Source organism: Aspergillus heteromorphus (genome assembly GCF_003184545.1).
Source record: "Aspergillus heteromorphus CBS 117.55 chromosome Unknown BO70scaffold_2, whole genome shotgun sequence".
Classification (NCBI taxonomy): Eukaryota; Fungi; Ascomycota; class Eurotiomycetes; order Eurotiales; family Aspergillaceae; genus Aspergillus; species Aspergillus heteromorphus.
In genome coordinates, this window is record NW_020290407.1 from 1 (window position 1) to 250963 (window position 250963).

The 250963-nt window shown below is 54.0% G+C and overlaps 87 protein-coding genes and 2 non-coding genes across 89 annotated transcripts; 48 read left to right on the forward strand and 41 right to left on the reverse strand.

Moving 5' to 3' along the window:
* BO70DRAFT_283688 (uncharacterized protein) lies at positions 1–677 on the reverse strand (the record flags this gene model as incomplete). Its single annotated transcript, XM_025539101.1, has 1 exon — positions 1–677. A coding segment is annotated over one exon (677 nt), but the record flags the coding sequence as incomplete, so codon positions are not given.
* A 1358-nt stretch (positions 678–2035) lies between these two features.
* Positions 2036–3374, reverse strand: pre8 (proteasome core particle subunit alpha 2). The gene is made up of 5 exons (XM_025542208.1): positions 3217–3374; positions 3146–3165; positions 3049–3099; positions 2396–2998; positions 2036–2342 (listed from the first exon to the last, which is right to left on the reverse strand). Exons 1-5 carry the CDS (start codon positions 3258–3260, stop codon positions 2224–2226), a joined length of 837 nt encoding a protein of 278 aa, XP_025403081.1. The 5' UTR covers positions 3261–3374; the 3' UTR covers positions 2036–2223.
* A 208-nt stretch (positions 3375–3582) lies between these two features.
* Positions 3583–5016, forward strand: BO70DRAFT_358095 (uncharacterized protein). Its single transcript, XM_025542209.1, has 2 exons — positions 3583–4496; positions 4541–5016. Exons 1-2 carry the CDS (start codon positions 3696–3698, stop codon positions 4661–4663), a joined length of 924 nt encoding a protein of 307 aa, XP_025403082.1. The 5' UTR covers positions 3583–3695; the 3' UTR covers positions 4664–5016.
* A 1413-nt stretch (positions 5017–6429) lies between these two features.
* Positions 6430–7541, forward strand: BO70DRAFT_277543 (uncharacterized protein; the record flags this gene model as incomplete). The annotated part of the gene is made up of 2 exons (XM_025538999.1): positions 6430–7124; positions 7202–7541. Coding segments are annotated over 2 exons (1035 nt in total), but the record flags the coding sequence as incomplete, so codon positions are not given.
* A 935-nt stretch (positions 7542–8476) lies between these two features.
* BO70DRAFT_328440 (amidohydrolase family protein) lies at positions 8477–10169 on the reverse strand. The gene is made up of 3 exons (XM_025540739.1): positions 9575–10169; positions 8845–9469; positions 8477–8818 (listed from the first exon to the last, which is right to left on the reverse strand). Exons 1-3 carry the CDS (start codon positions 9874–9876, stop codon positions 8729–8731), a joined length of 1017 nt encoding a protein of 338 aa, XP_025403084.1. The 5' UTR covers positions 9877–10169; the 3' UTR covers positions 8477–8728.
* Positions 10170–11224: 1055 nt separating this feature from the next.
* BO70DRAFT_284037 (MFS sugar transporter) lies at positions 11225–13334 on the forward strand (the record flags this gene model as incomplete). The annotated part of the gene is made up of 4 exons (XM_025539111.1): positions 11225–11660; positions 11708–12468; positions 12516–12522; positions 12589–13334. 4 exons carry the CDS (start codon positions 11225–11227, stop codon positions 13332–13334), a joined length of 1950 nt encoding a protein of 649 aa, XP_025403085.1.
* A 1066-nt stretch (positions 13335–14400) lies between these two features.
* BO70DRAFT_425605 (ribonucleoprotein) lies at positions 14401–16134 on the forward strand. The gene is made up of 5 exons (XM_025547706.1): positions 14401–14505; positions 14628–14712; positions 14836–15125; positions 15228–15653; positions 15740–16134. The coding sequence occupies exons 2-5, from the start codon at positions 14674–14676 to the stop codon at positions 15999–16001; spliced, it is 1017 nt and encodes a 338-aa protein (XP_025403086.1). The 5' UTR covers positions 14401–14505; positions 14628–14673; the 3' UTR covers positions 16002–16134.
* A 1595-nt stretch (positions 16135–17729) lies between these two features.
* Positions 17730–19321, forward strand: BO70DRAFT_358100 (bifunctional nucleoside/nucleotide kinase/histidine phosphatase family protein; the record flags this gene model as incomplete). Its single annotated transcript, XM_025542210.1, has 2 exons — positions 17730–18317; positions 18367–19321. The coding sequence occupies 2 exons, from the start codon at positions 17733–17735 to the stop codon at positions 19009–19011; spliced, it is 1230 nt and encodes a 409-aa protein (XP_025403087.1). The 3' UTR covers positions 19012–19321.
* A 927-nt stretch (positions 19322–20248) lies between these two features.
* Positions 20249–24179, forward strand: BO70DRAFT_376527 (putative vacuolar morphogenesis protein AvaB; the record flags this gene model as incomplete). Its single annotated transcript, XM_025545135.1, has 3 exons — positions 20249–22868; positions 23004–23112; positions 23364–24179. 3 exons carry the CDS (start codon positions 20249–20251, stop codon positions 23818–23820), a joined length of 3186 nt encoding a protein of 1061 aa, XP_025403088.1. The 3' UTR covers positions 23821–24179.
* Positions 24180–24324: 145 nt separating this feature from the next.
* On the reverse strand, positions 24325–24993 carry BO70DRAFT_392335 (uncharacterized protein; the record flags this gene model as incomplete). The annotated part of the gene is made up of 2 exons (XM_025546277.1): positions 24325–24546; positions 24988–24993. The coding sequence occupies 2 exons, from the start codon at positions 24991–24993 to the stop codon at positions 24325–24327; spliced, it is 228 nt and encodes a 75-aa protein (XP_025403089.1).
* A 90-nt stretch (positions 24994–25083) lies between these two features.
* Positions 25084–27731, forward strand: BO70DRAFT_358101 (uncharacterized protein; the record flags this gene model as incomplete). Its single annotated transcript, XM_025542211.1, has 5 exons — positions 25084–25152; positions 25239–27290; positions 27321–27391; positions 27428–27449; positions 27492–27731. Coding segments are annotated over 5 exons (2229 nt in total), but the record flags the coding sequence as incomplete, so codon positions are not given.
* On the reverse strand, positions 27723–28934 carry BO70DRAFT_74960 (uncharacterized protein). Its single transcript, XM_025548685.1, has one exon. It carries the CDS (start codon positions 28811–28813, stop codon positions 27926–27928), a length of 888 nt encoding a protein of 295 aa, XP_025403091.1. The 5' UTR covers positions 28814–28934; the 3' UTR covers positions 27723–27925.
* Positions 28935–29927: 993 nt separating this feature from the next.
* Positions 29928–33058, forward strand: BO70DRAFT_376530 (ATP-binding protein; the record flags this gene model as incomplete). Its single annotated transcript, XM_025545136.1, has 4 exons — positions 29928–30569; positions 30608–30668; positions 30728–32763; positions 32900–33058. 4 exons carry the CDS (start codon positions 29928–29930, stop codon positions 33056–33058), a joined length of 2898 nt encoding a protein of 965 aa, XP_025403092.1.
* Positions 33059–33093: 35 nt separating this feature from the next.
* On the forward strand, positions 33094–33881 carry BO70DRAFT_74964 (uncharacterized protein). Its single transcript, XM_025548686.1, has one exon. The coding sequence runs from the start codon at positions 33316–33318 to the stop codon at positions 33778–33780; it is 465 nt and encodes a 154-aa protein (XP_025403093.1). The 5' UTR covers positions 33094–33315; the 3' UTR covers positions 33781–33881.
* Positions 33882–34586: 705 nt separating this feature from the next.
* Positions 34587–35984, reverse strand: BO70DRAFT_306736 (malate dehydrogenase; the record flags this gene model as incomplete). Its single annotated transcript, XM_025540050.1, has 6 exons — positions 34587–34719; positions 34787–35351; positions 35396–35490; positions 35537–35686; positions 35740–35857; positions 35919–35984. The coding sequence occupies 6 exons, from the start codon at positions 35982–35984 to the stop codon at positions 34691–34693; spliced, it is 1023 nt and encodes a 340-aa protein (XP_025403094.1). The 3' UTR covers positions 34587–34690.
* Positions 35985–36578: 594 nt separating this feature from the next.
* Positions 36579–41390, reverse strand: BO70DRAFT_384313 (putative pyruvate dehydrogenase complex, dihydrolipoamide acetyltransferase component). The gene is made up of 8 exons (XM_025545649.1): positions 41145–41390; positions 41021–41070; positions 40733–40956; positions 39605–40668; positions 38176–38589; positions 38101–38105; positions 37152–37333; positions 36579–37047 (listed from the first exon to the last, which is right to left on the reverse strand). Exons 1-8 carry the CDS (start codon positions 41252–41254, stop codon positions 36598–36600), a joined length of 2499 nt encoding a protein of 832 aa, XP_025403095.1. The 5' UTR covers positions 41255–41390; the 3' UTR covers positions 36579–36597.
* Positions 41391–41638: 248 nt separating this feature from the next.
* On the forward strand, positions 41639–47552 carry BO70DRAFT_358106 (Arf family guanine nucleotide exchange factor SEC7). The gene is made up of 3 exons (XM_025542212.1): positions 41639–43434; positions 43484–43668; positions 43712–47552. Exons 1-3 carry the CDS (start codon positions 41701–41703, stop codon positions 47424–47426), a joined length of 5634 nt encoding a protein of 1877 aa, XP_025403096.1. The 5' UTR covers positions 41639–41700; the 3' UTR covers positions 47427–47552.
* A 428-nt stretch (positions 47553–47980) lies between these two features.
* Positions 47981–49046, reverse strand: BO70DRAFT_306748 (bifunctional precorrin-2 dehydrogenase/sirohydrochlorin ferrochelatase MET8). The gene is made up of 3 exons (XM_025540051.1): positions 48917–49046; positions 48357–48838; positions 47981–48304 (listed from the first exon to the last, which is right to left on the reverse strand). Exons 1-3 carry the CDS (start codon positions 49010–49012, stop codon positions 48172–48174), a joined length of 711 nt encoding a protein of 236 aa, XP_025403097.1. The 5' UTR covers positions 49013–49046; the 3' UTR covers positions 47981–48171.
* Positions 49047–49240: 194 nt separating this feature from the next.
* On the forward strand, positions 49241–51207 carry BO70DRAFT_75338 (ribose phosphate diphosphokinase subunit PRS1). Its single transcript, XM_025548687.1, has 5 exons — positions 49241–49625; positions 49689–49698; positions 49750–49870; positions 49932–51007; positions 51062–51207. The coding sequence occupies exons 1-5, from the start codon at positions 49367–49369 to the stop codon at positions 51090–51092; spliced, it is 1497 nt and encodes a 498-aa protein (XP_025403098.1). The 5' UTR covers positions 49241–49366; the 3' UTR covers positions 51093–51207.
* Positions 51204–51953, forward strand: BO70DRAFT_75344 (uncharacterized protein). The gene has a single exon (XM_025548688.1). The coding sequence runs from the start codon at positions 51364–51366 to the stop codon at positions 51814–51816; it is 453 nt and encodes a 150-aa protein (XP_025403099.1). The 5' UTR covers positions 51204–51363; the 3' UTR covers positions 51817–51953.
* A 1365-nt stretch (positions 51954–53318) lies between these two features.
* Positions 53319–56723, forward strand: BO70DRAFT_425618 (uncharacterized protein; the record flags this gene model as incomplete). The annotated part of the gene is made up of 3 exons (XM_025547707.1): positions 53319–53411; positions 56396–56463; positions 56517–56723. The coding sequence occupies 3 exons, from the start codon at positions 53319–53321 to the stop codon at positions 56689–56691; spliced, it is 336 nt and encodes a 111-aa protein (XP_025403100.1). The 3' UTR covers positions 56692–56723.
* A 478-nt stretch (positions 56724–57201) lies between these two features.
* BO70DRAFT_75373 (uncharacterized protein) lies at positions 57202–57720 on the forward strand. Its single transcript, XM_025548689.1, has one exon. It carries the CDS (start codon positions 57296–57298, stop codon positions 57632–57634), a length of 339 nt encoding a protein of 112 aa, XP_025403101.1. The 5' UTR covers positions 57202–57295; the 3' UTR covers positions 57635–57720.
* BO70DRAFT_75374 (uncharacterized protein) lies at positions 57721–58128 on the forward strand. Its single transcript, XM_025548690.1, has one exon. The coding sequence runs from the start codon at positions 57807–57809 to the stop codon at positions 58095–58097; it is 291 nt and encodes a 96-aa protein (XP_025403102.1). The 5' UTR covers positions 57721–57806; the 3' UTR covers positions 58098–58128.
* A 702-nt stretch (positions 58129–58830) lies between these two features.
* BO70DRAFT_358111 (uncharacterized protein) lies at positions 58831–59374 on the forward strand. The gene has a single exon (XM_025542213.1). The coding sequence runs from the start codon at positions 58856–58858 to the stop codon at positions 59036–59038; it is 183 nt and encodes a 60-aa protein (XP_025403104.1). The 5' UTR covers positions 58831–58855; the 3' UTR covers positions 59039–59374.
* pldA (putative phospholipase PldA) lies at positions 58831–62309 on the reverse strand. Its single transcript, XM_025540052.1, has 7 exons — positions 62014–62309; positions 61564–61955; positions 61360–61512; positions 60689–61310; positions 60382–60642; positions 59874–60334; positions 58831–59823 (listed from the first exon to the last, which is right to left on the reverse strand). The coding sequence occupies exons 1-7, from the start codon at positions 62060–62062 to the stop codon at positions 59266–59268; spliced, it is 2496 nt and encodes an 831-aa protein (XP_025403103.1). The 5' UTR covers positions 62063–62309; the 3' UTR covers positions 58831–59265.
* A 141-nt stretch (positions 62310–62450) lies between these two features.
* BO70DRAFT_384319 (DUF890 domain protein) lies at positions 62451–64884 on the forward strand. Its single transcript, XM_025545650.1, has 10 exons — positions 62451–62821; positions 62879–62926; positions 62982–63057; positions 63182–63285; positions 63332–63405; positions 63455–63584; positions 63641–63731; positions 63783–64046; positions 64155–64474; positions 64622–64884. The coding sequence occupies exons 1-10, from the start codon at positions 62736–62738 to the stop codon at positions 64722–64724; spliced, it is 1296 nt and encodes a 431-aa protein (XP_025403105.1). The 5' UTR covers positions 62451–62735; the 3' UTR covers positions 64725–64884.
* A 186-nt stretch (positions 64885–65070) lies between these two features.
* On the reverse strand, positions 65071–68397 carry BO70DRAFT_358115 (TPR domain protein). The gene is made up of 3 exons (XM_025542214.1): positions 68343–68397; positions 66189–68260; positions 65071–66009 (listed from the first exon to the last, which is right to left on the reverse strand). Exons 2-3 carry the CDS (start codon positions 68181–68183, stop codon positions 65257–65259), a joined length of 2748 nt encoding a protein of 915 aa, XP_025403106.1. The 5' UTR covers positions 68184–68260; positions 68343–68397; the 3' UTR covers positions 65071–65256.
* A 382-nt stretch (positions 68398–68779) lies between these two features.
* BO70DRAFT_358116 (putative APSES transcription factor (MbpA)) lies at positions 68780–71627 on the reverse strand. Its single transcript, XM_025542215.1, has 3 exons — positions 71541–71627; positions 69772–71464; positions 68780–69722 (listed from the first exon to the last, which is right to left on the reverse strand). Exons 1-3 carry the CDS (start codon positions 71595–71597, stop codon positions 69037–69039), a joined length of 2436 nt encoding a protein of 811 aa, XP_025403107.1. The 5' UTR covers positions 71598–71627; the 3' UTR covers positions 68780–69036.
* An 829-nt stretch (positions 71628–72456) lies between these two features.
* On the forward strand, positions 72457–73712 carry BO70DRAFT_75508 (uncharacterized protein). The gene has a single exon (XM_025548691.1). It carries the CDS (start codon positions 72464–72466, stop codon positions 73655–73657), a length of 1194 nt encoding a protein of 397 aa, XP_025403108.1. The 5' UTR covers positions 72457–72463; the 3' UTR covers positions 73658–73712.
* A 78-nt stretch (positions 73713–73790) lies between these two features.
* Positions 73791–74672, reverse strand: BO70DRAFT_275510 (uncharacterized protein; the record flags this gene model as incomplete). The annotated part of the gene is made up of 2 exons (XM_025538984.1): positions 73791–74342; positions 74475–74672. Coding segments are annotated over 2 exons (750 nt in total), but the record flags the coding sequence as incomplete, so codon positions are not given.
* Positions 74673–76228: 1556 nt separating this feature from the next.
* On the reverse strand, positions 76229–78447 carry rscE (putative RSC complex subunit (RSC8); the record flags this gene model as incomplete). The annotated part of the gene is made up of 3 exons (XM_025544595.1): positions 76229–77680; positions 77733–78319; positions 78354–78447. 3 exons carry the CDS (start codon positions 78445–78447, stop codon positions 76229–76231), a joined length of 2133 nt encoding a protein of 710 aa, XP_025403110.1.
* A 478-nt stretch (positions 78448–78925) lies between these two features.
* BO70DRAFT_358118 (glutathione S-transferase family protein) lies at positions 78926–79845 on the reverse strand. Its single transcript, XM_025542216.1, has one exon. The coding sequence runs from the start codon at positions 79720–79722 to the stop codon at positions 79060–79062; it is 663 nt and encodes a 220-aa protein (XP_025403111.1). The 5' UTR covers positions 79723–79845; the 3' UTR covers positions 78926–79059.
* Positions 79846–81115: 1270 nt separating this feature from the next.
* On the forward strand, positions 81116–81188 carry BO70DRAFT_t32. Its single transcript has one exon. It is a non-coding gene; the product is annotated as a tRNA-Cys (tRNA).
* A 394-nt stretch (positions 81189–81582) lies between these two features.
* Positions 81583–81654, forward strand: BO70DRAFT_t33. The gene has a single exon. It is a non-coding gene; the product is annotated as a tRNA-Cys (tRNA).
* Positions 81655–81859: 205 nt separating this feature from the next.
* BO70DRAFT_358120 (uncharacterized protein) lies at positions 81860–84698 on the reverse strand. The gene has a single exon (XM_025542217.1). The coding sequence runs from the start codon at positions 84580–84582 to the stop codon at positions 82084–82086; it is 2499 nt and encodes an 832-aa protein (XP_025403112.1). The 5' UTR covers positions 84583–84698; the 3' UTR covers positions 81860–82083.
* A 191-nt stretch (positions 84699–84889) lies between these two features.
* Positions 84890–87113, forward strand: BO70DRAFT_358121 (DEAD/DEAH box helicase). Its single transcript, XM_025542218.1, has 2 exons — positions 84890–85167; positions 85230–87113. Exons 1-2 carry the CDS (start codon positions 84895–84897, stop codon positions 87015–87017), a joined length of 2061 nt encoding a protein of 686 aa, XP_025403113.1. The 5' UTR covers positions 84890–84894; the 3' UTR covers positions 87018–87113.
* Positions 87114–87350: 237 nt separating this feature from the next.
* BO70DRAFT_328493 (FAD-binding oxidoreductase) lies at positions 87351–89407 on the reverse strand (the record flags this gene model as incomplete). The annotated part of the gene is made up of 5 exons (XM_025540740.1): positions 87351–87723; positions 87969–88189; positions 88304–88793; positions 88841–89270; positions 89327–89407. 5 exons carry the CDS (start codon positions 89405–89407, stop codon positions 87458–87460), a joined length of 1488 nt encoding a protein of 495 aa, XP_025403114.1. The 3' UTR covers positions 87351–87457.
* A 925-nt stretch (positions 89408–90332) lies between these two features.
* BO70DRAFT_358122 (carboxylesterase) lies at positions 90333–93019 on the reverse strand. Its single transcript, XM_025542219.1, has one exon. The coding sequence runs from the start codon at positions 92541–92543 to the stop codon at positions 90558–90560; it is 1986 nt and encodes a 661-aa protein (XP_025403115.1). The 5' UTR covers positions 92544–93019; the 3' UTR covers positions 90333–90557.
* Positions 93020–93226: 207 nt separating this feature from the next.
* Positions 93227–93926, reverse strand: BO70DRAFT_358123 (uncharacterized protein; the record flags this gene model as incomplete). The annotated part of the gene is made up of 1 exon (XM_025542220.1): positions 93227–93926. The coding sequence occupies one exon, from the start codon at positions 93921–93923 to the stop codon at positions 93564–93566; it is 360 nt and encodes a 119-aa protein (XP_025403116.1). The 3' UTR covers positions 93227–93563.
* A 516-nt stretch (positions 93927–94442) lies between these two features.
* On the reverse strand, positions 94443–96925 carry BO70DRAFT_306788 (uncharacterized protein). The gene has a single exon (XM_025540053.1). The coding sequence runs from the start codon at positions 96911–96913 to the stop codon at positions 94607–94609; it is 2307 nt and encodes a 768-aa protein (XP_025403117.1). The 5' UTR covers positions 96914–96925; the 3' UTR covers positions 94443–94606.
* A 911-nt stretch (positions 96926–97836) lies between these two features.
* Positions 97837–99201, reverse strand: BO70DRAFT_358124 (SDR family NAD(P)-dependent oxidoreductase). The gene is made up of 2 exons (XM_025542221.1): positions 98651–99201; positions 97837–98599 (listed from the first exon to the last, which is right to left on the reverse strand). Exons 1-2 carry the CDS (start codon positions 98768–98770, stop codon positions 97922–97924), a joined length of 798 nt encoding a protein of 265 aa, XP_025403118.1. The 5' UTR covers positions 98771–99201; the 3' UTR covers positions 97837–97921.
* A 1374-nt stretch (positions 99202–100575) lies between these two features.
* On the reverse strand, positions 100576–103670 carry BO70DRAFT_392361 (pepsin-like aspartic protease; the record flags this gene model as incomplete). The annotated part of the gene is made up of 8 exons (XM_025546278.1): positions 100576–100598; positions 100649–100720; positions 100788–100884; positions 102209–102408; positions 102457–102770; positions 102819–103216; positions 103264–103449; positions 103497–103670. 8 exons carry the CDS (start codon positions 103668–103670, stop codon positions 100576–100578), a joined length of 1464 nt encoding a protein of 487 aa, XP_025403119.1.
* A 527-nt stretch (positions 103671–104197) lies between these two features.
* On the forward strand, positions 104198–105840 carry BO70DRAFT_284324 (Zn(II)2Cys6 transcription factor; the record flags this gene model as incomplete). Its single annotated transcript, XM_025539123.1, has 2 exons — positions 104198–104247; positions 104298–105840. 2 exons carry the CDS (start codon positions 104198–104200, stop codon positions 105838–105840), a joined length of 1593 nt encoding a protein of 530 aa, XP_025403120.1.
* A 3229-nt stretch (positions 105841–109069) lies between these two features.
* On the forward strand, positions 109070–109387 carry BO70DRAFT_262261 (uncharacterized protein; the record flags this gene model as incomplete). Its single annotated transcript, XM_025538931.1, has 1 exon — positions 109070–109387. A coding segment is annotated over one exon (318 nt), but the record flags the coding sequence as incomplete, so codon positions are not given.
* Positions 109388–111170: 1783 nt separating this feature from the next.
* BO70DRAFT_283656 (uncharacterized protein) lies at positions 111171–112174 on the forward strand (the record flags this gene model as incomplete). The annotated part of the gene is made up of 2 exons (XM_025539099.1): positions 111171–111547; positions 111604–112174. Coding segments are annotated over 2 exons (948 nt in total), but the record flags the coding sequence as incomplete, so codon positions are not given.
* A 1492-nt stretch (positions 112175–113666) lies between these two features.
* On the forward strand, positions 113667–115937 carry BO70DRAFT_384331 (putative C6 transcription factor). The gene is made up of 2 exons (XM_025545651.1): positions 113667–114128; positions 114179–115937. The coding sequence occupies exons 1-2, from the start codon at positions 113774–113776 to the stop codon at positions 115912–115914; spliced, it is 2091 nt and encodes a 696-aa protein (XP_025403123.1). The 5' UTR covers positions 113667–113773; the 3' UTR covers positions 115915–115937.
* A 1200-nt stretch (positions 115938–117137) lies between these two features.
* On the forward strand, positions 117138–118098 carry BO70DRAFT_358131 (uncharacterized protein). The gene is made up of 2 exons (XM_025542222.1): positions 117138–117220; positions 117286–118098. The coding sequence occupies exons 1-2, from the start codon at positions 117167–117169 to the stop codon at positions 117958–117960; spliced, it is 729 nt and encodes a 242-aa protein (XP_025403124.1). The 5' UTR covers positions 117138–117166; the 3' UTR covers positions 117961–118098.
* Positions 118099–119156: 1058 nt separating this feature from the next.
* On the forward strand, positions 119157–120275 carry BO70DRAFT_283812 (SDR family oxidoreductase; the record flags this gene model as incomplete). The annotated part of the gene is made up of 6 exons (XM_025539103.1): positions 119157–119186; positions 119249–119335; positions 119392–119547; positions 119594–119973; positions 120071–120165; positions 120223–120275. The coding sequence occupies 6 exons, from the start codon at positions 119157–119159 to the stop codon at positions 120273–120275; spliced, it is 801 nt and encodes a 266-aa protein (XP_025403125.1).
* Positions 120156–122260, reverse strand: BO70DRAFT_75795 (cytochrome P450). Its single transcript, XM_025548693.1, has 3 exons — positions 122044–122260; positions 121389–121991; positions 120156–121342 (listed from the first exon to the last, which is right to left on the reverse strand). Exons 1-3 carry the CDS (start codon positions 122101–122103, stop codon positions 120395–120397), a joined length of 1611 nt encoding a protein of 536 aa, XP_025403126.1. The 5' UTR covers positions 122104–122260; the 3' UTR covers positions 120156–120394.
* BO70DRAFT_75780 (putative acyl-CoA oxidase) lies at positions 122062–124580 on the forward strand. Its single transcript, XM_025548692.1, has 6 exons — positions 122062–122726; positions 122779–122977; positions 123035–123154; positions 123206–123872; positions 123926–123980; positions 124040–124580. The coding sequence occupies exons 1-6, from the start codon at positions 122555–122557 to the stop codon at positions 124534–124536; spliced, it is 1710 nt and encodes a 569-aa protein (XP_025403127.1). The 5' UTR covers positions 122062–122554; the 3' UTR covers positions 124537–124580.
* A 240-nt stretch (positions 124581–124820) lies between these two features.
* BO70DRAFT_283929 (Zn(II)2Cys6 transcription factor domain-containing protein) lies at positions 124821–126505 on the forward strand (the record flags this gene model as incomplete). Its single annotated transcript, XM_025539104.1, has 2 exons — positions 124821–124894; positions 124960–126505. 2 exons carry the CDS (start codon positions 124821–124823, stop codon positions 126503–126505), a joined length of 1620 nt encoding a protein of 539 aa, XP_025403128.1.
* Positions 126506–128449: 1944 nt separating this feature from the next.
* Positions 128450–130240, reverse strand: BO70DRAFT_328527 (fungal specific transcription factor domain-containing protein; the record flags this gene model as incomplete). The annotated part of the gene is made up of 3 exons (XM_025540741.1): positions 130169–130240; positions 129525–130114; positions 128450–129418 (listed from the first exon to the last, which is right to left on the reverse strand). Exons 1-3 carry the CDS (start codon positions 130224–130226, stop codon positions 128450–128452), a joined length of 1617 nt encoding a protein of 538 aa, XP_025403129.1. The 5' UTR covers positions 130227–130240.
* Positions 130241–130860: 620 nt separating this feature from the next.
* Positions 130861–132848, reverse strand: BO70DRAFT_384337 (alpha/beta-hydrolase). The gene is made up of 4 exons (XM_025545652.1): positions 132197–132848; positions 132005–132143; positions 131848–131956; positions 130861–131710 (listed from the first exon to the last, which is right to left on the reverse strand). Exons 1-4 carry the CDS (start codon positions 132383–132385, stop codon positions 130873–130875), a joined length of 1275 nt encoding a protein of 424 aa, XP_025403130.1. The 5' UTR covers positions 132386–132848; the 3' UTR covers positions 130861–130872.
* Positions 132849–134837: 1989 nt separating this feature from the next.
* Positions 134838–136630, reverse strand: BO70DRAFT_75875 (uncharacterized protein). Its single transcript, XM_025548694.1, has 5 exons — positions 136353–136630; positions 135771–136256; positions 135694–135722; positions 135392–135648; positions 134838–135341 (listed from the first exon to the last, which is right to left on the reverse strand). The coding sequence occupies exons 2-5, from the start codon at positions 136204–136206 to the stop codon at positions 134921–134923; spliced, it is 1143 nt and encodes a 380-aa protein (XP_025403131.1). The 5' UTR covers positions 136207–136256; positions 136353–136630; the 3' UTR covers positions 134838–134920.
* Positions 136631–138344: 1714 nt separating this feature from the next.
* On the forward strand, positions 138345–139262 carry BO70DRAFT_376559 (uncharacterized protein). Its single transcript, XM_025545137.1, has 2 exons — positions 138345–138967; positions 139014–139262. Exons 1-2 carry the CDS (start codon positions 138559–138561, stop codon positions 139238–139240), a joined length of 636 nt encoding a protein of 211 aa, XP_025403132.1. The 5' UTR covers positions 138345–138558; the 3' UTR covers positions 139241–139262.
* Positions 139263–139791: 529 nt separating this feature from the next.
* BO70DRAFT_376560 (uncharacterized protein) lies at positions 139792–140722 on the forward strand (the record flags this gene model as incomplete). Its single annotated transcript, XM_025545138.1, has 2 exons — positions 139792–139831; positions 139931–140722. 2 exons carry the CDS (start codon positions 139792–139794, stop codon positions 140563–140565), a joined length of 675 nt encoding a protein of 224 aa, XP_025403133.1. The 3' UTR covers positions 140566–140722.
* A 420-nt stretch (positions 140723–141142) lies between these two features.
* On the reverse strand, positions 141143–142460 carry BO70DRAFT_358141 (putative cytokinesis EF-hand protein Cdc4). The gene is made up of 4 exons (XM_025542223.1): positions 141915–142460; positions 141699–141839; positions 141510–141602; positions 141143–141442 (listed from the first exon to the last, which is right to left on the reverse strand). Exons 1-4 carry the CDS (start codon positions 142105–142107, stop codon positions 141414–141416), a joined length of 456 nt encoding a protein of 151 aa, XP_025403134.1. The 5' UTR covers positions 142108–142460; the 3' UTR covers positions 141143–141413.
* A 597-nt stretch (positions 142461–143057) lies between these two features.
* Positions 143058–146559, reverse strand: BO70DRAFT_75925 (putative C2H2 finger domain protein). Its single transcript, XM_025548695.1, has 2 exons — positions 145957–146559; positions 143058–145902 (listed from the first exon to the last, which is right to left on the reverse strand). The coding sequence occupies exons 1-2, from the start codon at positions 146180–146182 to the stop codon at positions 143078–143080; spliced, it is 3051 nt and encodes a 1016-aa protein (XP_025403135.1). The 5' UTR covers positions 146183–146559; the 3' UTR covers positions 143058–143077.
* Positions 146560–151140: 4581 nt separating this feature from the next.
* On the reverse strand, positions 151141–154539 carry BO70DRAFT_367946 (nuclear import receptor MTR10; the record flags this gene model as incomplete). The annotated part of the gene is made up of 8 exons (XM_025544596.1): positions 151141–151229; positions 151285–151815; positions 151868–152293; positions 152342–153622; positions 153690–153780; positions 153891–154163; positions 154220–154312; positions 154408–154539. The coding sequence occupies 8 exons, from the start codon at positions 154537–154539 to the stop codon at positions 151141–151143; spliced, it is 2916 nt and encodes a 971-aa protein (XP_025403136.1).
* Positions 154540–155062: 523 nt separating this feature from the next.
* On the forward strand, positions 155063–155477 carry BO70DRAFT_284117 (small nuclear ribonucleoprotein E; the record flags this gene model as incomplete). Its single annotated transcript, XM_025539116.1, has 3 exons — positions 155063–155203; positions 155260–155350; positions 155425–155477. The coding sequence occupies 3 exons, from the start codon at positions 155063–155065 to the stop codon at positions 155475–155477; spliced, it is 285 nt and encodes a 94-aa protein (XP_025403137.1).
* A 107-nt stretch (positions 155478–155584) lies between these two features.
* BO70DRAFT_358148 (5-formyltetrahydrofolate cyclo-ligase) lies at positions 155585–156724 on the reverse strand. Its single transcript, XM_025542224.1, has 3 exons — positions 156493–156724; positions 155924–156427; positions 155585–155848 (listed from the first exon to the last, which is right to left on the reverse strand). The coding sequence occupies exons 1-3, from the start codon at positions 156584–156586 to the stop codon at positions 155727–155729; spliced, it is 720 nt and encodes a 239-aa protein (XP_025403138.1). The 5' UTR covers positions 156587–156724; the 3' UTR covers positions 155585–155726.
* A 134-nt stretch (positions 156725–156858) lies between these two features.
* BO70DRAFT_358149 (uncharacterized protein) lies at positions 156859–158195 on the forward strand. Its single transcript, XM_025542225.1, has 4 exons — positions 156859–157081; positions 157149–157263; positions 157358–157536; positions 157603–158195. Exons 1-4 carry the CDS (start codon positions 156962–156964, stop codon positions 157897–157899), a joined length of 711 nt encoding a protein of 236 aa, XP_025403139.1. The 5' UTR covers positions 156859–156961; the 3' UTR covers positions 157900–158195.
* A 3-nt stretch (positions 158196–158198) lies between these two features.
* On the reverse strand, positions 158199–159052 carry BO70DRAFT_376566 (uncharacterized protein). Its single transcript, XM_025545139.1, has 2 exons — positions 158782–159052; positions 158199–158717 (listed from the first exon to the last, which is right to left on the reverse strand). The coding sequence occupies exons 1-2, from the start codon at positions 158931–158933 to the stop codon at positions 158312–158314; spliced, it is 558 nt and encodes a 185-aa protein (XP_025403140.1). The 5' UTR covers positions 158934–159052; the 3' UTR covers positions 158199–158311.
* Positions 159053–159469: 417 nt separating this feature from the next.
* Positions 159470–164123, forward strand: BO70DRAFT_376567 (putative non-repetitive nucleoporin; the record flags this gene model as incomplete). Its single annotated transcript, XM_025545140.1, has 5 exons — positions 159470–159755; positions 159820–162288; positions 162345–162433; positions 162490–163119; positions 163191–164123. The coding sequence occupies 5 exons, from the start codon at positions 159470–159472 to the stop codon at positions 163797–163799; spliced, it is 4083 nt and encodes a 1360-aa protein (XP_025403141.1). The 3' UTR covers positions 163800–164123.
* A 1609-nt stretch (positions 164124–165732) lies between these two features.
* Positions 165733–167545, reverse strand: BO70DRAFT_376568 (TauD/TfdA dioxygenase family protein). The gene is made up of 3 exons (XM_025545141.1): positions 166777–167545; positions 166389–166723; positions 165733–166308 (listed from the first exon to the last, which is right to left on the reverse strand). The coding sequence occupies exons 1-3, from the start codon at positions 167457–167459 to the stop codon at positions 166196–166198; spliced, it is 1131 nt and encodes a 376-aa protein (XP_025403142.1). The 5' UTR covers positions 167460–167545; the 3' UTR covers positions 165733–166195.
* A 3554-nt stretch (positions 167546–171099) lies between these two features.
* BO70DRAFT_358153 (EXPERA domain-containing protein) lies at positions 171100–172301 on the forward strand. The gene is made up of 5 exons (XM_025542226.1): positions 171100–171155; positions 171221–171443; positions 171514–171708; positions 171881–172033; positions 172119–172301. The coding sequence occupies exons 2-5, from the start codon at positions 171347–171349 to the stop codon at positions 172187–172189; spliced, it is 516 nt and encodes a 171-aa protein (XP_025403143.1). The 5' UTR covers positions 171100–171155; positions 171221–171346; the 3' UTR covers positions 172190–172301.
* A 5542-nt stretch (positions 172302–177843) lies between these two features.
* Positions 177844–180463, reverse strand: BO70DRAFT_328563 (putative salicylate hydroxylase; the record flags this gene model as incomplete). The annotated part of the gene is made up of 5 exons (XM_025540742.1): positions 177844–179122; positions 179169–180003; positions 180050–180127; positions 180169–180294; positions 180350–180463. The coding sequence occupies 5 exons, from the start codon at positions 180461–180463 to the stop codon at positions 178188–178190; spliced, it is 2088 nt and encodes a 695-aa protein (XP_025403144.1). The 3' UTR covers positions 177844–178187.
* Positions 180464–180691: 228 nt separating this feature from the next.
* BO70DRAFT_328566 (CocE/NonD family hydrolase) lies at positions 180692–182869 on the forward strand. Its single transcript, XM_025540743.1, has 3 exons — positions 180692–181581; positions 181627–182519; positions 182572–182869. The coding sequence occupies exons 1-3, from the start codon at positions 180787–180789 to the stop codon at positions 182687–182689; spliced, it is 1806 nt and encodes a 601-aa protein (XP_025403145.1). The 5' UTR covers positions 180692–180786; the 3' UTR covers positions 182690–182869.
* A 433-nt stretch (positions 182870–183302) lies between these two features.
* Positions 183303–183622, forward strand: BO70DRAFT_367957 (cupin domain-containing protein; the record flags this gene model as incomplete). Its single annotated transcript, XM_025544597.1, has 2 exons — positions 183303–183440; positions 183506–183622. 2 exons carry the CDS (start codon positions 183303–183305, stop codon positions 183620–183622), a joined length of 255 nt encoding a protein of 84 aa, XP_025403146.1.
* Positions 183623–183911: 289 nt separating this feature from the next.
* On the reverse strand, positions 183912–184378 carry BO70DRAFT_306857 (uncharacterized protein). Its single transcript, XM_025540054.1, has 2 exons — positions 184101–184378; positions 183912–184018 (listed from the first exon to the last, which is right to left on the reverse strand). The coding sequence occupies exons 1-2, from the start codon at positions 184365–184367 to the stop codon at positions 183938–183940; spliced, it is 348 nt and encodes a 115-aa protein (XP_025403147.1). The 5' UTR covers positions 184368–184378; the 3' UTR covers positions 183912–183937.
* A 445-nt stretch (positions 184379–184823) lies between these two features.
* On the forward strand, positions 184824–186616 carry BO70DRAFT_425661 (aldehyde dehydrogenase PutA; the record flags this gene model as incomplete). The annotated part of the gene is made up of 5 exons (XM_025547708.1): positions 184824–185225; positions 185334–185848; positions 185927–186019; positions 186099–186214; positions 186282–186616. The coding sequence occupies 5 exons, from the start codon at positions 184824–184826 to the stop codon at positions 186614–186616; spliced, it is 1461 nt and encodes a 486-aa protein (XP_025403148.1).
* Positions 186617–186771: 155 nt separating this feature from the next.
* Positions 186772–188052, reverse strand: BO70DRAFT_76135 (DODA-type extradiol aromatic ring-opening family dioxygenase). The gene is made up of 3 exons (XM_025548696.1): positions 188006–188052; positions 187795–187925; positions 186772–187710 (listed from the first exon to the last, which is right to left on the reverse strand). The coding sequence occupies exons 1-3, from the start codon at positions 188007–188009 to the stop codon at positions 186838–186840; spliced, it is 1008 nt and encodes a 335-aa protein (XP_025403149.1). The 5' UTR covers positions 188010–188052; the 3' UTR covers positions 186772–186837.
* A 533-nt stretch (positions 188053–188585) lies between these two features.
* Positions 188586–191490, forward strand: BO70DRAFT_358159 (putative C6 and C2H2 transcription factor RegA-like). The gene is made up of 7 exons (XM_025542227.1): positions 188586–188621; positions 188671–189009; positions 189059–189253; positions 189298–190046; positions 190090–190224; positions 190269–190393; positions 190437–191490. Exons 2-7 carry the CDS (start codon positions 188781–188783, stop codon positions 191443–191445), a joined length of 2442 nt encoding a protein of 813 aa, XP_025403150.1. The 5' UTR covers positions 188586–188621; positions 188671–188780; the 3' UTR covers positions 191446–191490.
* Positions 191491–195563: 4073 nt separating this feature from the next.
* On the forward strand, positions 195564–196181 carry BO70DRAFT_410047 (uncharacterized protein; the record flags this gene model as incomplete). Its single annotated transcript, XM_025547244.1, has 3 exons — positions 195564–195761; positions 195819–196022; positions 196081–196181. 3 exons carry the CDS (start codon positions 195564–195566, stop codon positions 196159–196161), a joined length of 483 nt encoding a protein of 160 aa, XP_025403151.1. The 3' UTR covers positions 196162–196181.
* A 7061-nt stretch (positions 196182–203242) lies between these two features.
* On the reverse strand, positions 203243–205327 carry BO70DRAFT_425664 (class I SAM-dependent methyltransferase). The gene is made up of 6 exons (XM_025547709.1): positions 204697–205327; positions 204530–204634; positions 204389–204429; positions 203898–204338; positions 203820–203850; positions 203243–203763 (listed from the first exon to the last, which is right to left on the reverse strand). The coding sequence occupies exons 1-6, from the start codon at positions 204952–204954 to the stop codon at positions 203524–203526; spliced, it is 1116 nt and encodes a 371-aa protein (XP_025403152.1). The 5' UTR covers positions 204955–205327; the 3' UTR covers positions 203243–203523.
* A 991-nt stretch (positions 205328–206318) lies between these two features.
* BO70DRAFT_392394 (FAD-dependent oxidoreductase) lies at positions 206319–207691 on the forward strand (the record flags this gene model as incomplete). Its single annotated transcript, XM_025546279.1, has 3 exons — positions 206319–206418; positions 206471–206508; positions 206579–207691. 3 exons carry the CDS (start codon positions 206319–206321, stop codon positions 207689–207691), a joined length of 1251 nt encoding a protein of 416 aa, XP_025403153.1.
* Positions 207692–212801: 5110 nt separating this feature from the next.
* BO70DRAFT_328580 (uncharacterized protein) lies at positions 212802–217406 on the forward strand (the record flags this gene model as incomplete). Its single annotated transcript, XM_025540745.1, has 6 exons — positions 212802–213634; positions 213685–215374; positions 215427–215442; positions 215504–216135; positions 216185–216579; positions 216636–217406. The coding sequence occupies 6 exons, from the start codon at positions 212802–212804 to the stop codon at positions 217393–217395; spliced, it is 4326 nt and encodes a 1441-aa protein (XP_025403154.1). The 3' UTR covers positions 217396–217406.
* Positions 217407–219773: 2367 nt separating this feature from the next.
* Positions 219774–220164, reverse strand: BO70DRAFT_392397 (uncharacterized protein; the record flags this gene model as incomplete). The annotated part of the gene is made up of 2 exons (XM_025546280.1): positions 219774–220025; positions 220090–220164. The coding sequence occupies 2 exons, from the start codon at positions 220162–220164 to the stop codon at positions 219774–219776; spliced, it is 327 nt and encodes a 108-aa protein (XP_025403155.1).
* Positions 220165–221634: 1470 nt separating this feature from the next.
* Positions 221635–223360, forward strand: BO70DRAFT_349299 (alpha/beta-hydrolase; the record flags this gene model as incomplete). Its single annotated transcript, XM_025541648.1, has 2 exons — positions 221635–222040; positions 222093–223360. 2 exons carry the CDS (start codon positions 221635–221637, stop codon positions 223358–223360), a joined length of 1674 nt encoding a protein of 557 aa, XP_025403156.1.
* A 165-nt stretch (positions 223361–223525) lies between these two features.
* On the reverse strand, positions 223526–225155 carry BO70DRAFT_358166 (putative short chain dehydrogenase/reductase). Its single transcript, XM_025542228.1, has one exon. It carries the CDS (start codon positions 224827–224829, stop codon positions 223759–223761), a length of 1071 nt encoding a protein of 356 aa, XP_025403157.1. The 5' UTR covers positions 224830–225155; the 3' UTR covers positions 223526–223758.
* A 1452-nt stretch (positions 225156–226607) lies between these two features.
* On the forward strand, positions 226608–227836 carry BO70DRAFT_384359 (uncharacterized protein; the record flags this gene model as incomplete). The annotated part of the gene is made up of 2 exons (XM_025545653.1): positions 226608–227789; positions 227819–227836. 2 exons carry the CDS (start codon positions 226608–226610, stop codon positions 227834–227836), a joined length of 1200 nt encoding a protein of 399 aa, XP_025403158.1.
* A 2094-nt stretch (positions 227837–229930) lies between these two features.
* BO70DRAFT_410089 (uncharacterized protein) lies at positions 229931–230570 on the forward strand (the record flags this gene model as incomplete). The annotated part of the gene is made up of 2 exons (XM_025547245.1): positions 229931–230363; positions 230449–230570. Exons 1-2 carry the CDS (start codon positions 230006–230008, stop codon positions 230568–230570), a joined length of 480 nt encoding a protein of 159 aa, XP_025403159.1. The 5' UTR covers positions 229931–230005.
* Positions 230571–230775: 205 nt separating this feature from the next.
* BO70DRAFT_76317 (uncharacterized protein) lies at positions 230776–231503 on the reverse strand. Its single transcript, XM_025548700.1, has 2 exons — positions 230943–231503; positions 230776–230881 (listed from the first exon to the last, which is right to left on the reverse strand). Exons 1-2 carry the CDS (start codon positions 231403–231405, stop codon positions 230844–230846), a joined length of 501 nt encoding a protein of 166 aa, XP_025403160.1. The 5' UTR covers positions 231406–231503; the 3' UTR covers positions 230776–230843.
* A 477-nt stretch (positions 231504–231980) lies between these two features.
* On the forward strand, positions 231981–233035 carry BO70DRAFT_358168 (uncharacterized protein). Its single transcript, XM_025542229.1, has 2 exons — positions 231981–232772; positions 232840–233035. Exons 1-2 carry the CDS (start codon positions 232032–232034, stop codon positions 232906–232908), a joined length of 810 nt encoding a protein of 269 aa, XP_025403161.1. The 5' UTR covers positions 231981–232031; the 3' UTR covers positions 232909–233035.
* Positions 233036–234370: 1335 nt separating this feature from the next.
* BO70DRAFT_384361 (uncharacterized protein) lies at positions 234371–235781 on the forward strand (the record flags this gene model as incomplete). The annotated part of the gene is made up of 4 exons (XM_025545654.1): positions 234371–234413; positions 234461–234508; positions 234553–234850; positions 234898–235781. The coding sequence occupies exons 2-4, from the start codon at positions 234503–234505 to the stop codon at positions 235779–235781; spliced, it is 1188 nt and encodes a 395-aa protein (XP_025403162.1). The 5' UTR covers positions 234371–234413; positions 234461–234502.
* Positions 235782–236258: 477 nt separating this feature from the next.
* Positions 236259–237950, reverse strand: BO70DRAFT_358169 (S-formylglutathione hydrolase). The gene is made up of 4 exons (XM_025542230.1): positions 237617–237950; positions 237247–237467; positions 236883–237074; positions 236259–236746 (listed from the first exon to the last, which is right to left on the reverse strand). Exons 1-4 carry the CDS (start codon positions 237885–237887, stop codon positions 236561–236563), a joined length of 870 nt encoding a protein of 289 aa, XP_025403163.1. The 5' UTR covers positions 237888–237950; the 3' UTR covers positions 236259–236560.
* Positions 237951–238306: 356 nt separating this feature from the next.
* BO70DRAFT_410097 (C50 family peptidase) lies at positions 238307–244579 on the reverse strand (the record flags this gene model as incomplete). The annotated part of the gene is made up of 4 exons (XM_025547246.1): positions 242614–244579; positions 242104–242577; positions 241672–242067; positions 238307–241638 (listed from the first exon to the last, which is right to left on the reverse strand). The coding sequence occupies exons 1-4, from the start codon at positions 244550–244552 to the stop codon at positions 238307–238309; spliced, it is 6141 nt and encodes a 2046-aa protein (XP_025403164.1). The 5' UTR covers positions 244553–244579.
* Positions 244580–244813: 234 nt separating this feature from the next.
* BO70DRAFT_358170 (DUF5321 domain-containing protein) lies at positions 244814–245988 on the forward strand. The gene is made up of 3 exons (XM_025542231.1): positions 244814–245365; positions 245471–245827; positions 245883–245988. The coding sequence occupies exons 1-2, from the start codon at positions 244885–244887 to the stop codon at positions 245698–245700; spliced, it is 711 nt and encodes a 236-aa protein (XP_025403165.1). The 5' UTR covers positions 244814–244884; the 3' UTR covers positions 245701–245827; positions 245883–245988.
* A 1313-nt stretch (positions 245989–247301) lies between these two features.
* Positions 247302–249321, reverse strand: BO70DRAFT_358171 (citrin). Its single transcript, XM_025542232.1, has 2 exons — positions 248804–249321; positions 247302–248693 (listed from the first exon to the last, which is right to left on the reverse strand). Exons 1-2 carry the CDS (start codon positions 248990–248992, stop codon positions 247389–247391), a joined length of 1494 nt encoding a protein of 497 aa, XP_025403166.1. The 5' UTR covers positions 248993–249321; the 3' UTR covers positions 247302–247388.
* Positions 249322–250963: the final 1642 nt, after the last annotated feature.

Here is a 250963-nt window from a genome sequence, read left to right on the forward strand (position 1 = left end):
AACAACACCAGATCCATGCCCAACATGGCAACATTAATCCCCACCAACTGGCGCATAATGCGCTGATTCTGGGGCAAGTAGCACAGACGGAGTAACTTGACGGTCTCATAGACATATAGCCCGGACAGGATGATTTCCTGGACGGTGAAGCCGGTCATTTGGAGTTTTTCCATGATGTTGTAGCCGAGGACGAATTTTGCGCGGATGTGTTCGGAGGTGGGGTAGGCGTTTGATCCGTACGTGAGGATGGTGGTTGGGATGTGCAGGAGGAAGATGTTGAGGGTGATCATCCATGCGACCCATCGCAGGACACGTTCGTCGTCGCAGATGACGAGGTGGAGGCGGGAGTACAGGACGATGGCTTGACCGGTGACCATTACCCACCAGCCGATGGTGAGGACGGTGACGGAGAGGGTCGAGTTGGCGGAGGTGAAGAATTTGAGAAGGAAGCCCAGTGTGTATGGAATTACTCCGAGGCAGCCGGAGAGGAGCAGGCTCCAGAAGTAGAGCCCCCGCCAGCGTCGGAAGGTGGTGAGGATGAGGATGACGAGTTCGAGGACGTTGTAGATGGAGATCGACATGAAGAAGAGGATGGTCCCTGTGAAGAGGGAGCCGTGGGTGGCGATTTCGCCGGTTATGCCGTCTAGTGGGGTTGTTGTTGTTGATACTATTGCCATGTTGCTTGGATTTTGGTGGTTTGGGAGAGAAGGAGGAGGAGGAGGAGGTGGGTGTAGTATAGTTATGTGTGGGGATAGTCGGATGTGCGGATGGTTGAATATGCGCATGTGTATGTGTGTCATATGCATAAGGAGAGTAAACGCACGAAATGTGTATCAGAAATGCTCCGCTGCGTAGCAGAAACAGTGGCAGTGGCAGTGGCAGTGTTTGGAAACCTGTCTGAGATTGATCAAGACAGTGAGCGATGGTGGCTACCTCAATCAATATAGGTGCCGGCAGATCGAGGCCACAGCCAGCCACAACGCGGCGAACTGGGATGGCGGTGGGTGATGTGTAATCGACAAAAAGTAATCTGATCTAGGGAGTCAGTTCATCGATCCACCATATATCAGATCTTCTTTTTCAAATCATGACAATAGACAATGCCAGCCCAAGCAGAAGATTCCCGCACCAGAAACAAAAGAAAGATCTGACTCACAAGCAAGCAGCAAGCAGCAAGCAGCAAAGCAATTGAATCTCAGCCCTGCACTGCACGACACAACACAGCACAACACACCGCACCGCACCGCGTCAGATTTCATCAACTCAGGTGATACACTCCATCTAAAGGAGCCATAAAACCCAGACCCAGACCCAGACCCAGACCTCCTCAGTCCAGACACAGACACATCTCGAGGAGTACAGTGGGACAGGTGCACGTCCGAGCGTCGGATCCCGGGGGGGGGGGGGGGGGGGACTGGGACTGGGACTGGGACTGGGTCGGGGACGGGGTCACGCACGAAAATAGCATCTCGCATGTATCGACTTAGTGTGATCAGGGATGTCGGGGTCGGACAGGCAGCCATCAGCCAGCGAGCTAGAGCTAGAGCTAGCTAGCTAGCTACTTAGCTAGACCAGGGGCCCAGTGCAACCTCAGCCTGAATGACATGACAGGTAAAGTGTGCGGTGTGCGGTGCGGGATGCGGTGCGGATGAGTCCCCGTCCCTGCTGAGCTTGGACGTTGCTGGCTTTGCTTTTGCGGGCGCGAGCGGAGAATGGAGGAATGAGTGAGTGGATGGATGGATGATGGATGGGGGATGGATCGAGGGGCGATGAGTGGGCGATCGATCAGGCTGGAGACTGAGAGGTCGGCAGGCGGGCAAATCGGCGGCAACCCGCATCGGAGACGTCCAATCCGTCCTTGTGGCGGAGTGTCGAGCTGGCATGGCAGTGGTAGGTAGGTAACTAATAGGGCAGATCCTACGGAGTACTTTGTAAGGGACATATTTCTGTTGTGCTCGCTACGTGCTGCCACGACCTCTGCAGATGCGGTGCTGCTGTCTTCACCGATAAACCCCGAATGCCCGACTACTGCTCTGGCTGTTGCAGACATAATTCCATTGGCAAGATTCATTCCGGATAAGGTTTTAGAGTATTACTGACGGGTCTCCACCGCCAAACATTCATCAAATGTGCAGTCCCAGACCGACTGCCTCGTGAGAACCTCGAAAGACTGAGACACGTCTATTATACTACAAGGCTCATGATCTGTATTCACTGGATATCTCATAGGTTGGTCAGGTAGTCCTCGATCTCCTCTTTGGTCAGCTTCCGGAACCGGGGTCCTTGGGAGTTCTCGACGCCTTCGAAGCCAAGCAGGTGGTCGGCGGGAGGGCCAACGATGCCTACAATCAGGGTCAGCAGTCTCTTCCACCAATGTCAATCCCAGGTATCTCACCAATCTCTATCGTGTCCCCGTTCATCTCGCCCTCGATGGTCTCCTTCAGCGTCAGCAGAGCGATGTGGATGGCGTCCTCCAGCTCGAGACCCTCGGTGTAGCGCTTCTCCAGGAAGGTCTTCGCACTCGTGGCGTGCTTGCCGATGGCCGTGGCCTTCCACGGGTAGTAACTGCCGCTGGGGTCGACCTGGTACAGACTGGGGCCGCCCTTCATGATCCCGCCCGTCTTTCCGCTGACCTTCTTGGTCTCGCCGTCCTTGTCTCCGACCTGGACCTCCGTCTCGGGCTCAACGCCCTCATCCCAACCCGCGATCAACAAGCTGACACCGTACGGTCGGACACCACCGGACTGCGTAGCCTCCTGCACCACGCGGGCCACGTCCTGCACTAATATCCGGGTGGGGGGGTATTCGTTGTAGATGCGCTTGTAGCCGGTGTGGGACACCTTGCGGGCCTTGTCCACGAGCACCCGGTAGTCGGGGCCCATGCCGGCGTAGACCATACCGATGTCGGGCGTAATCAGGGAGATCTTGGAGAGGGAGGGGGGGTCAATAAGCGGCGAGGAGGACTTCTTTTCCGTGGCCAGGACGATTCCGTTGGTGGCTGGCTAGGTCAGTGGTGGTCGGCGCTATCGGGCAGACATCCTATCCTACCTTTGATGCCAAGGGCGGTGACACCCTGGTTGACGGCGTTCAAGGCATATTCTGTAGCGGTCAGCATCACCCATGGGAGAGAGTCCGTGTTCATTACCGATCTGAACCAGCTTTCCGCTGCCAACTGTTAGCAAGATGCCGATCCTAGCTATCGGGGTGCGCTCTTACCTGGGGGAGAAGGTCGTCAGAGAGAAGGAGTAGCGATCAGCCATGGGTGCGGTTTGCCGGGGTCACAAGCTCCAGCAGGAATGAAAATGGGTGGGGATGGCGGAAGGGGAATGGAGATGGGGGATGAGGTCGAAGTGGTGGAGGGGAATGAATGAGAAGCTACGTCGGAGCTCAAGGCGACAGGATGTTGACGCAGCAGCAGCTCACTCGCTGGTCGCCCGCCAAGCCGCGCCTGGGGCGGTGACGGTAGGCGAGCGGCTAGTGCGGTTCCCACTGACCGCCTTGTCTTTCTTCTCCACATCTCGAACCTGGCCTCTTTTCTTCTCCTCTTCTCTTTTTCGCTTTTCTCCCTCCCCTCCAATCCATCCCCCTCCTCCCTCCTCCTCCCTCCTCCCACTTAATCCTGGGGGTCATCAGGTCGCTGGCGGATCTGACTCATATTAATATTATGCCACAGGCGTCTCTTCTTCTGGGGTAGAATGGACCAGCGCCGAGAGCCACTCTGGCAGTGGCCTTCCAGCTCCTCTGCTTCCGCCTTTGCCGGAGGGGACGAGACGGAAGAGACTGAACCTGAAGATACCCCTGTTGATCCGGGCGACTCTCCGCACACCATCCCCAGCGAGCACTACCCCTCGCGTACGTGTCGCATCTGCCTGGAGACGGTGCACCCCACCTTTCCTCCGCCCTCTGAGCATCTGCCGGGCTTCCTCCAGCCTCGACAGCGCGTGGTCTACGAGTCCTCCGACCCGGAGTCGGGTCGACTACTGCGCCCCTGCAAGTGCAAAGGCTCCTCCCGTTATGTGCACGAGGGATGCCTGCGGCTGTGGCGCCATGCGGACCCCGGCTATGGCAATCGGAACTTCTGGCACTGTCCGACCTGCGGCTTCCAATATCGCCTAGAGCGCCTCCGGTGGGCGCGCTGGATCAGTAGCCCGCTGACGCAGCTCGGCTTGACCCTAGTCGTCTTAATGTTTACTGTATTTTTGCTTGGTTTCATTGCTGACCCCATCATTAACCTCTACCTGGACCCTCTGGATCCCACCCTCCCGCTGGACCTGTGGGACCATCCGCCGGAAGATCCGCGCGCCTCCTGGACTGAGCACTTCGTTAAGGGTCTGGCCTCACTGGGGTTCCTGTCCTTCATCAAGGCCGTGTTCGCCTTGTCCTCGTGGCAGGGCTTGACGCTGCGCGGCACGGGGTTCCTCGGCGGTGGCCGCAATACCGGACGGAACCGCGTCGCGTGGCTGGTCATTATTATCGGGGTTGGTAGCTTTCTTTGGGTAAGTCTGCGCCGACTTTCCCACGACTCGACTAACCTGTGCAGGCGGTGTACAAGGGCGTAAGGACCTGGAGCTGCCGGGCATTAGAAAAAGCGGGCGAGAAGGTCATGGATGTGACGTTGCCGGACGACGACGAGGAGAAGTCCGAAAGTAAGAAGGAAGATTGATCAGCATACCTCGCGACTCGTTTCGTTAGTTTATCGCACTACTTTAAGTTGTCACGCTCCTGTCAGTGGGGTGCCAATTAGTCAATGTGCGAAGAGCGACCTGACCCTCGGGAGTCCGACCACGCCTGCTAAGCGGCTCAACAGGGGAACGTTTTGTTCTTTCTGGCGGCTGCTTTTTCCACCAGGCCGGTCTGGACGGAGGGCGACCTGCAGCTTCGATCCGTATAGGCGCTCCGTCAGCTTGCTGTCGGTCTGCTCGGGGCGTTTTGCCCGGGGCGTTTTCCGTGAGCGTTTTCGATCCATTGCAGTACACTAGCGTATACCCTGTTAATATTATTGTTATCATTATCCAATCAGACTTGTGTAGGTGTGTGTAGATGTGTGTCTCGCATTCCCTTAGTCATACGCTGCTAGTATAAATATAAAACGTGCCAACCTTCAGTACCATGAGCCGCCCAAAACAGAGTATCCGCACTTGACCTGCAAAGTATAAATTCCCGCTGTTTTTGCTGAGATAGGAATGAAACCGGAACACTATATTTAATAGGTAACTGTCAATATTCACCATGTTCTTCTTATGCTGGCTGACCTCCTATTCTTGACAATAAACCGCCCAGGTTGGAATTTTAGTGTTGTGGCTTAAAGGATGCACGGGAAGGGCCGTTCCGTGAGGCTGATCGGTGATGAACTATAAGGAGCATGTCTTTCTCTCCAGGATCTCTCTCCTTGTATGTTTACTGCGGTTGTCTTGGGAAATGATTGATAGATAATAATAGAGGATCATCCTCAGTAACTGAGGTTAAAGATTTTCTTGATTTGCTGACAGCAAGACCATGATCTGAGTTATGTATATTACTTAGAAGGAGCTCCGCCGCTGTCCTCAAATCCCTGAAAAGGAGATTAAACAGATACTACGTCATGATAGGCACGTGTCTGGATACTTTTTATGACTCAAGACCGGTAGCTGTCCTGTCCAGATAACTTCTGTGATAGTTGATGATAGTTGAAACTATCCTTTTTTCCCCTTCAATCTATTCACTCAATATCCAAAGTGCAAGATGAATGTTAACCAGGCTGTCTACTACTATCCTACCAGGATACTGCACAGCACGACTATTCACCGTTACTGCCACTGCCCACTCCCGAGTGATGAAAGTGAATAGCGCGCCCCAAGTGTTGTCTGCGGTGTGAGTCCTTCTCCTCTCGGCGTGTTTGTTGATCCTCACTCTTGCCTCCTCCTTCCTTCTCTTTCTGTCTGCACAGTAATCTGACATCCTTTCCAGCTCCTTGCCTGCTTAAATCTGATCCCGCTTCCCGCCCTGCAGGCCGTGAGCGCGCTCATTATGGCGTTCTCCTACAGTTCCAGCCCCAATGACCCAATCTCAACGCGCCTCACCTTCATCCCCAGTGACGCGAGACCCGCCAGCACCAGACCATGTCCGGACGCCTCTCTCCTCGACCGACCCGTCACGCCAGACGCCAGCCTCTACGAGATGTTTACGAGAAACCTTGCATTTCTGCAGCAACGCTTCGAGGATGCCGAGGACGACGCTACCAGCAACAACGCGGAGGAGATCTTTCGGATGGAGATGGAGGGGTCGGACTCTTCTTCGAAGCCCCTCCGCAAGAGCACCCGACAGACTCGCGTAGACTCGGGTGTTGAGATGGAGGTGAATGATGGACCTGGACCTTCGGTGCGCGGTCCTGCAGCAAGTGAGTCTCGCGACGAGCCTCTCTCCACTGCCCCTGAAGCCGACTCCCGCACTGAGCCCTTCCCCGAGTACTGGCAATCGTGCGAGACCCAGGACGCCCACGTGGACGAGCAGCTCGAGCAGGCCTACCGATACGCCATCTCCAAGGTCTGCGAGGAAGTGATCCGCTTTCGCGACCTCGACGCGAGTGTGACCTCCCCTCTGCCGTTCGCCATGGATAGCCTCAACCCCAGTCCCAGCACCCCCGCAACGACCGACGGCAATGTCGACAGCAACAACAGAGACACCGACACCCCCGTTCCTCCCACGACCCAGCCAGAGGCCCCGATGCCCCAGCCCCAGCTCTTCGACGTCCCGGCCGCCTATCCCACTCACGAGCGCGAATGCTCGGAGGAATGGAAGCAGGAGACCCTCGCGGACGTCAAGCGTCTGATCCTGTCGGACAAATTGAAAACCGATACCAAGCGTCGCTTCATCGCCATGTGCAATCTGATCCTGCGCATCGAATACCTCCTCTTCCGTCGTCATCCGGTCCCCGTCGATCCGGTCACCTCGTTGAGCACCGAGGAAGTCGAGGAGGTGTTCTACCACGCCACCGAATTGATCAAGTACGTCACCATCATCGACAACATCCTGACCCAGGAGTACGCCTGGGCCCAACGCGTGCAGTATTCGGTCGCGTTTATTGCCAGCGACACGAGGTTCAATGTCGTGATGCGCTTCAAGAATATGTCTGAGGTTATTATCAGGTCTGTCCTTCCCTTTCCTCGCGTCCCAACCTCTCCATCATAACCATACCATCTGACTCTATGTATCCACATAACAGACATCTCAAAAAGCCCCGACCAACCGAACAACAGCTCCTCACCCTCGTCCTCGACTTCTACGACACCTTCATGTACCGAGACTACCTCAAAACGCACCCCAAGCCCGTCGAAATAGAGGCCTACTGGGACCCGACCCGCGAGCAGCTCACTGCTTACCTCGCCCAGATCTGGAACACCATCAACCACTCCATCGAGATGTATGACGCCATCGTGCAGGTCAACTCCGATCTGAAGGAGACGTATGTCGGCCCAGCGTTCCGCGATATGGAAGAAGCCCCGCGCATCTGGCGCGATGTGCTGGTGGGGCATTATTTGGAGCAGGAGCGCGCAAGACTGAGGGCTGTGATGAGGCAGGGGGGGAGTCAGCAGGGTCAGGGAGAGGCAGCTGCTCAGGCGCAGGGTCAGGCTCAGGTCCAGACTGCATCCCAGCCTCTAGCTCAGACACAGACACAGACCCAAGCTCAAGCTCAAGCTCAAACCCCCGCCCAAGCCTACGCCCAAGCGCAAATCCAAGCGCACGCCAAAGCCCTCGCCCAGGCCCAGGCCCACACGCAGGCACAGTTCCAGCCAACGACCCCTTCCCAGCGAGACGGACAGGGCCTGAGAAGACGCCGCGGAGTGCAATTCGTCCCTAAACCTCGACGGAACGATTGGTGAGCTCATCTCATTATCTGATATGCTTGCAGCTTGCAGCTTGCAGCTTGGGATTGGGATTGGGATTGGGAATGTTTGGAAGGACGAGACTGGGAATGATGGCATGGTGGAATGGGATGGGGGTATTTGTTATTGGATGCAGGAATGGGGACGGTGGAAGACTTACTCACTTACATACCTATCTATCTATCTATGATGGGAACAAAGAACCGGTTACCAAGCACGGAGGGACGGGGCAGGAGAGAACAAGATTAATATGGATATGGATATGGATATGCAGGTGGACATGCACATGGATATGCACATGGCTATGAATCGAACCCGAAACCCGAAACCCAAAACCCGGGGAAGAAAAGGTGCAATGGAGACGAAGATGAAGTGGAATAACCCGAATTCGAAAGAAAAGAAACGCGTTGACATTGACATTGACATTGACATTGGAAAATAACAGAAAAGGAAGAAAAGAAAATCGAAATTAAGAAACATCATGCTTGGTCGGGGAAGTGAGGATGGGATGGAGGATGGACCGAGTGGTATCTATTTACTTGTTTGTATCTATCATCGCGGTTGTTTAGCTGGGGTACTAGACAAATGATGATATGATATGGTATGATACCTATGATCCTATGACATTGTAGTACATTAAACTTAGTAGATAGACAAGGAGGGGTTTGGGACCTGGTATACTGAACACTCGTCCCATAGGGATACTAAATATCAAATACCGAATACCCGTGCAAGAAAACCACTTGGCTAGAAGGAAGGCGTGCAGACACCTACGTAGACATGTGATATACATACAATCCAACAATTCAAACATCTCCTCATCCTATAGTACCACCAACCCAAACACCCACCCACCAAACCAAGCATCAAGCATCACAATCCCTAAACCCCTCCAACCGAAACAGCCTCTTCGCATTATCCCTCCCAATCGCCCTCACCACATCCGCCCCCAACTCCTCCCCCAACCCCCCTCCCCCTCCACCTCCCCATCCCACCACCCACACGCATCCCCAAACGTCTCAAACGGATAATCCACACTAAACAGAATCCTCTCCCACCCGACCTCCCTCACACAAAACCTGAGCGTCTCGCTCGAAAAGTGCCCGCTGGTGGTAATCCACAAATTGTCCCGAAAATAGTCCCTAATGGTGCGCTTACACGTCTCCTGGAGCCCGAGATGTTTCTTGCGGTCCTCGAACCAGTGGTTGATCCGCCACATGTCGAAGGGGATGTGTTCGCCCAGATGCCCTAGGATGACCTGGAGCGTGGGGTGGCGGTCGAAAACCCCGTTCGTGACCATGCCCAGGACGTGCAGGCTGACGCCCTGCGCGAAGGAGAGCGGCGGCCCGACGAGCCATGGTCGGTCCGCCCAGAGTTTGGCGTAGATTGTGCCGGTGGGGTTGCGCGGGTGTAGGTAGATGGGCACATTCAGGGAGGTGACGGTCTCCCAGAAGGGGTCCCATTGGGGTTGGTCGTAGAAGATCATGTCGTCGCCGTCGGGGCCACTGCGTTGCGTGTCGTTGATGAGCGCGCCCTTGAAGCCGTGTTTGGTGATGCAGCGGCGGAGTTCGGCGGAGGCTTCGGCGGGGGAGTGCATGGAGAGGGTTCTGTTCGGTGTCAGTATTATCAGTCATTGGTTGTGTGTTGTTGCCGGATATAGTACATGAGATGTATATAGGAAGGAAGGGAAGAAAGGGAGGGAGGGGTCATACGCAAACGCCCCCAGCCGATCGGGCACATCCTTAATCTGCTCCGCAATATAATCGTTGATCTCGACGGCCAGGGCCTGCGCCTCCACGGGGTTCCAGATATCCTGCACGCCCGGGGCCGTATACGACAGGATCTGGTAGCCGACGCCGTGCTTGTCGGCGTACTCGAGGCGCAGCTTGGTGATGTCGGTGATCTCCTTGACGTGGGTGTCCGGGTCGGTGGAGAAGAGGCTCGCCCACCAGCGCGTCTTTTCTTCGAAGCGCGGCAGGGCGAAGGCTTCTTCGAGGATGATTTTGCCGAGCATGTTGATTATATGTGCTGATTCTGTGGGTTCGGGGGTGGTTTGGAAGGACGGAGATGGGATGGTGGTGGTGGTGGTGGTGTGACTTATATAGGTGAGGGGTTGGGACTTTGGGAGGGGTGGATAAAGTTCCGTTACCGGTACTCTGATACTTCCCCTCTTTCTGGCCGTGAGGAGTACGTGTTAGTGTCGCTGTTGGTCAGGTTAGTTTATTGCTCCTGATCGGATGGATATAGATGGCTTCCGATGGTGGAATACGGTGACATAGAGGTACTCTGTCGTACATCAGCAGCGATCTGGATAGCAGGCTGTAAGATTGGCGAAGAACATCATCCTTGACATCTTCTACTCTGCACAAGTCCATGTGGTGGACTGCTGTCCATGCGGGGTAAACAACATCCGAACCATTCGGATCCGACCTGGTTCTTGACAACGTTGCCATCCGACGTGCCTGACTGCCTGGCTGCCTGGGCGATCCGACGGGGAAGTGGAGCCCCGCACGGACCGCAGCTGTCAACACTCTCTCCCAGTACTTGTCTGTCAACTGTCAATCTGTCAACCTCACCCCGAATCCGGGTTCTTCGTTTCCGTCAGCATTGCATCCGTCAGCTTCAACTGCAGGCTTGCAGCGGGCCAGCAGGTTCAAGTCTGTCTGAAGATGCCTCCACCGTGACCATGCTTATAAAGGGAGCTGTTCCATCAGCGTATTTCAACGGTGTCCATCATACAAGCAATGGCCCGTCAGACAGCCTGTCCCACGCAGGACTCCTCGATCCTCAACATCCAGCCGGGGCCACCCTGGCTGCAGGCCATCTGCGGCGTCTTTGTCTGCCTCTGACTCTCCCATCCCCCATTCCACTATCTCCCCCCCTCCCTCCAGTTCTCCCACCAGAGGCTGACGGACGTCCTCCTCTCTCCAGCCCCCCACCCCCCGCTGGTGGCCACAAAGGCCGTCCTCGTGATGACTGGAAGGTCAGTATGGACCGCATGGACCGCATGGACCGGCCAGAAGGTGTCGTGCGGTCGGCTTCATTCTCCACGCTCCACACGGCCGCATCCCTGGATCCCATCCTGCAGGTGGCCCGTTCCTTTGTATGCAGAAACTATAACGGCCGCATCCACTCTTCACCCACTCTTCCTCTGCAGGCCTCTTTGTCCCTCTTTGTCGATCCTGCCTGGTGGCGCCATGTTCCAGGCCAGCCATCATGAATCCGGCATTCACATTCATAACCCTGCAGTCACTCACGCATCTCACCCCCTGCCGTCTGCTGCCTGTTGTTTTTCTTCTCATCTGCTGATGTCCTGCAGCGTCTTCCATGCCCGATAGTCACTATAACCGACTTGCAACACCATGTTTGGAAAGGAGGAGCCCAAAGCCTTCAAGGCTCCCATCCAGACCCCGTCCGAGACCATCGACTATAATCTCGAGCCCAAGGAGCCCGAGCCCCCCCGTGTGCATCGCGCCTTTGGCAACGCCGCCGAGCGCGCCCGCCGCAACCTCAACGCCAAACTCGCCAACCCGCTCGCTGGTTACACCCAGGACGAGCTGCGCCAGCAGGGCATCAACTTCGCCATCACCCACCAGATTGGCGACGAGGAGGATATCCGCGCCTTTGCCATGGGCGCCATGCTGGCCCAGGTCCCCGAGAAGTTCGCCGAGGTGCCGGGTCTGACCCCGGAGGAGATGGAGGTGCTGCGGAACGAGTATGAGCACCGGTGGTCGCAGCCCTGGACCATGTACCTGGTCATCGTGCTGTGCTCGCTGTCTGCGGCCGTACAGGGAATGGGTAAGTTTTCAGTATCTGGTCGCATTGCAGGCTAACTTAGCATTCAGATGAAACCGTGGTCAACGGTGCTCAGGTGTACTACAAGTCCCAATTCGGCATCGACGCGGGCAGCACCTCGCGGGCCAACTGGCTGTTAGGTCTGGTGAACTCGGCTCCGTACATGTGTTGCGCCGTGATGGGGTGCTGGCTGACCGTGCCGTTCAACTCGTGGTTCGGCCGCCGCGGCACCATCTTCATCACCTGCTGCTTCTCGGCCATCACCTGCCTCTGGCAGGGCTTCGTCAACACCTGGTGGCACATGTTCATCGCGCGCTTTGCGCTGGGCTACGGCATCGGGCCCAAGTCGGCCACCGTGCCCATCTACGCCGCCGAGACCGCGCCGCCGCCCATCCGCGGTGCCCTGGTCATGCAGTGGCAGATGTGGACGGCCTTCGGCATCATGTTTGGCTATGTCGCCGACCTCGCCTTCTTCCAGGTCGAGGACCCGCCCGGCGTGGTCGGGCTGAACTGGCGTCTGATGATGGCGTCCGCCATGGTGCCCGCCCTCTTCGTCTGCTGCTTTGTGTTCACCTGTCCCGAGTCGCCCCGTTGGTACATGACCCGCAACTGCTACGACAAGGCGTACCAGTCCATGTGCAGTCTGCGGTTTATCAAGGTCCAGGCTGCCCGCGACATGTACTACATGCACACGCTGCTGATGGCCGAGACCGACATGAAGCTGGGCCAGAACAAGCTGATCGAGCTGATTGCCGTGCCGCGAAACCGGCGCGCCATGATTGCGTCCGAGCTGGTGATGTTCATGCAACAGGTGCTTCCCCTTCCACTTTCCATGACTGATCCTTGCTGACCTGACAGTTCTGCGGTATGATCCTCAACCTCAACCCTTATCCCTCATCCCACCCCCAATACCATAACTAACCCCACCCAGGCGTCAACGTAATCGCGTACTACTCCTCCGAAATCTTCCTCGACACGGTTTCACCAGACGCGCAACTAACGATCTCCAACCAACGCAAAGCCCTCGCGGCCTCCTTCGGCTGGGGTATGATAAACTGGCTCCTGGCCATCCCGGCAGTCTACACGATCGACACCTTCGGGCGACGCAACCTCCTGCTAACCACCTTCCCCCTAATGGCCCTCTCCATGTTCTTCACGGGCTTCAGCTTCTGGATCCCAGAAGACACGCACCAATCGGCGCGAATGGGCTGCATCGCACTCGGAACCTACCTCTTCGGAGTCGTCTACTCGGTTGGCGAAGGCCCCGTGCCCTTCACCTACTCCGCCGAAGCCTACCCGCTATACGTGCGCTCGCACGGCATGGCCCTCGCCACCGCCACGACCTGGTGCTTCAACTTCCTGCTCGCCATCACCTGGCCCTCCCTCCGCGCGGCATTCACCCCCCAAGGCGCGTTTAGTTGGTACGCCGCCTGGTGTATTGTGGGCTGGTGGCTGATTCTGATGTTTATGCCGGAGACGAAGGGGAAGACCCTTGAGGAGTTGGATCAGGTGTTTTCCGTCCCGACGAGGTTTCATGCCGCGTATGGCTTGAGGCAGATTCCGTATTTTATTCGCAGGTATATCCTGCGGCAGGATGTTAAGCCTGAGATTTTGTATGAGAGGGAGGATGAGGTGAATACTGAGGCGGGGTTTAATTTGGCGGGGGACGGGGCGTGAGCTCGTGGGTGGGTGTCTTGGTGGGTTATAGTTGATAGTTGATGGTTGATGGATGGGGCTGGAGGGGGGAAAGGGAGAGGGAGAGGAATGAGGCGTTGATATACATGGATTGGACTGACTGACGGACGTGTTGATCGATTTGGACGGCATTTCGTAGATAAGCCTGGCTTCGCTACGCTGCGCTATCTACTTGGTGAGTCGGGACGGAATGGGTTGGACGACAAATCGTGGTATTGCCTATCCCCGATACCGTGCATGATTATGACTACGCTTTCTCGATTTCTTTCTTTCTCTTTACGAAGAACTTTCTTTCTTTCTGTTCAATTTCTGTTTCATTGACGATGATAACTGGTGATATCGGGGTATAATGCAATGACACAGTAATGGCAGTGGTAATGAAATGAAATCATCTCCATTTCCAGGATGTAAAAGTGCAAAAACAAAGTGTAGGGTAGGGGTCATCTTCTCAGACAGCAGTTGGTACGATTGTGGATCCGCACGATAAAACTCGGAACAGGTCTGTGTGAAATCTGTCTTCATCATAGAAGGGGGGATGTGGATATGGAGGGGAGGTGATATATAGGGAAATCGGGAAATCGGGAGGTTGAGGTGGGAAGCTGAGAAGGGATATCCTATTATCCTATCCAGATCAGCTGCGAGGCGAGATATCAAACAATCCATCCAAGCAAGGCGTCACATAAAACAGCCAAAGATAGACGGAGATGACATCTCTATCTCGCAGGATAGCATAACAAAGCATGACGAATCAAATCCGAAATGAAATCCAGAATCAGACTGACATTCTCATCGTCTGCTCTTCAGACACAGACAAGAAAACTCGCCGATGAAGATGAAGTCAAGAATGAAAAATCCAACCCCGACGGCCAATTTATACCCGCCGAAAACCACGCCTTCGCTAACCCACCAATCACGCGCCCTCCCCTGGCGCGTCGCGTCCCCGGTTTGCCGTCCCTGTTTGCCCCGTTTGGCCTGTTTGTTTCGGTCGGACCCAAAAAAAAAAGTAGAGCGCATTTTCCATCAGGCGACAGCCTGCCTGTGAGACTTTGCTTTTGGTACTCGTCTGGTGTGTGTGTGTTTTTTTCTTTCTTTCTTTTTGAGGAGTTTTGTGCTGTGTATGTTGTCTGGTCTGGTTGCTTTGTGTGTGATCTAGGTATGTATGGTCTATCCTGTCTGGTTTTGCTTCATCTGGTTTGGTTTGATCTGTCCGATCTGTTGGTTCGGATATCAGTTCATTTTATATACGCACGCATGATACTAACAGGTCCGTCTTAGATTCTTCTTCTTCGTCTCCTTCTTATCCTTCGTTTCTACCCTCACCATGGTCGACGCCCCCGAGAGCCCCGGCCGCAGGAGCAGAGTGCGCATTCCCATCCTCCCAACACCTCCACATTTCCCATCTCCAGCCACAACCATACAGACAGACAGACAGACAGACAGACAGACAGACACAGACAGCAACTAACACCCTCCAGCTCCCCAGAAGCCCATCTACCAAAATGGCGTCCGCACCACCGGTCGCGCCTTCCACTCGCCCAACTGGCGCGTAAAGCGCGCCTCCTCGCCCTCCGCCCCGTCTCCCTCCGCCGACGCCTCCTCCCCCGGCCCCCGATCCACCCCCAACACCAACACCTCGCGCCTCGCCTTCAGCAAACCCAGCCCGCATGTCCCGCAGGCCATCTCCGAGGGCCGTCGTCTCTACGTCGGCAACATGCCCTACACCGCTAAGTCCGAGGACGTGCAGGCGCTGTTCACGGCCGCGGAGTTTGCAATGTATGAAATTTACCCGACTTGCATGACATGAACACGACCATAACCATGGAAATGAGCATGAGAAGAAACAAGTGGTATAAGAGTTTGGCTGAGTCATCATAGCGAGCGCATCGATATCGCCATCGACCCCTTCACCGGCCGGAACCCGTCGTACTGTTTCGTCGACCTCGAGACCAAGGACCTGGCGGAGCGCGCGATGAACGCCCTGGACGGGAACGACATGCTCGGACGCCCCGTCAAGATCAAGCCCGGTGTCGTCAAGTCGGCCAGCGAGAGGGCCCAGATGCAGCAGTCCCAGTCCCCGCAGACCAGCCCGCGCGAGCGCTCGTCGCTGTTCGGCATGGATCGCTGGAGACGCGGCGAGTCCTCCGCCACCTCCACCCCCGTGAAGTCGGTTTCCAACAACACCGGCAGCGGCAGCAGCACCGGCGACGCCAGCAAGAGGCTGTATGTCGGCGGGTTGCCCAAGTTGACGGATCAGGAGGCCATCACCAGTAACATGATCGACTTCTTCAAGGATTACACGGTGTAAGTGATCCCATCCCTACCTAACCCCCGGTGTCGGTGTGGATGCACAGCTGGTATATGGTCATGCTAACACCAGCCCAACCCAGTGAAAACGTCAGCCGCCAATTCGCCCCCCACCCCGCCAAGCGCTTCGAGCCCGGCGACCACTACTACCTGTTCGTCGACTTCAGCAGCGCCGAGGAGGCCGAGAACGCCATGAACGCCCTCAACCGCGCCGACGGCCCGTGGGGCGCCCCGATCCGCGTGCAGCGCGCCCGCGGCGAGTCCAGCTCCCAGGAGAGACGCGCCCGGTGGGGTGGTGAGGCCGCCGCTCCCGCCGAGGAGGAGGTCCCGGTCGTCGGCGTATAGTCCGATTGACTGACCGACTGACCGACTCTGATGGATTAAAATAGACATTTGACGTTGTTACGATATGCATGGGGATCTCCCCGAAACAAAAAATCACGACTTACCTCTCTCTTTCTCCCGACCCCCTCTCTCCCTCTCTCTCTCTCTCCCCCCCCCCGTTATGTTCAGCCGGCTGTGAGGTGTGAGATATCGGGTCGGGCTGGACTGGTATCAATTGCATTGTTTGGTTGGATTGCTGGAATTCTGGATTGTTGCATAGCTGATGGCTGATTGCTGATTTCTGCATGGCTCTATGGTTGGCATCTGCTCCAGGACGCATCCCGGAGGGGCGAGCTCAAAAGTGTATACATGTACTGTACAGACGGGCTAGACTTAATGGCCTGGTTTAATGTCGATAAAATAGAATAGGTAAATACTCAATAGCCCAGCAAATACATATAGACCGTACCAGGGACCGTTGCTCTTTCACTAGCTGTATTTATGGGTGCTATTTATTCGTGACCGAATCGACCGAATGGGACTAGATGGGACTATCTACAGAATAGGGTCGGTCAGGGGAGACCGAGATGGAAAATCGCTCATCCCTCGGCAGGGAGTGGCTGTCAAGACTCCTTCTAGACGGACCGCCGGCATGCTCCGTCCCACTGGAATCATGCAAGGGGCCCAATCGGCGTGGCTCCATATCTCATCCTACAAACAACTATACCATTCATCTGGGTTAGATATTGATTACTATCTCTGTATTGTTCAGCGGCTAGATCCTAGTTACCGAGTTAATTATAGTAGTAGCAAAAAAAAAAAAAAAATAACGTCTGTCTGCCCCTGAAGAAAATCCCTCCTGGAATGGCCCGACTCCGCCCGTTACGATTTCACCCGAAAGCATCACGTGGGGCGAGGCAAATGGTCGGTCTGCCTGGCCAGCCAGACACAGACAACCTGGGGAAATCCCGCAAATTCCAGACTCCGGATTCTTTCTTCGCTCTTTTCTGCTCCTTTTCATCGGGGTTGCGAGTTGCGAGTGTGTGCGTGAGTATATGATTGTGTGTGTCTGTCTGTCTCTGCCTGCCTGGAACTACCGTCACTACTACTACCTTTACTCCTACTCCTATACACTACTGCTGCTGCTGCCCCGCGGCATGACGTCTGTGCTCCTCGTCGCCTTCACCGCATCGACCTCTTCTGTTGGCTTCATGGCATCATCGCATACACCCAACTAACTCGACCCGACCAAAACTCTTCTCGCTCTTCCTTTCCCGTGAGGCAGCCGGATCTGTCTGATTCGGGCCATTCTCGTCCCCTCCCTCCTCCCTGCCGTCCTCCATTCCGACCGTATACTTTAAGAATCTCGGCTGTCGCTGTCGCCCCCCTCCCCGCTCCGTCTCATCTCCCCTCTTCCCTTCTCCCGAGCACCTGGCCGAGGTCGAGAGCCCATCACAGCACATCACAATCGGTGAATCCGAAATCGAAGCGCCGCAATCATGTCTTCCGGCGCGATTCGCAGGGGCAATGGCCATAATTACTTTGCTAGTGTAAGTGGCTGTCTGGACTGGATTGGGTCCTCGGGTGCCGGTGCTCTCAGCCCTCTCCCCGCTAACCTTCGCAGTCAGATGAGTCGAAAATCTGCGTCGTCATGGTTGGCCTCCCAGCCCGAGGCAAGAGTCTCATCGCCGGAAAGGGTATGCTCCCTCGGACCACTACACCAGATCACAAGCCAAGCTAACTCCCTCAGCAATGCGATACCTAGCCTGGGTCGGCATCCCCGCTCGCGTGTTCAACGTCGGCACGTATCGCCGACAAGGCACCCCCCAGCCCAACGCGACGTTCTTCGACCCGCACAACTCGGAAGGCGAGAAGATGCGCCGCGCCGCGGCCGAGGAGGCCGTGTCGGACATGCTGCAGTGGTTCCGGGCCGGGAAGGGCGTGGTGGCGATTCTGGATGCCACCAACTCCACGAAAGAGCGCCGGCGGTGGATCAACGAGCGCTGCGCCGAGGCCGACGTCGAGACCCTCTACGTCGAGTCGATATGCGACGACGAGGACCTCATCATGAACAATATCCTCGAGGTCAAGACCACCTCGCCCGACTACAAGGGGCAGGACCCTGAAGAGGCTGCTCTCGACTTCCGGAACCGGATCCGCAATTACGAGAAGTCGTACGAGACTATCGATGATAATGAGAAGCATTTCACCTATGTTAAGCTCATCAATGTCGGCTCGACTGTCATCATTAACCAGATTAAGGACTATCTGTCTAGTCGCCTGGTTTACTATATCCAGAATTTGCATATTAAGCCGCGCTCTATCTGGTTGTCTCGGGTAGGTTTTTCAATCTTCTTCAATCGAGAATCCCATCTAACAACCCCAGCACGGCGAATCAGAATACAATCTCACCGGGAAAATCGGCGGCGACTCGAACATCTCGGAGCGCGGCGAGGCGTACGCGCGGGCCCTGCCGGGGCTGATGAAGAAATCCGGGGTGCCCCCCAACACGAAGATCGTGATCTGGACCTCAACGCTACGCCGAACCATCCAGACCGCGCGTCACCTCAAAGCCGAGACGGGATACGAGAAACTCGAATGGAAGGCGCTGGACGAGCTCGACTCGGGCATGTGCGACGGGCTGACCTACGAGGAGATCGCGCAGAAATACCCGGAGGACTTCGCGGCACGCGACGAAGACAAGTACAACTACCGGTATCGCGGCGGCGAGTCCTACCGCGACGTGGTCATCCGCCTCGAGCCGATCATCATGGAGCTGGAGCGCAGCGAGAACGTCATCATCGTCACCCACCAGGCCGTCCTCCGCTGCATCTACGCCTACTTCCTCAATACCCCCCAGGAGCAGAGCCCGTGGATGGAGGTGCCCCTGCACACCCTCATCAAGCTCACCCCGCGCGCCTACGGCACCGAGGAGCAGCGCTTCAAGGCCGATATCCCTGCCGTCTCGACCTGGCGGGCCAAGGGCACCTCCGCCAAACACCAGGAATATCCGACCGAGATTAAGACGTGAGAGTGAGATTCATCCATCCGATTCCGCGCTGGATGGGGATGGATGCTCGGTTCGTGTACAGCTTCCTGTCCGGTCTGTCTGTCTATATTATATTATAGAGTAATTGTACGTCTTGGTATAGCTTAACATAGCCTGCCTTGGCAGCACTAGGTACATGACATGACATGCTGCCTGGGATGGTTGATTCAGGGATAGATGGGGATGTGGATGATAGTTGGCTTGACTTGACTTGACCTGACTTAGCTTGGCGAGACGTCATCCGGTTTAGCGATAGATTAGAATACATACCGGTTCTGAATATATATGAGTGAAGTAAAAAACACACACACACACACACACACACACACACACACACACACACACACACACACCTTTACTCCTACTGAACATGAATCCATTTATTACCACCTGTAGTATCTTCTGTCCAGGTAGTAAGTACCATCTCTTTGTCCAGCTGGGTTCATAATGTAGTAATTATTAAGTAGTAAGTAAGTAGTTAGTACTGGTAAATAGTGTCTGCCATATCGGCTCATTCCCGCCAGACGATAGGCGGTAGGCGGTATCTACTAGGTGGTACTATAGGTGATAGGGGGTAGGTGGTAAGTAGGCGGTCAGCCATACCACCAGCTAGCTCTACACTAACCAGCCCGTCGTCACCGCCGGAGGTATAGACAGCTCTCCGCTATCGTCCCTGCCACCCACTCACTCCCACCCACCGCACATCTTCCTCGCTCTCCGCACAATGCTGCCGCCACAATTACAACCGTCTTAACTCCTTCAATCTGCTGCTCTCATACGCCCTGCCACTAGAAATGACTCTCTTCGCTGAGGACGGCTAGGCGACTCTATATACATATTCATCACATCACATCACACTCTATTAGATTACACCGCACTGGTGTACCTCTACCTACCTACTGCATCTCCGCTCCGCAGCTCACCTCACCTCACCTCACCTCACCTCAATCTATCTCCAACGGTTCGCTGGTTGCAACGGGACAGCACAGCATAGCACAGCACAGCGCCTCGCTCCGATTGTCTAATCTAGCATCACGTCTAGCTCATACTGGCGCCTACCCTCTAAATAACAGCAGCAACAGCAGCAGCGACAGCAGCGACAGCACCACGCCCATTCCACCCTGAATAACAGCGAAGCAACACCAACAGCACCACCACAACCCAACCTCCACACAACTCAATCCAAGAAAGGAAGAAAGAAAGAAAGAAAGAAGACGAAATGCTCTCAGCATTCACAGCCCGCCCGCTCGTCGAACTAAAGCCGCGAGACAAATCGCGCATCGAGTCTGTGCTCGCGTACGGCGACCGGGTCCTCGTCGGTCTGAATAATGGCAATTTGCGCGTATATCGCGTGAATGAGGATGAGGAGGGGGATCATACTACAGGGCAGGGGCAGGGGGGTAGAAATGGGGGTGTGAATGGGAATAATGATGAGAATAGTGGGCGTGGGAATGGGAATGGGCAGAATAATGGGAATGGGAAGGGGAATGATGCGCCGAGTCATTCGCATCCGGAGCAGGAGCAGGATACGAATACCCCTGCTACGGCTACGGCTACAGCTACGACTACGGCGACAACAGGCACAGGGGCAACAGCAGCAGGGGGTGCAGTATTCAACAAACCGTCGCTCCTCCGCGAAATCGAAAGGTTCTCGCGGTACAAAATCGACCAGCTGTCGCTGATCAAAGAAGCAAAGCTCCTCGTCTCGCTGTCCGGGGGGTATGTCTCCATCCACGACCTCACGAGTTACACCCTACAAACGCAGCTCACGCGGACGAAAGGCGCCAGTACCTTTGCCGTGACGTCTAATATTGAGAATGACTCTGAGACGGGCATGCCCACTATTGTCTCGCGGCTGGCGGTGGCGGTCAAGAGGAAGATCCTGGTGTGGGTGTGGAGGGATATGGAGCTCGTTGGGGATGAGGTTCTGGAGGTGAGTCTGGTCAGTGGGGTGAAGAGTTTGAGGTGGGTGTCGGGGACGAAGATCGTCGTGGGACTGGGGTCGGGATCCGGGTTTGTGTTGGTGGATTTGGAAGGGGGGACGAAGGAGGGTGGGAAAGGTGCGAATGGTGTCAGTGTGATGGAGCTGGTCGGCGGCGCTGGCATGGGCGGACAGGATGCTACCACCGGCGCTGGCAGACTGGCTGGGGTTGGTGTCGCCAGTATGGGGTATATCGGCATCGGGGGCAGTGCGTCACGCCCCTTGGCTACGCGGCTACGCGAGGGCCAGGTGCTGCTGGCGAAGGACATCCATACGCATTTCATCGATACCCAGGGCAACTCGCTCGGCCGGAGACAGATCCCCTGGAGTCATGCGCCCGCGGATATCGGCTACTCGTACCCGTTTCTGCTCGCGCTGCACGACGCCTCCAAGGGGGTGCTGGAGGTGCGCAACCCCGAGACGCTGTCCCTGCTCCAGTCCGTGCCGCTGCCGGCCGCGAGCATTCTGCATATCCCGCAGCCGACGATCAGTCTGGCGCATGCCGGGAAGGGGTTCCTGGTGGCGAGCGATCGGACGATTTGGCGGATGGAGGCGCTGAGCTACGACACGCAGATCGATTCGCTGGTCGAGAAGGGGTACCTCGATGAGGCCATCAGTCTGGCGGGGATGCTGGAGGATGCCCTGCTGCGCGATAAATGGGGGAGGCTGCGCCAGATCAAGCTCGAAAAGGCCGAGGGGCTGTTTGGCCTGCGGAAGTACACCGATGCCATGGACCTGTTCACGGAGATCTCCGCGCCCCCGGAGACCGTCATTCGACTGTATCCGCGCATCGTGGCGGGCGAGCAGTCGGCCGTGGTCGAGACGGAGGAGTCAGAGGATGGCACGGAGGACAGCCACAAGACGCAGGACCAGACGGATGGCAGCGCCGAGGAGACTGCGCCCCCGAAGACGCTCACCCATGCCCCCTCGGTGATGTCGCTGCTCCGGAACCGCACCGACGACGCCAGCGACGCAGGCAGCATCCGCGGCCGGCTCGAGGAAGCTCGCCCCGACAAGGCGCTGGAAGGGAACGATCTCAAGCTCGCCGTGCGTGAGCTACAACGATACCTGGCCGACGTGCGCCGCCGCTTCCAGCGCTTCCTTAACCCGGACGGAACCCTCAAGACCATCGACGCGACGACTGACGGTGCCAACGACGAACTCACCGACTCCGTCATGAAACTCCTCTCCATCACGACCCCCACCAAAGACACCCCGCACGACCTTCTCGGCGAGAGGCTGCGCGAGAAGGCCAAACTCGTCGACACGACCCTCTTCCGAGCATACATGTACGCGATCCCCGCCCTGGCGGGCTCGCTCTTCCGCATCGCCAACTTCTGCGACCCGGACGTGGTCATGGAGAAACTCGAAGAAACCGGCCGCCACAACGACCTCATCGACTTCCTGTACGGCAAGAAACTCCACCGCCAGGCCCTGGAACTGCTCCGCAAATTCGGCCAGGCCGCAGACGAGGAAGACACCGCGCCGCAGCTCCACGGCCCCAAACGCACAGTCGGATACCTCCAGAACCTGTCGCCCGAGCGGATCGACCTGATCCTCGAGTTCGCGGAGTGGCCTGTCACCGAGGATCCGGATCTGGGCATGGAGATCTTCCTTGCCGATACGGAGAACGCGGAGACGTTGCCGCGGGATCGTGTGCTGGGGTTCTTGTTGGGGGTGGATGTTAATCTTGCCGTGAGGTATCTCGAACATGTCATTGGGGAGCTGAATGATCTGTCGCCGGATTTGCATCAGAAGTTGTTGATGTTGTACTTGGATCGTCTGGAGAAGAGAAATTCCCATGATTGGGCGTTTAAGACCGAGGATGAGCATGTTGATTGGCGGGATAGGTTCCTGGGTATGTTGAGGTCTAGTTCGCAGTATTCGCCCGCGAAGATTCTGGATCGGTTGGATAGAGAGGGTGAGTTTCTTATCTTGCTACCTTTGAAGTTGGGGGTTGTTTGGTGGTTAGTGGCTGGTGCTGACCCTTTAGATCCGGAGTTCTTCGAGGCTCGCGCTATTGTGTTTAGCAAGATGGGGCAGCATCGCCAGGCCTTGGAGATTTATGTTTTTCGGTTGGAGGATTATGCTAAGGCTGAGGAGTGAGTGTTCCTATCCTGTCCCTATGATGTCCTGCTTTGATACCTGCATCTGCTATCGCTGCTACTCCTAGTCCTACTACACCTACTCCTACACTACATCACACTGCACCGCACTGCACCTGCTCCTACATCTCTATCTACACCTGCTACATCATCCTACGCTGCTCTTTCCAACGATTTTGTCAATGATCTTTCTTATAACGTCTGCTAATGCTCGAAATGCAGATACTGCAACCACCTACACAAAACAGAAGACACCGCCGACGGCATCCCCCCCGCTGCGTGGCCCTGCTGGCCTACGAAGAAGACAAGCCCTCCATTTACCTGACCCTGCTCTCACTCTACCTCTCGCCCCCCCACGGCTACCAGCCGCGCTACGGCCCCGCGCTGGAAGTGCTGGCCAAGCACGGCTCGCGGCTGCCGCCCAACTCGGCGCTGGACCTGATCCCCGAGACGCTGCCGGTGCAGGAGCTGGACTTCTACTTCCGGGGGCGGATGCGCGCGGCCAACTCGATCCTGAACGAGAGCCGCATCGTGTCGAGCCTGCAGAAAGCCGAGAACATCAAGACCCAGGCGCAGCTGCTGGTCGGCGAGGCGACCGACGGCCGGGGCACGCGGTCGCGCCATGTCACCATCACCGAGGAGCGCGTGTGCGGGATGTGTCATAAGCGCATTGGGGGGAGTGTGATCAATGTGTTTCCAGAGTGAGTGCACCCTCCTTGTCGTTCAACCCCGATCCTTATTATTTTTCACCCGAGTCATGAATGTGCTGACCCGACAGCAACACGGTGGTTCATCTGGGGTGTGCCAATCGCATGCGGAGTGTATAGTGGTAGCGGTAGCGGTAGCGTAGTTCTTTTTGTCTGTATTCGGCTGTCATCCTCACGCTCCGGAGTGGTGGCTTTGCGTGATACCCGGTCTGCATGTTTTTCTCTCCCTTTCTTGTTGTGTTTTATTGTAGTTGCGTAGCAAACCATTCTCTCCTGTCCGGTGTAGCTGTGTGTGCATCCATCCTCTCCAATATCAGGTATATCCACCCACCCTATCCCAGTATAATCTCATTCTTCCCCCCCCCCCCCACCTCCAGTCCAATCCTCAAGTCCACCAACACCAATCCCTCAATCCAATCCCCCTCCACCCCCTCCACCTCATGATAAGAAAAAGAAGATTCTTTTCGGAAGCGTATTAAAAAAAGAAGAAAGAAAAAAAAAATCAAGCATCCTCCTCAACCACCTCCTCCCCGTAATTCTCCTCCTCGCGACTCTCCTTCTCGTCCGTCTGCCCCGCGGCTTTCTTATCGTCCTCCATGCGCGCGGTCAGGAAGACGTTGATTTCGTTCTGGAGGTCGGGGACGCGGGCCCGTAATTCGGCGAGATGGGCGGTTTTGTTGGCGGTCGAGGGGGGGAGGTGGTTGTGGTGGTGGTGATGGGGTGGCTGAAGGTTTGGGTGGGGTGGTTGGGGGTGGGGGAGGTGTAGATTGCGCGGAGGGACATTTTTTTTTTGTTGCTGTTGGTTGTTGTTGTTGTTGTTGTTGTTGTTGGAAATAGGAGTGGTGGTGGTGGTGGTGGTTGTGTGGTGGTAAATGGGAGAGTGGCGGGAGTGGTAGAAGTGAAGTGAAGTGAAGTGAAGTGGTGCGGGAGAGAGAGACCGACCGCAGTGGTTGCAGTGGGGAAAGAGGCTGGACTGCCGGGGAGCAAAAGGGTTTCATGACGATCTCTCCTGCTGATCGTTGTGCTACTCTCTCTCTCTCTCTCTCTCTCTCTCTCTTTCTCTCTCTCTCTATTTTACACTCTCTCCATTCTACTGCTCTACGGTCTCTACTCCTGCATACCATGCCTTGATCCACCTCGCATTCTGCACACCGACTCTGCCAACAATCATGCTACGCTCCCCCGTCTCCCCCGAACGACCCCCCGATCGCCTCTCCCTCTCCCCCCTCGCCGTTCCTTCGACGACTACTCCTCCGGCAGCGACGACTCCATCACCTCCAATGTGACCACCATCTCTCCCCACCAACCCTCTCAACCCAGTGCCACTGCTGTCACCTCCTCGCCCCGCCCCCCACGCTCCTCCTCCATCACCGCCGCGACTCACCACACCCACCCGACCATCAACACTCAGCCCAGTTTCAGTCTCACACCCACAACACCCAACCCCACACCAACCGCTCCCCCGTCTCCTTCATGCCGCAGAATGACATCCTGAGCAGGAAGCCCTCCGGTCGGGGCTCCTCCGATCTCCAGCGTCGCTCGCGCCACCACTCCCAGGGCTTCTTCGAGCCCTCCCTCCCCACCGCCTCCTCCGACGCCTCGCTCTCCGCCTCCCGCATCGCCGCCCAGGCCGCCATGCTCCAGCAACAGCAGCAGCAGCAGCAGCAGCAGCAGTCCTCCGCCCAGAGCTCCCCTCATCGCCCTCCCACCGTCCGCGGCGTCTCCGACGACAGTCGCCTGGCCCGCGGAGGCAGCGCCTCGCCTCCCCCGCCGCTCCCCGCCCCGTTGTTCGCCCCGCCCACGAATAGCACATACCAGAATGGTGGAGGAGGGGGAGGCCATACCCATGTCGCCACCACCGCCGCCAATGTCGTCTTCCCACGGGCCCCCGCGCTGCAGCCGCCCGGGCTGGAGATTCCGCAGGAGCGCGAGCACAAGCACAAGGGCGAGAAGTCGAAGATGAAGCTGTTCTCCAAGCCGAAGCACATCGGCATCAGTCGAGATAAGGACGGGATCGGCAAGGACCGCGGGCTGCCGTCGCCCAGCAAGATGGGGTTCCCCGGCGGCGGTCTGTCCCGGATTGTCAGTGCGTCGACGACCAGTCTGGCCGATACCTTTCCCTCCAACAACTCGTCTATGTACAACCTGTCCAATGCGTCCGTCAGCACGGTCGTCCCGTCCGATAAGCCTGGGGAGAAGGAGAAGGAGAAGGAGAAGGACAAGCACAAGCACCATTTCCTGTCCCGCCAGAAGCTCAAGCTGAAGGATCGGGACGATCACTACAACCTGCCGCTGTCGTCGGCGTCCAGTAACTCCAAGCCGTCCGACCCGAACGCCCCCCAGTCGCTGTACTCGTTCACGCCGGCGTCGCCCGGGGCGGTGACCACGACGTTCGGCAAGTCGGTCAGCGGGCTGGACCTGCTGCACGGGCTGCGCGAGAAGAAGAAGGAGGAGAAGGCCCAGGCCGAGGAGCAGGTGGAATGGACGGCCAGCTCGTCGGGCCCGGGGGCGTCGAGCGGGTTCCCGGGGCCATCGTCGCTGGGCAGCTCGACCGGGATGCTTGCGGAGGCGGCGCTGCGCGAGACGCTGCAGGGGTTCGGGCTGAACAACATGACGCCGGAGGATGCGTGGGACTTCCTCAAGGCCAAGCTGATGGTGATCTTCGACGGCGAGGACGTGCGCATCGCCATCGAGGACCTCAACAAGCTGGTGCTGATCCACATCCAGCGCTGCGTGCAGAAGCGCACCCCCACGGCGGTGGTCGACGACCTGCGCGAGCTGCTAGAGACGGGGTGCGCGTCGCTGAACCACACGCTGAGCGGCATCCCAGACGAAAAGCTGGTGCCGCACCTGGTGCAGGTGTGGATGCTGGTATTCGGCACAATCCTCCCCTTCATCCAAGCGGTGTTCCTGCCGCTAGACCTGGAGTTCAAAGGCTGCGGATCGGTGATGAACCGCCGCGAGGCCAGCGAGTTCTGGGCGTCGGCCCTGCACGGCGAGTTCCCGGGCTGCGATCTGGACGTGCGCAACCTGGTGCTGATTGCCTTCCGCGACATGGTGATCCTCTACCGGTACGACATCCTCAAAGCGACGTTCTCGCGTCTCAGCCTGGACAGCATCAAGCTGGGCACCTCCCTCAGCGTAACCACCAAGAGCAGCGCCCCCAGCAACCGACCCACCACGTCCGCCTCCCTTGACGGCGGCTTCGGCAGCTACAGCTCGCAGTCGTCCACGCTGCTCAACACCGCCGCCAGCGCCAGCCTGTCGTCCGAATCCCTGTCCGGCCACAACCGCAGCCGCGCCGCCTCCAACACGTCCTCCAACCCGGACCAGCTGATCTTCCAGTCCTTCTCGTCCCCGCCGCAGCGCCCCAGCATCATCCACCGCTCGTCCCACACGGCGGACACCTCGCACATCATCACCGAGACCGTCGGCCGCATGCTGCAGTGCGTCAGCGTGCTGGCCAGCGTGCAGACCTCGGATCGCTCGCAGGAGCAGATCGAGCTGCTGAGCAAGGAGCTGAAGCACAACTGGCTGGGACGGGGGCGGACAGGCCGGGATCGTCGAGGGTTTGTGGGGACTAAGATCCGGCCGGCCATTGTGAGGGCGGATAGCTTTCGATCGAAGGTGAATGTTAACGGCGAGGATTTGTATGATGCGAGGAGGGAGTTGACTGTGGTGTAATTGGTCTTTTTTTTTGTTTCTGGTTGTTTCGAGCTCTTTGCTTTGTTTCTGGTACTGGTACTGGTACTGGTATTGGCTACTGGATATTGTTTCTGATCTCGATAGCTGGTTGTTCGGGTTGTGGTTTATTGGTATTGTTTGGTTTGGTTTGGGTTGTCTGTCTGTCTGTCTGATGATACCTCGAATAGCGTTATGATAGGATTATTTATGGATGATTATTGATTGCGATTTGAATCTTTCAGGATAAACGTCCGATCCATTGCTCGATTAACCCGGGGAATTAACCTCGTGTTCAGAAACTAGATTAATTCAAGCACGGCAACTCTCTTCGTCCGATGTGTAGGTGCAGAACATGAAGAAATCCGGCGACCACAACTGCAACCTCGTAGATCGTAGCCCGTAGCTCGAAGCCAGGTCCCTCAGACCCGTAAGAGAAAAAAAAAAAAAAAAAAAAAAAAACCAGGAAACACCGATATCTCAGTCTTCTTTGACATCTCCATCCCCATCCCCATCTTCTTTCTTCTCTTCTTCTTTCTCTTCTTCTTCTTCTTCATCGTCTTCATCGTCTTCAATGCCGAGCACATCTTCCTCATCGACAGCGTCGGCCTCTTCCTCTTCCTCTTCCTCCTCCTCTTCCTCACCGTGAGCGTCATCCTCCTTAACTTCAACCTCACCCTCGTTCTTCCCCCCGACTTCAACTCATGCCTTCCGGTCCGCACCAGCTCCTTCCACTTCTTCTCCAGATAGCGGCAGGAGTATTTCCCGCCCTGGGCGGCGACGATCTCGTCTCGGATCAGTTTCCACTTCTGGCGCTCGAGGCGCTTCTCGATGGCTTTTTTGGCCGCGATGAATTTGGGTTCCTGGTTGTGTGCTGTTAGGGTTGTTGTTTTGTTGGGGGTGACGGATGGATGGATGGTGAACGCAAAGTAAAAGAAAAGACAAGAGAGAACTGAATTACTTACGTCTTCCGGGTCCATCCCCCGGAAGTTCGCTTGCATGGCCTCATAGCGCCCACGCAGCGTGGTCCCCTTTGCTTCTAGGCTTGTCATCTCGTTCCACTCCTTGTAGATCTTCTCCCAGGATTTCTTCTCCTTCTCCCTCAGACGGATGATCAGGCGGTCCCCAGGGCCGGCGCTCGCCTCGGTGAGAGGGATGGGAGGGAGCTTTGCGATCTTTTTCTTGGGGGGCTTGGAGGGGGTGGTGGTGGTGTTGTTGGTGGAGCTCTCAGGGGCAGGTTCACCAGCACCTGCAGCGGCGTCCTTGCCCTTGGCCACCTTGCGCTTCTTGACCGCAGGCTGGTCGGTCATGGCGTAGAACAAAGAGCAAGGTGTGAGTAGAGCGAGTTGGATGTGACGGTGTTGTGAACAAGGATCAGATGAATCCAATCAACAGCAGGTCGATTTCAGAGCGTGTCAAGAGAATAAGGTGAGGATGAGTTCGGACAGGACAAGAATCTGTATAACCTCTGACTCATCGTGTTCATGGTGAATGCCTGTCTGCGCCAGTGAACGACCAGATGGACCCGCTTGGGATAGCAGAGCTTGCGGTTTACAGGACGACACTGTTAGCGGCCGATTCGGCGAGGTGTCGAGGTGTCGAGATGGTGAGGTGGTGAGGCTGCGGTTCGGTATAGCCGGCGTTGGTGGGGAGATTCGTTAGGGCTCGGGCCAGTGGCCTGCTTTGGTTACGGTGCCAGTCACTGGATGGCCATGGTATGGCAGAGCATAGCACGGACATGCATCTGGACATGCATCTGGACATGCATCCCGGTCTTGCGCACTCCCTTTCACGGCCCATTTGTAAATCACCAACAGACAGGGATCCCTGGTTGGGGTGCTTCTGGTCTCTCTGAACGGAGGATCAGAGGACTGCTGCTCGAGACAGAGTACGACTCAGATCGACATCGACATTGACATTGACATCGACCACACTCTAGACCTGCCAGCTCACAAATGTCGGTGACTGTGCCGCCGTCCAGGCAGCTTTGGCGGCTGGCTGGCTGGCCGGCCATCAGTCTGTGCCACAGAGTCATCCGCTCCCAATCCGGTGGATTTTCTTTTTCTCTCCCCGATCGAATCGCCTCACTCTGCCGCTCCCTGTCAGCCTTCCTTCTGCCTGCTCTCGTCTTTTATTTAAGCCCCTCCTCCCCAGATTCTGGCTCACTGCTTCGGGTCGCAGTCCTTCTCAGGCATCACACCGCTCCGCTGCCAACTCAACACCACCATCACTAACAACAACAACAACAACAAACGCAAGGCGCTTCGCAAGCGAGCATCCAGCCTGTTAGAGCGGCAGCAGCGGCAGCAGGGTGTCCGAGGTACTTATTTAAACAACATTCCAAGTCTGTTTCCATTCTTCCTCTCGTCTGTCGGACTGACACCCAGCCCCAACCCCCAGCAGCTCCACTGTGGAACCCGAACGATGGCCGATCCCAACAGCACGACGAATAACGCCCTGCCAGGCACCTCCACCTCCGCAGCGCCTGTATCCACCAAACTGGACGCCGACCTGCCCGACCCCAAACCCGCCCTCGTCGACAAGAAGCCCGTGTGCGTGTGCGCCAAACACCCCCCCAAAGACCCTCGGAAAAAGAAGTCTCGTCCCAAGACCGCCTCCGTCGTGACTCCATCGGACGACTCCTCGTCATCGGCCCCGGATTCCCCCTCCGACAACGACGAATCCTCCTCCTCCTCCTCGCCATCGTCCTCCGCGGAATCCGCCTCGGAATCCGACCGCAAGCCGCGCCGCCGCCGCCGCCGCCCCAAACACAAATCCAAGAAGGCCCTCAAGAATACCCGCAAGAAGGCCCGTCCGCAGTCCGACTCGGATGATGTCTCCGAGACAGAGGACAACGATGACGACGACGATGATGAGCTCGACGAGAAGACCCTCAAGAAGCTGATCGCCAAGCTCAAGGCCAAGAAGCCCAAGAAGGCCCGCAAGGACGACTCCGAGGAGCAGCCCGACGATGACGATGATGACGATGATGATGACGACGACGACGAGGAGGAGGAGCTGGCCCTCCTCCTGGCCAAGCAGAAGCTGGCCGCCCTGAAGTTGAAGGTCGATCGCCGCAAGGGCCGCAAGACTGACCCCCGAAGACCCTGAAGAAGGGCCGTAAGAAGGCCGCGTCCAAGATCGCCTTCAAGCGCGTCGATCAATGTGCGTCCTCCTGCCCCCTGGATACTATATTCTCTACTGTACTGACTCCAGCTCGGCAGTGTGGGACAACACCATCCACAACTTCAAACTCACCGAGACGGTCGACGACCCCGACGCCAACGAATGGGACCAGTACCTCTTCACCGTGCGCCGCAAGTTCGACTGGGACAACAAGTACCTCGAGACGGTCGTCGACCTGAAGAGCAAGTACCTGCGCGACGCGCTAGCCAAGGTGATGGACGGGGTGAAGGGCGTCAGCCTGGTGCAGGAGACGGCGGTCGTCGACCCCAACATGCTCTTCCTGTACCTCGAAGAGACCCGCCAATACATGAAAGAGCTCCGGCAGCTCTCCAAGAGCGAGAAGAAAAAGAAAGCGCGCAAGGTGGCCGATCTCAAGGCGTCGCACCTCAAAGTCCTCCTCAAATACCTGGACACCGACTACGCGGAGACCAAGAAGACCCTGTACCCGCTGCTGGACGCCAACATGATCACCTTCGACCTGCTGTGGGCCATCTTCAAGCCCAACACGATCGCCTACTCCTCGACGTACGGCAACGCGGACGAGCCGCGGGCGTTCAAGATCGAATACGCCACCAAGGAGTCCTCCTTCATGAAAGGCCAATGGTACAGCATCGAGGGCCGCTACCTCGAATACGACGGCAAGACCTTCGGGATGGGCACCATGGCCGCGGAGGTCGAATCGTTCAAGGGCGCCCGCAAGATCACCAGCCTGGCCTGCTACCCGCTGAAATACCACCGTGACGCCGACGCCGTCAAGACGAAGCTCATCGAGCGCGGCAAGAAGTTCGTCGCCCTGCGCGGCATGAACTACCGCTTCCACAAGGGCATGGCCTTCTACAAGAAAAAGCGCTCCGTCATCAAAGTCAACATCAACGGGCGCGTCATGATCGATCCGGCCATCCATCGCCGCATCAACCCCAATTATCCCATCAGTACCGTCCGTCCGAAGGATCCGGACTACCTCGGTGGGGACGACGATGCGAGTGATGCTTCGTGCTGCTGCGCCGCGGACTCGGATTCCGACGGGCAGAACCACCACGCTGCCCTCGACTCTTCCTCCCCGTCTGCCTCTTCTGCCTCCCCGAGTCCCAAATACAAAGTCCTCCGCGACAAAGACGGCAAGCCGCACGTGGTCGAGATCGAATTCGACGAGCACGGCCAGGAAATCAGCCCCCGGCGCGAAGACATCGACGCCGTCGAAGACACAGCTTCCCCATCCTCACCCGACAACACCAACACCAACACCAACACGACCCGCACCTTCACCGAAGAAGAACTGCTAACCGCCAGCCCGGTCGTCCTCGGCTTCGCCTTCAGCGAAAAACTCTGGCTGGAATTCAGCATATCCGGCATCAGTCCGATATCATGGAACGAGACCGCCTTCTCCAGCCTCGTCCTCCCGGAAAACCAAAAATCCATCGTCAAAGCCCTCGTGGAATCGCACACCTTCCGGGCGGCCCAAAACATCGACGACGTCATCCAAGGCAAAGGCAAAGGGCTCGTGGCCGTCCTGCACGGGCCCCCGGGCACCGGCAAAACCCTCACAGCAGAAGGCATCGCGGAACTGCTCAAACGGCCCCTCTACATGGTCAGTGCGGGCGAGTTGGGCACAGATTCCCGCACGTTGGAGGCGGAGTTGAATAAAATCCTCGACATCGCGCACAGCTGGGGCGCGGTGTTGCTGCTCGATGAGGCGGATATCTTTCTCGAGAAGCGCACGATCCAGGATATTCATCGGAATGCCCTGGTGAGTATCTTTTTGCGGCTGTTGGAGTATTTCCAGGGCATTCTGTTTTTGACGACCAATCGCGTGGAGACCTTCGATGATGCGTTTCAGAGCAGGATTCATGTCGCGCTTAGGTATGGCGATTTGACCACCAAGGCGAAACGGTGTGTCTGGAGGATGTTTTTGGGGAGGGTCAAGGATTTGGAATCCGCCTCGAAGTCGAAGAGTAAGACTGGCGAAGAGGGTGCTGGTGGGGGTGGGGGTGAGGATGAGGAGCAGGGCGTGATTGCTGGCTTCACGGAAAAGGACTTTGATCTTCTCGCGAGACATCGGTTGAATGGGCGGCAGGTAAGACAGACAGACAGACAGACACCTTCCCTTTGCCTCTGTTCCCCCTTTTCCTTTCTTTCTTTCTTTCTTCCTTTCCTTCTCCTTTTCCCCTCCTATTTAGTCTCCCAAAGAAGATTACGCTAATACTGGATAGATCAAAAACTCCGTTCGCACAGCACAAGCCCTCGCCGTCAACGAAAACACCCCCCTCTCGATGGAACACATCAAGCGCGTGCTGGAGGTCGCGGAGACGTTCGATCAGGATCTGCGCGGCGGGACGGGTTATTTGGATGCGATGCGGAGTTATACTTGACCTTTTTTTTTTTTTTTTTTACTTTTTTTTTTACAAGTATTTTTTTGGAGGTGGGCTGGGCTGGGGTTATTTGGAGGGATTATATATCATCTGAGCTATATCTCCTATCCATCTCCCTATCTATCTATCTATCTATGTATGTATGGGTGCATGCACGCATGTATGCACGCACGCACGCATGTATGGATGGATGGATGGATGGATGATTTTGGGTATATTGAGATGGACGTGGCGGTGGAGGGAGGTGGAGGGGATGGATGATGCGATATTCCCTATTTTTGCTTCTAGTTTTGTTTTTGTTTGCTTTGCTTTGCTTTGCTTTGCTTTGCTTTGCTTTGCTCTGCTTTGCTTTGCTTTGCTTTGCTTTGCTTTGCTCTGCTTTGCTTTGCTTTGCTTTGCTTTGCTTTGCTTTTGTCTGTCTTGCACCGTGTTATTCCGCTCTGGTTTTGCTTCTTCCCCGGGGATGGTGGATGGATGGATGGTGGATGGATGGATGGTGGATGGTGGATGGATGGATGGATGGATGGATGGATGATGATGATGATGAAATACCCCCGCTCTTCTTTTCTATCTTCATCCCTTTTTCCTCATCGATTTCTTTTTTTTTTTTTTTTTGTTCCTTTTTTTCCGCCTTAATTCAATCTTATTTGGCACCGGGGATCGGATTGGTTGAACTTGCTCTATTACTGGTGACGGGATGGGATGGGAGGGACAGGATGTGATGGGATGTGATGGGACTGAGTTAGTTGACTACCTTAGATTGGATCAGAGATACTAGTTACGAGCAGAAATGACAATCACAATGACAATCACAATGACAATAATGATTATTATTATTCTGATTATCAGGATTATTCTTATTCCATGTCAGTAGTCTGATCGATCGATCCATCCATCGATCCATCCATCTCTCCCCTCCTCTACCGTCTACTAGCAATACTAGCACTCTTTATATGTATATATTTGATAGAGTGGACTAGGATAGGATAGATAGGATAGGATGGGATGGGATACCACGCTCCCAAATACCCAGTAGATACTAACTAGATCAATATGATATATTACAAACCTCCTCCCTCCATACTCACCTGAATTACAACACCCATGATTAGATTCCTATTCCCGCCTGTGGCAACTTATATTTATATTTATCTGACAATATAAATAAATAAATAAATAAATAGACCATGGCTGGGCTGGGCTGGGCTGGGCTGGGGAAGGGATGGATGGATGGATGGCTATGGCTATGGCTATGGCTATGGCTATCTGATAAAGGATAGATATCTCTCTACTCTGTATCTATCGGATCAGATATGATATGATATGATTTGGGTTTGTGGAATCCAGAATTACCTCCAGTTCGAACATTTATCGAATTGTTATATGGTCTATTATATAGTCCATTGTATAGTCCATTGGTCATTAGACACAGTAGTCACTACAGTCATTGCGGTCATTAGTCATTAGACACGGTAGTCACTAGTTACTGTCATTATAGTCATCAGTCTACTACAAGTCTGTCTACTGTCCATTTATTATTTTCCTATTTGAAATACACATCCATCTCCAATACAAAGCCGAGCGGGTGCAAGGGTATTACACAGCTTTATACATAGGTACATGGTCAATCATTTAAGGGTTGGCCTTGACGAAGTCGACACCTGATTTTATTAGCTTCAGACCGATAAGGATCATAGATATGATTCAAGTTGGGGGGGGGGGGCGTACCCTTCTGGATGTTCTTCTTCAGGTCAGCGAGGGCAGCCTCGATCAGCTTCTCCTCGTAGGCGTTGACCTGGCCGACCTCGTGGATCTTCTCGACACCGTTGGGGCCGAGCTCGACCTTGGAGGCGAAGAAGTCGACACCCTGGTCCTTGAACAGGGGGCTGTCGACGAAGGTGGGCTCGACGATGCCCTTCTCGCCGTTGGCGGCCTTGAGCAGGGAGTCGGCGAAGCGAGCACCGGCGAAAGCCATGGACAGGGTGGCGGAACCGGCACCGTCCTTGGCCTTGACAACCTCGTCACCACCGAACTGGATGCGGTTGACCAGCTCGTCGCGGACGGTTCCCTCAATGGAGGGGTGGTTGGACTGGGAGAGCAGGGGCACGATGGTCACGCCGGAGTGGCCACCAATGACGGTGACGGCCTCGTTGGCGGGGCTGGTGCCCTTGACCTGGGAGATGAAGCGGGACGCACGGACAACGTCCAGGGTGGTGACACCGAACAGGCGCTTGGGGTTGTAGACGCCACGGGCCTTGTAGACCTCGGAGACGATGGGGACGGTGGAGTTGACCTGATCCGTTAGCTGCAGTCAGACAGACCAGAAAGTGTACATACGGGATTGGAGATGACGAGGATGTTGGCCTCGGGGGCAGCCTCAGCGGCGGCCTTGGCGAGGTCGCGGACGATGGAGGCGTTGGTGTTGAACAGGTCTGCAGGATTAGCCTAGTCTTGACGCCTTACTCAGGCGGGCCATACCGTCACGGGTCATGCCGGGCTTGCGAGGAACACCGGCAGGGATGAGGATGATCTCGGAGCCCTTGAGGGCATCGCGGAGGCCGGAGGGGGTGGGGTCGTAGCCGGTGACGGTGCTGTTGGTGTTGATGTGGCTCAGGTCGGCAGCGACACCTGGGTCTGTTAGTCGGGGGGGGGTTCGGATGGATTCTGATTGTCCGACGTACCGGGTCCACCGCGGATATCGTAGAGAGCGAGGTCAGTGACGAGGGGGTTGAGCTTCATGAGCATGGACAGGGGCTGGCCAATGCCACCGGCAGCACCGAGCACAGCGACCTTGGAGGCCTGGAGATGAGGGTGTTAGAGAGTGCTGACAGGACAGCTCCATGTTTTCAGGATAGCTCACCTGGCTGGCGGAAGCGGAGAAGCTACGCTTTCCGAGGAGGTTGAGAGACTGGCGAGCAGCGAACATTTTGAATGAGATAGATACAGAAGTGAATCTGACCGGGGGGGGGGAGGGGGGAGATGGATGGATGGAAATAATTGGGGATGGGGGAAGAAGGGAGGAGAGAGAGGAGAGAGGAAGAAGAAGGGAGAAGCCGCGGTGGCCGGTGAGAGGATTTTGGGCCCGCGATTTGCTCCGGTTCCGATCCCCACGGCAGCGGGTGGTCCTGATTAGTGGCCGGCTTCCGTAACAGCTTGGCGGTCGTTCCGTTTTGCCGGCTGGCCTGATTCTGGTATTCTACTCCGTATAGATACTCGACTGGTATTCAGCTTCCCGACATTCTCCCTCCCGCGACTCCACTCAATTGCACCGGCAACAAGGAAGCTAACCGTCACCCTGCAGCAATACTTACATCGGTACCAATGCGATACCTCCAATGCGCTCCGAACGCCGCGCTGTAAGACAAGCAAAATACATCCCAAAAACCGAAGAAATCAACCCCATCGCAGACTTGCAAGCACCAACAACCTCATTCAAGCCCACAGCCCCATCGCCAACCACAAGCACCATCACCCCCCCCCATCCAGCTAATTTAACCCCTCAACTCAACCCCCAACCCCCAACCTAGAAAGCACCACATCTACCTCAAAAAATGCAACACCCCCCAGCAAAACAAAAAGAACACCAACACCCCGCCCCAAAAGATCCACTTATCCTGCTTCGCCCTGCGTTCCACGCGGCGGATCGTCTCCCCGCTGACCCCCAGCGTATTCGCGACGCTGTACAGCCGCCGCTGCGTCCCCTTGAGCACCTCCCGCTGCTGCCCCAGATCCGTCAACACGGCGCGTCCCCGGTCCAGGAACTCGTCCAGCTGCGTGCTCGTGCTCGACAAGAAGCTCTGCTCGCGCAGAGCGTGCGTCTCCCGCGTGTAGTCGGCCGGGGAGGCGCCGAAGCTGAGCCCGGCGCGGGAGGATGGGTTGCCGAAGGCGGAGGACGTGGGCGGGAGGGAGGATTGCGCGTAGGGGTTTTCGGGCGTAGCGGTGTGGTGGGGGCGGCGGCCGAGAAGTTCGTTGCGGTTTGTGACGGATTGCTGTGGTAGATGGCTGTGGTTAGTGCTTGTAGATGTGTAGATGTGTAAATGGATGCGTAGGCAGATATATATGGAGAGTGTCTGGATGGATGGGCGTAGCTTACAGCATCTTCTCGTTCCTTCCGCAGTCGATCAAAATGTTGTCTGTAATCCGCCAGCTCGGAGCGGAAGTTCTTCACGCGGTCGAACGCCTTCTCTTGTTTCTCAAGTATCAGCTCCTTCTTCGACAAGGCGGAGTAGTCGTCGACGGTGCGGGAGAGGGAGGCGAGAGACGCGGCGATTTGGCCTGTCCGGCGCGTCAGCTTCTATTCAGCATCCCCATTCTGGTCGGTGTGCGTACCTTGTAGCGCGGCGGATGATGTCGCCGGCGACTGCGAGAAGGTGTCCAGGTCCCGCCGGATGGCGGAGGACTGCTTGAGGGCGGAGTTGAAAAGGGAGTTCTGCACGCAGAGTCAGTATACCCCGTTCTGATGGTACTGTGTGTCTCAGCGGGCGGATCGTACCATTTTGCGGTGTGCCCGGGACAGAGCTACTACACAACACCGGACTCGCAGAGGCTGATGGGATTGATGATTGTTTGAAAAGGTGGTCTTGTCGGGTGCACCACGCCAGGCGGTTGGTTGGGTCGGTGTCGACGTGTCCGGAGCTATCGCCGCCGACTATGATGATGCTGCCGAGGCCACATGTTCTTGCAGCAATTCTGACGCCCCTGACCGCCTCCGCCTGCAGCGAGCCGCAACTCAATCGCATCCAGAGAGGACTACAACTAGTGTATGATGTCGTCTGTACATAAGGTCTATTCTGCGCATACAACATGTCCGAGTGATGTATTGCTGTAAGATAGACTAACAGACTACTATGGAACTCACCCCCCGCAAGAACAGTAATTAGAGACGATAGTAAACGCACTATAACGCCCAGTCATCGACGACGCCTCGTAGGCTCTAGGACCAGCACGGAAGACAACAAAGAAACACGAAGCCAGTCACAAATGACCTCAGGATATCAAACCGCCAGCACCGTCTTCAAGCCGTCGCTCATTTGGGAGGGTACTTGTTCTGGAGCAGCCACCTAGACACCGATATTAGCAAACTATCCCACCCACCCCCTATCAGACGACAAACTCACTTGCTAACAAAGTAATCCACGGCCCCAAAGGCACCCACGGCACCGGAAGCCCAACCAACGAGCTCCCACGACAGCTGTCCCACCGCATGCTTCCTGTACGCGCCGTACCCCAGCCCCGCACCCGCCAGAGCCAGGATGAGAGCGTTCCCAATGTAAACGGGGTTGTCGGTGTTGCGGCGCACCGAACTGGCCTTCGCCTTGGCTTTGGCGCGGGCCTTGGCCTTCGCTTTCTGTTCTTTGGCGATCACCTCCGCCTCTTCTTCGCGCTCGATGCGCTCCGCCTGTGTGGTCGTCTTCACGTCCTGCTGCAGGAACTCGGCGTCCACGGCCTGCACGTGCGGCGAGTCCACGTCGACCAGCGACGCCGTGCTTTCGGATTCATCGCGGTAGATTCCGCCGACGTCGGGCGCGCGGCTAGCTGGTGTTAGTGGCGGGGGTGTGGATTGGTGTGGTGTGGTGGCTTGACTTACGCCTGTGGAGTGTTAGCTGCTGATACTTATGAAGGGATGAACGTGGGACAAGGGAATCAATCGATTGTACACACCTCCTCAGGGGACTGCTTAGGTCCTTTAGCGGCAGCGTCTGCGTAGGACATGATGGTTGGTACTGGTCTAGGGATGGAGATGGATTGTAGAGATTCGCGTGGAAGGTTGAGAATCAGATCAGGTCTGCGACGTCATCAGTCAATGCGTCCATCCGGGAAGGATACCTTGACTGCATGTAGGTCCAGATCCTAGAGCAGCCAGCCAAGTGGGAATACTCACAGTCGCAAGAGAAGAGAAGAATATGCGAATGGGAGGATAGTGGCACGCGGGAAAAGTATTTATCTAAGGTTCCAGGGGATGAGGGACGATGGAAGGCGCCCAGTATTTATGGGCAGCGCAGGCCGGGAAGAATGACATCACGTCATCGATTTGCTGGGTGGAGTTGCCCAGTCACCGCCGCCAAGCCCGGTTTTGAGAGGGCGCTTCCGGGTACCGTGGGTGCTTCGCCTGCTGGTTTACTTTCTACCGTCATCGCTGCTATCTAGTCTACCGCTTGATTAGCTGTGGATGATTGTTTGTTGGTGGGCTGGCTAGATTCAGGGACGCATGCACGGACTTATGCACGGACATGCGCCCACCTGTTGTGGTGATGGTCATTCTTATCGAGGTGCTAAGTTTATTAGGTTACTAGTGTCCAAGACACTGTTAGGGTACTGTTGAGGTCTGTCCAGGACTGTCCGTAATATGCTCATGCTCCTGTTGATAAAGTACTAATGCAGGTACTAAACATAGGAAATGCATTGAATATCTAGGCTGTACGGGACCTCGCGGTCAGGGAAACATTCAAATGATTTTAGTACATATTACAACAAGACCAAAAGAAACTCCGATCGTAGATAGCTAGCATAGGGCCGGTCGGGTTCCAAAGCACAGGACGGGCTTACAGAAGAAGCTCCAGGGGGTTCTCAACAATCTTCTTCAGCTCCTTGATCCACTCGCCACCGACGGCGCCGTCCACAACCTTGTGGTCGAAGCTACCAGTCACCACGATCTGGTCGTCCCACTCGACGACGGTGCCCTCCTCGGTCTCGACGGGGACGGCCACCTTGCGGGTGGTGCCCACGGCAAGGATACCGGCCTGAGGGGGGTTGATGACCGCGGTGAAGCGCTCAATGGCGGGGTTCATGCCCATGTTGCTGATGGTGAAGGTACCGCCCTGGTACTCCTCAGGCTTGAGCTTGTTGTCACGGGCACGCTTGCCGAGGTCTTTGATCTGGTTGGAGATGCCGGACAGGCCGAGACCCTGCACGTCCTTGACAACGGGGGTGATGAGGCCGGCAGGGGTGGCGACGGCAACGCTGATGTCGACGGTGTTGTGCTGACGGATGACCACCTGGCCGTTCTCCTCACGCCAGCTGGAGTTGACAGCGGGAACCTTCATGAGGGCCGCGGCGCAGGCCTTGACGAGGAAGTCGTTGACCGACAGCTTGTACTTGCCGTCGGCGGAGGCGTTGAGAGCCTGGCGGAGCTTCAGGAGCTTGCTCACGGACAGGGTGGTGGAGACGAAGAAGTGGGGGTTCTCGCGGGTCGACTGTTGGAGGCGGGCAGCAATGGTCTTGCGCATGGAAGTGAGAGGGATGTCCTCGTAGGTCGGCCCGGCGGCGGCGGTGGCGGGCTTGTACTTCTCGACGTCCTCCTTGGTGATCTGGCCACCACGTCCGGTACCCTTGAGGGCCTTGATGGGGACTCCCTTCTCCAGGGCCAGGGCCTTGGCGGCAGGGCTGATGCCGGGCTCGCGGTCAAGACTGGGCTGGAGTCTGTCACCGGAAGTCTCGGGCTCCACGGCAGCGGGAGCGGGCTCAGACGCGGCAGGGGCAGCATCGGTGGACTGGGATTCCTGCTTGCTCTCCTCAGCGGCAGGGGCGGCCTTGTCACCACCGGCATCAGCCAGGCTGAAGCCCTCGAAGGCGGCAACGTCGACACCCTCCTCAACCAGGACGGCAATGGGCTACATATCGGTCAGCAAGCGCTGCATGGGGGCCAACAGCCCAAAGACAAGCAAATCCACATACAGCACCAACGGAGACTTCCTTCTCGCCAGTCTCCTTCAGGACCTTGGCCAGAACACCCTCCTCCTGGAATTCGAAGTCCATCTGGGCCTTATCGGTCTCAATCTCCACCAAAACATCACCGGGCTGCAGGGAGTCTCCGGCCTTCTTCTGCCAGGCTCCGATGTTTCCGGCCAACATAGTCGGCGACAGGGCAGGCATGCTGATGATGGTGTGGGGGGGGAAGGCTGCGAGTCCACATGTCAGAATCCGAGAGTCCACAGATGAAAGGCGACCGGGATAACGGCATACACTTAGAGGCATAGTAGCGGGAAAGGGCGGAAAGGGAAGGCAATTGCGACCTGGAGAGCAGAAATATTAGACTGGACGAAAGAATCCCAGGGGTTGGAAGAGGCCGGGAGAGGCCGCGACGTACTGGGCAACGTCCTTAAATCTGTGAACCGCCTGCGGCCGCCTCAGGGAGAGGGCGCCTTTGGACAGAAACATGGCGCTGGGGGTGCGCATCCGGACAGCAGAGGCAACCATGGTGCCCAAAGCTGGAATATGAGAGATGGAGAGAGGGAGAGGCCCGCGGCGGGAATGAGGGAGAGAGAAATGGAGATGAAAGGCGAGCCGAGCGACGTGTCTGGCGGAGTTGAAGGGCCCGTATCGAGAGTTGAGGACTGCAGCTCCAGGAACTTTTCTGTTGAGCTTCCCGGTGAGCGTTCGGAATAGTCTCGCCGGGCGCCGCCGTGGCCCGATTATGTCAGCATGCTGCGGGCCTGGTCTGTCCCGCCCACCGGATTGGCTCCCCCGTCCGCGGGAGTGAACACGCTGCAATTCCCCAGTAGTTGCTACTAGTTACTAGTTGCTGCTCGTAGCCTCGACGGCCCTTCTTCTTCTTCCTGCATTACCCCCCCTCCCTCACTCCCAGTCCCATGCGGACCCCTCGTTTGCCTCTTTCCTAACCCTCCGTACGGAGTCTCGCACAAATGGCGGACGTCGAGAATGGCTCGCCAACCGAGCCAGCCCAAATACCCACGGCCCTCCCGCAGGCAGACAACAAGGAGGATGCCGGCGATGTCATAGCGCATGCTGAGGGCCCCCTCGACGCCGACAAGCCCGCCCTCACAGAGGACCTGGAGCCCCAGACAGTCGAGCTCGAGGCATCCGACGAGTCCTCCCCGTCCCCCGCGCAATTGGAGACCGTTGAGAACACAGCCTCGCCCGATCACGCTGCAAGCCCTCCGGAGGAACCCGTCGCATCCCCGGAACCCACCCCCGACGCGGAACACGACTCGAAGTCGAAGGGCGGTAGTCCCGATATACCACCAGAGGTTCCCGCTGTCAACGTGGAACACGAAGCCCCGGCCGACAGGCACGATGCCGGTTCGATACCCCCTCGCGATGAGCCCGCCTCCGATGCCCGCATGCGCTCGGATTCCAGGTCAACAACGGCGACCTTCGCCACGCATCGCTCCGTGACTGTCAGTTCCACCGTCTTCGTGGTCACCGCGCTCGACACAATCGGCGCATCCAAAGAGGCGCGCAAGGATAAAAAATTGGAGGAGGCCGTGAAGAGCGCGCTCGCCAATGTCAAACAGTCGGACCGTCAACCGATCGACCCCGAACTTCTGTTCCGCCCCCTGCACCTTGCCACAAAATCATTCAGCATTCCTCTGCAGGTGACGGCCCTCGACTGCATCGGGAAACTGATTACCTACTCATACTTCGCCTTCCCTTCGGCCCAGACGGCCGAGGCCGAGGCCAACCCGGAGCAGCCTCCCCTCATCGAACGAGCCATCGATGCGATTTGCGAATGCTTTGAGAACGAGGCCACCCCTGTTGAGATCCAGCAGCAGATCATCAAGTCGCTTCTTGCAGCAGTCCTGAATGACAAGATTGTTGTCCACGGAGCGGGTCTCCTGAAAGCTGTCCGCCAAATATACAACATCTTCATATATTCCAAATCCTCCCAGAACCAGCAGATTGCCCAGGGGTCATTGACTCAGATGGTCAGCACGGTGTTCGATAGAGTCCAGGCCAGGCTGGAGCTGAAGGAACTACACTTGCGCGAGGGTGAGAAGGGGCAATCCGGATCTTCAGACACTGTCACTCTCGAACCGACTGAGGCTCAGACGGCGGAAGATGATCACGTGTCAGATGCACCCTCTGCGATCCCCGAGCAGTCTGAAACCAAGGAGCCCGTGGAAAAGCTGACGTTGCAGAGTTTCGAATCCAACAAGGATGTGACTTCTGTCAATGACAATGCCCCCACAATGGTCACCCGTGCCAGGGTAAACCAACGGCCTTCACGGTCCCTGTCCGCTGCCTCGGGAGAGGATGACCACTCTGCAGACGATGACGAAGATGAAATATACGTCAAAGACGCATTCCTCGTCTTCAGGGCTCTGTGCAAGCTGAGCCACAAGATCCTGAGCCATGATCAACAGCAGGATCTCAAGTCACAGAACATGAGGTCCAAATTGCTGTCTTTGCACCTTATCCATTACCTTCTCAACAACCACGTCTCCATCTTTGTATCTCCACTCCTTACGATCAAAAATAGCTCCAACGGTCCGGATGCAATGACGCTACTTCAGGCTGTTCGGCCCCATATCTGTCTCAGCCTCAGTCGAAACGGCTCCAGCTCGGTGCCCAGGATCTTTGAGGTCTGCTGTGAGATATTCTGGCTCATGCTGAAGGACATGAGAGTCATGATGAAGGTTTGTCCCCTTTTAGATAGCTTTCACGGATTGATCTGACATCTAGCAGAAAGAGCTTGAGGTCTTTCTCAAGGAGATCTACCTGACCATCCTCGAGAAGCGCAATTCTCCCATGTACCAGAAGCAGTATTTTATGGAAATCCTGGAGAGGTTGGCCGGTGATCCGCGCGCTTTGGTTGAGATGTATCTCAATTATGACTGCGACAGAACCGCGTTGGAGAATATTTTCCAGAAGTATGTCTTTCCGAACGCTTGTCTACAGTTCTAACCTCCACAGCGTCATCGAGCAATTATCCCGGTATGCGAGTGTACCCGTCACAGTGACCGCCTTCCAGCAGCAACAGTACCAGGAGCACCACGTCAAGGTCTCAACCATTGGGAATGACTGGCACCAACGGGGGACTCTTACCCCGTCGCTGACCACGGCCAATGTTACTGGCGCTCCACAGTCAAACCTGCAACATGTGCCCCCCGACTACATATTGAAGAATCAAGCGATCGAGTGTTTGGTGGAAATCTTGCAGTCGTTGGATAACTGGGCCTCTCAGCGTCTGATCGACCAGGCTGCTCCCATTCCCCACTCGTCTTCGCAGAAGTCGATTGACAACCCTAGAGAGTCGATAGACACAACTGCCGGCACCTATCTTGCCTCCCCACGGATCGAAAGCGTTGACGGCAACACTACCCCGGTAGCAGAAGACGATCCGAGCCAGATAGAGAGGGTCAAGCAAAGGAAGATTGCCTTCACGAATGCCATTCAGCAGTTCAACTTCAAGCCCAAGCGTGGAATCAAGCTCTTTGTCAAGGAAGGATTCGTACGCTCCGGCTCCCCTGAGGAAATTGCAGCCTTTTTGTACCGGAATGAGCGGTTAGACAAGGCCATGATCGGCGAGTATCTAGGCGAAGGAGATGCGGAAAATATTGCCATCATGCACGCCTTTGTGGATATGATGGATTTCTCGAAGCGGCGCTTCGTTGATTCTCTCCGCCAATTTCTGCAGAACTTCCGTTTGCCTGGCGAGGCGCAGAAGATCGATCGCTTCATGCTGAAATTTGCAGAGCGCTACGTCACTCAGAACCCGAATGCATTCGCCAACGCAGACACAGCGTACGTTCTTGCGTACTCCGTGATCCTGCTCAACACGGATCAGCACAGTGCGAAGATCAAGGGACGTCGCATGACGCCAGAAGATTTCATCAAGAACAACCGCGGTATCAACGATAGCCAGAACTTGCCTGATGAATATCTGACCTCCATCTACGAGGAGATTGCAAACAATGAAATCGTTCTGGACACGGAACGGGAGCATGCTGCCAACCTCAGTATTCCTACATCCGCCCCCGCCGGCCTCGCATCCAGAGCTGGCCAAGTGTTCGCTACCGTGGGTAGGGATATCCAGGGAGAGAAATACTCACAGGCCTCGGAGGAAATGGCCAACAAAACCGAGCAGCTCTACCGGAGTTTGATCCGGGCGCAGCGGAAGACGGCCGTCAAGGAAGCTTTGTCGCGCTTCATCCCGGCAACCTCGGTCCAACATGTTGGCTCTATGTTCAATGTAACCTGGATGTCTTTCCTTTCCGGCTTATCTGCACCGATGCAGGATACTCAGTACCTTGAAATTATCAGGCTCTGCATGGGCGGTATGAAGCTGGCCATACGTATCAGTTGTGCGTTTGAACTGGAGACACCCCGTGTGGCGTTCGTAACAGCGTTGGCCAAGTTCACGAACCTGGGCAATGTGAGGGAGATGGTGGCAAAGAACGTCGAGGCCTTGAAGGCATTGCTAGACGTGGCTCTTACGGAAGGAAACCATCTCAAGGGCTCCTGGAGAGAAATCCTGACCTGCGTCAGTCAGCTTGATCGCCTCCAACTCCTGTCCGATGGCGTCGACGAAGACTCCCTGCCTGATGTCTCCCGCGCCCGCATTGTGACACAGCCATCTCCAGACGGGTCTCGGAAGTCTATGCAGGCATCGAGACGGCCTCGTCCTCGATCAATCAATGGACCTACCGCTTTCCGTAGCGAGGTTGCAATGGAGAGTCGGTCCGCCGGGATGATCAGGGGAGTGGACCGCATCTTCACTAACACGGCTAACCTTTCCCACGAGGCCATCATCGACTTCATTCAGGCGCTGAGTGAGGTGAGCTGGCAGGAAATCCAGTCCTCTGGGCAGACCGAGTCTCCGCGGACGTACAGCTTACAGAAGCTGGTCGAGATCAGCTACTACAACATGACGAGAGTGAGGATAGAGTGGTCCAAGATTTGGGAGGTGCTTGGTCAGCATTTCAATCAGGTCGGCTGCCATTCGAACACTACTGTCGTCTTTTTCGCCCTCGATTCCCTTCGTCAGCTCTCGATGCGCTTCATGGAAATTGAGGAGCTGCCTGGCTTCAAGTTCCAGAAGGATTTCCTCAAGCCGTTTGAGCATGTCATGGCGAACAGCAGTGCCGTTACCGTCAAAGACATGATTCTCCGGTGTCTCATCCAGATGATTCAGGCACGCGGAGACAACATCCGCTCTGGTTGGAAAACAATGTTCGGTGTCTTCACGGTTGCTGCCCGTGAGCCGTACGAGGGCATTGTCAACATGGCCTTCGAACATGTGACCCAGATCTACAACACTCGATTTGGCGTTGTCATAACGCAGGGTGCATTCCCCGATCTGGTTGTGTGTCTCACAGAATTTTCCAAGAACTCGAGATTCCAAAAGAAGTCGTTGCAAGCCATTGAAATGCTCAAGTCGACGGTCTCCAAATTGCTCAGGACGCCGGAGTGCCCGCTGTCTCATCGCGGCGCATCACCGCCGGTGGGCTTCCATGAGGATGCTACCAACCTGACCCAGCAGCTTACGCGCCAGTCTAAGGAGGAGCAATTCTGGTACCCGATCTTAATCGCCTTCCAAGACGTGCTGATGACCGGTGATGATCTCGAGGTCCGGTCCCAAGCATTGACCTACCTGTTCGACACATTGATACGATACGGTGGCGAATTCCCGCAAGAATTCTGGGACGTGCTGTGGAGACAGCTTCTCTATCCCATCTTTGTGGTGTTGCAGTCCAAGTCGGAGATGTCCAAGGTGCCCAATCACGAGGAGCTTTCCGTTTGGCTCTCGACTACTATGATCCAGGCTCTGAGAAACATGATCACACTGTTCACCCATTACTTCGATGCACTGGAATACATGCTTGGTCGCATCCTGGAACTTCTCACGCTGTGTATCTGCCAGGAAAATGACACGATTGCAAGAATTGGAAGTAACTGCTTGCAACAGTTGATCTTGCAGAACGTTACCAAGTTCCAGCTCGAGCACTGGAAAAAGGTTGTTGGCGCCTTTGTCGAGCTTTTCAGCAAGACCACCGCCTACGAGCTGTTCACCGCCGCTGCTTCGATGTCTTCAAAGGCACCGTCGAAACCCGCTAACGGTGACTCGGCAAATACTGAAGACGCTGGCCAAGACTCTTCTGAAAGTACCTCGGACCAGGAACATGGAGCTGAATCGCCCAAGCCCAATGGAACGCAGAACCTTTCTTCTGAGCACGAGGAAGGCGATATGCAAGCAGCCGAAACTCCCGCGTTGGAGGACTATAGACCTCAGGCAGAGGCCCAACAACAGCCCGCCGCTGTGACCGTGGCCCGACGTCGCTTTTTCAACCGGATCATCACCAACTGTGTGCTGCAGCTGCTTATGATCGAAACCGTGCATGAATTGTTCTCGAACGACAAGGTCTTCTCTCAAATCCCCAGTCATGAACTCTTGCGGCTGATGGGCTTGTTGAAGAAGAGCTATCAGTTCGCGAAGAAGTTCAATGAAGACAAGGAACTGCGGATGCAGCTTTGGCGTCAGGGATTCATGAAACAGCCCCCGAACCTGCTCAAGCAGGAAAGTGGAAGCGCCGCCACTTATGTTCACATCCTTTTCCGCATGTACCACGATGAGAGGGAGGAGAGGAAGAGCAGCCGCGCAGCAACCGAGGCCGCCCTGATTCCGTAAGTGTTGCAATTCTTTTCCCCGTAACGAAACGTCGGTCTTGCTAACCACCCATCGCAGACTCTGTGCGGACATCATCCACAGCTTTGTCCTCCTGGATGAAGATTCACAGCATCGCAATGTCGTGGCATGGCGTCCGGTTGTGGTGGATGTCATCGAGGGCTACACGAACCTTCCTTCCGAGGGCTTCGACAAGCATGTTGGGACATTCTACCCGTTGGCCGTCGATCTGCTGAGCCGCGACCTGAACCCCGAGATTCGCCTTTCCCTCCAATCCTTGCTGCGGAGAATCGGCGAGGCCAAACTGGGCATCCCTGCATCGCAGGCGCCCGTCAGTCATCGAAACTCGGTTTCGAGCCAGTTCTCCAGCAAACACGGTGGACGTTGAGCGAGGACTGGGTCCTCGAGCTCTGTGTGGTGGTGCTGTTTATCTTCTTCTTAATCCGTTTCTCGCGTTGCTTTTGGATATCCTCGTCAACAGGACTGTAGGGCTTTTTTCGATCTGGGGGAGTATTGAATGTAGAATCAGCAGAGCATTACTTTCTGCTTTCCCTTTTATTTTACTTCAGGCTCTTCATTTACTTGCAAGCGGGTTTTTTATATGTACAAAATAACATCGTTATGCGAGCGTCGCACGTTTCTTCTCGTTACCCGTTCGATCACTGACCCATCATTCGTAATGATTCCCCAAGACGGGCCATCAGCTGTCGAGGGCGTCCATTGAAGGGTGAACAAAATGCTACGAGGTCTACTGCGAGGCTCGGACCTCGTTCAAGGCTGGGATCTTCCCGGATTCGTAGTGGGCCAACAGACCCTCCATATCGGCGTCGTTCATCTCCACAAGGTCGTCCAGGCTCCACGACTCGCACACCCCCGACATCCTACACGGTCAATCAGCAGACTACTACCGCGCAGACGACAAGACCAACGTACCACTTCATCCTCTTAGGTCCTTCCTCCGTCCTCGGGGCTATCTCCCTCAGCTTCTTCCGCAGCCGGCCCACGTTGTCTATCGCTGCGCCCATGTTATCCGGCAAGGTGCTCGCGATCTTCTTCCGGACGATACTTGCCAACTTGGGTCCATTCCCATTGGTGCTGACCATGACCTGCAACGGCCCATCCCGGTATACGCTCCCGAAGTAGAAATCACACTCCGGCGGCACATCGGCGATGTTCGCGGGGATGCGCTTCTCCTTGCACAGCTTCCAGACCTGCGTGGAGGCCTCCGGGTCGTCGATGGCGCAAAGAACCATGTCGGCTCCGTCCAGATCGGCGGGCTCGAAATTCCTATCGACGTGGGTGACCTGGCCCTCGGCGACCCGGAAGGCCACTTCCTCGTTCAGCCCGGATACCGGGCAGACCACGGTTACGTTGGCGTCGGCGTTGAGGGCGTGCAGGATACGACCTGCAGCCACCTGGGGGGAGGAATCCAGTCATTGGTGAGCACGGCAAGATATATGAGACCAGCGGCTGCAAGGGTGTCTCGGGCTCACCTCTCCACCGCCAACCACCAGGATATGTTTCGACTTGGTTTGCCAAGCGACTATTAGGGAGCCTCCCCCTTGCACGGGAGGGAATTTGGACGCCATGCTTGGAGCTCGATTAAGTCCGACCTGCTTGGAGGGAGGCTTTGGAGGGGGGCGGATGGCGGGGGTGTGGAGAGCCTAAAGTGGCAGCTACGGCACGCCACAGCGACCGTGAACGTGACGGGCGCCTGAGGCCAGGAGAAAGCTCCCTCCACGCGAATTTTTTCCCGCAAATAAAGAAATGCTCCGATTCTTTTTCTTTCCTCTTCTGCCCTTTTTTCTTCCTCCTTCTTCCCCCACCACCTCCCCCTTACTTCCCCCATCCCCCTTCAGGCTCTTGAGATGATCTCGCCGCCTACCTTGATCCCCCTTCCCTCTTAAACTGGTCCATGCCTTATAAGCCATCTCACTCCTAAAATGCGGGGAGTCCAGATCTTCTCGGGGACATCCCACCCCCTCCTGGCCGAGACCATCTGCGAGCGGCTGGGCACCCAGTTGGCACGCGCCGACCTGGGCAAATTCAGCAATGGCGAGACCAGCGTCAACATCGGTTGTTCCGTCCGGAACCAGGACATCTACATCGTCCAGAGCGGCAGTGGAAAGATCAATGACAGCGTCATGGAGCTTCTGATCATGATCTCTGCCTGCAAGGGTGGTTCCGCAAAATCTATCACAGGTATGTCGATGTCTTACTGCCCCCTGGTACATCATGTCAATGACTGACTCGTGTCTCCTCTAGCGGTCATGCCGTATGCTCCCGTTTAACTTCCTGGTGCACGCTGGATGCTGACGCGAACGAGGTACTTCCCATACTCCCGCCAGTCCAAGAAGAAGAGCCACCGTGGTGCCATCACGGCCCGCATGCTGGCCAATCTGCTCTCGATTGCCGGGGTGGACCATGTGATAACGTTGGATCTGCATGTGAGTCACAAGGCGCTCGGTTGCGAGGCATGGATGGAGTTCTCATCAGCGTGATCGCTAGGCTTCCCAAATGCAGGGGTTCTTCGGCAAACCTGTCGATAACCTGTTCGCCGAGCCCTTCATCGCCCGTTGGATCCGCATGAACGTGCCCGGGTGGAGGGAAGCTGTCGTGGTTAGCAAAAATGCAGGAGGCACGAAGCGTGTCACGTCGTTGGCAGACACCCTGAAGCTCAACTTCGGCATTGTCACGACGGACCGCCGACGTCCCAAGATGCCCATGGCCATGTCGGATAGTACCGTCTTCTTTGACTCGATCGAAGAGGAGCCCACCCCGTCGGCGAATGACAACGATCAGGACCCCTTCGTGTTGCACTGCCAGAGCGGAAGCAGCGACGATGCCCCGTCTGAGGATCGAGGGGAGTCGAACGCCAACATGGAGTCGCTCACCGCGGCGAACTACCTGCGTCCTGAGACTCCTTCGGGTGCTCGTCGTCCTTCCGAGTTGGAAGCTGCCCATGAGTATACCGATGTGCGCGTGCGCGAGGTCATCACCGGGCGGCTGGTGCAAGGTCATCTGGTCGATGATGACTATCCGTCGACCGGCCCTACGTCTCATCCCGCGTCGGGTGAAACGACCCCAGGGCAGACCGTCAGCCGTGATGAATCGGAGCCGGTGCCGGACGCGATGGTGAACTCCATGATGTCTACCACGTCTTCGATCCCCGCTGACCACGCCCTCGGTGGCTCGTTCGACGCAGCTGAGTCTTCTGATGACGAAGAGGGCAGTGTTGGAAACTATCTGGAGACAGAAAAGACCATCACATTGGTCGGCGATGTACGTGGTCGGACAGTCTTCATCATGGACGACATGATCGATAAGAGCAAGTCCTGGATCGCTGCCGCAGAAACTGTCGTGAAGAAGGGCGGTGCGAAGAAAGTCTACTGCATTGCCACGCATGGACTGTTCACTGATGAATCCCTCGAGCAAATGGAGGAATGCGAGTCGATCGACCACATCGTCGTCACGAACAGCTTCCCCGTTCCGCCCCAGCTGGTGAAGAGGTCGAAGAAGTTGATTGTCATCGACGTTTCGAGCCTTATCGCGGAAAGCATCAGACGCCACCATTACGGTGAAAGGTTGGTCATCTACAGCATCTGGGGAGGAGTCCTTCATTGCTAACTCTGCTTCAGTGTTTCGGCATTGTTCCACCTCAATGACTGAATGCCCAGCACTTGAACACTGTTCAATATCCGAGGGTCTTGCCCTCCAGTGCTTTTTTTCTCTTGATCAACCTGAGTCGCCATCGCACGGCAGTCTAACGGGCCAGGTGACGGTAAGATGATGACTAAAGACAGTGACGACGAGTAAAACTATGACTGCCTTCTTATTTCGTACAGCGCATGGCGACTTCTTTTGCTTCGATTTCCGCACAAGCGTCGTCTTTGTGATGATAACGTCAGGATACCTTCTCTTTCACTACATCTTATGATTGATGTCGAAACACGGAAGAATTATTTCTGGTCTGACGAAGCCAAACCTGCAAATGCGGCCATTTGGACCGAATCATCACGCGACTAGCTCTACTGTCCCCAATCCATTTGGATCAGGCAAGATCCCCTTGCCTGGTCGGATCAAGGCCCCCTTTCCTTTGTGTCTCTGCTTCATGCGTAGGCGCGCTCAGGCCGGTCAATTTGCAACAACACTGGAGGAGAGAACACGGCATAACTTTACACCAGCGATGCAGTCCACTCTGGGTACTGCAGGAGCAGCTTGCTGGGAAAGGGATCACTCTCTGGCCCTATTTCACAGGATGTTCTTAACGGAGCGTTGGGAGATCAAAATCATCCAGTCCTGTTCTAGCTCTCTGCCTCCCCATGCCGTTAGGCGTGGAGGGGTAGTTGTGCTGTACAGGACCGGTCGAGAATCGAAGGCATCAGTTCCTTGAGTCTACGTCTTGCGGCGAGATTCTCGCGGCCCTGGCCAGTGGAACTGATGCCCCAGAGCCTCTCGGAAATTACTGTATACGCAAAGTAGTCTTATGTTAGCTTTTTTGAATAGACAATTTTGGTTCCCACACCCGCCGTGGACTTGTTGTGACAATCTTTTTTTGTTTTTCTTGATCCCTCTTGGGATGACACTTGGTGACCCTCACCCACCGTGAGATTTGGAAAGGATCCTCCAAGTGGAACTCTAGAGGTTGACGCCCATCCTGTCAGCTTTCGGGGCCAAAAATCGACCTAGCCTATCTGCTTTCCTTGGCTCGACGGAAGCCGGCTGGAGACGACTTGCATCGTCCTGAATCAATGGCCATCAAGCTATAACAGGGTCGTACAGCGGAACTGCCGGACAGCAACCCGGCTCCAGTAAGTGGATATGTGTTCGGGTACACCGTGCTCAACTCTGATTGACAATAGTAGCGGTGTGCATGAGGCCGAGAGGTGAATGCGCAATTGGGATTCATTTACGGGAGACAGACGGCTCCCGACGCATCTCGCAGCTGTGAGGTTCCCATAAGCCGAAACCCCCGATGGGCAGGATCCAATTCTGATGGACGCTCTCAGCCTCAGCAGACAGGACCCCGGCCTGCAAGTAAGCTTCACTTCATTTGGCGGACTCCGGCCCGCGGAGACAGATATTACGGGGGGGCAGGCAGGGCGATAGGCTTTCTCACCCGGGACAATCCTACGTGATATCACAATCGTGGGAAAGAATGCCGTTGTTCTAGCCCGGTCGAACATGGGCCCCAAACAGCTCGTTTCCAGGACGCCACTGTAAGCTGCATATTTGGCATGCCGGCTGGAACAAATGGAGGTCGCAGGCGCGTCGGGTGCGTGTGGGGGCCGTCATCGCCCCGGGGGTGGTTTATCCGACACTCCCCTGATAATGGGAAAAGGAACAAAAAGACGTGTCGCGACGCCAAAAGTACCTTGCGTCACCAAGACTGGAGAACACCGTCTGAAGCGCGGCGCCATGGGAGACCGGAGAGTCCTAGTCTCCTAGATGCGGCGCTAGACAGCCCCGATAGACGATGGTGCCCTGGGCCAGGCATTATGCCCCGGAGCCACTCCCGGTAGATCAGGGAAGCATGCAGCAGTCCAATGTTTGCGTTTCGACTAAGGTGCATCCGCCATTACCTAAAGGAGACAATCGAGCAGGGGAGTAAAAGAAGGACCTCGGATAGCGGAACTGATGCCCCCTCTGGACTAAGTACGAGTGGATAAGACTCCGACAGGTGCGCCAACGCGACTCCGGCCATATCCCACTGACTCCATACTGCTTAGCCTCTCTGGTCGTTGGGGACTGGACTTGGACAGGGATAACCTTGAATCAGGAACCGTGGAGTGCGTGCGAGCTGGTCGACTACATACTATGTAGATACTACTGTTCGGATGTTTGGCATCCGCCGCCGCACCCTTGAGCCAGCCCAGACAGACAGACGGGCTGCCCATGGCTTTTGATCCAGGCCGATTTGGCAAGAAGGCCATTGTAACATCCACCACCATCTCACGACAGAAAACCGCCAGCCTGCCCGCCATGTGCGTAAGAATTGGCCCAAGCGCCGGTCCGGGCTTCAAAACCGGGCTCCAAAGCCAGTGTCAACCATGATCCTGGGAGAAAGAACCAGGGGACAGGAGAAGCTCGGGGCACTCAACGCACCCGCGTGCTCATCTTGGCCCATTGGAAAGCAGACCTTTATCTAATCTGGCCGAAGACATTAGGCGGGGACGCCGTGGGATGCTGATTTGCCCGGGGCAACTGGGATCGCCTCCCTAGTGACACCCGGCCTCTAAGACTAGGCCCAGCCCCTAAACCCTTCTGGAGTAGCAAGCATCTCGCGGTGGAGCGGACCCCTGACACCCGTCTCCAGCGTCCATTTGGAGGAGATCGACACGTCTGAATTCATTGGTGGGAATGAGAGGAAACGATTCGCCGCGTATCTCTCTTTCTCGCTTGAGATGGAGGGACTGGAAGGGGGGGGGGTGCTGAGGAAATTAATGAGCCGCGATGGCTTGAGTCGGGCTTGACAGTTTTGACAGGGGTATAGACATCTGCAGGCTGCAGTTGAAGGGGAGGACAGAAGTACGTACTTACTGACACTGACTCGCCAGGCCCATTCTGTTCCACCGGGCGGGACCTACTAGGCCAGGATTCCCATTTCTCAGATCCTGTGTGACCTCCCCCTCCTCCCCCTCGAAGGACTAGTGACCGAAAGAAACTCAGATGGAGATGACAGTTGAGAGAGAGCTGGGAAATCGCAACCGGCAAGCCACCACCAGGACCAAACCTGGTTGGCGGGCCCGCGGATCCTCTGCAAATGCCCGGGGCGATCGGCCCAGAGATCAGCAAGGAGCAGAACCCAAGCAGCAGCGATGTGACTGACATGGTACTCGCTAACTACTGTGTATCTAGGCCTTTCCGTGGCATTGGCCGAGCGGGTGGCCGCCATGTTGGGTCGGGAAACGGGACTGCTTTACCTTCAACGCCCGGAACGTTCCTCTGCATCGTACCTTGAAGAGGGATGCAGGTAAACTTCCAGGATGCGGATGGAGGTGCATGACTAGGTAGAGCCGGCGTATGGAGGGCCAGGGTTACGAGGAGGAGACTGGCGAGGGCGCAGACCTGCAGATCGTGGCTTGTTATTGCACACTCTGTCAAGGCCCGGATTTGAGGATGTCTTCCGTTATTTGTCCGGTCGGCAACCCCTGTCCAGCTGTCTGTCAGTGGTGATGGTGGTGGTGGATCGGTTGTACCGGGAGGCCGAGGCCTGGTTGCGTTGCTCCTGTCAGGAACAAGAAGAGGAGTCTGAAATGACAGGCAATGGGGATTGGATGATCGGTGCTGCTCGGCGATGGCTTCTGCGATCAAACAAATCGACCAGCATCCAGCCTCCAGTGAGGTGAAGTGAGTGATACGGATAGAGGGCCCTGATCTACTCATCATAGAAGCTTGCCCGAAGGCGATTGATTGCTAGGATGGATGATCGGGTGGGTGATCATGACGTTTCTGCAAATGATGCTAGCCGGGTGTCAAAATCAAAAGATCCATAGACCCAAGACCAATGGGAATGCACCATCTCACTATCAGGAGGGATCGAGGGAGCGAGTGGAGATTGCCGGAAGGAATGTTCATCGGGGAGCCTCGCCTTCTTTCGCCCTTCTTCGTCTCTTCGTCGACATCGCGATCCTGATCCGAGGATCTACAGTACCTGCACTTTCAGGATAGGAATAGCAATTAAGGTGGGTGTCGGAGCCAGACCCAGGGAACATACCCTGCGCATCGCATCGGATCGGATCTACAAGCCCAAGCACCGCAGGGCTGGATGAATGGAATCGCATGGATCGGGTCCAGATCCAAACATTCCCGGGTCGATTCTTCTACCATGCTGCTGTCCTGTCTAGGTAGGTAGTGCGTCTACTATCTGTCTCTTTCCTCCTTCGCCCCCCCCCTTGTCAACTTCTCATTGGGGAAATCCTAATTTTAGGGGCAAAAGCTTAAAGGTCAGGGGAGATTAAATCGAGAAAGATAGGAAGGAAAAACAAAAGAGAACAAAAACAAGAGTTAAAAAAGAAAAGAAAAGAAAAAGACCTGAAAAAGCAAGTGAAAAAGCGGCTGTCGCTTGCATTCCGCAACCCACTTGGCTGGGTCCACTCTCGGCGACGATATATCACTTCCCCATCGCCGGCCACACAGCACTAGGTTCCTCTCGGTGTCGGTGTTGCTGTGTCCGTTTCGCAATTCCCACATTTGCGGTTTGCTGGGATATCGTGAGGAAGATGATGCGGGTGATGTAGTTTGCTTTCTTTTGCCTGTTTCGGGTCGTCGGGTCTCATCCATGGTTCCTCCTACGCAGTCTGACCGATTCCTGATCGAAGCATCGACGACTTCTTCTCCTCCTCCTCCTCCTCCTCCTCCTCCTCCTCCTTCTCCTTCTTCTGGCGCAGTCCATCACATTCTTCTTTCTTTTGTTGCTGTTTGTTTGTTCGATACTATACTCTCTCCTGTCTACCGACTCTTCACACCCACCTCTTCCCTGTCGCCTTGTTATCCATCACCCTCCTCTCTGTCGCTTTCCCCACCCAACTAATGACCCGTCGACATTACTCGGGTACGTGCATCGCCATTCCCTGCCGACGGAAAGAGCAGTTCCATGCAATACCTAGGTAGAGCTGCTTCCTAGTCGGGTCCTCGTACAGCTGTTGGGGTTCCTCGCGAAGAAAGGGTCAATCCGAGGGTAATGCAGGCATCGCTTCACTGAAAGGAGATGTCTCATGTCCTGGTCCGTTTTGCAAACTTGCCCTATATATAAGCTATGGCGTCGCATCCCAAGTCCCTTGTCCATCACCAGCAACAACAAATTCTCTGCCTCTCTCAAGTCTATTCACCTCTTCCTTGACCTTCACCTCTCCCATCCCAAGCTTCCTCCTTTATCCTTGATCCTTCCCCTCTCTGCGCTCCGGAACGACCATCTGTCTTGAAACTGCGATTGAAACCGTTCCCGAGCCCTTCGATATACTCCCTCTCAGCTCTCGAGTCGCGAGCGACCCTTCTACGGAATCTCCCAATTCCCGTCCATCGTTTCCAGATTTAACGTGTGAGTAAGGACCGCAGTATCGTCCAGATTCCCTGATTAACGGACTGTCATAGCGCCGAAATGGCCAATCAGTGCTCGGGTCATGTCTTCGTCATCGTGCAGGCAACAAACGGGAATATCCTTACCTGGCGATGCTCGGACTGCAACAATGGGCCATTCGTTGCGATCTGGCGCTGCAAGATCTGTAACCACTGTCGCTGCAACTCCTGCCACACCGCCAAAGGCTAGAGGGAGTCACGTCACGTCACGTCACGGATGCGACATGCGACATGCGACATGCGACGAACGGCGTGCGGCATGCAAGAATGCCCTTCAAATCGGTAAGTATCAAGGTGGCCTGACTGCGGTCCAGCGTCTTTGTGATATGCTGTGTACCGGTTGTGAAACTCGACATTAACTTCTTTCTCTTTCTAGTTCTGATTCGTACATTTCCTGGAACTTCAAAACCATCCCTTCTGCAGCAATCCTTGCGCATTAATGCCGGCAGAGCCGTCCGTCCATTCCGTCTGTCTGTCTGTCCGTCCATCCATCCATCCATCCGTCCATGGATCTTTGTTTCTTGCGCGATTTAGCTTCATTCCTCTGGTTTTTTTTTTTTTTTTTTTTTTCTGTTTTGCTGTCTGTCTGTCTGTTTGTGGTTTCATGTTTCTGTCTCCCGCGCACTACCTGGTCATGCCGCAAGCCTTCGACGGCCGTTTTGGATCGACCTGGAGTCCCGCGGAAATGCAATCCCGGCAGCATTCATGACCCAATCGGAGCTCTGCCCCCCTTCCGAGCGGATCTGAATGGATCAACAAGGATGTGTGGGTGACTGGCTGGCTGGGACGATGCGATGCGATGCGATGTGATGCGCCTGTTCTGCCTGCGAGTTAAAGACATACCTTTCTCCGACGTCACTCCGTTTGTCTCGACACTGCCACCACTGACTCGCTCACTTTCCTGCCTACCTACCACCTACCTGCCAGCTGCCAGGGAGAAGCCGGGTTTACTTTCCGCCACTAATATCATCTCATCTCATCTCATCTCACCTCACCTTACCTTACCTCACCTTGCCCTTCGATCTGGCCTCCCTTTTTTCATTGTCGGGTTGATTTATCTCCTGTTACAACAAAAGTCCGCTCTACCCTCCCTCCTTTCCTCTAATGCAGAGCCACGGCCGGAATCCCGTTGAAATTGTGAAAATTCCTTCTATGTGCACAATCCTGCTGCTTTCCGTCCGACGCTGAAACAAATCAAAACGCATCGCTCCGGTGTTGGTTGGGTTGGTTGGTTTGATTTGGTTTTGTTGGGTTTGGGGGAATCCGGTCCGGTCCGGTCCCGTTGGCCGTTCGGCCATTGTCGTCATGGCTGGTTGCTGGTTGTCCTTGCCGTTTGTTCTGTCTGACTCTGACTCGGACTCTGACTCGGACTCTGGCTCTAATGTTTTGCACCCGCTTACTACTCATTCTGCCTCTGTTTTGTGGTCTCTACTTTCTGGTTTGGTTTGGTTTGGCTTGATTCTGGTTCTGGTTCTGGTTCTGGTCCTGGTTCCTGCCCTTTTTGCAAATTTCTGCCCCTGTTTCTGCCCCTGCCCCTGTTTCTGTCCCTGTCCCTGTTCGTGTCCCTCCCATAGAGATGATGACCTTACCCTATAGATCCTTATTAGGAATATTAGACTGCGGCGACGCACTTAATTCGGTTGATTGAATCTTATCTATTTCTTGGCTATTCCACCATCTCGCTTTTTTTTTTATTACAATTTAGAATCCGTTCAGCAATCAATAAGTGCCGGTTTCCTTGCTGGATGCCAGATAGCTGGATCGGTGAAATGGTGGGTGGGTAAGTAGCTAGGGTATCCATGGGAATGTAATAGATGGTGTGGCGTAGATAGTCAAGTTACTAGATAGTAACTACGATCACAATATATCTGTCTATACTCTATCTGGTAGGAGATCCACCTACTTATCTAGTACCTACCTACCCAGCAAAAAGATTAAACAGGTGCATCTACATATACATATACATATGCATAGTATACACATACATAGACGAGGTACAGACAAACGAGGGGTAGAAAAGGGAAGGACAGTGAGACAGACCGCTGTCCGGAAAAAGCATCCCTTTCTTGAGAATAGGCTTTCATTGGGCGGGCTCAGTGAGGGGTCGGGTGGATGGGTGGATGGACGGATGTCCCTTGCGTGGAGGATTAAAACTCTGTATGTACTCCGCACTGTTTTCTGTTTTGTTTTGTCTTGGCTGGCTGGGGTTGGGTACCGGGGACTCGGGGGTTCCGGGTGATAGGCAGAATGGGTTACGAGGTAGGGGATGGTGGGATGGTCGGATGGGTGGGTGGGAAGGGGGTATTGAGAGGGGAGAGGGTAGGGGGTTATGGGGAGGTGGTGAGTGGTGAGTGATGGACTGGGCTGGTGGGAGTTCAGTTGGTGAGGCTAGGTATGTCTTGGGGGGTATGGGTCTGGGTATGGGTATGAAGATGGGTATGGAGATGGGTATGGAGATGGGTATGGAGATGGGTATGGAGATGGGTATGGAGATGGGTATAGCGGAGATGAGATACATGTTTTCTTTACACAAGTAGAAGTAGAACAAGAAGAGGGTAAGGTAATTATGGGGAAATGATACGCGGTGAGATGGTATTATATCAAACTAGATTGCCTCACCATATACATTACTCGAACGGGAGGAGATGGAGATGGAGATGGAGAAGGCGGGGGAGGGACGAAGGGGGACTTCAAGTGTAGATGCTCTGTGAGAGGTCATGTGTCAGTCTCAGTCTCGACATATACACGCAATGCATGTAGCGCGCTATCTCACCTCAGTAATCTGGTTCACCTGTAACCCCGGCTCAGCCATGTTGGCATCTTTCAAAAATTCCAACGGCATCCAGACCAAATGGCCCTTGATCTTGTCCAACTTCTCGCGTACTTCCGAGACAGGCTGGTACGGGTCGAACAAGTGGCCCTGCTTCTGTCCGCTGCGAGGGCAGAAGTTGTCGTATTCGTCAAACGTGCGGATGTTGTCGTCGGGGTCGGCGCGGAACAAGACCCGGTACATGTCCGTGTTGACCGTGGCTCGGCCGGTCCACATCTCCCAGAGATCGTCGTCCATGGGGTCCGTGACGAAGTCATTTTCAGGGCCCTCGAGGATGTAGTTCATGCACTGGTACGGAGGCTTTGCGTTCGGGTGTTCGGAGACGTCGTACTCCTGCGCAGGGAGGAGGCCGAGGTGCTCGCGCCACAGCTGGCGGCGGAGGGTAGCGGCGACGCGGGAGGCCCTGTATGGCTCGCCGTCCATGACGCTGTCCATCATGTCTTGGTCTTCAACGACAATGGCGAGTTCGCTGTCGTGATAGCCGACTTGGGACTGCTTTGTGTCAGTCGTGGGTTGAAAGCCTGGGGGTGTGGGGGTCATACTCGATCGTTGATGTTGGCGCTACCGCAGATGACAACTCTATCGTCTACGATGCACACCTTTCCATGCACATAGAGCTCTTCCTGGATAAAGTTCTCTTTCTCCACCTCCGGGTCTCCTTCCCAGTGCTCATCCGACATCTTACCGCCGTTGAGCATGGTGGCGTGGGCGACAGAGTCATTGCCTTTGAGACCCTCGAGCTCCTGGTAACGCTCGTGGGATTCCTCGTACTTGCGCAGTCGCGCGAGACGAATCTCCTTCTCCTGCTGCGCGTTGTCGTAGCTCACTTCGTGCTTGTCCCCGTCCTTGCCGATGGCAGGGTGGACACTGTCACTCATGATGGACTCGGCAATTCCGCGCTGGATGTCATTGTACGTCACGTCCGCCTCTGCTTCCAATTTGACCAGAGCGGGGGTCTTGTTAATCCGATCGTATGCACGCAGGTTGAACAAGAAGACATAATCTAGCCGGGTCAGCGCGTTGTGCGCAGGCAAGACGAGTTCCACATACCTCTCGGGTTCAGGCCCGCGGCAGCGATCTGGCCGAAAATCGAGTTTTCGCCGCGATGGATCGACTTGTACTGGTAATCCATGATCGCGCGCGTGCCTGTGGCTGCATTCTGTCGCAGATCTCCTGCAAACCCAGGAATGGCCGGGATCACGATGATCACGCGAAACTTTCTCCCTTCCCTGGCCGCGTTGATCACCGCGTCGACAATCGCCCGTCCGATGGTGTTGAGAATCGGCCCCTGCTTATCTCCGGTAGCAGTGACTGGTGGGATTAGCGACTGCTTGGTGCCTGGGCTGGGGTGCCTTACTGAAGAACTGGTTCTCGATGTAGACAAAGTGCTGCGCCTGGCTGATGATCTCCTTGTAGGCGTTCTGGATGCTATGCTCGGTGAGGATCCCACTGCTCCAGTCGGCGCTGCTGCGCACGATCTGCGCCCGCGCAAAGCCCTGCTGCCCCACGGGCTTCGTATCGAGCGGGGTGAGAGGGTGTTGCACGTATTCACCGCAAGGATATTTCGGACGCTGGACCGCAACCAGGTCCTCGTCCTCCCCAGTACGACCCTCGAGCATCAGCCAGTCAACGCTGTCGTCCCGTTTGTACTTGTCTCGCTTGATGAAGTTCCACCGGAGGACAAAGTGCTCTGCAATGTCATACACACAGTCACCCATCAGGCCCATGGCCACATCGTGCCAGGGCATCCGGCCGTAGTCCGCCTTACTGAGTTCGTTCGCCTGCCAATCGCCCACGCTCTGAAAATCCATGATGCGGTTGTTGTTGAACTCCTGTCCGGGAAAGACCTCATTCCGCAGGTTCGACGGGTGGACGTCGGCCAACGGGTGCTGGTGGGCGTCCCATCTCCCGAAGCAGAGGTCGATGCCTCCGATGAACGCCAACGCATAGTCGATGACAATGAATTTCTCGTGATGCGCCTAGCAGGTGTCAGTAGTCGCCCATCGGACTGAAAGCACGCCCACCCACCCAGTACAGGGTCATATCGGCTGCATTCTCAAAGATGTTGTGGTCCGGGTGACGCAGGATTTTGATGTTGCCGTAGCCCGGGCTTCCTTCCGGGCACAGGTTGCGAAGGGCGTGTTTGGTATGGGCCGAGTTGCAGGTCAATGCTTGGTTCACCTAGTTCCGAACGGTAAGCGACGCCGACGACCGACGGGTACGCCCACTGACCTCCTTGTACACAATCACATAGATTTTCACCCCCGCTTCGGCGCGCCGCTTCAGGACCTGGTCCAATCGCCATTCCTGGGCCATGAACGGGGGCCTGCGGAGGAACAGTTCGGGGGAGAGCCACCAGTCCGCGAGATAGATGGTCTCTTTGGCCTCTTCCAGCGCGATGGAGACCGCCCACATGTAGTCCAGCGCATCGACGTACCACTTGACGCGGTTGCCCTCCCGGATGGGGGCGAATGATTGGAACCGGTGCGCTTCGGAAACGGCGGTCCTCTTGTGGTCCGTGGCCTGCTCGTGCGCCTCATCATGGCGATGGTTGGGATTAACAATGTTGAAGAACTTGCCGACCTTGTGCTTGAAATTGGAAGCTTTGGCCTCGATGTGGGATTCTGGCCGCGAAGGGCGGTTAGTTGGGCCTCGGGGCACGAGGGGGGGGGGAAGGAAGACCTTTGAGCTGCTCCTCCAGGTGCTCCAGCTTATCTTTGAACTTTTCCATGACTGCGATATGGCAATGGGGGCTTCCCTGGGAGATACACCGGATGCAGTGGTGGTCGCGCTGCAGGGAATCAGGAATGTGACGGATGAGGGGAAGAAAGCAGAGGGGCTCCACCTGGGACTGGGAGAGCGATCGAGCTGTGGCTGCGATGCTGCCTGGGCTGGTTTCAGATCGATGGAGGGGATCGACAAGAGGCCCCGACACGCGGCATGGGCCAAGAACCGAGTGGAGAGGAGGAGGGAAAGGCTGGAAGGACGAAGCCGCGCAGGAATTAGCAGGAATTACGGATCCCAAAAGGCTGCCTGGCATGACATCACCCGGCACCCAGGCACCCAGGCACTTGACGGATGGCTTCGGCGCCTCAGGCAGGGCCGTACTTCCCGGTCACTTTCTCTCTCTTCTTTCTCTTCTCTCCTCTCTCTTCTCTTCTCTACCATCTCCCCCAAGACAGTCGACAAACAAACAAGATCTCTGTCCCTGGACTGAGTCGACTCCGATAGGCGTGTCTCTGCCGGCCGAACGGTGGATATCTCCGGTTCGCTCCACCCGCACCCATTGGTCCGCCCCTCCCAGTCGGCCATTCACAACAGGGACCAAGAAGGACTGAAGGACTGAAGGATTCCCTTGTCTAGTGGCTCACGGCTTGGATCCTGTCGTCGCGCGTGGCGGCACCATGAGCATGAGGGCCTCCCGCAATATCTACAGGGATGAGGTCGATTTCACCGCCCTCGCCTTGCAGTCGCCGGCGTTTGCAAAGCAGTCAGTTGACCCCCCGTCCCAGTGTAACACCGAGCTCTCCTGGCTAACCTCATCCAGCCTGAAAGCCAACGGGCAGCTGGACTTCAGCGACCCGGATGCTGTCCGGTAGGTTGGACCCGGAACCCGGAGGTGCGTGGAGGTGTCACTGACCCGGGAATAGGCAGTTGACCAAGAGCCTGTTGCAGCGAGATTTCCAGTTGGAGGTCGAGATTCCGGAGAATAGGCTGTGCCCGCCGGTATGTATAACAGCCGTGTTATGTACTGCCGATCCTGCAGCTAACCAGGAGGCGTGCAGGTACCCAATCGGTAAATTCAGCCTGACCTCTCTATCCGTACGTGGTGTGGTGTGGCTTCTGACAGAATAGGCTGAATTATATCCTGTGGCTACAAGATCTGCTCGACACCACGGGAGACCACTATCGGGACGACTATGACCCTGATCGAGAGGTATTGGGACTCGACGTGTATGTCCCCTTTTCCATCTGCGCATCACCACTCTAATCTTTGTAGCGGAACCGGATGCTGCAGTATATATCCTCTCCTGGGGTGTTCACTGCGACCGCACTGGCGCTTCGTCGCCACGGGTATGTCCACCGTCCTTCACAGTCCTATTCAACTAAACCCACCGCGTAGACATCGACGATGACAACATCCAAACCGCCCGAAAGACTGTATCTACAAACAAGCTCGACTCCTGCATCGAGATCCTTCAAACAGACCCAAAAGATGATCTGTTCCCCCTATCGAAACTGAACGTCGATCGGTGCGTCCAACAACCAACCGTCCTCATTCCTCTCCATCACCAGCTAACCCCCACAGACTCGACTTCACGATGTGCAACCCGCCTTTCTACGCCTCCCGCGACGAACTCGTCGCCTCCGCCGACGCCAAAGAACGACCTCCCTTCACAGTAAACCCCCAACCATTCAGCAACCCCCAGACCACCTACTAACAGAGATAGGCCTGCACGGGCTCAGAAACCGAGATGGTCACATCCGGCGGAGAGATTGCCTTCATCGCCCGAATGATCGAGCAGAGCCTTCATCTCCGCGACAAAGTGATCTGGTATACCTCCATGCTGGGCAAGCTAAGCAGCGTATCCATCCTGGTCGAAAAACTCCTCCAACACAAAAACAACAACTACGCCGTGACGGAGTTCATCCAAGGAAATAAGACCCGGAGGTGGGCCATAGCCTGGTCATGGACAGACCTGCGTCCTGCAGTCGTACGTCTGCCCCCTCCCTCTCCTTCTCCTCCCCCACCCCTCCTCACTACATCCATACCCACACCCACACCCCCAGCCTCAACCCCAAAACTAACCCACCAACACCAGACTATCGCCCGCGGCACCACCTCCATACCAAAACACCTCCTTCCCTTCCCCTCCGAATACGCCTTCACCTTAACAGCCCCAACCAGCAACAGCCCCAGCACCAGCACCAGCAGCCTCACCGACCTCATCGCCAAGATCAACGCCGAGCTCAGCTCCCTCCACATCCAATGGCACTGGCGCCAGGACCTAACCACGGGGGTCGGATTCGCCATGCAAAACGTCTGGTCGCGCCAGGCGCGCAGGAAGATGCTGAACCCGGACACCAGGCCTGATAAGGCGGAGATTGATGCGGCCAAGGCGGAGCTGGGATTTAGGGTGCAGTTAAGGACGGATATGCTTGATGATGAAGACGATAATGAAGACGATGATGGGGATGGATATGGAGATGGAAATGGGGATAGGAATGGGAATAGGAATAGGAGTGGGCAGGGGCAGGGGCAGGGGAAGAAGAATGGGAATGGGAGTAGGAATGCGATGAAAGTAGTGGTGGTCGTGCGGTGGTTAAAGGGGACGGATACGGTTCTGTTTGAAAGTTTCTGTGGCATGTTGAAGAGGAAGGTTGAGGGGTAGAAAGAAAGAAGAGAAAGAAAATGAAAAAGAAAACAAGAGGCTTGGGGTGGGTAGGAAGCAAGAGGCGAGACAACAGTAAAAGTACTCTTGGGCTTTAATTATATCAGACATCAGACAGATCATTGAGATCCACGGTTTGAAGGCACCGCATGGATAGATGGATGGATGTATTTCTCTACAGTAGTACCGTCCATTTGTAGTATCAGGAACCATATAGTATTTTACTATATGGACTTTGGCATTGGCACCAACCCATGACTGCACTAGTATTTACTATGCACTTAGGTACCTGATATTTATATCTATATCTATATCTATCACTGAAGTATTCATTCCTCATAATAAATAATAACAAAGAAAGCACACCCCTAAGTACCACACCACACCACGCCTACTTTTCTCTGTCTATGCACATAAAAGAAAGAAGGAAGGAAAGAAATCATCTCAAGAAAAACCATCTCACATCATGAACATAAACATAAACATGAACGAACATAACCATGCAACAACTCAACACACAAAGGATAAATCATCACGAACTGCCCACCTCCGTCTGCAACTCCTTCAAGCGCAACCAACCCTCACTATCCTCCCAAAAGTCCTTCCCCTTACCAAGGACGCCCCTAACGGCACTTCTCGCCTTGAATCTCCAATCCTTAGCAACCATCTCGGCCTCCTGCCCCTCAGCCAAAGTCTGACCCTCCTTATCCATCGGACCATACCGGGCATATCCATCCCTGACCAGGCGCTCCGTGGCCTTGACAACATCCAACCAATTCTTCTCCTCGCCCATCTGGAACGCACCCTGGGTATTGGAGGCGACGGTGGCACGCCAGGCCTTCTCGTGGGCCTCGAAGGCCTTGGAGGGGCGTTCGCGGAACAGTTCGACGCGGGAGACGAGGAGCCACAGGGGCGCGGAGTGAGTGATCAGCGGGACAATGTTGTCGTCGACGAGGGAGAGGATTTGACCGGCGATGGTGCCGCTGCGGATGACCTTTGCGGAAGAGTCCGGGGCGGTGGGGTCGACGATGAGGAGGTTTTCGTAGTCGTAGGCCGTGACGAGGTGGTCGATCAGCAGGCCTAGGATGGGCAGGTCGATGCATTTCTCGCCGTTCTTGGCGCCGAGGAGCTCGATGACCCGCTTCTGGGCCGTGATGACTTCGCGGAAGGGCGTGTAGGGGGGTGGGATGGAGGCAGCAACAGTGAGGACGTTGTCCCAGATGCGGGCATCGGTGTGTTTGAGTTGGGCAGCGCGTTGGAGGGCCGCGAGGGCTTCGCGTTTGCGCTTGTGGGGGTCGGTGGGGGTGGGGTTTCGGTGGTGGTGGTGGTGTCTTCTTCTTCGTCGGCGGAGAGGGGTTGGGGGAGGGTGTTATTGGTCTCGGGCTCGGGCTCGGGCTCGGGGGAGCGGAGGATCGCGGCCGCGAGGTTGCTCCAGGCTTCGGCGTCATTGTCTTCGAGTTGCACGGTGCGGGTGAAGGCATTGATGGCGTCGTTCCATTTCTGGAGCTCGAGTTGCACGCACCCGAGGGCGAACCACGCGCCGTGATTGAGCCGGTTGATGTGCAGACTCTTGAGGTACGCGTCCTCGGCTTTGTCGAGGGCCGGGGGCTTCATGGTCAGGTAGTGACGGGCCAGGGAACGCTGGGCACGCGCGTATCTCGAGTTAGAAACGTCCCAGGCACGCTCGTACATGGTGGGGTCGGTGTTGATGTCACCAAGGATGCAGAACAGACGGGGGGCGTCGGCGGGGAGAGGGTTCAGTTCGGGTCCGTCGAACTTCTCGTTGTCGTCATCGAGATCCGTGCCGGTGGGCTGGTACAGCTGTCGGCGGACGAGGAAGTTGGCTTTGTCCTCGCGTTCCGTGGCGGCGTAGCAGAGAGCAGCCTCCGCCCACATCTGCAGACGCTCGTAGATGTCCAGGGCAGTGCGCAGACCTCCCAGGTTAACCCACCGGGTGGCGAGTTCCGATTCAAGGTCCCATCGGGTCGAGGAGTTCAGGATCCAGATGTACTCCAGACGCTCTGCGGCGGACGCAGACTCGGATTCCTCGGGGCGAGGGAGGAAGGTTGTGGGCTCTTCGACGGAGGTGCCGGCTTGGGCGTCGGAGGTGGCCGTGTCGGCGATGACCTGGTCCACGAGGGCCTGCATCTGCAGGACGGATCTCTCGACCGTCCGAGATTTGTATCCCTCGACCCGACTGCGCACGAGCAAGGCTTGGGTGTAAATCTGCCAGTTTGAGCTGCCGCCCTCGAGCACGCGGGTGGCGTAGGGCGCAGTTTCCTCACGAGTCAGACCGTCCTCAGGTGAGGTGTTGGTGATCGCCGATGCGAGAGCAAGCAGAATAGCAGAGTCGACAGGGTCGAGCTTGGGCTGATTTCCGGGATCAAGGTCCGCCAGGGCTGGGGGCAGGTTCTCATCCTGGACAGTCACCTGCTTGTCCTCCGACTGCTGTCCGTTCTTCTTGGTGAAGGAGATGGACTCGAGCAAGGTATCATCGTTGAGATCCAGTTTCTTGGGCCCAGAGGGCGTGTCGTTCGCCTCCGACGAGCCCACTGTCTCGGACACGTCGTCGGCGCTCTTGGCCAGAATGACAAGCTGACTGATATCACGATCCTGGAACTTGGTCCTCTTTCCCAGTTTACCGGTCAACGCAAACTCGAACTTCCTCTCTGCGGCAGCCTGTTCGAGATCCTTCCTGGCCTTGGCGTCAAAGCTGTGGTGGGTATGGATCGTCGCTCTCTCGAGCAGATACCGGCCCTTCTCCTGAGCAGTGCACTTGTCGCTCAGGACGATCCTCTCGAGCTCATTCACATCGTTGTAGATGGCATCCTGCAAGGTGCCCGTAACTTCGGACAGCATCTTCTGGTGTAGGAAGTTCACGCGAACCCGTGCAGTCCTCGCCACGACCGGGCCATTCGCCAGCAGAACATCAGCGTCAGCCAGAAGCGCCTTCGCAACAGCAAACAGCTCAACGTTAGGAGTTAGCTTGTAGGCCGCTTCACCGTCCACCGAGAGGTCACGGATGACATGAGCGCGGACGGCTCTCAAGGCCGCAGCGTCGGGCCGCAGAGTCGCAGGAATGATAAGCTCCGCGGGGTTGAAGTCCAAAGGAGGACCGGTGACATTCGACTGCAGGAAGCCGAAGAGGGCCGCCAGACCGACATGGAGCAATTGGGAGCGTTGTTGTTCGACAGTCAGGCCTTCCACGGGTGCTTGGGAGACCGCCCTGGCCTTCTCGGACAAGAAGGTTGTGTAAGGGATCTCTTCCCGGGCGACACGGGCGAGGGCGCTCTCGTCCGTCGCATTGTGTCCGAAGACGGCCTTTGCGGAAGGCAGCTGTAGGAGGGGGACGATATCTGCATCGGCCAGGCGGACGGGGTCGTACCGCTCCCTAAGCGAGGAGGCCTCATCGAACAGGGTGTTCAGGGACGCGGGGGAGGGACTCGTCGAGTCGGCCATGGTGATTATTCACGAAAGATCGTCTGCGATCTCTGAAAGGGGAAAGAGAGGCTTTGTTTTGTCTGATCTGGTCTGTTCTGCGGGAGAAACCAATGGAATCAGGCCGGGCTTCTAAGTGACTGAATTATTAATGAGCAAGAGACGCGGCAGGACCCTTACATAGACCAGATTGAAAGGATTGACGGCAGAGAAAGAGTCAGACTATCAGACCATGTGCTCTATAGGAATCCACGCCGACAATCAAACCCGGCTCAAGAAAAGCACAGGGGAGGAAGATGAAGACGAAGAGGAAGACGAGAAGCAACCCCGCCATTCCGTTTTTTCCTCCTTTTTTCTGCCGCCCCATCGCGATAAGGGCCACGGGCGGTGACCGCATTTGGCCGCGCGTGGCACTAGCAGCCTTCCCCGCACACGCAGGCGGTCTGCCCCCGAACCCACTATATCCACGCACTTCCCAACCCGGCACGCACTATATGTCTACTTGCTTCTCTTAGGAGGCTCGAGATCACCAAGGTAAATTACATTCAACTGTCCAGCTAGCAACCGATCCGGGGTATACACCCCTATCCTGCTGGCCGTTCAAATCCATTCATTATATGCCATAATGTCCCGAGGGTATCTGCACCAAATACAGACAAGACGTCAATACAAAAAGAAAGAACACCGGCGTGAACACCCAAGCCCCCATCCCCGTCGTAGTATGAACAATGCTCCCGGCCTAGGTAGATAGATACCTGGTAGTAACAATAAACAAGAATCGCTGTATCGCTTGAAAGACCGCGGCGAATCCCAAGGATCCGAGCCTGACATATGTACCATCACATCTCTCATTTCGTCCCGGACATCAATCGACTCACCAGTCCTGGCCGCGGTCCTTCATCAGGATCTCGATGGCCTCGTCTTCGGGGACCGGGTTGTCGTTCAGCTCCTTGACACACTGCGTCAGCCCCTCCGCAGCTTCGTCCACCTGCTCCGCGCTCCACCCCGTGCACGCCATGACCATCCGCCGGTAGTTCTGCCCCAGCACCACGTTCTTGGATCGCAGGCGCTCCACCTCGTCCAGGATGTCCTCGTTGTACTTGGAATAGCACTCGACCCGCTGTTGCAAGCTGTCGGGCGCGGACAAGGACCGCAGGAAGGCGACCTGTTGCTCGGAAAACCCAGAGCCGGGGTCGAATGTTTCGGGGAAGACGGCTTCAAACCCCGCAATGTCGATTCCAGTCTCTTTATCGGCATCGCCTATTGACCGGATACTCGATACGTCCATCGAATCGCCGTGGATGCCCTTCAAGACCACTAGAAGGTCCTCCGACGACTTCTCCAGGTTCTTGAACCGTCGACTAAGCTCCACTCGATCGGTGGATCTTTGCTTCAACTCGTCAAGCTGCTTCTGCTCGATCTGCCGAGCTTTGGCTGTCTCGCGGATCTTCGAATGCCAGTGGTCAAACTTTTCTTGTTTCTTGGTGAGCGTGGAGGCCAGCTCTCGGTCAATGCCGCCCAATGTTTCTTGCACCATCGAGCTTATTTGAGCCAACGTTGCTACAAAAGTCAGTGGGTAATCAAAAATAAGTCGTCGGACAGAGCTTACAATCCAAGATCTCCTTCTTTGTCTTCGCAAGCTGATCCATGAACGAGTCTCCACTGCCAGCCTGCTGCGACTGAGCATTGCCGTCAACCATATCCACTCCAACACCATAATCTGCCGGCCGGAGACCAGTGTGATTCGGGATATGCGGATCTGCCCCGACTTCTAGCAGTTGGGGGACAAGAACAGAGCGTGCGCGCCCCGCCAGGTTCAGGGCCGTGTCGCCCTGATCATCCCGGAGATTGACGATTTCCGCTATGAAACGAGCGAGATTGATCAGCTCCCCCGGCTGTGACAGGCTTCTTCCATTTTCCGTCGCCCCGTTAGTTGGCTGGCTCGCCGACGTACCACCGTGGCGAACTATGAACTCCAACAAGGCTTCCAGGTAGTGTTTTGCGGACACATGCCCCCCGCCGCCGGTCGCGGCCATGACGGCGATGTGATGGAGGATGGTTCGCCCACTGTAGTCGACCATGTCAATCGTCGGGGCCAAGACCTGGAGTAAGCGCGGGAAACTCCTGTAGTCGAGATTGTTTCTTGTGCCGACAGACTTCTGCAGCGCAGTTTCACCGGCACCGTTAAGGCGGAAGATGCTGACACCCTTCTCGACCAGCGCATAAACAAGAGGCATCCGGGCAAGCATCGCCGCCCAGTGCAGGGCATTATTCCGGTATTCGTCTAACGGCGTTTCCAGATCCTCTCCGGTCAGTTGCATTAACGCGGGGTGGTTTGAAAAATCCTTAGTCCGCTTATCGAGGAACAGTGTCATAATGAGCTTCATTTTCTGAAACCTCTCCGGGGTTGTGGCTGGGGGTAATGGCTCAAACCCGCGCTTGCTGTCATCAATCATGGAATTGGAGACATCCATGTCCTGGTAGAAGGAATCGTTTGGCTCCGTTGGTGTAGGCTCCTTCATTGAGAACGAATTCTCATAAGGGGTCGCAAAAGACTGCGCATGGTGAGAGGAGGACCGGAAGCGCTTGCGGGGGGGTTCATTCGACTCTTCATGGTCAAAGCTAGCTCCATCGTGGACAGGAAAGCGTCCATTGGTCTGGAAGTTACTCCCAAAGCCGCTATCAGATGCCACACTATACATGCTTTGTTGACTGTTGAAAGGGACGTGGGTCTCTTGGCTGCTCATCTGTTGCGAGGGCTTCCGAATGACACTTGATCGCCTGCCGTCGATGCCTCGGGCTGCGGGCGAGTCGAAGCGGGCTTTGCTCATGGCATTGACTGCGCTTGCGGCAGTGCGAGAAATGTTTTGGAAGAAGGTGCCTTGCTGGGGTTGAGACATGCCCCGATTGTCCATCCCGCTGTAGAGCCGTTTTCTTTGCGCAGCCATCGCCTGTTCCTTCGTCGGGGTATCCAAGGAGTCCAGCGCCGCACCAGTGGTACCGTTGGGGCCCATGTCGTATTCAAGAAGGGGTCTTAGCATTTCGTCGACGTGGTATTCGCGGCAAAGGTCCACACCCCGCTGGTAGTTGACCCAGGTTCCTTGGTATTTACCATATCCGCCCTGGACCTTCTCGTGCTCGCCGGCAGCGATCTCCTTCTCCAATGTCTTCGTTCTTCTCGCTTTAACAACACCGGCAACCTTGAGGATCTGGGTGGCATTCAGCCAAGAATCGGCGCGGCGTTTCATCACGGCAACACCATTCACCTCCATTTCGTAGACGGGGACGTTGGAGTAGACGGCCTATGCGGAGAAGAGCATGTCAGTCAACATCGGACGAAACTCCGGAGATGATGCGCAGACGTAGGAAGGCACTGACCCTGTATATCTGGGGTTTAAATTCCTCGTGATACATCATGGTACCATATCCATTCATGTCTTCAAAGCCGACGAACCCCTGTCTCGGGGCCTGCGGCAGGCCATTCGGATAGCTGAAAGATTGTTGCGAGGGTTTCGGAGGGGGGGTGGCGCGAGGGGTGGAGGCCACGGACTGGGAAGCGTTGAAGGAGCCCATCTGCGACTGCGAAAAGGCCATGCCGTTGGCGGAACCCATGCTACTCTGCGAGTACGACATGGGTAGGCCGGGACGAGGAGGGAGGTGGTTATTGGCGGCCATGAGGGAACGGAGAATAACGGTGGAGGGTGCCCGACCCCGACAACCCGAGTTGAAGCTGCTGCTGGATGACAGGAAGCAGGAAGCAGAAATTGGGCGAGTATGGATGGCAGCCACCAGGCCAATGGCAGGGCAAGATCAGGAGATGACAGAGCAAGAGAATGAAAGCATGTGGGGAACCGCAGCTATCCAGGATCGACTTGTTCCGGTCTTACCTGGCAGGCTGGCAGGCTGGCCGGTCGGGAAGGCGCGCGAAAGCGAGGCGCGCGTGGGTTAGCGCACCGACCGCGGAAGGGATGAGACGATGGATTGCCCCGGGGCTGGCTGGTTCAGCTCGAAGGGAGATAAATTTGCAGATCACCCAGTGTCAGGGGCGGTATCGAGATTCAAGAGATCCCACTGTACAACAAGATTGACGGAATGGGGAGTAAATGGGAAGCAAAAGTCGCGGGGCTCCTTTGATGGTCGCGTTCGCGGCTAGCCGTTTTCGCGTATCCCGACCCCGAAAAACATCATTGCCTTTTCGGGACGGTGCTCTCACCGCCTTCTCCTTAGGGCAACGCCCCAGGAAAAGACAAGCAGAATAATTGTAGTCGATTATCAACAACAACAACAACATTCCCCCGACCATGTCGGCCCTCCACATCCCCCCCGAAACGTGGAGGCACCTCCTGCGCTCCTTGCTCCGCGAATGCTCCTATCTCCCGGACCCTGTCGCCAGATTGTCGATGAAAGCCGATGTCCTGAGCCGATATCAACGATACTACCAGGGCCCGAAATCCAAGTCCAAGAACAAACCCAAGGCCATCCCCGAGGAGAAAACCCTTAAACAGATCGCCCTCCACAGAACAGCTCATCAGCGGCTTTCGCTGCTCAAACGCGCCAATGAGGGATACTATAAGCCACTGGAGGAGGTCCTGCAGATGGCCTATGGCCGCCGAGGGAAACGCAGAATACAGCTGGTCAACGCGCTGATTGCCCCGAAGGACGCCCCGGGGGAGGAGGTCATCGGGCAGGTGGCAGAGCCACCACCTGACATGTTCTCGGACGGGTGGACGCCGCCGAAAATCATGGTCGATCTTTTGAACTCGCAAAGGAACAGTGAGATTATATCCACGATGAATTCCAGTGCTGGCATCAAGCATACCCGGCCGCATATCCCGAAGGTGAACATCTGGGGGAAAGAACTCTCGCCATCCCGTCAGAGAAACATCAAAAAGAAATGGTACAATACGATGGTGCACACTATATTCCCGCCTCTGCCCGACACGGAGCTCCGGGCATTAGAAGGCCTGATATCGGGGGAAATACCGTGGACGGCCCCAAAAAGAAGAACACCGGTTGGAGAAACTTCTTCCGCTGCCGTCAAATCCAGCCTGGATGTGGAGTTCCTGACGAAGGGGCCGCAGAAACAAGAGACTTTCACACACTATACAAATGGGCGACCTCATAAGATTACGCATCGACTTATGCGTAGGCTCTGGAAACGCATATCGTGTCTGGTCCCTCGTCAACAGTGGAATGACACGTACAAAAAGAGCTATTTCACGTGGGACGTGCTCCATTCGTCGCCCTGCGTCGTCGTCCCACTGAAAGAGAGCATGTCGGCTGAGCTGTTCCAAGGCATCGATGCTAAAGGGAGTGTTGCCAAAGAACCGAGTAAGAGGCACATCATCGAAGAACAGTCGACAGAGAGCACGGTTGAAGAGCAGCCGAAAGAGAGTGTAGTCGAGACTGAGACGCAACCAGAGCAAGACGAGCAGGCAGCCGAAGAACAACCCCCGAAATATCCGAGTGCGCCGCAGGTCGAGCCACAACGATGAGGATTGCAAACAACTAGATACAATACAAATACGAAGGAGACCTAATAACATCACCGCTCGATAAGAAAACAAAAAGAAACCCCCCAGGAAGGAAAAACTCCAGATCACCTCAACGACGAGCCCGGTGAATCTCCACCCGCCCATACCTATCAACAATCGGCATCTCCCCCGGCCCACAAAACATACGGCCATTAGCCGCATTGGTTTCCCTCTCAAAGCCCCGCGGCCAGACCTTCTCCATCTCCAGCCGGAAGTCATTCTTGGGCTTTCCATCCCGCACCCTCAGCTTCTCGAAGAACACGTACGCCGCGTAGAAAGTCATCCCCCCACTGCCGGTCGTCGGGCCCTTGTACGACAGGAAATCCGCCAGCGACTTCGACTTCAGTTTCTTCCCCGTCTCGGGGATCGCCGCTCGGGCTATTTCCCGAAGGAACCGGGCCTGCGTGACCCCCTGCTTGCGTATATGCGCCTTGATCTTCCGCCGCACCACGTCGCACGTGTCGAATACCGGCACCTGCATCGTCTCCTCCCCGTCCAGGTGGATCTCGGATACGTCGAAGTTTGGCCCGGCGGCGGCGGCAGTGTTCTTCTTGGCTCTCTTCGCTGGGGGGGCAGTAGCAGGGGCAGCAGACACAGCAGCAGGAACAGCAGCAGGAACAGGAACAGGAACAGGAACAGGAACACCCTGCGGTGCCGGCACAGCCCCAGCCCCAGCCCCAGCTCCAGCTCCAGCTCCAACCCCCAAACCACCCCCCGTAACCAAACCGTGCTGCTGCTGTTGCTGCAACATCCCACCCTGCCCCCTCCCCAACTGCACAAAAAACCCCCTCGCCGCAAGAAACGTCGCCGACCTCGCCCCCTTCCTCTCGCCCTGCTGGTTCAAAAACTCGGTATACGAGCGGACCGACACACCAATGGCGCGCTGGAAGTCGGCGGGTTTCATGGCCCCAGAGGCGATGAACGCGCGAATTTCGGCGCGGACTTGGTCGCAGGTTTTCAGGGATGTGGTGGATGGAGATGGAGATGTAGGTGTATATGTAGATGTAGATGGGGGGGGATGGGGATGGGCATTGGCATGGATGTGGATGTGGATGTGGTGAAGGTTAGGTAGTTCTCTTTATCGATGCCAGGGCCCGTCGGTGTGGGAGCTGGTGGTGGGAGGATGTTGGTGGTGGTGGTGGTGGTGGATTTTCTCTTTGCGGAGGGCATGGTTGCTGTATGGATGGATGGATGGATGGATATATGCACCGTGTGTACTCTGTATATAGCGGTTTTGTTTTGGATGAATGAATGAATGCATGATGGATCAACAGAAAGAAGAAAGACGAAAGCGTCAACAGATGAAAAAGATGAAAAGATAAAAAAGACGGAGCCACAAAAATCAAAACCCCAAGCCAAGCCAAAACAAAACAACGCGACTCAAAACGCGCCGAAAGTCTGAATAATTCCTCCCAGGCTGTCAGTAGTACCGTAGGTACTATATCTATCTATAGTACTATACATAAGTACGTAGTAGTCTGTCTAACTAACTAACTATACGGGCGTGCGTCATACCCCGGGTCGGGTGGAACCCTACTATACTATAGTACTATACTATACTTGTATACTATACCGGTGCTACTACGGAGTACTTACTTATCAAGTCAGTTGTCGGTGCCTAGTTACTATTCTCGCACGTCGTATGTATGTATGGTAAGGTATGAAATGAGATGAGATGAGAGGAGATGAGGGTTCAGGCAATAGGTATTAATTTGATGTGATGCATCATATCACATTCATAGTCATCATACGGGAGGTAGTTAACTATAGGTAACTACCTTAGGTAGATAGGTAGGTAGGTAAATGCCATGGAGGGAGATGTATTGTTCGCTTCCTTTCTGTTTCTGATTCTGGCTTGCGGCTGAGCCTGTGATCTGGAGAAGCTGGATCCATGTCTAGCCCGTAGGTATCTTTGTACTAAACTAAGTAATACTATAAAAAGGTGAGGTGGGATGTGATTGATCAATTGACTCGGAACCTTCCTTTTACTTACTTACCTACTACCTACCTAGATAACTACTACATACTGCCATGGCATTCACTAAGTAGGTAGGTACAGTAGCACTGGGTGGTTGACTGAAGACAATATACAGTACTTAATCACTCCATAGGTACTATATGTATACTACTATCGATCACCCCCAAGGAAAACAAGAATGAACATTTCACTGATTTGTAGTAGGCACGACTGACTAGCTCTGAACTCCAAAACATTGCGCCTTTTCCTACCTAGCTGACTGGCAATCGAAGAGAAAGAAAATAAAAAGACAGAAAAAAGAAAAAAAGAAAAAAAAAAAAAGAAAAAAAAGAAACCAAACCCATCATCCATCATCCATCACTCAAATGGTCTGTCTCTACCGTAACCTCGTCCAGTCAGTGTCGTGGACTGACGTTCCCTCCTCCGGCTTCGGCCTCTGCTTCTGCTTCTCGCCCTAGATATGATATGATATTGTACAATACAACAATGGATATTATGAAACGCACCCCCCCCCACACTTAATTCCCGATCCGGTCGTTAGAAAGGTTAGATCATTACAGGTCCAACGCCTTGTAGTCGGCGCCCGCATCGGCACTCAACGGCTGCATCTCTCGCGCATCCCCGCCCGCGGGCTGGAAGTTGTATCGATTGCCGAGCCCGGTCGTGGCGGCGTCGGCAAGCAGGCCGTTGGTCTCCTCGCCGGGGCCCCGGAGGCTCACGCTCTGCAGAGTGTCCTGCACCTCCTTGACCCGCTTCTTGAAGGCCATCCGGTCCAGGAAGAGCTGCTGGCGGGCCAGCTCGAGCTCGCGGCGTTCGGCTTCGATGATCTCCTCCATCTCGTTGAACTGCTGCAGCTTGATCTCGAACTTCTGCAGCGTCACGTTGACGGCCGCCGACACCAGGCGAGTCATCTCCCGCTCTTCGTGCGAGGCGAGCGCTCCGGCACGGGCGGCAGACGCGGCCAGAGCCACGGTGGGGAGGGATGCCTTGCCTTGCTTCTCGGGGTCGGCCACCGACACTGCTTGCTCCGAGGCTTCGTCCATCTCCATGGAGTCCTCGGCCTTGACCGCAGTGCCTTCCCGCTCCTTGCCCTTCTCCTGGGCCTTGTCGGAGCCCTTCTCCAGCTGCTTCCGAAGCTCCTTACGGATCTCCCCCACGGAGCGACCGGCGGCGGCGGCAGCCACGGCGGGCTCGGCCATCTGAGCCAGGAATGCGACCACGGACAGGACCGGGTTCTCGGCCTGGCTGATGGGGTCGCGCCCACCCGACGCCCGCATCTCGGGCATCTCGTCCAGGTACTTGTCTTCGATCTCCAGCTGCAAGAATTTCATCACACACTCCTCCTTCGTCCGGGTGCCGACGTGTTCCGCGATCTGCTCCCAGTTGTCGTCGAAGTTCTCCAGGCCCTCCAGCAGCAAGACGAGCTCCGAGTCGGACCACGGGGCATCCTTGTCGGCGGTGATGTTATACGGGCTTTCTTCGAGCTTGACAAAGTCCGAGGCGTTGTGGTTGGAAGGCATCCGGCCCTGCAGGAAACAGTTGGGGCAGAGGTCATATTTCGAGTCCGGTGCAGCCGGGTTGGCGGTGGCCGGGGTGGTCTTTGCGTAGTGGAATCGGAGACGCGTGCAATCGATGCCACAGGAGAAGCAGTGGGACTTCTTTCTGGGCTCCTTGGAGGCAGTCTCGATCGCTTTGGCCGAGTCCCCACTGGTGCCATTTGCTGTCGAGCCTTCACCGTTGGTCTGCTTCTCCTTGTCCTCGGTGGCAGGCGTGATCTCCTTGCCCTTATCATCGTACACATTACGACGGATCTCGAGGTTCAGGTCAGCCTTGGTGGCCGGAGTGGCCGAGGCCGCACGGTCAGTTGCTGGCAACGGCTTGCCGGGCTTGACGAGGTGGTTGGGTCCGGGCTGGAATGGCTGAAGGCCTCTCGGGGTATCGGCAATCACTCGGAAGTGGCCAGTGAACGGGGGACCGATGTTTGACGGGCGCGTTTGAGGATCCACCTTGAAGGCATTAGTAACCGGGCCTATGATTCCCGTCCCATCAGATACGTACCTGGTAGTTGATGAGACCCCATTGCTCCAGGAAAGAATGCACCCGCATGATCGCACACACGTCTCCGGCCAGGTTGCGACGGCATGCGGTGACGGTCAGATACTCGATCGGGTTCAAGCGGTAGGTGTTGATCATGAAATCGCGGTAGTCCTTGTAGACAGCGGGGGTCTTGCTGCGGTTCCGGCCATTGAAGAACTCCGCCAGAGCTTTCTTCTCGATCGGGTGAACCAGGTGCATGTCAAACCAGGTCGAGTAGCTGGGAAGGATGATGGCGTGGGTTTGCGAAACGAGGTGTGACCGTGCAGAAGACTCCGCGGCGGCCTTGCCCTGCGCGGGTTGCTCGTCCGCACCACCCTCCGCGGCGACGTCGGCCAGTTCGTCGCCTCCGTCGATTTCCTTCTTCGCCTCCGTCTCCGTGCCGCCCATCTCTTCATCTGCGGGTTCGCCATCGGGCTTTGGTGAGGCGGGGGCATCTAGCGGGTTATCAGTCTCTGGAACAGGGTTATTCTTCTTGCTCAAGGATTGCTGGTGCGGCTGTGATTGCGATTCCGGGTTTGATGGTTGCGAATGTTGGCGGATTCCAGTCCCTGACGGACGGAGGGAGGGCAGAGTAGAACGCACCGGAAGCAGTGATCACATCCCCAGGGGCATCTTGGGCGGCACCGGTCTGATAATCTTCAGCGGCGCCACCGGACACAGCAGGATTGTCATCCATCCTGTCGATTCGATGATGGGCGATGGAAAGCTGAAGTCGCAAGTAGCAGAGAGCAAGGGACCTTGGCTCTGGTCAGAAGAGAGGGTCGACAAGGCGCAGATAGAACCCACTAATTGACGGTGGGGTAGAAGGTAAGAAGTAGGCAGGATATCCAAGATGAATGAGGGGGATTGGGGGGGGAGGGGGAGTGGAAGACTCCACCGGACAGCGACGAGCGATGAGGAAAGAGAGGGTGGCTTGGGAAGCAGAGCAGCTGTCGCGACGACACGCTCTCACTCTCCCGTCTTCCGCCCTCCAAACTCCAAATCCTCGCGCCAAGCCCTTTCTGCCGCGCTAGCCGTCTGTGGACTAGCGGCTATCTGGGATCGCCTCCTTCCCCATCGGTCCGTTTCTCCTCCTCTCTCCTCCTCTCTCCTTCTCTCTACAACGTCTATACAACTCAACTCCTCTAACACCACTAGAAGCTCCAGATCACAAGTGGCATATATCCTACTATCTCTATCTAGATCCTCATACTAACAAGGAACAAACGACATCAATTTATTATATATTTCAATGTATACGCCAAAGCCCAACATCCATGTACTATGTATGATCGGGTACAACTCAAGCTCAGGGCAGGCGCACACACTCCTCCGCCCTGGCCTGGATAGCCTTCACAATGGCCGGTCTCTCCCGGAGTCTCTTCAGCCAAGCGTGGAGGTTCGGGAATTCCTGCTCCATATCGACCCCGTCGCCGACGATACGCCCCCAAGCCTCATACCAGGCCACAAACGAGCCGTCCGCATAGGTGTATTTCCCACCCACCAGGTACTCCCGGTCCTTGAGGATGCCATTTAGCACGCCTGACACGCGGAGGGCCTCGTTCTTGTATCTTTCCTGGGCGCTGGCAATCTTCTCGGGGTGGAACTCGCGGAACCAGATGGACTGCCCGAAATAAGGGCCCTGGCCGCTGACCTGGAAGTAGAGGTACTGCTTGGCGTGGTAGTATTCGGGGGTGCCGGCCTGGAAGCTGATCTTGTGCTCCTTGTCGTATGTTTCGACCAGGTATTCGATGATGGCGCCCGATTCCCATAGGATGATTCCGGTGTTGGGGTCCTCGATGGCGGGGGTCCGGCCGTTGGGGTTGAGCGAGATATAGGGCTCCTTCTTGATTTCGGAGAACGGGAACGAGTTGATCTCGTATGGGACTTCGAGCTCGTTGATGATCATTGCAACCTTCCAGGGATTGGCGCCGATGAGGCTTCCATGGAGGATGATCGGTTTGAGGGACATCTCTTCAAGTAATTCCGCGAGAGACGTATTTGGATTGCCAGTAAATAGTATGGATGGCTTGATGGTTAGGATATCTCATCGAACTGCGGACGGGGTAGATATATATACCAACCCCACGAGTCGATATACTCCCAACCATCACGTCTGGTGTTATCACCTATCATGCCTACGACACCGACACAGCACTTCGACCTAATTACTAGTACAGTTGCTTAGAAACCACAACTACGATCGGCTCGCACTCGGGGCTTGGGATCACACCATCTTCCGCTGACAAATATCCCTATAACTAGTTAACTATCAGGGTCTGCTATCTGTAGAAGCCACCCGATTGGACTTCATTAAGCTCGCCCTGCCGAAACGAGCAAGTGCAAGATAGCTTCCGACTATCTTGGTCAGCATTGGAAGTTGATCGAATGCGATGGCCTGCGTGGCTCCGTGGATTATTTACCCGTCGAGGACACCCGTCGGAGTGGGGTGATAAATTGGGATAATAATACATCCTGCACGGCAATGTCAGATTGAGCTTTCCGGGTCATCTGGTCGGTCAGGGTCATATCAGGTAGGATAAAGTTATAGTTTGGTGTTTTATAGAATGCTGTGGGTGTCACTGAATTTTTGTGTTCCTGCTTACACTTACTGCAGGGCGCTAGGCTGGGGGGTGTGTGTGTTTTACAGTTTAGGTCGGAGGCTGATGGAGCCCGGGCTAGCTGTGTATAGATAATTCTTTCATCATATAAAGACATGCTGCGTTCTTATACTATCTGTGAATAAAACATGATAGATTGATTATCTCCTTATATCTAGACATAAGAATACTAGAAAGGTTAGACGTGACAAAGCACGAGCAGTATAAGAAGGTAGACAGTGCATGTTTGAATAAATCCAGGATATCCAGTAGTCGAGGTCAAATCTTGCGATGCCTTCACTCTGTGGCATTTTCAAGGTGGTGTGTTAGTATCTCACCATGCTCATTCTGATCTAAATTATGTTGTCATTGTTGGCTGTTCACTGCTACAGAAAGGCATGATTATTGATCATTTTCATAAAGAGCAGCAATCCCATGATAATTCTCCCATCGAGGTTTTTATTAAAATCGCATTGACTACATTCCCAGAATCGAAGTATATATACTATCCGCAGCCACCCCCACCCTTCAAACACACAACCGTCAGAAGAAAACCACCCAACATCAAGTCCTCAACTACCCACACCTACCCTACTGTATAAGCAAAACCAGCCGAGCCCCAAATCTACCAAGGAAAATGCAAAAAACGCAGGTAAAACCCGTGAACATCCACAACCCAATAAAAGGCCAGCACGGGGCTTACGTCAGTCTAGTATAAAGACTTCCTTATAGACCATTAACCAAAACTCAATTACAAGCGAAGACGGGTCGATAGCTCAGTGGTATGAGCGAGGGATTGCAGATCCTTAGGTCACGAGTTCGATCCTCGTTCGGCCCTAGCTTTTTTTAATCTTTTGATTTTTGCTCTCAGTTCTGTCAACACTTCTTTTCTTCTCCTCTTTGTCTTTTCCTTCTTTCTGCTCCTAACGAGTTAATCAATCAAATCACTCTGTCATTTCTTGCGATGGACCCGGATATTCACATCTATACCTTCCCAATATCTGTACCTTGTACCCACTCCACCACCAGACACACAACGTGTTCGAACCTAGTAAGTATTTATTTCCTGCGCATGTCATCTTAACCCTATAACGTCAATTTTTAGACCCCCCCCAAAATGCAGGTGCAACAACCCCGTCAAATAATGATAATGCCCGTTGGTACAATCTCCATCACCCCGACCACTCCCCCAGACACACAGTGCCAAAATCCCGGCGCCGGATATCGCCAAAGGGTCGGTAACTCAGGGGTAGAGTGTGGGACTGCAGATCTTATGGTCACGCGTTCAAATCGCGTTCGGCCCTTTACGTTTTTGATTTTTGGCAGGAATTGTTGTTGACATTGCCGTTGACATTGCCATCGAATCGCATTCCACCGAATTGAACTGGATCGAAATGGGCATGCATATCTAGTATCTAGCTATAGACCTACTCGTCTTGTTTGTCAGGCTACATCCCGGAAGACATTTCACAATTAGCTCCAATTGAAGGGACTAGGCGCTATGCCATGGGCAAATGCAAAATATCATATCATATAATATCCAAAACAGGTATCTCTGAAAAAAAAAACCAATATATACAACAAAATAAAAAACCTCACCAGGGATTCATATAAATTTGTAGCCCCCGATCTCGCACTCCAATCTTATATCGAGAAAGACGTAAGTAGAGGGCTGAGTGACAGCACATCGACAGCAGAGCCCAATCGGACTATTCGAGCCGTGGCGCGGCGCCTTAATCGGACGCGTCGGACGCCAAAAGCGGGCTGACGCCGTGGGAATAGGAGGGCACCTCATCTTCGTAGTCCTCGTCGGAGTCAGAACGCGCTCGCTTGGAGGGACTATTGGCTGAGACGGAGGACGCTTTATTGGCGAGGCGAACACTCCGTCTTCTAGTCATAGTCCTGGTTGGGGTGGATATCACTTCGGAGTCTGTGTCTTCGTCCGCGTAGCGTGGCGTGCGCCAGGAACCCGACTGCCCATCCTCGAGATGGCGGATCAGTCGGGATGCAAGTTCGGACGTGGGACTTTCGTCGCGCTGGGATTCCTCGGGGGTGGCTTGGATTGAATGCCTCGCTGGGGTGGGTTCGTCCACTGACATTGCATCCTCGTTCCACTCGTCGGGGGAATCGTGGTCGGTGCTAGGACGGCTGGTCTGCGACGCAGCGGAATCGGAGCCCGCCTCCACTTCGTCCATCAACTCTGATGAATGTCTATCGTGGTGGGACGGACTGTCGGTCTGCGAAGCAGTGGAGTGGGAGTCCGCGTCTACTTCGTCCACCAACTCTGATGAATGTCTATGGTGATGGGCCGGACCGTCGGCCTGCTCAGCGGCGGAGTGAAACTCCTCGTCTTCCGGAGTGCCAGGTTGTATAGAATATCTCTCTGGGATCGTTTCCGCCACGGACATCGCCCGATCGAGAACTGGACGATGTGCACCAGGACTGTCAATCTGCTCAGCAGCAGAGTCAAACTCCTCTTCATCATGCGCCAAGACCACCGAGCTATTCCGCTCAGCAGCGGAGCCAGAGGCCTTTCCATGGCCCACCGAGACGAACCGCGAGCTGTCTTGACCAAGACGTCGTCGTTTCTGCCGGTGCCCCGAGAGATCTTCGTCAAGGTCCGCTAATCCGGACCCGTACTCTTCCCATTCAGTCCGGTGGAATATCCTGTCGCGCCAGTCGGCCATCTCCTCTTTCGTTTTCCGCTCGCCAATCGGCTTCTTCTGATGGGAATCCTGCGACTCGCTCTTGCGAATGTCCGCCGCGAGACTCCGAGGTGGAGACTGTCCAATTAACGTCCACAGTTCTGCTTCCTCAAGCTGGCTCATCTTCTGGTCAACAAATTCGGCATGATCGTCTTCCGTGACCAGAGATTGTTTCTGTTCATCCCCCGACACAATAGGTGAGGAGAGCGGCGAGGAGGGCGGGGACGGCATCTTGGATTCGTTGTCACTGCTGTATGCTGTTTCTTCCGCATCTTCCGGCGCGCGGCTCAGGGAGCGTTTCGGAGAGATGCTTCTTTCACCTGTCTCTGGGTCGAAGGTTATTATCCCAGATAAAATCTCCTCCACTTCATCATACTCCAGGTCAACCGCATCCCATCCCTTTCGATGGCGATAATCCTTAACCTTCAGGCAAAACCTCCGCGCCACCCCGACCCAGAAGTCCGAGCCATCTCGTTCCATGTTGAGCACGTTTAGCGCAGTTTCGACATCGCGGGCTTTTACCACGTTTGCCTTGTGACGGCCGGTTTCTCTCATATTCCGCAGTCGTGACGAAGCGAAGAACAGCGCAGATTGGACCAGACGGCGCGTGATGCTGACCGTCAATGCATAAAAGTCTGCAAAGGCATCCGCGGTCATGGATGGTGTCTCACCAGCATAGGCCACATTGACCCAGTTGTCTTCCAGCCGTGCACCGCCGAAATTCATGAAGCAGCGATCCGAAAGTCGTATCCAGTTCTTCATGTTGAGTAAGCCAGCGGTGACGTGTGCGCTTGACCTGGCACTGGGGTCCACACCATGCGCTTTGGTCTGATGGCCCAGGTCTTTTGCGATTCTCTCATCGATGATCCACAGGTCCTGATGCTTCTGTTTCCCCACAGCATCGTGTGTCTCTTGTTCCTGCAACGCAGCTATCTTGGCGTGTGTATCGAGCGCATCACAGCACCTGCTGCTGATTTCAGCGGCGGCGGGGACATCCCCGAGGACAATCGTTCTGGTATGGCGCTCCTGCAGATGCTGTCTTTCCAGGCCCTTGTGGAGCAGTCTCAAATGCTCCTGGACCTCGAGCTCGGACTTGGTGCCGATTTGACGGGAGATTTCCGGAATCCCGTCTCTGCCCTTTCTGTCCAGCGCGTTGTAAAGCGCTTCTTTCTCTTTTGGAGTCCACGTTACGACCCCATCCTGCGTGGCATTGTAGTTATCCCCCCCGGCGTTCACCACAACAGGCGCATGACCCTCAATGGTCTTTGAAAGTATATCGGCGTATGCATCGATTGATTTCCTGGCGAACGCCAACTTTAGATCGTGGAGCTCCAGGTCCCGCGTGATGCCCCTCCTAGCTGTGCGTATGGTTTGCGATGGTTCCGTGTCTGAAAGAGATGGATTCGCATCGTCCAGTGGAGCGTCAGATAAGGAGCCGTCGGTTTGCGCGTGTTCAAGATCGAGTTGGAAATCCGCGTCGTCGTTGTCGTCGTCGTCTTCTATTTCGTAGAGGATTGGGCTGCTCATGGTCGAATAGTCGGAAGGCCGAGAGGCAACCGCACCGCAGGCGTGGGGATTGGGGAAGATGACGAACTCATTCCCCCGGAGTCTCACAGTCCGGACGGACGATCAAGAGAGCATTGCGACGGCGTCAAATGAGGGCAGGGTCGAGAGGTGGTTCCGGAGTGACTCGTCAACTTTTTGGGTTCTGCCGAAAGATTTCTGGGCCGACGAGGCGGTGTTTGCCGTGTTTGCTTCCCCGCCGTCTGCCTCCGCCGCCGCAACTTCCTCTTTTCTCCGCTGCTTCTTCCATGCCTCCATGGCCTCTGAATGGACCGTATGCGCCAAAGTCTGGGCCTATTTCCCGTCTCGATAGCCCTCAGGGCTCTGCGAGGTGCGTGGAAGCCTCGCACGTCGATCAGGCCTCCACGCGCACGCTTCAATTCCACAGCCCCCCTCCAGGCGGTTGGCGCATCCCCCAACGAGTCGCCGGAGCCGCCTGCGATAGTCCTCCGAGACTACCAGGAAGATTGCATTCAGTCGGTGCTGGGCAGTCTGAGACAGGGACATAAGCGACTGGGGGTCTCACTGGCGACAGGTGCGGGAAAAACGGTATGTACAATCCGACACGTGCGGGGATCGCTCAGGACTGACAAAGACGGTTTTTCGGCCAGGTCGTCTTCACACAGCTGATCGGACGAATACCACCGCGCAATGGCCACGACAAGACGATGATAATCGTGCATCGGAGGGAGCTGGTCGAGCAAGCTGCTCGGCATTGCCGTCTGGCCTACCCCGATCGGACCGTCGAGATCGAAATGGGGAACACTGTCGCGACGGGGTCAGGGGACATCATCATTGCCTCCATACGGAGCCTCACCTCGAAGGATCGAATCGAAAAGTTCGACCCAAAGCGGTTCAAACTAATCCTGGTGGACGAGGCGCATCACATCGTCGCGCCAAGCTATCGCGTCGCATTGGCGCATTTTGATCTGAACGAGCCATCGCCCAACTCTCCTGCCCTCGTCGGGGTATCCGCCACATTCTCGCGCTTCGACGGGCTCAAGTTGGGGGCTGCAATCGACCACATCGTGTATCACAAGGACTACATGGACATGATTGACGAGAAATGGCTTTCCAACGCCGTTTTCACTACCGTCCGGTCCCAAGCAAATCTCTCCAAGGTCAAGAAGGACAGGTTTGGCGACTTCGCCTTAGGCTCTCTTTCCGAGGCTGTCAACACAACGCAAACCAACGATATCACCGTGCGTGCATGGCTGGCCAACGCACGTGAGCGAAAGTCCACCCTGGTGTTCTGCGTCGACGTCGAGCACACCAAACAGCTTACCGAGGCGTTTCGCGCTGTAGGTATTGACGCCCGGTACATCACAGCCAAGACACCGAGGGAAAAGCGAGATGAGCAGCTGCGCGCATTTAGGAACCAGGAGTACGCCGTGCTTTTGAACTGCGGGCTCTTCACGGAAGGCACCGACATCCCGAACATCGACTGCGTGCTGCTCGCGCGGCCCACGCGGTCCCGGAACCTCCTCACCCAGATGATCGGACGAGGCCTCCGGCTCCATCCCGGCAAGAAGGATTGTCACATCATCGACATGGTAGCCACCTTGGAAACAGGGGTCCTCTCCGTCCCGACGCTATTCGGACTCCACCCGGACGAAATCCTGAAAGAAGAGCACGCGCGAGATCTGCGAGGAAGGAAGTACGTTGTGCCCGTCAACTCAGCAGACCCGGACTCCAACCTCGAGCCCACCGCCGCCAATACCGAAACGTCAGAGAACCTCAAAATCACCTTCACCAAATACGACACGATCCACGACCTCATCCACGACATGAAGACTGACAAACACATCCGCTCCCTCAGCCGGTACGCCTGGGTCCGGGTCGGCGAGCACAAATACGTCCTCTCCGACTCGACCGGCTGGCTCGCCCTCGAAAAAGAGAACTCCCCCTCCCCTCCCCCCTCCCCTCCCCTCCTCCCCAAGAGGAAGTACAAGACGAAGAAGAAACCAGACCCCCCGCAGCCACACTACACCGTCAGCCAGGTCACGAAATTCCGAGACCTCATGGACCTCGCCCATTACACCCGTCCGCGGGTCATCGCGACAGCAGAAGACTTCGAATCGGCCGTCCGCGCCGCCGACACCTTCGCTGCCTCCGAGTTCGATGAGCGATATATCTCCACGCGACAGTCCTGGCGCCACAGCCCCGCCACCGACGCGCAGACCGCCATGCTGAACAAGGCCAATATCCGGGACGGGCTGATCAAGTCGGGGGATCTGACGCGCGGGCAGGCCGCGGATCTGATCACGAAGCTGAAGTTCGGGGGGAAGAACCGGTTCGCGAAGAAAAGGAAGGAAAGACGCGCGGAGGAGGACAGGGCGCGCGGTCTGGAGGAGTTGAGGAAACGGGGTGAGGTTCGCGTTGGGCCTCTTGACTCTTGACTTGAGGAATGATGGGATGTTTGTCTTGCATTCATCTCATTTCATCAATTTGATTATATTGGGACTTAGGATAGAAGGATGGAGTATCATATCGACTGGATTGTATATTATAGTAAATTGCCTCATGTCACTGTATTTATATTATAGGATCATGATTCATGATCATCCATTTGATCTATGACCGACCCTTGCTGCCTACCTACCTACCTACCTACTCACCCTCTGATCTACACGGAAGAATGAACCCCTTCCAAATACTACATCGTATTGCCAATTCGCATTCCATAGCCCTCACTCACACTTACTCATTTACTCACCCCCTCTCCACTCCCAGCTCAACCAGCCAATACAACATCACAGCTATACAGACGTGCAAGAAGGTACAACCTCACCCCCCAACCAACCCTAAACCTAAACCTAAACCTAAACCCCAAACCTACCTACCCAAGTTTAAACCCCGGCACTCTCTCCTGAAACACCGCATGGGGATCAAACTTCTGGGCGACTTTTCTCAAAAACCGCCCATTATCCTCCCCGTAGCCGGCCAGGGGATCCTGCGATGTATCTGCGTAATCGAGGTAGATGAATTCGTTGTGTGCGGCGAGGGATTGTGCGTGGGCGTTTAGGTCGGACAGGATGGTTGTGGCGAGGGGTTGGAAGAGGGGGTCGTCGGTGGGGTGGGCCCAGGTGTAGTAGAAGAGGAGTTCTATAGTTATATAGTTGATTGTGTTAGGTATCGCGTATCATATAAAGTATGGTGATTGAGGAGTGGTGATGATGACGATTATAATCAAAGGAATTGGGAGGATAGGGTGGGGTAGGAGTGGGCAGGGCAGGAGGGTGGAATTAGGGTTCCATGCTGCTGCTGCTGCTGCTGCTGCTGCTGTTGTTGTTGTTGTTGTTGTTGTTGTTGTTGTTGTTGTTGTTGCGGTTGGGGTGGGGAATACTCACGAACGAGATTCTCATCGAACCGATCCAAACCAAGAACATTACCACCTTTTGCTTGACTGTGCTCCCAGAAGAGCTTCGGCCAGGGTTGGATGAGGATATTCATGTTCCAGGAGGCGGATTTTGCGCTGGCCTTGGCTTTTTCGATGTTGGCGTTGTGCAGGGCGATGGCCTTTTCGAGGACTTGGGGGTTGTTGAGGTATGTGCCTGTCGTGAAGATGTTGCTGGGGTTGGATATTTGATTAGTATCTGCACCTCCATCCATCCATCCATCCACCTATGCAATGTCATGTGTAATGTGCTGGAGGGAGAGAGGGAGGCTAGAAGGGGGTGATTACCGATATCCCTGGGGCAGATCCAACTCCGCAGCCAAATTACCGATAGTATCCAAGCGCGTGGTATCCGAGATATTGGCAATTTTCGCGAACTCGCGGAAGGGAGGCGCATTCGGGACGGGCTTGGTATATTCGAGGGCATGGGCGATGATATTCGCGTCTGTGTCCGAACTATACCGCCATGTGCCGATCCAGTGAGCGTAGGGGTCGGTGTGGAGGTTATCGGTGAAGTCGACGGCAGCGGCGATCTGCTGCGCGGTGGTGGAGTTGTCGTAGACGACTAGGCCCCCCCAGAGGAGATCGAGCGGGAGGGTTTTCAGATCGAATCTGGTGACGACGCCGAAGTTGTTCGAGCCGCCTTTCAGGGCCTTGTGGAGATCCGGATGGCTGGTTCGGTTGGCGTTGATGATGGAGCCGCTCGCGAGCACGATCTCGAAGTTCTCAACGTTGTCGCAGGCGAAGCCGACGCGTGCGGTGTAGAATGAGTTTCCGCCTGGGGGGGGTTAGGTTTAGGTTGGGTTGGTGGGTGGAGGATCTTACCTCCAAGGAGGAATCCGCCTACGCCGACCTTTCCAGACCGACCGCCAGGTACAGTGACTCCGTAGGGGTCGAGAGCCGTATAGACTGATTCCCAGCGCGCGCCAGGCAAAATCGACGCAATGCCCTTGTCCTCGTGGTAGGTCGTGCTATTCATCATGGACAGATCAATGGTGATGCCCTGCTCGATGTTGGCTACGCCAGCCCCGGGGGTATGGCCGCCGCTGCGCACGGCGAACCTGCACTGGGACTCGTCGGCCTGGACGAGAGTGGAGACTGCGATCGAGACATCCTCTGCGGAGTATGGCTGGACGATGCACCAGGGGCTGAGTTGCGCGTTCGTCGCGAAGTACGATGTCGCTGACTCGTTGTATCCGGCACTGAAGGGGTAGAGGACCTGATCGCGGAGGGAAGTCGCCTGAAGGGCCGCGCACTGGACAGATAATGTTAGATAGCCTCGCTGTGTTTGAATCGGCCAGAGCGACATACGCAGACGTCAGAAGAAAAGGTAGCGAAGTTAGCCTCGGGTAAGATACTGAGAAGGGGCGCTACCGCCATAGGGGCCTGCATTTTTGAGAGAGTGTGTTCAAGAGACTGAGAGCCCCTCGCAGCATCGTCAGGGGATCGTGGACTCTTGTGTCGGGCGAGCAGACGGCCCTAACTCGACCGCGTGAACAATAGACGTCCCCAAAGGCCTGAGCGCATCGCCAGCGAGAGTGTACTGCTGGGGAAGGTCCCGTATCGCGAATTATGCAAAGCAAGGCATCGCAAGCAGCACGATTGGCACGAGTTGCATGTAGAACTAGGCATAATATGACACGTGGGAGGGTTGGTATCGCCATTGAAAGGGCCATGGCGGATAACTGTAGAGCCTTGTTGATAAAGCCACACCCGAGAATCAGTGATCGTACCCCAGAAAGAAATCCTGCATGGTTGGGCTGACGGGGCTTGCCGCGCGATTCCTGCAATCTTAGACGGGCGGGGGATCCTCGGGGAATGCAGGATCTTCATCCTGGCTGTCTTGGGTAGATAGACACACCAGATTGGACGATAGATAGTAGTGAGCACTAACAGATACTAAAATGGAGAGCCCGTGGATGGTGGAAATCATGAGATGATGCATGGGTTGTTCCGCGCCATTCCAAGGAGTACCAGTGGTGGTGGCGAGTTTGTAAGGCCCCCTGGAGCATCCAAACTGGGTATAGATCAGGATTTCTCTTGGACTAGCCAGAGTTGCTTGCATATTGCATAGACGAGAAGACCCAGCCAAATAACAATGATGAAAGTCGGTGAGTCGAGCCCGCATTCCTGGGATGCATACCCCGCAGCAGACATGAGACATGTGGTTTACTTTTACCATTAATCAGGGCAGAAACTTCCGGTCCAACATTAAATCCAGCCTGGAGTGTGAGGGATATTCGCCCGAAGACGTAGAGCGTAGCTTGCACCCGGGTCTCTGGGAACCGCACGGGCGAGATGGAAGCAATACCATCGCTGAAACAGTAAGTAGTGGATTCATTTAACTCATTCTCACATATCTAGGACACGGTGGTCAGTTCTATTCTAATTACTTCCGGGTCTGTTAACCATGAACGGAATGACAGCGGGAACAAACAGTCTGATATTGATCCCGGAGGTCGCAGCTGAAGCTAGACACCCGCTGAATCGATCGGTCTGATGGTATGCTGTGATTGTCGGCTACAGTAAACTCCCCAATTACTTAGTTGGTGTGATCAAGGCCCAAGACAGTACATTCCTCCAAGTATGGCAACGTCGATAAGGAAGGCTGGGGATACTGAAGGTTAGCCACCTTAGCGCTATTCGGCGTGTACTCCACCCAGTTCCATCTGGATGTCAACTGGAGTGTGCTGGAGTATCCTCGGGCACGGAGGTAGCTGCTCTCGACATTGGGATTGCCCGAGCGAGCGAACGAGGCCCACATATCCTGCACCATGTTGGTATAGTAGATGTCCTCGTTGCTGCGGACGGGCTGGTCAAATAAGTAGTATGTTCCAAAGACCTCGTAGAGATCTCCGGAGTGACAGCGGTAGTACGGCGTGTCGGGCTCGCCGACGGGGTAAGTGCACAGGTCGTACCAGTCGTAGTAATTGAGTCCGTAGGCACGTTGGTGGAGATAGACGTAGAGGCTCTTGTAGGCGTGGGAGGCAGCACCTGCCTCGGCGAATTCCTTCGAGTAGCAGGTCATTCCAGCTGGCGAGTCGACATGCACGGTGGCATTGTAAGGGCTGTCGTACTTGGCCCATAGCTGCGAGGAGAATATCGCCTGGACTTGAGCTTCGGTGATGGAGTCGGTGCCGACCAGCGTCTGAAGGGAGGCATTGAAGCTGGTGGCATTGGGGGAGATGGTGGTTTGGAGGATCGATTGCGCCTCTTCCGGCATGTAGCCAGTCAGGAAGTTCACCTTGTTGATAACGGCCTTCGCAACCTGGGCAACAGGGTAGTCCAGAATATAGATCCCGTCGATCACAGTGTCCCAGGTCGCGACAGAACTGATGTTGAGGAGGGTCTCAGCAGAAAGAGACTGCAAACATCTCAGACGCTCCGTGCCGGTGCTGTTGCACAATGGCTGAATAGACGGCAGGATGGCAGCGGCTGACGCATTGGAGGTTTCCACGTGGCCTGCGATGGACTGTGCAATGGCATTCTGGAAGAGCCCATTAGCCTTGGGAGTCGTGAGAAGGTCGATGACGGACGAAGCTCCGGCAGACTGGCCGAAAACCGTGACATTCTCAGGGTCGCCCCCAAAGGCCGTGATGTATTTCTGAACCCATTTGAGCGCCTCAATTTTGTCCGTGAGCTGGCAGTTGCCCGGAACCACGTCGTCATCCAGACTGAGATATCCGAAGATGTTTAATCGGTAGTTGATGGTAACGAGAACCACGTCGTTACGGCTAACGAAACTGTCACCATCGAATGTGGAGTCGGCGCCTGTTCCCTGGGCCTGACCACCCCCATGGATCCAAAGCATGACAGGTCTGCGTGAACTTCCCGACGATGGGAGAGAGGGGGTATACACATTTAGATGTAGACAGTCCTCGCTGTTGCCCCAAGGATTGAGGCCATAGCTGTTTCCATCGTACCAGCCGGTCTGCATACAAGCGGGACCATATTTGGTGGCATTGACATAAGAGCCGGTCCATTCCTGTGCATACTTGAAACGCAGATCACCCACAGGAGGCTGGGCAAACGGGATTCCCATGAACCGGAATGCCATGTGGTCGCGCAAACCCTCGAATGTCACGCCATTGGCACTGGCGTTGACCCGCGGAAATACCGAGTAGTCGGTTGCGACTTCTTCCACGAAAGGCGCGGAGTTGGAGCAGAGGAACGGGAGGGAAGCAGAAGACGAGGTGCTAGAAACCTCTCCATCCCAAGTTGTCGGGCGATCCGAGCTGCAGGAGGACCAGAAAAGTTGATCAGGGCTGATGTTCTGCAAATGCTGCTGGTAGGTGAAGGAGTAGTGGAAGTCCGCGTAGTCCTTGCAGCTGAGCAGTGTTTCATTGTAGTGCGCACAGGTGGCTTGGGCAGCCTGGTAGCTCAAGGCATCATCAACAAAGAGAGCACTGGGTGTCTGGGCATGCGTTGTCCAGTTGCCATCGTTTTGGAAGAGAATGGTGAGGCTGGCCTCAGCCGGCACACAGCCAGAGAGTAAAGCCAAGGCTGCAAAAATCGTACGACCCCACATATTGACGGCAAGGAAACTCGGATGCTGCCCAAAAAAACCTCATGCTTGATCGGGTATTTAAGCAAACGGGCAAGGGTAAAGACTGTTCCGCAAGCGTGGAAAACTGGAGATAGTGTGGGGTGCGGGGAGGGACTAGTCTGGAGAAGTGGTCTCCAAATGGCGGGATTCTTCACGACTGCGTATGGCTTCGGGTTGCCCGGCAGTCTTCCCACCCCTTGCCCGGGTATCTGCCCGGCAAGTCTCCGGAGACATCGTCTGATTCGGTGTGACGACATTGCCCGATAGAGCATCAATAGTGATTTTTTAGAGGCACCGCATGCCGGCAGTCAGGGCTCTTGATTGGATGGGCCTGACATGGGCCTAACGGTCAAGGGCCGCGCCAGGTATTGGCAAGAGACAGGCGAAGTTCCACATATTAATGGAGCTCTTCCATGGCATGATGGAGGACTGATATTGGCTGTGTGAGTGGCTTTGGCCTGCAAGGAGGGCAGAGGGGAGGAGAAGAGAAGCGAAGAGAAGAAAAGAGGAGAGGGAGTCGGCTGTGGGACGGGTAGGACCGCGGGGGCAGTCACCCCACGCTAACTAACCTCAGGCACCACCCCGCTGACATCATTTCACGCAGGGGTCCCAACTGGTCCCTGACTATCAATGATCTCCCAGCCAAGCAAACAACCTCGTGGAAACAAAAGTAACCATCATCCTATCAGTAGACCCCCGACCCGCCTCGAGATACCCTGGCTGGAGGATCTCACACCCACCAAATATTCTGGCCAAACCCACGAATGGACCTCTCGTCGTAAATAGGTCTTCGGTGTCGCCGGGGTCTAGCTTTTCGCTGTGTGCCAGAAAGACTAGCGATCTACACGTGCATATATCAGTCAGCTGCACCAAGGATAAATTTGTGATAGTGTAGCATCATCCACGTACACTGTCTTTGTCCGTCGATCATAAATCACCTTATCAGGGAATCCTTCATCGATCGCCCATCCACATATGTCCGTGAATTTTCCTATAACATGATTATAAGTATTCATAATTAGGGAAAGGTCCTGGCATTGCTGTATTATGGCACAAAGTGCGATCTGGATAACCGAAAAATAACCTACCGAGCATGGAAATGAGTGCCGCCTTGATGAGTTCCTGTTCATCCCTCCCCAGGTCGCGATATTCGTGTGCGGGAATCCCAGGCATCTTTTCCATGGCAATGTTGTGAAGATACCCGCCAGAATACTCATGGACAAGCTTCTGCTCGTCGATCCAGTGGCCGAACATGGTGGGGGTGCACCTCAGAGACTGGGTGGCTAGAAGGGCACCGAATTCTTCGTCGAAGGTCTGCTTCGCTAGTCCAATGCCAATCTGGCGCTCTTCTGCGTCGAGCATGATTGGGTTCATCCTAGGGTGGGGTGGTTTCTCAGTAATCGATCTTTGGTATAGAGGTTCAGGACCCGTGCGAAGAAGGGGAAGGACCGCTTACTGGTATCGGATCTTTAGGACGCAGTCCCTGTTGTCCTCTTTGCGATGTGCAAAGAAGATGCTCCGTCGTTCAGCCAGGATAGCGTCGACTTTTTCAGAGTACAGGTCGGTGAGCTTGTACTCGAGGCCTCCCGGGGTGAGCGTCGTGCCCTCCCCTTTTTTGAGGCTGACAGACTCGAGGCGCCAGCTCATGTTGATTATTCTCCGATAAAAGATCTGTCGAGGCTCGTTCGACTTGATAGCGGTTGCTTGTTGTTGTCAGGTACTTGCGTTTATGTATGCCTGCTTGCGAAGCGTTGGACACAAACGAGGTGGCTGAAATTATGGGTTTACGGGAGGGGTAATGGCTTTGTTCTCTGGTAAGCTTGGGATAATATCGGATAGTGTTCCCGAAACCTCAGTCGGAAAGGCTAGGTACTTTGGTTCAAAGTGGTCTTCATTTTTCCAACGTTTCCTGGCTATTGCGCTACTTCTTCACGGCTATATCAAGTTTGGAATCGCTGTCGTATGGAATGATTATGCGGCTAAATAAGCAACAGCCTCCTGCGTAGTTAAAGAGTGAGAAAATAGAGTCGTTATCATAGTCATTATCACGGCCATTGCCATAATCCACCTCTCATGCATCGCTTCTCGCGCTCAAAACAGTCATCATGATTGTGCTTGGCTGGGCTTTTCTCCTGGAGAGACGTCTCCCGCTTCCGTTCTCGATTAGGCGAAATACCCCGAAGTGGCATTCGTCGGGGTTCCAGCGTTGCTCGCTCAAAATCAATGAACATCATTCGGCCATCTTCTTGGGCCATGTTGCGAGGCATCGGATCACACTGAAGCACGTTCAGATTGTGAATCGCCTCTAAGGATCTCTCCGCTTGCTGAATTAGTTGGCGATCATCTAGATCATGGCGTTTTTCAAGGGTTATTCCGACGTAGCTCATAAACATGAGATGGACGATAGCGGCAATACCGTCATAGGAGAATGGGTGACGAAGTCGCAGGCTGCCAAGGAGCACGGGCACGTATACTCCTTGGATTGGAGTGAGATGTGTATAAATAGACTCCTCATGCTTCGAGCCTGCCACAAACTCGACCGGCGTGCCTTTTCCCACAAAAGTGTACCCGTGGGACCACAGGGTGATTTTGAAAAGTGCCCCGCGGCTTCCATGAACATGCAGCGACTCGCACCCCAGTTGCGTTAGCTGTTGCTCATTGCCGAAGAACTGCCGGTCCAACCGACGGATAAGTGTCGTGCGGGTCAGTCGATGTCGGTCCAGCCCATGATCCGATACATTAGGACATTGCCGATCCAGCAGTCCTCCCTTGATCAAGCCGCGAAGACACCGCTGAGTGCAATATTGCCGAGACTTGCCTTTGGAGGATGAATCTTGGGGCAATGCCCGTGTTGCTACAGAACGGGGTTCTGGCGGGTGAGCGAGGCGGCGCTCTCGTGGAGGTCGACTAGGGGTGTTAGAATCAAAGTCATCGCCGGCATCATCATCATCATCATCATCATCATGATCCAGAAGGCTGGCGTCCTGCGAAGAATTACAGGACGCAACAGCAGCAGCCTTTGATCTTATTTTCACCGGAGACACACGGCAGTATTCGTTTCGACTCCCTGTCGGTGATTTAAAGGCAGAAGAGGGAATATCCTTCTCTAATATTTTGTCTAGAAGGATATCATACACCATGACCCAGGTCTTCAAGCTGCGGACGGCCCGATTTGTCCAAGCGATGTCTCGAGTCGGTACTCGTAAGGCGCGGAGAGTGAAAGCCAGTACCTGACCTAGAGCGGTCAGATGCAGCCGGTTATCATCATGAGGATTGCCCGTCCATGTCACGGGACCAACATCTTCTTCTGGTACCGACAGGTAGTAGTATACAGTAGAAGGATCATCCTGAAGCACACGGAGAAATATAAATGCTTCACCGGTGCATACATAGCCGTATTCCAGGCCCGCATGGATCATGTATGAGAATGTTTGGGTGATAACTGCTGCCACAACACGACGACAGATAATATCTGGCGATTCGTCATCCTGTAAGCGAACCACATCATCGAGGTCCATATCTTGCAGTCCGGCTCTGATATGGGAAAGCGAGACCTTATGGGGTGCCTTATACTCAATGATAAAGGCTGGGACCTTTCCTTCCATGCCCTTGTTATAAACACAAAATTGGTCCGCTCGAGGCCGCGAATTCCTTGGCTGGGTAGCTTTGTTATGACTTGTCTCTGGTGGTTGAGTCGAGGTCTGAACGCTGCTTGATTTTGCAGCTAATCGACCAGAGCGACGCGGTTGCACCTGGCTCAGACTCAGCGAGTTCATCTCTGTCAAGATACCCGAATCGTCCGTCAGCGTATTGGCGTGGTTCTCGAAACTGACGTCTCCATTCAGGCCGAAGGTTTGTCGAAGTTGGGGGTTCACGTGTAGCTGCTTGATTACCGAAGAGACACGGGACTCGACCGTGTGTCGTTCGAAGTAACCCAAGTCCAGCTCTGAGCCCAACATCCTCCCCCGGACTTCCTTCCCATATTCTTTCAATACCAACAAGGGTGTAAAGTGGCGTTCAGTTACAAAGTCAGTTTTCATTAGATCGTCCCATATCGAAATTTGCTCCTTCGGAAAGTTGATCCACTCCCGAATCCTGGTGGGGCGAATCTTATGGTCGGCATTCGCGGGGTTGCCCTTTGTGATCGAGCCTTTGTCTTCGCAAATGTGCAAACCGAGGAATAAGTGCGCATGGCAGGCCTCTAGGAATTCGGGAAGCGTGGTGTTTTGAGTCTGATACCGCAGTTGTTCTTCAGCTTGCTGTCGTAGTCGCCGCTCTTCCTCTCGTAGCCGCTGCTCTTCCTTAACACGCTGGCGCAGCTCCTGAAGCTCCTGAAGCTCCTGTAGAGACATCCCGGCTCTGTTCAATGAGTAGCCGACACCGAGATGATGGATGCAGTAAGAAGAAGGGATGATGGGCGCGTCCGTCAAAAGCGGCAAAACACCCCCACGCTAACCCGATCTGGCGGCCATGTGACTGGGCCCCAATCAAAGCCCCCTGCCTGTCACCACACCTTATGACTGGTAATTATTACTTATGATTTTTAATGATGAAGAGTTATAAAAGATCTATTGCAATTATCTTCTCACGACATACGTATACGTCTGGGGATATTGTGTACAAGGCCAAGTAAATATAGTCACAATAAGGTTAGCGCAAGCCAGGTACCCGCACCCTAGTATCTAGAAGGGCAGGAGGCCCACTGCAGCTAAAGATCAATGCAGGCAAAACAGTCTCCGAGTCATTCGATGGCAAACTAGAGTGATAAGAGACCACCGATAAACGGAGGCAATGAAGCGTGGTGCGTTAGGCTACTTTCGCTGTTTCGTAATCTGTCCGCTGCTCTATCACAATGGGGTTCCTGAATCCAAGTATGATGGTCTATCCAACCTGAAGGTTCTCTTCCTCCATGTACGTCGTAGTTCAAACGCAGGGGATATGGGACCAAACCCTTTAAAGGGAAGCGGATATCGGCGGTAAAAGCTAGTAGATGGGTATGATATACTGGAAGACGCTGTGTCAAGCGAGTATCACTTTCATGCGGCTGGGCAATGCTTGTTAAGAGACGTATTGGATAAGTCAGGATGGGTTTTGGATACTGTCCATGTGGATTGAAGTTATCGAAAAGACCAAGATCAGTTTCGTGATATGGGTGAGTGGTTGGGAAAGAGGAGAAGAAGGAATGACATAGGGCTGGTCGGGCAGATCGGAGGACTTTATGTCTATGAAGGATGGATGTCTTCATCTTGAAAGGAAATATAATTACATATAGTTGGTGAAGTACATTGCTCACCTGAGACGTCAATGAATGAATCAGGAATGATGATAGGTTAGACGCAGAATATCCATAGAGATCGCAGTTAATACATCACCCACCCCCCACTGGCCGAGATAACCTGTCCCGTCACCCACGAGGCATCCGGCCCGGCTAACCACGCCACAATACTGGCAATCTCCTCCGTCGTCCCTAGTCGTTGCTCAATCGGTGTCGTCGCCTTCTGCATATCCACAATGCTCTTGGGGATATTATCCAACATATCACTCGGCACCGGCCCCGGCGCCACCGCATTAACCGTCGTCCCGTTCTCCCCCAGCTCGCTCGCCCAGGCGCGCGTGAACCCCTCCAGCGCAGCCTTCGATGCAGTATATAAACTAACGCCCTTGAAGCCGAATCTCGCCGCAACAGAACTCACATTGATGATCCGGCTCTTCGGTGGGAGGTACGGGATGACGGCCTGGGTCATGAGCATGCTCCCCCGGACGTTCAGGTTAAAGACCGTGTCGAACTCGTCGACGCTCGCGTCTTTCATGCTGTTGACGGTTTCGACGGCGGCGTTGTTGATTAGGATGTCGATTTTGAGACTGGTATCTGAGGGGAGTTGGGATCGGAGTTGAGTAATCACTTCTTGGGCGCCGGTGGGGGAGGAGAGATTGGCTTGACAGGCCCAGGTTGTGGGCTTATGAGGGAGTTGCTGGATATTGGTCTGTAGGTCGATAACGGATTGCTTGCTGGCGTCTGAAACGTAGACGATGCAGATCTAGGCTTTGTTAGTGATGGTTTGCTTTGAAAGGGAGTGGTTGAGGAGTACATTCGCACCGCGTCGGGCTAATTCCAATGCGAGCCCGGCTCCGATGCCGCGGGATCCGCCGGTGATGATCGCGAGTTTGCCCTGGAGGGGGAGAGCGAATTGGCGTGTGGAGGCTTCCATGGTGCTGATGAATTGTGCTGGAGTTTCCTGGCTGTCGATTTGGGCTCACGAGTAGGAGGTATATATATGGAATGAAATGGTATGATAGTATAGGTTGTGGCGACGTCATCATCGGGGATAGGAAATAAGCCGGAAAATAAGAGTGTCAGCATGGTAGATGGCGGGACTACTAGTGCAGGACGGTGGATATTCGGACCACAGGGTTCACCAATGGGGACCAAGGCTGCAGGAGCGGAAGCAGCTGTCAATCGGTGCTTAATCTTGGGATGGAGTGGTTGCCTGCTGTCACGCCGATCTTGGTGCCTGGACACCTTTTCCGTCGAGTGGCCATGGCTTCTGAGTTCTGACACGTACTGGTACACCTTCAGAGCAATAAAGAGTGGAGAATTTGAATTGACATAGAAGACTCAGATGAGAAGAGTTGAAGGGAGAGGAAAAGAGAAAGGGAAGGAGGAGAGGGAGGCGAGGATGAAAAAGGAAGGTGCCCCATGTGACTTGTCCGCTTTCTCTTTATTGACGAGCGGCGACTTGAACCCCACCCACAACATCCTCCCCATTCCAGCATTGTTCACCTTCACACCCAGTGTTTTGCGATCGCAAGTTCCTTTTCTCTCATCCGACTCGATGTATCCGAAGTGTCACGCCAGTAACCATGGGAGGCAAAACCAGATACCAAGAGAGGATGGGCGTTGGAAGTGAGTCGTAGTCGGTCTCACAGAAGATGTTCCTCCGAGGCGCGATCAGGCAAAACATTCTGCATTCTCGTTCATGATATTTCGTCAACAGTCACAGTTCCGTATGACCAACAAACAGCACCTGGATGCCCTGAAGCTTGGAGTCTCATTTAAACAAAAGGGTTAGATCCGCAGCGCGCCATCGGGGGTGCCTTGCTGGGCCGGAGGTCTGTGCAAACAATCAGAAGGTCAGTTACCCATCGGATTCGGTACACAAATAACACCGTTGACGCTAAATACCTTACCAGAGGACACTTGGCGGGACTGTTTGAATTAGTGCCAAGTTTCTAAAATCGATGAAGTGGCATTGAAATCAAAGTTTATCATTGAAATGGTGGTGTCAATCGACCAGGGTATGATGATTATACAAGATGGCTATGCTTATCTACCGTGGACGCATCTGGGTCATCAGGCTCTGATATTACGGCCTAGCCCAAATTTTGGAAGTTCGGGCCATCCAACGGCCAGGGGGACCGTCGACATGCATGCAGGCAAACGTCGCTAGTATTGGCTAAGGTAAGTCAAGCCACGCTGCTACTTGTCCTGCTTTGCCCAATTTGACAAATTCCTTAGCCTATCCTATGTTTTACCCAATCGATATCATATTGTCACAACTGCCACATCCAGCACCAGGGCCTATATGTTTAGTGGGGAAAGAAGCAAGCCATGGAGATGGTTGCTTTCTAGATGGTGAGGTGCTGGCAAGGGTGTATCTGCCAGCCCTAAATTGAGGCAGCTACTGCGCTCACAATGGCTTGTGTGACAAAGAATGGGCCAGATTGCTGAGTGGTTGTGGGAGTATCCGGGTGTTTGAATTGGACCACTGCTATCTGGGTTCTAGATCTTTCAAAGAACTTAAATTGCAGATGTGAGTTAATGGAGAGAATCAACTAGATACCATGAACCACATTGCCAATAAGAATAGATACGGGCGAAGAATACCATGTTATACCAGTAGAGACAGTCAATACTCTCATTCCCCATTCCCTCATAACTCGGCATCCCCCAACCAGACGTTAAATCCAACCATCAGCAATACCTTCTAAGATCCAATCCATTAACTACAAAAGATCACAAGCCCCCCAGATCTGCGCCTGTGGCGGATCAACAGCGACATCCACCTCTGCAACCACCGTAGTCGTACTCCCATTCACGCCCTGGAAGGTGCAAATCGCGCCTCCGGGGGAGGAGATGCTCGTGACGACCATGGGATTGGCTGGGGATGACAGATTAGTCTCTCATACAAACAATAGCCCGTGTTTGATGGGATGAGATAAACATACTGATATCATGACCGCTCGAGTCCGCAGGGAAAACCTGCCGGAAAGACGTCCCGTTGGTGCCGTGGAAGGTGATTGAGACTGGGAACGTGGCAGAGCCCTGGGGGATGGGTGTTGCGCTGGCGAGGAGAGAGAGGGTCAGAGTGAGGGTGGAGAGGGAGGTGGCGAGGAGGGTGGGTTTAATTTTGGATTGCTGGATGATGGTGCTTTCTGATGGAGATGGAGATGGAGATGGATGGATGGATGGATGGGTATGTTCTGTATTTGATGATGGGATGGAGAGATATCGAAGGTATTTATACCCATACCACCCATATAGACACTAAGCCCTCATGAATGCCCTTACCAGAGCATAGGGACCAGAAGTAACAGCACACCTGATTATCAATCCAAGAGAAACATGTCTCTGAATGATGACGACTTCAAAAGCATGATAAATATAGCCAGACACAGATCCGATCCGATCCCAGATCACATGTTCCATTTGGATGAGTGATTTACTGTCTGTGCATTGTGATTGTCAGGTAAGACATTCGAGTCCATGTTTATTTGAGGGATGCATACTCACTGGCTGGAAATGGGTTGGGTCGAAGTGCATCGCATACATCTTACTCAGCTGAACGCCTGATCGGCGGTCATCTGGAGGGAACGGAGCTATATATATGCTGGGGGTGAGTGGCACGGTGACGGTCCGTGGTGGCAAGATCGGTTCTTGGAAACACTGCGAATTGGGAGAGGTTGCTGGGTTGATGTGGGGAGTGGGTGAGATGATTGAAAGTGATGGTGGTGGTGGTGGTGTCTATTTGTGGTGGGGTTGGTTGCCATGTTGTTGGCCTGGGGAAGGAAAGTGGCTCGGCGGGGCGGCGCAGCAGCAGCAGCAGCAACTCTCCTCTCAACTCATCCCACTCCCTCACTTCTTCTCTTTTGCTCACGGTTACTCGTGGTGTTGGTTCCATGCTTGCCCGTAGAGATTGGGTTCGCGGTGTCTTGGCTAGTGCTTGAGCTCGTTTGAGCTGATGTTACTCTGTCAGATCTCGCACGATCACAATTTCAATCCACTGGCTTTGTTCCAACACAGTCGCTGGAACAACGCGCACAGTCATCCTCTGATACCAAGTCAGCTTCGCTTTTCCTCGACATGGCTTCTGCGATTTCAACTACATTCCGAGGGAAATCCACTGACAAGATATCCTAACCCGCAGCAGGAAGCAGCGACGAGTCAAACTTCGCTCTTACTGGCCTCCAGTCTGAAAGACTGACTCTCTAAAGGGATCTGGTACGTTGGAAGCTAGCCATGGACAGTGCTAAAGAGGATTGTGACTAACATCAGTCATTACTATCATCTAACAGAACTATTATACATCGACCCTCCCGCAGATATTATACAGTCGGACCTACGTCTCCGACTAGCAAGTCAAGAAAACCAGGATGGCAGAGAAAAACAGGGCCGAAGGAGACATAGAGTATCCCGCGGCCGCTCCGCTGGTCGCAGCCACCGAAGGGGTACTGCTAGCGGATCCAGACGCCGAGGTTGCCGACCCTGTCGTCGATTGATTCTTCGCAGTGGCCAAACCGATGGTCGCGTTAGCCACGTTGTGATCGAGGTACAGACCGCGGAAGAAAGCTGCTAATAATTAGTGATGGTGCGCCAGATATAAAGGGGAAAACATACCTTGACCGGCAACCCACAAGGTTGGGTAGCCCTCCACGTTTGCTCCTGACAGAACGGCAGTGCAGTTGTTGTTTCCGTTGTCGGCGGCAATCCATTGCTCTCCCTCAATGTTGAAGATTTTGCTCTGGTGGCTGATGAGGCCGGAGTCTGCCTTCGCTGCAGCAGTCGCGTTGGCGGTGGAAGGGATGTTGAAGCCCAGGGTGGGTGGGCTGTCGCAAGGGAAGTACCCGGTGACAGTCACTCCGTCGGTGGTGTTCTGGACAACAGCCTGGATGGATGTGGCTTCAAAGATAGATAGGACCTCGTCGACAGGGCTGGCATTTCGCGTTAACCAAGCTCGGCCAGGGGAGTGGGTTACTTACCCTACGACGGTGGCAGTGCCAGAGTCCAGCTCAACCATGATGTTGGTAGTGATGACGGTGTTGTTAAGCGCGACATCAGCAAAGATTACCCACTCCTGGATAATAGACGTGGTGGTGAGGTTTCCCTCGAAGAGGGATGTGTCGAGCTCTCCCAGTACTTGGATACCAGTGTCATTCTGGCCTAACACAAGGGCGAACCGGCAAGACGCAACTTGTCCCTGACTGCAGAGGGAATGGAAGAAAGGCTCAGCGCCGTTGGGGAACTGCTCTACTTCAACACCGGCAAAGCCGACGATACCGTCGCCTGGGATGAGATCGCTGCTGTTGGCGGAGCCCACGGTCTGCGTCGCAGTGAGCGAGCCGAAAGAGACGGTGTCATTGTACAGAGTACCCGCTACCTGATTATTGTAAGTAATCGTGGGCTATTATGACGGAATCACCTTACCGAGCCAGTTCCAGACCCGTCGCTCTCTGTTGTCCCATAGGAGTTGTCGAAGGTGAGATTGAGGTTGACCGAGCTTGAGCCAGGGGTATAGTAGCCCTTGTTCACAATAACATCAGACGAGCCGGTGTCAATCAACATGTGCAGGTTCTTCGAGCTTCCGACATCGAAACTACCGAACCAAAATCCCTGGACAGCAATTAGCGTTGCGGGTGACCTAGTGACGGCACACACACCTCTGACTCCGAAATGCTTTCCGTGTCATATTTCCCGCGGCGAAGAAGCTTAGCCCCCGGGTCGGAACGATGGACCAAGTTGATGTGGGAGGGAACATGTTGGGGGGCAGGCGAGGCTAAGGCCGGAAGGACCCCGAGCGTGCCAAGCATCAACAATTGATTAATACGAGTCATGTTTGCGATTGATAAGGAGAAAGAAGAAGCTTGCTTTCCACTGGTGACATGGAGGGAAGCTGCCTCTTTATAGACATCGCCCTCCTGGCTTGATATGAGGCTCTTCCATTTTGAAGGTATACACAAGTGGAAACCCAATTTGCCCTGCTCATTCGTGGATTGTTGAATCCAACGCTTGAAGATCTGCATCTTTCTCGTGTTCATCAGTGGGGATATTTCAGCCCCCAACGCCCGCCCCAGACTACTTGCAAGCGGCCACTGGCTTGCTCGCACCGGCTAACCAAGTCCTCACTAGTCGCCGTTTCAGGGATTGGAAGTCGGGAATATTTGACGGGCCCTCCCTCCCCTGCCGCCCTGCAAGCTCTGCCAATATGACCGTGTCTCGCATACGCTAGCCAACAGAGGTCTGGCCTCACGTTACAAGCAGTGCCCGGTTGCCTGAATTGAAGCTTACACCGCAATCTAACAAGTGGTGATTCGATTGAGGCGCTATTTGATCAATACGAGATATCAGGGGCGCTTGTTTTATGGCGGAGGGTCGTCCAGCAAAGTCCCGCAATGGCTGCGGAACCTGCAAGTGAGTCTGCTAGTTAGACAGGACGGGCAGAGACTTATCCGCTGCGATAGAGTCAGAAAAGTAAAGTGTGACGAACAAAAGCCGGACTGCCATCGATGTAAATCGACGGGAAGAAGATGCGAAGGCTACAGGGTCGCCGATCAGTCGCGAGAAGGCCCTTTGCGCATTATCCAACATGTGCCCATCTGCAGAGCGCCGCAGCCTGCAGTCCAACTTACAAGGGTCGAGCAGCAATCGTTTGACTTTTTCCAGCGCTGTACGATACCCAGCTTCGGAGTAGATCTCGGCTGCTATTTGCTTCCAGCAGCGTCCAGCGACCCGATCCTCCAGTCGGTGGCCATTGCGGTCGGCTCCGTGCATCGAGCATTTACTTTCCGTGCAAACGTTGGCACGGACGAATCGCATTTCGCCCTCCGATATTACAACAAAGCCATCCGCGAGTTGGTCACGAGGAGCTGGCAAAGCTCGGCCCAGGCAAATATCGCGGTGCTTATGGCATGTGTACTTTTCTTTTGCTGCGAATCTCTTCAAGGCCACTACAAGACTGCCCTTCAACATGCATCTTCGGGGCTTAGAATACTGCAGCAGCAGGAGGCGTTCTCAGGCGGCTCTTCAAAATGTTCACCTGCACCTGTTCTTCGGCTATTTCATTCGTTGCAGAATCAGATTCTCGAGATCGAAGGTGCGGTGTCGATTAGCTACGAGTCGCTATTGGCTGTATCCGACTCCCCTGCTTCCACCCCGAGCAAGGTATTAGACATTGACCAGATTCAGCGTTCATTTGAACCGTTATACAGCCGTTTTATCCGTCTAGACGCTATTGCCGAGGAGTGGGAAGCGGCATCAGGCGAAACGGTGACCACTTTCGATGTAGAATTGGCACCGAAGCTGCATACAGAAGTGATTGAAATTAGAAGTGATCTGACTGCATGGATATGCAAGTTCGACGAATGGATTGCTACAAATGAAGACGAAGTGTCTCAAAATGACCACCGAACCATCATACTCAAAATATGGAAGCTGCTAATCGGCGTGTATCTCCAAATGGAATGGCCACCGGCCGAGATGCTATGGGACAATTTCACAGACGTGTTCACCAACATCGTCACACTCGCTTCCATCATCGTCGACCCCACCGACCCCTCCCATTACCTCAAAAGAACTCCCCCGACGTCTTTGAGCGAGGGCAACAAGACGAAACTTCCCACATTGCTTCCGAAACCCTCGACCACCACCCCCAAACACCCCACCTTCTCACTCACCATCGGCATCATCACCCCGCTCTATGTTTGCGCAACCCGCTCTCGTAACTCGCACATCCGATATCGCGCCATCGACTTGCTCTCCCGCTGCCGTCGCCGCGAGGGGCTCTGGGACTCGGACCTCGCGAGCCGTGTAGCGAAACAATTTACCCTGATCGAGGAAAGAGCAGCGGGAATACCACCGGGAGTGCCGTATCAGCCCGGGCATATTGGTCGCTCGACAAGGGTTAAGTCCCTCTCGCCTCGGTTTGACGAGGGACGGCAAGGTACGTTGCGATATACGGTTGAGGTGATGGGGGAGGGCGAGAGGGAGGAGGTTGTTACTTGGTAATTGCCTTTCGTGGTATTGGGGGTTGGGCTTATATTTTGAGTGTGCAGAATGAATAATTGGATATTTTATGGATGGAGTATAGGTAGTCTGCTTATGCGATAATATTATTTTTCTAATGTTAGGTATTGATCCGCTGATAGTATATATACTATTTATAAATCTCAATGCGAGAACTCCTTGGATTCATCGGGTCAGCCATGTCACTTCCAGCCAAATAAACCCAGATGTGACCCTTCATCAACCGGCAGCGATACCGAAAAGCACGTGGATTAAAAGCCCACAGCCAAAAGCTGCAAAATCCTCTCAGCCATGCATCATAGGCTGTTTGGAAACCCAGGGTCAAGGAATATAAAATATCACATTCACAGCCAAAGCATCTGCAGGGATCTGTGCACACAGTTGCGTAACCGTACGCGTCCATGTATGTTATAAATTGGCCGGACCTCCCAACTAGCATGGTAAGGTCAAGTATAATCCACCTTAAGAGCTTAAGCTACCAAGTAACCGTCTTTTATCCTTGATATACCCCCCATGGAGATAGATGGTCCAGGGTGTTTTTACCTCCCCGATAACACGCCTCTGTCCATCGGGGCCAATGCCCTGCTGTATGTATGCACAATAGTCGACATAGAGATAGAATGCTTTCCAAACCTAGTTAGGTGTCGCCAAATGCGGTATGAGAGCCGAATATTGCCATCTCTTCAGTGGACATGGAGAATGATGATGTATAGCCATCGTTGGGTTGAACGGTATCTGTTTGGAATGGCCCACATCGTACACGCCACAGTTTTAAAGGGCTTAATATATGTCGGAATATAGTGCAATCTGGATGGAACTTAGCCACAATGTACCGCAGCACACCCGAGACCTCCATTCGACAGACCAGCTAAGAAGTCAAAGATACTGCGTCATAATAGGCGAATATGGATACAGGAGGGATATCATCGCCAATAATGATAGCTCCCCCCTTGCTCATGTCCAAACTGTCCCCCATCCGCCTGGTAGTCATGTGGTAGCCCACCCATGTGGGCATATCTTCTTTCATAGACTGGCCGACCACTCGGGACACCAGTCGGAACTGGTTTGCTGTGCGATGACAGGATCGGACTGGACTGCTTCGAGGCATGGGTTCCAAAGGGAGGTTCTACTTATTCGGAACGAAGGCTCTGTGATGCAGACACTGCTTATAAGAAACCATTGCCTGGAATGTTATTTCGACATTCAATGTGAGCTTTTTTGGCAGCGACAAAGGCTACCCTCAGGTTTCGTATAGTTCAACATCGAGCGATTCAATCTTGCCCAGGCTGACTTTTGTAAGTTGAAATTGGGGCTTTATTTGAGAAACTTTGAGCGGAGACATTTTGAATTCCAACCCTAACACCGCGAGGAGAACTCGAAATATTGGTTTAATTCGGTAACCACCGGGGAAATAAACATTTTATGGCACCAAGCCCTAGAAGTGATGGTGTGTTTGTTTTCAATAGACCAATGGCCTAGCCTCAGAACATTATCCGGGAGCTTTAGATACCGTGAAATAGGATTTCTGTCTCAGCCTGCTGGAATGATGTCCTGTCCAGTGGTCACTGGAGTTCAAGGTTCACCAGTTGGTGGCATTTTCACGGGCCAGGATATAAGTCTAATAACGTATTTAAGCTTCGATACGGAGATAGAAGTCGACATTCAGATAGCTGGGCAATGAAAGGACAATTATTCTGCTGGGTAGTAATACTCCTCATCTGTTCATGTTCCCATGGGCCTTTAGAACTCGGCTAATACGTCGTGTCGTTGGACGCAATATCCGCATGCGGTTGGGGTGATGTTAAGTATGCCAAGTGAGAACTCCCGACACAATTGTCGATACGTCCCCCCAGCCTTCGCTTATGCGACAGATAGAGGTGTTGGCTCTGTTGAGTGTGATGGAGCACTCGGTGAGATAATCATATATTATGTTAATATATGTGGTCATGAAACGATCAACCATCAAGACATGTGGACAGTATTACCCGATTAAGGAAATATTAGAGGCCGCTTAGGGATTTGTGATACTGATTATGAGGGACGTGGGTTGGGAAGGAGAGAAGGAAGGAATGTTGCCAGAGTGGGAGGTCGGGTTTGAATCAGTACGCTGGCCCTTTTTCTGGGGTGAATACTCTTGGTGAAATTGGACGGTGATGGTCAGTGGCTCCCATACAGCAGTAGGTGAATACTCCAAATTCTGATTATGTAGTATGAATTCGGTTCGCGAACTTGATTGAACAGAATCCGACAAATCACGGTGATTAGGGGGATATTTATATTTCCTTTGAGAACTTGAAAACCCCCCTTTTATTGAAAATGACCTTCAACTAAGTCACATAAGGGAGCAAGGGCTCTGGAAGCCATGCAGTAAGTATCAATTTCCAGTGGTATATGTCTTGTGTGTAAAAGTCCAATTCTGATGTACACGGAAATATTAACCCAAATCATGACTGGTATGATACAGGAGTTTAGTTACAAATGTTCTTCAAGTCCCTTGAGATCAGGTATTGGGGAGATAAGAGACTGTGACTTTAATACATTTCGTCCAGTAGGGCTACTGGACAGACCCACGAGTCATGTGATTGTCGCTGGGAAGACAAAAGAAGTTCGCCTTCTCGCCCTTCACCTTCCTTCCTTCCCTCCTTCCCTTCTTCCCTTCTTCCCTACCTTCACGCCCATTAATCGGACTCATCCCCACAACGTCGTATCTCCCAACTCTGGAGCCATGGAGGAATCCAACAGAAAAGAATACCCAATATACGTATCCCCTCATACTATCCAGCCTCATTCTGACACAACCTACGAACAGGGCGAGGCTGTGCAGAGGCGTAAGGCGTCCACGACCTCTGCACCTCGGGTAAACAATCACTTCATCACCCTGATTGACTGAGAACGACTACTATGCACAAGAGTGGAAAAACGGTATCGGGTCAATTCCAGCTTTCGACAAATTAGCAGCACACCCCTGCATCTTATTCCCATATCCTCGTCTCCGATAGGGTCGCAACGTGGCGCTTACAGAGTGGACAGCTGCTGTGAGGGGATGTCGCAGGGATATTGCTGGCTTATAACCACCTCTCTCGGAGGGCCCAGGCGGGCTGTACTCTTTTGCCGCACCGGGCTCCACGCATACAAGTCTCGCGAAAGCCCACATGGGTAGCAGGCTCAGATCATCCGTTGATCTCTGGTTCCCACTCTTCAAAAATTCATTATGTGTTTTTATAATCGGCTTAATTATGCCTGCGGGCACGTGAAATGGGCTTCGTTTGAGCATCGATGCAACTATGAACATAGAACTGGTGGGCAGTGTACCATACGGCTGCTCAATATGACTGAGACCCGAGCGACAAATTGCAGGCTATGTGAAAAGATTGAAACGAAGTCACGGACGCTGTCAGCCGAGCTCGATCAACTGGAGCGCTGGGAGCGGGAGGGAGGATCGGAAGTACATATGAAGAGGTCTCAGGCGCTGGTTTGTCAACTGAAGGATGAAATTGATAAGTTGGAGAGGGAGAGCAACTATCGAAGATGTATGTTGGATGGAACTGTTGTATATCTAAAACGCTCGGTGGGAACATCTGGCTATCCCCCACACCAAGCGCAACGATTCCAAGAGGAAGAACAGAGCAGTGATGCCAGATTAGCTATCAAACCATCTACGGAATCGACGAGAAAAAGACTCCTACTTAGCACTCGTTTCACTTACGACACTGAGATTATCGATATACTTCGTGGAAAAGACGATATGCGCAAGTCATTGACGAAGGCATTGGTATTTACGGCAAAGGATGGCTTTATCGAAAAGGCATTATGCGAGGACTATGTGCAAAGAACATATGGAGATACAGGGAGGCGGTTCTTGCAACATATGGCGAATGCGCTTGAGAATTCCACGGGAGTCGCCGGGTAGTACGAGAATATTACATTTGCATCCGATTCAAACCTTCGTTGCCTAAGCTGTGAGGAGATGTTGATCGAGCTGGGGAAAGAGAGGATCATGATTGTGGGTCACACAGGCTCATCTAATGTCGCAGAGGTCGGACTATGGCTTTGCCTTGCCCTTCGAGAGCCGAAAGCCGGGGAAATATCGGGTTCTGAAGCGCGTTTGAACGACCTCGAGGATTTCATGCCGGATGGCAACCAAACCAATTGCTGGCAACAGCTTTTATTACCAAGCGGGCTCAAAACCCTGCTGAGAAGGATGCTGCGTCGCAAATATCCGATACTGGAGCCGTGGTCTTTGGCAGCAACCCGGGAACTGTCATCGCAGCTGTCGTTGGATATATCCGGGGCAGGCTGCAGGATACTGCCTACAACTTGAGATCCTCCAGCTCTTAATCCGATGTACTCTATCACTCACATCAGTGGTATGTTGGTTCTTGCCCGGTATTACAAAGGTTCACACTAAGCTGAAAGAAATCGCTTACAGATATCTGGGATTGCCGATCTAGCGCGTCAAGACAGCATGGAAGTCGTTTCCAATTTCGATTTTTATTATGCCGTGGAGTGCTTCAGAGCAGATGCAGAAGTGTACACACAGGGGGTGAATGCTCTACAAATCTTATTTTCGATCATCACAAATCCATACAAGGGTTTCATTCAACAATCACACAATTACTGATTATAAATCGTTTTATAGCAGCATTATTGAGAATGCCTTCAGACGGAAGTAGCTTTTCGAGTACAATGGTGACAGGAAAATTGCCGGAGAGAAGTTTTACAATTTTTCTTGCCTAAAACGATGGGGAGGGTGGGGGGTGGCCCCCGCGTGCTGACAATTATAGAAGCAGATTTTCCTCAGATTGACAGGCGCTGGCAAGTGACAGATAATAGTAATGAGCAAATGAGGTTCAGGCTACCCCTCTGTTAGCCTATGTGACATCAGCTCGATTCGCGCTTCGGGGACATGGGTGTTCGTTAGTGATAGCGCTAGCTAGTTAGGCTAGGGCTGGAGTCTGCCCTTTGTTGGATGGGCGCTTAACCAGTGCAACCGTCATTGGATAACACTTGATGGTCGTTTCCAGGCCTTGATAGCACATGGCTAGGCGGAATTCGTGCAGGCCAAAAAATGGTGCTGCAATTTTCTCCAGCGCTTAGGGGACTTCTATATGAGTCGTTGGTTCCCCGACCGAGAACGTCGCGGGTTGTGCGAGGCTACTTTCGGGGCATTGTCTGCCATCTGATCTTGCCACAGGATCATTCTCTCCATTGGCAGGCTTTAGAAAATTATCGCCCAGGAATTATCCCCTTACCCATTGCTCCCTGTGCAAGCTTAAGCGTTCGATTCTCTATTCACAATTGAAAACACCTCCGCCATGACGACGACAACAATCAGCATCAGTCTGGATGCGACCGAGTCCAACTATCCCCCAGTGACAAGCACTTCTACCGTCACATCATACATGCCGCTCACCACGGTCTTTACGCCCCCCTCAGGATGTGAAAACTCATTTCGCCTCGACGGGCCCAGTCTGATGGGCTGGGATCCGGGATACATGCTTGACGTTAACTCCGACGCTCGCTGCTGTCCCCCGCAGATGGTTACTTGGTGGGAGCAAGCGCTATTGGGTGGGGGAGGGACAGATGCGACGGAGATGAGCATCGGGCCTTTCACGGGTCCTGAATCGTGGCCGACTGTGGCATCGTCGATCTACAATTCATACAGCACGCTGTGGATGTGTTGTCCTTCGTTAGTCAACCATCACACACCAGACCTTGCGCTTCCTGTGCTAATGACAAACGAAGTGGATACTTCCTCTCCCAGGGAACAGTCGGCGAAGTCATCGGACGGTGTCTATCCAGCGTCTACTCCGGCATGACACTCACATACGCCTCAACACCATTAAACAACCACACGGACTGGACAATAGTCACCACTACCCTAACCACCGACTCAACAGTCGGCGCAATCGACATCGTCGGCTGGGAGATCAAGTATCCGGTCACCGTCGCCGCGACAGCCACGTCCACATCTACCGGGGATTCAACAGCATCCACATCCACATCCACATCATCCACCCTTCCTACATCAATCGAAGACCAATCTTCAAATTCGGACAATGGCATCTCCACAGCCAGCAAAATCGGAATCGGCATAGGCGCGGGAGTGGGTGCCGTGGGTATTATTGCATTGTTACTTGCGTTTTATCTGTTTCACCAGCGGAAGAAATTGGCTATGCAGTCACGTCAGCCGGTAGCGGCGTACGAGTATTATCCCCCCGTCGTGAGAAATTCGAGGCCGACGGAGCTGCAGGGCTTTCGGGGTATGCCTGGGGATGCTTGGGGTTCGCCGCCGGTTGAGATGGGGGCGAGGTAGTGAATTCCTTACTAGTTTATTCACTTGGCTTTTTTTTTCGTGTAATTATTAGGGGGGTTTAGTGTTCCTTGATACCTGGATTTGTAGCTATCTACTTTTGATCTATGGACCTCATTACATAAAATAGTCTTTTCGGTCTGATGAATGTTAAGATTTCTTATTTCATTTAATTCATGGTCTGGTGTCTCTCATAGTCATGAGCAATTTGTCTAAATGAGCCGTGGGCCCTGGGCCCTCACGCAAACACAACAAGCCCTCAGTATTTAGTAGCGTCACTATAATAAATTAACACATTTTAATCACCCTGTATAAGAAGCTTATTGGATCATACTAACACATCGGCCACAGCCCGGGCTACGGAAACCAGGGACGCCTAGATAGTACTGACATACGGCGCAGTATGCATGCATGCATGCATGGATACTGCCTGCATGATGTATTGACGAGCGCCACTGCGGCAAAAGGAGTACTCCCCGCGCATGGCGCTCCGGAAGAGGGACGGACACCTGCGGGTCCTGACATGTATAGAGGGGTCCTCTCATCCCATTCCCATCTCCCACCGCAATACCGGACGGATCCCTCGCCCGCCCTAAGCCTAAAGCTAAAAAAAAAAAAAAAACTCTTACTGTGGCCCGGAGGACCACCGACCCACCACTGACCAACGAAGATCTAAATCAGGAGTGTCGGTTTGGTGCGGAGGTTCTGTTTTGGACTGACGTTCCTTAGGTTGTGCTTTTGCCTGGGAGTTATGAAGGTAGATACTTAGAGGGGAGGATGATTTTAGGGAGGATTTGGAGGAGGACTTTCAGGGAGTCAGAGTCGGTTGTAGACTATATACCCTTCCCTCCTCTATTTAATGGTGTGAATTATTATCCGGACTCCTCTATGGAATCATGATGGTTGGGTCTAGGGGCCGGAGAGCGGGTGTCGCGGAGTGTAGAAGGAGTAAGTATATCATTGGGATATATGCTGAAACTGAAAACTAAATACATATTATGTTGTGCTATCTCAGCTTCAAGGCAGACTATACTATACAGAATCACTAACAGACCTCGACTATACAACTCGCCCTTTTAATTTTGTGACCTTTTTTCCATCGGTGTCCTGAATCTCTGATTTGAAGTGCCGTTTGAACGAAGCGATCACACAGACACCTCATCATCTCTCTTCTCTCCTGATATCAATCATGATCATCAAGGCGTGGATATAAGATAGAAATATATAGAATTTGTAATCTGCCTCACCTTAGTTATCTGCTTGCATGTTCTCACCTTCCATCGTACCGCGTAACTGACCAACCGATCCCATTCCCAGAAAGCACCCCAATAGCCAATCGGAGCTTTCGGCTCGTCTCGGCCCCGACAAACGCCCCTCAAACCCCGACCGGCCGACCGAGCCAATCAGCGTCGTCTACCCGCCATGCCCCCGATGAATCCCATCATCAGCTCATCTCATATTCTCCCCAATTCAACTTCTCTCTACTCCGGATCATCTTCCAATCTATCAATTCTCTACAGTGTCATTTCTATCAAAAAAGTGTCCGTCCTGTGGCAGTGTACAAAGACGGGAATACCCTCAACCGCAGCGAGAATCATTACCATGCCCATCCGCCCCGCAACCGTCCCCCTCGCCCCAGCCCCAGCTCCCTCCCCATCAGCTGCATCCACTCCCAGTAACGCAAACTCACCCTACAACTACAACCACAATTACATCTCCACCACCTCCACCACTCCCCCCCAAGCAGCACACACCTGCATCCACTGCGTGAAACGAAAAGTTAAATGCGACCGGAATCTTCCCACCTGCTCCAGCTGCATCAAAGCTGCTATTGAATGTATCTATCAGACGCCTGCGCCGCGAGCGCGGAAGCGACGACGTCGACGGAGCGATGATATGCATGAGCGGTTGGCGCGGTATGAGCGGTTACTCAAGGAGAATGGGATTGGGGTTGGGAGTGGGAGTGGGGAGGTGGAGGGGAGGGGGGTGGGATTGTCAAGGGGGAAGTGTCACTGAGTGGTGGTGATGACCAGGGGGTTGTGCCGCGGTCGGCGGAGCAAGCTCGGCCTCAATCTCAATCCGGTTCAACAGGGAAGATGGGGAAGTTGTTGTCCGGGGATGATGGGAAGTCGCGGTATATCGACAGTAGTATCTGGTTGAATTCGGGGGAGGCGAATATGCAGAGTGTGTCGGAGGATGACGAGGAGGAAGAGGATGCGTCGGTGAATGCGAGTGGGATGGTGCAGGACCCGGTGTCCGGTGCTTTGGTGGGGGGGTCTCAGGATCTGACTGCCTACCATCCGTCTCATTATCATGCGATCAGGTTGTGGACAGCGCATATCCAGAACGTCGAGCCGCTTTGCAAGGTCCTGCATATCCCGACGACGGGGAATATGGTTGAGACTGTCTCGAGGAATCCAAGCACAGCTACAAAAGCACAGGAGTGTCTCCTTTTTGCGATATACCACTTCGCCGTCTTCTCGCTCACAGACGAAGACTGCATCCGGGACTTCGGACAGACCCGATCTATACTGTTAGCCAAGTACCAGATGGCCCTGCGACAGGCGCTCGTCAACGCATCCTGGCTCAAAACCACAGAGATGCCGGTCATGCAAGCGTTCATCCTGTTTTTGATCTCCGTCCGCACGCAGGCAGACCCGCACACGTTCTGGATCTGGACCGGGGTGGCGGTGCGGATTTCCCAGCGCATGGGACTTCATCGCGACGGGGAGATTCTGGGTCTCCCGCCGTTTGAGGTGCAGATGCGTCGACGGCTGTTCTGGCAGCTTCTCCCGCTAGACGGGTACGCGGGCCAGCTATCCGGCACGGGGATCTCCGTGGCGCCAGATAGCTGGGACACGAAGCAGCCGCTGAATATCAATGACGATCAGATCTACCCTGGGATGACGCGGCAGCCGGAGGAGGTGCACGGTGCGACGGAGATGATTTTCTGTCTGACCAAGAATGAGCTGTCGAATCTGTATACGCGCAAAGGGGTGCGGATGAAGAAGGTTGGCGCGACGATCCAGTTCCGCGAGAGTGCGGAGATGGAACATCTGATTGATGAGGTGGAGAGTACCATCGAGACGAAATATCTCCGGTACTGCGATATTGTCAATCCCCTCCACGTGCTGACGATGGGAACGGTGAGGTCGGGCGCAAATGCGGTCCGGCTCCGGAATCGGATGGGCGAGTTGACGAAGCTTTCTGTTTCCGATTCGCAGAGGAGGGAGCTGTGTAGTCTGGCGCTGAGGATCCTGGAGACGGATTGCATGTTGCACAAGAACCCCATGACGAAGCGGTTTCTGTGGCACTATAAGGCTTTTTTTCTCTGGGATGCATTGGTCTGTGTCTTGAGGAGTCTGGCCAAGTGCGGGTTCTTTGCTCGGTACGAGGTGGATAGTATCTGGGAGACGGTGGGCGATGTCTATCGGAATCATCTGGAGATCCTGGAGGGGAAGCAGATTCATCATATTGCGGTGCGGAAAGCGACGCTTGACACTTGGGCTGCGAATCCGCCATTGGGTGCTGCTTCTGAGCCGGGTTTCATTACCGGGCTGCGTGAGCTGCAGAGGATGAAGGTTGCTCGACGTTTGGAGAAGACGGAAGATATCCCTACCCCTGACGGTCTGGAACAGATATCCTCGTTTGACATGCTGTTTGGGGGGTTTAATGGAGAGCGACCCTGGGAGACGGATTGTAATCTCAGCGGCGTGGATTGGATGTTCTTGGAACAATTGTAATTGTACTGTTTCATTGACCTGATAGATGTGATCTGTATGTGTCTGTTTCCCTTTCGGGGATAATTCATGTAGAAATATGCTGCTTCATACAGAAAAAGGCGCGTAGAAAATCTTCACCTGATATGGAGGATTACCCTCAGTCTGTGTGGAGACCGAGTGTGTAATTGCAATTACATCACCGTTTCTAATTCCCTCGTCTCCTCCAGTCATATATTTTGGAGAAATGGTCACAGGGTTATAGTGCGCGGAAGCCCATCATCCTTTGGACGGCTGTATTCCGCGTCAATCCGGGGCAAATAACAGGTGCTTCATCAGGATATTACATGTAAGCGTTCATTGAATAGCGTGTATGTGTTGAGATAACGCGAGCCAGTGACTATTATTGCATGGCAAAAGTAACGGTTTTGATTGATCCTTACCGCGCAAAGTTCGCGCCTTGAGTGAGACAACCCCCTTTTGTTTCCGTGTATTTTCCTGACTGGAAAATAAATTCAACCCGGGCTGCACATCGCAAAGCCGAGGCTCAAGTTCGATCAATTGTCCTGAAAATCTGCGGAATCAGCTTGAACCACAGTCGATGCCAGCCAGCGCTGGTCAATGCTGTAATTGCCATCACTCTGTACGGAGAGTACTTTACTGAGCCAGAGGAGCGGGAAGCCCTGATTTCTATCATCGATCGAACCGAGAATCTGCACGTGTGGCCCATGCAGAAGTGCTACCAGGGACTCAAGCGTCGATGGGAGTTGGTAGACGGTTGCCATTAACCAAACGGATTTGGAAATAAACCTCAACATTCCACTGGGATATCAGCGCGGATAAAGATTTAGAACAAGTTGATTGGGGCCCAGATAACCTCACCAGAAGGGTCCTGGACCCTTTCGGCCCCATGGATAAGGGTCCCGCGGCCCCCACGCCCAGCTTCCTGGTCTACAAATGACCCGTGGATACGACGAGGCTGACAGAGTTCAGGGCAGAGTGGTCTACCAATAACTCAGGCGCCCTCGGACCGTTAACCCAGATTAATACCTGGGGGCCAGTTTTCCAATTTATACTTATCCAGTGCAAATTGATCATGAGATTAATCCACACCAGGTCAATGGGTATATAGAGCAACGGAATCCGCATGAGATGGACATGCCTTTATTATCCAGCACTCATCTTAATCTTCCTACTTGTTACACACCTTCGTTTCCACTACTCCCTATCTATCTTAATAATCATCACTCCTTCAATTCAACCCTCACCAACTAAAATGAAGACCTTTACCACCATCCTCCTCACAGCCCTCCTATCCGGCACGGCCATGGTAACCACCTCCCCCCTTCTTTCCCGTCATCCCCCTCCGCCAAGCGACAAAAACTAACCCCCCAGGCCGGCTATCCCACCCGCACGCTCGCCAACCACACCATCGTCCCAATGACTTACACCGGCCCCATCACCCCCGGCGGCGAGCACATCACCTTCACCGGCCACAGCATCCAGGACATCCACTTGCAGATCCTGGCCTTGAACCCGGACTTCAAGCTGTCTGCCCCTGCCGCGAGCTCGACCCCTCTCGCCAGGAGAAACAAGGTCAGACCACACCTTGCACTTTCCAAACCATCACCTCCCCTACAACCAAACCATATAGCATCCATTCCCATACCCGAGAAAAGATATCCATTCACAATCCCGAAATTCGTCATCCAAAAAAACAGACTAATACACAGAGTTCGTAAACAGGAAACCAAATCCCTGATCTGCGACATCCCCGGCCGTCTGTCCGAAACGGCCGAGACAGTCTGGATCCGCGACGGAATCAGCTACCTGAAGGGGTTGGAGGGCACGTGCGGAGTGTCTGCGGGTCCGGCGGCATGTGCCAGGATCAGTTGCTCGTATGATTCGGGGATTTATTTGTGTAATGATGTACGTCTTTCTCCCCCATCCTCTCCTTTTATTCACATCCCTTCCTTGCATTTCCTTGTCTACGGGCGATCTCCACTCATTCCCCTTTCTGCCGACCGTTGCTCTATATTTGCCTTTCGTGGTCGTGCAGGTGCTGATTAATTGACAATATAACAGAACGACGAGAAAATCGACCCCAGCTGCTCGTATCTCGCCTCCTACGCGGAAGATATCCTGGAACGGTGCGATGAGGGCGAGTATATGAACGGGCAGGAGTTCGACTCGGATAATTATAATGTTGTTGTTGCGGGGGACCTTTGCTAGTTTTCTTTACCAATGGGAAGGGGGGGGGGGGGTCGTTGTGAGACTTTTTCTAGTCTGTATGGTTGTTTCGGGGGTTGGGTGGCTGTTGGTGTTGGTGTTGAGTGCGGCTCCGGCAACCGGGGATAGGATTTGAGTTACTAAGAACTTAGGATATTTTATTTTACTTTGTCACTCAGTTTTACTTTACAATTCTTTTCCGTCAAGACAATCATAAAGGTCATCCACGGACTGCAGGTTAAGATCTACCATCCCGCCCAGATCTTCCGCAACTGATCCGAAATAAAGTCGTATGTCTGCTCGACATCTCCTGATACGCTTCAGTCAGCTGAATAGTGCGCTGCTTCTTCAGGATCCCGTTCGTCACCAAGCCAGCAAGCAATATACAAACACGGTGTGGAAATCAACCCCCACGCCTCGTGGATTCCCGAGTTAGCTATGGTGAGGATCTCCGTCCTTGATTTTTGTAGTTGTAGACGCGACTGGAATGGGTTCGCGACCAGCAGCTTCTGCTAAAACCCTGATTAAATATCAAGCTTGTTTAGCCTGTTGGACCCTTGATCTGCGGCCCCTCTACCACAAACACTGTACCCGGCATATACTAAGCGTACTATATACTACTATACAGCCAGCGAATCAGGGGGCGGAGCGAGAATTAGTCGATCGACGGAGAAAGCCGCTCATTGCCAAAGTTAGGCTAGCGCCTAGAATCTACAAGGGTACTAGGTTCTCACCTCTGCCTCAGGCAGTAACAGCGAACAACTATTGCCTGTTGTTTACCAAGTTGATTACCAAACCTTTATGCACCCACGATGTTATCAAGGTTTATTAGCATCAGCATCATCGACCATAACAGCAAGCTAACCATGGTCCAGCAAATCGCCAGGCGGGCCGTTGCTGACCCGACAGGGACTAGCGCGTAGACCGGCCGGTGACGTCGGATCTCCCCCTCCATCCCCGCGGCCACTTTTAAGCGTCCTGTCACCTCCAGCTTCAGACCTCATCACAACAACCCGTTCAGACTACCACCAGCTGACATGTCGCTCAAAGGATCCAATATTCTCATAGTAATTCCTCCCATGCCATTGACTATATACCGTTAGATCCGCTGCTAACAACAACAATCTAGACCGGCGCGTCGATGGGAATCGGCGAAGCCATCGCCCACGCAGTGGCAGTTGAAGGCGCGAATTTGATACTGTTTGCCCGCTCGGAGGTACGTGATCACCGAATATGCTACTGTGGTATAGTTACTTACTAACCCCCGTCCAGGACAAGCTCCAAGCGATAACCCAGACCCTGAAAACCAAATACCCCGCATCAAAAGTAATCTACCACCCCGTCGACCTGCAGAACTACGAAGCCGTCGAAACTGCCGTCGATGCAAGCGTCAAGGAGCTCGATCATATCAATGTCCTCATCAATAATGTCAGTTCAGTCACATCCCACCCAATCCCCGTACTAACCCCCAAAGGCCGGCCTCGCCCTCGGCGCCCCCTCCCCCTTCCCTTCCCTTCAAATCCGCGACATAGTAACCATGAACGCCACCAACATTAACGGCTTGATGTTCACCACCTACGCCGTGCTCAACGCCTCCATGAAGCCTCGCAAAGCAGGTACGATTCTGAACGTCACCTCCATCACAGGGCTCGAGGTGCCCCCCTTTCCCGGGGAGGCGGTCTACCACTGCAACAAAGCGGCGCAGGAGGCATTCAGTAACGCGCTGCGCAATGAGCTCAGTGAGACAAATATTAGAGTATTGGTGCTTAGACCGGGTGTTGTGGCTACGAATTTCCATCAGCAGAGGGTCGGGTATGATGAGGCTTTGTATGTCGGCTTTATGGAGGGGTATAGGTATGATCTCTTTTTTTCTTTCTGCCTGGGTTGAATGGGGGGTTGGAGTATAGAGGGATCGGGGATGCGGGAAATAGTGCTAATATTTTATGTCTAGGCCGCTCGAGGCGCAAGATGTTGCGCGCTCTGCCATCTTTATGCTTCAGCAGCCGCTCGATGTGTCAATTAAGGCGCTGGATGTTGTTCCTTCAGGTACGTTATAAGCCATTCATGGCTATCGTAAGGATGGTAGGCTAGAGCTATTTTTAGCACAACGCAGCATCAATGTTTTCGACCGGACTTGGAACGACAGGAACGCCTGAGCATCATTGGCAATTGCAACATCACGCGCATATTAGCAGGCTTATTCCTCTCTCCCTATCTTTCTCCAAAGCACACACCACGAGACCTATTATTCCAGGATTTCCAAATCCACACAAATCTACAGCTCCGCGGGATCTGCCCTTTTGCGAAACTGAACCATCGGCCCATCCCGGATACTGATATAGCTATCATAGACGCAAAACACGTCTTGGCCTCCCGCAATTCCTCGGCCCTGGCCTTGCTTGCCAGTGCCAGTCGTATCGCCCGGTAGTAGGCGCAGGTCATACAGCCACAATGTCCGCGCGATGGTCAAATACAGTTCCAACAGAGCGAACGACTTGCCCGCACAGCTGGTCGTTCCAGCCGTAAAGGGAAAGCAACTCGATCTTGCCCGAGCGACATCATCAGCAGAGATGCCTGCTGCTGGATCCACAATCCACCGCTCGGGTCGATAGTTATCCGGGTCGGTGAAATATTTCGCATTGCGATAGAAGCTCCAGTGAGCGACCCCCACGGTCGTCCCTTGAGGGATATACTCACCGTCTATAGTAATGCCACCAGGTAAGACGGCTCGGGGCAGCTCGGCCGGACCGGCTGGTGCAATCCTCATTGCCTCATCAACGCAAGCCCGGAGATACGGGCAGGAGGAGAGAAGTTTGCGACCCCCCTTGATCTCATCAGCAGAGACAAACGTGCTACGGATTTCAGACACAAGCCGCTGATATGCGTGGGGGTTGCGGACGATGTAGAAGAAGAACCCGGCCATGATCACGGATGTGGTGTCTGAGCCTGCTATGGTGAGCATGATGGCTTCGGCTTCTAGCGCGTGGCGCGCGTATCCTTGGAGACCGGTCTTCGGGTCCTTCGCGTGAATAAGGTAATGCAACATGTCCGGACGCTTGGCTTCCATCTCGTCGTTGGACTCCATTTGAAGTCTTCGCTCCACAGATTCCGTCACAAAATTGTACAGAAAGCGCACGGGGCCAGGCGTCAGCTGGTTCAGGAGCCAGTCGAGACCCCGAGGTTTAAGCCAGACAAGGGCATTGACCCATGGGAAGTGGCCCAACTTGTCCAGTTAGCCAGGGACCAGATACGATGTTGGACAGACATACCGGATACAGGATACGAAGAAACCCGGCAATGATGTGAGGGATCTCGCGGTACTCGTTCTTGCCAGGCTCCTTGGTGTTGACAGCCCGCCCAAAACAAAGGTCGCAGAGTACGTCCAGAACGAGATAATCACACGTCTCAGACATCTTCCTCGGGGCAGACCATTCTGATCCATCGCCATCGATCAAGAGCTCACACCACCGCGCTACATGCCTCTCCAAAAGCGGATCCATCGAGCGAAGTGACTTTTCGGAGAAGACGGTATTCAACACCCGCCGTTTCTGGTCATGTCCGACAGGGTCCGTACCGGTGAGGGTGCTCTGATCATGCTTGTGTCGGGTTAGCATGTCGTAGAACGCCGATCGTTTGACATTGGCCTTGATGTTGAAGATGTCCCGATAGGCCGTGGGGGTCTTGAACAGCAGGCCGTCTGGGCGAAGACGAATCACGTCGCCATAGACACGGTGGTTGTGATCAATCCACAGATGGCGCTCGCCCGTTAGAGACCAGTAGAAATCGGGAATTGCAGAGATCCGGGCGAAGAAAGGGCCCGGATACTTTGCCAGTGGGCTGAAATACAGGTTGAAGATAACCGACCACACCGCCTGAGGAATTCGATAAGCATCTGATCGGCAACACAAGGCTTTTCTAGCTCACATAGCAGAAGAGAAGACCGAGGCCGAGTGGGACCCATTGGTCCACTATGGTTGCGATCATCGAGATATTCGTTGCGATGGTTCGTCCTGGGCCTGCCCGCGGTGTAACCGGTAGCGACGAACGATATCTTATACAGACACCCTCGCGTCAATCAGTCAATAAGAACCTTGTGACTCCGACAAGTGGGTGGAATACGAGCCGATCTGAAGTTTTCAGCCGTGGCGGGGTGGTGTGGCGTCCTGCGGGGCCCCCGATTCGCGTGCTGATGCCTCCCGTCGGCAATTATCGACGATATCGCGAACCGGCCTGCGAATCTCAGCTCCGCTTCAGGTCCAGCCGCCACCACGGCTCGCACAACATCTTCACGCCGTGTGTCAGGCACCACCGATGGCAAAACACAAAAAGGGAGATAGCAGCAGGGGTGACTGCGGGTATAAAATCCGGTATTCCCTGCCATTGACCTCTCGCACGATGTATCGTGCATTCATTCTACCTCCCACATCAAGTCGCCATGCGTGGTTTATCGGAAAGTGAGATCCTCTATAATGAGGTATGGCAGTCGTCATGGCCTACAATCGAACTAGCCCAGTCGTCCTTAATGAAGCCCGCTTCGGCGTCGTTGAGCCTGGACGAACGTACTGAACTCACGTACAAAAGAGCTAAGGCCTTGGCAAATGCACATGGTACTTGACAACCTGCGTGCTCTCCTTTTATTACCATACTGACCGAGAATAGACCTCACCATCAAGGACGTGGCTTACATCACTCCACGGTTTTGGAAGCTGCACACCGACCTGCTCGGGGCCATGGATGGTGGTGCAACAACCCTTGTCAGCATCCAGTACAACCTGTTCATTGGTACGGTGGCGCCGTTTGCTGCAAGCCGTCCCGACCTGCTGCCGATCTTGCAACGTGCGTTGAAATTTGACGTCTCGTAAGTTGCCCTGCCAAACTAATACGTCATATACTGACGGGTGGTATATGTTTTTAGTGCACAGTTCATGTTGACGGAGGTCGGACATGGTCTCGATGCGCGAAACCTGGAAACCACGGCAACGTTACTGCCAAACGGAGGGTTTGAACTCCACAGTCCTTCGCCGGCGGCTGCGAAGTATGTCCCAATCGAGTGTCTCGATGATATGATCGATCTAACCCATCTCAGATGCATGCCCCCGTCGACACCTCGAAGCGGCCTTCCAGTCGTTGCCGTGGTTATTGCCCGACTGATGGTCGATGGGGAGGATCGCGGAGTCCGGCCCTTTCTGGTTTCTCTGACCGATGGTACTCAGATGTGCAAGGGCGTCGTCTCAAAGGTTCTACCGCCACGAACCGGTGCCAATCCAGTCGACCACGCGCTCACCTACTTCAATAATGTACGCCTACCGTCATCCGCCCTGCTAGGAAGCCTGGCGAAACCCCAGAGCGAGCGGGATGACTTCCTTTCCACAATCCACCGTGTCTCCGCGGGAACCCTGCTCCTCTCCAGCGGCTGCATTCCGCTCCTCAAGACAGCCATTTACAACGCGAGCCAGTTCAGTTTCCAACGGATGATCCTCGGGCACGATGGGAACTCCATGCCGGTCATGAAGTTCCGCACCCAACATCTCCCCATCCTTCACGCCATCGCGCAAGTCCATGTGCTTCAGGCATTCCTCATCCAAGCAGCCACAGGATTCCGGAACCCGAAAGCCGATCCCCGCGTGCGGCATGCCATCGCGACGGTGTTCAAGGCTGTCGCATTGCACCACTTTGGGAAAAGCATCAAGACCTTGAATGAGGGGTGTGGGTGGCAGGGGTATTACGAGCATAATCAGACGCTCCAGGCTGAAGTAAGAAAGCCTCGTAAATCAGCAATCCGTCCAGCATGCTCACTCTTTCATAGCTAGAATTCCGTGCCGTCGGAACAGCGGAAGGAGACATCAGGGTCCTTGCCATCCGTACGTCCACGACCCACATAACACCAGTCCATGAAAGACACTAACCACATGGTATCTAGGACTGGCAAGTGAACTCCTCATCGGCCGCTACCAAGTCCCACCCCCCCGCGACCCCACCAGTCTAATCGCCCAGCACGAGATGGGCCTTTTTGCCGAGGCCCAGCAAACCCTGAAGGAGCTGGGCGGCATCCACCGCAGCGATGAATTCAATCGCAACATCCTCCCGCTGGCTCTCCCGCTGGTCGAAGCCATCGGGTACCGCATGGCCGTGGAAGCGGCCATCGACGTGAACATCGACCCCAGACTGCTCGCCTTGTATGAAAGCGGCATCGTCAAGGAGGATCCAGCCTGGTTCGCGGAACAGGGCGGTCTCACCCGCCAGGAGCAGCGCGAGATGGAGGCTCTGGCGGCTGATGCCGTGCTGCCCGATCTAGCGCAGTTAGTGCAGGACACCGGGGCGCAGCCCTACAGCACTGCCCCCATGGCGTCCCGGTCGGCGTGGGGGGGTTTGTGGAGGGATTGGAGAGCTTTGAGGGGCAGGGCTGTTTTGATATGATGGCGTAGGTGGTAATGGGGTCTTATTTGATGTTATTCAAGCAGGTTTCAATACATTTGTCACAATCATTTCTGATTTGTAATGCCGATTAACTAGTTACTTCAAGAGAAATAGTACGATCCCCGGGGGGGACTAAACCGGGATCGTGCTTTAGCTCCTCCTGCTGGTCGGCTACGCCCGATGTCCCGCCCGCCTGCTTCTTTTCCCCTCGCGCATCCCCGACCTCCAACTCTCCTTCTTCCTCCAGCTTGAGCCTCCGTCTTCCCTTCCCTCTCCCCACCACAATGCCCTCTCCTCCCACTGAAAAACGCCAGAGAGTCCGCACCAAACGATCGCGCACAGGATGCCGTACCTGTCGGTAAGTTGGCCGCCTGCCCCTGCCCCGTGCCCGTCCCAACATCAACATACTGACCACCACGACAGCGTCCGACGCATCAAATGCGACGAAACGCCCGGCGCCTGTACCAATTGCACCTCTACCGGTCGATCCTGTGACTACGACATGCACCGTCTCCCCCCAACCCACGAAATCCCCCACCTCACCAGCGCCCTTGCGCGTCCTCTCGCAGCCGGCTTCCGCTGGAAGATGACCTCCGATGAACGGCGCTGCTTCTCGCATTTCCAGAACTACACCGTCCCGGGTCTGCTCGAGCTATTCGAATCGCCGCTGTGGCAGAGAGTCGTTCTCCAGATGAGCTACTCCGAGCCCGCGGTGTACCACGCGGTCGTCGCGCTGAGCGCCGCTCAACAGGACATGGAGGCGTACGGGATGCCATTGCCGGGCGAAACTCGGAACAGCGTGTGGCAGCAGTTCGCACTGGAGCATTCCGTCCGCTCGTTCTCGCTGCTGAACAAGCGTCACGCGTCGCAGGACCCGACGTTCCGAGCCGTCATGGTCCTCTGCTGCTTGCTTTTCGTCCTGCTGGAACTGCTCCAGGGCCAGTATGACCGCGCGTGTCAGCATCTGAACAGCGGGTTGTTGATCCTGAAGGAGCTTAAGGCTGATCGGAACCTCGTCGAGTCAACCTCCTCGCCCATTGAGACGTGCGTGGTTGCAGCATTCGCACAGCTGGACAACCAGTCCGCTTTCTTCCCGCTCCACGGTCCGGTATTCTGCTTCGATGACACAATCAAGTGCCACCTGTGGCTGGAAGCCCACCCGTACGCATTCAGCAGCATCTACGAGGCGCGCCAGACCCTGGACCCTGTGACCAGCGGCGTCTACCGATACCTGGCGGTATGCTGGCCGCTATCCGCCCGAGGCGTCGGCCTGAACTACCACTCCCTGCACCTGAAACAAGGGGAACTTCTCTCCCAACTTCAGCACTACGCGGAGGCCTTCGAGCTCTTCTGCGACAGCCCACACTCCCTCCGCAACGGGCGAGAAACCCGCGCAGCAGACATCATCCGCGTCGTCTACAAAACCCTCTCTCTCGCAGTCAAAGTCTCCCTCCTCCCCAAACACTCCCACATCATCGACCTCTACACCCCGGAATACGCAACCCAACTTCAATCCGTCGAAGACATCATGTCTAAATTCCCCTCCCGTCCCAGCATCAGCATGGAGCCGTCCATCGTTCCAAGCCTATATATTATTGCAATGGGATGCAGCGACTTCGACATCCGCTTACGAGCCATTGAGGCCCTGGATGGCTGGCCGCACTTTGAAGGTCTCTTTGATTCCCAGTGGGTTTCGCTTCTCGGGGTCGAGAAAATGGCGATTGATGTGCTGTCGTTGAGATATGAGGGCGGGTCAAGTGAGAAGGAGTCTGACTCTGGCCAGGGTTCTGAGCAGGGGTCGATCTCCGGGGAGGAATTGATTCGCTTGGAAGAGAGGATTATTCAGTTGAGAGATCATGTCACCAGGGGTCATAAGCATTCTCTTGAGGAGATTGCTGCTTCCACGGCTTATGTCACGGCTTGGCCGTGCGTAGCGCTGATTCAGGAGATGAAGGCACGGTATAGGTGATGGTGATCGTGAGGATTGTTGTTATGGATATGGCTGGCACGTGGAGCATGGCCATATAGGCCATGCTTATATATACTTGTCGGTTTCCCATCAGCGAAAGTGATTGTGTGGAGGCACTGGTAGTGCACGTACATTGCCTGCGCGATGCGGCCAGGCAGAGCCTCGATCCACATCTTGGTGGCAGGGTTCATTTTTCTGACATTGACTGTCGGGGGTTCGCGCGATGTTCTGGGGCCAGTACGGCCTTCATCGGGCTGAGGATGACACTCGCCACCTTGCCGTGATCGATATTTACTTTCTGCTGAGCGGCCGCGAGGGAGCGGGCAGAAGTTGCACCGAGTCTGTCGGAACCGGCGTGACTTTGGGGCCCTCCTGCAGGCCCTCGCACAAGAGCTTCCATCTCATCTCCGTAACATCGCCTCCACATCGACCCTTTTGTCCAGGACCAAGTCGACCCGAGCGTGTTTCTTGCAGATGATTGCCATTGGCCCACGACGCAGAGCTTGAAAATGCCGGGTGTGTCCGTTACAAAGCGTGGCATAGTCACAAGTCAGGCATAGTCACAAGGCTCCCGCGGACGATGGCGCGGATGGCCACGATGACTGCTCGAATATGGTGGAATCTGTCAGAAAAGGGACCTGAGACTTATATATGAAGAGTCCCAAGAATATTCTATCCCGGAATATCCTTATTATATTGACATCATCTTAGAGGGCGGATGGGTTCACCGAGGGGTCAATATGATCAGAATGCCATGCATGGGAAGTGGAAGCGTGGTAAAATAACAAAATCTCATCGGAGGAGTGGGCTTTCCGCGGTTCGTGTGCGATAGGAGTGTGTAGTGTAGAGCAGTGTAGGCAGTCTTTCTTCCTTCTTCCTTCCTTTCCTTCCTTAATTCTCTTTATCCACTCATCCTCCCCCCCACCCCCACCCCTCTTTCACAGCCCATTGCCCTCAAAGACCATGAATCTGATACTTTAGATGTAGTGCAATGCAATCCAAGAGATATTATCAATAGATAACTAGCACCCTTATCAATTCTTATATCCAGGTCCAGTCGTAGTATAGTCTAGTATAGTATAGTATAGTATCGTAGTGCTGTGATATTTAAACCCTGGGTTGTATATGCAATGCGGAATGCGGTATGCAAGCGGGATGAGTGAGACCAGGGAGGGGGCCCTGCCTGCCTAGTGGGCCATATTTGGATTTTTTTAAATCAAATCAAATCAAATCAAAACAATCCATGACAGCAGTTTATTCCATTGTCATAATTATCATTCTGGTTATGATTGTAATTGTAATTACAATACAAAGTATAAACATAGTAGTCTTACTGTGGCTATTTATTTATCTCTGGTATGTGAATACTAAGTATCTATAGTATACAAAAAGAAAAGAGAAAAAAATATATATATATAAATAGTATGAATATAAATATAAATACTATAAATATATTGTCTTACCACCTCATCCCCTGATTCGGAAACCAGTTCATCGTATTTGTATTCACATTCGCTGTCGCCGTGGCCCATCCCTGATCCAACCCATTACCACCATCCATACTCCCCCAAAGATCCAGGAATCTATCCATTCCGATTGCCTCACCAATCAACCCCTCACCCCCCTCACCGTCACCCTCACCCTGTCCGTTCATGCTCATGCCCATGCCCATGCCCATGCCCATGGATAGATTCTGTCCTCCAAAGGGCATACTCAAATCCCCGAAATTAATCCCTAGGGCACCGCCCACTCCCACTCCTACCTTCCCAGCAATCTCGCTCTCACCCTCACCCTCACCCTCACCAACCCTAACCCCACCTCCACCTCCACCTCTCTCCGTCATCCTCTCCCCCATCCTCCTCCTCATATCCCTCACAATCCGCGGCATCTCCATCTCCATCTCCATCGCCATCTGCCCCTCCACTCCCCTTGTCCCCCTCCCCTCTACATCCCCCCCTTCTTCATCCGCACCCCCTCCCTCGCCGCCCACGCCAAACTCACCACCCTCCCCAAATAATCCGCCATAGGAGTATCTCGCGCCATATCCTCGAACCTGGCGAGATAATTCGCATCCATGGCCTCCCACGCGCGATCCGCGTGAACACTGAGCGGCCTGCGTTTCAGATCCTGGATGAGATATATATAAGCCGGCGAGGGGAAGTTATAGTGGGTGAGCCAGCGGAAGGGCTTTGTCAGGGGGGAGGTCATGAGGGATGTGTCGGATTGGAGTTGGGTGATTGCGTGGGTTATTGGGGAGTCGGGATTGGGGTGGGTTGGAGAGGTAGAACTAGGGGAGGAGGAGAGGTGGTTGGTGCTGTTGTTGGTGGTGGTAGAAGAGGGGGAAGAGGAGAAGGTAGAGTATTGTTCCAACAGCCTAGATTTAGACAATTGGCCGTGGGCGGTCTGCAGGACGAGGGAGTGGATTGGGTTTTCGGGGTTGCAGTGTTGGAGATATTTTTCGGTGATGATGGCGGAGAGGGTGGTGAATGGGTCGGGGCCCAGGTCTTTGGCGATGGGTTTGAGGGCCGGATTGGTGAAGTCGAGATGGAAGGCGCTGTGGCGGGTGAAGTCTGCGAGTGTGCTGCGGAGGACCGGGAAGAGGGCTTCGCTGGGCTGGGGGTGCGGTGGAGGCGGGGATTTCATTTCAGGACGCAGGTCCAGGTCGTTGACGTTGAGCGGGGGGAGACAGTCCCAGGTGGGCGTGAGGAGGGAGGTCTTGTGGTCGGACATCTCGCAGATGCGGTGGTCGAAGAGCATCAGGGACCACCAGAGGCGGCGGCGGAGCTCGGCTTCGAGGGCCGGGAATCTGCGGTTGCAGGACTCGAGGTGCAGGCCCATTCGTTGGGCGTTGCGCATCGCGACGCAGAGCATGGAGGAGAGGGAGCGTGGGTCGGTGTCGGGGCGGACGGAGATCTGGGTGTGGTGTTAGGTGGTGGATGGGTGATGTGCATTAGGGCTTCAGGGAAGTGCTGACTGGTGGGTATTGGGCAGGGAAGCGTAAGCGACAGATAGCACATACCAAGTAAAGAAACAAAGCCGTCAAACTCTCTCGCTCCCCCGAGCGAAAAACACCACAATTAACCAGCGCCTGCTGACACGCAAACCGAAATCGCGTCAACAACTCATCCCTGGGCGACCCGACCACCCCCCGACATTCATCCTCATCGAGACTCAGCACCGCAACACAATAGATCCCAAACATGAGCGCCTCCAGCGTGTGGCCAATATTCGCAATATCAAACGCGGCGTTGATGATCCGCGACTGCAAGGTCGGAGTATGCGTGACCTTGAGCAGCGGATCGACGTTTTCCAGATACACCTGCCAGAGCTTCAGGATCTGGGCTTGGGGGGGGTGCAGGGCCGAGAGGTCAACGTTGGTTTTACGCGAGCCGAAGAGGAAGCTCTGGTCGAGCGTTTCGTAGGATTGCTCGATGGCTCGTTTGAATACACTCTCCGGGGGGGAGGGGTGCTGGTGCGTGGTGGGTGTGCGTGTGCTACCACTACCGTTCTCATCGTCATCCTCGGGTTCTAGGGACTGTGCCTGGTCAGGGGATGCAGGTTGAGTTGTGGGGTTGGCGTACCATTTCTCGCATGACGTTCCAGAAGCTCCTGCATGGGTTAGTTCTTGATGGTCTGGATGTATTTGATTTGGGATTGACTCACTTGGCCGCATACTCCGGTTTGGATCTGCCGCTCTCTTTCTCGCTTCTGGGCTGCTCATCAGCTCGATCTGTATTCATTGTCTTCCCACATCTCCCCTCAACCCCCACCTCATCACAATCCCTCTCCTCCCCCTGACACGCCCTCTCACCCTGACCAGCACCCCCACCCCCAGCTCCAGCCAAACGCATATGCATATCCGAATGCAACGGCTCAAACTCAACCCCATTCTCCACCAACAACCCCTCATACCTCCTCAGTCTCTCCAGCAAAGCCTTCTCGGGAAACCGCCGCCGACGCTGGCGCGGTGCAGCGATGGGGACGCACTGCGCGCCGGCCCGCACGCAGCTGGCGCAGGGGAACTGGCGATCGCAGCGGACTTTGCGCTGTTGGCATTGGAGGCAGGCGAGGGCTCTTGTAGGCTTGGGGGTGAGGGAGGGGGAGGGGGGATGAGGTGGGTGGGATTGTTTGGGGAGCATTTGATGACAGGGAGGTGTTTAGATGTTTAGATGGGGTGGAATGGATGGATGATGGATGATGGAGAGAGAGACGGGGGTTGAAGTACCCGGTCGGGGAATTCTACGGGCCGAGCCGGGGGTTTCTAACGTCCGAAACGCAGCAGTAGCAGTAGTAGTAGCAGTAGTAGTAGGAAAAGTGGCAGTGATTCTAATCATAGCCTTGGCCATATTCCAGACCCCAATCACAGCTCACAGCTTCGACCGTCTCGATGGCACAGAAAACGACTCTAAATGCCCGTGCCACTCCTGCGGGATAGAAGATCGTTCCTTAGTCGACATCTCCAGCCACCCCCCCAGGATCCTCTTCTCGTCTTCTCCCCACCGTTTCGTCTCCTGGCACAACCACTCGGCAGTCGCTTCAGATACACCAGAAACATCCTCGAAGGGGAGATGGTGTCCTGTATTCGGGATGGTCACCTCCTTGACGCGACCGGTCTTGTATCCCCCGCTCCCGCCAATGCCTTTGCCTGTGCGGTGTAGCTTTTCGGCGCGCATCGTGGGTGTGGAGACGGGACTTTGGTCGCCGAAGAGGTAGAGGACTGACGGCCGCAGGTGCTTTATCATCTTCCATAGGAGGATGGGCTCCAGGCGGTAGAACGGATAGATGCCAGATGAGGGCCCGATGATGTCGGGGTATAAGCTGGGGTCGTGCGAGAATTGAGTGTCTGGGTCGTTGTCGATGTCTAGTGGTCGCCTGTTCGGGAAGTTGCTGCGCAGGTACTGAGCGACTTCTTGGTGCTTGGTTGTGGCGAGAGTGACCGGTCTGGATTCCGGGTCGGGGGTTGATATATCCTCGAGATCCCGCAGACCGTGTTTGAGCCATAGGTCGAGGACTCGCGCGTCCCACTTCTTGTATCCTTTTTTGAAATATGCTGCTGAATGGGACCGAGATGGCCAGACGTCCTTTCGAGCGAGCGAAAGCTTTGCGAATATCGGGCCTTTTCCGTCTATCACGTCTTTCGCTATCACAGGTTCGATGAGAACGAGTGAAGTGAATAGACGGGGGTGTATCAGGGATAAAAGCGCACTGGGATATCATCAGACTCTCTCAACACCGTGGATACAAGGAAAACAGAAAAGGGGCCTTCCTAGATACAAGATGCCGAGGGACCTTGGAGTCTAGGGGTATACCTCCGTTTTCTGACAGACGCTAGAGGAACTTACACCTGTCCAGCCCCCAGACTGTGCCCGACCCCCATAATCGGGCGGGGCATGTCGGCCTTGAACTGATTGATCATGTAGAGCAGGTCACGGCTATGGTCCAGCCACGACGCTGGTTCGAGTTAACCTTGAACAAACGGGGCTGGGGATTGCATCGTACGCTCGTTCCCGAGGTGCTCTTCATTGAGTATGCCACTTGCAGCTTGGTTCACCGAATCCGCGATCCAGATCGAGCGGATACGCCGGCCCTGGCGGTTCAATTTGCCATACACCTCTTCCCAGAGCGGCTCGTAGACTTCCTATTCCGTACCTTTAGTTATGTGGTTCATCTCGAACAATAATCCTGACTTACCTTGGGAAATCCGCCCCCGGTGGCACCGATGATGGTGACATCTCCAGGTTGCGGGTTTGGGTTCGACTTGGGGGTGTATCTCTTCACCACCAGCTTCAGGGGATCTTCCGCCGTTCGCGTTGCCCGGGAATACTCCCGAATATGCTGGCAATCAACCACATGCTCTGTGACAGTAAAGGGAGAAGCCATTTTCGATGTCAATAATTAAATCAACGACGGACAACGCACAAAAGGGTATATAAATACTTTAAACCCAAACCCATAAGCAGAACAAAAGAAAAAAAGCAAACCCCAAGCTAATCGCAAAGCTAATCCCAGCCCGACAACAGCGGCTGAATCTTAAAATTCAGCGATTCGATCATACTAACCGAACATCTCCATCCAGGCGACAGATAGTGATTTCCAAATCACATTTCCAGCGTGTTTCCCTCGTCGATGGGTCCTGTCTGCTCGTCGCTTCCCCTTACCCAAACTAATAAGGGCCGAGAACTTATTTTGTCACGCTATTGCCCCGAGGGGAATGTGGCTTTGAGTGACCCACCACATATCCCGATGCAGGTTTTTCCTCAGCCTGCGAGCCAGACACCGCTGTTTGCCGCAGCATTGGTATGCGACAGATAGGTCAGGTATCCATGTTCCGTCACGTTATCTGATCTCAGCCAGCCACGGAGCGAGCTGGTGACGTGGGAGGGGGAAGTGCAAAAAGAAAGAATGCGAGAGCAGCAGAATGTGGACAAGCCTCCAGCTCCACCGTTCTTGGATGGCGGCCACGTTGGACACTAAACGCCTGTCCCGGGCTCGCTAGCGACGGTTCGGGACGTGGCTGACTGCCGGGGCAATTAATTATTCCTCGGGTGTTCAGATCTCGAGCGTCTGAGATAAGGGTCATTTTCTCTCCCTGATAGGTGTGAGCCGATTCTTAAATCGTTGCAATGACTCGCTGCATTGTTTGCAGTTTGTTGACTGCCCTCTGACAGGGGCGAATTGGTGTGGTGGAACCGCGAATCCGCGTCCGATCATCGCCGGGATTTGGTTGATCTCAGCCCGACCAGCCGAGCGGTGGTCTAGCCGGGGTGGTTTGGTCTCATCGTATACCATGTAGATAGATACGTTCACACTTTTCAGCAGTGCCAATGAGCACAGTGGACCTTTTAGTACCGCCATACTGTCCGTCGAGTGGGTCAGTCAGTCAGTCAGTCACCCACTCACTCATCCACCATCCACTCAATTCATACAGGGAGTCAGTCCAGTCCAGTCCAGTCCCTCGGACACAAAAACCAGCGAACAAATGTAGTGTGTAGACAAATACACATCCCCTCAAGCCCTGAATGAGGAAGTCAGACAATGCTGCCAACTCCTGCCAACCAGAGACCTAAAACCCAACACAATACATCACCACACCCATACCCACATCCATGAGCCCAACCACTCGCATCCACACAATAATCTCATCTGCCCTGATCAGCTAGACAGACAGCTACTCAGCAATCCGATTCCAAGTTCCGAGCCGAAACTCCGGCTGGAGATATCCAAGCGGCAAGCCAGCCCACGGAAATGATCACCGGCGTTGCATACCAATGCCAACCTTGAGAATGGGGTGTATTCCGCATAAATCCTTCAGCATGAATCATCCATCATTCATCCCTTGGGTGTGTAGTGCTTAGCCACTGTTATCCTGACTGACTGACTGACCCAGTCACGAGTCCGTTGTTCTGTGTAACTGTGTATTGCGTAGGATTTAAGGTGTTGAAAACAAAAGCCATATCCCCGAAGTGGTATAAGAAGTGCAAGTAGAGCCAAAATTGGAGCTGGAGCTGGAAGAGCTGGATCTGGACCTGTGTGACTATCAGTAACCACCCCGCGCAACGCAGATCCTATCTGCAAGCCATGTGGAGACTAAGAGCTTCTCCATCTCAAAGGACCCAATAAAGCCAAGCCACTTTCACGGCTAATCATTATCTGACACCTGCTTCTTATCTGCCTAGGGGTCGGAGAGAGTGGAGAAGGGATCATAGTCCATGGAGGAGAGAGGAATTCCAGCCGACGAAAATCTCTCTCCGCCCCTCATCCTCAGGTGCGCCTTTGAGGTAGTTTCGCTGCCATACCACTTAAGCTATCAGCAGAAGATTTTATGCCACAGGGGCTGATCCCTCACATGCGCGACTGCGTGAGGGAGTGACTGCCACACAGGTACAGTCTTCGAAATCTGTAGATCTCATATATGCTTTGAATCTGGATGGTTGACGGATGGACATGCTCTCTCTTTGGGGATGGCACTCAGAGTGAGGAGATGAGGATGTAGGTGGGTTGGGTACGTGATATTGCTGTATTGGTAAGAAAAGAGGAAGGGGAGGAGGAGGAAGAATGAGGGAGGGATGAAGAGGTGGCCGCGAGGCTGCAGAGACAGTCACTGACAGGCGGTGCTAACCTCAGGCACCGCTGGCATTTTCTATCACTTTGCTCAGGCTGTGACCAGATGCAGACAGACAGACAGACAGACACACAGATCCTTGGTAGTCGCAAAAAACACTATAACTGCACACAGACTGCCATGGTTCTATCAGAAACACACCGTCCCCTTTTCCATAGGATAATGCCAATGATATATCAATTAATAATTACAAGTAATTAGTCGTCGCCAGCACGAATACCAATACACAAACACGAACGCCCAATCATGGTCTATCCCGCAAACAATCCAGCCAGCCAGATCCTCATCCACGGCTAAGGAAGTCTAGCCTTCGCACCCCCATACCTCTCCATAACCATCGAGCAGAATACATTCCCACCAAGCGTATTCAGTGTCGTATCCACAAAGCGCCACTCCTCCGTAGTGAAGGCATTCTCTCCGATCAGCCGATCAATCTCGGCATCGATCTCGGTCTCGAGCTCGAGGACCAGGGCCTGCGTCATCCCGACAGCGGCGCGGTACGTCGGCAGATGGAACAGCTCGTAGACGACGTTAACGGCATTAGTGAGGTACTGGGCCTTGCCCTTGTCGTAGGCGCGCTTCTCCTTCTCCCACGAGGCGAGGTCGTTGACCAGCAGGACGTGGTCCTTGAAGAGGCGGAGGTAGCGCGCGAGTTTGGGGCTGTCGGTGTCGACGGGGGAGTTCATGCTAAATTTGCAGCATTTGATTATGTATCTGCGGTACGCTGGTTAGTGACATGCTGGGGTGGCGGACGGCCGACTGACAGAATGGCAATGTCCTCGTGGCGGTACTTCATGTACTCTTCCATGTTTTTGTACTTGCTTGGGGGCGGTGGTCGCGTGAAAAACCGCACCACGTTCTCGAGTAATTCCTGGCCAGCAGTATTACCAGAGGTCCGATCCAGCTCTAGTATTTCGTCGACGGTTCGATCGATGTCTGCCTGTAGGGCGGAGACGGGTGGCTTTCGGTCCTGCAAATCCGGACGCATACGGTCGACGTAGTTCTCCAGTATCTTGTTGAACTGATTCATGTCAGTTTTTTCGGGTATTCACTTGAGCGCACTTACTGCTTCGATATGATTCATCTCCCAGAAGTCTAAAGAGTCAGTACCCTGCTGATTCAAGATATCAATGATCAACGTACCATCGAGCACGATCGTATGGACATTGATGTTGGCCAAGAGCTTCATGCGCTGCCGGTCCCCCTCCGAAAATCCATGGATTACAAACCGGACCCAGCTGTGCTCAAGGTCCGTTGCAAGCTCTCCACGGGCGATGTCGGCGATCGACCTTTCCGCCTTGCGTAATTGTTGTGCTGTTTTATCGACGGTGTATTCTCTGAGCAACGCCTTTGTTGCCTTCATCACGATATCCTGGTGTTTAGTTTGTCGGCAGGAAACGATGCCACTGGGCCAGGGGAAGCCGGCTTGCAGAGGTGACAGCTCAATTGCGTTGTCACTTCTTTGGAACTGTCCTTCCTCTGGACTATCCGTCGAATAACATCTGGACCTCATGTAGCGGTTGAGGCTCAGGAATGGGGGCGAAAGGTATTTCACGCCTCCATTCAAATAATCGTACATGAAATGTACCGGGCATTGGTACTTCCGATCTTGTTGGGAAGACAGCCCCTCTAGATAAGGTTAGCTGTCGACCAGAAAGTAAGATGACAGGAAGACGCTGAGGCAAAGGTGACCCCGCTCAGGACTTCTGACAGCAAGATACCCACCTTGAACCGACAATTTTCCCACCCATTTCCCTCTATCGCAGTGATATCTGTCTGGATGAGAAGCATGATGAAGGCTGATTGCTAATTGAGGCCAGTTCAGGAAGCTCCGGCAGTCCTTTTATAACTGTCTGTCAGATGTGATACCCGATATAATAGCCCAAATAAATCCATGGTTTCCGGTGGCAGATTGCGTGGGTGGGTCGCAGCTGCATACCAGATAGCTTCCTGATTCCCGAAGACAGATCCAGAGCAATGAGCATTCGGTGCGAGATAAGGTACAGGGGGCTAGCACCCGGCATGATGGATGGCAGCAGGCAGACGCTGATAGTGGAGGTCATGATATCGAAGGCACTCCGGTCTTCTATTTCTAGGCTCCTTCTCTCTTGGGTTAGCGCAGCAGCAGTCAATACACTGGATTCGAGTGACATTCAGTATTGGATTCCTGCATGTGCCAGTGACCTCGACTTGCAGCACCCATATCACACAATACACCAATAGATAGACATTTTCAGTTCTCGGGCTTTATGTATCAGGACACGAATAGTTAAGGCGTCTCCCGGTTCTGTCGAGACCACATCGGTAAGAATCAGTGTTGGTCATTACGTCATGGCGCCACATACAGGCTCGGTGTCGAGGACAGCTACTGTTATCCATGATTGCTTTTGCTTCAACGCCTATTTAATAAGTGATAGGCCAAGGACCCAAGGACCTGGATACTGGATCGCACTCCTTACTGTCAGCAGGGTCACGAGAACAGCATCGCAAGAGCGACCAAAATATTGGACATATCGAACAACGCGTATGATAGAGCGGGCCTTCGATTGCAGGCCAACGATGTCGAACTTCCAAGTCCATGGGTCGGATCTGGGTACTTCTGGAGACCTCCAGAGGCTCGGTATGGTACACTTGTCGATCTAGTGGCTGAGGTGCGTTAGTAGTGTGGAGGAGTCCCGCGATGATTGATCGTCGGCTGCTGGCAAATGATCCGTCAAGCGGCTAGCGGTACGGAGTAGTGCCGTGAAGTCTCCTTTGTTCCTTGACAGGTTATCGGCGCGCATCCTCGAAAACTGCCGCGTATGGTGTCTGGATTGCACTTCGTGGTTCCCATCGATGTCCAAGCTCGATAGGCCAAGATCGTGAGATACATTTGTTTTGACGTTTGCCAATTTATTGACGTCTAGTCTGTGTCAAGCCCGCATGTACCGTTCAAGCAGCAGTATGTCTGGTCATTGCTTTTTCTGGTAGTTGTTCTGGAACTGGAGCATATTGGGCCATAAAGCTAGGCTCCCTGACTCGGATAATGCTCTCAATATACCAATTGGTGGCTGAGATGTAGACTTGTGGTAGATTCAGCCTTTCGATTGCGTTCCAGTACGATGTGTTCCAGGATAATTCTCACACAGGAGGGCTTATACATCGTGCCCTCGAGTCCGAGGACCAATAGGATTGCACGAATCGTGGGACCAGTGTCTGGAGATGAATTCCGGTGTCCTCAGGATCTATCGAATCGAGGTATAGGACAGAACAAATCCCAAGTCGAGCCCCAGGTGTGCTGAAACAGTGACATGTCGTCTGGCAGGCCGAGGCAGTGTGAAGCAAGAATCACTAGTGACAGCCAGTGAGTGCGTTAGCGGTTAGTGAAGCGACAGTAGGCCTCTGCCGATCTCCCCTCGGTATTCTACATGGTAGGGCTGTTCAATAATTTCCGTCCTGGAGATATGATGCATGTCGGCAATCCGGCCTTCATTCTGCCTATGTGGAACCCGATGACTCTCGAAAAGTGAAAAGGTAGACGCTGACAAGGGTACGTCAGTAGATGGTGAACAGATCACATCTCGCATCCTTTCACAGCCGCCGATCACCCGTCGAGTCGGATGCTGAGGATGGTGGAGGAGAGAAGAAGACGGAGGGAAGGAGACGGGATAAAACGCCGACGGCGGCACGTCCATTGGTCCGGACGCGCTGTTACCCGATCGAGAAGTTGATCCGATACGTCTCGTCTGAGGAGCAGTAACAACATTCATCTCTGCATAGTAACCTTACCTATCACCTTCAATTCCACCTCGAATTGCCTCTCGGGGACCATATTTTGTCGTCGCGTTCACCGGATTCATAACAGACACAACTTTCATAACAGCAATCGGTCTGGATCGCGGACGAGAACCTGACCTGTCACTCGGTTTGCATAAGTATCTCATTGTGCAAAATGGAACTCGTCTCCACAGAGCAAGGGATACAGCTGTATCTGGCGCTTCAGGACGTGTCCAAGAACACCCTTCAAGATATTTTAATGTCGCTCTGCTATCAGGTTCCCCACGCATATGGGCTTGTGGAGAAGAGGCTTTTTGTCGATGAGGATGAGGTTGCGCCAGTGGATGTGACGGAGGAGGAGGATAGTGATGCTGATGATGATGATGATGATACTGAGAAGAGTGATGTCGAGGACGAGTCCGAGTCCGAGGGTAGCAATACAGCCAGAAAGAGAAAGAGGACGCAGCCGGAGGAGGACAGTGCTGGTCCGAAGAAGATTCGGCTGCGCTATGCGATCTGTATGAACTGCGAGGAGGAGTATGATGTCACGGATAATACAAGTGAGAGCTGCAAGTATCATCCTGGTAAGTGATCCCTGGAAGCTTCTGTACGCAGGCTGATTTTAGTTAGGCGAGCCAGAGCCAGACGATGATTTCTTCGCGGGCCATGACGAGAGGACCTGGAGAGACATTGATACCCCAGAGAACCGGGAGGAGTATCCCCAGGGCTTCATCTATGAGTGCTGCGGCAAGAACGGCGAGGAGCCGTGTACGACTGACTGGCATCGGGAGAGGGGGGCGGTAGAGCCAGACATGCCTCGCTATAACGTATTTACCGGCGCTTTGTATTACTATTAGCATATTCCTATCTTCTAGTCTGGGATCCACTATGCGTCCTCTCTGGTCTTCACTCCAGAACACAATCTGTAGAAACGAGGATCTCCCTACTTGCAATAACCATGACCTTCCCAATTCAGAACTTTTTTTACTAGAACAAGAGGCAACGAGATCCATGTCTTACCGTCTCTTAAATTCCATTCATCTAATCCATTACACTCTTTAATGGGAAGCTCACAGCAAGCCCAGCTCGTAGAACAAGTCTTGATGGTAAAAATTGAGAGAAATTCGGAATCTAGCTCGTAAAGAAAATAGATTCTCAATTGATCGCCTTGTTTGACTCAGATAGTTGCCTCTTGTATTGTACTTATTTCCTGCTCTTTCATCACAGCACCCAGCCGGGCTTATGCAGTCTAGAAGCAGATATATACTCCTGCCCACCAACCAAACAATCCAACTTCTTGTTACTACGTTACCTCCAATAACTCCATTGCAGGTTCAATAAAAACCCCACTTACACTTCCAAGAAAACAAAACAAAATAAAACAGAATAAAATAAAATAAAATAAGAAATGCCAGTCACTCACCCAACACCAGCAGCACAAAACAAGAGTAAGAGAAAGTGAAGTAAAGCCACCACCCATCCGTGGAACCAAACCAAACCAAACCAAACCAAACCAAACCCGACTCGGGACCGACCCGGCCATGCAGGCAGTCAGGCAGGCAGTCAGCCAGTCCAGCTGCCGACAGACTTAGTTATCGATAAGCTAAAAACCAACCACCACAACACAACTCACAGCTCGACCATCTCAACCAACATCCTCCTCGTCCTCACCAAACCACCTACCTCTCTACCTACTCCATCAACAACCACCTACAACCCACTATCAACCACCTACCACCACCACCACCCACCGACAGAAAAAAACCGCCAGAATGACCCGCCCCCAACACCAACACCAACACCAACACCAACCACCACAACAACAAACCCAAACCCAAACCCAAACCCATCCTCACCCCCCAAACCACCACCACCACCACAACAACAACACCAACAACAACCACGAATCCCAAACCAACCCTCCCCATCCACACCTCCCACTGCACATTCTGCAACCACCTCCTCCTGGCCAGCACGCGCTCCATCGCGACCCTCCCGCGCCGAAAAGAGCCCGCCCGCGACGCCGCGCTCATTTTACCACTCCCATCCACCACAACCACAAACCCAACCACAAACCCAACCACAACCACAACCAATCCAACCTCAGCAAAGAACCCACAGCCCCAACCCCACTACACCATCCTCCTGCGCACAACGATCCCCTCGCGAAAAGCAACCCTAATCCGGCGCGAGGACGGGTTCGAGAAGCGGTGGTTCCTGCGCTGTGGGCGGTGTCATGTTGTCGTGGGGTATTATCTGGATGGGGTGCATTTTCCACACCTGACACAACATAAACATCAGAATAAGGGTGTGGAAGGGGATGAGGAGGAGAGGGATGGGGATAGGGATAGGGATAGGGATGGGGATGGGGATGGGGAGGATGGCGCTGGCAATGAGAAGGAGAGGGTGGTTTATCTGTTGCCGGGGGCGTTGATGGAGACGCGGACTATGATGGATTTCGAGGGCGGGGAGGGGGATGTTCATCGGGGGCAGGGGGATAAGGAGTGGAGGGGGTGGTTGGGATAGGAATATCTTATTCTGGGTCTTTTTTATGATACTAGTGAACACGAACTAACCTAACACTCTTTTCCTTATGTATTGTAGGTAGTAGGTGCGGAGTATTACCTATTGGGGAAATATGGGGGACATATGGGGATCCGTATCGGCGTGATCCGCACGGGGAGGTGAGACGGTGCCATGTACTCTACTATATCTACCTGTAAACAGCAACGCCTACATAGTTAGTTACTACACTTATCTCATCAACAGCAACTGATCCATGTAACAATAATAGCAAGTCATCCATGTACCATGACACCAACTCATGCTATATTTATCTTAAGCAGCAATCATACCGCAGCATACCACTGTCCGAAAACAGCTACTCAACCACATCGTGTCAATCGCAACATATACAATACAATTAAACTAAACTAGCTCCAGCAACGCCGCACGGCTGGTAGAGGGATCGCAGATCGCATGTAACAGAAATCATCAGGAGCGTCAGGAGGGTATCGATACGTGAGTCGTTTAGTTGGCGAGGATGGTGCGGACGAGGTCTGCAGACAAATACGAGTCAGCATATGCATATCGACCAGACCAGTAGGTTGCGTAAATGGCACGTACCGGTGTAGTTAATCTCGCCAGAGCTAGTATCCACAGCCTTAAGAAGCTCATCGACTTCATCGTCGGACATCTTCTCGCCGAGGTTCGTCAGGACTGTATATCTATTAGCCATCCGATCTTAACCAGCCCCCACTCTCTTCATATCCATCCTCTCCCATCTCACCCAATCTGGTAAAAAGGTAGACATACTATACCGCAACTGCCCCACACCGATAAACCCCGTCAAATCCTTATCGAACACCTGAAAGCCCCGACAATATTCATCCGGCTCGCCGGGATCACGGAAGCCGCCGGGGCGGTTAAGCGCCTTGAGGAACGACTCGAAGTCGACTGCCACCCCACCCAATGTTAGCCCATCCCCATCTCCCATATCACACAAGTATAGATATGAATAAGGCAACGTACAGTCACCCCCAATACTCTTCTCCAGATCGGCAATCTCCGCCAGCGTGGGGTTCTGCCCGCAAGCGCGCAGGAGGTCGCCCAGCGACTCGATGGCGACTTTGCCGGTGCCGCGCTTGTCGAAGAGCGAGAAGGCTTCCTTGTAGTTGGTCGAGGCCTGGTCGGAGTGAGTGTGAGAATCGGGCGATCGGGACATTTTGACGGACGCAGATGCAGAAACGCAGAGGATTGGGGGAGGGGAGATAGGGAAGGGAGGAAGAAGCAGGACAGAAGACAGAAGAAGGTGAGGTTGGATGGGCAGCAGCAGCAGCGGCGCCGAACCACGGAAACAAGCAAAGGGATTGGATTGGAGGGTCGGAGTCGGGGCCGGGATGGATGGACGGATCCAAGTGTGACGCCGACAACGACGACAACAATCAAACAATCCTCTGTTCGTCGCTGCCTCTGTCGCTAGCTATCCCTGGGCCATGCAGCAGACAGCAGACAGGGTCCTGATCTGATGCTATCCGACGTCTCCTCACGCGGTCTCTCCCCGAAACGATGATGCATTCATTGCCGCATGGGGAATGAGAGGTGGCCACGTACCATGGTTGATGTCCTGATTGTTATGGGTGTTCCACGAACAGAATGCTGGGTGCGAGGGATGGCAAAGGGGGGGGGAGGTAAACACCGGAACGGGCAATGGCAGGGAGGACGAGGCAGTTGGAATGCAGCAGGAGGGGAAGGGGGAAGGATTGGGAGGAGGTGAGGCGGGTGGAGAGCAAAGGACAGGGCGGGCTAATCTGTTTGGGGTTCGTTGTTGTGGTAACCAGACACCTGAGGCCGCCGCCCTGCCGCCCTGCCGCCCTGCCGCCCCTATTATTTCCCCGGGATCTGCTCTGTATACTAGCAGTATAGAGTCCCTCGTCATCGGGTCAGTTCTTACGATCCAACTATGCTATGACGTGATGCTCACGCGGACTGGAATGAACCAACCGGATCAAGAACCTCATATACAGAAAGCAACGCTATCCTCCTGGTATCCCGTCATCACGCGTAAATGTTCAGACAGCCTACTGATTGACGAAGAACAAAGAACAAGCAAAACAGACCTCCATCGCGGTACAAAGGATCCACCCAGACGCTAAATAGAAAGTAAATGAAGATACAGGTTGACAACAATCCCATCAACTTTTGGATACCCCATTCAGCTTGTTGATACAACTGCTCAGCAGGTCGGCGGCCTCCGTCAACAGCTCCCAGCGGGTGTTGGCGAATCCGTCGCGGAGGATCAGCAGCAGCCCCATGCACCGGTTGCGCCCCTTGACCCCCTCCAGATCACTGGGCTCGCGCACGCCGCCCACCCGGCGCAGGAACTCTTGCATATCGTGCTGCTGCTCGGCAGGCGTGTTGAATCTCACGGGAGGGTTGATCGGACCTTCCAGTGCATACCCGTAGGACCAGACCACCAGTGCGGCGATATACAATACCCACGGCCGGTTGAGCAGGTAGTCGTCGCGGCCTGAGTACACCTCCCCGTCCTCGTTGAGGGCTCGTCTCTCATCCAGCAGGCACTCGGAGAGAAACTTCAGGGCGTAAAATGTGGCGTCCCGGGCCGTTGCCTTGGTGGCCCATCGATCGACCATCTTCTCGCGCGCAGCCTTGTAGTCTCGCGGCGTGATGGCCCGTCCCATCAGCCGGCCGGCACCAGCGAAGATCTGACAATCCACGATATCGACGTGCGAAGCCATGTGGGCCAGGCCATGCAGCACGTCGCGCGACTCGAAGACATTGTCGTCGTCCAGAGGATATCGGGGGCGGTACCCACCGGGGAATGTGCCTGGTGCCGACTGCCCCAACGCCTCATCGAAGTCGCGCCGCCAATTGTCAAAGGCGCGCAGGAGCGCTGCCCGCCATTTTTCCCGGCCCCCGAGCGCCGGCGGCCCGCCTAGGGAGCTCAGCTGCAGGTCGCGTTGGTTCATGTGCCAGCTGACACTCAGCAGCCCAGCCATGAGGATTGTCCGCCCAAAGGCATTCGTCCGGACGCGCTGGCCATTCAGTGTCTTTTTGAGCCCGTCCAGACACATCACGGGTTTCACCCCATTGGCATGCAAGCTGGACTGCACACGAGCCACCTCGGAGGCGCTGGTCGCGGACCACAGTGCCTCATCGCAAGGCAACGGCAGCCGAAGCTCATGCGCGACCATCTTGGCCGAGTGTCCAAACATCGTGGCGTGGGTGGAGTCCAGAACAAATGCCGCAAACGCCACTCGTCTCGTAGCCTCCGCCTTGATCCAGTGAGTCCACGACTCCTCAGCCACAAAGTCAGGCGCCATTGTCGAGCCAGAGGCCGACCGGGCCTGCCGATCGTCCCGCAGGCTCGCAGGCGAATCCAAGGCGGAGCGGCCGATGAGCGAGCTCCCACGCCGCATCAATGTCAGTGTTGTATCGTGATGGATATGCGCCCGCTCGTGGAGTGCGCGAGTCGAATACATCTTTTCGTAGACCTCCAGCAGCAGGAGTGCCTGGAACACCCAGAGCTTAGCCGGGGGCCGGAAATCGGCATCCATGAAAAGCTCCCATCGCAGATGCCAGGCGATGAAGTTGGCCAGCTCAGCTGCCGCTTCCGTCACCTCCGCTCCGTGTATCTTGTCCAGCGTGGAGGCGCCAATAGCCATGACCGCCAGCAGAAGCAAATTCGGTGCCTTGTCGGCCACAAAGGTCGGGCGGTGCAGAATAGGCAGCTGGGAGTGGAAGTGAAACCAATACGAGCCGATGTACGTCTGCATCATGCGTAAGCTGAGCACATGCTCGTCATCATCCATGTCGCCATCCATCAACGCATCTTTGCGCTTCGCAACCACCGAGTAGGCGGCCTCGTTGAATCGGGAGCCCATGAGTGCCAGGAGTTCCTGTCTCTTCTCCTCGGACATGATGGCTCGTGGCGACCCCGGATCCAGGATACTGGTGACGCTCATGGGGTGATGCGGAATGACGCCACTCAGGAAGCTGCCATACGCCGGGTCGTTGAGGAAGAACTGGTTCTGTAGTTGCACGGCATCCAAGTAGTTTGGCACCACGTTGGTGGTTGCTGGGTAGCCCATTGACGATGCTCCTGTGACGGGGTCGTTGAACAGCCATGCGGTGAAGTCCTCGGTCATTGCAAAGGGCGACCGGTTGTGAGCTTCGCCGCCGAATACCGGGTAGACACAGGAAGCCAACGAGTCAAAGCCGGCCTCCCCCATTGTAGACGCAGATGTCATCATTCCAGAGATGGAATCCAATGCCCCTATAGTAGCTGCGTGGTCTAGAGATGCCGAGGTTGAAGACGTTGCTGGTGCCATCGACATATCTGCGTACCGTCCAACGGGCATCTGTAAGCCTGCGTATGCTGGCCCATCCATGTCGTTCGTCATGACCGATTCGGCCAGCGAGTGGCGCGATCGCGTATTTTGGCCCAGTTTGCCCGAGCTAGTCGAGGGCATGGCGGGACCTTTGGGCATGATATGGGGTGCCGCTGGTAGATCTGGGGGACTGAATGTCGTACTTGACTGTCCCGGTGGGGAGCTGAGAGTGTGGTTGCTTAGGCTGTTGGACCGCGAGTATTGGGAAAATGTGGGATCAGACAGCTCGACGCCATGTTGGACTATCGACTGATAGTTAAACGACTGACTGCCAGCAGATCCTGCAGATGAGGACACAGGGAGATGCGGGGTTATCCCACTGGACGAAGGTGCAGGATCCATTCGCCCCTCCATTGATGTTTGAGTCGAGGGGTACTTGGGCGATGGTAAAGAAATGCTCGAGAGATTGGAAGTCATCTGAGGCATGATCTGAGTCGCGTGCTTTGGAGGGCTACTGTTGCTTGCTGCTGTCTGAGCAAAATGATCCCGCTTCTGCAACTGGGACCCTTCGGTGGTATGGCGTTCGCGATGGCGGACACACAGGTCCTGTCGCACAAAGGACCGATGGCAATCGGGGAAGTCACATCGGTAAATCTGCTTGGGGGTGTCTGGCCAGTGCAGTGACTGTTAGCTATGCCTAGAAGGGGGAAACCGACACGTACGGTTCAATTGGTGGCGGTACAGATGCTCCGCTCGCGAGTAACTCTTGCCGCATCCCTCAAAACCACAATCATACTTGCGGTCCGTCTGGATCTTTCGAGCCCTCTTCCGCTTCCGTGAGACGCCATTGAGAGCGGCCTGGAGGGCATCGTCTTCCGCCATGATGTCCCCGTCGATGCGTTTGGGCCCTTGGCCGAGGGGAGTCACTGCGGCAACAGCCAAGGTCATTTTGCCGGAGAGTCGGCAGATGTACCGTGCGGGTTACTCCCGCAGCTTCTCCTCGCGCTGGGTATTCCTCGAGCCTTAACCAACACCCCGAAGATGACCCGTAGAGATCCGGCACTGGTCAACACCGCTCATCAGATCGGAGGATGTAGACAGTCGTCATCGGCAAGGAAAGGGATCGCAAATCAGAACGAGGAGATAGCCCCGGTAGAGCCAGCCATGAGCCGTGAAGTCGGATCGATCGAATTGTGTAGGAGTGGAACAGGGAGATCGCTGCCTGCAACGGGTCTGACGCACGGGGAGGGGAACCCCGTGGGGAAAACTCGGCGGGCGGGGACAACGGGCTGGTTCCACAGCTGGCCGGTTTGGTGGCCAAGAATGGTTCTCGAGCCAGAGACGAGTGTCAATTCGGCGAGAGAATATTGTCTGTGAGTCCGTCGAAATTGGAACGTGTACGAGGCGAGGGAGAGGGTCGGAGGAGAGAGGTCGTATGATTGACGGGGATTGGGGGGGAAGCGGAGGAGAGGGGAAGGTTGGAGGCGGAAGAGGGGAAAGCAGAACAAAACACCCCCAAACTGCTGAACTGCCGGCGGTGTACGCAGTACAAGACCCAAGAAACACAGCAAGCAGGCAACTACTCGCTCACTGCAGAAGCCAACAAGCCAGCACCACCAGACAGTCCAGAGGCGGCGAGGGACCCTGAATATTTATTTATTCTGCTGGCGGGAGGGTCGAGGTGGGGCAGGCACACTGCAAGTATGGGCCCGTATTATTTATCGGTCTTATTTCCTTTTCCCTCTCTTTCCTTCTTCCACCAGGTAATTCTTCCTCACTCACTCCCACACTCCCACCCAACACCATCCAGGATTTCCAGATTTGCCACTAATCCCACAGCCGCACAACTCCTCCCGAGTCCGGCACGAAAAAGAAACGTGAGACGAAAACACGACTCCGCGGGAACCACGACCGCATGGCTCAAACGGGCTGGGAGGACTATGGTCCGAAGGAGGGGACGGGCGCGGCACGGAGAGGATCGTGCGATGCGCCATGATCATTGGCGTCGCCGATGGTTAAGGTATTGGATTAATTGTCATTGGCCTGCACAGAACGTCCACAGAAGCCAGCTAGAACCGGAACTGGCCGTCATCCTCCATCGCCCTGTACTACTTACTCCCCTTCCATGGCTGCTCCCCGGATCCCGTACGGAGTAGGGGTCCCCGATAATCGATTCCCACCAGGCACCACCACATTGCGCCCGACATCCACGCGAGGACCCCAGGCCCTAGGCCCTAGAGACAACATAGTGCCGGACACTAGTGACACCAAGAAACACTCGACCGGAAGGCAGGGGAAAAGAAAAGGGGAAATCCAAATGGCTACTACTACTACTACTACTACTCCTGTTTTTCTGGTCAATGCAGCCGGAGCTACGGATACGGAGTACAACGGTGCAGAAACATGCAATGCGGCAGCGGCGCTAAGTCCCTGGACGGGGGATGGGGGTGGCGGGCCATCTGCCATACATACATACTGAACTGCCACGTTCGCTGCAGAGGCAATCGGGCGATCATTTGCTCCAAGTCCGAATCGCAAGGGTTTCTTTCAAATGGACCAATGGTCATCCATGCGTCACCGTCGGCCTATTAGTAGCGACGCGGAGAAAAGATGTACGGGCCATGGGTGGGCTCGAGGGTGATGATACTAGGTATGATGGACACGAGCATCCAGTTTCCAGAAGTGACGTACATGCGGCCTGCTAGCAATCTAGCACGGTACATACGCGTCGGTCGATCAGGACCAGCGTCGTGCATGAGTGAGTGCCTAGATACTACTCGTTGCAATTATTATTATTGTCCAACCCTGCTTATTAGGCCGGAGGCCCGATCGGCTCGATTGGCGGATTGGAGATTTTCTCCCTCCTTTTTTTTTTTTTTTTTTTTTTTACACATTGTTGCCCAACCAGCATCATCTCGCCCGCAAAAAGGCAGCCCAGTGGCTGTGCTGTACTGTGCTGTGTGCGAGAAAGCAAAAGCAAAAGCAAATCTTGTTTCATTTCCGCAGGTCGCAGGAAGCTTACCTACATACTGACCCTAACTAAACCCCTTAAGACATTCCGGCAAACACATCATGCGCCGGCAGCAGAGAACAGAAAAACAAAGCATCATCGGTTCGAGACCTGCAGCCGTCTAACCAAACTAACTTTCAACTTGTCTCCTGATGCTCCTGTTCACGTTCGAGGGGGGGATCGGGGGATGGCGTGCTCCGCTGGTTCCCTGCTGCCTGCTCCCCGGACCAGACCGCGGAGAAGCATGGTTCAGGAACGAGAAAGTTAAGATAAAGGTCTGTCTGTCTGTATGTATGTGTCCGCGATAAGGGGTGCCTAATCCATTTTTATGACAGCTGCCTTCGAGGTCTTGGGCCATATCTGTTGCCATTCCCTGGGGTTCCGACGGTGCGGAAGTCCCCGGTGTCCCGTCCCAGTGTGTCGGGACATGCAAGAATGGCTGAGACTATCCGTATTGCCTTGCGATCAGCCAACAACAGCCCAATCCTCACTCTAGGCAGCTATATACAGCTCCCCATCAAATACCTACAAATTATCAATCCAAGGATTCTTGGCAGGAGATCTTCTCAAGGTCAAACCGGAGTTCATCGCGCTGCTACTGCCGCTGCTACTGCCGCTGCCTTAATATAGAACCGCACTACAAAGTAGGAGGTATATACTCAACACTCAACACTGGTGACTCGACGTGATGTGATATATGATATGATGCCCACCTATTGAAACAAGCAGGTGTCACGAACCAACCACCAGGCCCTACCTCAAAAAAAGCAAGCCCCCTCGCTAAAAATCACAACCATAACCACTTCCAATCCCTATCCAATCCCTATCCAATCCCTATCCAATCCCTATCCAATCCCTATCCAATCCACATCCAATCCACAGCCCCAGCCCCAACCACAACCGATCTACTACCGAACATCAACACTAACATCAAATCGAGATATCAACAGTGCTTGCCCAACGTAACTCTGACCCGGGACCCTGATAATCGCGACAGCAAGAACAACCAAAGTCAAAGTCGACCATGTCAGACTCTATCTAGGTACGGAGTAGTTAGTAGGTAGCGTATCAGTATCACGAAAACACTAGTAAAATCCCCACCCACCAAGCCACACCACGCACATCAAACCCGGAATCTATTTCTCACAAGACCTACCTACCTAGGTAAGTGGATATATAGATAGATAGATAGATGGATGGATGAATACTTCCGAGGAGATCTCATCTAGGTAGTACCTTACTACCTTACTACCTTAGCTGGGTAGATCGCACTGCTGCCACTGCTGCCACTGCTGCCCAATAAGCCCTAGACTTGAAACTGTAGACTGTAGAATGTAGACTATAGTTAGACTCTAGGTTGACTCTAGGTACATGATACATACATGACCCTGTCCCTACCCCTACTCCATACGTATAGTAGGTAGATCAGTCATGTTCATTGGAGAGGAATAATCCCGCTGCGAATCTTCTGGGGGTGTTACCTATCTACCTATCTACCTACCTACTACCTACTACCTACTACCTACCCACCTAGGGTAGGGTCCTAAGGTAGCTCATGTTCGTACGGTGGTATATTACCGTTTGTATGCTACTAGGTAGGTATACTTTATATATTCATGTCACGGTCCATACATTTATACATACTTATGTAGGTAAGTACTATGTGGACATCTATGTATATATGTATGGTATGTACCGATTGAAATAGGCATGTGGGTAAACTACTATGCGGGTTAGTCTGGTCTAATCTGGTCTGGTCTTGTCTGGTCCGGTCTGAGTGTATGGTTGCCTATCTGCCTGCCCTATGCAGACCGCAGGAGGGTCTACCAATCAGCCTTTATAGTTTCCTTTATAGTTTAGTTTATAGAGCACCTGCACAGTACACAGTAGCCAGTAAACAGTACACAATACACCATACAGCAAGGCAAACCACAGATCCTACGGTAGGAGTAAGTACATGCCGCAGAGATAAAAATATCTTTGGTGCTTGGCTGCGGTATACTGCGTTACACTGCGCTACACTTCCCTCCAGGAACCCATACACCCCACAGGACTCATTAAATACAAACCACGGTTTAGAATTGGGATTCATATTCCGAAAGTAGACAGATAGCCATCATACTGGCTTGACAGTAACATTGACAGTGACAAGCAGTATCCTCACGCATACAAAGACTATAATACAATGTCTATGTATCTACCATCTACAGCCAAATCAGGTTCATTCCCATAAATTGTCTAAAGTTCCTACACTATCAAGTAATGGTAATGGGGTTTACATGGCGGGTGTTGAATGGGTAAAGTAATAGTAGTAGTAAGTGATAAGAAGGCGGAAATGAAAAGGGGGGGTGTGTGTGTGCAAGCGGGGTCCTCCTTCCTGCTCGCCCGCTGACCAGCCAGCCAGTTACTATCCAGCAAGTAAGTAGGCGAACGGGCAGGCAAGCAAGGATACAGACAGACAGGTTTGCGGTCCCCGGTATGGTCATCTGGCGGTCCATCCTCCACATCCACATCCTCATCCTCATCCTGCAGATCCAGGAAGTGGGGTTCGGGTTCGGATTCTGAAACAACCGCATGCAATCATCATCGTATATGGGTGATGCTGGGAGGGAGGGGTAAGGGGAGAGGAGGGGCAGGGCAGGCAGGGAAAAAAATAAATACATGATTGGGCTAATTTTAAACTTCATTCTCAACACGCGCGCGAACGCTGGTTGATCGATCCCCAGCCGGGTCGCATGACGTGCGCTAATCTTCCAAGGACCACCATTTCGCCTCGAGGGCTGAGCGTCGTCGGCGCCGGCGGCGGATGGATCGCTTGTTTGCTGGCTCAGCTGAGAGTTCGTTCCTGAATTGCCCAGTCCTGTCCGGGTTCCCTCTCCCCTCCTTGACGGAGGATCTATCCGCTAAACCGGAACCGGGTCGCCTCCAATCGCCCCAGGCCTTCTCTGGGTGCCACGTTTCGTCGCCGGTATGAGTTGGTGAAGTCTATATCCTCTGTTAGCCAATCTGAAGCCGGCAAGACAGTTTGGGTTCATCATACCTTGAAGAAGGACCCGGATCTTCCGCGTCTCGCCCATGTGGATTTTCTCGAAAATGCCCTTTAGCAGCCGTTCCGCCTCGCCATGCTTCATCGTGCCCGCGGGGAGCATCTGGAGCGTCGCCTGCAGCCAGGCTCCCGCATCATCCGGCATGAGCTCGAAGAGAGACATCAGCACGCTCGACGCGTCGGGGAAACATTCTCCCGGGAACGAGAACATCATGCCCGTCAGGATGTGCTGGGTGAGAAGCTGGCCCTGCGAAGCGATGAGCTGCTTGACCGCCTCGCGGATCTCCGGGGGGTTCGTGTAGGAGTTTCCATCGGCCGTGGTGAACTCGGACACAGTCGGCTTGTCGAAAGCGAAACTGAAAAGATCATGGTAGTAGTGCAGCGTGGCAATAAGAGGGTCAATCTGTTGGAGGGTGAGGGCGCTGAGTGCTGCGGAAAAGATCGGCACCGCCAGAGCGGATGTGATGCACTCCTTGGGGTAGTACCGAACAGCATCGGAAGATAGACGGTAGAAGTCCTCGATCACTGGCACAGGCAATTAGCATAAGACGTGCAGGAACAGTCATCTGGCACCTACCATCGGGCAGATTCTCCGGCGGCAGATCGTTCAGGAAGCGCAGGAAGGAGACCGCCTGTTGCTCGTAAAACTGGAAGACAGCATGGCTGGTAGCGGGATCGACAAAGTCGACACCGTCCGAGAATTCGCGCACGACAGCGTCGGTGGCCCACAGGAAGCATCCTTCGCGTGACGCCTCGAATCCGCCTGCAAGGCTTTGCGCTAGCGTGGGTAGAAGAGGAGTCATGGCCGTGCGGTAGGAGATGATCATGTTTCGCCAGCAGCGGCAGACCCGTTCGAGAATCGGCGAGGACGTGGTAAAGTTCATGACAATTGTTGTCATGATGGGCAGGATCTCGCCGCAGTATTTCACAGCGGGGTTTTCCTCTCTCGGGGAAACGTAGGGGTTGACGACCAGGACGAAGATCGTAATCAACTGAAGGTGATCTGCCATGGCATTAGTACGAAGTATCCTCGAAAGCTCTGCTGACTTACCGGCGACAGCCCGCTGACCCTCCTCATCCTTGGCGTTGTTGGCCAGGTTCATGATTCGCGCCATGATGGGGTCGCAGAACAACTTCATCGTCTCGTAAATCTTCTCGAGAGGCTGCACGGCAACTACAGCGGCGACACCCTCCGTGATCTCCTCCTGGCTAGCCGGCTTCAGCTTGTCCAGGACAGATTCATAGAAGGAGTGGAGCTGTGCAATGTGGCCACCGAGCAATTTCTGGCAGTCAGTGCCCAGGAACTTGAAAGCCAACGCGGAGGCCTGAATCACTTCTGGCGAGCTATGCTGGAAGCCTGAGATGACATAGTTCAGCTGTGCCTCCAACGTCTCGGGGTGCTGCGCCGTCCACTCCGTATAACGCGCGAGTGCCATGATAGCCTGGAAGCGCACCTTCTCCTGGTTCGGGATCTGCACGATGAGAGGAATGACCTGGTTGAGGACGACATTCTCCTCCGGGTCGACCATGCGGCCCATTGCCCTCAAGCTGAACAGCGGTGCCTCAAGTTCTTGCCAGTTCGGAACGTGCTCATCGCTGGACTGCGACGCATACTGGGAAACCCATTGTTGGATTAGCTGGTACGACTTGGTCAGACACTCGTTGACCCCGATAACAGCGCAGCAATCCTTCAAGACATCTCCCATTGCGTGTCGGAAGTGGCGGAATTTCTCCTCTTGTTCGCGATCCCCACCGAACAGGTCTGTTTCACCGTCCTCCGGCTTCGGGTACTGCAGGTGTCTGACCATGATATCAACCAGACTGGAGAAGATGTCGCTGTACCCCACCCGAGCATCGTTGTACCTCTCCAACGTAACGTACTGTTTCAGCTCGTACCAGAAGACGAATGTGAGTGAGATAGCGTCGCGCTCCCAGTCCCGGGCGCAACACTCCAGGACTGCCTCCACAAGACCCCGGAACTCGGACGGCAGGCGCGCTATCAACACCACCCAAGCCTCGCCGGCCTCCGCAAAGAGCCTGGTGACGCCCCGGTACGAGTCCGTGTCTTCAGACTCAGCATACTCGGCAATCTTCGGGCGTAGCGACATTATGCGCGGGTACAAGGCCTGGATGATGGGCAGCGAATCATCAACTTCGCGGGTATCTCTGTACAAGGTGCACATGCTGTCGACTCCATACTCGAAGGACCTCTCATCGTCTAGCGCCTTGAGGATCACATCCATCAAGGGAGAATCAACAATCTTCGCCGCGGGGATCTCGCGCATCCACGACGTGATGCACTCCAGCAGGCGGGGGTTGGTGGAAGCCGTGGCTAAAGAGAGGCTTGTTCAGTACGATCGCAAGGACCACCAGAGCGGGGCAGGGGCTCGGGAACATACGGGATGACTGGGCATACTGGATCAACAGATGCATGACCTGTTCGGCATTGTCTTCCAGGAGCTCTTTCGTTCTGACCACGAGGTCGTCTTCCTATGCAATTCCAGTATATTAGAGTCTGAGTTGTCGTGGAGCACCATGTCGTAGCCGATCGCGCAGGAACGGGTTGTGGACATATGGGACGCTGATTCTGCCGAACATACACTGAGATTGATTTTGCGACCTTCCGTCACTTCCTCGGGAAGAATCTTGAGAAACTCCAACACGCAATCCCCGGCGCTGCCACCTAGTGCCGCGCCGACTGTAGGCAGGACGTCCTTCCAGTCGAGCATCTGGATGGCGAGACTCGCAAGGCAGACGCAAAGCTGGGTCTGGATCGGGCGGGGGCCGGACGCGAAGGCCACCAGCAGGCCCAGGACCGAGTCCCTGAGAGCCAGTATTGACGGTGCGGGCAGCTGGTCGAGGTCGAAGATGATCTTATACCGGTCAGTATGATAGGGTCGCCCAACACAGGCCACGGGTTCGGCTTCACCTTTCCTTTCAGCGTGGTCGCTGCGAACAACTTGGCTTCGACAGGAACATCCGGCGACCGCAGCATTTCATGGGTGATGGTCCACGCCTCGACCTAGAGGAGACAGCAGGGGATTGTCAGCGTGCATGGCCACGAGCGGGCGTGAGGCCGGATTGAGGGAGACGAGTGAGGGGTAGGGATGGACCGACGGATTTCTGGAACTTCTCGAGGAACTCATGGGCGTGCGTCTTGTCCGATCGCGAGACATTTCCTTGCATGGTAGCGACTGCCGCGAGAACCGGGCCAAAGGCCTGTCCGGCGGCCCCCTCCTTAGTGGCCATGATGGACGGGTGGAGTGGGATGTGTTTTGGGGGGAGGGGGGGAGGAGTCGGGGGAGAGGAGAGGGGTGTTGTTGGTGTAGATTGGAATGGGAGAAGAGGGGTTCAGCCAGGCCGGAAGGCTCAACACCTAGGCAGTGCGATCATGAACACTCATTCAACAAACACGCAAGGACGACGAAGGACGACGAAGGACGGCGGGTCTCCAGCGCTCGAAGTTCAGCTGGCACGGGGGACAGAAAGGGCGATCAGGAGGGGGAAGGAGGGAGTGACTGGTGGAGGAGGTGGGATGTGGTGACGACCGACCCAAAGGGAAAAGTTGGTGAGCCGCAATTGCTCGCTCGTCCGTCCGTCGCTGATCTTTCTCGACCTCCGCCCTTCGCCCTTCACCTCCCGCTCAACTTCCACCAACGCGTCTCGCAACAACCCCCAACTCCTCCCTCATCGTCCCCACCGTGCTCCCCCCTGCGCTCCTTCCTTTCGCCTTCCATCTCCCCGCCCCTCTTCTTCACACCCAGTGCCCACCATGACCGGTCGTGGAGGCGGTGGAGGTCGCAAGACGCTGCTTGCGCCGATTCACTTCATCTTCAAGCTCCTCCAACAACGGTCCACGGTCTCCATCTGGCTGTACGAGCAGCTCGCTTTCCGGATAGAGGGAAAGATCAGAGTGGGTTTCTTTTTTTTGCTGGAGGTCGCGTGATGTTTAGCTAATGACGGACCTAGGGATTCGACGAGTTCATGAACCTCGTCATCGACGATGCCGTGGAGGTCCGCATGGCGACCAAGACCGACGAGGAGAAGCGCAGACCGCTCGGTATGGATTTCCTCTCGCCTTTTCGTCCCCCCTTACTCCCTACACGTGCTAATTGTGATTCTCTACAACTACAGGCCAGATCCTGCTCAAGGGCGACAACGTGTCTCTGATCCAAGCGGTGCAGTGAGTCGAACCGGGCGTTTGAAGGATTTCGAAAGACAGGAAACGGGGAAAATCTTTTTTATTATCGCCGACTTCGTGCCGTGATACGACATTGTTTGCATTCATTTCTTAATCGCTTTTTACGGGTCGTCGCTGGAGTAACAATTATCTGCACATTTATCGCAATAGATGAAAACATGGCTGTGAGAAGGCTCGCTTTTTTTGTGGATTGGAGGGGGGAGATTGAGGATCTGGATGAGGAATATCGTTTGTATCAGCGTGGGCACACGAGGCACCGGTCATCGCCGACTATCACAACGTCTACGGGCCAGTCGTGATCCGCGACGGGTATCTCTTCGGTCGGAGCCAGCATTTGCTCGTGGAGGCAGAGGGCAACTGGGGCAGCGTCAGCTCGTCAGCCGTGGGGATATATATCTGGACTGGTCGGCGAGTGGGGGGTGCGTTTCTTACCCAGCGAAGGCAGCTTTGGCGCGGTGATGGTGCTCTCCGCACCCGTTGAGTACCTTGTCAGGAAATGATCATAATACCCTTTCCCATGGCCCAATCTCCTAAACCCCTGGTCGAACGCCATGCCCGGCATCACGATCAGATCCAGCCCGTAAGGTCCCTTCGTAGCATCCTCCGGCTGGGGCGACACGCCTTTCCCCCCGAAGCAGTTCCGCTTGTTGAGCACCTGAGCCGCCGACAGCGACGGGATCCCCCACCGGTCCGGCACCAGGGCGCGGAACTCGTCCATCGAGTCCAGCAGCATCATGTCCATGACCGAGGTCTTGGCCTGCGACGAGATCTCCAGGCTGTGGATGTACGGCACAAACACTTCCTTGCCGCTGGCCAAGGCGTCCTGCACTATCGCCGTCGTGGAGAGCTCGCCCGCCGGCATGGACAGATACACGCCGATCCGCTTCGCAGCCTGGTATTCCGGGCGCGACAGGAGTCGGGCGGTGGCGGTTTGGGCTGTGGGAGGAAGTGAAGTGGTCAGCGCGTGCTGCGACCGTGGGGAGCGGTTGGAGATGGCTGACATTGATGCGCGATCGAGTCCGCGGGGATCTGTTGCAGAGCATCCCGCATCCGACGCCGGAGGTCCCTCTTGGCGACTTGTAGACTGGCCATCATGTTGGCATGCGGGTGGGAGTAACAGTAACTGGCGACTGGAGACTGACAACGGTGGACTGCGACCGTAGACTGTGCTGCTGAGTATCTGGCTCTGTATCTGGCTCCCGTATGCCTGAAGCCTGGGGGAATGCTAAATCGGGGAGGGGGGTCTTGGCGGGCGGTGCGGGCATGTTTGGCGCTGGTTAGTCGAGTGTTTGCTGTGGTCCAAATGATCGGCAGGGCCTTGTCAGGGAAGTCAGGAAGTAAATAGTGGACCCTCCCTGGACTATTATTGCCATTGCGCCCTTCAATGCATTCCCATTCCCAACCCCGTCCGTCTGCTTCACCTCTCCCTCGTTCATTCATCTGCATCTGATCTCACGGGCTCAGCGGAAAATGATCGCAGGCCAGCTCTTCCTCACCCTCATGCTGGCTGTGGCCAGTGTCAGCGCCAACAGCGTGTCCGATCTCGTAGGGACATGGACCACCAAGTCCCGCAAGGTTGTGACAGGTCCGGTATGCGTTTGTTTGCTCTTGCACTGGTCGGTCGGTCGGCTTACTGACCTTCTCTCTCTGTACCCAGGGATTCTACGACCCCATCCATGATAGATTCCTAGAACCGAATCTCACGGGCATCTCGTACTCCTTCACGGCCGATGGACACTATGAGGAGGCGTACTACCGCGCTATTGCCAATCGTTCGTGCACCCTACCCACACCCACACCCACCCCGAGGCACCGTGTTATGGTTATGGTGCCCCCGTTCTGACATATCACGCGTGCCCTGTGCAGCCCAGGATCCCTCCTGTCCGAAGGGTATCATGCAATGGCAGCATGGGACGTATACGACATCCAGTGATGGGGCTATGGAATTGACCCCCATTGCTGTCGATGGTCGCCAGCTGTTATCAGATCCCTGTTCGTCTCCTGTGGGGGCTTATACGCGCTACAACCAGACGGAGCACTTCAAGGTATCTACCATCTATCTGCTGGCTGTCTTTTCAACTGTCGGGCCATTGTGCTAACGAGCGTGGCAGGCTTTCAAGGTCTCGGTGGATGCATACCATGGTGTCCAGCGTCTAGACCTGAACTCCTTCGACGGATCCCCCATGCATCCCATGTACCTGGTATACCGACCGCCGCAGATGCTGCCCACCGAGACGCTGAACCCCATCACCCCTGGCAAGGGGAAGCGCCACGCCAAGAGAGCGACGGAGGCGACGTTCAGTATGAAGAACCTTGTCAGCAGAGAGACGGTCGGCGACCCTGATCGCTGGCTCTGGGTCGGCGTGTTCATGACCGCCGTCGGAGGCATCACCTTGTTCCGGTCGTAGATGGTTACAAGTCTGGACGTTACAGCGACGGCGCGATATGAGCATGAGCGATGGCTTGGTACATGTGCGGGTATGGAGTTTGGGACGGCAACAAGGACAATGGGAAACTGGGACGGATAAATACGGGACGGTAATACTACCTAGCAACAGTAATGGGTAAGGCGCTTGGGATTTCTTTCTTTGTTGGGATACTACTACCTGGGGTCGTGCGTGACGAGGAAACTTGCCTCGCGCGTGAGGACCCGTGTAACTTGTTTGCGAGATGCCACATTGAGCCTCTATATTTTAAGTCATCGGACATCGTATTTATCCCAGTCTTCGGGCTGGTAGCTGGTAGCTGGTAGCTAGGTGGAGTTGGGTATGCGTAATTATACAGGTGGGTAATATACATCTATGCGCTCTGTGTCGGCGTTCAGGCGGAAGCAACAGCCTCCTTGACAATCCTCGCGACCTCGGCTCTCTCGGCGGGCTTGCCGTCCAGGGCACCCCCAGAGGAGAATAGAGACTTGAGCAGAGATCCCATCTGGGGCTTCTCGCCGGACTCCTTGACCTTGGCAATCTCCTCGGAGACAATGGTCTTGATATCATCCAAGCTCATGGTCTGCACCTGGGCACCGTACTCTTCCAGCACGGTGACGTGCTGCTGTTCGCCCTCCGTCAGGTCGGGGCGGTTCTCGGCCTCGAACTCTTTGATGGCGTCCTGCGACAAGGCGATGCGCTTCTTGATCAGGCCCAGCAGCTGCAGGTCGGTCTCGATGGGGGAGTTCGTCTTGGCGGCGTTGTTGGTCTCGGAGATCAGGGCGCGGAGGACGTTCAGTCTGCGATACGCTTCTGGTCAGGTTGCTGGGTCTGGGGGGTCAATTGGGAGCAGATGGAGCATACCTGGGCTTGTCCTTTGCCCGCATAGCGGTCTTGAGATCCGTTCTGAGCGTCGCCATCAGAGGCGGCAGAACGGGGCCAGTCGAGTTCCATCGCACCTGGCGCACAGCCAGCCCGAGTCCCAGACGGGGTGTTAGTCGCATGGATTGAAGCATTGTGCAATTGGACTTGTGGTTGTGTGGGGGGTGAATGGAGGGGGGGAAGCGAATGGCAGGAACACGCTTAGGGAATAGAACAATAAGAAGGTCGTGGCTAGCGAGAGAGCCGATCAAATGTAAACAACAATAAGAGAAGAATAAATCATGAAATCATCGGGAGGAAAAAGCGCTCCAAGGCGGCGAGCGGCAGGACGAGCTCCCGTTGGGCGAGTTCCCTCACCTCCGGGCCCGTGCACAATTTTGTTTCTCTTCCAGCTTTGGTGATTATTACTCGGTCTGAGATCAACACTCGCCTCGCTGCGGTCTTCCCTCCCTCTCTCTCCACTGACCTCCTCCTCCTCCCCCCTCCCCTCCCCCTCCATTGATGCTCCAGCTCTATCGACGCCTCTCCGCCTCTCTCCCCCCGGCGTTTCGTCCTCCTCGTGATCGCTTTCTCTACTGCACGCCCTTGCGCCGACCCCGAACTGTTCCAACCTCGCCGGGGAGCGCGACGCATCAACCAGAGCTCTCTCACCGGCTCCTCGACCACCACCATGTCTTATCCCGACCTCACCCCGGCACTCACCCCCCAGAAGCCGCTCCCTGGGGCCTATTTCCAGACGCCTGCGCCCACCGCGGTTGCTGCGACGCGGCCTGCGTTCTCCCCCAAGGCGGCCCCGGCGCCCGCTGAGCAGCCATCTTCGCCGATTGCGCTGCCCAGACTCCCTCCAGTCACATTCAAACCCAAGCCCTTGAGCACAGAGGAGCGTGCCGCGGTAACGGTCAATGACACCCTCGCCCAGGAGGCGCGCTATCCGGACCTGGATAGCTATTTGTCCCGTAAGTGGACACCGCCCGTTTCTCAATCATGGTGGCTCGTGACTCAGTTGACCCCCCTTTGTAGAAGGCTTCTCTTCCGACTACGACCTCCCCGCGTCGCCATCATGGGCTCCCTTCCAGAAAGTGAAGATGTACAACATCCCCGACCAGATCTTCGATCAGTACAACCGAGCGCAGATCTCGACCAGCATGGGCCTTTTCGCCGAGTTGAACCACGCCTGGGTTGCGATTGACAATGCGCTGTACATCTGGGATTATACGCATCCAAACCCCCAGCTGGTCGGGTTCGAAGACCAGCCAAACAGCATCAACACGGTCAAGCTCGCGAAACCGCGCCCCGGCGTGTTCCTGCCTACAATCACCCACATGCTCGTGATATCGACGACGGCCGATGTGATTCTGCTGGGAATGGGCTGTGAGACAACGGCTGCAGGTACGCGCCAAGTATCGTTGTATCAGACGGGCATGTCGACTTCTGTTCGGGGCCTGGACATCCATGTGATCGCATCGTCGGATTCGACCGGTCGTGTGTTCTTCGGCGGCACTTCCGACAACGATGTGCATGAGCTGGTCTATCAGCAGGAGGAAAAGTGGTTCCAGGGCCGCTGCTCAAGAGCCAACCACACGAGCTCGCGTCTGTCGGCATTTACGCCCAACTTGAGCTTTTCGCAGAAGACGTTGGAGAATGTGGAGCAGATGGAGATTGATGACACAAGGAAACTACTCTACACACTGTCCTCGTCGTCCACGATCCGTGTTTTCCACATGAAGCCCGACGGCAGTCTTGCTCTGGCCATTACGAAGCCGGCGCTCGATATCTATGCCAACATCGGGCACATCATCGCATCCAACGAAACGCTCAACCCCAAAGTCCCAATTGTTTCTATTAGTCCCATCCCGGCCGCCGAAGCGTCGAGGTACCATCTCATGGCCACGACTGCCTCCGGATACCGGATCTACCTCAGTGCCACGGGTTCCTTCAGCTGGTCCTCGGCACCGAATGGTACCACTGCCCCGACAAGTATGCAGGCTCACCATGTCAAGACGCCTCCGTGCGAAGGCGCCCCCGCGCCCCAGTTCCCCATGACCCTCCAAGGCCAACCACGCTTCCAGCCATCCGTTGCGTCCCGCGTCCCGATACACACCCTACAGCCTACGCGGTTCACTGTGCGATACCCGCCGGGCTACTTCCTCTGCTTCACGTGTAAAGACACCACGCACAAGGCCGATTCACTCTTCATCTCCGCTCCTGATTCCGGACGCGTGGCTCGCTCGCAAGAAAGCGTCATTCCTGGCAAGGCTGGCGAAACAGCGGTTTGGCTTTCTTTGGGCAGCCGGGCAGAGGATGTCGGTCTTTGTTCGCCGACCACCGCCGCCACGACCACCCCAGGAGGATTTGGGAATGAACTCGCCGTTCAGTTCGACAACGCCACGGCCGAAATTGCCATTCTGACCAACACCGGAATTCACATTATCCGCCGGAGACGCCTTGTTGATGTCTTTGCGGCGCTGGTGCGCAGTGGCGGGACGGGCGACGAGGGGCTGGAGGGCGAAGTCAAGAACTTCATCCGCACGTATGGCCGGAGTGAAACGCTCGCTACCGCCCTTGCAGTCGCCTGCGGTCAGGGAGTCGAGATTTCTTCGGACTCGCGACTCACGCAAATCAACGACCCCGACGTTCTGGAGTTCGCGCGCAAGACGTTCATCGAGTACGGCGGTCGACCCACCACGAACGAGAATGCCGTCGCTGATAACTCGACGCTTGCGATTGATGCGGTGGTTCCTTCTCCACGACATGCCGGTATTGCGCTCTACATCTCCCGGCTCTTGCGGTCAATCTGGAGGAAGGAGATTGCACAGGTTGGCACCGCCCCGAACGGCGCTCAGACGGTGGCATGCTCGGTTCCTACTGCGAAGCTGCAGGCCGTGCAAAGAGACCTCTCGGCGTTGCAAGAGTTTTTCAAGTCGAACAAGAGCTTCATCGAAGGACTGAGCGGTCCCGAGGCCCTGACGCGGGTGTCCACCAAGCAGGAGGAAACCGCTCTCCAAGCGGAGCATCGCGCACTGCACTCCCTGGTCCAGCTTGTATCGCACACGATTGAGGGCATTTCCTTTGTCCTGGTTCTCTTCGATGAGCGGGTGGATGAGATCGTCGCGTCATTGCCAGCCGACTCCAAGGATCGCTTCCTGAAGCTCACGTTTGAGGAGCTGTTCAGTCACAACAAGGGCCACGACATTGCCAAGGAGCTGGTCAAGGGCATCGTGAACCGCAACATCGCCAAGGGATCGAATGTGGAGACGGTGGCTGATGCTTTGAGACGCCGTTGCGGCAGCTTCTGCAGCGCGGAAGATGTGGTGATCTTCAAGGCCCAGGAACTGCTCAAGAGGGCTACCGAAGCTGGCTACAACTCGGAACTCGGTCGCAATCTGCTCAACGAGAGTCTGCATCTGTTCCAGCAGGTTTCGGATAATCTGCCCATGGATTACCTGGTCACTGCGATCGAGAGCTACATTTTCAACCAATTCTTCGCAGGTATGGCATGGCTTATCTGAGTGGTTTTTGCTTACATTGCTGACACGAACCTATAGGCGCCATCCAGCTGGCTCTGAATGTCGCTGCCCGCTCTGACAAGGCTAACATGGCTTTGTCGTGGATTGTGGATGGCCGACCGGAAGATGTGGGTTTTCTCATCAGCTGTTGTGACTGGAAATACTGACGACTGTGTGCTTCCAGGATGCCCGTCGCGACTTCTTCGTGTATCGCGAGCAGTGCTATAGCCTTATTTTCAAGGTCATCATCGCAGTTGATACCCTGGCTGCTCAGGACCCCGGTGTGGTTGACGGACAATTAACGATCATTGCGAAGCGCAAGAACGAAGCCTATGGTGTTGTGTCTGACTCGACGGACGAGGTGTTCCTGACGAGTCTGTATGACTGGTACCTGGAGCAAGGATGGAGCGACCGTCTGCTGCAGACCAACTCGACGTTTGTGGTCACGTATCTCGAGCGCAAGTCCGCCGACGACATCTTCCATGCGGACCTGCTGTGGAAATACTACGCCCAGTCGGAACGATTCTACGATGCAGCCAAAGTACAGCTGAACCTTGCACAGAGCGCCTTCACACTGCCCCTTAGCCGTCGCATTGAGTATCTGGGTCGAGCCCGCGCCAACGCCTCCGCATTCACGTCCGACATCAGCCGCCAGTTCCGCCAGCGCCTGGTGCAGGAAGCCTCCAACCTTATCGACATCGCCAATATCCAGGACGATCTCCTGCAACGTCTCAAGGACGACAGGCGCATCGCGCCCGACCGCCGGGCGGAAGTCCTCGCGGATGTGGATGGACCCCTGAAGGACATCAGCACCGTAAGCCATAGCCATTCGCCCATGCTTTCCCTTCCCCCCCCCAACCCTACCCTCCTACTAACCCCATCCAGCTCTTCAACCAATACGCCGACCCAGCCAGCTACTACGACATCTGCCTGCAGATCTTCTTCCTGGCGGACCACCGCAACCCCGCAGACGTCAAATCCACCTGGCAACACCTCCTGCAGGACCTGCACGACGAGATCCTCGAACGCGGCGAGCCCATGCCCTACGAAGCCGTGATCGACAAAGTCCGCAGCCTGGGCAGCCGTCTGCGCATGTCCGAGTCCATCTTCCCCATCCCCATCCTCCTCCCCATGCTCGAGCGCTACGCCCTCGAACACCAGCGCGGCGTCGGCCCCGCCACCTGGGTCGTCGACCTGTTCCTCGACCTCGGCGTCGCCCACGAATCCCTCTACGCCGTCCTCGAATCCATGTTCTACACCGACGAAGCCCCCTTCCAGGGCCCCAACAAGAAAGTCATCGCCCGGGACCTCCTCTACCTCATCGAGCACTGGTTCCATGCTACGGTGCGGCTCGGTGGCATCGTCTTTGGCAGTGATCTCGTCGCGGAGCGGATTAATGAGACACTTCTCCTGCTGCAGCAGGGCGGGATCGCCCAGGATCAGATCCAGGTCGCCCAGCAGTTGAGGTCGAGGATTGAGGATGTTTTGCGGTGATAGACTCTTTGTTTAGTTTCCTTGTCTTGTCTTATCTTGCCTTGCTTCGTCTTGCCTCCCCGGCTGGTTTTTTTTCTGTTCGTTTGGGGTTCTTAGCACGTCCTTTAAACTACCTGTCTATCTATCTATCTATCTTATCTATCTACCTACACTAGTTTAGTTTAGTGCAGTCAGCTTAGTTCTGGGTCCATGGCGTTTCATTGATTGATTGATTGCATGTCATGTCATGTCATGTTGTTGATTGCATGCATCAGATGAGACACGAGTCGAGTCGTCTGCAGTACGTGTGTCTGTTCTGTTCGTTGAGAGGAGCTGATTCAAAACAATTCATATATTTTTCTTCTTTAGCATTGGGCTGCTTCTTCTTCTTCTTCTTTTGATTCCGCTGTGGTGTGGTGTGGTGTGGTCTGTTACCTGAATGATCTGTGGTTGTTGGGTTGTTGGGTTGGTTAGAGAGCTAATCAGTTAACGATTTAGAGGATTGATCCGTCAGTCAGAACGATGTGTGAGAGTAAGAAGAGTGAGAGGGTACAGTCCCTAGGCGTTGCAAATATCCTTTCCATTACTATTCATCTAAACTGATTATCCTTTTTTTCTTTCTTTTTTCCTTTTTTTCTTTTTTTTTTTTCTTTCTTATATACTAGATTCAGACGTGTATATCATTATCACGTGTTGCATTGCCTCACCTCCCATCACATCCCATCCCATAAAGATCATGGAGTTGTACCTCTCTGTATCTAGTACTAGCACTGTATGTCAGGGGTAGAAGAGATTGTGTATGTATTATTTTTTTTCTATTTCTATTTCTATTTCTAGGATTTATATGTTTTTAGTTGAGTTGAATACAGCTCACTCATAAACTAGATACGGAATCCGTATACAAAATATATAATATAGGGCATGGTGTATACTCTTACTGTATAGTGCATAGTGTATGATGCATAGTAACTATAGTTATATAGTTCACGGTGTTGTGCGTAATTATTAAGAATAGTTAAGTTACGGGCACGTGGTATCTGGATACTATCTACATATTTCTCAAACAAAAAAAAAAAAAAAAAAAAAAAAAAAAAACACATACAGTATAACACAACACAACACAACACAACAAACCACACAGCACAGCACAGCATAAAACAGCAAATCCCCTCCACCAAAACAACCAAATAACAAGCCCGGGAGTGAGTGGGTGCGTGCGTGCATGCGAACGAAACAAGACGAGACAAGACGAGACGAGACGAGAGGGGAAAGGAAGAAAAGGGAGGGGCCCAAGGAAGGGAAGGATTCAGTTTCTTCCCTGCTACTCCGTAGCTAGCTGCTCTTAACAACGCTATTATATACAGGCAAGACCTTTCCCTGCCCTGCCCTGCCCTGCCTCGCCTGATTGGATTCTGGGTTCCTCGCTTGCTTACTGGCTTACAAGGGCGGGAAAGGGTTCCGTTCATATGCTGGTGTGTGATTGGGTGGGGAGTGGAACTGGGAACTGGTATTATACTATACTATACTATCTACCATACCTCGTGAGTTACCTGGTAGGAGGGGGGGAGGAGGAGGATTGTGGACTCCATCCTTCCACAGAAATCTACATCTTATTTATAGTAGAAAGAAGAAGTCCATGAGCATCGCAATAGTGAGTCTGGGCTGGCGACCAGTTAGTTCCTTGGATTTTTTTTTTTTCGCTGTTTATACTAGTTCTCATCCATTCTTCTCGTATTCCATCCCAATTTACCCATCCCACCTACCTACCTATCCTACCCATTTTAAGCTATGCTATGCTATGCTATGCTATGCTATAATATGATATGATATGCTACCCACCCAATCCACCACCCATAAAAAAACCCTAAATCACAGGAGAATACAATCAGGCATGAAGATGGATAAATAAGTCTATCAGGCTGAAAATCTCAAAAAAGAATAGGGGGAAAGAAATCTGGAAAATATAATAAAAAAATCAAAAAAAAATCGAATAAGTGACAAGTCACAAAAGAACAAGAAAAAAAAAACCCCCCAAAGCCAGAAGGATGGAAAAAAAACATTCCACCGTCTAAGAATTGAACCGAGGTATGAACCAACCAATCCAGAACACATAAAAAACCAAAAGGTATGAAGATGAATGATGAGATGAATGGGGTTCGGTTCGCCACGGATCCGATAGACGAGGGGTAAGGAGTAGCGTAGCGTGGCGGGGAAGTATCTTCCGGGCGTTTCTGCCGGGATGCCTCACGGTAAGGCATGAGTTGTGGTGTCCAGTCACATCCACATTCGGTTTTCAGCCAGCCGGCCATGCGTCTCGCGAGCAAGAGGTGGTCGGCAGGGGAGCATTGGACCGACCAGAGAAAAAGAGGAAGGGTGGCGTGAGCGGAGGTCAGGTCAGGTCGGGATACTGGCTTAGTCTACTCGAACTGATCGTAAACGGGGATGGGCTTCTCGCCCAATGCGCACAGACGGAAGATGTGTCGGGGTTTGGCGCTGTTATCGTCGTCTAGATAATCAACAATGGCAGAGTCTGGGGTCGACAACCATTGGTTAGCCATGGGTGTTTTTGGGCGCTTATCTGGTTCCCGTGGTGGTTGGAGTGGTACTTACGGGTGGTGCTGCGGTTGTCGAACATCACAATCGTCCTGGGCTGCCATCGCACTCGGGCCTGGAAGTCATGCCCGCTGATAACATGCTGCATGAGGAAGTCGAGCAGCCACCGCTGCTCGGGCTCCTTCAGTCCCTGGATTTTGGTGATGAACTCGCCGTTGACGAATAGGCACTTCTCGCCGGTGACGGGGTGCACGCGGACGAGCGGGTGGACGGTGTCGACGGCATCTTTACGGATCAGGCCGCCAGCTAGACGCGCGTGGTTGATCATCTTGGCCGACGAGTGCACGGCGCGCAGCGTGTCCAGCCAGGAGGTGAGGGACGGGGAAAGACGCCTAGGTCCTGCATTAGGTTATCTGATTTTGACGCCCATTCGGATAATGCTCACTTGTATGCCATGTCGGTTGCGGAGAACACGGTATCGCCGCCGACTTCGGGCCCTTCCAGCAGTCCCAGCATCACATAGGCCGGGGGTTGGATCTCGTAGCTGACATCCTGGTGCCACAACGTGGTGGTTGTGCGCTGCTCCAGGAAACGGGTGATTTCCTCCTTGTTTCCGTCGCGGTGGATGATATGGAACCCCGGATGGCCGCGCATCGAGCCCGAGACGGGCTGGTAGTTGGGCTTGCCAAAATGGCGCAGGAACCCTTCCTGGGCAGCTGGGCCGTCGTCAATCAGGTCCTGGTCGGGGAATGCGACGACCTTGCGCTCGGCAATGAGAAGGGCGAGTTCATCCTTCGCAGCGTCGGATAGCTGATTGAGCTGAACGCCTTCCACAATGCTGCCCATCCGCGGCTGGATATCCGACACCTTGGTGCCCGGAGTCAAGAGGTTGCGCTTCGACTTGTCCGTAACACGCAGTGCGGGGTCTTCATATTCAAAGGGAGGAAGAGGATCGAACCACACCTTGTCCCAGCTTGGAAGGTACTTGGGGTATTTGGTGTGGGCTTGAGAGTCTCCCTTGACATCCACGTAGGGGAGGTTGATGTCGTAGCTGATGGGCTCGTCTTTCTTCTGGGAGCTGACGGCCTCGGTCTTGTTGGGCCGGAGAACAGGTGCAGAGGAAGGCATCGTTGCTGTATAGATGGAATGATGCCCGAGGTCAAAAGTTTTCAACAAGGTCTTGCCGCGGTAAGGGCAAAGTGAAAGGAATCTGGGGAAAGGACAGAGACTAGGAGATTGGCCTAGTGGGGTTCTGGATCATGAATGAGAGAGAGAAAAAAAAAAGTCCAGCTGGGGGTGGACAGGCGATGTATAAATATCTGATCGGATACAACATCCACCCGCTTGTCATGCCGATAACGGGCTGCGCAACCTGTAAACACGACCAAGTGGATGTGATGGTGCAGCGGCGCCAATGACATTGCATGTAGCTGAGAGGAGTCGCATAGACACAGCGAGACTGGGATCCATCCCTTCCAATCTCCGGCCGGAAAAGATTGCGCGGGCAGACAGGCCCGATTATTCACGGTGGACACAAAAAAAAAAAAAAGAGGCGTCGCGAAGCCATGACGACAGGGGTACAGATGTCGGTGCTAGACGGGTCTCGACAGATGGGCCCGGGGGGCCATTGTAGGCGTGAGGGGCGGCGGCAAAACAGTGAGCCACTCAGAGGCCTGCCTGCACACGACCGATGTCGAAAAGGGTGAAGGAAAAGAGACGATACAGCCATCCCGACTGACGAAGAGGCCAGAAAGGGACGAGGCAGGCGTTCGGAACAGGGACCGAGAGCAGGAGCGGTCAAGGTCCAATGAAGGAAGTCCAATGCAGGAATGGAGGCCCATCGGGGCGCCCGCTCCTTCACACATTCCGTAATTCCACCCATATCCTGTCGTAGTAGCTTCCTTCCTGCATCGGACGGCAGCAGGGCTAACATCTAGCTACCTGGGGACTTACACCAGCAAGAGGGACCGTCAGAACGATGATAATCTCGGACCCACACTGGACATCAGAGAGCCCGATTGATCGACAACTGATTGATTGATTGACTGACTGATTGATTGATTGCTTGCTGGATGGATCGGATTAGGCCTCCCGGCACAAAGAGTACTCTGCCCCCGACCCGGCGTCTTCCGGAGAGCTGGCTCTGTAGTAACTGGCATGGCCTCCATTCCACTTATTGCTGGTGGGTTCACCGCTCTACTCTGGATGATGATAAGAAGCCCAGGAGGACTGCAAACTCAAAGAGGAGGCGGTGGCCCCATCCATGATGCAGCTGGCACGTTGGGCCAGTATCGCCCATGAACTTTGACTCTGTGTCTTCCAGGGTAGCCGGGCTGCACTCGATCGCGGAATTTGCCCTCTGCAGTAGTCGTGTGTGGGAAAGATGCAGCTTCTGGTAGCTCTGCTATCTTGCATTAGTCCTTGCATCGCTGGACCGAAGAAGCTGGTAAACTCCCGGTTTCGAGGACTGCAGCTGCTCTGTGTTACTGTGGCCCGTATGTGCGCTGCAACCACGCAACCATTGCCAATAATCTAGGAATATTGCAGCACTTAGCCTGTAGCGTGGTTGGTAGGATTCTTCCTTCTCACGTCAAGTGGGCGCATGCGCATCCAGTACAACATTGTGAAGGGGTTAGAGTTGTTGTGTCTCTCCTTTTGCTTTTGCCCCTCCCGTCCCATTGCTTTTTTCTGATGGGTGTGTTCACTGCGATTGTATCTGCTCCATCTGGTAGTGATCGATCGTCCTCTACCCAATCGAATCTCTCTCCGAGAAGTTCGTCGAACACTCGGTGGACTCTGTAGCTTCCCTCACCACCATCATGCTCTGTCAAGATCGACACTTTTGGGCAGGTGCTTGTCCCCTCCAGCGAGTCGGACTTATTTGGAAAAAGCAGGCATTGGTGTACATGAGAGTCGCACATAGTCTCGGTTGGGCCTCATCCAACACGCTTGCCCGCGTGCTGGAGGTGGCCATTCTCATACCAAGACTACTCGACCAGGGTGGAGAGACAGGCCTGGCCGATCTGCTCGCATGTCCGCCATGTTGACCGACTGGAGCCTCTTGTGACGTTTACTCTCATTTCGGGAACGCGGTCCAATGCCCGTGGACTATCGGGGTCTCCACTAAGCCACGTTAATGTTCCATAACCGGTAGAGATGGCCGGCGGAAGGGGGTCTAGGGTCTCTAGAACATTTCCCAGACGGAGCCGAAGGCCCACCGAAGCCGCAAAGGAAGGATGCAGGGAAGTTGGTCTGATAATGTACAATGATGCCGGTCAGACTGCATCATGTCCGCCTTGAGCGACCCACAAATTCGAAGCTCCAGAGCCTGGAGGGGTCGAATTGCAATCGCGACTGGAAGCTGGCAATCCATGCTCGGCATAGGGCATGAGTGCCGGCAATTCGGCCATGTCTACTGCCTATACCAGCCAGTTCAACCCTGTTGCGAACCCAAACGCTCTTTCAAGATGACCCAACTCGCTGCCCGTCGAGGGGTCAAAGGGAAACTCCACGTCATGGTCGGACTCTTGCTCTAGCGATTACGAAATGTTATTCCTGCGATACACACGCGGGCACAAGATGGAGCAAGGGAACGCAAAAGAATCCCGGGCTTGTTCCTAGTGGGTACGGGGAGTGGGTAGATAATGGCTACGGGCAAAGGCGAACCTCTATTCGCAGGCGATCTGGCAGAGGTGCGATGCTGAAACTACCGGCGGTCAAACCGTGGCGCGAAACTTCCGGGGAAAGGGTCGCGCAGTACTCCGTACTGCGTTAGGACGTAAGTAGCGTCGGGGATACCCTTGGCTGTGAGCGGTGCACCTCCGACTCCAAGCTTTTGAGCAACAATCATACTAGACTGACGGGCGGTGGTGCAAAGTGTGGCGCTAGGCGCAGGCGTCCCGCCGTCCGCCCCCAAATCATTTCCCAGAGGGCCGAGCCAAATCCTGAGAGAGGGGAGTCCATGAATGGTTGCTCTGTCTGCAGAATCAGTCTCCTATTGAGAGACATGGTGGGATCAACCTGCATGTGGCGGATACCAGCCGCCTATCCTTGCAGTCAGTACTTTTGCCAATTCATAAAAATGAGTCAATGAGTCAGGTTGGTTCCGCGCCCAGCAAACGACCAGAGGGAAGATCAGCCCCCGGGCGGGTGGCCGCCACGGCGAAAGAATCCTGGGCGGATTATGTTAGGACTTTTGCACCACAAGCTTTGGCCGGGGATCGCGGACGGGTCCAGGAAGGGTTGAGAATTGCGGTGAGTATCCAGTCGGGCCGCCTAGGGATGAGAGATCATCGCGAATATCCATGTCCCGATGGCTGATCCGGGTGAAGCTGCTGAGTTTGCCCCCCTGGCGATTGCATAAGCCGCCCAGAGGGAACGTACACTACGATGTCTCACAAGTCGATACGATCCAGAAGCCTATCCGAGTGCTAAGATGCAAGGTCGGGATGGCTGGACAAACACCAGAGGAGATCAGCAAGTTGATAGATCATCCAGGACCTCAGTTCTAATTAAACACTAGACAGTGGTTGAACCGTTGGGCACTGGGCGACTTACCCGAGGAGGAATGGTGTTGATTGACTGACTGACGGCCGGATGGACCGATCCACGCGGCTAAGCTTAAGCTATGTTTAGGAATCTGAGGGGCGTGCAGTCGAAAAAGCAAACAGCTCCAATCGCGCACAGCCCGTACCTTTGCCTGTCTTTCCAGCCGATCGGGTCTGGCTGAGGAACGGCGGGGATTTTGGCGACATGAGTGGGAGTCTGGGCGAGTCTTGACGGGTTGCTTTTTCTGACGGGAGTTGGGAGGAATTGTAGCAGAAGGTGAGTTGGGCGAGAGTCTTGGTTTGGCCTCGGGCCGGGGCAGTCAGTCACCTGACCGGGGATAGCTCACCGTCCGATCATCAACAATCAACAATCAACCATCAACAACCCGCCTCTCCGACTAGATATCTACAACCCACCTCTAACCTCGGAAAACTCCACACCCCTCGTCCACCCGTCCAGGCCCCAACATGTCCACTCCAACCGCCGCTCCTCCGTCCCTGTGGACCCGGAAATGCGACCTGATCTACTTCATCTTCTTCGCGATCCACGTCCCAATCATCTTCCGTGAGTCGCGAACCACATACGCAGCTAAGGCTGAATACCACCTCACTAACCATCCCTCCCCATCCTGCAGTGGTCGACGCCGCCCCGATCCTCCCCTCCTTCCTGCAGTCGGGCCTGTCCCACTCCCTCCGCGACTTCTACATCACCACCTACCACGACAAGTTCTTCGAGGGGCCCCCGGCCCCATGGTTCTACTCCTTCCTGCTCATGGAGCTGTTCTACCATGTCCCGCTTAGTGTGTGGGCTCTGCACGGGCTCAAGAATGGTGCGTTGCGTTGCGTCCATTCGAATAAATCCTCCCAAATTCCAATAATAACACCCACCCCCACCCCCACCCCCTCATCATCATCATGGCTATGACCAGCGCCATCTATCCCTGAATAATATAAATCTGAAACATAACTAACGCCATGGATGCGCTTGACATCATCTCACAGATCACCCGCTCGTCCCCGCCCATCTGCTCGTCTTCGGTGTCCAGGCCTTCATCACCTCCGCCGTCTGTCTGATGGAGGTGTGGAGCTGGGAGGATCGCACCCTCGTCCAGAAACAGAATATCTCCATGCTGTACGGCCCGTATGTGGCGCTTGGTAGGTGCTTACCTTCCCGTTTGAATGCTTGGTTGCGTGGCTGGCTCTACCGCAAACCCGCTAACATATGAATATCACGGGATAGGCGCATTCATGGCAGCGGATATGTTCTCCCGTCTTCGGGGGAAATTGCTCGGCAAATCCAAGACGGAGTAGAATGGGAGTAATATATCTAGATTTGCATTCCTTCGGCAGGTAGGTCCGGTTTCGGTTTCGGTGGTACATTGGATATTGTAGAATAGATTCCTAGACAGGCAGTAGTAGGCAGGTACGTACATACTTACATACATAGTAGTAGTAGTAGTAGTAGTAGTAGTAGTAGTATACGTACATTCACTGCACTGCATGCACTGCACGCACTGCAGAGCGAAGATCCCCCCCGCCTCCGCCGCTTCCAATATATGATACCCAGCGAAGACAAGACCACATAAAAATCCCAGAATGCAACCTCACCATCACTGACCTAGTAGCTCAGTCGGCCCCCGGAAATAACTTACAAACCAATCAATAACCTACAGGTCCGCATCCAGGCTGGGCCGACCGATCGCATGGATCTACTAGACAGTTAGTAGGTAGTAAGTATGCAAAACCATCCATCGACCTGCCACATCGGAGACACAGACCACGTACCTACTATAATTATTTACCACCCCACCTACTATCCAAGTACGTACCTACTATAACTACCCACAATTACCATTAGTAATTTACCCATTTACGTCCTAGGTGGGTTGGGTGTAGATACCTAAGTACTAGATAGCTACGTAGGTACGGAGGAATAGTAGTAGTAGCATAAACCCCCACGCCCCTCCCTTCCCCTGCGCCCAGAAAAGGGTGGCTGTGGCTCTAGCTCTGGTGGGCCGGGCAGGGCAGGGCAGGGTAGGCTAAGCCGCCGGCTAATTTAGTCCATCTCCAGCCTCCAGGATCACTAGTCTGGGGGCGGAGATGCAGGCGACTCAACTCGACCGGACTGGACTGGACTCAACTCAACTCAACCAGGGAAAGGCATCGGATTCCCCGATCCAGAGGATCTGATTGGGTGTGCGGCAGACAGGGATTAGATATATTAAAAGTCGCAATATTGTCTGGGTTCGGAGTATGCCGGGGTGGTCTTTGTTATGAGCTAGGGAGGTGGGTGTTGTTATTATGTTATGGGTGAGGTGCAGACGCCACAGTGTTGATTTTGATTACATCATACGATGATGTGATGTGATGTGATGTGGGTGCGGGGATTTGATTGGATTGGATGGGATTGGATTGGATGGATGGACAGGAATGAAATGCAGATAGGTGGACGTGAAAGTGAAAGTGAAAGTGGCAATTGATTTCTATTTCGCTAGTATAGCTTAGCTTAGCTTAGCTTCTTGCCCCAGGGGGCGGAAGGTAGGTAGGTTCACAGAAATGTAGAGGGACGTCCGTGGGCTCATTGGTACAAAGGAACAGGGGGAGAATCAGTGCAGGGTTGGTGAGGCAGGCAGGCAGACAGGACCACGTCAAGCGTGACATCATCATCATATCAGGAACCCGATGGCCCCATCCAGGTCGCCGTTGGCGGCATCCAACGCGCGCATGGCCTCTTCCCGTGTAAATCCTAGCTCGGTGATCTTCGTGATGGAGTCCGGCGGCCATCGTGATTGCGGCGGGGCTGGGCGGGACGACGAGGCCGCCGAGCCCATGCCCATGCTAGGGCCCCCAGCTGCTTGGCCGCCGCCTGCCTGCTGCGTGACCGCACCTGTCCGGGCGCCCACCTCGGCGCCACCGGGGCCCTTGATCATGGGCTCATCCTCGAACTCTTCCTGGAGGTGCTTGGGGATGTCTGCCTCCCCGAGGAAGGGCACGGCCTGATCCTGGATGACGAGCGCCCCCCGCTTCAGGTCGATGATGGCTTGGTGTCGCTTCAGCATGTCCAAGCCCAGCAGCAGGTCGATGTGCTTCCCCTCCATGACCGTGAAGGAGCATGGCAAGAACATGCTTCCGATCTTGATTTGGGCCGAGTGCACCCGACCCAAGATGGTTGCGGTTCCCACCCCCTTCGCAATGCCCCCATACCGCTGGTCTACGAGTCGCATGATGTTGCACGCGGTCGCACATTCGGGTGACATGATGGTGACCTGCGCGCCGGAATCCACAAAAGCGTTGAGCTTGCGCCCGTTGACCTCGACAGGGATGTACAACATGGTTACGCGGCCGAAGGCTGTGCTGCCCGGTTAGCAACGAGGCCATCTTGGGGAAGGGGGGGGGGGGAACATGGATCCCACTTACACTCTGGGTGATGCTCCATCGCGTTGTGAAGGTTTTCCGTCACCGCATTCTGCCGGATGATCTCCTCGATCGCACGCTGGTTCTCAGGATTGAACGGATCGGCGTTGAGCATCGCGATTCGGGCCTCCTTCTCTGCTTCGACTTGGGCCTCACGCTGCTGCTGCCGGAGGAGGACCTCGCGGAAGCGCTGCGCGTCGTTGGCGGCCTCCGCCAGTTCCGGGTTCTGTCGTCGAACAGCCTCGCGCACGCGGGGGTCGCCCAGGATGTGGAGGCGGATTGTCTCGGGATCTGGCGTCGCGGCCTGTCGCCGTTGCATATTTTGTTGGGCAGCAGCAGAGCTGGGGCCCCCTACGCTCCGAGAGGGGGCTTGAGGGCCCCGCAGCGTAACATGAACACCTAGCATGTCGCCTTCACCGATGCCGACTTGTTCGAGGGTGCGGGAGTCGTCGCCAAGGAGCTGGTTGTTGTAGACGATGCGTTGGGAGGGAGGGGGGATGTTCGTTTCGCTTTCGACGATGGCCTTGAGAAGCTCTACGCTCATGTCGCCGCCGACCTCCAGGGAGAAGATGTCGGCATCGGGCTGGTCCGGGCGAATCACGCTCACCGTAATCCGCCTGGGGATCGTCAGAGGATCTGGTTAGCCACCTATTTCTTTTGGTCTTTGATTTCCCCGATGGTGGGTTTCTCCGCAACGTACATGATGCTGTGCAGCTCGGGTGCGGGGAAGCTCTCCCAGGCTCGGAGGGGTCAGATAGCTTCGGAGAAACCAGGATGCACGGAAGGGCCACTCTGGATGAGGCTTTGTAGGACTCTATCGGCGACTGGTAGATCAGGGGTGGCAGCGGCCCAGGCAGTCGAACGAGGGATTTATAAGTACAGTGGGACTGGCGGGCGATCGTCACGAGCCGTGGAGGGAGGAGGGGGAGTGGTAGTGGCGTTCGGAAGGGCAGGAAGGGGGTCGAGAGTCAAGGCTGGACAAGGCCGGGATGTGGTCGAAGGAAAGACAGGGTATCCTGGGGGGGGGTAAGAGAAGAGGCGGGATGGTAGATGGAAGACGAATGGAGGATGAGAGGGAGACACAGAGGCGGGAGAGGTTGAGGTTACGGTTCCTGGTGAAGTGCAGCAGCTGCGGGCGGAGCACCTCTCAAGGCTCTCCTCTCACCGCGGGCCGCCTGATTAGTAGTCGGTCGGCAGCCAGTCATGCGTCATCCCGCGAGTGCGTATACAACAACAACCCCCCGTACAACTTCTCGCCCGCTTCTGACTCTCTCTCTTTCTCTCTCTCTCTCTCTCCCACCACTCATCGAAGGCCCTCAATCAACCCGATAATACCTCTGCCAGATTCATCCATTTGACCTATACCACCACTCGCAGGAATGCAGGAAATTCTCGATTCCCGCCGCTACTACTGTCCACTACTGCGGTCGCGTTCTAGGCCTTTCTGGAACGGACCGCCGCTTATGTCTCCTGCCTGCCTGCCTCAGGCGGCACAGTCAAATCCCGAATGGATGTGATGAGTACAATGTCCCCAAGCCCCTACATGTTACCCGATAGCTGGCTGACCTCCAGTGACTCCCACCAGTTCTTCCTTCTCATCCATGCGCAAATACCCACTTTGCCACCCCCGATGCTATACCCGGTTTCTATTGCGGCCCGATGCCACGAGGCGCATCCCGCGAGGCACCGGCGATGATGCCATCCCCGAACACCTCTTCTCTCGTATCAACTGCTCAGTGCTCGCGCTGCTACTGCGTACTGAACATTGGTCCTTCGATAATCCTGCCCCCACGATGCTAGCTACCTCGCTAGCTAGCGCAAGTCACATGAACGTCCGCGCCTGCTGGCATCCATTTAGCTCAACACAACCCCTACCTACTATCGCCACGGTGCGTTCGTTGGTCGGTTCTCGGCACTGTTAATACGAGGCAACTGCTCCGTAGTCGCCAGAGGATCCCGGCGACGAACTAACCAAAGTACTGTGCTGCATCCATGAGGGGGAGGGGGTGGCGGGCACCCACCCGTTCATTCCTCCGTCTGTCCGTCAGTCAGGCAGACATAACCGGCACTCTGGGGTAGTAATGCCGGGCATAGACCTACATGCATGCATAGCTGCTGTATGTACGGCGCACAGAGCATATGCCAACTTGCTCCATTCTGTCATACATTGCATGAGTCTGCAATCGAACCGTCCCCCCAAGAATCATGTTTTTTGCTAACGCATCCAGGCCCGGGCGTCTGCATCGCTCACCTGTAGGTAAAGTACGCTGGGCTTGCACAGTGAGGTGTGTGCTTGGTACGGATTAAACGACTCGGTCCGGAGGATCCAATAGGCTTGGTGGCCCACTACGCCCTTGCTAGTGAGACGGCCGGACCGTCGAGCTACCTACGGGATATACGGTTTGTGCGGTCTAGTGCTTAGTATGTGCTACGCCGCAGCGGATCATGCCATGCCATGCCTGCGTATCTATCTGGAGCTCTGTCGGCCGTGCGGGTGGCGAATTGCACTGTACTGGCACTGGCATGTCGTGCGCGGGAGTGATTATAAGCTTATTGGATATCAGTGCTCGTGTGCGCTTCAAGGCGGGCATTGGTCCGAATCACCCTGGACCTACGTAGGTACCTAACTCGGGTATCTGCCAAGCAACGTATGGTTGGCTCTTTTGCCGATCATGCTGGGATCATGCCCCCTGCCCTGCAGGTATCTCCTTAAACGATGTTGACCGAATAACTAGTATATCTAGTACGAGGCACGGCAAAGATCGGCACATGAAAACAATACGTTGAGGCCTAGAGAAGCTCATCTACTATGTCCGCATCCCGCTCGTCTATCTATGCCTCCGAGATCCCCCGGAAGCCCGAGGCATTAATCGTTGCGATGGCCAGCGTGCGAAGGGGACCTTCATACGGAGTATCCCATTCTCAATCTTTAACCCGTGTTGGGACGCTATTTCCCAATCGTTTCTAATCGTGCCATATGGGCATTGCCATCCACGACCGACCGAACAGAGTGGAAGAGATCCTGGACGTCGAGTGTTGACCGGGGTGCCGAAACGGGTTGCTTAGGTAGGTTCAGCATGTGAAGCCGGTGCTATCCCTCCAGATCACCCCCTCTCCCAGTTGTAAGGTGGTCCTTATCCAAGAAGAAATACATTATCACTACGCAGCGGCTAGGGGCATTCAATGTGTCATCTACTCAGTAGTGTCCTTCCCCCCCTTCACGTAGTCGATATGCCATCGACATCGTGATAATGGACTCATGTTAAGCTTTCGTACATTTGCTTGAGCTCTGAGCTCCTCAGATGTGTATGGCCGACTCCTCTCCCGTATAGTCACACGATGGAATTATCTTCGGTTTCCGTATGGTTCAAGATTGAGCATTCGGTGACGTTGCAGGGTCATCATCGGGGGTTAGGTCCCCGGGAAAACAAAAATATATAATTCGAATTCACACTTCTTCGAAACACATTTGGATGATAGCATGTGGGTGGCTGGTAGTTGGTCGAGTCATATCCAGATGATTTGAGTTCAGCTGCAAAGAAAGTACTGTGCGATGCGAGGAAGTCCAACTACTAACTCGTAGTCTTCTGTTGGATGCCGGTGGAGAGTTCCAAAAGCGGACTAGTCTGGATGGACGAGGGCGGGTCACGTGACCGCATCGCCAACGCGTCGCGACTTCGCCTTCCAGTGACACCAACCTACACCGATTTACACCTTGCTGCTGTGCTCGCCGGAGGGAGGTGGTCGAAGGTGCAACCGCCAATGGAGTTTACTTCAGGAGATGGGCGACGTCAGAAACTATATTATGACGAAACATCCCGGCCGTCCTAGCAGAACTAACTTGAATCAAGCTGGACGCAGGATATGCTAGCTGTACACTGAAGCTGTTGCTGTGCTACTCGATGCGTCTGGCACACGACACATCCGCTACCCCCTCCCCGTCGACAACCTTGGCCGAGAGGATCTCATCGACAGGGATCTCCGCCAGCCGCGAGATGACGTGATGAAGCGTCGGCAGCGACTCCCAGCCGAGAGCATCGATCTCGAAGCGGGCGTTCTTGGTCGTCCGGACTCGCTTGATCGTGGACGGCACATTCTTCGCCTCCTCCTCCTGGGGCACCAGCACCGCGTACTCCGCCTCGGGCTGTCCTTTGTACGTACGTCCGACCTGCGGCATGTAGCGATAGACCAAGTCGCCCTTGCCGACATTCGGCGGGGGAGTCGAGCTAGGGTCCTGATCCTCTAGGTCCTCGAGATGGAAATGGCCCCATACAGCGCCTTGCCAGCTGGTCATGAGATGATACGAATTGGAACGCTCGTGCGCCTCAATCGCCGTATACAGCTTCGGCATTCCGAGCTCTTCACGACCGCTCACGATGGGGTCGGTCAGATTCTCGAAGAGGACGGGCAGGTAGATCCCCTTGACTATCTCGCCGTCAGACTTCTTATACTGCACGCCTTCGATGTAGAGTCCCAGATGGCGGTATCCGCCGCCGCCAAGCCAGTCCATTCCATGGAGCTTGGTTTGCGAGAAACTGGCATAGGCTACCGTGCTGGGGTCTGTGAAAGAATAGCGCTCATTGGGCAGCAGGTTTTGGAGAAGCGTGCGACTGGTTTTGAACCGGATGGATGCCGTCTGGAATGTCGACTTGAGTGATTTCTGCGCGCGACTGCGCCCCCACCAGTCTTGTCTGGGGCCCGGCATGGGCCCGAAGACAATGGGTTGGCGCCAGTATTTGGCTGGAGCCTGGCCCCAGAGATGCTTGCGCAGGACTTGGGTCGAGTGGTCGAACTCGTCATGGCCGTATATGTAGTTCATCATCCTTTCCGCTGCAACGTCTCAGTGGTGTGTATTGGGAAATGGAGGCGGACTGACCTTCACCATGTGGTTGCGGCTGCGCAGACTCTCGTGTCATCTGCTGGATGGTGGTGGCTCGCGTGTGGCGGGCTTTCTCGTACAGCTTCAGCCTTTCAGGCACCTCCTGTGGAGTGATATTCCGAGACAGCATGACGGCCAGCGAGATGCCGTCCTCGATGGCCATTGCACCTCCCGAGGCGCGATATGGCAGGAATGGATGGGCCGCATCGCCCAAGATAGCCAACCGGCCGTTGACCCAGGTCGGCAGTGTTTCCATATCCAGCAACGGCCACACCTTTAAGGTCTGGGGATCAGCTTTGGCCAGGATCTTCAGGACCTGGGGGTTGAATTCCTTGAACGTCTCAAGTAGCTCCTCTTTGCTGGCCTCCTGGTTCCAGTCCGAAGAAGTGTTAATTGTACTCAATGTGTCCGAATGAATACAGACAAAGTTGAGCAGCTCGTTGTTGGAGCATGGGTAGATGACCACGCGCTTTTCTTCAGAATCCCACATGTCCACGGAACTCTTGTCGATGACGATAGAACGCGTCTCAGGGTCTTCCTCCGCGTTTTTCCGCTTCAAGAGGAAGCGGAATGCGTTTCTGCCTGAGCTAAATGGCTTAACACCACTGCCACCAGACAGCCTCGATCTGGCGAGCGAGTGGACGCCATCTGCTCCGATGATGACATCGCCCTTGAAGGTTTCACCCGACTCAAGGGTGAGGGTTGCATTCTCCGGATCGATGTCCACGATCTTGCTCGAGGTGTGCAACTGCGCTGGAGTACCAGGCCCAGGTGCCTCCGCGGCAACTTTCAAGCCCTCGTGAAGGTGGGCTCGGTGTACAAGAGACCATTTCTGCCGGGCTGTCAGTCGGAACTAGGTGCAGAGGAAAGAGGCATACGTGTCTCCACTTTGCCGCATCTTCTTTGCTGTCGATAACCGCCAGAGGCTCGCCGCTAGGTGTGTAGATCCGTAGCTGCTCAGGTTAGATCCGAGCTGTTCGAACCTAGGCACGCATACCCGTTCTGCTTCTACGGCTCCAAATTTGGCACCGTCGATGCCTAGTCTGAGCAACGCTGCGTTGGCGTTTGGGGTGAGATGAATGGCTGCCCCGATTTCATTTGCAAGTCGGGAGCGCTCGAACAGCTGGATAGGGTCAGACCTGGTACTCCAGACTGGAAATCGGATCATTGTGACTCACCTCTACTCGATGGCCTTGCTGGCGAAGAGCAGTAGCTGCGGCCAAGCCTCCTATGCCGGCACCGGCGATCAGGATGTGAAGCCCTTGGGCTGTGTTTGGGTAACTGCTCCCCATAATGCAGGTGAATGTTGGTGGGTAGAAAGATTGACTCCGATGGACTGGACGATCTTCCAGCTATATCTAGACATAAACCCCTGAAATCCTACAGTTTTACTGAACAAATGACAGCCGTCGACATGGGTATGAGTCAGGCCACCAGCCGGTGGTTCGTCGATCGCCGTCGGTTCAACCGTTTCGGCTCCACGTCGGGCGATGCAAGGGAACAAATGACTACGTGAGGGGAAGCTGACTATTTAGCACACCACACGTAATTGGGATGGCTCATCGATTATTCTCCAAGTGACAAGCATCGAATCTAGTGGGTTGAGTGAGCCATCATGCCGAATCCCATCCGCGAAGATATCACCACGCGGGATGATACATCCTTCCCCTACGTTTTCGAGCAGAACGTCACCATCGCTCTGAAGGACGAGTCCGGTCTCGTCCGATGCAATGTGTACCGGCCCAAGGAGCTTGAAAAAGCTCCCGTGCTAGTCACATACGGTCCATACGGAAAGGACATCCCGTACGCGGATTTCCATCCCCAGTCTTTCAGCGAGGTCAATCCGGAGCATCACTCCGCTCATTCGGCCTGGGAAACACCCGACCCTGGCTTCTGGACCAAGCACGGGTACGCCGTTGTCCGGGCGGATGAGCGAGGAACCGGCCAATCTCGCGGGAAGTTAGACACCATGTCCCGCGAAACGAGCGAGGCTTTCTTCGACGTGGTCGAATGGGCGGCCGAGCAGCCATGGTCCACCGGGAAGGTCGGCTTGTTGGGAATCAGTTACTATGCCGGAAGCCAGTGGAGAGTCAGCGCGCGACAGCCCAAGGGACTGTCGTGTATCATCCCCTGGGAGGGCATGTCGGACTATTATCGCGACCGCTGTCGCCACGGAGGCATCTTGTCGAACGCGTTTATCAAGTTCTGGTGGGACCGCCAGGTAATCACGAATCAATACGGACGACCCGGCCGGGCTGCCCGAAACTGGGGGCCGGATACCATCGAAGGCGAGCTGCCGGAAGAAGAGTTGGAGGCCAATCGTCAGGACCAGACGGTGGATAATGTGAACAACCGGTTCTGTGATGATCTCTACTACGCCAGCAAGGAATACACCATGACTGACATCCAGGTATGTGAGCAAGTCAAATCGTGTGCAATCAACTGACACGATCAGGTTCCCCTGCTCTCCGTGGCGAACTGGGGCGGAATCTTGCTGCACCTCCGTGGCAACGTGGAAGGCTTCACCCAAGCAGGCAGCGAGTTGAAATATCTCCGTTTCATCACCGGTCGACACGATCTGCCATTCTACTACCAGGAAGAGGTTGAGATCCAGCGCGGCTTCCTCGACGCGTTCCTCAAGGGCGAAGACCGGGCGGGCTGGTCGACGGGCACCGCGCCGAAGGTGGACCTGGTGCTGCGCAAGGGGGATGTCGGATTCAACAACGCCGAAGCAGAGAAGCAGTATGCCCGACGCACCGAGACCGAATGGCCGATCGCGCGGACACAGTACACGCGGTATTACCTGAGCTCGAAAGCGGAGCTCCTTACCAGCGCTCCGCAAGAAACGCCCTCCAAGCTCACGTATCGTGCGCTGGGCAACATCCAGGACCCCCAGCTGGTGCAGTTCACGACCGCGCCGTTCGAGCAGGAAACGGAGATCACGGGCCACATTGTCGCGCATCTCAATGTGTCGATGAGCCCGCAGCCCGACTCGCCCGCGCCCCGGGATATTGATTTGTTTCTTACCCTGCGGTACATCTCACCCGAGGGCAAGGAGGTGTTCTACACCGGCACGGCTGGCGATCCGGTCCCGCTGTGCAAGGGCTGGCAGCGCGTCAGTCTGCGGAAGGTCAATGCTGAGCACCCCCGGAACAGACCGTGGCTGCCCCACCGGGACTACTACTCCACGGATGCCCTCCCGGTGGTCCCGGGCGAGGTGTACCCGGTTGATGTGGAGGTGTGGCCGACGAACGTGGTGGTCGAGAAGGGGGGGAAGATTATCTTCGAGGTGTCGTCGGGAGACACGCAGGGCTGTGGTATTTTCCAGCATAATGCGCCTGAGGATCGGTATGTTCACTTTGACACGCTACATTGATTGTGGCACGCTAACATGCGACAGATCGGAAGAGAAATTCCACGGCCTGAACCACATCAACTTCGGCCATGGGGACAATTATGTCACGCTGCCTATTATTCCGCCCCGGGGATGGCTGGAGGAGCTTCGGATGGGTCGGTAGTGATGAAGTTTGGTGGATTAGCAATCAATGTTTGAAATGTGATACCCGGGTGCACTCCCGATGTGGTCCCGAGGGCCGATGAGATCTATATACTACCTACATCCGTACAACACGGGAACAAAGAATCGATAGTTCCTGGTAGATAGATATATACCAGCCAGTACCTCTTCTAGTAATCTCACTTTCACATCAATCAATCAAACCCAAAGCAAAAAAACCACCACCACCACCACCACCACCACCACCACCAACAATGACCCAATTCAGTCCCACCCTCCAATCCACCCCCTCAACCACCAAATCCCCCTCCGCCCCCTAACCCGCTACATAACCACCCACTCCCCCCTCTCAACTTCCACCACATCAACATCAACCTCAACATCAACCTCAACCATATCCCCCCACCTCCCCCCCCCTCCCCAGCACCCGCATCTCCGACACCGCCTCCGCCATCTTCTCCCTAGCCTACACAACCGACAGCCTCCCCGCCAACCTGGCCGACGACGCCGACATCCAGTCCTACGCGCACTACCTGGCGCACCCGCCCGGGATCACCATCCGGGGCGGCTCCGTCTGCCGCATCGTGGACATCCCCCCCGGCGCGACGAGTCCCATGCACCGCACCCTCTCGCTGGACTATGGCGTCGTGATCGAGGGGGAGGTCGAGTTGCTGCTGGATTCGGGGGAGAGGAGGCGGTTGGGCAGGGGGGATGTGGTCGTGCAGAGGGGGACGATGCATGCTTGGCGGAATGTTACGGGGATGCGTTCTGATGAGGATGAGAGGGATGGGGGGATGATGTGGGTGTGGGTGGGGAGGGGGAAGGGGAGGGACACGGCTGGGCGAGGATGTTGTATGTGCTTCTGCCGGCGGTGGGGTTGGGGGAGGGGGTCGAGGAAGAGTTGGGGGGGATTGGGGTTAGGGGGAGTACTTGACTGTTTCTTTCTTTCTTTCTTTCTTTCTTTCTGAAGATAGGGCTGTTTCTGATTTCTGATACTCTCTCTACCACTTGATATATATCGCAGTCCGGGCTGTTGGGATATGCTGGGCTGAGAGGGATAGGATCTATTGTTGATTGTATGTAGGGTTACAAGATCATGGAGGGGAATTGAAGTTGGTTTCTGATTTAGTATATATGTTCACTCTGCTTTGGAGACTCCGAGTCGATGGGATTAGTATGTCAGGTATGACATTCCGTTGATACTATAGTATATACTACCGAACCAAGACAAATGTTGAAAAAGGCGAAGTCACCACTCCCCCCCAATCTTATACTGGAATATCCTGTCGTTGATCCGCCCTCCCGTGAAGCGCCAGAGGCGGGCAACCGTCTATTTTTGTTGATTATCAGTCCGGCTGTTTTCTTTTTTCTTTTTTTTTTTTTTCAAAAAAGTCCTAGAAAGTAGAACTCACCGCATTCAACCACACCCCATGCAGCATCGTCTGAATAAACACATACTCGCCCAGACTGCCCCCCGCCGCTCGCTCGTTGTAGTCCAGGTGTCGGTTGACAGGCCGGTAGGCAGGGATGCGTCGGTGGTTTGTTGGCCAGTTGGCTGGTTGGGGTGGGGACGGAGCGGGAACTGGCAGTTGAGTTTGGAATTGGGGCTGACTATCTGCTCCAGTGTGGTGGACTTCGTAGTCGGAGAGGATGGAGAGGGTGGTTGTTGTGGTTGACATGGTGATTGATGGTTTAGGGTAAGTGGATGAGAGGAATAAATTGCTCAAGACTGGTGGGCGAGCATCTAAGCGTATCAGCCAGAGATCCGGACTCCAGTGGCAGGCTGATAACCCGGTGCATACAGGGATGAATGAGGGCATCCCTTGCTCCCCCACATCCCGACCACCACCATCCCACCACCATCTACCGTCTACCATTCATCATCCATCATCCATTCCTCCCCCGCATCCTTCAATCTACCCCGGAGACTCCATCGGAAGCCAGACCGGCCCAGAACCCGAGCATTCCTGGATGATGTCCACGTCCACATTATACTCTCTATGACTCCATGAGCTGATACATCATACAACCCACCCTGCTATATCCATCACCATCACCACCACCCACTCTACATCCCCATTTCCCACCCTACTGCCCTCCAGGCTACTGCCCACCGCGGAAACAATCAGCCCAAAATGCCCACCCCACCCCTCTTCCCCCGCCTCCTCGCCGCCGACATCGACGGCCGCTGCCAAAGCATCCGCTACCGCCAGCTCCAATTCCACCAATTCCAAACCGCCGTGCTGCAAAACATCGCAGCGATCAAAGATGCCATCGCCACGGACTCGGAACACTCCGCCGAGGAAGTGCGTGCGGAGATCTGCCTCGCCATGAAGGAGATCCGCACGCATTATGCCTCGCTGGACCTGGAGACGGATCTGCAGGAGGAGTATCGCGTCGCGAACGGGAAGAATAATCCGACGGGGAGAAAGGGCGTGGGCATTGTGTATGTGGTGCCTGGGTCGCATACGCTGTTTTTTGATCTGGTGGCTGCGTGGGCTGCGGCTGTTGCGGGGGGGAATTGTGTTGTTTTTGAGGTGGGTTTTCTTTTTTTCCTTTTCTTTTTTTTTTTTTCTTTTTTTTTTTTTTTTTTGATTGCGGAATTTTGGTTGTGAGAGTTCAGCTGATCATCGTGATGTGTGCAGTTGCCCAAGAATACCATGTCGTTGCCGGGAATACTGAGGAAGATTCTCCCCCCGGCCTTAGACGCAGATACATTCGCGATCAGCGAGGAGAGACCCGACGCGGGGTTCCTGAGCAACAACACGCTCGTCATCCTCCAGGGTCATTCCGCCCCGATATCCGACCGCGGTCTGCTCTCCTCGACCACCGCAAGAACAGTAGCTGTCGTCGACCGCACGGCCGATATCCCCGCCGCCGCTGAGGCGCTGGTATCTGCGCGCTTCGCCTTCGCGGGTCGAGCCACCTACTCCCCTGACCTGGTGCTGGTGCAGGAATTTATCATGAAGGAGTTCACCGAGGCGGTCATCCAACGATCATCGAGGTATCTGGGCGGCCAGAACGGGGAGGCCCGGCAGACGACAGTCAACCCCCGACGAGCCAGTCCGGGGGCCTCGTTGCTGGACGCGGCGTACAAGGATGCAAGTGCACGGGTTGTTGTCTCGGGGTCGGAATGGGGTGTGGTTGAGGTGCTTGGTCGGTGGGTTCTTCCTTTCCATATGAGCAATCCAGATGCAAGCAGATCCGGGTATAGATGCAGACAGACTAACAGAAACAGCAAATCCCCCCTGCTGCGCAGGAAGATATCCGAGAAAGTCCTCATCATCCACCCCGTCAGTAGTCTGGACGATGCTATTGATTTTAGTAACTCGTGAGTGTATCCACCACATCCATGCACATCCATGCATCCATCTACATAAAGTCTAATCTAACAAATTCATCGAATCCAGAATGGCCCCCTTCGCAGCAACATACGCCTTCGCCGCCCCCTCATCAGCCAAATACCTGACGCAGTTCATCGACGCGCATATCTCGTGGGTGAACCACTTTCCTACCGACATCCTAAGTAAACCCTCCCCCCTCCTCCCCTCCCCATCCCCCCCCCCGGAAAACAAATATATTAATGCAAATAGTCGGCCCCACCTACCCACCGTCCCACCCACCCCCGGGCAAGACACGCTACTCCACCTCCTGGCTTCAGGTCCCCCGTCCGCAGTTTGTGTCGGAGAGTGAGAATGCGGGTTTTGTGAGGGGGGTGCTTGATACTGCAGGGGGGAGTGGTGGGAATGAGAAGGCGTGGGAAGAGGCATTGACGCCGCTGCCGGCGATCGGGCGGCCGGGTGGGAAGACGATCGGGTTCTTTGAGCAGGGGATGATCACGGGGGGAGTGGTTTTGTTGGTCTCAGTCGTTGGGACAGTGGTGGTGGTGGGGGGTTATGGGATTAATGTTGTTAGGGGGTTGGGGTAGGAAGCTTTGAGGGGAGTGGGATATTTGTATACCCCGTATATATCCAGGATTGGTTTGTTGTTGTTAGTATTTTAGTACCAGTGCATCTGCACCGAGACGGACTAGCTAGAAAGGCCAGAAACTTAAGCGAGTGGGAGGAAATCACATCACATCACATCACATCATATTACTCAAGTAAATATATCCAAACAAACACTTAGATAGATGATGATAGATAAAATTCATCCCCACCTCCCAACCGTAAACTGCAAATTCGCCATATTACCCAACTCCCACGTCTCGGCGCCCAACACGGCCTTCTCTCTCTCTCTCTTTTCTGTATCCTTGCGATTCCTATCTCCCTCCCCGTCTATGCCATCTCCATCTCCAAAGAATCCCCCCACAGCCCCCGCCCCCCACACCACCGGCAAGAAATGCTCATCCGTCGCATGCGCCTCCCTGAACCGGGGGTGTTTCATCAACCGCATCACCCTTCCTGCTAAGCCTGCGCTTCTCCCTCTTCCCGTCCCTGACTTCCACATGCCAGCATTATCATCATCATCATTCTTCTTGTTGGTACAATCATAAACCTCGGTAAAATCGATATTCCTCGTAAAAACATCCTCCACCGCCCCCCTAAACTCCAACGCCCACCCTTCCGGCGGCGTCTCCTGAGCCAACGAGTCGCGGTACCGCAGCAGCGACATCCAGCGGTTCCGGTAGAGGTTGTGCACGGTGCCGCCGGTGCTGAGGAGGAGGTAGTTCTCTTGGCGAAGGAGACGGAGGGCTTGGCCGGTGAGGAGGTGGAAATGGGGTGAGGTGGGGGTGATGGGGGTGGAGAGGATGGTGACGGGGGGGATGGTGGTTGGGATTGGGAACATGTGCAGTAGGGGGATGTAGACGTCAACCTGGTAGTTGTAGGTTGGGTCGGGGGTGGTGGGGATGTTGGCGGCGGAGAGGAGGGCGATGATGCGGTGGGCGGTTGGGAGGTCGGTGGGGATTTGGGAGGGGAGGGAGGTGTAGGTGTCGCGGGGGAGGAAGGGGATGGGGATGAGGTTGGGGGAGGGGTTGGTGGAGATGTGGATTGAGGGGGTGGAGGTTGTCCAGTGGGAGCTCTTTTTTGGAAGGGGGTGGTGGTTAGCATAGGAAGGAGATTGATTGTGCCGGGGAAGGGAGGGCTAGGGTAGGTTCGTACGCACCATCATCACTATCCCCTTCACCTTCTGCGCTAGTGCCTCTTCTCCGCATTTCCGCCAGTATTCCGAAGATGCTGTTGTCTGGCAGAGCATCATCGGCGAGCCGTGCGAGAAGAAGTGGACTGGCGTGAGGCCTGGTTATGAGGGGAGTGTGAGTGAGTGGGTCTGGTAGACTGCGGACTGGGTGGGTTAGCTTTGTCTGGGGTGAGCGTACCCATTTTGAGAGGGGTGGTTTGGGTGGGCTATCTGGTGGAGGTGAGGTTGAATGAGTGGATGGTATTTCGGCTGATCGTGGGTGGGTGGAGTGTTGATTTGAGGTCGTCGGCTTTGGTCCTCCACATCCCGAGGACGCAAGGGCCGGAGGCATGCCTTGATAAGCGGTCTTGAGGGTCGACGGGGAATCTCTGGGGTTGATGATTCAACTGCCCTGCCCGCAGTGTAGTGGTTGGCCAGCTAATTGGTGATTGCGAATCTGTCAAAACCCAGTATCATTCAGTATCACGCCTACTTAGGTGTCTGGACACCTTTTTAGTCGAGTGGTCTGTTTGGTCTGTTAGAATCCGAGCAAGTGGGGGTTACTATAGTTCGTAGAATCGTTAGTCTGTTTCCCCGCGTCCCCACATCTCCTCCCCCGTCCTTCTCATCTCCCTTTCTTCCACCTCCATGCCCCAGTCTCATCACTGCAATGCTGCATGAATCCTCTCCCCCCCTGCCCGAGCCATCCCCCCCACCCCGATCCCTCGCCAAAACGCGAGACGGGTACTTCCAATGCGGCGTCTGCAAGAAGCACTACAACCGCGCAGACCATCTGATCCGCCATGTTCGATCGCGTATGAACCCCGCAATAGCAGACCGCCACCAGACCGCTAACCGGCGCAGACACCCGCGAAAGGCCATACGTCTGCCATGTGTGCAACAAGGGCTTCGCCAGGCCGTATGCTCCCCGTCGGCGTCTCGTGCTATACTAACCGCATCCCATCAGGGACCTGATGAAGCGGCATGCCGCGGGTCATGCCCACCCTCGCGATGGCAAGCGGAAACGTCCCCCGTCGTATGCGAAGAGCGGACGGGTCTCGCAGGCTTGTAAGACGTGTGCCACGTCCAAGCTGAAGTGCGACGAGGAGAAGCCGTGTCGACGCTGTCGGGATAAGAAGCTCGTCTGCGATTGGCATGGAGGGCTGGATGAGATGACGCCTGAATCGCCTGGCCAGGGTTCATGTGGGCATGCCGATACTGTCATGTTCTGTGTGAAGACTGAGAGATGTAGCTTACGATGACCCTGATGGTCAACCCGAATATCCCGATCCCGAGGCACGGGTGTTCTCGCCACCGGTACCGTCACTAGGCAACTTTCCAGCTTCGGTTGAGAATCCTCCCCAGTCTGCTACTCCGGATTTTCAGATGAATGGTTATCTGCCTGAAACACAAACAGCGCAGGATCCTGTGTCAGCAAGCTATGATGGTAGGTCCTCTACTCGCTGCCGTGGTGTTTACTGATAGCTTCAGCAATATCTCCAATGCTGGACCACGAGAGCGGCATCTTCAGTGTTGATGGCACGTTCTTCCCCGAGTTCATCCCTGATGCGCTCATTCCATCACTGTCCCGTCCCAACGAGCTGGATCCGTCAAACCACACCCAGGACTACCTCCACAACCTATTCGACCATAGCATGCAGTTCGATTTCGACCTCACGGAAGTCGACTTTGGCCTCATCGACTACTTCAACGCTCAAGGAACTACACATCCTGCGCCCCAGCCCGAGGCACAATCGGATGTGGACCGCGGCATTGCTCTCGGCGCAGAGGCGTACAAGCGCTCGTCGCTGTCCGCATGGAAGCCCGCCCGGGAGGACCACGCCTTTGCCGACCAGGATGATCTTTCGGTCCCGGTGGCCATCGACAGCCCCCGGTCGTCCAGATCCGATCGTCAGATCCTGCCAGAGCGCCTGGCTTCAGGCAGTCGGGATCTCATTTTTGGCATGGTATTGCAGACCAGCGACAAGGCTAACTTGCCTCGCATAATGAAATCTTTCCCGAGCACCGATCTCATAGACGGTCTGATGCAGGACTATTTCGCGCAGCAAAGCCGACAACTCGACTCGTTTATCCACGGGCCAACGTTCCGTCCGAATGAGCAGAGCGCGGACATGCTGACTGCGGTGGCTGCCGCTGGTGCGGTCCGGTCGGCCATTCCAACGATACGCAAGCTGGGGTACGCGCTGATGGAAGTCGCACGCTTGCACATGTCCGTCCAGGTATGTTGACTGGGTGTATCTGGAACCAAGCTGATTCGTGTAGTATGAGTCCGATAACCGCATCACGCGGGATTTGCGGCCCTCCCAAACGTTTGCCTTGGTCATAGACATGGGCATCTGGAGCGGGGACGGTCGAAGGACAGAGATTGCCGAAAGCTTCCAGCAGCCGTTAGTGACTGTGGGTTTCCTTCCCGACACGACAGACTAGTACTGATGATGCAGATGCTGCGACGCGCCCTCCGGTTCCGCCGGTCTATCTACTCTACCATAGTCCCGAGCCTGGATGATAGCGACGAGGCATTGGAGAAGAAGTGGCGTGCCTGGGTGGAGCAGGAATCGTTCAAGAGGTAAGTCACTTCCGGTGTCCATCGACGTGGCTAAGGCGTGCAGGCTCGTCCACCATCTTTTCTTACACGATGCCCAATCTGCGGTGATGCTGAATGTCAACCCGCTCATCTCCTATGCCGAGTTGGAGCTTCCGCTTCCATCCATTCGAGCTTTATGGGACGCCAAGTCCGCTGCAGCGTGGCGAGATGTATATATTACCCTCGGGCTGCTTGGCACCGAGCGACAGCCGTCATTAGTCGATTGCATGCGCGATATGTCCCGGTTACAGGGCGGCGTTGACACGCAGCTGGCCGGGTTCGTTCTTCTGCAAGGCATCTCTGCAATGGTGAGCGAGTACCATCGCTTCAACTTCATCTCCAAGGGCAGCTCCAAGCACTGGAACGCTCTGGTGACCAACTCCCGCCACCAGGAGCTATCCCAAGCTCTGCAACGCTTCCGCATGGTCGGCTACGAGTGGTCCGAACCCCCCCGATCGGAAGTCTTCCTGGTATACGAGATGATCTCGATGTTACTGCACATGTCGCTCGAGGAACTCCAACTATTCGCCGGGAAGGAGGACAAAAGAGAAGCGCGCCGGGTATACCACAGCGCCCTGGAGTGGATCAACAGCATCGACTCCCGACGTGCAGTCTGGCACGCAGGACAAGTTATCCGGGCTGCCAAAGCCATGCCCGCCGGCTCACTGACCGGCTTCCTGGCTGTGGGGGTATACTACGCCAGCCTGGTGTTCTGGTCCTACAGCATGGTGCTGAAAGCGAGGAATGCCAAATCCGGCAATCCCCGTTCCTCCGGGCGGACTCCGCAGAGCAGCCCGACCGTGCTCCTGGATGGCGAGGAGACGATCAGCGTGCAGAAATTCATCTGTCTTGGATGCGGGCGCCCGGCACTGCAGGGATCCCAAGAACCGGCGTTTCTCTCCGACCCGGGCCAAACAATGGATATCGCAAAGGGGCTTTTGCGGGCGGACGCCTCCCAGGATGCTCTTCCTCCCCTGGTTCAGGGATTGTGCCAGCTGATGGGGGATCTCGGGAATGCAGCCAAGTCTGATTGAGCAGAAGCTTGTGTCTACAATACATACTACTGTACATGGCTCCTAGATTAGATCCTACACCTCATCATGAACTATTCTCCAATATCTTACAGAGCACAGTGCAAAATCGCCTGACAACTAAGGCATCCATTCATTCATCCATCTATCCCTCCACCCAAAGCCAATCGCATTCCCTTTACTGCCAAACGCCGTCACTAGACAAACCGCCCAGTCACGCAGTAATATCGATCACCGCGCCGACTTCCAGCAAATCATCCCCCCGCCGCACCCCCGCCAGCCCGTAATACGCTGTCACTGCGAGCCCGTCACTGTTGAAAACCCGGTAGTGGTCACGCCAAGCCCGTCACTGTAAACCGTAAACCCGTCACTGGATGGTTCCTTCGGCGCTTATAAATCCCCCTCTTCTTCCTCTTGTTCTTCTTCTCTTCTCTCTCTCTCTCCCTCTCGCATCTCTCTTCTCCCTCTCATCTCTCATCTCTCATCTCTCAGTAACACGCTGGGCTGGGGGTCTCACATCTCATATCTTGCCTCTTGGTGATCGCATCTGCCTCACACCGGCTTTAGCTTTAGCTTTGTTGGTTGTGGTTTTGGCTGTGGTTGTGGTGTCTATATTCTATACTTTTGCCTCATTGCTTCCGATCTCGGAGGCAGGACTGCAGGACTGTTCAGTTCTGTTCCATCCTGTCCTGTTTGTGGCAATTCTCACATGGGGATGGTGAGAGGACACGTATACACACGTATATACACGTCCACATACCCACCCATATCCATCAAGTATATCCGTCCGTCTTCGTCATGGTCATCCATCCATCCATCCATCCCTACCCAGGCCCAAGCCCAAGGAGACCGGCAGATGACCATTCCGGTATGCCATATCCTTTCTACGCGCGTCGTGCCATCTATACTAACTTGGTCGGATACAGACTCCTCGCTTTCATTATTGGGCCTGGCGCCGACCGTCGTCGGGATAGAAGATATATCGGGGAGACTACTTCAAAGCGGCAGCTGCATCAAGCGACGGGTTGACTGCGTTATGCCTTGGTGGCTCTGATTGGGAGTCTATGCTTATTTATATGGTCTATAATAGACAACAGGGTATCAGCTACTACGGCTGAGCAACAGAGACAACGGCGTATCTGCATCTTCATCTGCATCTACACGCTGCACACTAGATCGAAGATCCAATCTGATCTAGTCTGGCCGTGTCTGCTCACACCTGGACCTCCAAAGCATGTCGCATTACGTCTCTACGCGACGCCCACGATACCATACTGCGAGATATCATCCGTCCTGCATAAATATGTCTGACCCGATACCCCGGTCGACGGACAGCCGATTCGGCGATTCCGATTCCGATTCCGATTCCGCGAAAATCAACGGATTGGTCGGTGGGTTTACTTCCCATCGGTTCCATCACACCAAGAAGTGCAATCTAGTCTCTTAAAAATTGGGGATGCCTGCACAAAAAGTAGATTGTCTCATACACGAGGATGGCAATACCCACCGACGAAGTACATATCTGGGCTGTTGCATCGAGTCAACACTCCAGATTCCACTCTGCTATCCTGCACTCCACAGCACACAACCAGCCTGTTCGACAGAACGTGGTACCTGGCCCCTCCTCCACGAATCAACCCATTCTTTCCGTTGCTTCGTGTTCGGTAGGCCGATGGGTCATAAGCCCGGAGGCTCGTTGTTTCATTATATCTAGCGATATACGAGCTTACAGTATCATGAGTCTTCCGACGATTTGAAGCATTTTAAACACGCTATTTCGCAGATTTTTGGGTTCTCTGCGGCGTTGTTTACCAGACCTCTCCAACATCGCCTAGACGGCCCTCATTCGGCGTTCTAGACACTCAACTATTGTCATTTAAGCCGCTTTAGTCATAGCTAGCAAGGCCGATTATATACCGCCTGTCTGCCGATGCTCGACATTATTATCTTTTCTGTTCTCTGAACCGTGGTCTGCCACGCAGAATGGAACGTGGAATTGGGGCTCCACGCAGCTCCGCTACTTATGGCGGACTGCATCATTTCTGGCAATATATTGCTTCGGTATATGTGTTTACCGATGAACAGCCATATGTTTCTGAGCGGTCGTTCTTCTCCCAAAGAAACACCAGGGAGTGGAGATGAGAAGATGTTCCGAGCCGCATGGTTGGCGATTTATTCCTTCGGTGTATAGCGTTCAACGAAATATTTTCGAGCCATTATTCTCCATGCGAAAGGCAACATGGCACGTGGACGAAGCCGACACCTAATCATGGACGTTGCAATGTACAACTTCGGTATATACCGCTCGTTGATGATCACCGACAAGACGGTTGATCTGCGATTGCGACTCAGCCTGAGGTTCTTACTCTTACTACCAGTCGATTCTACCACCAAACCGGCCAAGCTCCCGCATTGCGGGCAATGCCACTTTTCTTTACTTGTCGACCAGCATTATCCACTGGCGATATTTCTGGCTTGCAAGTACGTATGGGGGGTAGACTGGAAATGAAACACCAGCTCGCGCAAGAATCACGTGTGGGTATTAATAATTATTTTTGGATAAATGGTGTCTGTCCTGGATGCACTTTGCGAGACAGAAAGCACGATCCGAAAACCGTTTCGTCATCCTCGACAGAAGTTCAAGCTGCTTTACTGGATGACTTGACTGATCCGTGGTTTTATTTATGAGGAGACAGCTCAGCTGGCAACCGTGCTGAAAACACTATTGTCTCATTCGAAGACACAGCCAGGCTGCGCACGAGATCAAGACAAGTTTGAGCATGAGAATTTGTCAGATACACAAGCAACGAAGCTTATGAGGCGACATTCAAATTACCAGGCCGAATTCTTTCCGCGACGGACCTGGATATCGCTGATGGAATCAGGCTCTGCATCGATGCCCGCACCGGATGGGACGCGGCGCTGCTTGATAAAAAATCTCAGAGCGGCCTAAGACTCCTGTTTGCTTCTGGCTCCAGTCCACCTATCCTGGGTTGCACAAAGGTTGATCGTTGACGATGCGGTGGTGCAGTTTCTGGCATGTCGTCCCACTTTGTTGCAGGCGCAATGGACAGAACGACCGAATTTCTTCAATCCAAAGGCATGAGGGTTGTGTATGCAGACTCGCCCACTGGAAGTCAAGCAAAGCCAAAGGAAAGCTTGACCCTGATGCAGTCGTTCACACGATGGCACAGGCCTGTCCATCATGTCGAAAGGTCATCACCGAGAAGATCTCCCGGGAAAATGGCCGCTATGTGTCGCATACTCATATTGCCACTAGCTAACAGACGAGTGAACTGCCGTCCAACCCCGATTACGAGTACTCTCTTCTCGAGGTAGCACTCTGGAAGTACCTTACCTTCTGTGCTGCATGTCTCTGGACACTGCCACCATGACAGATACCCACTTGGCGTGCAGAATATGACTATTATCATATACTCCGCCCTCAATCTTAGGCACTTCGGCCATATATCCAAAGCCCATCCGTTCTAGGACAAATTCTGGCGGTACACTATGCCCGGAATTCCATGTTATGAATTGCATCACATACACGTCCGATCGGTAGCGTTCTTGCTGTTATTAACCTTTCGACGCCCATAAGAAGAAGCTCCCTACCGGCAAAGCGACTGATTTCCGCTCCGCTGGTTCCGCTTCCATCGTAGTCTGCGTTGGTGGACGGGCTTTCGATCTTCCACGATTTCTACCATCTGTACTTGGATTTTCTCACAGATACCAAAACCTGGTCTGCCGTCTGCCCCACCGGGTCGGGTGAGCTGTCTGTGAAATAACTCCATGGTTTGACTGTTACCAACGGCCCGAAGAGAGCAACATCACAAGCAGTTTATGTTGACAGTCTCATGAACCGTCCCTGCAGGGTCTTTAGCACCACCCCCTAAGCACGCTTCGCGTGGTCTTTCCGCTGGTCCTGAGTGCAAGAACCACAAAGGCCTGAAATCCAATATCTGTTGTTCGAGGGCCGACGATCCTGCGAGCATTGCCCGGGAAATGCAGTAGTTGCTCTTTCAAATCTTTTCATCAACTTCTCATCAACGGATAGGCTCCTAAGTTAGATATCCATCTCATTTTCATCTTTCGCGGGATTCCCAGTCGAAAACGTCGCGATGCCTACGCAGAGCACTCGCATCCAGCGGGCTGCTCCCGCTAAGGCGAGCCGCCTGTTTTGTATGCACTGTCCTAGAACGGTGAACACCCATTTCGACCCCGGTGAAGGCGTTGCCTTCGATATTGGTTGTTATCATGACGCCCGCGCTTCTGTGCTGTGTCGGCTTTGTTCCGACAAGAATAAGACATGCACTCCGGTAGGTTTCGCCCGTTCCCTTTTCTATATACGAAGTTTGGAGGTTAACACTGGCTAGGCCTGTACTGGTATGCTTGGAAACGCCTTCGATCTCGCCGCTATTCTGAAGTGGCAGCAGGACATTATTGAAAGCGATATCTGGAACGGGGACGTTAAGCGCACGATTCTCAAGGAGACCCATGATCTCGCGATTGCATTCGATTGTGCGGAATCTGCCCATGCCCGTGAGCATGGATTGAAAGGCACCCGCAAGGCCGTTCGTGTAAGTTTTGTATAGCGGGATTGCTGGTTCAGATAGCTAATCGTTGGTGTTTCACTAGTCGAATCATCACCTGGGCGTGCCCTTCGAAGTGCACGGATATATGGCCAGTGGCCTGTTCGGTCATTCTATTGGTTTTTAGTCCCTCTTTGGACTGTCTATCGTCGCGGCCTGGAAGAAATGGACATGAACGTCCGCAACGGAACAGCTGTATATTGTGTCGTTGAAGTGAACTCGTCAGCACAACGCAATGGAGCCTACGTATGTGCTCGCTCCGCTGTCAATGGTGGTCTGTGGACAATCTACATGTCTCTGCAACCTAAATCTGCTTAGGTATCGAGCGCAGCAATATTCTGAAGTGTCGCAAAGGCTCAAGAAGAGTCTGGTACTTTTCCTGACTACCCGTCAAAATGGGCCATGGTCGGAAGTCACTGGATTGGGTCGAACAGCAGCCCGAACATTTTTACATCCGACATGATTCAATATGTTTGGTGGGGTGTACAGGACAAGAAATCCCTCGAGGCGAAGTGCGCGGTCGAGAAGCGACTCGAGCGCCAGAAGTGACTGGCAATAAATATGGGATGCCATCAAGGAAAAAGGGGAATTCACGTACAACACAGTCTTTTGAGATCAGAGCAGCGGTGACTACAGAGAGAGCCAGCGTGGAAGGAAATATCTTTCTTTCTGACTGCGACCCACGCTATATCGCGGGTGCCACAAAAGATAACCAATATTCTTTCAACGGACTCATCGTGTTATACCTATGGGTATAATGCAAACCCGGGGTATATTATGTCTCGCTATCTTCGATATAGGATAGTCGCTGGTCATAGGTATTATCAGAGATGAAATCGTGGCCGATCCCGGCGCGCGTGGGAGATATTACCACTTGGCGTTGTTTCGCTGTCTATCTCGACTTCGTTTAGGGAACGAAATGGTCTTGGACAGCATATTCATTCGGTCCCGCCGCTGGCGCTTCTTCACATGATCTGCGTCGGACTTGGCTGCATATCAGATCTCATCACAACGGATCGGAAGACGCAACTGCCTCGAGTCAGCTAAAAAGCCAATATTCAAAATGGCAGGGGAATGGCTCCACCACCGTCAATAACACCACCGTTGACATACTTAACAGCAGAGCTGCAATCGCAGCTGCCAATTGCCTCGCTGCCTATTGGCCGTGCTATTGGATCCAATTATTATCTGCATCTGCAAAGAGGCCGAGACACAGGGGAGGAAGACGAAATGCTCACTGTCTCCGTGCGTTTTCTTGGGTCTAGGTTTCCAATAAAGAAAACCATGTCGGACCTTGTCTCATGCATCATCGACTCTTATGATACTCAATAGGTTACCAAAATGGAGAGGACATATCAACGCCGCTTCTCCTACGTACCATCGATCCCATACCATCTGGGCAGACGAGCGTGGTAAAGACACTCCACTCCACTCCACTCCACTCTACTCCGAGAACGACGATACCACTTCATACTCAAAACTGCGCGGAAGACATTATTATCGAGGTACAACTAACTATTTCTCACCAATGCTGGAGTGCGTACTACAGTTACAATACGACACTGCCATGTCAAGGTACCGTTCTAAATCGTCCGAATGATATTCCTCACTCTCTCACCTCTACCCCGGGTATAAAAAACAAGCCTAGAAACCTTGTGCCGTGACAGATTGGTCATTGGGAAATCTTCTTATGGAAAACCTGAAGCTCCGCTATCCAGGCGGGTGTTTGTTGTCGTTCGTTCGCTGGCACAGACAGGCGTTCACTATGAACTCGATGAGTCAGAGAGGCGGTATATTGGATTCTTTTCCACGAGAAACCTGAAGCTCCGCTATCTATGCGGGTGCTTGTTGTCGTTCTCTGGCGCAGATAGGCGTTCACCATGAACGTGATGAGTCAGTGGGGGTTTTATTGGGTTCTTTTCCACGAGCAACGTGAAGCTCCGCTATCCATGCGGGTGCTTGTTACCGTTCGTTCGCTGGCACAGACAGGCGTTCACCATGAACGTGATGAGTCAGCGGGGGGGTATACTTGGTTCTTGTTCTCTACTGGGTTCTTGTTCTCTCTGGCCCATGCCATAGAGTTGATGCGGCTGTTGGCTAATCGGCAGCCTGGGAGACCATTTGGATAAGGAAAAGACGAACTGGCATGGTGCCTGCTATTCGAATTGACATGTCCTCTTCGATTGAAACCTCCATATCTCGCCACAGAGACTACGTCTCTACTGTTGAACGCGATATGGTCAATGGAACAATGCCGTCTGCGCGCTGCCAGATTCCCACTTTTCAGGTCGTGGATTCATTTTTTATGTTCGTTCCAGACTTGCATCCAGGCGATGATGCATCGATCCATCTCTTCATGGTTGCTGCCACCTGACCTTCGAAAGTTGAATGATTTATTCCGAAATATGAGGTGGTTGGTCATTCGCATACTCAGACAGCCAAGAAACGGCCGGGGGCAACCCAGAAACTTTTACTCTTGCCGCCATCTGGAAAGGCGTCCCTCCCTGGACAAACATCCAGAGTCTGTAGCTATGCGGCAGGGCCATGATCATCTTCATGGTGTTTCTGGCTTCATGACGCTACGAGAATAACATCTTTGAACTTGGCATCCTAGTCTGCTTATTATTGGTTGCTCTATTCCAGCCATACGGCCGATGAAAATTGCAAACATCGAGGCAATAATAACCACACGCCGTCTTTCTCCGAGAGATCAATGCCTGCTTGGCTAGTCTCGATCGGGTGATTGATCTGCTCTCCGCCTTCGAGACGTCTTCGTCCCTTTGCACCATGGGAAACATTGGATTGTTTCGAATATGAAAGGCTTGTCCTGCTTAGCGACATGTATGATATCAGGAACTAAGTTCCTTCTACTTGTCTGTTTTATCGCAGAATCACATCACCATATCGATCTACGCCGAGTTAAATCCGACGGGCATCTTCACACGGACCACAGAAAGTGTCATGGCATGGCTTTTCTTCACTGTCAACAACACTGGAAAGCGATTGTTCGATTAAGAACTGACAGATACGATCAACCGCAACCAGCGGGTGGTTTTTCCTTTCGGCATATGTCATCTAACTCCCCTTTTGGAGGCCCGGTTTTGCTTCAAGCAACACGCTCTGGGCAGTTTATCCAAAGAGCCCATATGGCAGCATTCCCATCCTCGATTCCCCAGACTGATGCTCGTTATCGACAATGCATATCACCCATCAGATGCCACTTCTGCATATTGTTGGCACGACTGCAACCAACAAGGTCCTCTATATTGGCTTTGGATTTACTAATGTCCAGGCAGTATCCAAAGCTCGTCTGTCCTCCGCCGTGTACGAGTCCTATCACACAGTGGATACTCGATATACTGAGGCGCGAATTGGGCATTCGCTGAGAGACATCCCAGTCGGACTATGTCAACTCAGTATAAGACAATTATTTCCGGGTTACGCTTCCTGAATAGCCAATACTATCTGCGGCTGGACCGGTGGCTGGCTTTAGTCGCCCTATCTTGGCATCTTTCGGCATCTCACATGTCGGATCATCAAGGTAGAGATCCATGGCATGTTTGTTTGCCGGCTATCCGTCGACAATACCAAATATATACTCTGGCACGCAAGAGTGCTCAACAAAATGTTCGCACTTGTCTTGGCCAGCCTTCTGGGCGGCAGATGCCGCCCATGGCCCATGATGAAGCGTTCCGTGCACGGCAGTATGCGACAGTTCTTGTCCGCGCTCAAGTCTTTGTGTCATCCTGCAGAGAAGCAGCCATAGTGCTAGCATCCTTGCAAATATTTTAATGGCGAGCTTTTTATGCAACATCTGATTCTGTATTCAATCAGACCTATCTGGGGCTATCTGCTGAAACGATCGATATACGGCTTTAGCAATCCGACCGACCATGGTATCGGACACGACAGGAAAGGTTTTAGCCTTATACATACAAGATAACGATATCACACTCTTTCATCATCCCAGAATGGTATGAGTGCTCAAGCCCTCACAGTCGACTATCGACCAGGGAGTTCGCAGCGAACAGCGTTCTTCTTTTCCAACGGTCACCAGACTTTCTAGGCGATTTTCCCTACTGAAGGAAACTGAGAGACACCCATTTTGATAAAGACACCATCGATCACTCAGCTCTTTGTTCCCGTCATGACCGATGTTTGCGATTGTCGAATGAAACCTTGTCCTAGACCTGGACCTTGATCCACTGGTCGCGTGTTGACCTGAATTTACCGGACGAAAGACGCCCCCGAAGATAACGCTCGCATGAAGCCGATGCTAGGCTCGCCTATATATTAGTCTCTGCAATCGTGAAAGTTGTCAAAAAACGACCCAGTCAGGACTACAGGACCCGTGAAATATATGCTGTTGTTGCTAAATCAACACGTTTCAATCTCGTCATGAGGTTACTTATATTACCCTTTCCGTGAGAATATAGACGTCGATGATCCATCCCAACTGACCATCAGCTGGGTTTCCTTTCCAAAGGGCCAAATTTCTCCGTCTCTGGTTGTGGGTTTCTCGGTCTAATGGACGACCAGCCTCCTGTCAAGAACTGTCTCCGCCGTAAGACAAGCAATCTCTACACGACAAAGATCCCCCAGGCAAGGAAAGCTTCGGCTCTCTACCGCGGCGTTATACTCGCTCAGAAGGCAGGTTAATACCTTGTCCACTCCATCGGGGTGCGAAAAAGCAAGCCCGATGATTGTGAGCTTAGATTGTTTGGATTAAAGCATACTCATCCGGACACTATAGCCTGCAGCGGAAAATGTTCTTCCGGAAACTTGTCGCCCTGCCGTTCGGGCCGGTATCCTACTGTTCATACTTGGCTTTGTTCCTAGTTTTATTGGAATGAGTCACTGCTACGTCGGCCGACTTCGATGCCATGGCGTTGGGACTACTAGGTTAACTATCACCTCGCCTAACATTGATTATTTCGATCAGACTAGGTCCCTTACCACCTGGCCTAATATCGACTCTTTCTATTGGACTAGGTCCCTCATACTATTGCCAATAATCAACCATTAGGATCAGACTGGCATGCTACGATGTTGTTTTTCAGTTAGAATTGAAGCTGATTGTGGGCTTGATGCCCGGGTATATCTCGCATCGTATACCCACAGCGCGTCGCTCACGCCTATAATACAGAGTCTTCGTCGTTGAAAGGTCTAAGAAAGGACCAAGACACGCGTCATCGACCCAATTGTTCACTCATCTGGTCTTCACAACATGAACTTCAAACAAATTTTGAACCAGCACCCTTACGAGCAACTGAGTCTTTGCCTTTCAAACACTCACAGCCCAGCTTCGTCAGACAAAGCTCACGGTGAGGATAATAAGGAAGCCCTGACTGTTGTCCAACAGGCCCATGCTAGATGGGAAGCCAAAGTACATCGTCGGTTCAACTCACACACCGGACTTGATTAACGACGGTGGGAACACGGCCCTTCATACAGAGTAGAATGAATGAGACGGGTTATCGCATCGCCACGGGAATATCCATTTGTGGCAGAACCGTGTCCTAAACTGCCAAGTCAAGCTCATGAGAGCGAACACGTCGACCAACAATTGGCAGTGATGCCAGGCTATCTACCATCCAGTCAGTCTCAATCATCTCACTTGTCATCTTCGCTTCAGCTTTCTGGCCTAGGAGCCGTTCCGCTCGCGTTGATATTCATTTCACCCGAGGCATCGACATCTGAGACGCCCTGTCATTGCTTCGCGACATCAAATCTGTCAATCTGGCGTCAAGATAATTCCTAAATCCCCCCTTGCGTTGCGAACCTTTCGCAATCCCACCAAAATTGACGAAGAAAGATACCACCATCAAGGCCCTGAGCTTAATCGTCCTTGAAGAGGCCAAAGTCCAGCGGACAACCTGGGATGGGTTATCTTTGCTCGTTCGCGGCATCGCATTCCTCCCGTCCTTCAACAGGGGTGTCTTGGTGGTTTGCTTTCTTCCCTACCTTTCTTTCCTTCGGGAGGCTGTATGTGGAGACTGGAGGCTGGTGACTGGAGGCTGGAGAGACAGGCGAGATATACCATGGCACCATTTTATAGCGTACGCAGGTGTTTCATATGGTACGGTAATGTGGAAGACGCGAAGACGCAAAGATTCGCAGATATAGGTGTGATGATACTAATAATATCTTCCAATCGACTTTATGTATTTAGACAGACTGTCCTGAGGATATCCCAAAGAGTGAGGAGGAAATAAGGAAGGAAAACCATCATACTTGAACTTGATAATAACTCTATGTTCGCACAAAAGCAACAAATATAGTAGATAGTATTTAATTTTTCCATAATTCCTATCAGACTTGTATACGGAGAGGTGGAAAACCAACCCCCGCTAGTTACGGAGTAAAACATCCAGATCTTGAATAAAAAAAATAACTTAGATAAGTACTTAAGTAGCATCGTGTAACTAGAAACAACTTATGGATGAAGATCTACCCCATTGAAAAATAATATCCCAACGCCGTCCTCCCCGTTCTATTCCAATTTTCATCTCTATGTCTACCCCCAGACCCATCCTTATGCTTATACTTCATACCCATAACATAGTTAACATACTTCATGACATAACTAGATACTCCATAGAATACCCCATGCCCAATGCCCCATCCTCAACACCCAATCCCACACCACTAGTCCAGTCTAGTCCAGTCTAGTCCAGTCCAGTCTAGTCTAGTTCAGTCCACCGACCACGAGCCAGCCCGGCGCCAACGGCACCCGCTTCCCGGCCCCCGAGCAGTACCAGCACCAGTACCACGTGGCCCGATCGGGTGGGGTCGGGGTAGGGTTAGTCTCTTCCTTTTCTTTTTAGTTGTTTTTTTTTTTTTTTTTTTCGATCACGCGTCATCGTCCAGATAGATAGCCTGTTCTCATCGATTTGGGTGGGGAGAGAAGGTTTGGTAAGTAGATAAGAATACGGGGGTATAGTACAGGAAACAGGATACGGGATATGAAGGACGGTGGAGGGGGTTAGTTTTGGTGTTTGCGTTGGTGTTGGTGTTAGTTTAATCTACCTAAATACAGTATTTTAGTCGTGGGGGTGGGATGGTAGGGATTAATATTACTATTATGTACCGTGTACTACGGTTGATGGCTTGAGCTGGGATATTGCGGGGGTTGATTGGGATGATTTTGATTTTATGGGGGGGGTGAATGGATGGGATGGGATTTTGATTAGACGATAGGTTTGTTTGGGACTTGTACATAGGATCTCGGAAGGATGCATGGAGGTCACGTCCTATCTGGGACGATTTCAGTCGAGGGCTTTGTTTAATAACGGGTTATTCTATGCTTGGAATCGTACACAAAAGCGAGAGAATCCACCTTTTCCTTCGAAAAATAAAATACCGAACAACCCACAGACATGACCGGGTGTAGATAGCCCGGAAGGAAACTCGTGATTCGTTGCGGGCATGGTGCATCAAGGATGGGTATAGCGCTCAGAAAAATGGTATCATGCGGTGCGGTCAGAAATCACGAATGCGGTTGTTGGTGTTGTTGGTGAGAGTTGTGCAGAAGTGCCGCGCTATCGGGCTTGCGAGCGTAGACGACCGTTCCTGGTAAATAGGCATGTGTGTCATAGTCGCGGAGGGAATTGCGCATGTGGGCGAGGAAAACCTGGGTCTGCTCGTACGACCATTGCAGCACGGTGGTTAGAAGGCGGAGCAGATAGCCTTCTAGTCCGCTGTGCAATCGGAGTTGATTCCAGCGACCCTGATTTCATGTTAGTAAGAGAGAAAGAAGAAAGAAGAAAGAAATGGTTGACTCACGAGCTCATGTAGTTTGGGATCGCTGCTCCATCTTAAAGGAATTAGCTGCGAGAATTGCAATAGACACTCAGAGCATACCCGTTCATCGGCCACTTGAACCCGTGTTCCACCACTCCAACGAAGCCAGCGTCTCGAAGATGTGTGGCACTCCGTTCCCATATCAGAAAGGTCTTGCCGAATTGTTCCCCGGCATCGACGGCGGTTTCTCCCCAGACATGGTAGAAATGATCCGGAGCCATGCTCCCGTCATCCGCGATTGGCTCGACGGAATGTTCCACAACCTCGATGTAGCCCCCAGGCTTCAGGCAGCGCCAGCACTGCCGAAAAAACTCGTCCCAGTCGGGGATGGAGCCAAACAATTCCCGCACGTGGATGAAGTCGAAATGATTCGATGGGTAGGTCCAAGGAAGGGTCACGTCGTCAACCTCGAAGATGCAGTTTATAGGGTTGAACAATGGCTGGATTGGGGACAGATCCACCCCGGTTACTTTGGCACTGGGGAATTCATCTGCCATGGCTCTTTCCTAGATGTCAGTGACTAGAGAAAAAGGACGCGAGGAGGGACTGACCCTGCCCAAATTCCCGTTCCCGTGCCCACGTCAAGGATTTCCTACGGCCGGGTTAGACACTCTTGATTGAAGCCCACGGTCGCAAATGACCAGACACGCCGAGAAACCCAAGTGAGCTTGACTGAGCAGGACATGTCATACCTGTGGATTGTCGATCGGGGCTAGGTGCAGCTTCCCGTCGAGAGTCAAGAGGTACATATGATGGGCCACATTCTGGAGCTCGTTGGCTAAATCATCGTTTGGGCCCTGCAGTAGTGGCACGAGTTTGTTAGCACACAACCGATCGCCCCTGAGATCGGATCACTCACCCAGTACGCGCCATCACGGTAGGAGTGGTACCGACGGCCATTCTCGTATCGGTAGTCGGTGATGTAGGTCGACAGGGTCACCGTATCATCTCCGATCAGGGAATCATCTCCGTAGGCGGAATCGCGGTCCATATCGTCATCGCCATGGCTATGGTGTGGGAGTTGCACGGGAAGATGGGGAAGTGGCAGAGTGTCCGGAGAGGCGGAAGGACCCAAGGCTGCAGGGTCATCATGCTCCTCGCACGGGGAAGAGGTCATGGCGGCGATCGGAAGCCAAGATCGGTGAACGGTTGCGGAGATCTCCCCTGTCGCAGTAGCACGGTGCAAGTACGAGAGTAGTACAGGAAACACGAACGGCTCGGGCAGTGCGACAGATGCGACAGGAAATGGGGACAGTTTCACTCGAGAAGCCAAATGTACACCTCGGGCAGATGGTGTGTCATAGAGTTCGCAGCTTGGTTGGTTGCAAGAGTATGACAGCGACTGAAAGTACTGAGGGGGTTAATCTGTAACCAGGCAATCAGTCATCCGGGGAGTCGAGGGGAAGGGCAGGCCGCGAGGGATGGGAACAAAGAGCGGATCCCGAGCGGTCTGCATAGCTCCGTTACTGGAGATGAAGGTTCAAGGTTCGTTATGGAGGATGGTTGTGGAACGGTGAAGCTGTTGGAGTTGGAAGAAGCCGCCACTCTCACCTGCCCGTTGCGGTTTAGCCGCCCGGCCCATTTGGTCTCGGCCGGATTGCTGCCTCGGGAACCAGGTCAGCTGACCAGGACGGTGTAGTCCATGGTCGGCGGCCATTGGTTTGTGGTTCGGGCATGGTGTTTCCCTTTCGGATGCTCTCCGCTCGGCAGCTCGGCCTGCGGGTCACATGCTGCCGCAGGTGCAGCTAGTCTGCCTCGGGCTTAGCGGCTCCCAAAACAGCATTCATCATTGGCAGCATGAGTGACGGGCTAACCCAATCTGGCATCGTGGCCACACATTCTGGCCTGAGGCTTCAGCATCGAGATGTTCTTCTTGCCCCTCCCGCGTCGCAACACCACCACATCCATCTATCCACTCTCCATCAGCGGAGAACATACAAGATACGGTTGAAGAAACAACAAGAGCCCCCACTCGCTACACGCCCATTGATTATTAGCTCACACGCTAGTTCTTCAGACCCCGACCCCCGTCTGCTGCCATTTCAGGTCCCCGAAGATGGCGCAATGAATTCGGGCAAACGGATCCGGCCACGCTCTGAAGACGCAGCGATCGCCAACGGCTCGTATCCCATCGCGACCGCGTCTCTTCCCGGCAGTCAGCCCAAGGACGGTTCATAAATAGATCACTGGGGATTACATCGTGGCGTTCGAGCTTTGACCAGCTTTGACCTCCACCGAACAGGCCTCCCTGTGAGTGCATCATTGGGTGAGTGCCACCTCATTGCCGACCAATCAGGGAACATGCGCGGGGTCATCCGCTGGGATATCTGAGGGGATCCAGGTCTTCATCCCTGGATCTTCGAGGTATATGGCCGACCTGGCCTACATTAAACCCCAATGTTCCGGTGAACGTTTCGTGAACCTCCAATTTCCACGCTCCCATCCAAAGTACCACCCGTATTCTATTGCTTGCCCACGGGAATGTCTCGGCTGAAGACCCCGTCTCTTCCCGACCCGAACCTGTCTACCACGGTTCTGGTGGTCGGGGCAGGTAAGGAGCCCGAGATCTCAGTGGGCATCAGTTCCACCGAAGTGTCGACACCCATCCCTAGTTGGCAGACTGATAATATTAGGCTTCACGGGACTTGCGCTGGCCCAGGGTTTGAAAAAAGTAGAATGGCTTCAGCCACTGGTTTCCCAGCATATACTGACCATCTTGCTATTGCATCGTGGTGGAAAAGTATGAAAATCTGGACACCCCTTCCCGCGACTGGAATATGGGCTTGCACTGGGGTGTTGGACCATCAAAAGGGCTTCTCCCAGGACAGCTCTGGGCACGGATCCCATCGATTCAGGTTGATCCTTATACGCTCCCAGAAGAAAAGGATGCGCTGCCCTTTGTCAATAGCCAATCAAGGGAGGCGATGGCGTCTATACCTGTGCCATTCTTCTATCGACTGCTTCGTCGCAAGTTAAGAGGACTCATGGAACAAAGTCTGGACATCCAGTACGGCAAGGCTATCGATAGTATCGAGTATTCCACCAGTGGTGGATATGCCAAGGCAGTGTTCGAAGACGGCTCATCACTTTGGGCCAGACTCATAGTAGGCGACGATGGGGCGCGGTCGAAGACGCGACTGAGCTTACTTGGACCTACTATAGGACAGCCCCGTCAACTCCCTTACTTCGCAACCTTTGTGCAGGCTCGGTATTCCCCCGATCGCGCCCGCTTCCTACGGCAGTTCTACCCCTTACATCTTGCCGGAATCTACCCCGCGGGGCATGTGTCCCTATTTGGCGTCCACGATGCGGCCGATCGCGATCGACCGGAGGCCTGGACCTTCGTTTTCTACATATCGTGGCACTCTAGTGTGGAGGAACAACGGGAGACTGCCGGCTGGACTAATGGCCAGAGGCTCCAGCAGGTCAAGGAATTTTCCAAGACCTTTTCTGAGCCCTGGAAGAGCGCCTTCGCATGGCTGCCGGACGACCATCCGGTTTGGTACATGGGACTGACCGACTTCGACCCGCGAGCTGAGGGCCACAGGTGGGAGAATCATAATGGGCAAGTGAGATTAGCCGGGGATGCAGCACACATCATGATATACCAGCGTGGCCAAGGCTTGAATCATTCTGTGACGGACGCAGCCAACTTGGTAGAGGCGGTGCGGCGCTTCGTGTCTGGAACATCCACACAGGCCGATGCCATTTCCGACTATGATACCGAGATGATCGATCGCGCCGGTGGCGAAACCAACCTGTCCACTGTCAACACAGAGATGTTGCACGACTGGCAGAAGGTGCTGCAGTCCCCGTTGTTTACGTCGGGGACTACCCGGCGAGGTCGGGGTTAAGCTTGGGGGTTCGAGCTCGCCGCTTATCTTGGCTATTTGACTCTCGTTTCTTACAACGTCAAAGCTTGGTACATATGGGTTTGGGCAGAGCCAATGCCCTTAGACCAATGCCCGCAGGCGATGTATCTCTATCCGCATACCATGAGTGGCTTCAAATCTAGTATCTTCTATGCGAACGAACTAGATAGGTCTACTACACTCCTTGTCTGACCACCTTGCAGATCCCGCTCTTTCTTGATTTGCCTTCTTGATTGCCCCATCAGATGCCGTCGGCATTGATGTATCCATTCCTGCGGCATTTGCAGCACAGGCTAATGCACATACTGCACTAGCCGTCCACGACAACACCGGCTACTTATGCCCACTAGCCACGCAACCGTGCGGCAGCGATTGTCTCCATGTCCCAGCGACCATGTCTATGGCTTCTGAACTCATTGTTTCCCGCGGGAAATAGTCCCGAATTTATCATCAGACGGATGAGCACTATCCCCAAACAGGTCCCATGCTGACATTCCTTAGAGTAGCTACCTGGCTAGTCCGTAATTTTCACCTAGCTCCGACATTCCTAACCGAGCTAACCCATCAGTACGTTCAACCTTGCCACTTATGTGTCTGGCAGCATGCGATCCACATCAGCCGGGACCGGGTTTGCCGGATGGTGGTGGCACTAGAGGAATGCAATTCCAACTCAGCTTACCTATGTGCTTGGACTTCCCTGTCCTATAGAACTCCTTTTATCCCCCATTATCACTTCCCTTGTCAACCCGGAGATACGTTACTTTTGCCGTGTGCTACTCCGTACGGAGATTATCCCTTATCAGCACGTCCAACAACCCGTTGCATATAGCCGCATCTGAGCTATGGACGCCTGACATTTGAGCCACCATTCTCCACATCGGCGTTGTGCGACCTCTGCCGAACAAAGTCCGAAATAATGGACAGGTCATCTCGCTCTTTGCTGGAGAATGGCAAGATAATTTTCTTCTCAACAAAAAAAAAAGGTTTTCTTTTAAACCATGTGTTGAGGCCTTCGGCGCTGAGTAGTGTACTTGAGAGTTGATGGATTACACTGCATCCGGCCGGGGGTTTATCGTAATAGCCTTATCGTCGGTACGGTGCAAGAATATAGCGTAGTACTGTATCGAATGATTTATTTACAGATGTACAACTAAAAGGACGTCTACAGTTAGACTCCGGGGGTATTTATTATAAGAAATCTGTCTGCATGGTATTGCTGGAGTGTATATCGATGAGTGCCGACAACAAAGCCACCGATCAGGTCCCTGGAATCGAAACTATAGAGCAGGCTATCTGGAGCTTATCTCTAGGTACGGACTAGCAATATAGACTCCAGCTATTATACTTTGAGCGCTTAACCCATGTGCTATTCCCCTTGTCCTGGTAGTACGTACTTCGATATCATGTACGTCATGGTAGGAAGGCAATTAGTACAATTATCTCGACGTTACGCAATAGCCCCATCATTTACCATCAAGACACACATCATCACATCACCTTTTCCAAGCAGCGACAAAACAGATGATTTGTATTGTCTACGGACTCCCCTCATCAGGAACCCAAAGAGAATATTATTATCAGATATCACCAACAACCTACGTAGTAGGTAGGTATAGAAGGGAAACATACCGCAGCACCAACCCCAAACAACCTAGACCCCCCCTCCCATTCCCCTTCCATGACCTTCTACCCCCTTTCTACTCTCTTCCAGAACAAACAGATCAGACACCCCCTCGCGTCCCCATTGGCCACAACGCGTGACGTCCCCCGTAACGAGGTTCGTGGCAATCTGGCGATTCGTTTGAGATGTCGGACGCTTCGCGGTCTCTCATTGGATAATATCTTACGGGTGTATTGTCGTGTGCGTTTTGCGCTGGTATGCTGTATTTTGTTGGCGGTTTGTCGCGAAGGGTTGGTTTGGGAAGGTGCGTGCCTTGGGTGTTGGATTGGGGCTTTGGGGTGGCCTGGGGCAGGAAGGCGGGAAGGGGACGGACGGGGAAGAAGGGGGTGAGTATTCACGGCGGGGTTTGTTGATGGGGCGGTTGTGGGCTGGCGAGGTCTTGTTTTCTATCTATCTATCTACCTTGCTTTGCCGGCTGGGAGGGGTTTTCATTGCTCGCTTTTTATATCTCTGCGCTGCTTTGCGTTCGGGCTTCGTGTCTCATCTCGGGATATTATATGCCATTCGAGGCAGGGGGGTGGATCTTTCGCATTTTCTATCGTGCTGTCATCTTGCTGTCGTCAGGGGCGTCATTGAAGCTGAGTGGTGAGGATATCTGAGCTCTCAAAGCTCGGGATGAGCATGCCAGGTCTACTGGACTTCAGTCCCAGTGTCCCATTCGTGGCTACGAGACCTGACTGACGATTCTCTTCGATCAGATTCAACTAGTTACCCGCGATTTACGGAATAGCCCACAACATAGCGTACGGAAGTTCCCTCGGTCCCGACAAATATCAGCTTTATGTGCGATGGACCGGGTGTTTGGAGTCGTGTCCGAGTATATTCTCGCGAGTGATATCTCACTCCTATCTGAGCTTCTGCCCGTGGAGAATTATGCATCCTTCAAAGGGGTTCATCGAAGGTGATCGAATCTAGTCTACGGTTGTGGTTTCTGTTGCGGGTCATGTTCTGGGGACGAATATATATGATATGTGGATCCCGGCGGAAGTATTGCTTGGGACGTCGTTATTAACCCATGATCGCAGGACATATGAAATATTAGAACGGAGGACAAGAAACTAGATAGCAGGTTTGTCTGTTTTTCTTTGTGGACTATCGTTCCTTTATTACTTCTTCTCTCTCGCTCGCCTTTTCACAATCCTCACTTGCGAAGAATGCCAGATTTGATAGCTAATGAACACCCGTGGATTAAGCAGGAGTCAAGATAACTATCGATATTGAAAGAGCTTGAGTAGCTTCGACATTTACGGGGAAAGACGCGTTTATACCCCCGAAGTCACACCGGAAAGCAAAGGGATTGTATGAGCAAGTTTTATTTTGACATCCCGAGACGCAACGACGCTACATAGTGTGGACAAATCTCACACAAAATGAGCTACAGGGTCGGCCCTTGCATCTACAAAGCGAATACCCGAGCAGTATTGAAATCGACCAACTTCCGGCAGAACCAGGTTCGGATTCAGCGACCTATTCTCCGCCGTGAAGACGACGATCCCATGGCCTCGAACGTATCTAAAATTTGGACTTCCTTCCACCTCATGCTCCCATGGAACTATGCTAGTTATACATGACGATCCGTCCCGTATTGGTCCAGCGAGCATAATTCCATGAACGAGCCGTTTCCGAAAGCCAAATGATAGGCTTGACGTGCTTTGCCGATCCCGCGGGTGGCGGAGAATAACCCTTGCTTTTTCGATTCGATCGGGAAGTGTACCTGAGATCTGGGGTAAACTCCCGAGGAGAGTGAGTTATGCGGGTAGCGACACGATAAAGCTCTGCTGGGGTTCTTCTGCAGTCTGAAAATGACCGCGAGTAAGTAATTTCTTCCAAGCTTACTAGAGATGATTTGTTACCCAGCAGGTGAAAGAGCCTGAAGCATGCCCGCATTGTGCTGAGCAGAAAGTAGCCAGAAACAAAAATATTGGCCCGGTTTGCGACAGTTGGAGTATGGATGAGGATTATTTATCAATCAACAAAGTCAAGGGTAAAGGCCCTGCATTGTTGCTACTCCTGGCATCTCATACCCTTGAAGCCCGGTCGGATCCAGCCTGAACTGCCACGGCATCCTTCCGGGTTCAACAGCCTATGGCATTTCACATCAGAAAATAGTTCCTTCCCGGAAGAATCATCCCGGGAAGTAATGTTTAATCATAGGCCGCTGGCACGGCCTTCTGGTTTCAGATCACAGCATTGCCTATTCGGTGGGTACTCGCAATGTTAACTGTATTTGCACTGGGACATCTTACCGTCCGTGGCTTACAGGGCAGATTATGCGCCCCCACTCTGTGCTTGACTCACAGCGGCGACTCTTCGACTTCCATTTCAATTTCGAAATTATCATGGCAGTCCCGTCCCAGATGAAGTGAGTTGCATAGGAAAGTTATCAATGCGATGAATTACCGATTTGCCGGATCTATCTAGTCCGTATGATCCCCCTTATTATTCTGAGACTCCCGGGCGCCACCTCAAGGAGATCGACCCCATATGGACATCGGCCCCTCGTGGCTCGAACGGAGTGGGCCGCAAGGGCCGGCTAGATGTTGACCGTCCAGAGCTCCAGAGCCCAAAACCAATGAGTCAGTTACTCAGGGGCTTTAGGGGCTGATACATCGTCATGAAGGACCAGGACATCAGGACGGCACGTGGAGGAAATACATTTGCGGTCACGGCGCGGCCAACTAACCAAGCATCGCTGTTAGGCGCACCCGTATCCGGATTATTAATGCGAGGCGTCAACCTGAGAAAGTTTGACTCGCATTGCATTGTTGTGGTTGTCGGTCGAGGAGTTAACGATAAGCCGGGCCCTTATGTCCGTCCGGATTTGTGCCAGAATGGCCCAGGGCCCAGTCCAGTTTGGTCATTTGGCGAACCAAATTAGACGGACGGACTCATGTTGTCGGCCTGGACCGGAGGTAACGAACAGGTCGTGAGGCCCACCATCGGCCAGTCGGGCTTCCCGCGCCCGATCCTGGAACGCTGCGAGTGCTGTGAAAGGCTGCAGCCTTTGCACCCCGAGTGGTCGGCATCCGCAGGCCCGATTGCCGACGGGGTCCATCCGGCTAAGGCCTATCGCGCCCCCATCCGTTGTTTTATGCTGGACGCGATCGACAATAATGTGCGAGAGCACGGCGTGCACACCCCGTTTCTCGACCCCTCGGACGTAGCTGCATCCGATCTGTCTAAAATTTCTGGGCAGCCTTCCTTGAGTGGATCATCCTGCGAGCTCCACTTAATGATCGGGGTAAATGATATCTATCTAGGGCTCGCCCGCAACCTGACATCCCTCCTGAAAGACATGAACTTCTAAACTATTAGAAACGGCCCTCTTCTGGTGCTCTTTACTACACCCCCCCCCCAAATCATTAATCTTCCATCACCCGTCCTACCCGCAGTGCAAACTGCTCTTACGCCATGAATCCATCCTCGAGGGATGGAGCAGATGGGGGCGACCTCGATCTGCAAATGACGAGGACCCTAACCGCCACCAGCCTGATCACCAATGAGAATCGGCAAGTCCTCAGTCACATCGCATCCGAAATGCATCCCGAGTCGCTCGCAGCCGTTGCGACCAACGACAAATCCTTGGACCCCTCCAACCCCCAGTTTGACCCGTACAAATGGGCCAAGATGACCATCCGCGCCTTGGATGCCGATGATATCGACGCGCGGCAGCAAGGCATCCTGTTTGAAGACCTGTGTGTTCATGGATCGGGTTCTTCGCTTCATCTCCAACAGACTGTCCTATCCACACTAATGGCCCCGGCCACAATGGCAGCATCGATGTTCACGAAGAAGAAAAGCAGCCGTCGGACGATTCTCCATAGCGTCGATGGTGTTCTGTCCAGCGGGGAACTGCTTCTCGTTTTGGGCCGGCCTGGCAGCGGATGTTCGACCTTCCTCAAGACCATCACCGGGCGTTTAAACGGACTGGATCTGGACCCTCGTACCCACATCCAATATAAAGGCATCACATTTCCCCAAATGATCAAAGAATACCGTGGCGAGGTGCTATATAACGAAGAGGTCGACAAGCACTTTCCTCACCTGACTGTCGGCGAAACACTTGAATTTGCTGCGCACGCACGCGCACCACACAACCGACTTGGCGGAATGAGTCGGGCGGAATACGTCAAGACCAGGGTGCAGGTCATCATGGCCTTCTTCGGACTGTCGCATACGTACAACACCAAGGTCGGCAACGACTTTGTCCGTGGTGTCAGTGGTGGTGAGCGGAAGCGAGTGAGGTCAGTCGCTTTGGTCAATATCAAACATGAACTGAACTGACCCTGGATAGTATCGCGGAGATGGCCCTGTCCCGTGCCCCCATCGGCGCCTGGGACAACAGTACGCGTGGTCTCGACGCCGCAATGGCGCTTGAATTCATCAAAGCCCTTCGTCTGTCTTCTGACCTTGTCGGCTCCTGTCATGCCGTTGCAGCCTACCAAACATCCGAGTCTATGTACGATCTCTTCGACCAGGTTGTCGTCTTCTACGAAGGTCGCCAAATCTACTACGGTCCCACCGAAGAAGGAGCGCGGTATTTCGAGGAAATGGGCTGGGAACGACCTCTCAAACAGATCACCCCGGATTTCCTTACGTCCGTCACCAACCCCCGCGAAAGAGTCGCCAAACCCGAGATGGCAGGCAGAGTTCCCCGGACAGCAGCCGAATTTGAGGCCTACTGGAAGAGGAGCCCACAACACCAGGCTCTGCAGGAAAGGATGAGAGGCTACAAAGAAGAATACACGCCGAGCAATGAGTTGGCGACCAAGTTCGGCGGTACCAAACATGCACAGCAAGCAAATCACGTTCGACCCAAAAGTCCTTATCTTCTCTCGGTTCCCATGCAACTCTCGATCTGCTTGCGACGCGCCTACCAAAGAACCCGCAACGATCTTCCAACCACACTCATTACTGTCTTTGTTCAAATCGCGCTCTCATTGATCATCGGCTCAATCTTCTACAACACACCTAATGCCACAGCCGGCTTCTTCCAGAAAGGAGCCTCGTTGTACTTTTCTGTCCTGATGAATGCCCTGATCGCCATTAACGAGATTATGTCACTATACGCTCAACGCCCGATTGTTGAAAAGCAAGCTGGCTACGCATTTGTTCATCCTTTTGTGGAATCACTGGCCTCAATTGTGCTCGACTTACCTATCAAGATATTCCGATGCTCTTGCTTCAGTATCATTCTTTACTTCATGGCGAACCTTCGACGAGAGCCCTCTCAGTTTTTCATCTATCTCTTGTTCCTGATCACCACCGTCATCACCATGTCCGGCATTTTCCGAAGCCTTGGAGCCCTGACGAAAAGTATTGGGCAAGCGATGGCCCTGGCGGGAATCTGCGTCATCTGCATGGTCGTGTATGCGGGCTTCACTCTACCCCAACCTTACATGCACCCTTGGTTCAGTTGGATCAGATGGATCAATCCTATTTACTACTCATTCGAAGGCCTGATTTCCAACGAGTTCCACGGTCGGATGTTCGAGTGTTCGGAATTCATTCCCGACTACGCCACCCTCACCGGAGATGCTTTCATCTGCTCGTCAGTCGGTGCAGTGGCCGGCGCGCGGACAGTCTCCGGAGATGAATTCATCTATCTCAACTACGAATACACTTACAAACACATCTGGAGGAATTTCGGCATCCTGATCGCCTTCTTGATTGTCTTCAACACCCTTTACCTTACCGTGACGGAGCTGTCTCCTGGCGAGAAACAGACCGCCGAAGCGTTGGTCTTCCGTCCCGGACACGTGCCCGCCAATTTGCAGAAGGATGAGGAATCTGGTGGCGATTGCACTCAAGTCATGACGTCCGAAGGACAGGGGGAGACGGAGTTTGGTGCGGATATTCCGGAGCAAAGGGAAATCTTCACCTGGAAGAGTCTCTCCTACGATATTCCGGTCAAAGAAGGAACACGCAGGCTACTTGATGATGTCGACGGTTTTGTCAAGCCAGGAACTCTTACCGCCCTGATGGTATGTGACCTTTCCCCACATGATAGATTTTGTACTGACCGTTTGTTTGCAGGGTGTCAGTGGAGCGGGTACGTTGTTCTCGGGATGAAGGTCGTTAGATATGTGTTATTTGTACTAACGATTCTATAGGTAAAACTACGCTATTGGACGTTCTCGCCCAGCGGGCATCGCTTGGAGTCATCACGGGTGATCTCATGGTCAATGGAAAGGATTTGAACGCTAGTTTCCCCCGCAAAGTCGGATATGTTCAGCAGCAAGATTTGCACCTGGCACAATCGACTGTCCGCGAGGCACTTCGTTTCAGTGCTGTTCTACGCCAGCCACGGTCCGTTTCTCTGCAGGAAAAGTACGCTTATGTGGAAGAGGTGATCAAGATGCTTGACATGGAGGACTTCTCTGAAGCCGTTGTTGGCATGCCCGGTAACGGGTTGAATGTGTGCCAAAGAAAGCTCCTGAGTATTGGTGTCGAGTTGGCTGCCAAGCCGGCGCTTCTCATCTTCTTGGACGAGCCCACCAGTGGTTTGGATTCGCAGAGTGCATGGGCTATTTGCACCTTCATGAAGAAGCTCGCGCATCACGGACAGGCTGTTCTGGCAACTATCCATCAACCTAGCGCTCTTTTGTTCGAGCATTTCGATCGGCTGCTGTTCCTGGCTAAGGGTGGAAAGACCGTGTATTTCGGTGACATTGGCCAGCAATCTCAGACCATGCTTGACTACTTTCAAAGCAACGGCGCTCGTCGGTGTAAAGATACCGAGAATGTGAGTCCGCCTGTGGCCTATACATCCATTCACAATCTAACCTTCATAGCCCGCTGAATACATGCTCGAGATTATCGGCGCCAGTGCCTCGACTAAGAGCACGATCGACTGGGTGCAGACCTGGAACAACAGCCCTGAACGCAAGGAACTCCGCGCTGAATTGGATCGCATCTGCCATCAGGGGTCGTCCAAGGAGGCCGTTGATGAAAGCAATATGGAATTCGCCATGCCCCTTGCCAGTCAGTTCTACTACGTGACCCGCCGGGTGTTCCAGCAGTACTTCCGCCAGCCCGAATATGTTCTCGCCAAGTTCGTTCTCGGCATTGTCTCTGGTATTTTCATCGGGTTCTCTTTCTGGCAGTCCGACGACTCCCAGCAAGGCTTCCAAAATGTGCTCTTCAGCTTGTTCTTGCTGTGCACCATCTTCACCACCCTGGTCAACCAGTACGTCATCCCCCCACCCACCCTATCAAGTAACTCCCCCATCTAACCCTCATCAGAATCATGCCCCACTTCGTCGCCAACCGCGCGCTGTACGAAGTGCGCGAACGACCCTCCAAAGTCTACTCCTGGAAAGTCTTCATCGTCGCGCAATTCCTCGCCGAAATCCCCTGGCACATCGTGCTCGCCGTGTGCGCATGGGCATCCTTCTACTTCGCCGTCTTTGGCGACGACCAAACCGCCGACCGCAAGGGCCTGATCCTCCTGTTCATCATCCAATTCTACATCTTCGCGTCCACGTTCGCGCAATTCGTGATCAGCGCCCTCCCCAACCCGGCACTAGGTGGCATGCTCGCCGTCTTCATGTTTGGTCTCTCCCTGATCTTCAACGGCGTCATGCAGCCACCAGATGCCCTCCCGGGCTTCTGGATCTTCATGTGGCGCGTCTCCCCGCTATCCTACTACATCGGCGGCATCGCCGCCACCGCCCTCCACGGCCGCCCCATCGTCTGCTCCACCAGCGAACTCAGCACATTCAACCCGCCCTCCGGCCAGACCTGCGGCCAGTACCTCGCGGACTATCTCACCACCGCCACCGGCGAGCTGTATAACTACAACGCTACCGAAAACTGTGAATACTGCTCCCTCCGCTCCGCGGACCAGTATCTGGCTGGAAGAGAGATCTTCTGGGATGAGCGCTGGCGCAATTATGGCATCTTCTGGGTTTATATTGTCTTTAATATCTTTGCAGCGTCGGTGTTTTACTGGTTTTTCCGTGTCAGGCCGTATAACAAGAAGGTTAAGGCCCAGAAGGCGTGATGGGGATGAAGAGGTGTGTATAGAATGTGGGGGGAGAGGAGGAGGGGGCATGGTTTGCATGGTTTTCATTGGGTTCAGTTTGGTTTCATATACCCGTCTAGAGTTGGCTTCTTAGATTTAATTCTTTCTCAAAAAGCTTTTTTTAGCAAGAGTCTTTCTCATGAGATATTTAGTTCAAACGAACCAGTCCTCCCTTCTCACCCAGCACAGCCTTTTGAAACATCAATGTCAAAGTCAATACCAATATCGACTCTAATCCCCTATCCACAAGCCCACTCTCCAGACCTCTCAACAACAAAAACAGACCCCCCCCCCCGCCCCCCAAATCCCCTCCTGAGTCCCAACATCAAAATATCGAAGTTTGTCGTATTCGTATTGAGAAGCGAGGTATTCGATGTCGGGGTTGGTTTCGGACTAAAGTGGAGAAAAGAGGCGAGGAGAGGAGGCTTGTTAGATATGTTTGTTTATGTGTATATGTATGTGTATATGTATATGCCCTCGGGGTTGGAGGTGGAGGTGGGATGGGGATGGGGATAGGGATGGGGATGGGGGAGGTGGCGTACTGGGAGAGTGGGAGTGGGAGTAAGAGTCAGATTGAGGTGGGCCTTGGAGGGATATTCTTAAAATTTAGATCATTCGATGCGATATAGTTATTAAAGTAGCTAGCGCTTTCTTAGTATTGAGAATAAGTCTGTTATTGAGTAATATCCATATTCCCCAAATGTCCTAATCATTGCGACTCCCCCTCCAACACACCCCGAGAGACACCAGACGCCAGACGCCAGATGCCAGTACCGCTTTCCTACTGCGGGTATCAGGCAGGTCGCATCATCTTCGGTCTGGTATGGAGGGGAGAGGCTTTCGATGTCGATGTCGATGTCGATGTCGATGTCTTCAAGCTCGATAGCTGATGGGGATTTGTCGTACTAGGTAGGGAGAAATCTTGTGAGAGGGTGGACTGGAATGTACTGTGCCGTGTTGTCTTTGCTGGGCTGTTAGGTATAAGAGGTTGGGTGTTGGGTTTCGCGTAATTTGGTTTGCGCCTTGGGAGGCCGGGTTAGCAGAGAGGTCATTTTGGTGTTCTGAGTGGGCGTGTTGCGTTTGAAGAGGGGGAGGAGGGATCTTTGATCGATGGGACAGAGATATAGGGAATTCTATCGGATGGCCAGGTCTGAGGTCTGGCTTGGATAAGACTGCCGTCGGTAGTCATGATGGCGGGACGGGCGTAACTAGTCGGGAGGGTGGTTCTCCGCGAGTTAGGGCTAGATTTTATTGTTTACCGCGATTGTTTTTTCCCCCGAGATATTTTGTGTGTTGTCTAAACTAATATCTAGATACGCATAAGGTTCCGTGCAATCTTCAGTAAATATAATATAATTGGAACCATGTCATCTGTTATAATATAGTAGAGGTTACTTGAAAACATCATAGCCACCCTAAATAAAATTCCCCATTGAGACACATAACCCAACGACCCCAGACGCCGTTCGTTATACCTCAGATACCCTCAGCAACAGTCACATTCGCGGGCTCTTGTCCACTGCTGTAAGGGGCAACCATCACATAGATCAAGATAGCGAAAAAGGTAATTCACATGACAACAATCTCGACCACGTTCCACACTGTGAATACCTTATCGAAAAAAACGTCCCACCATCCGTGTCAGGGTTCGCTCGCACGCGTCACAGTCCGGGGGTTGGGGGAAAGGGGTCATGTAGCGGTGTGCATCCGCGTATATCGGAGTATAATGGGTATGTTTCTCGACGTCGATGTTCTTGTTAGTGTCCTTGTCGATTTCCTTAGCCATCCCCACGAACAATACAGGGGGGATAAACATCGAGGCGAAGAGAAATGAAACTTCTTCTTCCAGTGCCATCACCCCTTAAGGCCCTGATGATATTCCCTTCCAGATAACTCAAACCGACACGAAGCAGCTACATCTTCAAACCCACCCCCCAGCAATTCAATGACAGGACGATTTATGATTTCTGTTGTATGACGCACGGTATATTTTTCCCGGATGATAGTATAATGATTGGAGACGGCGCGCTTGTATTAAATGCCTTTTATCACGAACAACTCGGGGAAGCTGGTGGTATTACGCCCACTACCCTCCTCGAGGAGACCAGGCCTGGATTCTCACTTGCATCCGGCCATTGTGGAACCGTGAGGATGGGACAAAGATCCTTGCACTTTATGTGTTCGACATTGGAAACATCGACGTGATAGCAGAAAATCACTGAACGAAGGAGAACCTCCGGCCTGGGCCCTCGGTCACATCGTATTCCCCATCCTAGTTCTTCAAATATATATAGTAGCCATCCTGAGCCCCCGTATTCCTCCTTCGGAAACCCGGTTGTGGTTGTGCCCCATCCACCCTATCTCACACAAGCCAACACGATACCCAAAATCATCAGACATATAAAGAGAACAATTAACACAATCGCGACCATCTTGCAGCACTGCCTGTGGCTGGAATGCCTCTCCCTCCGGATGATGGCCCGCTCACAGGTCTCGCAGTGCTCGTGCGGCTTCATGACGATGGAGCTAGTCGCCCCGTTGTCACTGCCATGTTCATGAGGGGCTTGTCTTTCGATGTCGTCGAGCTCGGTTTGTGGGATTGAATCGTACTATATAGAGCGAGCATTTGTTAGAAATCTAGCTGTGCTGTGGTTAGGTCTCTGTCCAACGTACAATATGCGTGTGGGTCGCGGGCTGGCTGGTAGCCTCCTCGTAGGGAGGGGTCGGTTCGTAAGGTTTGGACCCCATTTTGATACCTTCTGTATTGTTATGATGTTTTCTGAAATTGTTGAAGGGGCTTCGATAAAACAGACTCAGAGGTACCCCGTACTTATTATAAGGAAAAGGTGCTGCCTGGCTCGAAGGACCCGAGTCATGCATGCCTAGCTCAGCCACAGCGCCTTTGTCCCAGGTGATAATAGGATGTCGGATATCGATTGATGGGGCGCAGCAGGGTCTGTGTACGTCTACGTCACTGGCTGAAATTCAATAAGGCTGTCACCAAGGTTATGGGGCGGGTAGAGCCGAATGGCCGGGTCTCAGTCGCGGGATTCCTCCATGGGGTCTAGCTTCTTTTTGGTGGGGTGATTCTATTGTCAGCGGTAGACGTTGTCTTGACCTCTTTACTCGGAACCTTCTGCATGCGACCTGTTGATAGAACTCGGCAAACGGGATCTTCCCAGCGGTGGTAAGCGTGATATGAAGGAACTGCTCAATGACACAGCCTTTACCAATATGTACCACGGCAGAGAACCTGGGTGATCTCAAATATTCTCGGAACTGCAACCAAATCCAAGTATTGTTCTGCCAATTTCTTCCCGGATGAGTCTGTCCGCTATCGGCCATATCCTGCTCTTCCAGCCACGTGTATTAGACTGGCATAATATCGGAATTTGGCAATCTTGAGGAGAAGCTCGAGATCGAGGAACTTTGTTGCACAAGTGTATTCACACTATGAAGGGCGAACTGCTTCAGATTGTCGGTAATCTTTGGCTCCAGACCGCCAGTAATCCACACATGTATGACCATAACACACAGAGCCCTCTTCTGACCGGACTGGAGTCTTCTGGGCTGAAGTAACTGCGCCAAAAGGGGTTTAACAACTCTCACCCGGTGGTCATCAATCGCTCACTTGACGGGCAAAGTGGCCAGGACCGATAGTAGTTGCCCGCAGAAGTGATATCCTCGCTGGAGACTGGGGGTCCCTGATTGACATGGTCCGGTATGTATATATCTCGAAGCGCTTCAGCAACCTCGTGCAGCTTCTCTCGACAATGAATGTGGATGCCGCAAGCCGCTGACAGGCTACGGGATAGATACTATGATCACCTGAGTCCCAGTCCTGGTTTTCCCCGAAGTTCAGCATGGAGTTTTCTGTCCTAAAACTGTTGAACAAAGCTGTGTCGATTAGCAGTTTGACGGACGCCGCGGTAGCGCACCTCAAACGAGACGCGTAGGCATATCGGTCCTTCCCTCCTGCTTCTGTACAGACTGAGTCACCATTGACGCGAGCCCTGGAGTCTTGCCTGCGGTTTGGCAGTTTGAATATGAACAGATGAAGAGAAGAGTCCCGAGATCCACATCTGTGGACTTACATAACCCGTCACCTGACGCGCCCGCTCGCGCCCAAAAGGGAACGGCGAGGGACGGCCCGCCAGGTGGAATGGCGCGGGTCTTCATTCCAAGTTTCCTACAGCCATCTACCCCGCAGTCCACAACATGCCCCTCAACAACTATGCCTCCGACTTCTCCGCCACGCTGGGTGGCCTCACCCTCGATGGGTTTATCTCCAGCCATGGCGTTGTCAACCTGCTCAACATCCCATACGCAGCTATCCCAGCCCGGTTCCAGACAGCCTCCATGCTTAACCCCGCTACCACAGAGGGCCGACTAGATGCCCGCCATTACGGCCCGCTATGCCCCCAGCCCGCGGACCCGACCTTGCGTTTGTTTAGCCACATATATGAGCAGCAGAGCCTGTCCAATCCGAAAGATGAAGTCGACTGTCTTCACTTGAATATATACGCACCTCCTAGCGTGTTCTCCCAGAATGCTAAGAAGCTTCCGGTGCTGGTCTGGATCCATGGAGGAGCGTTCAACACGGGGAGCAATGCGACAGAGTACGGTATGTATACTCCAAACAACCGGTATATCCAGTCGCTTATTGCTCATGGCAGACGGGAACCATCTTGTCAAGCGATCGATAGAGTTGGGCAAGCCTGTCATCATCGTAACCATCAACTATCGCATCCATTTCCTGGGCTTCTTATCCTCGCAGGAACTCATCGCGGAGGCAAGTGATGCCGGGGAAGTACCAATCCTCAACCAAGGACTGAACGACCAAAAAATTGCTCTGCAATGGATCCAGAAGAACATCAGCCATCTAGGCGGAGACGCTTCGCAGGTCACAGTAGCGGGGGAGTCCGCCGGCGCAGCCTCTATATTCTACCTGCTCAAACACGGCGTACCTCTGTTCTCGAAAGCGATCTTCTGCTCCTGTCCTAAACCAATGTTCCGGAAACTTTCTGAAACCCAGCAGATCTTCGATTCTCTCGTCCAAGGCATCGGAATCGACGCGGACGCGCCCTATCAGGTCAAACTACAAGCCCTCCGAGCCCACAACCCCGAGGACCTGATCGCACTCCACCCAAGTCCCGTCGTATCCTACCCTATCGAAGATCCGAACTGGTTCGCCGACTGGGATCCGCAGCAGATATCCTCCCCGGACTACTGGGCCAATCTGCCCGTCTGGTGCCCCGAGATAATCATCGGCCACCTCAAAGACGAAGCCGCCCTGTTCCTCTCCCCTGCCTACCCCTCTGACCTCACAGAGGAAGAAGCCAAAACCCATGTCCAAACCATCCTTTCCCACCCACGCCCCGCAGAAATAGCCTTATCCGCCATACGTCCCAGCCCCGATATTTCACCCCTCCACTCTCTCCTTTCCATCGCCACGCACGCATTATTCACCGCGCCCGATCTCGAATTCTGCACCCGCAACGCCACAAAACCCCATCGCAAGGTCTACCTATACTCAATCGACATTCCGGACCCCTACCCCGGAACAGATTTCGAAGGAAACAGCCCTGGCCCGCTAGGCGGATACGCGTGGCACTCGTTCGGCAACGGCATATTTTTCTACCAACCACCTGCTCGTGTGGATCCGGAAATCAGCGCCACGGCAGATAGAATGAGCGACGCCTACACTAGCTTTATATATGGTGATAAGGGCCCCGCGTGGGAGGCGTTCGGGGAGAAAGGGCGCATGATGAGCTGGAATGGGAGTTCAACGGGTCTTGTTGATGTGGGTTTGGGATGGAAGGATCTCGTCCGGGAGAAACTGGTCGCGGAAGGAGTGCAGCACTGGGTTGATGTGTATGAGCGAGATGGGTGGTTGACGGTTATTCCGCAGCCGGCTTTGTGTCGTGCGGTGCGGACTGCGTGAGGGGGTGGAAGGAATCAACTCCACCCCACTGCTAAGGTCCCCATGTACCTGTCTGTACCTGGATAGGGGCAGTGGTGGTACGTATTTTGGCGGGAAGATATATGATGGTTTTAGAATGTCAATCGCTAGACAAATACAACTGTCCTACTCTGTCTGCCCGGGTAAGCTCTTAGAATTTCTTGTTGATTATGTGCCAGATTATGAGGTTCGATCAGGTACCTATTCAGAACCTCCAAGCCCCAAGATAGGATCCCATCTTATCCATAAGTCCATCCTATAGACCAGAGCCCCCGAACCCAGCCATCGACAATATTCATCTGTTAGTTTATATCCACTAACCCCCAACAATCAAAATATACAACCGGTCTATATACCCATCTAATCAAACAAAAAGCACCCTATCGTTTCCCCCACCACCAAAGCTTTACAGCGCCCGCCATCCCCTGCGCCCAACCCACCCAGCCCCTCAGCGCCGTCACCGCAGCCACAATGCGAATCATCCTTTTGGTAAACACATCCGCCGTGTCAACATCATGCAGCCTGACCTCCCAGATGGGACGTTCGACGTCCGCCTTCTCCACCACATACTTGACCTTCTCTAGGGCATCATCTCCACGCATGTACACATTATCAGGGATATCCAGCTTCAGCTTCGGGCCTGTGACCAGCGACCGCCCGATGCATTTCTTGTTGGCAACGAGATACGTTGCCGCCTCGACGACGTCCTCGGGCCTGCCGATCGGGACGCCAGCCAGGATCACCTTCGCGGCGGCGGACATCACCCCCGTGTCGGTGTAATACGGGCAGACGATGTTCACGCGCACGCCGGCAGTGACGGGGGCGCTGACGCGGAGGCAGCGGAAGAGGCCGAGGATGGCGTGTTTGGTGGTGGAATATGGCGACTGGGTGGGGAGGGGATGTAAGCTGGAGACGGAGCCGAGGAGAAGAATGTGGCGATCGCGGGGAGAGGACAGCTCGTTGGTGGCCTCCTCGCAGGGCTTCGAGTCCGGGTTCTTTGGCAGGAGCGACAGCGCGAGGTGGACGGTGTACATGACGCCAATGAGGTTGATTTCCACGGTTCGGAGGCTGGGAGGGGACGGGATGGGTCCATCCAGGTAGTCTGGTTTGGGGTTTTCGAAGGCGTGGGCCTCCGCGCCGTCGCTGACGCCCGCGTTGGCGACGACGGCGTCGATGCCGCCATGGTTACTCAGTTGGACGGCCTCCCGGAAGAACGATACTTGCGACGTCCACGATGTGACGTCTAGCTGGATGAAATGGATGTCATCGTTGCCGGTTTCCGTGCGCATTCGCGCGACCACTTCTGCGCCGGCTGGGTTGATGTCGCCGATGATGATCTGCGCGCCGGCGGTGGCCCACCGCGTGGAAAAGGCGGCGCCAAAGCCGGATGCGCCGCCCGTGATTAGGATGGTTCGGCCGGCCAGGTGGGTGGAATCGTAGTTCAGATCCATTGCGGTGGTGGGTTGATGTGAGGTCGGGTGTTAGTCTTGGGTCAGGTTATATACGGGTGCCCGCTCTGGGGGAGGATGGGAATTAAATATTCCTGAGAGTTGAAGCGTCCTGGCCAGAATTAGTCTTTGCGTTCTAGCCTTGCGATGGAGCGCAACTCGGTTGAAATTTCCACTTTTTTTCTTGCCGGACTGTTTTGCGGCTTGCGGCTGAGCTGGGGGCTTGGATCTAGTCCACAAGAGTAGGGATTTAGCGTGCGAGGGGAAATCTCCGACCTTTGGTGAGGCCTGTTCCTCGTCTCAAACAATAGGAGAAAAAGGGTACAAAATATCTGACAGCATCGTCAATGTCTTTAGAAATCGCACCGTGCGCAAATTGAAAGTCAGGATAAAAAGCAAGGTCTAAAATCTCACGCGTAGGCTTGGAAACCTGATTCTTTAGGCATCCATTTTTGACACCAGCTCAGCCACAACAATGATATCCTACTGAATCGTAGGTTTCGCGGCAGCTCCGCCCCGCTGAAGGACTAGGTTCATGATTTCGCACGAGTTATCGCGAGTATTTGCTCTTTCTGGCTCAATTTGAAAACATCTTTTGCCCCACAGTGAAGGTGCCAAACCGAATCTGGGATATTCATGTCGGAGTCCGGACCTTATCTCGCGAGATCTGCGGAGTATGGTAGATCCATGTTCGGCAAATGGGACCGACGAGGCGAGATTCAGAACTATGCCCGAAGCACAAGCGGAGAATTGGGGTTACTATTCCATTGTTGACCAGTTTGTTTCTCCACGCCATTGTCGAAAGTCAAGTTACTTTCCGTGATCCAATCCCATATCAACACGGTATAGTTCCCATCGTACATCGGGGTGGGGAGGATTGCATGATATGATAAATAAATGTCCCGAATGTTGCTTGCTGGGCTCGTTGATCTTGCACTAAATGAAAGAGCTCCACGTCCGATCCATCTCGTGGGCATCGGAATATCGAATCCTTTTTGATCATTGGCATGTAGCAGGGAAAATCTTAATTGTCCTAGGAGTTGCTGTAATTGCTCCGAGATAGATGATTTCTAAGTGATTGGATGTTCTTCAGCACGAGAAGTCGCTGACAGGGAAAGATGAAGGCTAAGCTCAAATAATCAGGGAAGGTGCGCTAATTCCTCTTCAGAGATAGCTGGTCTACCCCTTAGGGTATCAACTTTAAAGAGACAGTTTTGGTGGGAAGAGATCTTCTGAGCGCTGTAGAGCGCGTAGAGTCATCATAAGCCTCGCGTTCTTAGGAAAGCAGCTGGAGAGCTGGGTTTCTCTGAGGTCAATCATAAGTTGACGAAGCGAAATATAGCAAATGAGTTCAGGAGCTGGACCGGAACCACAGCAAGAAACCAAGGCTATAGGATTGCTGTCTCGACGATAGGCGATGTCTAGCCAGCTAACTCGCGAGGAGGTGGAGAGGGAGAGGGGGGAGAGAGGAGGAAGAGAGGAGGAAGTCAGAGGTGGCTGCAGGCCGCGTAGGACTGCCGAGGCAGTCACTGATTATTACCAAGCTTAGGCACCGCTGACACAACATTCAGTCTCACACAACACCTCCTCAGGTCCCGCCACAGATTATCAACTTGGGGATAAACCACTAATTTCCTCAACAAGGCTGCAGCCACCAAGAAAAGCGGATCGACTAGCTGCAAAATGGCGGTGAATCCAGAAGAAGCTATAAGTTAATGACTGTTTATTTAGCCAGCCTTGCAAGTCTCCCTCCCCCTGCACCTCAACCAAAAAGAGAAGTCATGTCCCAACATCAGTCTGACATTTTTACCACCCTACCATGGCACATCCTGGAGGCCATTCTTGAAAAACTGGAAGACCTTTCGTCTCTCCATAGCATATATCGAGCATCACCGGCGGTATTTTCTCTCCTGCACGAAGATGGCACCGCACGCCGAATCATCCAGAGAATCATGGATTCCAGTATGCCAGCCGAGACTCGAGTCTTGATTTGCAAGTTCGCCTGTTTGCGATGGAACGCCCGTCTTGTGGCCGACATGGATTCGTTTATTGAGCAGTACGTCAACAACGACAAGTATACCAATCTACCACGGGAGCTTCCACTGGGAACTCTTTGCGACATTCTGGCTGCATCAGCCACCATCCACTACTTAGCTCACGCCGGTATTCACGAGATGATCGACCGCTGTATGGCATTGGAGTTCTTCCACACGAAAAATGAAGATCTGAAATACATGCGCGGGTTTGGTCGACACCCAACCGGGCCGCGGGAGAGAATGTACCAGGAAGATGTAGGTGCACCATCTGCAGTTGAAGAGCAGAGGGTGATTCGGGCTCTTTGGTCGGTTTTTCTGACATGGGAGCTTCGTGACGCGGTCTACGGCCTAAGCCCTCGTTTGAATTGGTCCGCGGATGAAGTACAAAAGCTCCAGAATCTACACACAGAAAATATCTGGCACTGTGAGCAAACATGGAAAGGCCACGTTTCCGGCCAGCTTATGGAGGAAGCTCGGACCATGGTCGAGTGGTGCAGCTGTCTATTCCCGACCTTGCCATGTCCGGTGGAAAGATATCATGCCGCGAAAGCACTCGCACGGAGGGCACAGTGGCAGTATCAATGCAACTGTCCTCCTCCTCGCGCTATCGACATTGGAAAAAGGGATGATGAGATCACCTCTGAAGCACTGAGCTATAAATTCGTGACTAGACGATTAGCTACACATTGCATATCACCGCTTCTACACGTGAGCTTCCGGGTCTTCCGCTGCTTTGGCTTTGTTTTCTGGGACCAGGAACGCATGGCGGCGCTGGGTCTCCTGCCCTCACGGGACGGTTCTCCCGCGTTGCCTCAGGCCCCGAGGTCCGAATTAGATATGTATGCGCGGTGGGTGAGTATTCTCAACGCGGACGAGTTGGATGAAATTGAGGAGAGAAAAGAGCACTTTGTGCCGGGAACGGAAAGAGTTGGCATGATGCGTCGTGGGGAGTTTAGCCTGTTTGTGGAATCTAGGACGGTGTTTTATTAGCACCGCAGTCGTCCCACCGTTCCATACTATGTATATAATTCATACGATGCAACTGGCTTCAACGGGCTATGCCGAATATACACTCCCGCTCACTAGCCGAGCCCTTGACAACCCACGAACCCACCAAAAAGAGCATGTTTGAAGGCACTGCGATAGAAGGTAATACATACTGGGGGGCTTGCAATGATGATGGTGGTGTTGCGGCTGGTTGTAGCTGGTTATAAAGGGTTGCGCCGATTAAGGATCATTCAAAACCTATTAACGGACCCCTCCGCCTAGCACTTCGGGGTCGCACCTACAATGATATTGAGTAGGTTGTATGTTTTGAAATGCTGAGAAAGGAAGGAATCACTGGCCCGCACCTTTCGAGGCAACGGCTCCCCTACCCTGACCACTAAGGTAGAGAGAGATTCCTAAGGTAGATGTAGGGGTCTCCAGATGCTTCATGATTAAAATATAATCACTAGGATAAGCAGGGATGTGGATGGTATTGAAGAATTAAAAGAAGATCTACAGACTAATTGATACCCCACATTCAGAGGCAGAGCTTGAGGCTTTTTATGAGTAGATTTGATGATCAAGAGACTGTAGCTAATGGAAATAACTGAAACAAGAGACAAGAGTCACTAAGAACAGGTAGAATAGTGGAAAGAAAACAAAGAACAAGACTTGTCTCAACATTGGATAAATCTCAATGATTAATCTCTAGCACAAACGAGTTAAGCGCAAGTCGACTTTCAGAAAGATGCCCTTGGTCTCACATGCATTTCTCAGGGCGTCCAAAAGCTCATCCGAGATGTTGACCGCGTCATTATAGACATTAGATCGGATTTCGATCGAACGAAGGTGAGGAACGGACCGTTCTCGGTTATTTACTAGGTCTAAAAGACAGTTTTTGAGATGAGTAGCACAGTACCCAGTAATGTACTCAATCGTCAGACTCTGAAGAGAGGGTGGAAGCAAGTCAGACAAGGGAGTTGAACTCTGAGGCTCCCAACCAAGGAGATTTGTATGCCGAATACACAGAGTCCTCAAGACGTGGAATTCTTTCAGTGAGCCAAAAGGACAATCATCAAGAAAGTTCGTTTGAATTCGGTAAGGCTGTTGGCAGTAGACTTCAAATTTGACGTCAAAGGCAATGTCAAGATAATTAAGGGTGTCCTTGGCTGGGAGGAGGGACATGCGCAGTGCTGTCGCATCAAAATAGTAAGGAACAGAGTCGGGACCATAGTCATTCACAGACACTGTAATGATAAGTTCCCTGGTTCTCTCGCACGATGCAATCCACTTAGCCAATTCTGGTAACATCCTCAGGGGGTCTGGGGTTGTGCAGGCATCCACCCAAACTGTTCGCAAGTACGGAAAAGGAGACCTGTTGTGGAAAGGCTGTTGTCGCCTTATTGCTTTGACCACGATTTGATTGATCAGATGGCCACGCCAAAAGTTTATCCGGAGAATGTGAATATGGGTTAGTCGAGTGAGAAGCAAGCCGACCCAAGCTTCCGGGCAGCCTTTTCGAAGATGTTCTCTCCAGCAAGCTATTTCGTCACCAGCGGCCGTGAAGATGTCATGCAGTGCCACTTCAATAAATTGCTGGAATTTATGGCAATCTCTAAAAGATGGTGCACTGTGTTCGCGACTCTCGCAGCATGTAAGCCACGAGAATTTTATAAGATGAACATGTTGGACCTCAAATCACCGGGGTGGTCGATCGAACGCGACCCTAAGTAAATAGGGGGATGTAAGTTTTACCAGACAGCACCCCAATATAAGAAGTATTTGAGAGCCAGAGACCAGAGTACTATATATCATTTCTCTGCATGGTCCCAGGCACCCAGGGCCGCTTACTCACCTGGTATACTACTTAATTTCAAGGTATGAGTTTGCGTACGGTCGGTGGCTGAAGTGACAGCAGTTTTGCGCATCATACTCGCTGACGTGCTGAGGCCACTAGGTGCTAGTAACTATATGAGTATGATCTTGCTTTTGCATCATATGATAAATCCCCGATCATCACTTCAGCGTCATTCGGAGGAGCTAGGGTTCTTTCCCGTAATAGTATGTAACCTAAGACCAACCACCACTTTCCCTACATCTACCAACATCTACGAATCAAATACCTTCTCCCACCAACTCCCACACTATCCGCCAAAATGCCATTCTGGTCTCGTCAACCCAAGGAAAAGCGCAGTTTCGAAAGCGAGTATCCTTATCGGCTAAAAAAAGCCCGAGATGATACACGCGGTTGTTGGAAAGGCACTGATGTGGAAACATGGAGAACCCGGGTCCAGAGGGAGGAAACCCAGGGAGTTGCCATCTTACAACGCCAGCATCGTCTACAACTCGAATATGAAGCAGCCAAGAAGCAGCAGCAGATCAGCCATGCGAGTTTCGGTCTCGGATCCACGGAAGTCTGGCTTGACGATACCCCTCCGCCCTACTCAGTCAACCCGAACATCATCGAGACACAACTGGCAACGCTTCGTGGAGAGTACTGGAAGCATCAACATCGTATGGAGGGGCTCAAGGGGGAGGTGAAGGGAAATTCCTTTGCCATTTTGTTCAACACTTCGCGGTTGTATCATGATAAATGCAGACGGACGTTTGCGTGGGTTGAGGGCCGGAGAAGATGTGCTGACACGGGGGGATGTTGCGGTCGATCTTGTGGATGCTGCGAAAGGGTTCTTTATCGGCATCATCGGCCGGGGGAGGGATTAAGCGATGTCAGGCAAATCGTCAAGGTGTTTGGGCATTGCACGGAGGAGTGCGCTTGCTGTATTAAGCTTCGAGGATGCTATACACCCCATCCGGATCTTCCTCCTCCTACTGATAGTACTAGTAGTACAAGTTCTTAGGGGCAGGGTTCGTTTTCCCGAAAGAGAGCATGTTCCTCAAAGATATGGGCCAATTAGCTGTCAAGGACAAGGAAACTACAACTTACTCATTTCCATACGCCCCTTGTAACAAGGAATCGTATTCCCCTGCTTTCCCTCAATCAAATTCCCTCCTTCTGAAAGTGACTCGTTTGGCTAGAATCTCTGTCAGCACTCGTGGGTATATCTTGATATAAAAACCAGAGACGCTCGTTACCGTCACTCGTTTGAGCCCCAATATGCACGCTGCTCCAATATAAGTTTGGGGGCCCTCTGTCGCCCCGGCAGCCATTGACTGCCAAATGATCGGCGTGCAATCCAGCGGCCAGGAGATAGTGTAGGTGTATTTGGTCGATGCCCTCACCAGAATGGCCCTCCTTAACATTGCCGTCAGCCCCACTGCCCAGCCAGGGATATGAGAGAGCCCGTGGAGCGGGACGAGCAAGGAGCTCCTCAAGTGGCGATGGAGCCGAGGGGAGACGGTGAAAAGATGGGTGGTAACCCAGGAAATGGTGTACAAATTCATTTATGCCAGCGCTATAGTGATCAGGCATAGCTTTTCTGATGAGGCCCGGGCTTTCCGCTCGTTTCTTAAAAAGTTGGGGCCTGACCACTGTGAGTTTCCTCCGTGGCCTTGTCGACCTCATTTTCGGTGCCCTTGTTCGTGTGAAAGTCTCCATTTAGAGCCATTGGTTTCGAAGCTTGCTCGAGAAAGCACCGATTTGGCGGCATATTTGTCGCAATTATCTGTGTAGCTCTTGGAGAGGGGAGATTCTATTTAGAGCTATGTGCCAAACGCTAGTAATTTCTCCTGTTGGATCACTGTATTGCGTGGATGATACCGAGTTTGCTTGGGACAGCCAAGTCTTCCGCCTATCACGTCAAGGCCAGGCGGAGATGGACCAATGCATGGATAAGGAGTAGGGGAAAAGAAGCAGCAGGAGGAGAAGAGGAAGCAAAAGGAAGAGGGGGGGATGGTGAGGAGCAAAGGGAATCTTGAGGGTTGCAGGGATTGTCAGCCTTTCTTTCAAAATGAAAGACTTTCATGTCACCCAGTGTCCCTTAAACCTCCAGGATTCCTTTCCTGGAGCTGCAAAAGCTGTGCTATCGCAGTGTACTCGAACACGTAGTAAAGAAAGATGAGGGAGAAGTTGTCGGATCATCGGACTGGCGGGCCTATTCTCCACCCGCCTCTCCTCCGCATTCCATTTCCCCGCTCCCCGCTTCTCGTCTCGTACATCCCCCCTGAACAATTCTCTTTTTCCATCAATCGTCTCCCATCGTCAAGTCCAATCACTACCACACCATGCCAGTTGCCTCGCTATGTCTTCTTGCCCTCTCCACCGATGCGACCACCTTCCTCCACTCCCTCCGATCCACCCGTACGGTCATCGTCGCCTCTCGACCGCGCCATGTCGTCATCCGCCCGACTGACCTCGACAAGGACATCCTAACCAAAACACCCTGGGACCTACTCGTTCTCATCCAGCCACCACCAGACTCGCCCTCAATGCCACCATCTCTCCAACTGCAAATAAAGACCCAGTACCATGTGACAGTCGGAATACCCTCCAAGCTCCTCACGACCTACCCATCCCGAGACGAAGCTCTAAAACGAAACACCGAATCCGTCCCGTTGACAGGGTCGCTAGACCACGCGTGCAACAAGCCCAGCTCTCAGAACCTCGAACTTTCTCCTGAACTTGTTTCATTTATGGACAAACTTACCACTCTACATCCGGGCCCAGTGACAATGCTGAACCTACTGCATTTTCGCCATCCTGATGGGAAGAAGAGCTATTATCAGTACGGACAGTCGTTTGTCCCCGTTGCGGGGAAAAGAGGTGGTGATGCGAAGCTGGTGGGGAATGTCGTTAAACCGAGGTCTACGGTTGGGGTCGAGGTGGATTCGAGGGGAGGTTGGGAGAGGAAGGAAGAGGAGTGGTGGAATGAGATTTCCATTGTGCATTACCCTTCTATTAGGCATTTCTGCGATATGCTTGCTGGCGAGGATTATCAGGAGATCAATGAGAAGTATAGGTTATCGGTGGGTTTTCTTTGTCATGGTGTTGTTGGTTGTTCATGTGTGGTTGAGATGCTGATCGGGTTTACAGGCTTTGAAAGATACGCTTTTGCTCTGTACGACTGAGTTTGATGTGGAATCGGCATCTTCGAAGCTTTGAGCTGTTGGATATAGGTGTTGTGGGATACAAAACCGAGTATATCTGTGAGCTTCATGTGCAGAAAAGGATTTAATGGAAGGCGTCACTATATAAATTCGATATCATCAAGTCATTAAACGCACTGATCTCTTAGACAAGGATTCCGTCTCAACGCTACTCCGTCACGTACTTTTACATAGAAGACTGGGGGTACAATGCCTTTTAGCCATTGTAGACACAGACGGCGTCATGTGATTGCCGTCGGTCAAGGGCCTGAAAGCTGCTTCTTCCTTCCCCTTCCTCCTCTTCTTCCTCCTCTTCTCTCTCTGACAATCAACCTCACCGACGTACTACTAACAATAGACTATTTCATCACTTCTCCTTCCATCCAGCTGATTCATATGTGATACAACCACCCGACACCCTAGCTACGCGCTTAGCGATGCGCTCAGCGATGCGCTCGTATGTACATGTGATGGCCTGATGAGAGGGGTCGACCCCTGCTGGAAGCAAGCGATCCACAATGAAGTTGGATTCCGGGTAAACCAACACGAAGATCTACTATTAGGCAAGACCTAGTAGAATGTTGATCTTTGGTTGTCACATACAAATCCCTGTGGGCCAACCAATGTGACCATATCCAAGATGAGGGAACCCCTGAAGACAAAAATACTAAAGTCGGGCCTGCAGATGCATAACCGCTACCAACAGCTAACAAACCTTAGGCGACAGATGTGCTAAGAATATGTCCGGGAGCTAGATACGATCCGACAATATCCACTGCCAGCCAACCATTCTAGCGCCCGCCGGGCGTGATTGCGCACCGTCTGCCGCAGCACAGCGCCTATCACACGGGCCCGGCCGGCCTGCAGGACGGGCCACCCCAGGCGTCTCTCTACCCGCTCGAAACCAACCCTGGCCATGTTTTACCCGCCGCACGGCTCCCTCGCGAGACGCTAGAAGCACTATCGGGGATCGGGGGAAGATTGACGGCAATGTCTGGACCGCTGGGCGTGATTCATGCGGGCTGGGGAAGCTAACACGTCCCATACATGGAGGTGGAGTCCAACACTACACATGTCACAGATATCCTAAGCATGGGGTCGTGACGGTAGCCTCATGAATCGTGGGACGAGAAGCGTGGTGTCTGCTCGGATTTTAGGCTATAAATATGTAGGTGATAACTGCAGTCATCGCTGAATTTTTTTCTGCATTCCACAACCCTTTTCTATTCTCTTTGTGGTTCAAAACATCCTCTTGATTCAAACGTCACAATGTTGGACTTTCTCGGCATTAAAAGACGGTATGAGGCCATGATGTCGGTCGATGATAGCAAAGACCAAATTATCCAGGTTTGTCCACAGTCTATAGCATGGATGATCCTCTCTGACGGACGATAGGACCTCTTTGCCCAACTTGAGGGCCTTCAGCGAGTTCTCCAACACACGATCAAGCATAACGAAGTTCCATTCGTGAATGAAATGAAGAATTATAGGACAGAATACGATGACTTGCGCCACGACCAGGTACATTTCCTCCTTATACTTCCTCGGACACCCACTCATGATCGCAGGCAAAACTTAGTTTCGTCTCCGTACTGGTTGACGGCGACTGCATGAATGTAAGCCAATTGTCCTTTCTCGTATGCCATCGCTGACAATCCAGTTCAACAACGCTCTCGTCCGGGAAGGCTACAAAGGTGGACGCAAAGCAGCTCTTCTCCTGCGAAAGTCCGTCGAACGCCATCTCCGTGACATCGATCCTCAAGCCAGCCCCAGCATCCAGTATCGGATCCGCGTTTATGCCAACGTTCCGGGCCTGGTGAAAGCGTACCGCGAAGCCCGCATTCTCCGTTCAAACGAAGGGTTGGATCCGTTTATTCGGGGGTTCAACATGGAGAGCAGTGTATGCGACTTCATCGACGCCGGCAATGGGAAGGAGTGTTCAGACGTCAAAATACGGGGTACGTTGCCCTACATATGCATATCAACATAATCCTAACAACCATAGCCACGTTCGAGCAAGACATCCTCGACGTCCACTGCCGTCGTATAATCCTCTGCGCCTCCACAGACAACGGTTACGCCCGTCTCCTCGGCTCCCACCGCGACAGCAACCGCATCTCCCTCGTCCAGGGCCCGCCTTTCGCATGGGAGATGGAGCAACTAGCCAGCGACTTCCAAACAACTTCTTTCCCCGACGTCTTCCGCTCCACAAAGCTCCCCGTCCGCGCGTCCTCCTTCAGCGCGGCCGCAACCCGCTCCGCCAACAGGTCTCCCCCACGGGTTAGCACCTCGCCCACCCCCAGTACCAGACGCAGTGGACGCACATCCCGGACCAACAGCACATCAAGCATTCGAAGTGCATCCCCCACCAGCAGCACCAGCAGTACCATGTTCATCACACCCCCCGCTACCCCAACACGCGACTACGCCACCATCGCCAAATTCAACCTGCCAGCCCCCTCCCCCACCAGTGCCAGCAGCCCCATAACTTTCGACATCTCCCCCACGCCCCCGACCCCCCCATACCACAAAATCCACCTCAATGCTCAAAACCAACGCATCGACCCTCCCATCCGCCCCAGCAGCAAAGAAAACGTCATTCGACTCCGATCCGTCAAATATTGCCACCGGTTCCATCTGCTAAACGAGTGCGCAAAAGGCGATGACTGCGGGCATAAACACGGGCCCAAGCTCAATGCACAGGATCTGCTGGATTTGAGGGTGGTTTCGAGGAAGAGTGCCTGTGCGAAGGGTCTATGGTGTGAGGATGAGCGGTGTATTTCGGGGCATCAGTGTCCGTGGGAGAGTTCGCCGGGGCATGATGTTGAGGCGTGTCGGTTTTCGGGCGAGATGCATGGTGTGGATAGGGTTGTTGCTGTTGTTTTGTGATTGGGTTTGGGGGGGGTGCCCTGTCGAGGGGCTTGCATGAGTGGTGTTTTGGATGAGGGGTTTGCATGGGTGGTGTTTCGCATGGGTGGTGTTTCGCATGGGTGGCGTTTTGCATTGGCGGTGTTTTGCATGGAAGACGCTCGAAAGGTTTTCTCGATGAGGGTGATTTTCATGAGAGGCGTTTGAATGGGGACTTTTCATGGGTGGTTTTCTGCATGGGGGTGTTTATCTTGGGTGGTATCTTGCATTGAAAGCGTTGGAATGGAAGTCATTGCATGGAGGGGTGTCCGGGCGCAAAATCCTTCGCATGGAAGGTGTTACGGATGTCATTTGCTTGGGAGGTCTCTTGTTGCATGGGAGGAGTTCTGGATTGAGAATAATCCGCATGAAAGGCGTTCAAAAGGTATTTTCAATGGGGTTGTTTTCCAAGCGAGGCGTTTGGATGGATGCATTTGCATGGATGGCGTCCTGCATTGAGGGCGCTCTGAGTTGGCTTCATTGACATGGCGGTAATCTGCATGCAAAGCGTTTGAGCGGTTGTCGATTGATCTTTTATATACTCTAATTATGAACCACATCACTTCAATCCAGTCCAGTCCAGTCCAATCATCTAAACTAAACTAAATCACCGCTCTCACCTGTCGATCGCTTGACACTATCAGAACCGTCCAGTCCACATGCATGAATTTAATACACCTTTCTAGTCCATCCTCCTACATACGTTCAATTCAAGCAAAGGGATAGATATGGAGAGAGATAGAGAGAGAGAGAGAAACCCACTAAGCAAACAAGAACCTCGCCGCATGTTCCACATGATCATCCGCAAATGTCGCCATCGTGAAATAACTATGGTCGTAATCAGGCTGGTACCGGATGTTCACGCCCTCGACGCCCGCCTCCTTGGCCGCCTTCTCGAAGTTCTCGGGCAGAAGCTGGCCTTGCTTGTAGAAGTTGTCGCCGGTGCCCTGGTTGGGTTTAGCATCTTACTCACACACTAACTTATGATACCCCTCGATCCAACCTCCAACCCCTCAAGCTCAACACATGAGGGAAAAGAGAGCGGGGCGGAATTGGGGGGGAGTGGGGGGAAAGAGAACATACCACATCAATCAAAACATCCAACCTCCCCTTCCACCCCTTGACCAGCTCCGTCGCATCATGCTCCTTCCACTTCTCCAGCGCGTCCTCGCCAAAGTACCCCGAGAACGCCTTCTGGCCCCACGGACAGTTGATGGGGTTGGAGATGGGCGCGAAAGCAGAGACGGACTTGTATTTTCCGGGGTTGCGCAGGAACTAGCACGATCACAATCAATCATTGTCAGTAAGCTTTGAATCTGAAACGCATCTTCCTTTCTTCATACAAAGATGGGCTGGACTGTTGGATACAGTTCCCCAACACCACTAAGACTTCCTGAAGAAGGCGGGGGGGGAAAGGGATGGTGATGACGGGAGGTAAAAGACGTACCAAAGACAAAGCCCCATGTCCCCCCATACTATGACCCGTAATGCTCACCCTCGAGCTATCCAGCTGCGGAAACGCCCCGAACACAGCGAGAGGCAGTTCCTCCGTGACGTATGTGTACATGTTATAGCCATCGTTGTAGGGCGCCTTGGTCGCGTCGACGTAGAAGCCCGCGCCCGTGCCGAAGTCCCAGCTGTCGTTTTCGCCGGCGACGTTCAATCCGCCTATACCATCCATCATAGACAGGATTATTAGTATACTTGAATTCAATCCCCATGATTATCATCACGATCATGACCAATAAGTATAATTGGCATATCCAATTGCTCGATCATGGGAAGGGGGAGGGAGAGAAGGGAGGGGGGGAACATACGCGGACTCGTATCCGGATACAGCACCGCAATACCCTTTTTACTCGCCGCATGCTGGAAGAAGCCCTTTTCGGAGCAGTTATCGGCGGTGCAGGTCAGTCCGGAGAGGTAAATCAGGACGGGGGTCTTGGTGGATGACGCGGAAGACTGCAGGGCTGCCGGGGGCAGGTACAGGTTGAAGGCCATTTCGCATTTGGTGGAGGTGGCGGGGTGGGAGAGCTTCAGGAGCTTGCCGCCGAAGGAGGCGATGGTTGCTTTGGTGGTGAGAGACATTATGGGTTTTTTCAGTCTGATGTGGGTTTGGTTGGGGAAGAAGACCAAGGGAGAAGGGAGAGGAGGGATAGAGAAGATATGATATAACGGGAAGTTGGGATGAGGGGAAAGGCCATGAGGGGAAATGAGGGGCGCCGTGTGGGCCCCGGGAAATTTTGCCCTTTCGGGAATGGGAATGTCTGTATTGCCGCTGTCCCGCGCCTTGAAGTTATATAGTAATTCGACGAGCCGTATTATGAAGTTGACAAGGTAGTAACTAGACCAAGTCCTGATCTTTCCTTGGCCATAAATTAAGAATAAGTATGAACAAACGCTAAAAACTAACACAGAACACACAACAACCAGGGAAGTCATATACACTTCTCCAAGCTCAAACACCATCCAACACCATAAAAAAAAAAGAAAGAAAACCCTATACATCAAGCCAAAAACAAGGCCGGCACACCATAAATAACCGGCGCCGCGCCATTCAAATACCTCAAGACACAGGCCTGTCTGGACTGCCCGACGGCAGCATCCAACGCAACCGGCTCGTGCGCCTTCCCAATCAGCCCCCATTTCTCGAACGTGCTGTGCGCAAAGCGATCGATATCCTTATCCGTGACATCCCAGAGAGTCGCCACGAGCGCCGGACTCCCCGCATGCAAATAGTTCAGCGGGGTGCCGTAGGGCTCGTATTCGCCGGCTTCGGTGAGGGCGCCGCTGCTGCAGCCCATGAGGAAGGTGATGGCGCAGCGGTCGAGACGCTTGATCGTGCGGCCGCGGATGTACTGGGCGCCGCTGCCGTGCCCGAAGTAGAGGAAGAGGCTCTTAGACTCGAGGCCCTTCTTGAATTCGGCTTCGGTGGGTTCGCGGTTGACGACGCCGGACCATTTGTCGAGGTTGATCAGGTCTTTCTCGAAGGTACCTTGGGTCGTGTGCAGGTCGCCGGTGGGGTTGAGGATGTATGCGCCGTTTGTGCGGTCGATGGTGAAGCCTGTTGAGGTCTCGGCGCCTTCGCGGCGGAATTGTTGGATTCGGTCGCGGAGACATTCGAGGGATGGCACTCGACAAACCGGGAAGCCTTGGAGGCAGGGGAGAGATTCCCAAGGGAACATGTGAAGGGACTTGTCCAGGACTAAGACGGTGTGGTTGAGTGATGGCTTGCCCTGTTCCTGGCGGACTTGCTCGTGGTATCCTCTCAGAGCGTCAAGGGTGTCCACGACAAGCATGTCGAAGTCGATTTCGTCGTACGCGTTGCGCTCGCCCTGGAACTGCAGGATGTCCACGACGAAGTAAAGAAGATCCACCAACGTCTCCTCGGGATCTTCCTGGTCTTCCAGGTCCTTGACTCCGATGAATAGTTCGAGCACATTCGGATGAAGCGTCAGCCGGGGGCTTCCGGCACGACTACCCTTCCGCCGGGAGGGAAGGTGTTTGTCGAGAATGTTATGGAACGAGTCTGCGAACCGCGCAAGAGAGCTCGTCTCATGGGGCACTGGAGAGAATATTCCGCGGAATCCACCGAACCAGACATTTTCGACATTCTCGAGCAGGTTACCCATGCGGCGATCCAGCGCTTCGCGGTTCTTCCACCAATCCTTCTTCATCTGCCGATCGGTCTGGTGTTTGGCGGCGTGCGCACTCTCGTTGGCCAGGCGGATGAGCTCCTGCATCTCCTCCTTTCCATCTTCGAAAGTGAACTGTTCTTCCTCTTCGTCGGCATTTCCACGCTTGAGCGGAAGCCGCAGGAGGAAGGGTGAACGACCTTTTTGCAACCGCGAGACCACGAATTCCGTGCAGTCCGCGCTCAGGGAAAGAGACAGGACGTTCCAGTTCTCGGGGAGGATATCGACGTATTCTTCCGTGAACCGCGAGCAGAGATCATCCTCCAGTTTCACCGCTGACTCGGCAGTCGGCCAAAGGAGCGGGTCGCAGTAGTCGGCCAGTTGCTTGTCCAGATCGATAGCAGCGTGCTCGCGCGTGAAAGCTCCAATACGGCCGATTTCGTTCACGTTGGCCGGAGACTGCTCCTGAGACATCGAAGACTCCAGCGCCGTGGCATGCGTCAACATCGAGATGCGGCTCATCAGGCGAGAAGCAGCATGACTGTCGAGGGTAGATCCAAGCGTTGTGGCGGTGGGAAAGATGGTATTCAGGCTTTCACCCGCTTTCGACAGCATCACCGAGAAGTCCTCCGTTGGCTTGGGGGCTTTAGCGCGGGTGCTGCGGGCTGGTGTCTTGGCTGGCGCCCGTGTCCTTCTTGTCGAAGTTGTCCTGCTGGAACTGGCTTGGCCTGTCTTGCTTGGAGACTGCAACGAAGGAAGAGAAATTGTCGATTCAGGAAGAACACAGTACACTGCATGAGAAGCGAAATTACGGATGGCATCTGCAAGCAGGTGCTCGCTTTCGCCAATGTGGAGAGAAATCTGGCTGTCCCTGGAAGTTGCGAACTTGCGTGCATCGTTCAACAAGCAGGACGCTTGATCGAAGTCACGCAGTGCACGCAGGCAGGCCGCTTGCTGTCGAAGAATATCGCTTCTCAGATGAAGGAGCGAGGTGGAGTCGGCTCCAGTCGATTCCGAGCTCACGCTCAATACCTTCGGTGCACTCGTGGTTGTCGCGGCGCGGGTTCTTCTGGTCGTCGTCGTGGCTGCTCGTGCCCGGGTCTTCTTGGCAACTTCCTCGACTTGCAGCTTCTTCATCTTGCTTTCAATGTCTCCTAGTCCCAGGTCCGAGATCTCGGAAGCAGCACACTCAGCCATTATCCGGTCCGCCTCCAGAAGAGCCCGCTGCTCCTCGCGATACCGGCCCTGGGCTCTATGAAGAGAAGCAAGGCCAATCTGCAGCGAAACCAGCTCAATGCTGCTGTCGAGCTGCTTTGACAACTTTTCCGCCGCAGTGAGGAGCTCCTGGCCTTCCGTAATGTGGCCTCCGAAGATCCAATGCGATCCAAGCTGCGCTTGAGACGCAATCAACCGTACATTCGCGTTCAATGTCTTGTTGATCTTGAGGGCCTGTTCGCCGTAGTAGATGGCGTCCTGGAAGAGACCGTGGTGTGCAGAGAGACTAGAGAGGTTGAGAAGAGCAGTGTGGTGCGAGCCAATGTGAGGCCAGAACGGAGCTCCTTGGAAATAAGCGGCATTGTTTGCATTTGCTTGCGAGACTTCGAGCTTTGCCATCCCCTCAACAACGGTTTCAAGTTCGGGGTTCTCGCCGCCTTGAGAAACTTTGTTTTGGTTCTTCTGCGAGATCTTCTCGATCTTGGCCCAAATCCTGCAATTCAGTCTGACAGACAGCTTCGCAAAGAAGAGAGCGTCCTTCACTGAACCCTCAGCGAAAGAAAGCCGGGAGCTCATGAAGGCGGCGTCAGCTACCAATCGCTCCCACATGATCTTGGACAAGACCGAGCAGGCATTCAAATCCTCCTTCTTCTGATTCTTCTCATACAGAGCTCGTGCTGCTGACAGTGTAGTTGACGCCTTCTGGATATCTCCGATCTCGAGAAGGTACCCAACGCTAGCGAGGTTGTGAGACAGCAATGCCAGACAGGAAATATCCTTATGACCAAGGTACTGATCCGCTCTGCTCAGAAGATCACCCGCCTTGGTACAATACCCAAGTCGACTGTACTGCAGCGCCAATCGGGAGAGAACAATAATTGCTTCGGAGAAGTCGCCAGTTCCCCGGATCTCCGTAACCCGCAGCACCAGTTCAAGAGCGGAGAACTGGAGCTTCCACAGGCCGTGGATCTCGGTGAAGTCGACGATCGCTTTCATTTGGATTAGGTAGTGGTCCACATCACCAACGTTCGCAACGAGCGACTCCAAATCCGTGCACCTTCGCACCATCAAGCTCCACGAGGACAGTATATCCTGCAGATCTCTAGGCCGGAGACTCCCCTCGTGCAGCCCGAGGGTAAGTCGCACCGAGTTCCTCATATGGATTGCCAGGCTAATGAGGTCGGAATCATCGCCAACGTCACCCATATCAATATTGTCCATGCCTGTATCGACAACGTCTTGTACCATTGTCGCATCCAAGGAGTTAGGGCGTTCGAGTGAAAACCGCAGGGTCGTGAGAACTGCGCGCAGGCGTCGAACGGGGTGAGCTTGTGAGGAGTAGAGGTCAAGCAGCTTCGTCAAAAGCAGCCCGAACGTAGAACGGAACTTTTGATCGAGAGACGGATGAGAAGGCAGCTCTGTCAATATGCCCAGCTGCCATTCGAGCAGGTGACCGCGCTGCACATCGTCTAGGTTATTGTCGTCATAGAAACCAGATTTCGCTGCCTTGCTTCTCAAGCTCATCTTCAAGAAGGCGTAAAGCACACGGCCAAGCATAAAACCGCTGCTCTTTGGGTACTGGCAGATTCGGTGAGGGAAGCCTGCCGCATCAGAAGAAAGGATTTGGTCAAGAGTTCCCGTCTCCATATGTTCGGTGATTGATTGCTGGAACGCTTGCTCGGACTCGCGTGCCATATTGGCTTCCATATAGACATGAGCCAGGCGTTCATACTTCAGTGGCGAGAATCCCGTGATCTTTTGTGAAGGCGAACAACTCGATAGGAGGCTGGCGGACTGCTTCAACAAGGGCAAAAGCTCGCGATAGCCTTTGCCAGCTTCTTTTTCCTTGACGTACCGGGACCAAAATAGGTTGGAGAGCTTGACAAGACCGTTCCCGATACTTTTAGCAGTTGAAGATTCAGCGTACTCTTCGGCGGATTCCATCGTCAAGAGAAGGCGTTGACTGTCAATCAAGGTGGACTGCATTTCCTCCCAGGAGGGGTTTTGCGACATAATTGACATTTTGCCGATGGCGACGACCGAGTCGATTGCCGCAAGAGCAATATTCTGAGTCGCAGCGACACGTCTCTGGAACGATTCGATCTCCTTGCCGTCCTCCTCCGTCGGTCGGCGTCCAATGTACCGCCGCAAGAACCTCACGAAGCCGTTTAAGTAGCCATAGATCCGATAAGACAGATCACCATCCCCACTGTTCGAGTCTCTTGCCTTCGACACAATCTCTCCAAATGAGCCCATGGCGAGTTTCTTCAGCTTACCTGCTTCAACCAACAACTCGTCGAGGTCGTTAGCGCTACCTTTTAGCGGCATACACAACACATTGGTGGCTTCAACAATCGCGCTAGACATTCCAGAGCCGAACTTTGTCGATTGCTTGACAGCCTGAAGATGAAGGGATGCGATTTTGCAACGAACAGTAGCTAGGGTAAGACACTGTCCATTAGAGAGCGGGTTCAGAGACTCTGTGAACAGTTGCAAAGCTTCATCAAGGCATCCCGCTTCCTGAGCAAGCTGGCCCAGGATAGTTGCAATTTTTGCGACAGAAATATTATCCTTCATGCTGGCGGAAGAACGCTTATTGACGGTAATGAAGGTCGACTGCAAGCGAACGATAGTCCTGTAGAGGGAGGCGAACTCGGACTTCGTGATTCCTTTGCTTTGGTGAGCGTAGGCAGCGACATACCGCGCCAGAGGATCCCACATCTCTTTCGCATCATCGCACACATGGCCGGAGATATTCCAAGACATGCAGCGGATTTCAAGAGACAGCAATTGGAGGCTCAGCGACGTGATCGGCTTTAGTTGGTTGGTCGTAGATTGTTGCGATGTGGATGATAGGGACAAAACGGTGTTGGACAGTAGCTGAAGTTGAAGCGCGGCTTTATCCTTGGTGAGACTCCCTGATTCGAGCGCAGCCAGGATCACATTTGCGGGGCTGCTCGGGTCCGTCAACTGCAAGGAAGGGGCGGTATTCTGCACGGTGGCGGCCTTCTTTTCCGACACAATGAGCCGGAGCGCGTTAGACTGGAATGATACGAGAAGCCCATGCAGCGACCCTGCCTTGCTGATATGCGAGAAGCTAAGCAGATCAGACATGCGTTCCTTGACCGTTTCGCTCTCCGGCTCTACCGGGGTTCCTCTCCTGCTCGGGGCCTTCTTCTCGCCTGCACCCTGGCCATCCAGATATTGTTGCATCCTCCTCTTCAAAGCTCTCAGTTCCTTGTAGGCCATCTCACTCAGACCCAGGGAGAGAAACCTGCCCGCCAAAACACACGCCCCTTGTTCAAGTTGCATACTGGGGACCCCCTTTTCCTGGTCCCCCTTCAAGGTTCGCAAGCATGACAGAGCCATCGCCGCACACTGTGCCACCGCCGGTATACCCCCCTCTGTCCCGGTTGTACTTGAAGGCGTCTTCGACCGTCTGGGTGATTTCGCGAGGCGACTTGGCGAGGGCGATTCGCGGGGGGTACTAGTCGCGGAGGATCGAGCATCGTCGCGTTTTGTCGAATGGAGCTTCACGGCTTCTGAAAGTGTCTTGAGCGTCGAATTGAAGACCTCCGTAGCGAGAACGAGTTTCTCCTGGTTAGATAGACGCGCAGCGTCCTGTTCCACCACTGTGCTGAGTGCAGCCTCTGCGGCAGAGACCTTTGTCTTGGTGCCCCTCACCGTCCTCGTCCGACTCGTAGTATTGGATGGGGTCTTAGTAGTTCTGCTCACCCGCTTCACGGTCGCGGTTTCGATGTCGAGGGGGGAGGGCGATTTCGACGACCCGCGGAAGAGTGTTTGGAGCGACAACACGGTGGCATCGGAGCATGTGGATGTCGAGCGGACGGCCTGTTTCACCGACTCCACAGGGGAGCCGGAGAGTAATGATGAGACCGTCATGGGTGGCGGGTGTAGATGTGAAGTCAGTGGTGTAGGCACTGGCAATCAATCGATGGTGGAGGTTCAGCCATGCCTTTCGATGTGATCATGACAGCCGCCCGGCGGGAAGCCAAGCAAAGCCCGTTGTCGCAGCAACAACGACCAACACTAGTGCATGTCGGGCCTAGCGCCCTTCCTCGCCGATGCACCGCCGCGGGCCTCAGGCCGAACTCCGCAGATTATTGTGTGCAGTAAGTAGTACGATCCAGACTCCAGAACTATCTACATACCAACCTCACCTCACCTCACCTCGCCATCCCATTCAACCCAGGCCGACCGCGGCCTCTCTCACCATGACCATGACCATGAACAGCACACGGTTCACCCTCCCCCTCCGCACCCTCAATCGCACCGTCTCTCCCCAATCGCGCATCCTCCTCCCACCATCACCCTCACCAGCAACCGCAACAACCCTCCTCCTCCACCAAACGCGCCACCACACCACGACCCCAAAATTCGCTCAATCCTCAATATGGCACTCCCTGATCCCGAAATCCCTGCGCAACCGCAACGCCAAACAAACCCGACCCTACACGCCCAAATCCAAAGAATGGAACCCAGCAAGCTTCTACATCATCATCTTCATCCTGATCGGGTCCCAGGCGATCCGGATGATCGCGCTGAAGAACGACTACGCGGCGTACACGCGGTCGACGGACGCCAAGATCCGGCTTATGCGGGAGGTCATCGAGAAGGTGAATGCTGGGGAGAAGGTTGATGTGGAGAAGTTGTTGGGGACGGAGGATCAAGGGAAGGAGAGGGAGTGGGAGGATGGTGAGTCTTTTTCTACTTTCTGTTTTACCGGGGTCCAGCTCTAATGTGGGTTTGGAGGGGAGTCTGGGTGGACTGGGCTGGGCTGACTGATGTTTCATTGTGCAGTGCTACGTGAAATCGAAGCGGAGGACTCGTTATGGCATCGCAAGAATGCGGCGAGGGCGGGACAAGAGCAAGAGCAAGAGCAACAGATGCAGGAGGAGGAGGAGAAGAAGAAGAAGAAACAGAAGGCGCTGGAAGAGTCGTCAAAGGACTCGGTCGTGCCTGCTGAGGGTCCCGCGGGTGCGGATCTGCCGGCGGATAGTGCGGCGAAGAAGAAGCTCAACTTTTTTTAAAGAGCGTGTGCTTGACGGTGGAAGGAATGCTGGGGGGTGTTGGGTTCCGATATCGGATTGGATCGTCTCTCCCGCGTGGATATATCGCGGCTTGGAGGCTGCTTATACGAGTGAGCTTTGGATCGAGGTAAGGTTGTCCTGTCTTGTTGGGCTTTCTTGGCTGCTTATCGATCGTTTTCCAGAATAGACGATTTCCTCGGTCATCAGAGGTTACACTGATCGTCGTGTGACTGCACGCGCATATTGTATCTCTCTACTGGCCTTAGTTGTGTATATATGCATTTCTTCTGAAGGGTGTTTGAAAATTCCTTGTACCATTTTCTTATCTTCAAATGATACCAACATGGCGTTGATCTGGATTTCTATTATATATGACGGCAAGAGCTCGGTACATATGACAGGATTACAATGTGACACCAGTCTCAATTTTTCAAACATGTCACATAAGGCTGTTGATTGTATTTTTCGACAACTGTTCAAGGCAAAGACGGATCTAAGCCGACGTAGGTGAATGACCATCTAGTGGAAGCTAAAACTGTATAATAAGAATCAAGCCGACACGGCACTCGACAAGACAACTCAAAGCAACCCAGATACCTTGTACACCGATACATAGCGCCCAGATCATAGATATATGTAGGAGGCAACATCTGCAAACCAAATCAAACCAGCCAGCCAGACTGCATGGACTGATCAGTCCGAACCAACGAATTGACACCTAAATACCCAAGCAGCACTCGAACAGTGTATATCCTCTTTCAAGTCTATCTGCTTTTGTTACATGTGCTCGTGCAAATCATTTCTGCGGAGAGAACAGGATAATATAGAGGGACAAGGTAGTGTTTGCTCTAACCAAGCCAGAAATCTATGAGTCAAGGAGAAAACAAGCCGGGTAATATGACAGAATATTTCCATTTGAACAAAGGAACACAGAAAAGAAAGGAACCGTTTTATCGCTATGAAAACAGGGATATGCTTATCTATTGCTTCGCTTGCTGGAGGAACTTGGGCCAGCTCTCGGCCGTGGGAATCGGAACGCGCCCAATGTTCTGATCCAGGTCAAGCATCAGCTTCAGAGCATTTCTTGACCGAAGGTACGGGAGAGGCGCCTTGGCGGTACCCAGACCGACGCCGGGTTCGACCTGTCCGGTGGGGCTGACTTCTTCGCCTCCCGGCATGGGAAGCATCTTCTGCAGGACTTCGTAGGCGGCCAGGGTGAAACCGAACTGCGGGGACGACCTAAGGATACGCGCCGGGCCACCCTTGAAGAAGGCCTTGAACCCTTCCTCCTTCCAGACCGTGGTCGCGCAATGGCGTAGACCGGTGTAGCCGGTCTCTCCCTTGCGAGCCTCGACCTGCAGACGAGTCTTGATGACATCGCATGGCGTGGTGAGGTAGGCGGCGGGCATACCGGCGATAGCACCCGCGGTGAGCAATTGCACGACGCCGAGCTTGTTGGTCTGTGTCTCGCCAAACAAGTCGGTCTTGAGATGGGAGTAGGTGGGGAAGTAGATAGCGGAGAAGGGAACTACAATAAGTCAGCGGCATGCCAGGAATCAAGAAAGAACGACTGCATACCGTCACGGAGCAGGCAGGCACTAGCGCCCTTGTACAGCCCCATCAGACCCAGATTCCTGACAATCCAAAGAGCGGAGCGACGAGGAGCACCATCCACGGACTTGGCGATTTCACCCTGAACTTGGAGACGGATCTTGACAATTTCCAGAGGGTTGGTGAAGATCTAAAGGGGGTAGAGTTAGCATTGCCGAATGGGATTTCAGTTGCAAACCATCACTCACAACTTGACAGGCACCCGCAGTACCACCGGCCAGAATCTCGTGGCCGGTCCAGATCTTCCCGGTTTCCTTATTGGAGAAATGCCCACGGACCAGGTCGTTCACTGTGAGCTTGATAGCCTTCTCCGGAGCGACACCGATCAGCTGGGGAATGACACCAGAGTACAACCCCAAGAATCCTTCGTTACGGATGACCTTCCTGAAGCAGTCGATTGAGTTGTTGTACAGTCTCTCTCCGACACGACCGGACCGCTGATTTTGCATACGGGTCTTGACGAGATCGATGGGGTACACCATGAACGCTCCAAAGGCACCCGCAAGACTACCCAAGGCGAAGTGGTGAACGGACTCGAGCACGCTGTACAACACCGACTTGGTCTTGTCCGCCGCCTTGTGCGCCGCGTCCGAGGCAGCCTGTCCAGCAGCTACAATCGGCATGCGCCAGGATGCGTCAATGACCTTGGCAAAGTCCTTCTGGGACAGTCTTCCCGAGGGGGCATCGAGTCCAGCGAAGTGGAACAAGATGTCCGCCTCCATGGGGGTGAAAAGAGAGAACCGAGTGACGCGAGCGGCCGCATTCAGGAAGTCCGCGCGGGTTATCTTGCCGTCGTCGCTGTTGTGGGTTGCCTCACGCACAACGACATCGATGATGTCCATTTCGCGCATGATGTTCTGGAAAGCCCGGACGGTGGCGTACGAGATCTTTGTGCCGGCTGAGATGTTGCACAGACTGGGGAGGTTCTCCAGGACATAGTCGGACAGCTTGTGCTTCGAGGTCTCGAGGATGATGCGCTGGAACTCCTCGGGCTCGATGTAGCCGTCACCATCCTTGTCCAGAACGTGGAATGCCTGTCTGATGCGCTCCCCCTGCAATCCCCGAAGCATCTGGGCGAATTGGGGGTATGACATGTCGTGGCGATGCTTGGTCTTTCCGGTGTAGAGGGAGGCCCATTCCGAGTTCCAGTCAAAGGGTATACTGTCGCTGCTCTTGCTCAGATCGTACACGTTCTTGAAGGTGTCCCATTTCACGGTGCCGGTGCCATCGGTGTCGAACAGCCGGAAAGCGATCTCGTACTCGGCATCGGGTTTGGCCAGGAGGTTCTCGAAGGTGGCCCAGTCGGAGAGGGTGACTTTGCCTGTCCTGCGCCTGTCGGCGACCATGAAGAGCACTCCATAGTGTTCGCGGTTGATCTTGTGCTATTGGATGGCGAGTTGACATGCATTAGCCCAAACAAGATCTTCGCGCATCGTATGACACCTACCGCCAGGAAGGCAGGAAGGGCGAGGATTGGGGGGGGGGGACTCACGTAGTCCTCGTGTTTCGGGGCAATGGCATTGATGAAGTCCTCCTGGGACATAAAAAGGTCTCCTGTCTCCTCATCTTTGCGGGCGTGGCGCAGGAAGTTGCTTTTAATCTGATGCGACGTCTGGGCGTCGTTCGACTCGTGGGAGCCGCCCACCAAGGTCTCCTTGACCGCGTCCTTCACACTGGCCATTGTGGCATGCAAGAAAACCAACAAACACGAGAGACAACGAAAGCAAGTGCACAAAGATCAAACCGTGCAAGAAAGAAAGCCACAGGGAAAGGCAATCCAAGCAGGCGAGGGGGGAATGGGGAATTAAGAAGGGGTTGGGATAAGAAGAGAGAGTGGAGCAGGGGACCCGACAAAAATAACGGGGGGGTTGATTACTATGTATGGGATCAATGAATCCCGGGGGAGGCAAAGCAAGCAGGCGCGGCGTGCGGTGCGGTGCTGGGCTGGGCTGGTACTGTGACAGCTGTGTCCGGGTTCTCAAAAGCAAGGGCGCGGTTACAGGTTCCAGTTCGATTTTTGCAAATTTGTTTTTATTTTCCTCATTATTATTCTCTCTACTGATGATCGGATAAAAAGGGCTAAAGGCTCTGCTGACTTTTCCTTTTGCCTCTGGAATCAGCCAATACATCGGGTGGCCTCACCGCCCCTGGCATGCATGAGTTATCTGCTAATTAACCGCCCGGTGAGGCTTTTTCGCAGGACACTCACTCAATAAGAACCTGCTGATGCCCTCTCGGACTTTGGGCCGATCGCTGGTCAGCTGGGGGTCTGCCCATGCCCTATTTAACTCCGCACGTCCCTGAGGGGATGCGATATGCTAGATACGTGTTGATGACTCCGGAATGCAGCACAAAGAAACAAGGCGGTGGATGACCTGCCTGGGATTACTGAATCGAATATACTGAATAATACGGAATCAAACTTTTTTCGCGGACACTCGAAACATGGCGAGTCCCGAGGCCGACGAGAACGACCCAAGGGAATCAAATCGATCCACGCCCCCTCACCGGATTTCGCCATGGACGACAACCGCAGCTCTCGGCGTGCCACACGGCAACTCCGGAACGCTGGCCACCACACGATAACTCCCAACTCTCTATCTACGTACCAACCCCTGGCCCTGAAGAAGTCCAAGCTTCCCTCGCAAGAGACATCATCCTCTTATCTCCGGAGGAGGATGGTCACGATGCATGCCATCTTTAGCGGATGTTCTATCCATCTTTCTACCTATGTACGGAGTGTGTAAGTAGATGCCACACGTGTTCTCGGGGTATCTAACTGCACTGCTTGCAGACAGACACGGCCTACCACCCGATCTCGGAGACCGCCCTCCAGATCCCCGTCCCCTTCGGATGGGGGTTTCCAGCTGAACGGCGATAGTCAGAAGGGCAAGGCAAGGCTGGCTCTTCACATGACATCTCCGTCTGACAAACAGAAAGCCAGTCCTGTCCCCGTCTCGGCCCGATCAGCCTGGCGTGCCCGCGAATAAGACGGGCTTACCCACGAGATGCGACCCCGGGTCGGTGGGGGCCCGGGACAACCAGGAGGCTAGCGATTGATCCCAATAATAATGACCTTCCCCATACTCTCTCTCCCGACTGCACACGCCGCACGGAGCTGCTGCTGAAGACGAGACCCCGGGGGGGGGCTGGAATCTGGAGGCTGGATACTTCCGCTATGGCCCCGTGGGCAGACTTTAAAGCAGACTATTTATATCGTAGAAGCAACATCTCGTAAGCTACACAAAGGGACCATCCCGATGCTATGCTATGCTATGTCTAATATTGTGTATGCCCGTCAAGCCTAAGGTATCCAGGGGCAAACTGGGAGGGAGATCGGTCGCGGAACCGACGTTTCTCCGGCCAGTGCCAGTAGCTTTCTATCTACTCCGTACTGTGTACAGTAACAAAGACTCGGCCTCGGCACCGCTCCGACCTCTCCCCTCCTGCAGCTCTCCTCCGAAGGTGGTACTCCGTACGACGCTACACAGGATCGATCCCCTCAATCTCAATTCTCAATGGGGAAAGGGGGATCGGAAGCCGGTGGACGCGGGACAGGTCCCACTGTCGAGGGTGAAGGGAAGTTAGTACGGAGTAGAAATGGCGACCCTTTGCTCCGGGGAGGGCGAGGAATCGCTACGGGTTGTTTTTG

What these genes read in the sequence shown, in the direction of transcription:
- pre8 (XM_025542208.1), bottom strand. Translation starts at nt 3,260, where the DNA reads ATGGCTGATCGCTACTCCTTCTCTCTGACGACCTTCTCCCCCAG. An exon ending in CTGACGACCTTCTCCCCCAG is followed by an intron (nt 3,166 to 3,216) that starts GTAAGAGCGCAC and finishes AACAGTTGGCAG; the next exon opens with CGGAAAGCTGGTTCAGATCG. An exon ending in CGGAAAGCTGGTTCAGATCG is followed by an intron (nt 3,100 to 3,145) that starts GTAATGAACACG and finishes TGACCGCTACAG; the next exon opens with AATATGCCTTGAACGCCGTC.
- BO70DRAFT_358095 (XM_025542209.1), top strand. Translation starts at nt 3,696, where the DNA reads ATGGACCAGCGCCGAGAGCCACTCTGGCAGTGGCCTTCCAGCTCCTCT. An exon ending in GGGTTGGTAGCTTTCTTTGG is followed by an intron (nt 4,497 to 4,540) that starts GTAAGTCTGCGC and finishes TAACCTGTGCAG; the next exon opens with GCGGTGTACAAGGGCGTAAG.
- BO70DRAFT_328440 (XM_025540739.1), bottom strand. Translation starts at nt 9,876, where the DNA reads ATGCTCGGCAAAATCATCCTCGAAGAAGCCTTCGCCCTGCCGCGCTTC. An exon ending in GATCGGCTGGGGGCGTTTGC is followed by an intron (nt 9,470 to 9,574) that starts GTATGACCCCTC and finishes GACACCGAACAG; the next exon opens with AACCCTCTCCATGCACTCCC. An exon ending in GTGGGTGGTGGGATGGGGAG is followed by an intron (nt 8,819 to 8,844) that starts GTGGAGGGGGAG and finishes GGGTTGGGGGAG; the next exon opens with GAGTTGGGGGCGGATGTGGT.
- BO70DRAFT_425605 (XM_025547706.1), top strand. Translation starts at nt 14,674, where the DNA reads ATGGTCGACGCCCCCGAGAGCCCCGGCCGCAGGAGCAGA. An exon ending in ACGGCCGCGGAGTTTGCAAT is followed by an intron (nt 15,126 to 15,227) that starts GTATGAAATTTA and finishes GAGTCATCATAG; the next exon opens with CGAGCGCATCGATATCGCCA. An exon ending in TTCTTCAAGGATTACACGGT is followed by an intron (nt 15,654 to 15,739) that starts GTAAGTGATCCC and finishes AGCCCAACCCAG; the next exon opens with TGAAAACGTCAGCCGCCAAT.
- BO70DRAFT_74960 (XM_025548685.1), bottom strand. Translation starts at nt 28,813, where the DNA reads ATGACCGACCAGCCTGCGGTCAAGAAGCGCAAGGTGGCCAAGGGCAAG.
- BO70DRAFT_74964 (XM_025548686.1), top strand. Translation starts at nt 33,316, where the DNA reads ATGATGCGATATTCCCTATTTTTGCTTCTAGTTTTGTTTTTGTTTGCT.
- BO70DRAFT_384313 (XM_025545649.1), bottom strand. Translation starts at nt 41,254, where the DNA reads ATGGTTGCCTCTGCTGTCCGGATGCGCACCCCCAGCGCCATGTTTCTG. An exon ending in CCGCTACTATGCCTCTAAGT is followed by an intron (nt 40,957 to 41,020) that starts GTATGCCGTTAT and finishes GTGGACTCGCAG; the next exon opens with CCTTCCCCCCCCACACCATC. An exon ending in AACCCCCTGGAGCTTCTTCT is followed by an intron (nt 38,590 to 39,604) that starts GTAAGCCCGTCC and finishes AACACCAGCTAG; the next exon opens with CCGCGCGCCCGACGTCGGCG.
- BO70DRAFT_358106 (XM_025542212.1), top strand. Translation starts at nt 41,701, where the DNA reads ATGGCGGACGTCGAGAATGGCTCGCCAACCGAGCCAGCCCAAATACCC. An exon ending in ACATGAGAGTCATGATGAAG is followed by an intron (nt 43,435 to 43,483) that starts GTTTGTCCCCTT and finishes GACATCTAGCAG; the next exon opens with AAAGAGCTTGAGGTCTTTCT. An exon ending in TTGGAGAATATTTTCCAGAA is followed by an intron (nt 43,669 to 43,711) that starts GTATGTCTTTCC and finishes TAACCTCCACAG; the next exon opens with CGTCATCGAGCAATTATCCC.
- BO70DRAFT_306748 (XM_025540051.1), bottom strand. Translation starts at nt 49,012, where the DNA reads ATGGCGTCCAAATTCCCTCCCGTGCAAGGGGGAGGCTCCCTAATAGTC. An exon ending in TGGTGGTTGGCGGTGGAGAG is followed by an intron (nt 48,839 to 48,916) that starts GTGAGCCCGAGA and finishes TCCTCCCCCCAG; the next exon opens with GTGGCTGCAGGTCGTATCCT. An exon ending in GGACCTAAGAGGATGAAGTG is followed by an intron (nt 48,305 to 48,356) that starts GTACGTTGGTCT and finishes TTGACCGTGTAG; the next exon opens with GATGTCGGGGGTGTGCGAGT.
- BO70DRAFT_75338 (XM_025548687.1), top strand. Translation starts at nt 49,367, where the DNA reads ATGCGGGGAGTCCAGATCTTCTCGGGGACATCCCACCCCCTCCTGGCC. An exon ending in TGATAACGTTGGATCTGCAT is followed by an intron (nt 49,871 to 49,931) that starts GTGAGTCACAAG and finishes CGTGATCGCTAG; the next exon opens with GCTTCCCAAATGCAGGGGTT. An exon ending in CGCCACCATTACGGTGAAAG is followed by an intron (nt 51,008 to 51,061) that starts GTTGGTCATCTA and finishes ACTCTGCTTCAG; the next exon opens with TGTTTCGGCATTGTTCCACC.
- BO70DRAFT_75344 (XM_025548688.1), top strand. Translation starts at nt 51,364, where the DNA reads ATGTCGAAACACGGAAGAATTATTTCTGGTCTGACGAAGCCAAACCTG.
- BO70DRAFT_75373 (XM_025548689.1), top strand. Translation starts at nt 57,296, where the DNA reads ATGCGATGCGATGTGATGCGCCTGTTCTGCCTGCGAGTTAAAGACATA.
- BO70DRAFT_75374 (XM_025548690.1), top strand. Translation starts at nt 57,807, where the DNA reads ATGGCTGGTTGCTGGTTGTCCTTGCCGTTTGTTCTGTCTGACTCTGAC.
- BO70DRAFT_358111 (XM_025542213.1), top strand. Translation starts at nt 58,856, where the DNA reads ATGGACTGGGCTGGTGGGAGTTCAGTTGGTGAGGCTAGGTATGTCTTG.
- pldA (XM_025540052.1), bottom strand. Translation starts at nt 62,062, where the DNA reads ATGGAAAAGTTCAAAGATAAGCTGGAGCACCTGGAGGAGCAGCTCAAA. An exon ending in ATGTGATTGTGTACAAGGAG is followed by an intron (nt 61,513 to 61,563) that starts GTCAGTGGGCGT and finishes GTTCGGAACTAG; the next exon opens with GTGAACCAAGCATTGACCTG. An exon ending in CGCGGGCCTGAACCCGAGAG is followed by an intron (nt 60,335 to 60,381) that starts GTATGTGGAACT and finishes TGACCCGGCTAG; the next exon opens with ATTATGTCTTCTTGTTCAAC.
- BO70DRAFT_384319 (XM_025545650.1), top strand. Translation starts at nt 62,736, where the DNA reads ATGAGCATGAGGGCCTCCCGCAATATCTACAGGGATGAGGTCGATTTC. An exon ending in GAGGTATTGGGACTCGACGT is followed by an intron (nt 63,286 to 63,331) that starts GTATGTCCCCTT and finishes TAATCTTTGTAG; the next exon opens with CGGAACCGGATGCTGCAGTA. An exon ending in CAGACCTGCGTCCTGCAGTC is followed by an intron (nt 64,047 to 64,154) that starts GTACGTCTGCCC and finishes CACCAACACCAG; the next exon opens with ACTATCGCCCGCGGCACCAC.
- BO70DRAFT_358115 (XM_025542214.1), bottom strand. Translation starts at nt 68,183, where the DNA reads ATGGCCGACTCGACGAGTCCCTCCCCCGCGTCCCTGAACACCCTGTTC. An exon ending in TCAATGCCTTCACCCGCACC is followed by an intron (nt 66,010 to 66,188) that starts GTGCAACTCGAA and finishes GACCCCCACAAG; the next exon opens with CGCAAACGCGAAGCCCTCGC.
- BO70DRAFT_358116 (XM_025542215.1), bottom strand. Translation starts at nt 71,597, where the DNA reads ATGAATGGATATGGTACCATGATGTATCACGAGGAATTTAAACCCCAG. An exon ending in TTAAACCCCAGATATACAGG is followed by an intron (nt 71,465 to 71,540) that starts GTCAGTGCCTTC and finishes TTCTCCGCATAG; the next exon opens with GCCGTCTACTCCAACGTCCC. An exon ending in AAAGAAGGAGATCTTGGATT is followed by an intron (nt 69,723 to 69,771) that starts GTAAGCTCTGTC and finishes TGACTTTTGTAG; the next exon opens with CAACGTTGGCTCAAATAAGC.
- BO70DRAFT_75508 (XM_025548691.1), top strand. Translation starts at nt 72,464, where the DNA reads ATGTCGGCCCTCCACATCCCCCCCGAAACGTGGAGGCACCTCCTGCGC.
- BO70DRAFT_358118 (XM_025542216.1), bottom strand. Translation starts at nt 79,722, where the DNA reads ATGTCCCTCAAACCGATCATCCTCCATGGAAGCCTCATCGGCGCCAAT.
- BO70DRAFT_358120 (XM_025542217.1), bottom strand. Translation starts at nt 84,582, where the DNA reads ATGAGCAGCCCAATCCTCTACGAAATAGAAGACGACGACGACAACGAC.
- BO70DRAFT_358121 (XM_025542218.1), top strand. Translation starts at nt 84,895, where the DNA reads ATGCGCCAAAGTCTGGGCCTATTTCCCGTCTCGATAGCCCTCAGGGCT. An exon ending in CGACAGGTGCGGGAAAAACG is followed by an intron (nt 85,168 to 85,229) that starts GTATGTACAATC and finishes TTTTTCGGCCAG; the next exon opens with GTCGTCTTCACACAGCTGAT.
- BO70DRAFT_358122 (XM_025542219.1), bottom strand. Translation starts at nt 92,543, where the DNA reads ATGTGGGGTCGTACGATTTTTGCAGCCTTGGCTTTACTCTCTGGCTGT.
- BO70DRAFT_306788 (XM_025540053.1), bottom strand. Translation starts at nt 96,913, where the DNA reads ATGTCTCTACAGGAGCTTCAGGAGCTTCAGGAGCTGCGCCAGCGTGTT.
- BO70DRAFT_358124 (XM_025542221.1), bottom strand. Translation starts at nt 98,770, where the DNA reads ATGGAAGCCTCCACACGCCAATTCGCTCTCCCCCTCCAGGGCAAACTC. An exon ending in TAGCCCGACGCGGTGCGAAT is followed by an intron (nt 98,600 to 98,650) that starts GTACTCCTCAAC and finishes AACAAAGCCTAG; the next exon opens with ATCTGCATCGTCTACGTTTC.
- BO70DRAFT_384331 (XM_025545651.1), top strand. Translation starts at nt 113,774, where the DNA reads ATGCCCATCCGCCCCGCAACCGTCCCCCTCGCCCCAGCCCCAGCTCCC. An exon ending in GAATGGGATTGGGGTTGGGA is followed by an intron (nt 114,129 to 114,178) that starts GTGGGAGTGGGG and finishes TCAAGGGGGAAG; the next exon opens with TGTCACTGAGTGGTGGTGAT.
- BO70DRAFT_358131 (XM_025542222.1), top strand. Translation starts at nt 117,167, where the DNA reads ATGAAGACCTTTACCACCATCCTCCTCACAGCCCTCCTATCCGGCACG. An exon ending in TCCTATCCGGCACGGCCATG is followed by an intron (nt 117,221 to 117,285) that starts GTAACCACCTCC and finishes CTAACCCCCCAG; the next exon opens with GCCGGCTATCCCACCCGCAC.
- BO70DRAFT_75795 (XM_025548693.1), bottom strand. Translation starts at nt 122,103, where the DNA reads ATGATCGCAACCATAGTGGACCAATGGGTCCCACTCGGCCTCGGTCTT. An exon ending in TCGGTCTTCTCTTCTGCTAT is followed by an intron (nt 121,992 to 122,043) that starts GTGAGCTAGAAA and finishes CGAATTCCTCAG; the next exon opens with GCGGTGTGGTCGGTTATCTT. An exon ending in TTCTTCGTATCCTGTATCCG is followed by an intron (nt 121,343 to 121,388) that starts GTATGTCTGTCC and finishes TAACTGGACAAG; the next exon opens with TTGGGCCACTTCCCATGGGT.
- BO70DRAFT_75780 (XM_025548692.1), top strand. Translation starts at nt 122,555, where the DNA reads ATGCGTGGTTTATCGGAAAGTGAGATCCTCTATAATGAGGTATGGCAG. An exon ending in CCTTCGCCGGCGGCTGCGAA is followed by an intron (nt 123,155 to 123,205) that starts GTATGTCCCAAT and finishes AACCCATCTCAG; the next exon opens with ATGCATGCCCCCGTCGACAC. An exon ending in ATCAGACGCTCCAGGCTGAA is followed by an intron (nt 123,873 to 123,925) that starts GTAAGAAAGCCT and finishes ACTCTTTCATAG; the next exon opens with CTAGAATTCCGTGCCGTCGG.
- BO70DRAFT_384337 (XM_025545652.1), bottom strand. Translation starts at nt 132,385, where the DNA reads ATGGCTTCTCCCTTTACTGTCACAGAGCATGTGGTTGATTGCCAGCAT. An exon ending in AGAGCACCTCGGGAACGAGC is followed by an intron (nt 131,957 to 132,004) that starts GTACGATGCAAT and finishes AACTCGAACCAG; the next exon opens with CGTCGTGGCTGGACCATAGC. An exon ending in AGTCTGGGGGCTGGACAGGT is followed by an intron (nt 131,711 to 131,847) that starts GTAAGTTCCTCT and finishes ATGATATCCCAG; the next exon opens with TGCGCTTTTATCCCTGATAC.
- BO70DRAFT_75875 (XM_025548694.1), bottom strand. Translation starts at nt 136,206, where the DNA reads ATGTACGATTATTTGAATGGAGGCGTGAAATACCTTTCGCCCCCATTC. An exon ending in AGATGAATCATATCGAAGCA is followed by an intron (nt 135,649 to 135,693) that starts GTAAGTGCGCTC and finishes GACATGAATCAG; the next exon opens with TTCAACAAGATACTGGAGAA. An exon ending in CACGAGGACATTGCCATTCT is followed by an intron (nt 135,342 to 135,391) that starts GTCAGTCGGCCG and finishes AGCGTACCGCAG; the next exon opens with ATACATAATCAAATGCTGCA.
- BO70DRAFT_376559 (XM_025545137.1), top strand. Translation starts at nt 138,559, where the DNA reads ATGGAACTCGTCTCCACAGAGCAAGGGATACAGCTGTATCTGGCGCTT. An exon ending in GAGCTGCAAGTATCATCCTG is followed by an intron (nt 138,968 to 139,013) that starts GTAAGTGATCCC and finishes GATTTTAGTTAG; the next exon opens with GCGAGCCAGAGCCAGACGAT.
- BO70DRAFT_358141 (XM_025542223.1), bottom strand. Translation starts at nt 142,107, where the DNA reads ATGTCCCGATCGCCCGATTCTCACACTCACTCCGACCAGGCCTCGACC. An exon ending in GAAGAGTATTGGGGGTGACT is followed by an intron (nt 141,840 to 141,914) that starts GTACGTTGCCTT and finishes GTGGGGTGGCAG; the next exon opens with TCGACTTCGAGTCGTTCCTC. An exon ending in TGGCGAGATTAACTACACCG is followed by an intron (nt 141,443 to 141,509) that starts GTACGTGCCATT and finishes ATTTGTCTGCAG; the next exon opens with ACCTCGTCCGCACCATCCTC.
- BO70DRAFT_75925 (XM_025548695.1), bottom strand. Translation starts at nt 146,182, where the DNA reads ATGACCTTGGCTGTTGCCGCAGTGACTCCCCTCGGCCAAGGGCCCAAA. An exon ending in GTACCGCCACCAATTGAACC is followed by an intron (nt 145,903 to 145,956) that starts GTACGTGTCGGT and finishes TGCACTGGCCAG; the next exon opens with ACACCCCCAAGCAGATTTAC.
- BO70DRAFT_358148 (XM_025542224.1), bottom strand. Translation starts at nt 156,586, where the DNA reads ATGATGGCCAGTCTACAAGTCGCCAAGAGGGACCTCCGGCGTCGGATG. An exon ending in GGACTCGATCGCGCATCAAT is followed by an intron (nt 156,428 to 156,492) that starts GTCAGCCATCTC and finishes TTCCTCCCACAG; the next exon opens with CCCAAACCGCCACCGCCCGA. An exon ending in GCCAAAGCTGCCTTCGCTGG is followed by an intron (nt 155,849 to 155,923) that starts GTAAGAAACGCA and finishes ACGCTGCCCCAG; the next exon opens with TTGCCCTCTGCCTCCACGAG.
- BO70DRAFT_358149 (XM_025542225.1), top strand. Translation starts at nt 156,962, where the DNA reads ATGATCGCAGGCCAGCTCTTCCTCACCCTCATGCTGGCTGTGGCCAGT. An exon ending in GCAAGGTTGTGACAGGTCCG is followed by an intron (nt 157,082 to 157,148) that starts GTATGCGTTTGT and finishes CTCTGTACCCAG; the next exon opens with GGATTCTACGACCCCATCCA. An exon ending in CTACCGCGCTATTGCCAATC is followed by an intron (nt 157,264 to 157,357) that starts GTTCGTGCACCC and finishes TGCCCTGTGCAG; the next exon opens with CCCAGGATCCCTCCTGTCCG.
- BO70DRAFT_376566 (XM_025545139.1), bottom strand. Translation starts at nt 158,933, where the DNA reads ATGCTTCAATCCATGCGACTAACACCCCGTCTGGGACTCGGGCTGGCT. An exon ending in CGGGCAAAGGACAAGCCCAG is followed by an intron (nt 158,718 to 158,781) that starts GTATGCTCCATC and finishes AGCGTATCGCAG; the next exon opens with ACTGAACGTCCTCCGCGCCC.
- BO70DRAFT_376568 (XM_025545141.1), bottom strand. Translation starts at nt 167,459, where the DNA reads ATGCCTTCCTCTGCACCTGTTCTCCGGCCCAACAAGACCGAGGCCGTC. An exon ending in GCAACCGACATGGCATACAA is followed by an intron (nt 166,724 to 166,776) that starts GTGAGCATTATC and finishes TGCAGGACCTAG; the next exon opens with GCGTCTTTCCCCGTCCCTCA. An exon ending in CGACAACCGCAGCACCACCC is followed by an intron (nt 166,309 to 166,388) that starts GTAAGTACCACT and finishes TGTCGACCCCAG; the next exon opens with ACTCTGCCATTGTTGATTAT.
- BO70DRAFT_358153 (XM_025542226.1), top strand. Translation starts at nt 171,347, where the DNA reads ATGTCCACTCCAACCGCCGCTCCTCCGTCCCTGTGGACCCGGAAATGC. An exon ending in TCTGCACGGGCTCAAGAATG is followed by an intron (nt 171,709 to 171,880) that starts GTGCGTTGCGTT and finishes ATCATCTCACAG; the next exon opens with ATCACCCGCTCGTCCCCGCC. An exon ending in CGGCCCGTATGTGGCGCTTG is followed by an intron (nt 172,034 to 172,118) that starts GTAGGTGCTTAC and finishes ATCACGGGATAG; the next exon opens with GCGCATTCATGGCAGCGGAT.
- BO70DRAFT_328566 (XM_025540743.1), top strand. Translation starts at nt 180,787, where the DNA reads ATGCCGAATCCCATCCGCGAAGATATCACCACGCGGGATGATACATCC. An exon ending in ACACCATGACTGACATCCAG is followed by an intron (nt 181,582 to 181,626) that starts GTATGTGAGCAA and finishes TGACACGATCAG; the next exon opens with GTTCCCCTGCTCTCCGTGGC. An exon ending in CATAATGCGCCTGAGGATCG is followed by an intron (nt 182,520 to 182,571) that starts GTATGTTCACTT and finishes AACATGCGACAG; the next exon opens with ATCGGAAGAGAAATTCCACG.
- BO70DRAFT_306857 (XM_025540054.1), bottom strand. Translation starts at nt 184,367, where the DNA reads ATGTCAACCACAACAACCACCCTCTCCATCCTCTCCGACTACGAAGTC. An exon ending in ATGGGGTGTGGTTGAATGCG is followed by an intron (nt 184,019 to 184,100) that starts GTGAGTTCTACT and finishes CAACAAAAATAG; the next exon opens with ACGGTTGCCCGCCTCTGGCG.
- BO70DRAFT_76135 (XM_025548696.1), bottom strand. An exon ending in TGAAGGGGATAGTGATGATG is followed by an intron (nt 187,711 to 187,794) that starts GTGCGTACGAAC and finishes CTTCCAAAAAAG; the next exon opens with AGCTCCCACTGGACAACCTC.
- BO70DRAFT_358159 (XM_025542227.1), top strand. Translation starts at nt 188,781, where the DNA reads ATGAAGCGGCATGCCGCGGGTCATGCCCACCCTCGCGATGGCAAGCGG. An exon ending in ATCGCCTGGCCAGGGTTCAT is followed by an intron (nt 189,010 to 189,058) that starts GTGGGCATGCCG and finishes TGAGAGATGTAG; the next exon opens with CTTACGATGACCCTGATGGT. An exon ending in GCTTGCACATGTCCGTCCAG is followed by an intron (nt 190,047 to 190,089) that starts GTATGTTGACTG and finishes TGATTCGTGTAG; the next exon opens with TATGAGTCCGATAACCGCAT.
- BO70DRAFT_425664 (XM_025547709.1), bottom strand. Translation starts at nt 204,954, where the DNA reads ATGACCTCTTCCCCGTGCGAGGAGCATGATGACCCTGCAGCCTTGGGT. An exon ending in GGAACGGGAATTTGGGCAGG is followed by an intron (nt 204,339 to 204,388) that starts GTCAGTCCCTCC and finishes CATCTAGGAAAG; the next exon opens with AGCCATGGCAGATGAATTCC. An exon ending in ATCCCAAACTACATGAGCTC is followed by an intron (nt 203,764 to 203,819) that starts GTGAGTCAACCA and finishes ACATGAAATCAG; the next exon opens with GGTCGCTGGAATCAACTCCG.
- BO70DRAFT_358166 (XM_025542228.1), bottom strand. Translation starts at nt 224,829, where the DNA reads ATGGATCTGAACTACGATTCCACCCACCTGGCCGGCCGAACCATCCTA.
- BO70DRAFT_76317 (XM_025548700.1), bottom strand. Translation starts at nt 231,405, where the DNA reads ATGGAGACTTTCACACGAACAAGGGCACCGAAAATGAGGTCGACAAGG. An exon ending in TGGGGCTCAAACGAGTGACG is followed by an intron (nt 230,882 to 230,942) that starts GTAACGAGCGTC and finishes CAGAGATTCTAG; the next exon opens with CCAAACGAGTCACTTTCAGA.
- BO70DRAFT_358168 (XM_025542229.1), top strand. Translation starts at nt 232,032, where the DNA reads ATGCCAGTTGCCTCGCTATGTCTTCTTGCCCTCTCCACCGATGCGACC. An exon ending in ATGAGAAGTATAGGTTATCG is followed by an intron (nt 232,773 to 232,839) that starts GTGGGTTTTCTT and finishes TCGGGTTTACAG; the next exon opens with GCTTTGAAAGATACGCTTTT.
- BO70DRAFT_358169 (XM_025542230.1), bottom strand. Translation starts at nt 237,887, where the DNA reads ATGTCTCTCACCACCAAAGCAACCATCGCCTCCTTCGGCGGCAAGCTC. An exon ending in GTATCCGGATACGAGTCCGC is followed by an intron (nt 237,468 to 237,616) that starts GTATGTTCCCCC and finishes TGGATGGTATAG; the next exon opens with GCGGATTGAACGTCGCCGGC. An exon ending in TGGATGTTTTGATTGATGTG is followed by an intron (nt 236,747 to 236,882) that starts GTATGTTCTCTT and finishes AAACCCAACCAG; the next exon opens with GGCACCGGCGACAACTTCTA.
- BO70DRAFT_358170 (XM_025542231.1), top strand. Translation starts at nt 244,885, where the DNA reads ATGACCATGACCATGAACAGCACACGGTTCACCCTCCCCCTCCGCACC. An exon ending in GGAGAGGGAGTGGGAGGATG is followed by an intron (nt 245,366 to 245,470) that starts GTGAGTCTTTTT and finishes TTCATTGTGCAG; the next exon opens with TGCTACGTGAAATCGAAGCG.
- BO70DRAFT_358171 (XM_025542232.1), bottom strand. Translation starts at nt 248,992, where the DNA reads ATGGCCAGTGTGAAGGACGCGGTCAAGGAGACCTTGGTGGGCGGCTCC. An exon ending in CCCCGAAACACGAGGACTAC is followed by an intron (nt 248,694 to 248,803) that starts GTGAGTCCCCCC and finishes GCCATCCAATAG; the next exon opens with CACAAGATCAACCGCGAACA.